Source organism: Lagopus leucura, unplaced genomic scaffold (genome assembly GCF_019238085.1).
Source record: "Lagopus leucura isolate 7727_CA_CO unplaced genomic scaffold, USGS_WTPT01 Super-Scaffold_810, whole genome shotgun sequence".
In the NCBI taxonomy this organism is placed as follows: domain Eukaryota; kingdom Metazoa; phylum Chordata; class Aves; order Galliformes; family Phasianidae; genus Lagopus; species Lagopus leucura.
In genome coordinates this window covers 1,263,560-1,551,917 of record NW_024962261.1, presented here as the reverse complement: position 1 = coordinate 1,551,917, position 288,358 = coordinate 1,263,560, and the positions used below count along the sequence as shown (strand labels likewise).

The 288,358-nt window shown below is 38.6% G+C and overlaps 4 protein-coding genes and 1 long non-coding RNA gene across 13 annotated transcripts in view; 2 read left to right on the top strand and 3 right to left on the bottom strand.

Moving 5' to 3' along the window:
- The window catches only part of CKMT2 (creatine kinase, mitochondrial 2), a 21,531-nt gene extending 21,433 nt beyond the window's left edge, over nucleotides 1-98 (bottom strand). Inside the window, exon 1 of the mRNA XM_042866252.1 lies at nucleotides 1-98. This exon is cut by the window's left edge and continues 6 nt beyond it. The gene's annotated coding sequence lies outside the window, so the exon portion shown is untranslated.
- Nucleotides 99-3,853: 3,755 nt separating this feature from the next.
- LOC122177049 lies at nucleotides 3,854-19,912 on the top strand. Of its 3 annotated transcripts, none has more exons than XR_006177921.1 (3): nucleotides 3,854-3,994; nucleotides 8,980-9,120; nucleotides 14,447-19,912. It is a non-coding gene; the product is annotated as an uncharacterized LOC122177049 (long non-coding RNA). The 3 variants fall into 3 exon arrangements; XR_006177920.1 differs by having other exon boundaries at nucleotides 14,004-19,912; XR_006177919.1 differs by lacking the exon at nucleotides 14,447-19,912 and adding an exon at nucleotides 11,165-11,593.
- Nucleotides 5,350-129,117, bottom strand: RASGRF2 (Ras protein specific guanine nucleotide releasing factor 2). Of its 6 annotated transcripts, none has more exons than XM_042866105.1 (27): nucleotides 128,805-129,117; nucleotides 95,400-95,506; nucleotides 85,886-86,045; nucleotides 85,244-85,333; nucleotides 83,272-83,525; nucleotides 82,060-82,139; nucleotides 81,368-81,561; nucleotides 79,754-79,863; nucleotides 76,820-76,938; nucleotides 70,053-70,213; nucleotides 69,013-69,079; nucleotides 68,030-68,166; nucleotides 64,971-65,053; nucleotides 63,852-64,100; nucleotides 63,190-63,578; nucleotides 59,936-60,064; nucleotides 57,280-57,369; nucleotides 38,268-38,374; nucleotides 25,747-25,859; nucleotides 17,245-17,305; nucleotides 16,496-16,599; nucleotides 15,788-15,872; nucleotides 14,658-14,855; nucleotides 13,115-13,194; nucleotides 11,421-11,538; nucleotides 10,599-10,667; nucleotides 5,350-9,998 (listed from the first exon to the last, which is right to left on the bottom strand). In XM_042866105.1, the coding sequence occupies exons 1-27, from the start codon at nucleotides 129,087-129,089 to the stop codon at nucleotides 9,906-9,908; spliced, it is 3,732 nt and encodes a 1,243-aa protein (XP_042722039.1). In that variant the 5' UTR covers nucleotides 129,090-129,117; the 3' UTR covers nucleotides 5,350-9,905. The 6 variants fall into 6 exon arrangements, with proteins under 6 accessions (XP_042722039.1, XP_042722040.1, XP_042722043.1 ...); XM_042866106.1 differs by having other exon boundaries at nucleotides 59,936-60,061; XM_042866109.1 differs by having other exon boundaries at nucleotides 63,190-63,461.
- Nucleotides 129,118-161,865: 32,748 nt separating this feature from the next.
- Nucleotides 161,866-269,188, bottom strand: MSH3 (mutS homolog 3). Its single transcript, XM_042866254.1, has 23 exons — nucleotides 269,093-269,188; nucleotides 267,980-268,103; nucleotides 266,679-266,902; nucleotides 263,447-263,650; nucleotides 262,563-262,679; nucleotides 261,693-261,810; nucleotides 260,279-260,424; nucleotides 259,413-259,579; nucleotides 231,263-231,375; nucleotides 229,964-230,078; nucleotides 222,935-223,019; nucleotides 222,261-222,370; nucleotides 209,678-209,810; nucleotides 202,784-202,971; nucleotides 198,735-198,903; nucleotides 195,417-195,481; nucleotides 193,962-194,078; nucleotides 190,388-190,495; nucleotides 187,384-187,498; nucleotides 183,429-183,586; nucleotides 165,115-165,301; nucleotides 164,786-164,915; nucleotides 161,866-162,317 (listed from the first exon to the last, which is right to left on the bottom strand). Exons 1-23 carry the CDS (start codon nucleotides 269,186-269,188, stop codon nucleotides 162,139-162,141), a joined length of 3,168 nt encoding a protein of 1,055 aa, XP_042722188.1. The 3' UTR covers nucleotides 161,866-162,138.
- A 67-nt stretch (nucleotides 269,189-269,255) lies between these two features.
- On the top strand, nucleotides 269,256-286,066 carry DHFR (dihydrofolate reductase). 2 transcript variants are annotated; one of them, XM_042866239.1, is made up of 6 exons: nucleotides 269,256-269,396; nucleotides 269,736-269,785; nucleotides 271,268-271,373; nucleotides 272,253-272,379; nucleotides 283,961-284,076; nucleotides 285,231-286,066. In XM_042866239.1, exons 1-6 carry the CDS (start codon nucleotides 269,311-269,313, stop codon nucleotides 285,316-285,318), a joined length of 573 nt encoding a protein of 190 aa, XP_042722173.1. In that variant the 5' UTR covers nucleotides 269,256-269,310; the 3' UTR covers nucleotides 285,319-286,066. The 2 variants fall into 2 exon arrangements, with proteins under 2 accessions (XP_042722173.1, XP_042722174.1); XM_042866240.1 differs by lacking the exon at nucleotides 285,231-286,066 and adding an exon at nucleotides 282,485-282,637 and having other exon boundaries at nucleotides 283,961-284,044.
- Nucleotides 286,067-288,358: the final 2,292 nt, after the last annotated feature.

The window sequence follows — 288,358 nt, the reverse complement described above, 5'->3', positions numbered from 1 at the left end:
GCCAAAGGAAGAGGTCCTGCTGCCTGCAGCGAGCCTGGCGTGTGAGGGGAGCCACGCGCTGGGGCTGACAGGAGTCCAGGTAATATGAGAGGGGCAGAATGAGGTGAGGGAAGGGAAAATAATTGCGGTGGCCAATCCTAAAATGCCTGGTTACATGAATGACATTTGCACTCAGAAGGATGCCCTTGGGGACAGGAGCAGGATGTGGCAGAAGGAGGTGTGTGAGCTGAGTGACAGCTACACCGTCCCTCACACGCTTCTCTCAGGCAGAGAGGGCCATGGCCTCGGCCTGGGGGCTCAGAAAAGAGATGCCACAAACCCTCTCGGCCAGGCCTCTCACCTGGCCTGCCCAGAGAGCCGCCCCACTCACCCAGAGGGAGTAGGGTTAGAACACTGCAACCTCACAGTGTGGGTGAGGTGACATCACAGCGCAGGTGACGAGACAAGATAGCAGGCAGGTTTTTTTCAATCCTTTTCTTCCACCACACTCATTGTTGGTTCTTGTAAGGCAGACGTGTCCAGAAATGTGAAATTTGAAGGTGTTAGTGTAAGAGAAGCACTAAAACTCCAGTTTGGAGTTATTGCAAAGTAGTGAAGAAATAAGCACATGAAAGAAGGAATATACAATTTCATTGGCCTAGTTACTTTCTCATTGGAGCTAAGCATTTTTCAAGGCTGGCATAGAAACATAAGGGCCAATACTGAGCAGCTTTTAAAAAAAGTCCAACACTTTATTTGTTCCCATTGTATGCTTAATACTTCTTGAATTATGCAAGGTGATTTCCTAAAATCAAATCTCAGATTTTTGAAGCTACGTAAAACGTAGGCACTGCATCCCAAAAATATCGTAACGTATTTTGTCAATGAGAACAATGCGTTCTCACCATAATCATAACCAACCCCCCTCTTTACCACACCTGCTTTCTATCAAACCAGCACAGTGTTTGTGGTTTTGATAGAAAACAACAACAAAAACCCAATGGAATTTCTCCTGTGGTAACATGAGCACAGAAATATGAGCATAACAAATCCACCTCAGCGCAGGAACTGGCAAAGAAAACAGCGAGTGACTCTTCCTGCCATGCTCAGCAAGAGTGCCTTGCTGATTGCATCACTTCTGCTCTGGCAATGGGCCCCATCTGTGTGCAGCACAAAGTTCTGTGTGCTGATGCATCTATGCTGACTGCAACCACTGTGCCAGCAACACAGTCTGAAGCTCAGACCTCATTTTAAGTGTTTGACTGAAGACAGCCTTTTCTCACAAAGATCTCCCCCTCAAAGTAGTTGACACCATGAATGTAAGCACCTTTGTGACACACTCAGATGTCTAAGCCATTTGTTAGAGCCTGGCAGGACAGAAGATGAAAACAAAACTCAGGCTGCTAACAAACATCACAAGCAGCTGGCAGAGTTAGCGGGTTCCCTTGCAGTTTCTGAAGTTTCACTCAGTACTTGAGAAATAGCTCAGTCCCTTGAGCTGTTTTCTGAGGAACTCAGCTACAGAAACAATTGGAATGCTAAGAACCATCCATAAATGATGCTCTAAATTCATCTCTATCTAATCTCAGTATTTATCTGAAACCTCTCAGTTAAGATGCTGTCTTGGTTTCTGTGCTTGTGCTGGTGAGTTAGTAGTAGGTGGGTGTTAATTCTATTGCTATTCATTTTAATGCCACCTGTCCCTGTGCAGAGAGTTCAGCCGAAATTTAGATGTAATCTGTGCCCCATTTGAGTTTTTTTGTGTGTGTGTGGAAGCTGTTGAGCAGAGAATCTACCCATACAGATGACAAAAAGGTCATTTTGTTTTATGGGAAGGCATTCCTGATTAGCACATTTGTTTGAAAGAAAATTTCTATAAAGTCAGATTTTCACACTTGTGGGAAAAAGAGTTATCAAAGCAACTATGACAGAAATTGTAAGTCTAGCTGTAGTTGCTTATTACAGGTGCTGAGTAAGGAATTATAGGATGCTAAATTTGTGGTGAAGAGCTTGCAAGGACACCTGTCATTATTAGCTCTCCTACTGCTGGAATCAGAGTGCTGGCATCACGCAGCTGCAAAGAGCCACTCCTCACACCATCGTCAAAAGCTAAAAGTCAGCTTGCCCCAGTGCAATGAAAATCACTGGTTTTCAGCTTCAGTGGGTCTTTAATTCTTCAGCTTCTTAAGGCAGTCATATGCCAACACAGTGAAGCATGCCTTCTTGGGAAGAAATATTCTTGTGTACCAAATGATTACCAGAGATCTTATTTAGATTGTGGAAGTTCATTATGCAAATTGCTGAGATCTCAGACAGAAAAGCATTCTGTTTTGAGCTGACAAAAAACAAACAAAAAAACAGTTATATCTCATTGAAGTTGATTGCCATTTAAGCAAGTACTTGGCGCTAAGCAGGGGCAAAAATTTTCCACTGACCAGGTGCTCAAGTAGGCACAGAGTAGTCCTCCTACAGCTGTGGCTGCTCAGCTTACTTTTAAGTGCTAATACATGTCTGCTAAATAAAAAGTTGAGCTGGATCCAGCCAACCATTTAAAAATAACCCCAGTTATTTTAAGTTATTAAAGTTGCCCTCGACAGGACATCCACCACACTCTATACGAAAGGTTCTCTATAATTAGCAAAGTGCTTTTTGGTCTAAGAGAGGAGAAAGGACTTTTCTAGAAATGAGCCTGACCCTACGGGAAAGTAGGAATATTCATAATCCTTACAAGAGAATCACGGGGCCCTCGTGACTGTCTAAAAATTGATCGTGCTATTTTCTGCCAGAGTGCACTGCAGAGCTCCACAAGGCATGTTTTTGGACCCGAGCAGGAAGACTGAAGGTAGAAATAGTCTAGTGTAGATTCATGTGTGAAAGGGGCGGCCATTTAATTTCAGACGATTTCAGCCCTTTGAAAATTGCTCTTAAACAATATTTTTGTGGAGATTTTGTCTCACTTAAAAAAAAGTTGTATTGCACTGAAATGTTTTTTAAAATTTTTATTTTTTCCCCCTCTCTCAAGAGAACAGGTTGAGAACAAATGTACCTGCTCTGCAAGAGGGAACCCTGATATTGCATTCTCTCATCCCCATCCCAGAGAATGATACTTAACTCTCTTTCTCCTGTCACTCCTGCATGGCCAGCTGGTGACAGTGATGGAAACCATTTGTTTCACTTCACAAGACACCTTAACTAAGGATTTGAGTCTGTAATATTCAAAGGGAGATTCTTATTCTCCTCATAAAACAATACAGCAAAATGCTGCATTTACTTTAAAATGATTAATTATGCCAATTAATGGAAAATGGAAAAATTAATCAATTCTGAGATTGTGAGGGAATTCTAAAGAGAAGCGCAGCCAACATATTCAAATATGGTAAAGTCTGGGCACCTTTATCTTTCCACCATATTGATTCAATACTTTTCATTATGGCAATTCCAGCAGGCGTAGCGAGGGAAGAAGTGTTCTCTTTTCAACTGCATGGCCAATCAGAAATGAAACTTTAACAACAAGAATAAATAAAATATTTAGATTTATAAGAGCATGAAAAAGACAGTTAGGACTTTGTGAATTCTTTTTGTCTGGAACAGTTATTAGTTTTTACTTATGCGAAACACACTCAGGACCTAGAAAGGTAAAATCAAACTGGTTCCCAATCTGAATAAGTGAGTAGCTTCCAGGAAGGGCAGTGAGAGATAGTATGTCTTTAGTAACAGCATTGCTGCCTAGTTTCCAACATGCAGCCATGTGCACAGCTTGTGTGCAACTATGGCAGACCAGTGCCTGGTCTGAAGCTTACACAGAGGAGTTGCTTCCAGTGGGAAAACAAACTTAAAATAGCTTCTGCTAGAACACTTAGCAAGGCAAGTATGCAGGCTTGGCTCAGGCAGACAGAAACTGAAACGAACATCATGGATTGTTTCAGTGCTCATTGAGATTTCAAGCTCTTCCCGAATTTTATTTCTTCTAGAACACATAAATTCTGGACCAGAATATTCAAACTCAGCTCTCAAGGTAAGCTCAGTCTTCATGATTCTTGTTCGTTACCTTTGCTCAATCAATACCAAACTCAGGTTTTTCTTTTCAGAGCTGACATTTCAAATGGCATCTGACAGCTTTCCTCTCTTTCTTCGTTCTCAAGATTAAAAACGCAGTATGCTGTCGGATTCCCTGACTATTACACTGAGTCTACCACTTTGGAGAATATTTAGTGGTTGCTTTCCTGTGACATACTAAGAAGTGGAATACTACAGTCTCATCAACGATCTGTGATTATGGCAGTAAGAGAAAAATATAAAACCAGCCAACTCGTCAAAATAAGCTTAATGAAACAGTTAAAATTGAAGGGAAAACAACTTGAAATAAAAATGATCTTGCAAAAGCCAGGATATTTTAAAAGAGCTGCTTGTCAGGTTAAGTTTTTTTTCTTGAATGAAAACATCTGACATCTTCAAGAGTAAGCTGCCCTTTCAGGTCAGTTCCAGTTCTCACGTAAAACAATGAGAATATAAAAAGATTGCAAAAAAAGTGATTGCAGGGTTACAGAACACTGAATGGATTCTGATTTGAATACACTGCTTTGTGCCCTATTTATGTGTTTAAATTACTTTATTTCTAGAAACAGATTTAATAGGTATCTTTTCATCCAATTTAATTCAACAAAGGAAAACAAACCTTACTTACAAACCTAGAATGTTTTCTCTTAATGTGTGTTGAGTATGTGGCTATATGACCTTTAAGTCCAGAGCAGTACAGGAGCCAAGAAAAGGCTTAGGATATTTAGTCAAAAGGTCAACAACACAGCAACAAGAGGAAGATGTTAGGGACAATGCTATTTTCTATTTAAATAACTGTTTCTTGTTTCAAAAAACATTCTATTGAACTAGGAAGTCATTAAACACCTTCTGAAATGCTATTTAAACTCCAGCACCTTCTAATTATCTGCAGGAGTACAAACAGAATGGAGGTGTAGAAGTACACAGGTTTTCCTCAGCTGAAGGAGAATGAGCTGTGCAGCTGGTCCTGTTTAATCTGCTCCATATCTAATTTAGTTACTTTGCCCCTACACATCACAATGGATCAGCATGTCTGAATTTGGTTTCATTCTTTGCTCCAAGTTAAAAATCAGCTTTCATCCCCATTATGCCCACAGCATTTGCAATGCAACATAAACAAAGAATAAAATGGAGAAGGTCAAATTCAAAGTCGAACACCCAGATTTTTCTCTGACTTTCTCCTTATTAATGGGCTGTCCCTTCTCATCTTCTGTTTGCCTGAAAGACCCAGAATTCAGACGTGGTGTGTTTAAGTTCCCACTTTTCACCACCAGGGGTAAAAAACAAACAGAAACCAGTAAGTACTCCTCAAACTCAGGAAAAAAAAAGTTTAATCAGCACACAGGCACAACACCCTGCCTGATATGCCTTACTAACAATACAAAGCAATAACCTCCAGTAAAAGATAAGTTACAATACATGCAAAAACATCTGGATGTGCACCAAGCAGTTAGATATAGGTACATCTGTCAAATAAACATACATCTATTCACCTAGAGAACAGAAATTCAGAGACAATTGCAAAAGTAAAGGTACCACAAAACCACCATAAGTAAGCAGAATATTGGACATAAAGCAAACTACAGAGACATTTGACCTTTGGAGGCAAAAACTGTTAACAGGCAAATAGCTGAGAGCCAGATCCCCAAAAACTTAGTTAAGAAAAGCTCTCAGTGAAGCCTAACGTAATGTCAGAATGAGGTCTGAAGGATTTTGCCCTTAATGAAAAGCAATTATGACTGGGTAAAAATATCTCTATTAGCGAGAATTTTAAATTATATATCTAAGCTTAATGTTGTTGCTAAGAGTGAAAGGAATAAAGACTGAATTTCCATACAAATAAAACAATGTTTTAAAAATCCCTTAAAATAAATAATAGTAATTAAGGAAAATTGGGGATAATGAACATGTCCCGAAATCAAAATCAACGTGACTAAATTTAATAAATACTTTTAAATAAGAAGTTTCTTTTTACCCTACAGAATAACAACCAGCAGCAAGAACTAGGAAAGTGGAAAGAGGGCAGAGATTTCTTTCTTGCTTTTAGACAGTTATCAGTCCTGGCTGAATCTGTCGCTCCTAAGCAGCATGTTTGCTTGTTACAGGACTAGCAGAAAGAAAGGGACAGGACACAATCACTGCAACTGTAAATTCAACAGATTCACTTTGCTTCCACATGATGACTGATCATGGCCTCCATCCACTGGCTGGTATGAAGTGCCATGAACAACACTGGAGAGCTGAGTGGGGAAGGGGAGGGAGCAGGCAGGGAGTGAAGGCTGGGGTGAAGGCATTTCTAGGCCCCTACCGTTGTGAGACATGTCTGTCACACACAGGGGCAGTGCCCGTGCTCCTGCCCACGTTCCCAGCTGACTGCAGGCTGACTCTGGGATGCTACTTGTACAGTAAAAGTTACTGCAGAACTCTCCTGGACTTTGCTGGCAGATGTGCCCACTGAGAAAAGTGGGTGAAATATGCTATCCCCTTTGCAGCTAGCCAGCCCATACACCCTGAGGCATTTTTGTCCAGAGAGCAATGAAGAGAGCAACCCCCCCGCAATGAACTGCTGTTGCGTCTCACGGGTGCAGCAGCGCTGAGGAGCTAACAAAGGCAAGTAGAGAGGTACTTCAGCCCTTCTCTTTCTCACAAATTCTAAATCATATGGGCTTTTTCAGCTCCATTTGCAAAAATGAGTAAGTCCGCACTGCTTCCACGGCATAAAAGTACAATGGACAAGATCCTAAAAGACAGCAAGGTCCGAATGCCAAAATCCTCACTTGGAAACATCCTCCCTGAAACACCAGTGGCAAACGGGGTATCTGATGAATAGGATTTGCATCTCAATACACTACATTATAAGTCTGTGGTGGAGTGGCAGAGAGAAACTGGTAGTAAGGAACTGCACAAGCCCTGTGCAGTACAGAGGGACAGATCACTGCACTAGCTGGTTGGGTGGGTGTACTGAGCAAAGCTTCACATAAAGCAGGTTGCCTACTAACTACAGCCATAGCTCAAGCGCTGCAGCAGTACTGTAGCAGAGGCACTCAGGCTGCTTACATTTGAAATGCATATACTACCTGAGTGAGGGGCAAAATGCATCACTCTGCACTTACTGCATAGGACTTCTTCACAACAGCTTTTTCCAACTCAGATTTGGGATTGCAAATACTGGCTAGGATTAAGATTGTCAAAATATTTGATCAATTCTTTGAGCAGCCACCTCCTCTGTTTTAATGAACACATTGAATCCACATCCAAAACCATTGTTAAATTGTTTATCATTGAATCAAACACTGCTCTGACCATAATATTTACCAAGTTACTCCAGTGATGCCAGTCTAAATCCTGCCACTGACCAAGGGGTAAATTTTGGCATGTAAGTAGTACATCCCTTTCCAGAGGGGCTGAACAACCACACTGTGGTTGACTTGACTTAAAGATACCAGATGCTTAGCACCATCAAAATAAACATCTTTAATCCTTCATCTTCCTAGCCTATGTCCATGTGTAACACTGGAGCACTAGCACAGCACCACCCCTGTGTACAGCAAGCATTAAAACATATTCAGTGTTCTCAAAGTCTGAAGAACCAATACATGTACCAAAAGTACAGAACAACAAACTGAACAAAATAAGACAAAGAACTATACCCTGTAACCCTAAAAACATCAAGGAAATTTGGTATAGAAGGATACAGGAAGATAAAGCAGCAGTTCACAGCAAACAACAGAGATGCCAAGCCACACTGACAGCTGTTACATATTTTCCGTGTTAACAGAGAAACAACAAAACCAAATTAAGAAATCATATTTTTTTGACCACTTTCCCCCCATTTCTTTTTGACCTTGAAATCTTTAACAAAAATAACAGACAGTATCTGTTTTTGTACAGAGAATAAACAAAAAGCTGGTTTTGTGCTCCAAACAAAACATGCTTTTCATTCTACCATGCACTGGGATGTGACCAGCTTTTTTGTCAGCAATTAATGAAAAGAATAAGCACAGTTTTGATAATTAAAAGCTTCTATAAGTAGTATCTTCCACGTTCATTTCTACAGCAATCATGAGAAATACTTCAGATGTTTCTGGAATTTCCTTTTTTGTCGCTGTCTGCTTTTCTAACTGAGGAACTTCCCAGTATTACATGCAGTTATTTACAAAGAGGTGGTCCTTGAGATGAAGACCCTTTACTAATTTTACAGTTGCTAAGGTACATTTATAAATGCTTGCATTTACACTTGTGTAGAATGAATGACTTTACTGTGCGGTTCTCGGCTGGACCAACAATATAATTAAAGTGCAATTAAAGACAAAGCACACAAGCCAGGCAGATCCATTTTTCATTGCAATCATTCAGAAGCATCATGACTGTAGTGAGAACTGTCAGATCAAATAGGCCTAGGTCACAATCCATTTTGAACATTTATCTCCCTGAGAGGATTTAAGGGAGGTATACAGTGATATAGCCCTATTTCTTCAACTGGCTGAACATCATTGGAAAAGGACACTTTTCCAGCCAAGTTATTCAACAGTGCTAATACCAGCACTTTGTATTTTGATGTACTTTACAGCATGCATTTGAGCTCACTTGCCATGCAGCTACAACAGGCCACTTATGATCAGAAAATTTTAGGAAGTAGCAACTATCTGTAGAAATGAAATCTGTCTACCTGGTACATATCACAAAAGCATAGGCTTTAAAAACAGTTACCATCTGTTACATTTCCTTGAAACGTGCCCCTACACAAATGACAATCACTACTTCAAATAAAAATGTGTAGTACGTGTTTGCTCCATTCCAAGTTTGCTGCTGATATGAATGATTTTAGAGCAGAGTCAGCACTCGGTTACTGAACAAAAACCAGACATGTCCAAGCAAAACAGCCATTCCAACTTCTAATAGTCACTACTTATTGACAGGCCATGTATATTCTTCTCTCCACAGTGTGTCCAGAAAGTGCTCTGTTGCCTGACTTGCCGCAGAAATTGCAGAAGGTGCAGAAAAAATAAAGTGCCTTTTCAGGACTGCATTGCAACACGACTAACCATCCCCGTTCACTGCAGGCCCAGATCTCTCGAGTCTCAGGTATAGCTCCTAACCTTGTACTTCCCAGATGAAGCCTGCAAGGTTGGCAACTGTGTACAACTATTCAGCTAGTTTATTTACTTTCCATGCTGAAAATATTCTCATAGAATATTAATGAAAAAATATTTACAATTTATTTATATGTAAAATCAGTTACCTTAGAAAAGGCTGATAAGACATTTATAGGAAACAAAGGTAACATTCTATAAAGGATATCATTAAACAAACATTTAGAACAACTGTGGATAGGGAGAGAGATACTAGATGCTACCTTAGAGTCACTCCAGGCTAGGAGATGATTAAGTTCCCATTTTTTTTTCAATTAATTTAAAGTCACAGGAGGACACCAGTACCATTACTTCCTCAGTGACTGCACTGTCAGCCATCAACACAGACCACATCAGAGCCATCTCATTTTGCTCATCTGCCTTATGTAACTGGGTATATTACCACTGTTTAAATTTGTCAACATTAAGATAGCTAGAATGAGTTATCTTTCACAGCAAAGCCTCTTATTTTCCACTAAATGCACACATCTTACTGTGAAACACTGTCTTTGCAAAATAGCAATCACTTAATGCAGAGATGAAAGCATCTCTGTCTTCCATGTCCAACAGCAAATTTTTGTTGCCTGAGAGGGAAATGCTGTGAGGTTCAGTATCTCTTACTGGAAAAGAGAGCTTGCATTCTTCTCAGTATTTCCCTTGCTGTCTTTAGGACTGGGCATGCATAATTTTGTTCATTGTATTAAAGCATTCTGTAGACTCTGAGACAAAGCTGGATCTTCAGGCAGGGAGTCTGGGTTCAAGCTTTAGGGAAAGCTCATACAAAGTATCTTCATCTATGATGAGTGTCTTGTCAAGTAAGTAGTGAGTGACCTGAAATGCAGAAAACATAGCTGAACTCAGAGAAACACAACATCTCATTGTAATGGTGTAAAGCTGTACCACCAGTGCTCTATGAATCAAGTACAATGTCTCAGGACTAAATCCTTAGCCAGGTTACCAAGGCTCATGTCGATTTTCTCGTGTCTTTTCTCTGGAGACACAGGTTGACTTTGGACAACTTTTCATAGGTCCCATAAATGACAAGAGGAAAAGAACTTTAGGATGGACACAGCATCAGTGGATGCTTGTGCCATTTCTTATCCTTTAATCCCAGTATTCTGGGATTCTGTGGGGAATTAGGTTCTAACCAAGCATTAAGATCACATGTCTCTTTGAACCCATTCCCCTGTACTCCAAAACTATGTTGGCTGTAATCCCAAGGGAGCTCTCACAGGATGGTGAAAAACTTGCCTCTACAAACAGTGCTAAGGAAGCAAGATACCACAAACCCACAGTATTTATGGACATATTTGTCTGTCCTCTCCTGTTTGTGGCAGCAGAAAATATTCATTTTGGCTTTCAACAACAGCAGTGCCTTACAGCCGATTTCTACCACTGCTTTAGTTTCACTGTTAGGTAACAGTGCCTTACCTTCTGCTGATGTTCTATGCGGTAGGAGGTCTGCTGGAATTGGCGTATTTCCCTGATAATGTGTGAGATCTTTCAAAAGAATACATAAATCTAGTGAGTACAACTTCATTTTGACTTCAGTTAGGCACATAATGCTTTTCTTTTTTTTTTTTTTTTTTTTTCTTAATTTAAATTTTTTAACTACCTGGGGAACAAGAAAAAAAGTGCAGAGAAAATCTCCTAATGGTTTCCAAGGATTTAGCTTCCCTAAATTTACCATTTATTGTAAAGTCAGTCTCAAGTGATCCACCTTCTCTCCCCTCTGTGTATACTGATAACTGTACACTGATTACCTCCTTTATCTTTGCCTCGAGTATTACATGAACATTAAGTTGAGATTAACAGAGAAGTTTCCATGCTTCTCTCCAAGGAGCTTTATAAAATAACAGTTGGAGAGAATCAACATCATAATGCTTTTTTAAACAGATCCTAGCTAACTTGGAAAAAAAACTGTGAGCACTATTTTCTGATGAAACACTTTGATCTTCTCATTTAATTATGTTGCTCCTTTTGCTGCTCCTTCACAGGCTTAAGGCAATTGCTTTTCTGTCTCCAACTTCTCAGTGAACAAACAGGAGATAAACTGACACCATACAAATCCTCAGTTTACCAGAAGGTGGTGATAGAGGATTGGGACGACTGCTTTCAAATAGCTATCTACCATGCACAATGCAAATATACTTTTAAGTCCTAGCAGTTACGTTCAAAGCAGATGTAATTAAATCAATAATTAGCTCACAATTAAGCATCTGTTGGGAAAGCATGTAAAGAAATTAAAATTACCATTCTCATTTTGGAAAAATTAACAAGGCCTTCCTCAGTGAAATTTGGTGTTCCTTCCTCAATAAATGCTAGATCTGTCAAGTACATTCCAAGGTATGGAACAGCAGGTGGGTTACAACTGTAAAAAAAAAAAGATCAGTATATTTGCATTTTAATAAATTTATAAACTATTACTTTTATAACTTATGCAATCTCTTTATTACCTGAAGAACTTTTATACAGTGGATCACATTTGTCTCTAAAACTAACTTCACTTCAGTTATTCTCACTCCGTGTGTGAAAAACTGAATGGACTGCATCAAGCATCTAGTTTAAACTAAACCCAGGAAGCCTTTTAGCCTTATGATGGAGCAAGAGGAAGGGCTGGTGTACTCTGGAATCAGAGAGCACCTTCAAGCATTTCTCAGTCCCAGCTGACAGGAGATACCAGAAACAGATTGCACAAATAAGCTTAAAGTGCACAGAGATGTGGTTCTGAGTGGATGGTGTTCTTATGCATCAGTACTAAGATTTCCAGGGCCACCAAAGATCCATATGCATGCGTGTGCATGCATCTGTGGAGACATACATAAACATATGTGTATGTGTAAATACATAGCATTTTTTCAGTTTTTTTTTTTTAAGCCTGATCAACAGTGAATACAGGAGAACAAAAGACAGGAAGGATGATCTGGAAAACTAGGATAGCAGCTCTAGAAAACTGGGAGTAGCTTTTCTTCATGGTGGCAGAAAAATGGAATGGAGTGAATGCTGCTTCCAGGGTGCAACAATCACTACTCCACAGTTGCTGATTCTTATCGCAGAAGAAATAGCAGCAAACCTGGTTTTCTGAAGCTCTGGCATGAGAAAAAAGGACCATGGATGTACTGTTGAAGGCAAACTGCTGTCTTTGCTTAGCTAAGCTCTTAATTATGATTATTTTTTGTATTATAAGGATGATTATTTTGCACAGGCAAGCATTACACTGACTGAAAGGTGTTTAGCTTAACAGGAGCTACACTTAATGTATATATTTTTATCATTTCTCATTATTCTAATAGTTCAATTCTTTGCTTGACTCATGACCATTTCAAGTAGTTCTAATATTCCGTTCTGGAAAGCCTACTTTTAAATAAAGAACTTGTAAAAATATAGGTTTTATAAATTCAGGAACTACTGTACAAACATACAGGCTGTTTTCCAGAGCAGCAGACTAAAAGGGCTGGAAGGATACAGGAGAGGAAATACCGATCTTCTGTGCACTGTGTTCCTCTGAGCATCAGCTACAGGCCACTCAGCGATAAGATGAAGGGGTAAAGGGTCTCTGATCTGACTAAAGCTTATTCATCAGCCCTGAACTATCTGGAGCAATAAAATTTTCAATCTTGTTTCTGAATAAGAATATTTATTTATAAACCTGGTTTTACACTTACTAAAAAAGTTTATAAGTAAAACTCTGCACAGAATAACAGTTGAATTTGTTTCAGTAATTCTCTGCAGACATCATATTTATCTATCAGAGTGCCTGACTGTAGGATATTGAGCAAAAAGAAAAAATCAAAATAGAAAAAAAAAAAGAATGTAAAAGATTTTTAGACAGAAGTGTAACCCAATATTTGATTAATTTTAAAAACTTAATCAAAGCCACTTCATCTATAACAGACACTATCCACTGTTTGTAACATAACATAATTGTGTTGTGTAGGTAAGTATACTTTTTGAGTGTTTCTCTAAGATTTTTAAATCTTCCTTCAGATGACACAGTCTTCTGAAGCTTGTCCATGAGTGCTTTTGCCTAGAAGGAGAACACATTATAAACATTATTGCCACTGCATGCAGAAGACTGGTATCAGACTTCTTTAAGAAGATGTAATTCACTTAGCATCTTCACCACAATTTCAGAAGTAACAATACAGGTACTACAAATCTAGCTTCATTGTAGTCCTAATGCTTTTCTGCAATAGGAGGTTAGGCATCCTGAAAGATTTTCTTTTCAGTGATGCACAGAATATAGATCTATACCGATAGTTTTAACCTGCAAATTCAGAAAACAACCACATTCGTTACATTAATGAGCAGCATGTCAATTTACTGTGTATATAACAATATTAGAGGCATGATTTTACATGTTGCTGAGGCTCCACAGCTGGGTTTGCTGAAACTAGGGACAGTAAAAGATGTACTACTGTCTTACAGCCTGCACCAAACTGGTTTTGCATCAAGTTTCTGATAAAAGCTGAATGTATATTTGAAAAGTCATTATTGCCTTACAAGACTGATTTTTCATTGGACATCACCACAGCTTGGTTACTCCACAAATGAAAACACATTTTGTTTTCATTATTTATTTATGGTACAGATGAGAAAACAGAGAATCCTGAGAAACGTGTCATATTTGAAGTGGAAATTCCAGTTAATAGGAAGTTGTAGGCAGAAACAGTCACCTTCTTATTGAGGCTGATGAAACATACTGATAATGTTTCTAATAAGCACTAGAGATTAGTGCAATAATATTAACTTTTGGGCTTTGTGTTTGTTCATTTTACATTTACAAATCGCAGACATACATACATATATATATATATATATATATATTTTTTAAAGGTAAACTCTTACCCAAGAGTTTATATTGGAGGATTTTTATCATATTTTCAACCAAAAGAAAGCAGCCACAGATAAAATGCCTATGAAAGTAAGCTGACTGGAGAATGCAGCACAGTCAGAAAATGGGTTTCGTTATTTGGGCTGCTTGTCTGCTCTTCAATAACTGCAGGAACATATTGAGGAGGAAAAGTACGATTAAAAGCCCAACTTCTTGCGTGTCCATTAGAGAGACATTTCAAATGGTTGCAAATAACTCCTTATCCAAATACTGCCTAACTTACAAGTGATTGGTTCTGTCCTACTGACCTCTGCACTCTATTACAGCACCATAATAAAATGGTTTTTAATAGCAGAAAGCTGAGATTTACACTGCTCATTAAGGTTCTTCCAAATCATTTAAAGCAGATGTGCTAATTCCACTGAAATTAGATTTTTTCTCACAGATACTTAATTAATAACAGCAGAAAGAGGATACACTAAATACAAAACACCTTCACATGACATACCAGCACAACTTCATGCTTCAAGCAAAAAAGTCATGAGTACTGCTAATGCAGAAATATCTATCAGAGGAATCCTACAACACATTGCTCTCTGAACAACATACCAATGAGAGCAATCTAGAAATTGTAAGTGTAATGACATCCTTCTTACCTGTTTGGAAACTTTAGCCCAAGTTTTCTTCAGTCTGTAGATCGCACTTCTGTTCAAGGCTGATGTGATTTCTAACACACCATTATAATTGTGCATACATCGACAAATATCAGCTACTGCTACCCACTTTTCAATTGAGTTAGCCCGGGAGCTGACATCGGCATAATTCATTATCTGGGAAGCAACAAGGTTACTCATCTGTGGGAATACAAGAAAGACTATTCAGAGTAGAAACTGCAGAGCAAGCAATGAGAAAGCAACACTGAGAACCAACGACACCTCCAGAAGAGAAAAACAAAGCTGCACGATGGCTGTGTAATGACGACCCTGACTGGAGGAAAAGTCCGTGGCTAGGAATGGCTCATGACTCTGACTGGATAAAGACCTGCATGCACGGTTATGGAGTGTTTGTGGGATGTCTTGTTGGCATATAAAGGTGGGAAAGTTGAAAGAGAAAACATATGAATGTGTATAAGGGATGTTATAACCTGTAACGAGAGATTTGGATCTGAGTCTGCACTCATCTGACCAAAGAAAGAGGACATCTAAATATAATCACTTTAGAAACAATTATTTAACAAACAAGGTAGAAAATATAACTGATGTAAAACAGAAATTACAGTTCTTAATAAAATCAGAAAAGCATATTGAGAACTACTGTACACACTGAACTGTTGTAGGACAGTGGATGTAAATGAGCATATGAAAGAAGGGTAAGAAATGCAATGCAGTGTATCCTCAAGCCGACAGCAGTAACACTGATTGGAATGTCTTCACAGAAAATGGTAACAAACAAATAGATGGAGATTCAAAGGGCATTCATTAAACTGAATTGGTTTTACGTTTCCACTATGAAAAAAACTATTTTATTCTGTAAGCCATAAGACAGGTTAGGATAGTTTAAAATGTTTTAGTCTATTTTATAGTTATTGAAATGCTGAGAAGCAATTAAAGAAAAGGAGAATCTTTATATGCATTGATTTTAAAAGTTAATCAGAAGAAGACTATAGCATTCACTCACTGCTAGATAAGAAATTATAAAATGTTGTAAAAATGATATTTTTGTTCCAGAGGTCACAGGCAGTGTCAAAAAAGTTCCCAGAAGGCAATCCATATTTTTAAGTACTTACATCATTAAAATGTTGGCTAGTTTTCATAATATAGGGTGTTCTCTCATTTTTATCCAGTTTCATCCAGCCCTGCCCAAGAAACTCTCTAGATAATGAGTGGAAAGAAAAAACAAAAACAAAAATTTAATTAATGAACATATTACAGAGTCTTTGTCTATAACTGTAGCCTGAATGTATTTTGAGTATACCTCATATTTTTAGAAGATAACTACAAAGCTCTACACTAGTTCCAGCACTTCATTATTACATTATTAATGCTAACAAATAAAGCTGTAGGTATTATAAAGATATATACTGGTTTTAATGCCATCCTCCAATTTTCCCATAACTTTTCAGCATTATGACCCTATTTGAAATTGGTCTTATCAGTTTACGTGATTATATGAATTGTAAACTGCTGTATGAGGAAAGTTGATTTGACATCTCCTCCCCAGAGACTGAGCACGTCCATACTACACTCACCTTTCACTAGCCCAAAACCTTACATCACAGATTTTTTCACAGGCACAGATTGGAAAACCTCAGTCTTTCAAAAAAAGATTAAACAATAGGGGAATCATAAGCAATAACAGAAACAATCAAAAGATTTCATTCTCTTATATATGCAAATCTCTTTGCCAGGATGTCAGTAGCATGAACTAGTGTGCCCAGAATCAGTTAATAACTCATCCGTGCACTCACTTCTGTCAGTTATGGGAGAACACTTACTCGTAGGGTATGCTTCTGAAAACTATGTGGTCTAAAAGAGTTATTTGCTCTGCAAGTTCCATGGCTGACAAAGTCTCAAAGCACTCTGGTTTTGGACACTCTGACTGCAAAAAAAGAAAAACATGCAAGAATCTCCCTTTGTATCAAAAGAGTACTTCAGAGCACAGTATTAAAGACTTCATACGCATTTTCAGTATAGAACTGTAATTAACTTATTTGAGACAGAGAAATAAGAATTAATTAAAAATTGTTAACAACGTGAGGTTAAACATCAGGCTGGAAACCCACATGAAAACAGGCACATACTAAGTTATGAGTATCTATGTAAGTTAACTAAAGTCTATGCATTCTGTGCCACTTTCCATGGAACCTTTTATTGCTCACACACTTAGCTGTATTAATACTTAGGAGATGATGGCGACTGTCAGGTCTGGAGGGCAGTTCTCATCAGTGAAAGACAACTAAGGTTCTGATGGCTGCTGAGATGGTAGATATTTATCTATTAAATTCAAATACATTCATCTTTCACTTTTTTTTTGTTTTGCTTTTCATTAACATCAAATCGTTAAGTTCTGACTGAACCATCTTTGATATGAGCACCAAATTCTCTCTTTAAACTGAAATGCAGATCCATGGTATAAAATAATAGTATATCTATCCTGAGTTGCAAAGGTGAAGAAGTGATACAATTTAATGGCTTAAATATGCTATATCTCTGTAGGCATATTTACATTTCAAGATGAACTTACCATCTGAATGATATCCTCTATTTTTAAATGGGTATCATCTTGATCATCCTGAGAAAGAGCCCTAAAATTAAGCAGCAAATATCATACATAAAGAAAATTACCTACGGTTAAGAGAAATCCTCTGAGACAGGAAGCATGTTCACCTAATATAAATTCTTAGACTGCAATTGAAAAATGCAAATTGAAAATAATAATAATAGTGGACCTAAAAACTAATTTCCTGACTTCACTGTAATGTATAAAATCATGTATCAACATTATGTTAGCTAAAATGCCAGTTACGGAGAGGAACTGCATCTCAAGCCTCTTCTCTGATTTTCAAATGGCATACTAAATGATATTTTGGAGAAATGTTTGGTAATCAACATTTGAGAAGAAATGCCAGTACAATGAAAGAGTGATTCACTGGGAAGTGTTGTTTACTGCACCGACTGCCCTCTTCACTGACCTACTCTAAGAGCTCTGAACATAAAAGCAGACAACAAACAACAGAATTTACTTGTAGCAAGTGCGTGCTGTGCTTTCAGTAACACAAGTGTTAAACCATGTTTTCAATTCTCCTATGGAATCAATGATTATTATCCTGCAGTATTATTTCAGAATAATGGGTCAAAAATGAACCCAGCAGAAGAAACAAGTATTTACCTAAGCCTCTTCTCTTTAAAGTATTAACTTAGTACATCATTCTAAGATCTTATCCCCTCCTTTTATATATGGTATTTACTCTGCAAATAGTTGGTCTCAGTGCTGAACTTAATGAGTTGTCAGTCTTGGGAGGATCTTTTTGAAAGATTTCAGGGATTTTATTTTATAATGTAATACTCTTTCCAGAAAGGCAGGTAACATCTCAACTTGCAAGATTACTGCATATAAAGCACAGGTAACGTGTAATTCTACTCTATTGGCACTGCTTAAATTTCAGCTGCAGTACTATGACCAGACCTGAACATCACAGCAGGGCAAAGACAACATGGTATGAGTCCAAATCAAAAAGTCTGATAAAGTATTTGGGAAGCATAGACTCAAACAAACCTTGAATATGCTGGATTTATATAATACAGGAAGGAATATTTTAAGAGAAATAAAAATATGCTAGTGTGTAGAAGATTGGCTGTAAAGACAACAGTGATAGGGCAAAAAAAACTGCTGGACTGATGCAGATTAAGGAAGATTAAATTTGAACATTATGTTTAAATTCACCTACATTCACCGACAGCTGGAAATCACTGAGGCAAGTTTTCTGCAGAAGAATATTTCACAGAATATTTATCAATTGAATTTTCAAGGAAAGTTTAGATAACTGTTTTCAAAGAAGATCCAGTTTCACTGATTGTCCCATGGAACAGAGCAACTGGAGAAGGTATTTTCTCATAGCTCCTCTTTCTGCGCTCTGTAGAGATAAGCCTTCTGTATGCCATTTGAGAACTGAAAGAAAAGGCTTATATTGCCTAGAGTCTTTAGCAGTGAGTGTAAAATATGGAATTTGTACTATGTGGGTGGGGAGGAAGTATCAATGCTTAGTACAGTAGGTTCTTCTGCTGTGAGTTGCTGTTGTTTCCTTTTGGTTTGCCAAACTGAAGGACAAGGTTAGTAAAGATATACAGAAAAAGAACCTAAGAATTCTCCTTGCCTATAAAATCCAGAGAAAATGCTCATTTCTTTGTGACAGTAGGAAATGTTTATATCTAATGGGCAAGTCATGTAGGGTCCTGCATGTCAACTTCTTCAGGAAAACACAAGGTTTCTTCACAAAACAGCTCTCTGCAGCCTCAGTAACTGTAAACAGACTGACAATCTGTGTTTCCTCAGCAGCTTGTTTTGTGCTGCATCTCACGACTGACTGCCTTTAGAAAGCTACTGCACATCATGTAGCAAAAGTATGCGTATTCCTAGCATTAAAAAAAGAGTGCTTGCACTCCTGTCCCAAGTATTCTCATTAATATTGTAAACTCATAATCTGAGTTCCTTATATTTATATAGGTTGGAGTTCTCACCATTGATACAGAAAATATATTATTTGCTTAACAGAAATTAAGAGACACGAGATTCTCAAAAGGCTCAAAATACTTTTTCCCTTCTTTACTTTCTGATATTTCTTTCATGATATGCACAGTATTTATGTAGACTTTTAATCCCTTGCTCTGCAGAGACAGTTCATGAAAAAAATTCTTTTATGCATAAATGTTCTGTATTTAAATATTCAGGGGCCATCACCTCTCTCTAGACTGCATAAAATTACTTCTTAGTAACAGCAGTAGTAGCTTCCATTTCAGTCTGCACTGTTGCTGGCCTTGGGACAATTAATTTCAACAGAGGTCTGGGAGCACAGACTGAGCTCCTCAGTTCTGCTTGGGCGGTTGCCATTAAACACCTCCTGGAAATCAGGTAAGCACCTCAGGATCGTGTGAAAATAGATACAGAAGAAAGCAAAGCTACAGAAACATTTTGCATGGCCATTAAACAATCTCTCTCTCAGCAGGACTGAATGGAGTGACAACACTGCTGTTATACAGGAACAAAGTAAAATTCTTATGAAGAAAGTAAACATGTAGGAAATAACTGTCTAATTCCTACACTTAGTAGCTGTCATTTAAACCTAGCCCAAATAATTTTCAACATAAAACTCTAGAATTTGTTCCAAAATATCTGTCTTTTATTTCTTTTACTGTACATACAATATTTTTCAAAATATTTTAAAAGCTGCTGTAAGTGATACAGCCTAAAATGCATTGTCTGGTGAGATCATACAGGGTATAATATTGGTCACAGATCAGACCTTCACATATTCCTTGGTTCCATTTATATTCATACTGAGGAAGATGAAGTAGAAAGTGTTTCTTGAACTTCCTTTTCCCCACATACTATTCACCAACTAAGTTATCTGCTGCAGTACTTTACACCTTCCTGGCTCATCGTCACTTCCAGGCTACTAAAAAAGGCTGGTTAAATCTCAAGGAAACCATTCTTACCTCCTCTTCTAGTATCTGCTAACAAAAATGATTAAAAGGAGCTGATTTTTTCAAGAAATGTATTCGTGCATACACACATGTAAACTCACAGGCAACATAAGTTTCTAGAACAAGGCATTTCTATCTAGTATCCTTCAAGGAGATGGTCCATGGCATACACCTGTGTGCAGACTCTAGAAGTCTTTAAAAAAATGATCAAACTGTGAAGGAATCGTAAACAATAACAGAAACAGCCAAAGAATTTCATCCTGTTATGTTAGCAAACCTGCTTGCCTGGATGTCAGCATGAATTAATGTGGTGCCCAGAGCTGCCAGTTATACTCATCTGTGCTCTCAGTTCAGTCAGTTGTAGGAGATAATCTACATAGTGTATGCTTCTGAAAACTATGTGGCCTAAAAGAGTTATTTGCTCTGCATGCCCCATGGCTGACAAAGTCCCGAAGCACTCTGCTTTCAGACACTTGGGCTCCTACAAAGAGATAGCCCAAGCATAATCTCATATGCAGACTCTCAAAGTTCTTGAACAATATGTTTATAATAAGAAATGCTGTTCCTCACTCTGAATTTTTCTGCTTTTCTGAACTGAGAGTAAACTATAAAAAGGGAAACTAAGAACTACAGTGGAGAGATAGAATGAAAGTGAAGAATTCTGATACACGTTTTTTTTATGTCTATGTCTTTTAGATCTAAAAGCAGGCAGTAAGCACCTCTTCAGAACAACTAGAAAACCTATTTTATGAAACCCATGTAACAACTGGATGACTTATCTTCATGGAGGGTATGTTAACTGACTCACTCCTACTTGCTGTTTTCATCCTCGCCCAGGAAAGACTTCTGACCAAAAGTTTCATCAAAACCTTCTCATAAATCTGGGCTTTCACACATAAACTGTACTGTCAAAAGTCTTCAAACTGATATGTAGTAAAGCAAAAAACTTTGGGTAATTTATAGAACCCTTAAGTATTATCAGCTGGGAGCCCTCCAACTCAAAGAAAACCAAACAAGTAACAGCTTGAAAGTTATATGGTGGTGATGGACTGAGCAGCATCTATCCCAAACAAGGGTACTTGAGCTCAAGAGGAGCACAGTACCTTGAAACAGCCCTACCAGTTTCTACGGCAAGAAAGATGTCTGTCTTTTGGATACCTGTGACAGAATTCGTATCTTCCTTAAGTCAGTGCCTATATTCTGCAATTGTTAGAGAGAGGAAGGTGTCTTACAATCTCCAGAGGAAAAGTCAGCATGCCTAATTTTAGACCATTCTGATGACAGAAACTCCTTCTTACTTGACAGACTATGAATTACACTGGAAGGGGTGCTTCACCAGCTGTCTACAGCTTGTTTCATAGATAAGTTCTTCAGATAAAAGCGAGCCTTACCGTAGTATTTTTTTCTCTCATCTTGTCACTATAACCTACAGGCACTTAAAGAAACTCATGAAACAACCTTTCTTTCATTATGGGCCTCTTAGCATTCAGGATGTTGCCTCTAATCTACCATGTTAGCAGATGATAGAAAATCTGTAATCATATGCGGATAAAAGTCACAATGTTGAGAGATACATCGGTACTGAACACAATACCTCTTTATAACACCTTGGTGTAGTATGGGAGTGTTTGCTGAAAACCTGACTATTTATAAGACTAACAGTCTTGGTTGTTTCTTCTACAAGAAACAGAAATCTTCAGAGACAATGCATAGAGAAAACTCACAGTTAAACATTTCTCTTGACCTAGTTCCATAAGCAGAAACAGCACTGCAGAAGGCATCAGATAATAATGAAGGGGGAAGAACCACCTCTGTGTTACTGTGTCTGCTTTTTGCACCAGTAGTGTCTTTGTTTTTAGTGCTTGTATCTTTGAGCACAGTGCAAACAGAAAGTTTTCTTTGTTTGTCTAGCAATAGAAAGCCTAGATATGTGCTTGGTTCATATAATTATGTTATTAGATAGGATGCAGACATGCGGATAATGTCTTTTCTGCCTCTATTGGTTTCTCATTCTTCATGATATCAGTTCCAAAATCGAGCAAGGGTCTTTTCAACTGGCCGGAAAACCAAATCCTTAACTGAATCCATTACTCAGTTTTATATTTTGGATTATTAAAAGTTAAGATTTTAAAGAACAGTCTGGAGTTGGCTTGACCTGTGAATCCACTAACAAGCTGAGAAACTGGTGAATTAGAGGGGAACATGTCTAGCTGGTTTTCCTGAGGACATGCTTCCAGAGGCAGACAGAAGCCTCCATGGGAGAACAGGTCAACCAAATAGGACTAACAATTTTTATTATTACTTTTTTAATGCTTATAAGCAATATAATTTGTTAATAATGTGCAATAAAAATGAAGACTTGTGGAAAAGTAAAGGAATGTGCAACCTTCTGTCATTACCACAGATTTACAGTTACACACAAAAAAATTTAATTGCAGATTACTCCTGGAGTCCTATAATTTCCTCTTTTCAGTTAACCATATAAACTAGTTGAGAACATATATTTGAGAGTAACTATAGTGCCTTTAAAAAGCAGAGAAACTGCTCCTAATTAGCACGCAACCCATTTTCTTGAGGTGATTTCAGAATCAGAGTTCCTTCTCTTAGTGAAAGAATGAGACATATGACACATCTGAGTATTTCATCCTAGCTGAATGATTTTCATCCAAAATCAGGATTGCTCCAACACAGTCTTTCTCACAAGGTCACAAAGCAGTCCCATTCCTGGAAAATTAATTTATCCTAAACAGCTGACTTAACAAATTTGACATGTCTGACAAACAGCTGCCTCCTTTGTGGGTGAAGAGAGAGCTCCGAAACTTCAGATTTTGTTTACCTCAGAGTAAGTCTTTGGGGCAGTATATTTTCATTTACTAACATTTTTTAACATGGAGATTACATTCTGAGGCTCTATCCACTGCAACTTAACAACAGTTTGCATGATGAAAGTTATTATTTCTGTACTAGTTTTCACCTGAAGCATATTTATATTTGAAAGTGTACAAAGGTTTGTATACATAATAAATACATGACAATGAAACAGAAGTAATTTCAGCTGCTACAGAAACGTGGTTACCACAGAAAACAGAACACAGAAAATGGAACACAGAAGTTTTCTGGACCCTTGAGACAAAAACACTGTGTCACTGATTTTTACTGGACTAGGCAGTATGGAAGGAAATATTCAACATAGTGTTTCAGGATGCAACACCGCTGGTCTTGAAAAGTAACGCAGGAATTCTGATTATCACTGACAGGCAAAGCTTAAATTTTATCTCATTTTGAAGGCAAGTAGATAATTCATGCCTCTTTCAGTCAAAAAGACTAGCTCCAAGTGCTGACCCACCAAAGTCTTTTTTTCTAGTGCTAGTTTGAGGGTTGTAACCAAATACTTGTGACCATAATATATGATGAAACCTATAATCAAACTACTTTGTTTGAAAATTCTGATAGGATGAAGGTGTGCACCTGCAAATCCTGATGAAAGATAGCTTTATTGAAGACCTTGTCTCAGGAAATCTTCATTCTCTTCCTGTCTCCAAAACAAACTCTTAATAAGAACCTGAATAGATCGTCTTAGTATTGCTTTATTTGCTTTCTTGTAAAGTGCCATAATATTTCCCAGTAACACAGGATAGTGGCTATAAAAGAATGATTTTTAGAGAAGAGTCTGTTCTACAAAATATTTTAAATGAGTTAAAATTTTTTTTCTGTGCCTACAGTTTTCATTTTTACTAGAATTTTAATTTACAAATATCGTTTTCTTTTGTTAGTCCTATTTTATTCTATTCATAACCTGCAGAACTTTTACTTCTTAAAGACTTTAATTTTTTTTCTTTGTCACAAAAAAACACTGAAAATCACAGAACAGCCACTACCATATACAGTGTGTTTAGATACTACAATAGCAACTATTAAAAAGTAAAGAGATGAAAAAAGATATGCACCATTTCATAGAATAGCAGCATTTACATAACTGGGGTCAACTTGCAGTTTACACTTAATTACCAGCATCTCATTTTTGGGTGCAACCTTTAATGGAAACTGGCTAATTTGAAACTGGATATAGGATATTGGTAACAATATGGTATACTTGCACGCTTACAAGTTTGTTCCACTACTTTGTCAGGAATACTCGCATTTTCACATACTCACAGCTAAAGATCTTAAGGTAACTTTCTCCACTAGGAGCAATCTGACACAGCCTTTACCACCAATGTATTATTATATTCTGCTACAGTAAAACAAATTAATCCCTTTGTGCTCTTTTTGTACTTTCTTCCAAGGAAATACATGGAATTGACTTCCTTTTATACTGTGAATAACAGCACACACAGTATCATTAACAAAAAGATATATTTCTGTTCACATAAAAATGAAGTAGGGTCCTTTTAGCACAAACTTATATTAAGAACCTTGTTTCTTTTCTCCAATATTTTCTTTTCACCATCAACAATACAGTGTTACTCTTCTGATATTCTTTTTCACATAAATATTGGATGGGAAAACAGTCAGTTGTTCTTAGAAAATTCAGACACACAGCACTGATTGCATCTTTGTTAGCTATCCAGCAGAATACCGAGGAAAATATTAGGCGTATCATAGGTTTATCTGTGTTTTTTCATTGTCTTATTTTAATAATTATTTTATCTCCACATGTTTACTGTTTCGTGTAATGTAGAATAATTTACATGAAAAAATGTTACTATAAAACATTCATACTTACTATAATGAATTGTTTTCAATTATAAATGCATGCGAGGCTTTGTCTGGCATGACTGGAGGACACTTAGTTCTCAAACAACAACCCTAAATTTCAAAATAAGGTGTTTGAAACACAAGTTAAATAATTCTGGTTATGCAGGAGTTTAAGGATCTTTTATTCTGTGGCACTAAGCTACCCAAAGTAGTAAAGACACAACTGTCAACACAAAGGAAAGTGCAAGCATGGTCTAGTGACTGTCATGACACATTAGACTGCCAACAGCCTCCCAAGAACTTAGTAGCACTGATTGCTCATCACTGAGATAAGAGTTATTCAAGGTTTTACAGGGCAATGGTCTTCCTGCTTTACTAGACAGCACTTTTCCCTACCACATAAAGATTGAACCAGTAGCTGCCAGATTTTTTTAAGAGACAGTGTTCTGAATAAAACTTGGCATGATCTGATACCTGATGTTTGTGTAGACTCATGAAGTTACAAAGGAATTTTAAAACATTCCTCGTAATAGACATAGACAAGTTTTCCCAAGTCCATTTTTAAGATATCCAAATTATTCTTTGGTTAACTGTTCTTTAGATCCTACTGTACAATATGTGCAATGTGTGTATACTTAGCCACAATTACTACAGATCAACCTGAAAGTATGCTCTGTTTGCTGCTGGATGACATGCTTCAAATTTCTTATGTCTTACAGCAAATAAAACACTAATATTCCAAAAACAAATACTCTGGAGAAAAACATATCATGTGAATTCTATAATACATGTTCTCATTTCTATTCCACATGCTACAGATAGACGAACTTTACAGAAATGTATTTACCTCAGGATATTTGCAGTAGCTTTCCTTTCTTGTGGTAGAAGATCAGGGTCTCTCAAAACTTCTTCCAGCAAATTTAACACATTCATTTTCAACTCATTATTTAGTTCAAAATCCTACAAAGGAAAACAATTATATATGCTTTTTCTTCAGTTAGCTATTTTAATCAAATAACTGAAAGGATACAGTTCTGTGAGTTTTTCCCATTTCTTTTTGTGCGCTATTAGAGATGAACACCTAAGTAAACTTTGACAGATGTTGAAAAGAACAGGATGCAAAAGTGGGAACCTGAAAGACTATAATTTATCTACTCTTCAGTCTGCTGATCTATTGTCGAGCCAAATGACTCCATCTTTCTGTTACAGATTATGCCTCATCATCTCTTAACCTACAATGACTAAAAAAGGGGAAAAACAATTTAGTTCCAATACTGAGATCACTATTTTGCAAGGGTGGACACTGTTTTTTTCTCCACTGTTTTACTGAGTTTCTCTATTTTCCTTTCTCAACCCCTGTATTTCTTCTTCGATACTCGTCTCTTAGGAATGATCTGCTTTTTGTTTGACACAGTGACGTATTCAATCAATACTGTCTTGATAAATCAGATCAGCTGTCTGGCACTACATTTAATTTAATAGCATTTTAATTATTTTTAAGGCAGACTAATATCCTACAAGGGACCACAACTGAAGAACAGAAACACACAACTCCAATTTATCTTGACACTTCATATAGCAGAATATCAAAGAACAGAATAATGTACAAATCTTAAGGTAGGAAGGGACAGGTAGGTCATGCAGTAGACTTCAAAAATGCTTGTATTAAGCTAAAAGCTAACATTTGGATAAGAAAACTGAATGTTGGACAAGTATCTCAAGGATAAGTACAAACGGTTCCAGGTACTGCACTGTATTTGTTCTATAATTTTTTTGTTTGTTTTTGTTTTTAACCACAGTCCAAAATGTCTGCTTTAGAAACTATTTTAGCTTGTTTGGCAAAGAATATTTATTTATTTATTTGGGGTACAGAAATGCGACTATTTAGTGAAAGCATAAGGAATGTAACTGAACTACAAGAGAGTAGTGTTTGCTCCAGTGACTTTTAATAGAAAACCATTTGGAATACGAAGCTATCAAAATTCAGCTAGAAGAGAAATCTGGAAAAAAAATCTGCACAGACTAAGTTAATCAGTATAACTAATATTAGTGTTAGAATCATAGAATCACAGAATGGTAAGGGCTGAAAGGGACCTTTAAGATCACTTAGTTCCAATCCCCTGCTATACGCAGGGATACCTCCCTCTAGACCAGGTTGCTCAAAGCTCCCTCCAGCCTGGCCTTGAATGCTTCCAGGGAGGGGGCATCCACAGCCTCTCTGGGCAACTTGTTCCAGTGTCTCACCATCCTCACAGTAAAGAATTTCTTCCTTATATCTAGTCTAAATCTTCGCTCTTCCAGTTTAAAGTCATTTCTCCTCATCCTCAACCCTTTATAAGGGCTATATGCCCCTATAAAAAGTCCTTCCCCAGCTTTCCTACAGGTACTGGAAAGCTGCTATAAGGTACTCCCTGGAGTCTTCCCTTTTCTGGGCTGAAGTGCCCCAGCTCTCTCAGCCTGTCTTTGTAAGGGAGGTGCTACAGCCCTCTGATCATCTTTGTGGCCCTCCTCTGGACCCACTCTGACAGCTCCATGTTCTTCTTGTGTTGGGGCCCCAGAACTGGACACAGTACTTCAGCTGGAGTCTCACGAGAGCAGAATGGAGGGGCAGAATCATCTCCATTGACCTGCTAGTCAGCATGTCGTCTCCTCAGTAGCTCAATGGTTTGTGCTCTTGCTAGTCAATGCAAAATGACTGGGTTTTTGCATAAGAGACAGTCTTTCCCATAGGACAGAGAAAGCCCTCTATTAATGTTGTTTCAACAGGCACTGTCTTACAGCCCCAAATTTCAGCATTGGTTTTTTTTTTGTTGTTGTCGTTGCTTTTGTTGTTGCTGTTTTTTTTTGTGCTTGGATTTTTTTTTTTAATTACAATGCATGATCTGCTTCTATTATATTGTGAGAAGAAAAGAACACTGAAGAAATATGGAATTCAAAATAAAATTGTAGAGATAATCTATTTTCCAGCTAATATCAGGGATCTATGGATTCCTAAGACGTTACAGATGTAAAGAAAGCCTAAGGAATCTAGGGAAATCACAAATCATTTAATGCACTTAAATTCTTGTAGAAAGTTTGTCAGAATTATAGAAACACACCATAAAACTATCAATTCCAAGAAACATTTGTAGATAAGTAACTAGATCTACCTCTATTATGGACATATTACATGAATATACACTTAGATATTACACTTATTTATAGTATTGGTATGTAAAGGTCAAAATGCTAACATGGGTAGGTCTAGATATACTGTGTATCTGTATGCAATTTCTCTACGTATAGCTTTAGATTAATCTTGTGACATTTTTAATCCGTTGTTATCTCCTGTTTATATATTTTCTTAATTCTTCAGCACTTCTAACCCGACAGTATCCCACCATGCCAGCACTAGGAGGAGTAGCAAAAAAAAATGCCACCAAATTCAGCACAAGGCAGACTGAAGCACCCACCAGGCCTGGCAGAAGCAATCCCTCATTTCTGCTAAGTAGAAGTACAGGCTGGCAAGCAGAAGTAGAGCTGCAATACTGGCTTACATTTAAACAGCTGCTCAGAATTTGTAGCAGACCAGCATTCAAAGAGACTTTCAATTGGAATTTCTATATTTCAGAAGAAATGCAGTCAGTCGGACAAGAGCTGCTCTAGTTTTGAGCTTTCCATCTGGTGGACTTCAGTTTGACAGTGACTGAATTGTGACTGAATTCTTTATGGAACAGTACATAACTCTAGTGTATTTTAGAGTCCACATTAGCCTAAAGTTTTGTTAGTTTTATTCCGATTTACAGTTGGCTTAAGCAGAGAAATTAACTAAGATTTCCTGGAATAAATTCAATTTTTATTTGTAAGTCTTTAGGGCGAAAAGGTGCAGCTTTGTATTTAATATTTACAGAACAAAATCACTTGTGAAAATATATAAAAATATTATACACATATATACATATATATACATAAAAAACAGCCGATTATTTAAGCAGGAGGGCTGCCATGGAGTCACAAAGGATAAGAATAGGATGTATGAAGTTCTCAGCTCTTAAAAAGCACAGTGGTCACCATCACTTATTTAATTCACAGCAGTAGAGCAGTGCAGCAAGAGGTAACACACTGATGTTCTACCTACTGCTGAGCAGTGCTGCACAGAGCCAAGGACTTTTCAGCTTCTGACACTGCTCTGCCAGGGAGGAGCTGGGAGCTAACAAGGAGCTGGGAGGGAAAAAACCAGCACAGTTGACCCAAGTGGATGTCACATACCATGTGGTGTCATACAGAACGATACACTGGGGGAGCTGGCCAGATGCTGTCATTGCTTGGGAACTGGTTACGCATCACTGAGCAGGTGCTGTGCGACCCTCTTTGTTTTGGCTCACAAATTTGTTAATTTTGGACCGAAAGAGAACTGGGTGGGAGTAAGAGAGCAACTGTGGTGCTTACCTGCTTATCAGGGTTAAACATCATCTCTTTTATAGCTGAAGAGTACCAAGTTCAGCATGATTACATTTTAAGTAAATTCATAACCAGCCTGTTGATCAGTGCCACCCACAAGACTAGATGGTACTGTTTTCTTCAGAAAGTACATACAAATTCCCTTGCCAGGAGCAGCTAGAAAAGCTGTGCTGCAGTATGAAAGTGCTTTAGAAGCAACCTATCCAGCTGAGTGAAAAATCAAAAAAAGAAGGGATGTTGGATTTAGAATCACTGCCCAGAAGTCAAAAGACTGTGACAGTGGCAGCAGAAAGCAAGAAAAACAACTAGATGTGCCAGTGAGGTTTAACAAGAAATATGTAGATTTATTACAGGTGGTAGTTATATAATTTCTAAGTTTTGTCACATGAAACTCCCAAAACATTTCCTCCTCCCTTTCTTTAAATTTTCTCAAGGGGGAGGAAACATTCCCCATTTAAACAATGTCAGGAAACATTGAATAACCCAGGCAAACAAAAGGGAGCTAAAACATGAGAACATAATTTATTTGGAAAATATTTGAGTACATCACAGAATCACAGAATGGTTGAGGTTAGAATGGACATTAAAGATTACCTAGTTCCTATCTCCTGCTTTGGGCAGGGCTGCCCAGCAGATGAGACTGCCCAGAACCCCATCCAACCTGGCCTGGAGCACCTACAGGGAGGGGGCATTCACAACTTCTCTGGGCAGCTGTGCCAGGGCCTCAGCACCCTCCGAGTAAAGAATTTCTGCTTAACATCTACCCTAAATTTCCACTCTTTTCAGTTTAAAGCCATTCTACCTTATCCTGCCCTTTTCAGACAGTGTAAAAACTTAGTCTCCCTCCTGCATTTAAGCTCACCCCAAGTAGTGGAGGACTGTGTTCCCCCAGAGCTCCAGAACTTTCTTTTCTCCAGGCCAAAGACCACCAGTTCCCTCAGCCTGTACCTCATTAGAGAGGTGCCCCAACCCTCTGTCCCTCCTTTTGACCATGGCCCTCCTTTTGACCTCCTCCAACAGCTCCACATCTTTATTGAGCTGGGGAGCCCCAGGCCTATATACAGTACTCCAGATGGGGTCTCATGAGACCTGAGCAGAATTAGACAATCACCTCCTTTTCCCTGCTGGCCACTTTTCTGTTGATGCAGCGCAGGATACAGCTAGTCTTTAGGGCTGCAATACACACTGATGGATCATATCCAACTTTTTGCCCACTAGAATCTCAAAGTCTTTCTCAGCTGGGCTACGTTCCATGAATTCTTCTCCCAGTCCATACAAATAACTAGAATTGCCCCAACCCAAGGGCAACACCTTACAGTTGGCCTTCCTTGGACTTCCACCACATCTGTGGGCAACCTGTTCCAGTGCCTCCCCATCCCATTATGTAAGACCTCTTCCTTATATCCAACCTAAATCTGCCCTTACTGCGTTTGAAACCTTTTCCCCTTGCCCTATCACAACAGACCCTGCTAAGTCTGCCCCCTTCTTTCTTGTAGCTCCCCTTTAGATACAGAAAGGTTACTCTCAGGTCTCCCCAGAGCATTCTCTTCTCCAGGCTGAACAACTCCAGCTCTCTTAACTTGACCTCATAGTGGAGGTGCTGCATATCTTGAACCATTTTTGTGGCACTCCTCTGGACATGCTCCAACGAGTGTATGTCTTCCCTATGCTGAGGGCTCTATATCTGGATGCAGTACTCCAGGTAAGACCACACCAGTGCAGAGTAGAGGGACAGGTTTTCTTCCCTTGACCCGTTGCCTATGCTTCTTTTGATGCAGTCCAGGATAGAGCTGGGCCATGAGGACAGGTTCTCATCTGCCCATTTCTCAAGCCAGGGTCATCTGGATGGCATCTCTTCCTTCCACTGTATCTACTGCACCATTCAGCTTGGTGTCATCAGCAAACTTGCTGAGAGTACCTTCAGTCCCATTCTCTATATCACTGATAAAGATGCTGAAGAACACCGGTCCCAAGATATACCCCTATGGTACATTACTTGTGACCAGCCTCCAACTGGACACAGAGCCACTGACTACAACCCTCTGGCTGCAACCATCCAATCAGTTCTTAATCTGTGGAACAGTCCAGCCTTCAAATCATCTCTCTTCAGTGCAGAGAAAAGGATGTGTTATAGGACCACGTCAATGGCCTAGCAGATCCATCAGTTACCTCTTCTTTGTCCACCAATGCCATCACTCCACAGTAAAATGCCGATCAATTGGTTAGGCAAGGGAATTGTACAAGGAGTAATCATGAAGAACCTGCTGAGATCTTCAAAAATCTCCAACTTCAACAGACCAATACGTGCTACCTGTAAGAATAATTTCACCTAAGTTCAGCTCTCAAAATGCAGCCAAGTTCAAATTTTCAGGTGTCTGCTTAGAAGGCAAGAAAAAAAAAAACTAGCAGAAAACAACTATTGAGAGACTGGCTTCAGAGTTCTGAAGTTCTGATTGCCATGTGAAGAGGAGTAAGAGGAGTACATGATAAATGTAATATTAATCCCTTGTGACAGACTTTGCCGAATACATTTGGACCAATTTTATTAGTTTCTCTCTATTGCTCTAAGGAAACGGGAAAATTGCTCAAAAAGATGTGGCAGGCATACTTGGCTGACCAGCAGCAGCACTCCCAAAGCCTGCATGGCTCTGCATCATTACAAATGCACAGAAAACTAATCCTCTGACCAAGTACATATCTGGAACTGGAAGCCTTTTTTCAAGCACGGAAGGAAGGAAGCTGACTTCTTTCTAAATCCAGATTCCCAGCACCAGCATATATAACTGATGGTGTTCTCCAGATGTAGTTTATATTATCACTACAAGCAAGAAGAATCAATGCACTGAAGTCTTCTCCTAGCAAATTCTCTTCATCTTTAGAATAACTACACAGTGAAGATCTTTCAGTCTGTAAATGACAAACAAGAAAAACTGAAGAGAGATGTGTTTGAAGGAAACACAGGGAAGCAGAAAAGACAAACGTAGGAAGAACAAGAAATGCTCATGTGGAAGGTTAAGGGAGAAGCATCAAGTAAGAAGATATGTCAGTGAAGACAGAAATTGCTGGGGATATGGCATAATGGCTAGGAAAAAGGAAAATTTTTAGAGATATCTGAAGTGAAAATGCTCTAATGAAGAGCAAAAAAAGTTTAATTAGTGAAGGGACAATAAAAATTTAATGAAGGATTAAAAATATCAGACGTGAAGGGAAAACTACACATACATCTGGAGTCAGGTTTTGGATGTCTCTATGAGTATTCATACGATGTGGATTTACTGTGTGCACTCATTGTCCTTTGCCCCCACTGCCAGCAGCAAACTGAAAATAGCAGACGGGCACAGACATTGAGAAAGACTAGCACTGCTGCTGGCTATAACTGATTACTTTAAAGTGACAGGATAATGATAAAATCTTGCTGGAAGCCCAACACTGGAGATGTCCAGGAGCAGAAAGAGACCTACTGAAAGACTGTTCACAACGAAATTGGTGTATTTTTAAATAGATGGATTTTTCCTTACAATTTTAATATATCTGTTCTTACGCCAAAGTGTAAACAGACAATCACTGCAATGACATCAGCAGGGTAACTTCTAATTTACTTCACAGAAGATCAAACTCTATCATAATTAACTGGAATTACTTCAGTAATGCAGAACTCTACAACTTTGTTCTGTTTTGTTTTTTTCATAAAAGCACAACTATCATATGTAATTCTGCTGCATGAAATTTTTATAAATACACTTGCAACAAAATATTTACATATTTGGGGAAAAAAAAAAAAAAAGATAAAAGATACTAAACCTGGCAGTCAGAAAAATGTGTCACTACATCAATGAACTTCTAGTTCATTTCAGAAAGAAACCAAGGGACAATGGCTTTGTTTTCCAGCTAGTTTCAAGTGCCAAGAAACAATCATCATTTGGGAAGGAGTGCCAGCTCTGGTTCTATAGTATCAGTGTTAGCTTGTCGGTTCAGGTTGAATATAATTAGGATAAAAGTACAAGCTACATTAATACCATGACTGAGTAATTCTCAGCGTGTACAACACAAACCTTTCATTATCTAAGAACTGTAAAATCCAGTAGTATAAAGGAACCTTGAAAGAAGAATCTAGCCACTAGGTACTGTCAGATTAAAGTAATCAGGACTGATTAGAAATATGACATCTGTGCTCTAAGTTCTGGGATTTGGTACAAAGCAGAGCTTTGTAGGGAGACCTCAGTGAGGGGGGATCTGTCATGTTCCAGCAGAAGTGAGGGTAGTGCACCTCTAATTAGTCTGACTGATTGCAAGCCTGGCTACTGTTCTGAGGGTGACTCATGCTCCCTAAAGGGTCATGGAATATCAAACCCTTATGCTTCTGCAATAGTTGGACAAAGCACAACAACAGTTAAGGACATTACTACTGAATATGCATGTGTATTCTGCACATGGAGTAAGTTTATGTAAACTTGATTTCTTTACCGAGTGACCAACAGTATGTCTGAACACTCTCTCACAGCTCCCTTGTTCTTCTTCTCCTTGTGGCAACCTCTTTTTCCAACTCACAGTTAGTATTTTTACATGTCTACATCAGACAGAACACCAGGAGCATCTTTGTTGTTTCAAGATAGAGACCACAGGTCTTAAGGATTTACTTCACAGGTAGTCAGAATATAGAATATCTTGCTGTAAGAAAATTACAGATTATCATAGAGTTAATGTGGCTACAGTGTGATTTGTTCACATTTCTACAATAAGCTCACTATAACTTTGTCAGCTAAAATATTCATTCCTTTTTGCCTTTAAACAAGACCCAAGTAGGGCTCAGACAAATGAATTTTTATCTTTTTTTGTTATAATGCAAAAATTGGATTGGCCAATTCACGTGCAGGATGCACTAAAACTATTGGAGCCTAACCATAACCTACTTTCTTGGATAATCTTCTATATACAGGTGTCTTTCTACTGTATTCCCCAGGCAAGATCAGTAACTACATTTGAAAAACCTTCTCTTGAAAACCCAACACGACTTAATCAGGCAAGCAAGGGGATGATTTGTTGAAGGTTATTTCACAGTTGGAGAAAGACAGGAGTCAGGCATCAAAAACATGACCTACACTCTCAAAATGCAAGTTTTGGTCTGCTCCCCAGATCCTGTGGTAACTTCGTAACTCACTGACACCATCTGGCAGTCATGTTGTTTGTAACAGAGTCAAGATTTTCCAATTCATTCCAGCTGAGATTCTCAAAGAAGCCAGCGGGAACAAGAACCGAACTGTCATTCAAAACTGGGAAGCCTGGAAAAGCCAGCTTTTCTTTCCTCAGCAGCAGATGAAAAATTTTTCTCCTTGGACAAACTCCATTTTCATCTGCTTGCCACAGAAGCAGTATTATTCATTTTGTATGCCGAAGTGTTTAGATAAAAGAAAGTATTGTTAAACAAAGACGAGGCTGCAAGATCTCACCAGGAAAACTAAAATCATGCATGAACTTTCTCCTCTTTGCCTCATTTTCCCTTTCTATTTTTCCATCTCTGACAGGAATTAAGTGGGAGTTTTGCCTTCATAAGTCCTTTCCATTCTCATCAAAGCCGTTGTCTTCATAGTGACTGTCTGCCTCAGCATTTGTGTTTTCACTGTTTACAACCAGAGAATCCTATGCTCTTCCTCTCAATTACATTCTAAAAACAAATGTAAACATGAACATTCAGCTGTTATTTTGGGAAAAGAAAGCTTTGTTGGCCTATCGATGTTTGAATGGAGAAGAGCATGGAAAAAAGAGGGATTAAAGAAAATGAAAGGAATGAAATGTAAATTTAAAAAAAGCCTGGGAAGTCTTTAATGCACTAAAAAACAAAACAAAACAAACAAAAAAAAAGATAAAAGAAAAGAAAAGGAAAGAAGGAAAAGGGAAGGGAAAGGGGAAGGGGAAGGGGAAGGGGAAGGGGAAGGGGAAGGGGAAGGAGAAGGGGAAGGGGAAGGGGAAGGGGAAGGGGAAGGGGAAGGGGAAGGGGAAGGTCAGCAATACAGGTTTGATTTCCCTTGCCCAGTGTGGTAAAAACCAAGAGCAGAAACTATATATCACATTACATGGGCAAGTTTGTTCCAAATTTTTGTCTGTGCCTTGGGAGCTCTCGGAGACATTAATTAGTTCCTTCTGCCATTCTCAAAGGGCTGCAGATCTGGCATTGCAATATATTTACACAGAATTTAAGTGAGGGCCCTACACAGTGAATGACCCAACTTTTAAAAATAATTAGTCCTTTTTCTAAACATTATTTAGGATCATTTCTAGATAACAGAACTGCTTCATGAACTCATATTCTCTCTGAATAGGCTGAAATATTTATTTTAATGATTCTGTTTTCTGCACACAGACAAGTTTATATATTAAAAGGCATCCATGATCAGACAAGTTTTTAAAAACACGTGCTTAAAAAATACCTAATCTTCCCCAACTGTGGTTTTGACACAACTGCAAGATGTTGTAGAAAGCTAATTAATTCCATAGCCCAGCAGATAAAACATCTTCAAGACCAAGCCAAGAACTGGATGGAGGAAAGTGAGGAAATACAAAGCTTTGAAACATTTGTTTGGACAGTATCTCTCTCCCTTGGTTCATGCACTAACCTTGACCTGTGTTATTATACACTGGAGAGTAGAACACTAAAATGAACCAAAGGGATCCAGAGGGAGGAATGGAGGGTAGGGAATAAGTAACTTGTAAACTTTATAAGCACACTTATGACAGATGGCTGAACATTTCTGAACATAGGCTACATACTGTTTTATGACTGTGCAACACCTTGTGTACCCTTGGCACTGAAACACTATGAATCAGTACCATCATTCAGGCAAATAAATAACTTGTAAATAAATTACTATCATTGGTGGATCAGAGAACACGTGTACTGAGTTAATCACATCCTGCAGAGACAGTCATATGCTGCAACACTAAGCACATGTGCATGCAGCACTCTAAAGAGAAAGCTGAACAATGCTACACGATTCAGCCATCTAATGCCTTTGCATCTTTTTATCCACTCACGAGGAAATGGCATTTTGGCAGAAAAAGTCTGGAAAATGCTATCAAGAAAACACACTGAGTGACTTGCTTATCTTTGCAAATACCAACTTATTTTGTCAACTGTTTTCCTTGCTATCTCTTTTTTTAAGCAAATAAAACCTGCCCATTTCTGTGGATGAAGGTGAAAGATGTCCCAGGTATGCTGATGGCCTGTGAGTGATGCAAATACCTTAAAATGTAATAAAGTTTTTGGCATGTCTGTTGATCCCACGGAATTCTTGTGCTTCAACTGTTTTGTCATTTTGGAAATCTGCATTTCTTCAGCAGACACTGGTGGCTAAGGGTTCTCTGGTTTGCAGTTTGTGTTCTTACTGTAAAATGAGGCTCTAAGCTACTGCTCTCCAAGGACTATCTTTCTTCACTGGCAATATTTCATACTGTTTGGCTGGACAGTAATTCTTCTCTCGCCTTCCTTAAAGCAGTGCTGATCTTGGTTTATTTGGCAGAAACTAGCCAGTCATTTCTGTTTTGCTAAAGTCTTGTGTCCTTCCTTTGTCCCTTGTCTCTCAAGAAACAACACAAACAGCTGATTACATGCTTTGTTACTGCAGCATTCATTACTTTTTGTGCCAAAGTCCTTGCATTTTAAATATTTGCTTTACTGGAATAGTGGGTTAAGAGAAGAGAGAGAGAATTAAAATCTGCCATCCTTGCAAGAGAAAAAAACAAAAGGCAGTAATGATTAGGGAGATCAATTAACAGCTTCCTCTTTGAGAATTCATTGTTTTGAACTTTCGTCCACTACCTTAATTCCCACAATAGTTTTAAAAAAATACTAATTGTGTAATTTTCTGTAAAAGTAGGTGCAAAAATAATCAGGACAATATTGTATTTTTGCATATTACTGGAGGCCTTTGACCTTGATTAGAGGCCTTGAACAAATAATGTCTTCATTTCCAGGAGAGAAAGAATATTTTTGTTAAAGTGACACACTGACAGAGAGTGCTTACACTCTTCATAGTTACTCTGTGTTTATACTAGGGAATCATCAGAACTCAATCAGGGTCAGCCCTGAAACTAAACATCAGTTTAATAAATTGTAGAGATTTACTTAATGCGGACAAAAGTCTGATGACTCTGTCATTTAATCAGCATGGAAGGTTGACTCATAGCACTCACTTACTGATAGCTATAGCACAGACATAGCATGTAGAGTACAATGCCAAAACCTCCTCTTTGGCTATTCAGCTTTTCAAACACAATCAGTTTTCACACTTGTATTTTCTACTGGCTTCATTCACTAGCACATCTGATCTCTATTAAAACTAAATCCATTCTGAGGACAAAAAGGGAATAGTGTTTAATACAGGAGAGTGCTGCAGTCAGCTGTGCAATAAACCCTGCTTTGATCACGTGTTCTTGATTATTAATATGGAACAACAAAGCAGTCAAGATGTTTCATATGCTTCCATAATGCTCTCTTGCAAGTTTCCTCATTTTTTCTCTGTTTTCATTCTTCCATTCATTGTTTCTTTCAGTAATTTTTCTCATAGTCTGCTGGATGCATGCAAGATCTTCCAACGTACCTCTTACCTAGCAGCTTAAAAGACACTGCTATGTAAGAAATTCTACTAGTTACTCCATTTTGTGATCAGATTCATAGAATTGGACTGTAGAGTGACAAAAATGATGGACTGGTGCATCTTTCCAGATACGCTTCAGAACAAATATATATGTTCTTTATGCAAATATCTTTATGCATTGCAAGTATTTCAACACATTCAATCAAAGTAACTTAACAGCCCCACCGTATTTTGTAGAGAGACTCAAAGTACATAAACTGCATTTGTTCAAGGAAGTCAGGCAGCATTTTTCCGCTTACGCAATACTTTTGGAGAGAAAAGTGCAACACAAGAATACCTGAGAGTGCTTGGAGACCCAGTGACGTAAGACATTCAGGACACGATTAGTGGCTGCTCTGCGTATTATGAACTCTTTGTCACACATGCGTTCAGAATTGCTAAAACCTATGAGGAAAAAACACACACATAAGAATTAAAATTAACAGAGGTATTACATTTCTTCAAATCCTGTATTTGTAACTGCTAAATAGAAGGCTTACTTGAGCATTTGTGAGTAATGAAAAGAAAGCTTGTATTTCAAACACGATCATTTAGACCACTGTAATTATGCAAAATCAGTACAATATCATATAAGCCCATCATAGATAATACAGATATCTACTTGGTTTACTGTTCAGCTTCAGAAAGATGGAGAGTATTGGCTTGAAGACAGGTCTCTCATCAGTATGAAAGAAACAATACAAAACATGACTAATCTAAAAGCAAACAGAGCCTGTGGTCAAGCAAGCTATATAAAGCGAGTGTGATTTAGAAATTGGAAAGTGGTACATCATAGATGTGGTACATTGTAAGGAATCAGAGAAGGATAACAGTTTAAATACAGAGGAGAAAAAGTTCAGCACAAGAAATGTTCCTCCCTTCATGAAAGCATGTCCTCCCTTCATGAGAGCACTGTACAGGGCTCTACTAGTCAACAGCACATACAAACAGCTTATTTTTTTTACCACTGTAGTAACAAGAAGGTGTGAAGGTATACAGAAAACACATTTACATACTGAAAGAATGATGTGCCAAACACAGCACTTCCCCACACATCTTATAATGTCAACTTTTTTTTAGTCATCAATATTTACTCATCCAGAAATATTTTTAAAAATCACAGAATCATGGAATTGCTCAGGTCCAACCACAACTTAACCATACGCATACATAACCTAACTCTTAACAGCTCTCCTCTAAATCATGTCCGTGAGCACCACATCCTAACAGTTCTTAAACACATACAGGGATGGTAAGTTTCCTATTACATTCACAGCATTGTTTCTTGCCTGTCTAGTTTTGTTGTAGCTGTATATTACTAATAAAATGATGATATTAAATACTTCTATTAATAAAAAACAAAACAACAACAAATGATAACTGACAAAACTCTTCAGAAGTTAATTTTTCTCTAGGTTTCTGTTGGATTTGATCTTACACTACATTGTTTTCCATTTCACACAGTGCAGAGTCCAGGAACAACTGGAAACTCCCTTACATATGGATCAGCGCTTTGCAATTTTTTTTGGCATGAATGCTGTTCTGAAGCCTCTATATTATTAGAAAGAGCAAAGGGGTGCATCTGTTTATTCTGTGAAAAGAACATTTGAGGTGTTCTCAGAGTCTAGTATTAGCATTATACTATTTTTATCACAGATATTTAATATATTCAGTCCAAAAAACTAAACTGCTGTTCTGCATTTCCAGACAGAAGGAAAAAAAAAAACATAAGTGTAACTGCAATAACGTATTCTTTACTACAGGCTGAACCCCAAACAGATTCTCTATCCTATTTCATGGACGCATGCTTTGAAGTATGGCATATGACACTGTAGTTGATATCTATGACTCAGTACTGAAGGAATTTTCATATTAACACATCTTCAGGAGTTTCATTGCCCATAAACAGCAAAGTAAACAAAATCTCTGAGGCTTTACTTAGTAAAAGGTAACCTAGGCAACATTTTGTGTGTTAATTTTCCATGCTTTTCACAGTTAACCTCTTGCAGAAGCAATTAGGCATACACATTATAAACTGCTCAATTAGCCACTTGATTGCAGCAGTGAAAGTCACAATGAAAATTATGTATTAAAGCAGCAGAGTCTCCATGAAAGTAACATTAAGGAAAAGAAGTTTTGGTAAGCTGAAAGGAAAAAAGGAGAGATAACTACAGAAACAGTTTCAAGCTAGCTGCAAAAAAAAGAATAAGAAAAGGAAGAAAGGAAAAATGTAAAGCCCCAGGGATCACTCAGCAAACTTCTATGGTTCTCAGAACTTCATCAATTTTTAATCAGTAATTAGCTTTAATGGAACCTAAGCAACATATTTAGTCAGATCCACATAATCAGTAGCTAATGTTGATGGCTTGGCTGGATACACAGAGATGCCCAGTTGTGTATGAAGAGAACTTTGGTGACCAGAGATGTGCAGGTGCAGAGGTGTATTTAACTCCACGCGTGTTAACTCTGTACAACTACAGGTACAAGACTTCAGATAAATAGCTATGTAATGTATTTGTTCAAAACAAAACTGAAAATCTACTGATTTCGTAATCACTTTGTTTTTAAAAACCAAACACATCAAAATGCCAGGATGTGCTTCTCTTTCCACAAAACATTTATGCTTGATCATTCTTTCTGAAAAAAGGAACCCCAAAACATTTCAGGAATGCTTTCTGTCACAGAACTAAATCTGCCAACTGATTTTGAAGAAGACTTTGTTTATAGTATTTTCTTCTGGACTCTCAAAAATTATCTGGAAATGTGATGCATTACACAGTTCCCAAAACGAGCACCAGAGATCAGCATCTTCTATCTAAGACCACAAAGACATGCAATAAAAATTGTTACACCACTACCCTGGCCTGTTCCTTGCCTACAGTAGTTTCCTTCCACCTTGCACTTTTCAATACTCAAACATGTTTTGGTGTAAAATGCCTGGTGTAAAAGTTGGCCTGGGGAATGGACAGGTTTCTGCTGTCTGTACTAACAAGCTTTCACTGCACCTTCACTTCACATACTTGCTTTCTCTATTATAGTATATTCTCACATACTCTCTTTCTCTATTTCTATTTTATAATTAATTATATCCTTGAAAGCTTTCAAAAAAAATGTGTAAAGCATACTATGCAGGAAAAGACCTCCTCTGGTTCCACTCCCCATCCCCACCCTCCATCCCCAAACAGAAAATAATAAGGACTAAATGGTATGCTGGAATAACTCAAAAGTCATGGCTAGTATTGTCACTGTTCTTTGTATACGAGGAGATATTTGCTTCTACAAAGATGTTTGGCTTTACCATAGTGTTCTCCTTCTCAACCTGTTTTGAGTAACAATAGACCTTAGCTAGGCTCCACACTTGGTAGCTTTGACAACAACACAGCAGAGTCAGACCTTAAAGTAAAACCTTAAAGTAAAATGCTGGAGAACAACACACCAGGACCTCCCTGATGCAGCCAAGGTTGGAGCAGGCAAAGTTGGTGGGACTTGGATTGTTCAGAAAATGAAGCCTCTCTTCTGTGAAAATACTCCCAGCTGTTTCTGCATAGATAAGGAATGAACAGCAAGCAGTTCTGGACAAAGGGACTGGGGTGACCAGACATTCTGGTCAACATTGAGGACCTGCTCTACAACAGAGATGCAAATGAAGAACTGTCCTTCATGAAGGATGGAGACGTGCCAGTCATCACTGACCAGTGTGCTCAGATGTCCAGAAGCAAAGCAAATTATCTTCACTAGGTCTACCACCAGAAGTGAGAACTTTTTGAATGGTGTTTAGCACACCACTCATTCTTAGCTTTTCAATTCCAAGCTAACTGATAACTGAAATGGGAGCTAGAGACTGCCAGCAGATGGTAAAGATGGTTACCATCCACATCATTAACATGCCCATCAAGCACAGATTAATTAGATTGTACTTAAAATTCTAAGTTTTTTTAGTAACTGCTAGATAAACTTCAGTGACTATATACATGAATTTTCCATTACAATCATAGACAAAAGCTATTATTATTTTTATCTACTCACCTATACTTCAGAAGAGATAAGTGTAAAGATATACATAGATAGGTATCAGCAGACCTATTCAAAACTAATATGACAACTCCCTCCTAGACAGTACAGCAACATCCTAAACTAAAAACACCCACCATTCAAAATGCTGGACTGTATTATTCCCAATGCTAAGAGAACTCTGATGCACTGTCAGACTAAATAAAAGCTGGTGAATACTGACTGTGAAAGCAAAAGAAATTTCATTAGTTCTCATAGTTGCTAAATAGATCTTTTCATTAAAAAGAATGTGAGAATACATAAGAAATACAGTACTCAAGAACAAACAAATTGGACAGAAGTATGGTGTTAATTTTAGGAATATTATAAAACTCAGAAAAAAATAGCAGATGTAGGAACTGTAAGCAAATAAGATCACTAAGCACTGCTACCTTCTGGTCTTCTAACTTTGAAAGGAAAGGTCTAAACAAAACACAAAAGAAAAAACAACAAAAACTTATTACCACAGCAAAATTAATATAAAAGGAGAAACATGCAAAGAGAAGTTCTTGGCCAGCATTCTTTTTTTCCCACTTTCAAAGCCATGTGGTCTGTGGAAAAGAAAGTACCAAAGATAGCCACAAACAGACGTGACTGCTAAAGGTAACCCAAATTCTACCTATCCTTCAATCCTGACTACTTTTGAACACATGGTCTAGCAGGAACTGCATGTCACCTACTGCAAAAAGCAGGTGAGAGCCAGAACCTTGCAGGGCTACACAGTATTTGCTTTTTCTTGTCTATATACAAGCATAAATAGAAATAATATCTTCTGAGAGACAGTGCAAAGCATGCAATACAACATTTGAGACTATAACTCCATTGCAGCAGATTAAAAGGTGCACTTACAACAAAGAAGCAATTCCACTACCAAAGAGCTTGCAATCTTAGCAAATTAACAATCCAGAGCAGCTGCTCAATATGGACAAATGGGAGAGAACAATGGGACTGAGGGAAAGTGCCAATAAGGCTGACAGGCAGACTTTGCTGAACAGCAAGGCGACAATGTACTTACTATTAACAGAACTGTTTCCAGGTGACGTAACAAAAAAAATATGGTATGCAGAGAAGCAACACAGAAACGTGGCGCACAATTTCATCCACTTTATGGAAGTCAATGGCAAAAATAGATCACTAATTTTACTAAGCCCCTTTGCTCATTAATCACAATTTTTTCACTCTGCTAATGCAGAGTATAAGAGGCTGGAAGAGATACATAGCCTCTGTCACACACACTGCCCAGGATTCTTAATTGAAGCACAAACCTTTATGGGTCTGCAGATGTATCAGCTAAAAGAAATGGCACTGAACTAAGACTAGACTTGGGAACCAAGAGAGGCTTCAGCTCAGATGCTTACCGCAATAAATTGGAAGATTTAATTACACATCTCAGATCTATCCCAGAGATCATTACTTCTACCAAGCAGTTTCCCGTTAGGCGTTCAGCACTGACAGATCTATGCTGATATTCCTCATATACTCTTCCTACCTCGTTTGGGTCTAGAAACAGTTTTTAAGTCTGATTATACCGTCCCTTGCATAATACCATTCCTGTCTGTGACTTAGGCTCTTAGACAGTCTTAGCCATGGAGGCTGTAAGTCTATGTAAAATTAACAAAATAGTCATACTTCTCGTTTTTCAGTTTCAGCTGAGATTGAATTGTCTTTAGAGTGTCTGGTATGATGCTATGTTTTGGTTCTAGGGGAAAAACAGTGTTGCGAACACACTGATGTTTCTACTTGCTGCTAAACAGTGTTGTACAGAGCTATGACCATTCACAGTGAAGGGTCCAAGGAGCTGAGATGGAACAGAACTAGAACAGCTGACTTAAACTGGTTGAAGGAATATGCCGTATCATATGACATCATGCAGAAGGAGAGTACTGAATGGGTGGGAATTCATCTCATTCTCTGCTGCTCGGGGCTGAGCTGGGCACTGGTTAAGGGGTGGTATCACTTGTTTGTGCATCACTTGCTATGTACATCCATCCATACATATTTATATATAGTCATAACTATGATCCTTTACTTTTTCTCTGGCTTAGGAAATAGTTTTATCTCAACCCACTAGTTCCACGGTTTTTTTCCTGATTCTCTCCCCCTCTGCACTGGGAAGGAGGGGGAGTGAGCAGATGACCGTGTGGTGCTCAACCACCTGCTGGGTGAAACCACAATACTTGATCAGTTGAAATTTTATCTTACTATGCAGAAGCAAATGCTTATGGGAACAATCTTTAAAATGGACAATTTTAAGGCAGCCTTTCCCATACTGCATAATGGCATAATGCAGTTTGGAAGTTAAGCATCAATTCAATTAAATCAGGGGCAAAGCATGCATGATTTCCTCTAAGCTCATCTTCACCATGGTTCCAGAAGAGGATAGAGGGGAACGGTCTCATTTAGCAGAATGCCAATATTTTCTATGATTTAGTTAGGTTTCTAGATTGAAATACATTTCCCAGGTAGGACTAGATGCAGACTCCAAGGTGAAGCAATCAGAACATTTCATAGCATGTATCCATTTCGGTCCTGAAGGATGCAATCCTTCCACATCGGAAATAGCAGCAATATTTCTGATCATTAATAATCTTTATTGTAATCTAGTTTTAAGAAATTTATTTTTCCTGCAGTGTCTGCTGAGATGAATATAGGCTGCTTTCACATGTATCTTCTTCACATAATGGTGATACAGAACTTTTACCACATGCTATCAAACACAAATCAGCATTGATTTGCCATCATTGTTAGTTATTAGTATTAGTGGTACTTCGTCTAACATAATTTAATCGCCCTGCTTGTGCACTTCTCTTTAGACTGTTACGCAAAATCCAGTTTTTCACCTCCAGATTTTTTTATTACAGGTAATATTATCAAAACTGTTATTTTTGAAGCTACCACAAAAGAAAACAAAGATGTTGAATAAACATGAATCTCAACATCTGAAGACACAAACACATTAAATTATGACAGTATATTCTATATAAGTTGCTTCCCTCATGAGAAAGTGTACAGTACTTTACATTGATAGATGTCATTAGCTATCCCACTCATGAAGCAAAAAGCACAGAAGGACACCGTACGTTACTGTTTCTACCACCTTTCCAACTCCTACAGTCTGGACCAGATTTAAGGGTCTTACTGTATGACACTGTGAGATAAGAGAATGGACCCTTCCCACCAAAAGTTACAGGAAAGTCCCAATAGCACAGTCATGTTCTGCATTTTCTTGTTTTACTACGCAAACTTGTCTCTATCAGAAATTCACATAATTCCCCATTTAAAAGCCACTCTCAACCAACCAAAGCACTTATACTACACATTTTGTAGTGTCTGTGTGTCCTAAAGGAATTGATCAATGCATACTTGCTTTTATACTTTGCTGAATATGTCAAAAAAACCTCTGAGTCCAGGTATAATAATCATAACAACTTCATTTTATTCTTCAGTGTTAATACAGTGGGACATGATTCCTGACCGCAATAGCTAACTTGTCAACAGTTATGATGATAGATCACCTATTTGGAATGACTTATAATTTAAATTCCCCAAATCAGAGGAAATTTGTCTGTACTTAAGAAGAGTAACTACAGCTAGTTTCTAGTGACTCTCCTAACAAAGAATTCTTCATTTCCAAAAAGCATTTTATCAATCAGTTTTAATAAAATAACCTGGAATCAAATACTGATGCTGCATTATCATCTAATACGGTTGAAAACTGCATTCCAACAAGTGAGGAGGTAAAAACCTCCACTGCCCATAAAACAGACATCCAATAATTAAAAAAAAAGTGTAAAATACATTTTCCTCTCCTTTGTGTTTTTTTCTTCTGATAAATATGCTCATGGGCTGTAAACCAGCCCAGCTCAAATCCTGAAAGCTTAGGGTTGGCAAACATCAGCGGTACTTTCTGACCTGAATAAAGAATAAATGCAACACCCAGGCTTCAACTAGAGTGATTTTCATACACAAAGCCTCTGCAACATACGTAGCACACCCACACCTAATTTTAAAAGGCTTTCACTGACATAACAAAAAAGTTTGGCTGACAGTTTTAAAGGTATACATGTTTATTGGTCATTGATTCTCAAGCAAGTGCGTTTCACAAATTCTCACAGAAAAGCATCAGAAAGCAAGCAGCCTAATATTGATAAGAAATCTAAACTTGCAAGGATTCTGCTCTTCTTTTATTTTCTCTCATTAGGATATTAGATGGCCATACATCAGCTAGCTGGAGAATGGCAAAATGGAAATAAGACCATTTATATTAACTGAGAGGAAAAGAAGCAAAAAGAAGACGAACTCCCACTCACTGCATAAAGAACAGCAAACCTGACCAATGATATAGTCCTCCTTCTTCAGGAATTACCAGATGTGCATATTCAGATTTATAACGGAATAGTCATATAAGCAGTTGAAGGCTTAAAGATAGGAATTATCAAGTCTAACCATGCTCTTCGGGCCACCTTAGATTGAGAGGCATATTTAATCATTTACTATGTGTTGGCTTGGCTGGTTTCATGAAGAGTTAACAGCTCATACCGTATCAAAAGCAGCGATCATTGCAAAAAGAAGAAATTGAGCACTCAAAGCATTTCAGGCTTTTAATTTCACTTTTACTGGTCCTTGGGACTTCTGAAATCATTTTGTTCTAATAAATATGCTGCTGAAAATCCCTGCTGTATCCACCCACATCAGGAGTAATTCCAAGTATGTACTTGATTCTTCTGCCTAAAGCCTCCACATACAATCTAACTATCAAATCAAGTCAAGGGATTATAGTCTTAGTAAAGTAAATCCCATTGGATTCACATGCATCAGCTGATGTACAATAGCATAACACAGAGAGAGCTATAATTACTGTTTTTCATTTCTGCAAAATATTTATGAGAAAGGTTGGTAAACTATTTTTAAATGAGTCTTGCTTTAGAAAGGATTTTTCTAATAATAGAAACTTAAAGAACACTGAGACAAAGCAGTTAAAATATTACGTTGTGAACTTGAACCAAAATCCCGAAGTCTAAAAATCTGTCTGTCCAGTGAAATAATTTTAGTGCAATCAGGGAAATAAGGTAGACGTCTAAATAATATGCTTAACATCAACACAGTATTCCAAGTCCCAATCATAACATTAAGGTTGCTAATTACAATGATATAGATTAGATGTTAAAACATAGGTACAACGAAGAATGAAAATCCTCCTATAAAGTCAACTATTCAAATCTGAAAATTCTCCCTTTTGTACTTCTTTAAAAAAAAAGGTTATTGCTACAGGTAGTCTGGCACACACTTTTGGGAATTATTATTTCTTTTTCAATTAAGATATGCTCTTGGAAGAGCATGACGGAAGGTCAAACTTGTTACAGAATCTTTAGAATTTACTCAACAGTATAACTGCAGTTACGCAAGTTGTTCTAGAAAATCTAAAACACACCTTAGGAAGTAAAAAGCAATCAAGAATCTGTTTGTTAATGTTTTTGTAAGTAAAATTCAGCAGCAATGAAATTGCATTTTTATTTTTGGAACACTGTGACAAACATATGGCTTCAGAGAAAACAGCATCGTTCACTCCTCTGTTAGATAAAAATGAATGTGTGTGCATTAGCATTTACATATGATATACCCACGCAGGGAACGAGTATCTATCTGTACCTTTAGTCTACAGCACATAGTAGAATACATTTTCAAAAGTAGGAAGAATTGGTAATTCCATTAGGGTAGCACCCTATTCTTTTCTTCTTTCAGCAACAACAAAGGGAGTTGCAATTCACCAAAACCCAATACTAAATTTTGGGTTACATGCCTCTATCTTCGAAACCATATTTGCTTTCATGGAAGTTTTACAAATATTTGCTTGTATGTGTGACATCCTACTCCAATTTTCTAGTGAAATCTTAGGCCACACCATCAAAATCTCATGTCCATATTAATAAACCTAACTGTACGAAAGAAAAGATCTTCAATTTCAAAAGCTGCTGTAGCCAATTATATTTACACACTGTAGAATATCATGACAAATTTGCAATGAAAAAGCAACTCTTCTATGACTTATTTATTATAAAATAACTGTAGGAAACAATTGACAAAGAAGAATTGACCAGCCTACCTTAACAATTATATTTGTAATTGGTTCAGTACATCTTAAAACAGTTCTTTATTGCAGTAATGTCTGAATTATCTTCCATGAACAAGAATGGTGACATTGCAGCTGATGTATCTTTTAATTTGTATGACAACAAAGTGAGTTTGCCTTGATTCCTGCTTTGCATCTTAGTCCTCAAGGAACACAGAGGCAGTTTTTACCTGCTGAAGTGTTTCTGCATTTCATCTCCAGCTTTTCATTTGTTTAATTACAGACTGAGTATACTTTCAACCTGCTTTATCAGCAATACTAAAAGCCTAGCACACCATTTTGTAGAATGCTCACAGTCTTTTCAAGAACTATTCAAAGTAAGGTTTCAGACTTTTAAAATACTCAGTGTGCAGAGCCACAAAAGACACGTTAAAGTTCTACGAAAACATACTGCTAGAAAAAGAAAACTGCCTAAAAGCCTTTTGGAATTTTTTCCATTAGTTGGCCTGTACTTTTTACATAATCTAAAGGAAATGTTTTATAAAACTGTTCTGATTTTTTTTAAGACAATAAGAGTAAAGGTTAAATAGTAAGGAGGCAATACTTCCAAAGTGCCAAATGTATCATTTTTCAGACTATGTGTGAATGGATAGTTGACTGTCATGCCAAACAAAAACTGGCAGTATGTGTATCAGTCAACAAAAATCTCTGAACAAAATGTTCATCTTTCAACTCCCAGACCATTTGTGACTGTTGTTGCTGAAACAAATGAAGCAACTCAGGGGAAAAAAGCAAACAAACAAAAAAAACACGCAAAGCAAACAACAAAAACCACCAAAAAATCTTCCCAAAACTTATCTCACCCGTCTCATATGAAAGATCATACAACATCACCAGTTGCCTGAAATGTAAGGAGGATAACTGGTAATCTAAACAACCTGCACTCTATGAACTCAGATTTTGTAGTCCAATTCTCCACTTGCAAAATCAACATTCTAGGATTTTTTTTCCCTTTCTTGTAAGCGTTCAAAGTTGGCTCCAACTTCCTTCCCTTTTTAGCTTAGGAAAGAAATGTGAGAAAACACATGTTCAACACATCCCATCCAATTATCCCTTCCACAGTAGGATCCAGTTTCGGGGTTCAGGAATAGGCACTGTGCTATTCTCCTTTCTCAGATAAAATGTTTTTATCCCAGTGCCAGTTTGCTTGCGTGTATCTACGAAACAGAACTTTCCCGGCAGCTGTTCCAAGATTAGTACAATAGGTCAGGAAGCACATGGTTAATGGTGTTACAGCTCAGGAATTCACCACTGCATTTACTTTTTTTTCCTGAGTAGCCAGCTTCTTTAATAAGCTTGAATAAGAAAATAATTTAGGAGAGGGGAACCCACAAAGAATTGATTTCCAAATTTCTGGTGAAGTGAGGAAAATCATTGTTTTCCTCTGACTTTTAAGTTGCAAAAGCAGGGGTCACCTGAGGCAAAACTAAACTTCATCTTGAAGCCACTGTTTCAATTCAAAGTTATTGTTCTATCAAAACTGCAAGGGAAGATTCAACTTCACTTGAATGCTTAGCCACTTACCTAAAATTGCTAAGCAACAATTTTGTTAAATTCAAATGGCTCTTAATTCAGGAGCAAAAACAGAAATCTATTCAAATTCACTACAGGGTAGGTGAATATCATTTAGGGTTATTAAATTAGAAGATAGATTCTAAACAAATTGGTTTTAATCTCTATTTTCATTTCCCAGCTGATTTCTTAGTAAAATGTCCTCTGTCAGGAGAAACATACACAAATTTATCACAAAAGCAGCTTGGTGAACATGTGTTAAAGATGCAGCCTACAACAGAAGATAGTTTGCCTCTCTATGGTAATAACAACATCATCCCCTGTTGCCCCACACGAGCCTGCCCAGCAGGTCTTGTTGCTGCAACACCAACACCTGCTATGTCCAACACTGCAAAGGACATCTGGTCAATTCCTGACAACTCTCCAGCCATAAGAAAGAAAGCTGGCTGGTCTATTAATGGTTAACTGTCACACAACCCTTCCTGATGAAGAACAGTGTCAGATATAGAGCAAGCCAATGAGGATTTCCTACCCAAGTCGACCTGCAGCTATTCAATCAAAATGTGGAACACAAGGAAGCTGCGTAGTATTCAGGTCTCAGAGCTTCTCAAATCTTCCTAGGCCTGCATAGGAAACTGATCTGGAAATCTCTTCATAACATGTTCCCAAGAGGGAACAAGCATACTCACTTTTCCATTTCCTTGCAAAAACTAAAACTAAAAAACAAAACAACCCCTTCCCCATCCTACAGAAGAGATCAAGGGAGAATGCCAACTCCCACATGAACCCTTTATTTTGTGGAGCTAAACACTGCAGATCACTAACACAAAGTAGGGACTGGAAAGGTACACAGTTCAAGGACTCATCTGACACAAGTTCAGTACATAATCAGCTTTCAAGAGTTACATCATTCTGGAAATCAAAACTGCAACTCATAAAAGTCTACTTCTGTTAGTTACTGCTGCTACCTTTAAGGTACATTACTGCAGACAGACATCTACAGCAACTCTGGGCAAAGACTTTCTATACGCATTTCAACAGCTAATTTTCACAACAGAATTTTCACAGAATCATAGAATGGTTTGGGTTGGAAGGGACCTTTAAGATCATGTAGTTCCAACCCCCTGTTATAGGCAGGGACACCTCCCTCTAGACCAGGTTGCTCACAGCCCCTTCCAGCCTGGCCTTGAATGCTTCCAGGGAGGGGGCATCCACAGCCTCTCTGGACAACCTGTTCCAGTGTCTCACCACCCTCACAGTAAATAATTTCTTCCTTGTATCTGGTCTAAATCTCCCTTTTTCCAGTTTAAAGCCATTTCCCCTTGTTCTGCCACTGCACGGTGTTATAAAAGTCCCTCCCCAGCTTTCCTGTAGGCCCCTTCAGATAGTGGCAGGCTGCTACAAGGTCCCCCTAGAGCCTTCTCTTTTCCAGGCTGAAGAGCCCCAGCTCTCTCAGCCTGTCCTTGTAGGGGAGGTGCTCCAGCCCTTTGATCATCTTTGTGGTCCTCCTCTGGACCCACCCAACAGCTCCATGTCCTTCTTGTGTTTGGCCCCAGAAGTGGTAGCAGTACTCCAGGTCTCATGATAGCAGAGTAGAGGGGCAGAATCACCTCCTTTGACCTGCTAGCCACACTTCCCTTGATGGAACCCAGGATACTGTTGGCCTTCTGGGCTGCAAGCGCACACTGCCTGCTCATGCTGAGTCTTTCATCAACGGACACCCCCAAATTCTTCTCCCCAAGGCTGCTCTCAAGCCATCCTCTGCCCAATGTGTATCTGTGCTTGGGATCGCCTCTATCCAGATGCAGGACCTTGCACCTGGCCTTGTTGAACTTTATAAGATTGGCATGGAGCCACCTCTCAAGCCCATGCAGGTCCTTCTGGATAGCATTTCTTCCCTCTAGCATGTCAGCTCTACTACTCAGCTTAGTGTTGTCTGCACACCTGCTGAGTGTGCACCCCATCCCATTGTCCATGTTGCCCACAAAGATGTTAAATAACATCAGTCACAGCAACAATCCCTGAGGAATGCCACTCATCACAGGTCATCTAGCTCAACTCCCCTGCAATGAGCAGGGATACCACAGCTACCAGGTTGCCCAGGGCTTGATCTTGACAGTCTCCAGGGTCAGGGCATCCAGCACATCTCAGGGTAACCTGTTCCAGGGCCTCATCACCCTCACTGTAAAAGACTTTTTCCTTATATCTAACCTAAATCCCTTAACCCTCTTAAAGACTGAAACCACTTCCCTTGTCCTGTCACATCAAACCCTGCTAGAAGTCTGCCCCTTTCTTTCCTGTAGCTCCCCTTTAGATACTGAAAGGCTGCTAAAAAGTCACTTTGGAGCCTTCTCTTCTCCAAGATGAACAGCTCCAGCTCTTTCAGCCTGTCCTTGTAGAAGTGTTCCATCCCTTGATGGCCTATGTAATTTTTGTGATTTGAAGGATGACTGTTTGAGTGATATTTAGAAATAGTCTTTGACAAGGCAGAAGTAGCAAAACACAGAGGTTTTAGGAAAGTACTCTCTATCCTGAATTACACTCACATAAACAATTCAAGTCAAAATTGATTTACCACCAGAGATATGTCCAGGCAACTAACTGAAAGGGACAGTACAGTACATCTTCATTTTTAAGAAGATGCTTTCAAACTTCCAGCTGCTATTTTAATTAGTGTTTTAAATCATTACAATTACACAGAGTAAAATCAACTTATCTCTTCTTTATCACGGGGCTTATTTTCCTGCATGTAAATCATGTTTGTCAGAGATACTCCCCCAATGACTTTTTTTTTCTTACTTTTCTCACTTTCCCTCCTCTTCCTTTCATATGTATTTTAAAAAATAAATGCTTAAACTGAAGAAGCCAGGCCCTCCTGCCAACCACAAGCTTCCATCCCACTCCTATACTCTCTTGTAACATGTCACCTTGTTCTCGTGAAAAACGGTATATCCTTTACAGTGCAGATCAGCATGCTGTAGGAGGAGAAAAGCAGCTTTGCAGCATGCAGCATGCTGGAAACACCAAAGTATCCAACTTGAAATGGGGTGACTGAATTGCTGAAATAAGCTGCTGTATTCACGATGAAATAATATATGAATGTTTGCTTGGGATGAAGTATTTGCTTCTTGTCCAGTGTTTGTTTTCTGTGTCAGGAGATTTTGGGTTTCTAATTTAATTTGAGAAAGAAATACACTTCTCCAAATATATAGAGTATACAAGATTTAGATTTCAAATCTAGGTTCTGTTGATGCAATCTCCCTGAAGCCCATGTTCACTGGACCTATTACAAAATAAAACGATCAACTTAACATTAACTGTTTTTCCTAAAATAGGTAGGTGTTCTTGGTAAAGTAGAAATTTGTTTGCTACACCATTGGTTACTCTTTGTTTTATTGATGATTTACCAAGTGCAAATCACATCTGACCAGTCTGCTGGCCTATGATGAAGTGACAACATGGACAAGGAAGGACAAATTGATGTCATCTACCCAGCCTTCTGTAAATTCTCTGACATGATCCCACACAACACCCTTGTCTCCAAATTGGAGAGATGTATTTGATGTATGGGTTATTTGGTGCCCGAAGAATTGGTGAGACAGCTGCATTCAGAGATCTTTAGTCAACAGCTCAGCATTTCTGTGATCAGTGATGAGCAGTGCTTCCCAGGGGAAGCACTGGGACCAGTGACACAGACTGTGCAATCAAGCTAGTTTGCAGTTGAGTGGTGCAGTTGATGCTTGAGAAGGAAGGGATGCTGCCCAGAGGGATCTGAACAGACTTATGAGGCGGGCCTGAACGTTTGTTAGGGTAATTCCAAATATCAGTACACACTATCAGATGAATGGATTGGGAGCAACCCTGCAGAAAAAGATCTGGAGGAAGAAAAGCTCATCACAAGCCAGCAATGTGCAATTACAGCCCAGAAAGCCAACCCAAGTGCTGCATCAAGAGAATAAAGACCAGCAGATCAGGGGAGGTGATCGTCTCTCTCCTGTCCACTCTTACGAGACTCCATTTGGCGTGCTGGATCCAAGTACAGGCTCTCAACACAAGAAGGACATGGACTTTTACAACCCATCCAAAGGAGGCCACAAAGATAATCAGAGGGCTGAAATAGTTCTTCTATGAACACATGCTAACAGAGTTGGGGTTTAGCCTGGAGGGCACTGGGGAGACCTTAGTGCAGCCCTTCAAAACGGCTTGAAAGGGGGCTAACTGGAAAGATGGAAAGAGACTTTTGACACGGGTATGTAGTGATGGGGCAAAGGGTAACTGTTTTGAACTGAAAGAGAGGATATTTTAACTAGATACAAAGAAGAAATTCTTCACTATGACAATGGTGAGGGACTGGAACAGGTTGCTGTGAGAAGCTGTAGATGCCCCATCCCAGGCATTAATGCCAAGCTCGATGGGGCCCTGGGCAGCCTGATCTGGTGAGAGATGTCCTTGCACATGGCAGAGGAGTTGGAACTGGATGCTCTCCATGGTCCTTCCAAACCAAGCCATTCTGTAATTACCCTAAAACAGCACAGCACTATTTTACTAATTTGGCTTCATCTATACAATTATTCAGGATTTTAAGCAAAATTTCAGTCTCTACTAGCCCCACTTTCATGGTTTATGAATATTAACAAGTATGAGAACCTGCATGCATGCAAAGCAAACAAGTTCACCAATGAATGCTAAAAAAATGTTTTATTCTTTAAAAAATTGGTGCAAGATAATCTTGCTTATCTTGAGGTTGTGTTCTGATTCTGCACAAAACAGAAAAATAATAGTTAAGGAGAAAAAGAAGTAATATGTTTGAAAGGACTGAGCAAAGATAAACCTAAAGTCAAGAACCACTTTTCTAGAGGCATGAACGGGAGAAGAGAAACAGCTCAAGTAGCTAATGCCATTGAGCAGTCATATGTTTTTGATGGCTCAGAGTTTATCTGTCATTTCAAGAAGCATGTAGCTGACCAGAAGTCCTCAAAAACAATCAGAGAAAGTCTGAAGAAATGGAAATTCAGGATAAATAAAGAATACGTGTCCCTACATCAACAATCTGAGTTTATACAATTTTACATCTAGTCAGGAAAACCAGGTATATTACATTGTTCTGTGGAAAGATGTTTGTGTAACGAGAATTCTCTTCCCTTGCCAAAGAATGAGCTGAAAGAAAGTTCTAAGACTGGAGGAAGACGTGATGTATCCCTGAACAGTTAAAACTGGAAGGCAGAAAATTGAGACACGCTACACTCTTAAACAAAATAAAGCAAAACAAAGCCAAAAGTAGACTCTTACAAAGCAGAGATAATAGAAGTTACAGAGGTAATTCTTACCTCCTAATGTTCTCCCACATGCTCCAGCTGTTTTTTGCTCCTGAAGCTGCTTAAGTTTGCCCTTCTAGCAGCTACAATGACTCTCACTTTCATACAGTTACCCACTTTTTAAATCTACATAAATATCTTTAAATCACAGTGTCCACAAGATCCACAGACTCTTTGAATCTCTTACCTCTGTCATTGGGAAAGGCAAGAAATGCCTATTTAACTGTTCTGATGGCATCTGTATTTTTGCAAAATTTTCTCAGCAACCCTTCAAGTCAAATCTTTTCTCAACGTGTAAAGCTTGGGCAGTTTTTCCTCACATACATTCACATATTATTTACCAACACTGAACTTCATTTGATGTTTTATTTATGTTCAGTGGTAGACTATATTAAATGGCATACTTCACAATATCTGCACCCAGGAGACAAAGGACTAATTAAAAAAAGCAAAAAAACAAAGATGAATCTCGTTCATTACCTAGATCCAATTCACTGAAGCGTAAGAGACAGGAGTCCAAAGGGGATAAGAAAGATGTCATTAAAAAACCCCATACAATTCTGATGAAGCATGTAAGGGGAAGAAATAAAATTATTTGAATTACTCTGATTTCAACTCTCTCTCTTCACCTGTAATATCATTTTTAACATATGTAAGATAAATGAAATGATAAAGCTTCAAACACTACACTAATAATTGCATCAGCACATTCAAGTTACAAAGCGGATGATTCAGCTGAGCTGTGGTTTATTAACTGAAATTCACCTATTTCAGTTTTTATGCAAGGACTTCTTTTTTTTTTTTACAAAATAGCCTTCTATAGCCAGCAAAATAGCCTTTTATGCAGAATTATCTTAAAAAGCAATATAAAAATGTACTTATAAGAATCTTAGAGATCTTTTTTTTTAGTGCTTTGAAATTCCCTCACGCAATGCAATAACGTTAGATGTTATTTTCTCTAACACTTATCTGATAAATATTGAGAACCTGCGCTTTTAAAAATATAGAAGCTGTGATTTTAAATTGTACTCGTCCTAGTGAACAAAAAACAGTTTTTTCCTTTTTACTGTATTTTGTAAAGAATTTGTAAATATATTGGAATTAATTTATAAAGTAAAATATGTCACTGACTTCTTGGCAATGTCTGTTTTCAAAATTAATAGGAATACACAACTCTTATTGTCCAGAAATCACTGTTGCATGATGTTTACTCACTCACTCAAAGAAAACAGCCACAGCATAAAGGATAAAAAAGCATAAAGTAGACACAAAGGATAAAATGTGGTAGATATAGTATTAAACAATGTACATGTAATTCTAATTTAAGTAAGCAAGAAAAGAGATCATAGGCTTATACAGTAATCATCCAAAATCTCGATGAACGATTTGGTGATATTAGAGTTCACAAAACAAAGGCACAAAGCCCAGAATCATTTCCTTAAGGTATACGGTACAATAAGAAGTCCTCATTTATTTAAGATTCATGCTTATTCTAAACAATATTACTCAATGCATTCCCATTCTTTTTTTCTTTAAGGTAGACAGGATGAAGGTTACAGACAACTTCCCAAAACAGAGTAATATACAAACAGTCTAAGACATAATTTTACTATTTGGTGACATAAGTTTCTTACAAATTTTCAGACTGCCACAGTAAAAAAGATAATAGCATGGATGCACCTGAACACAATCTTAGGCTGTTCTTTTTGGTCACGTTTATGGGTCAATTTCATGGTGATCTCTTGATTTGCAGTAAACAAACACTTTCCATTATATTTGAAAATGCTTTTTATTATGCAGAAGGTTGTAATACATAAGGATTTCAGCCTCAGCTTTTTTCCAAATGAGAATTTTTTAAATTGATTTCCTTCTCTATTATCTTTATCTTAGCAATTGTTTCAAGTTGTTTTCTACTGTAACTGAACTATGTATTCAAGTCAACTAAATTACATAATCACAATTCCAGCATTTTACACTGCTTCTGTAAGATAAAACCAGTGTTTGAATTTCTCCTGTAAAATCTTACAGGGTTAAATAACATTTCTATTAATTTCTTCAATATTGTAATTTTTGCCTTTCATACATTCAATGATTTCAAAAAAGTTTTAAGAAAAACCTTCAAATTAAAGGAGTTAAATTACAAATATTTCACATTGGCCTCAAATGGAACCAACTCAAAAAGACACCATGGAGATTATAGTAACAAATCAGAGGCTGCTTAGGATTCAGGTAAATTCCTAAGAAATATTTACCTTCTGAGAAGATCTTAATGTTTGGTATAATTTTTGGTAAACTTTTCTCACCTGGTGGACTCCCATGTCCTGCTGCAGCTGTAGCAATAGCAAAAGCAGATGCAGGAGAAACAGCACAGTGACTGTTGTCAGCAGTTTGTACTGTAAAGAGAATAGAAAGAGAAATATTTGAAATCTTTACTAATGTTCATACACTGTGTATATCGTCTATTTTCACTGTCATTGGATTTTATAATGATTTGATTCTGAAGGTCTTTTCCAACCTGAGCAATTCTATGATTCTATGATTCCATATTAAAAGAAAGAAAAATATCACCATAATTTCTGCAATTTGACTATTAGTTGTAGGCCTGTACAATTGTTGTTTCTATGGAAAAAAAATTCTCAAGACGTTGCAAAGGATGAGGAGTAAACCTGAACCAAACAGAACAACAAAGGTAATGGTACAGACAGTTAACTAAAACAAACAAAAAAACCAACATCCATATTAAAGGACAAAGCATATTAACAAATCAGATGAGATTTACAGATCTTCCCAGCTCATCACTTAAGTACAGTTTTGCAAAATTTGTCAGATGTTCTCTTCAGGGAGTCCAGTCGATGTTGATTCACTTTGTACTCAAATAATACACTACTGCTTCCCACAGTTTCCAACTCCAGAGTTTTGCCATTCTACTGCAACTACGGCCAATAGCAAAATATTACTATTGGTTCAGTATTGAGATGTCTCACTAACTTATTAACAGCTGAGAAGACTATGTTCTGTTTTCTTTTTCTTTCTTTTTTTTTTTTAATTCCAAGTATCAAACAATGTCTGTGCCTTGAGATCTGGTTTGTTTGAGAAGACAGCATTTTAACTGGACGGAGCTCATGGATAGATCTCACAGCTCAGTTAATGTTTTTGAAGAGACTTGTGAGAGCTATTTGAGGAGCTCCAGTTCTCCCTTTACCTCTTCAACAGAGCAGTTTATTCAAATTTTGGAAGAAATCACCAGCTATCAACTGTAAATTTTCAACTTCACACAAGATAACTCACGCAGTCACTTCCCAATGACAGTACTGGGTATTGTGTAATTCATCATTACCTATCATGTCCAAAATGTCTCCTTAGCAGCTGAAAAAAGAATATCTGTAAATATCTAGAGAATTTTGTGAGAATAAGAGTGATTCAGTATTAGTTCTGAACTTGGATACATCCTGCTCAAGTTGTTAAAGAAAATTTCATCACGTACAAAGCTCCAACATCCTTCCAAGTCTCCAGTTATTAACACATACTTCTCTCCAGAAATAGTGCCTCCAATTTATTTCCATGGAAAACCAAAACAGATACAAAGAGCACAAGAACCCTATCTGATTGAGCATATTCTCAGCTACAAAGCACAGGTTTTCAACAGTCAACACCATCAGCATTTTTGCCAGCAATGAACAAGAGCCTGCATGCCAGACTTGTAAAAAATCAGCAGCAGTGAAGATGACCCAGTTTCACAGCTGCTATGACAGCATCACTCCTAGAAGAACGTTGCTCATACAGTCCACCTTTCATTGGCCAAAAGAGATGAGGACAGAAAGCATCAAATCCAGACTGTTCACAGTCTGTGTAGTAGGACCTTTCTGCCATGACTGGCAATGTGCTCCATGGTCTTCAGACTAGTATGGGGCCTGGTATCATTGTGCTGTAAGAGAAAGGCTGTCTTTGGCCCAGCTCATGAAGTTTGAGCCTTCAACTTCATCAGTGTCGCAAAACAACTATCAGTAGTTGATGACTCGTCCAGGTTCCAGGAAATCCAGCGGGTCACCCCTCTTCTGTCCCAAAAGACAGCATGCATCACTTCATCCACTGGGAGCTACATCCTGAATTTCTTCTTCACTGGGGAATTCACATGTCATCACTTCATGGGCTGCCATTTTGACTCCACTGTGTTGTGACACTACATTTCACCATCAGTAAAGACGCAACCCAGGAAACTCACCTTCAGCCTCATACGGTTCAACCTGGTCCTGACAAACTTGCATGCAGTGTTCTTTCTATTCCTGTCTGAGCATTTGTGGGACCCACGTGGCTCCAACTTTGAGATATTCCAATTTTGGCAACCATTGTTTCCAAAGTACTGAAACTGATACTCAGCACCAAACACACCTTCCTGATTGTAATATGTCAACTCACATAGATGAACTGATCAAGACGCTCTTCACTTCATGGTGTCACAGCTGTGCATGGTTGTCCAGAACGTGGCTTGTCTTTCACACTGCTGTTGCCACTGTTGAAATGTTCCACCCATCTCTCACTGTGCTCACATCCTCCTTCTGTTTCCAGAAACATTTAGCAATTGTGGATGTATGTCAACGGGTGCTATTTTTTTCACACAGAGAAAGGTAATATATACAGATATACTTCCACATCAAATACCATTCTGTATGCCGCTCTGCTGCCATTTGTCACGCAGCAACAAAATACAGCACAGTAACAATACTGGCAGTAAGGTTCAAAATCTACTGTTATACCATCAACAACACGACATCTGCGTCTGACATCATGGGCCACCATAATAAAAAAGGAAGCATTACTTTCAGAGCAGCCCTCCTTCATTAACTGAATGGCATAATTCACATTATTGAAAGATTACAGATTTCGAATATTTTGCAAAGACTATGGCTACTTTATTTAAACTCTTGAAAGTTACAGAGGGCAGAAACTTCAGTTCCTTACCTCCTGGTTGACGATAGCGGAGATGACGTGGTGTTGAAGGGGATCTACATGGGGAAAGTTCTGTGGTATCCACCGCTGAGGTGCTTTCAGGAATAGTTCTGTCCACTGACACTGATTCTAGAACTGCTGCTTTAAAAGAGATTGGATGTTAATAACAGGATGATAGCTCAAAATTTACAACATATTAAGAGATTTTTGGGAGAAAAGGTATGTGGCTTTATGACACACCTTTTTAAAGTACAGAGTTTGTAAAGTACTAAGTAAGTAAAGTACTAAGTTTTGTTTGTTTTAGGTACGAACACAGCTCTGAAGAGAATGAAGAGTAGGCAAGTGACTCAGAACTCTCAGTGTATGAACGCCTAAAGATAAAAAATCTGCAAATTTGAGCAAACTGACTGCAATGATACAAAGAATTTGTGTGTCAAAATGATCTTCATTGAAAAGCAACATTTTAAAAATGGCCATTAATTAAGAACATTTTACACCGATGTTTAAATACCAAATCTAATACACAAAAATTATTTATAGGTGTAGCTGTTAATATGTATATACATATAAAGTAGTTGTTATGTAATGCTACATTTAAATGGTGATGCTTTTGGAACTTGCTGTGTATCTTCTGTGCCAAGAAGATTCAACAGTAATTACTGTCTGAAATGAAAGCTTTGTACTGATGTCATAACCAAACAGAAGCTAGTAAATAAATAACTTGGTAAAAAATGGACAGTAGTCAGTTTAAAAAATAGCTTGGTTATGATTGCAATTTAAGTCAACAGAGTATGCATTAAAATGCATTTATAATAAGGGTACCAAAGTCATAAGTTTCATATGAGCTCACAAGAAAAAATCCTTGATAGATTGCTATCTATAATCAGAATACTGCTTAATAAAATGGCCAACACTGGAGAGCTGATTAGTCTGCGGAAAAGTTCTTCAGTTAGAAGCATATTAAAAGAAATGTTCATAACTTCAGAATAGCAGAAAAAAGTACTTCCTCAATGCAGGAAAACCAAGTATTTTTAAAAGCTGATAAAGTATTTTATGTTTGATATTTACAACAACTATGCCTTAGCATAAGTACTATAAAAATACAAATAAACTTTGATAGCGTGGGAAGGAAGCAAAATTTTGGAACAGAAATGAGCCACGTTCAAAAATAGCAACTATTGCCATAATAATAGGTCATGGGAAACGGAATTTATACAGTTATATTATGTTTAGAATACGATACCTTTGTTTTCCTGAAAATCCTCAAGTACCAGAGCAATAGCATTAATGATTATAAGGTGGTGGTAGCTGCTGAGTAAGCAGAACTTGTCTCCTTACCCAGAAGACTTCAGAAATAAGGAACCATGTTTGAATGATGTGGAAAATGCAGATCAGCATTATGTAGTTCTACTACTCATTTCCATTCTTTGTGAGCAATTTCTTTTTAAAGTTACTCCTCTTCTTGAACTTGATAAGCAGTGACAGAAGGACTTTCCCCTGGAGAACAAAGCTAGATAGTTGCAAATTCCTCTAAACTATGTGCAAACTGTTTAGCAAGAGATCTCTGAAGGGACTAGAGACAGCCATTTAGCATTTATATGAGATTCTTGCCATTTCCAAATGTTCCCTCATGCTGCCCGGGTGACACAGCTTTGACAGACTGGAATGCAGTTTAAGAATACTTCTGCAGTAATGCATGGTGCTAACACTAGGTCAGAATAATCTCTACTTTAGTAGGTGTACATTTAGTGTATGACAAAAAGTGTGACATCAAAGACTATAGTTACCTATTTACAAATCACCTTAACACCTGGCCTATATTTTGGAATGTGCTATCATAAAGATTTGAGTATGACTATCCTGGTGCATGCAAAGAATTTGCCCAATTCTATATAGCAAATACTGTATTTTAGACATATAAATAGACTGTTATGTAATTAATCCACAAATACCCAGTGAACAGAAATAATGTTTAAATGTATCAGCCAGCCAGTATTTTATGAAAGCATGAAGAGTCACATGCTCCCAGGATGCTAATGTGGCTGCCTGACGAAAAAATTATATGTTGAACAATACGCTACGCTGTGTAAAAATTACGCAGCAGTAAGAGCAGACATAATGCTTCAATGATATTTTTCTTAATTTACATTTGGATATCTTCTTTCCTTGGCGGTTTTACCAACTTCTACATGGCATAGTTTGTAAAGAGACTGAGCTATCTTCTACTCATATTTATTCAGGTTACAAGTCAGGCACTAGCAGACTAGATTTTAGGAAGAAAACAGTAATGTTGCATTTCCTCATCTTTTGCTTAATCTAACAACATTAAAAATTACAGTATATTTTTATTCTAATTCAGAAGACCATACCTCCATTCCCAAACAGCAATAAATACTCATATACCCTATGCATACTTTATGAAAATAGAACTACTTTTTTGCTTTGTCATCTATTCTCTGCCCAGGGAAGTGGTGGAGTCCCCATCTTTGGAGGTATTTAAGACATATGTGGATGTGGCAGTTACAGACATTGTTTAGTGGTGGACTTGTAAGGTTAGGCTGATGTGTGGACTTGATAATCTTAAGGTTTCTTTCTAACCTAAATTATTCTGTGAATTTATGTGCAATGCTCTCATTCTAGATGCCCACAGCAAGGTTTATATCAACTAGCATTATTCCTCTGAAAGTAGTACCTATTTTAAGGTGCCTTACAAAAGCCAAAAGCATTTCACAATAGCAATTCATCTTTTTAGACATCTACCTTCTGGACTGATAACAATCAAGTGCTATGAATCTCAATAATGCACCCAGTGCTCACACAAATTATTTGAATTAGTAACTAAATCTTTCTGAAGAACTCCCCCTAATTTTATATAACCGTTTCCTTTTAGCTTAATATTTTACTTCACAGGACAACTTCAACAAAATGCAACTGGCATCAAGTTTTTTTTTTTAATTCATCCAAAACATTCTGCTGGACTAAAAACAGACAGGTCCACTCTGCCATACTACTATGCCTACAGAAAAGGGAAAACAAACAGAGGAAACACAGCCACTAGAAAATACACCAAGAGCAGTGTATTTTATTCCCCAATGCAGGTTACTGTGATTACAAAAAAAAAAAAAGAAAAAAAAGAAAAAAAAGAAGGGGCAAGGAAAAAGAAACAACTGCTGTGCAGTAGTCTGATAAAAATTGAGCTTTCATTTGAGACTGCCAAAAAGCCAAAAGCCAAAAGTAACATTCAGCGTTCTGTAAATATAGAATACCTCTTCGAATGCTTCTCCTCAGCTTGTTACAGAGGTCAATGCGAGGATTCTCCAAGCTGTCCTCTATGGAGCCAGGGCTTTGCTCAGGAGAGGAGGGCCCTTTGCTAAGGTCGAGAGGTACTTTGCTACCTGTTGGTGGAGGAGAAGTGGCTGGACTATAGGTTGAGGTAGGACTGCATGCCACAGATGAAGCAGAAAGATCAAGGGCACCAATTCTTGAATTCAGTGGTGAAGTCAATGACAATTTTCGAGTTCTGACAGGTGAGGATGTTCTGGAAAGGGACAGTGGAGGGGGAGATGAAAATTTGCGACAGAGATGCGGTGACTTCGCATCAGCTAGGTAATCTCCTCTGTTGTTTTGACTGGTAGCAAAAAATAACTCCAAAGCCCTGAAAGCAAGAAACAAAAAAGCAACATCGTAGTAACAAATGCAAAGCAGATTTAAGTGAAAACACTTGTGGAGGCAAAATCTATGAGATATTTAGACCTCAAAACCCAGGCAGAAAATTGAGATAGACTTACCTAAAAATTTACTCCGCATATACAGAGTAAGAACTTTCCTCTCAGATTATTTACACAGAAATTAGGTAAAAAACAAACAAATGGTAATTCTTGGTAATTCTGTAAGTAATTTATCATAGAAGACAAAAGACAGGGCTCACCTAACTGGAATGGAAGTGAAAGGCCGTCTGTAAATGTCTGAAAGTTTTTCCAGTACAACAGCTGCAGTAGTGAATATGCGGTAAGTGTGTAGGAACGTATTCAGGAAATCAATACTCAGAAATCGCAAGTCTGTGAGCCTCTCCAAAAGGCGTTCAACACTTGCATAACGGATCTGAGGTACTTTGCAGGAATTTAGAGTTTTGCTGAAGCAGATATCAATGTCATCTCTATGAAGACGTGCATCAGACCTACATAAAAGGTAAAGTAGAACGTTTCACCACAGAGGAAGAGTGATTATAGTACGCTAGAAGTATCACTTCAGCTACTTCTGTCAACACAGAACCACGAAATACATACTGCATTCTTGTATTTCATCAACGTAAGAAGACTCGTATGGAGAAACTTGCTTCTGCTGGGATCTTGCTTTATAGGGGATCCCAATGAAAGACAGTAAAATAAAACCCTTAGCTAAAGTTATGGCTTCCTTCACAGGTTGTACCTGCACACAGGCTGCAGAATGAATTTAAGGGTGAAAGAAGCAGGTTTATGAATAAAACATGCTACCTTGATTTGATTAAAGTTAAAATTGTGGGATAATGTGTTCGTTTTTGTTTTTTTTTTTTTTTTTTTTTTTTTTTTTTTTTTTTGTCCCTTAGAAATAGGAGAAATAAGGAAAAGAAAAACTTTGGCTTTGGAATGCTTTGGAAAGTCATACTTGTTTGCACTCAGTGTAGGTTTACCAAACACTTAAAAATACATTAAATAAAATGATGAGTAGTAGGACAGAAAATAAATAACCAATACAGAATTAAACTACTTATCCAAACCATAACTTACTGTAGCTTCAGAAATAAAAGAGAAAATTGAGCTGTGATCCTATATAGTCCAACACTGTGACTTCAGAGTTGGCCATTTTCAGTTATCCCTACTGTTTCAGGAAACAGATTGAAAAAAATAAATATTGGGATGAAGATTTAATTCCAGCCAACAAAAATGGGGGTAAATGAAGGGGAAGTAAATACTTTATTTTCCAAAAACACACTTCCTTTTCTTAAAAAACTTTTATTAAAAAGCAAAGAAACAAATTTTGCTCACTGGGCATAAATTGTGTCACTTACTTTATCATATGCGGCACAGTGACTTTAGAATTTTCTTCAAACACTATGGTCATTAAACCATTGCACCTTATGTTATCAATGCACTGTGAAAATAAATATTGTGAACTGTTAATATCAAAACACACTACAAGAGGTTAATTTCCACGCCGTTAGTGTCACCACTACCATCACTAAAACATAGCTTTCACAGAGCCTGAGCAGACTAAAGTACAAGGTACTTTCATAGAAGAAAAGCAGTGATGAAGAAATTGTAACAGATACTACTCTCTAGTCTTCTTCCTTTGATTTGCAGACTCATGTCCATGCATCTTTACCAGCATGCTCAGAGAATTTGGCCCAGAATCTTTTTTACATGGCTGCAGATTTTCAGTTGAAATTGAGATAACCTTGAAGTTTATTTGAAACTGAATGACCTTAAATGCTTCTATCGTATCTTGAAAAATCAGCACTGAAGGAAAGTCATAATATTATATATTGTATGTATAAAGTAAGAGACAAATAGTTTCTAAAAACACACATTTCCTTTAAAAACAAATTCAAACAGTGCTATTATTTTGAAATACAGCTATGAAGCTGCTGTCTGAGCAGTCCATTGAAAACTCTTGTATAAATGTTTTGGACTAGGTATCAGAAAGTGTGAAGACGCTTCTGGGACACGTTTATAGCACATATTAGTTTGAAATTACAGGCTGTGCTGTGGCCAATAGAAGTTTACAAGTTATGCATGGTTAAGCTGTTATTCAAGCCTCAAAGCAGCTCAGCACTAGTGGTGTGTAAGTACAGCTCAAAGCCATCTGAACAGCATTTTCTGCTGATTTGTATTCTGACATAGTTGAGATAACAGAGCACCCAAAACCCTGCTCTTGGAAGTCTGCAGTCTGCCAGCAGTTAAGGCTTTTATGGTCTGGATCAAGTATCTTATATATACTACTACAGGGCTCTTGCTTTTATAATACTTTCAAACTTTATTTTCAACAATTATATATGTGCAGACCACACTATTACTTCACATCAATAAAATGGAGTTTCCAAAGTTCTCATACGCATTTACACTGGGTTTAAGAATAATATGTAGAAATATTGCCTAGCAAAATAATGACTGATGTTAGATCAGTTAGAGAAGACTACCAGAGGCCTTTTCTGGTCTTCTATGATTTATTTTTACTATGTGTGTTTTTAATTTCAGATTTTTAACAATGGTTTCAAAGTTAAATAATTCACATTATGACTTTACAAAATTGTTACTTTAAAGCACTGAGAAAAAAACCACAACACACATCTCTAATAATAATACATAGTTTCCTCTACGTGACTTTTAAATGTTGCAAAGAAGCTCTAAGCACCAAACTACCCATGGCGGTTCAGTGCTGTCTCCACTAAGACTGCAGAGTCCTAGCATTTTTCAGTTATTTGACAGATAAAATCTTAGAAAAATTGTGACGTGAAGGAATCAAATAGGGAGCTAGGGCCAGAGGGCACACTTAAAGTAGAAGAGAGGAGATTTCTTCAGCAGCAACAAAATGCCTATGATGTTTGCACAGTGTCTTGAGTCCTTACTCTTCTCTTTTAAGGTGGTATCTACTCTTGTGGATGACACCATTAATCTGCCTGAGGGTAAGAAGGTTCTTCAGAAAGATCTGGATGCCCCATCCCTGGAGGTGTTCAAGGTCGGACTGGATGGGGTCCTGGGCAGCCTGGTCTAGTACTAAATGTGGAAGTTGGTGGCCCTGCACGTGGCAGCGGGGTTGGAGATTCATGATCCTTGAGGTCCCTTCCAACGCTGGCCATTCTGTGATTCTGTGACAGGCTGGATCAATGCACTGAGGCCAATGGGATGAAGTAAAACAAGGCCAAGTGCCAGGTCTTGCACTTTGGCCACAACAACCCCAGGCTTGGGGCAGAGGGCTGGAAGGCTGCTTGGAAGAAGCAGACTTGGTAGTGTTGGTTGACACTCAGCTAAACATGAGCCAGCAGTGTGCCCAGGTGGCAAAGAAAGCCAATGGCAACCTGGCTTGTATCAGAAGTAGTGCAGCCAGCGAGACTAGAGAGGCGATCGTCTCCCAGTACTCAGCACAAGTGAGACTTCAAATCAAGTGCTGCATACAGTTCTGAGCCCCTCACTATTATTGAAACACTGAGGCCCAATAGAGTGCCCAGGGAAGATCAACAAAGCTGTGAAGGGACTGGAGCACAAGTCTTATGGGAAGAGGCTGAGGAACTGGAATTCTTTCCTGTGAAGAAGGCTCAGGAGAGACCTTATAGTTCTCTACAACTACCTGAAGGGACGTTGTGGTGAGGTGCAGGTCAGACTTTTCTCCTGTGTAAGTAGCAGTAGAACTAGAAGAAATGACCTCAAGTTGTGCCAAGGCAGATTCAGGTTGGACATTAGGAAATCTTCTCCAGAAGAGCGGTCAGATGCTGGAACAGGCAAAGGCTGCCCAGGGCAGAGGTTGATTCACCATCCCTGGAGGTGTTCAAGAAGCATTTAGATGGTGTACTAGACAAGGTTTAGTGGTGAAATGGTGGTAGGTGGATGCCAGGACTAGATGATCTTGGAAATCTTTTCCAATTTCGGCGATTCCATCATTCTGCTTTCTTAAGAAGCTTAATCTTCATCATTCTCACATTATTAAAATATCTCTACTGTTGCCCTCAAATCTCTTCAGAAAGCAATAGCTGGGGCAGATTTTCCTTTCCTCAAAGGGAATAATCAAGAGAGAAAAGTTTCCTACTGTTTTCCCTGACAGTCTGACTAACTACTTCACCCAATGCTCTCTCAGCTGCTGTGTTTACCTATACCTTATTAGGCCACTTCCAAGCTTTGTAGGCATGCAGCACACAACTCAGTCATGCAGCTTTTCAGCTTTCAGATTGACATGCATTCCACTAAGAAGTCAAATGCAAAAGCAAAATTTCAGGGAGAACAGGTAACACTAGGGGATTTGCAAATACATTGCAATCAATCAGCTCTCAAGAAATCAGTTTTCTCTTGGATTAGTTTTCAGAAACATGAAGTAAATAATTTCATGACAAACAGGATAAAGAATGCAGAAAGCTACCTGACTTATATCACTTGTCCATGCAGCTTTCTCTTGACGTGAAGGGGCTAAGAGGACAATAGTAAAAGGAGGAGCATCTGTAGGTTCAACGACAAGCTTGAAATCGAGGTGTCCAAACACCTGTCCAGAGCTTTTTGCTTTACAGCGAAAGAAGTAAAAAAAGACAAAATGTGAGATTTCAAACCACAGTATAAAGAAAATATTGTTTCCACTTACTGAAAAAGTTATATTAAAATATTTCTCTGACAAAGAGTAAATGTGACTGGGAATCCAAAACGCTGATTATCATTTTCCACATACACCAAATACAATAAAAGTTACAAATATACATTAGTGGGAATTGATGTAAGTTACATGTTAAAATGTCAGATAAGGCTGAGGTCCTTCTAACCCTCCTATATTTCATATGCTCTCAGTACACTGAAGGATTACTGAAATTAATGGAACTACTTCCACAATTCATGGGTAATACTTGTTTAAAACTACAGGGAGGAAGTCAAGAGTAACAAAACACACAGCCTGGGGATGTGCTTAATTACTTCATTTGAAAAGGGCTGTAGTCAAAATCTGTAGACAAAAACTTTCCACTAATTCTGCCAACTCTATCAGCTTTCATGAAAGAAACTCAATTATCTGTTTTGTCTTTCTAGAAGTTTGGGTTTTTTTTTTTCTTTCTAAGATCCTCAGGGTGAAGCTGAATAGAAAAGTCAGCAAATAATTTGTCACATTCCTTCAGCCAGTGTACTTTGAAATCTTATGTGAGATATCAACAGCAACAATAAACACAGCAAAACAAATCCTTATGCAAGCCAGTACAGCCATTATTAAATAATTTATTCTACTCAATCAGTTAACAGATGTTTCTCTGATTTCATGAATGAGGAGAACATATCAATTTGTTATGAAAAATAAATCAAGGGTAAACTTAAATATATATATATACTTAGAACTGTAATTACTACAAACAGTTGAAAGTAACTTACAGTCATCATCAGTTGCATCTGTCTCCTCAATCAATGTGCACTCTATTAACGACAGAACGCCTCCTGTCTATGAAAACAAAGTACATTTTTCATAAATTGAGACATGTGCTCCAATTCGCCATTATAGCTATTTTAAAATATTGATACATCTTACAGTAAGATTCTACAATCCAGAGCTCATAGAAAGATATATCAATTTCATGATGTACATTTTTCAAGAACTAAAACCAGCTGGATCTGATATTACATTTTCTTTAAGCAAGCAAATCAATCATATGTTTAAATGTGCAAATTTTTTTTCATTATTACCATACTATAATTTGTCTCCCACAGGCTTGTTCGTAAGTTCCAGAAAAGGTAACTAGAATTTCATAATTTCATTCTGAATTTAAATAAAAATAATACATGACTTTTTGAAAGATTCAGTTACACTTCATTTACTTTGCAAAATACATTAATTATTTAAAGAGTACAAAGTGAAAATGCATACAGAAAGTAACAAGAGAGATTTTCTAAGCAGTCCTGAAATATCTCTGATATGTCCTTGTCAGATTAAAATTTTGTTCAACATACATCAATCCACAAACTGCCATTTTACCTTCATTCAAAAGCGAACCCAAGGAAGACTGATTCTCAACTAGTGTAACCAGAGCACTCTAAGTAGAACATTCACTTTAAGACAATATGCTGCCCAGGAAAATAAAACCGACTTCAAATATTAATTTTATTACAGCTCTGGAAGTTCTTTCATAGTTCTATGGGGTGTACTGGCTGATTATTGCATTGTAAACAGACTTAGAGCCACTACTGGCTTATACAAAGGCACTGATGTACTGTTTCTAGCCCCAGGTTTATTAAATCACGCACCTCCGGAAAAGTGTATTGCAATGAGAAACACATCATCTCACTTCTGTTCATAAGAACACAAAATCTCAGTTCAGAACAAGCCCCCCCCCCCGCCCCCCCCCCCGCTATATTAAAATTTCACTGAAGCTTTATTTTCATTGAATTGAAATACAGAATTGAGTCATAATGTGTACCTTAAGGAGATGCAGTTTTCCTCCTGAACTTCTTGTACAAATTAAAAAATGCTTTGTAAATAAGAAGCACTGCCTTTCTCCTTCCTTTTTCAAGGATAATGATCCCAGACGAACTTTGCTAAGTTTTCCCCTTTCAACTGAAGGGACTTGAATAAGAGAACCTGACAATAATCAAAATAAAAAATACACTGTGACTATAACAAGTGTTAATCTACCAAACATTTTGGTATTAAATCATGCAATTTTTCATTCTAGTAAGTATTAACACACATTAATTTCCATTAAAAAAAAAAAAGGTCATTTATCTTCTTTGTACCAGTTCATTTTGGGTTTCACGACAAGTTCACAGATTTGTACTTTTTTTTAACGGAAGTAGTAAATCCATCTCTGTAACCACAGTCCTAGCATCAAGCAAACAAAGTCTGAACTAATAGTTAGTTAGATAGTTGTCAAATTTTCGTACAACTCTGAGCTACTAACATGTTAATCTGAGAACAAAGCTGAACGGCAATCTCCATTTTTCTCAATTTTTGGTAATTGCTAGATTTGCAAAGGTACACTAGTTTCAAGCCAAAGAGACAGAGGGAGAAAAACAAAGGTTTTGAAGGGAAACATTTGTATGGAAAGGAAGGTTTGTATATATGTATGCCTATAAGTAAGAGATGCAAATGAAGCAGATCTCTTATCTTGCATTGTGTTAGAGTCAGGGCTACACAGCTAAGTTAGAAGTGTTACCAGTCAAGCACTAAATTGAATCTCATTGCATTAAGTCTGAATTTGCAATCTACAGAATTCCAAAACAGAGAAGTTATGCTTCCATCTTGTTTGTTTGTTCAAAACCATTCTCTCACTAATTTTTTGCCTGCTGATATCATGATCACTTTTATTTTGGGTCTGGAATCAAATTTGATAGTGAAGCACAATTTGAAGATCATGTACACAGACTAACAGAGAAATTAAGATTACTCTGTGAAAAAGCTACTGTTGTTCTACATCACTTTTTCCTACATTTATTTCCTTATTTGCACTTAAATATTAAGTTGTTAATACATCTGAGACATAACAAAATATACACTGATCAACTTACAACATTCTGTTGTACTTTGAGAACCACTACATGTTCAGACTAAATGAGTACACAATGATTTGTGCCACAGTAATAAAACACAAAGAAAAGCTATACTCTAGAAATCTGTAAACCTATGCAACACCTTTTAGATTCACCTATATTCTACAAAAAAAAAAAAGGACCTGAAATATTACTATTTCATAGTGTGAAGAGAGGCTGCGTTATCTCCTTTCAATAATGAGCTTAATACTCACAGAAAAAAAAATCTACAGAGTTGAAATCTAGCAAGGATGTACTGCATTTCCATCAAGTTCTCATGATTAAAGAAATTGAGCATTTGCCATGTCGTAGATTCTACTACAGATTTCCTCTTAAGAAAATAAAAAAAATTGTTATGACTGGCCAATGTACAACTACCACAACCAAGTGAGACTAATTTTGAAATGTTCATTAGTAATATGATGTAAAAAAAAACCTCCATTCTTTTGAAATAATAAAAACTTGACTGCACATGATGCTGAGTAACTGGCACCAGTTGATAATGCTTTCAGCAGGTGGAATTGGACAGGACAATTCCCAAAAGTCCCTTCAAACCTCAACCACTCCATAATTTTGTAATTATGACATATTCGTTAGCAGAGGTAAATTTAGTGCAGTTGACGATAGGAAGATCAGAAAACATATTTGATGGCCTCTGAGGGGCCTCCAGAAGACAGTTTTCTGGGTGTCAGCCAATGCTGGATGGCAGATCAAGGTCTCCGTTGCCTTAGGCCATTAAAGAATCACAGAATCATAGAACCACAGAATGGCCTGGGTTGAAAAGGAACTCAATGATCATCCAGTTTCAAGTGCAGGGTCACCAACCACCAGACGAGGCTGCCCAGAGCCACATACAGCCTGGCCTTGAATGCCTCCAGGGACTGAGCAGCCACAGCCTCCTTGGGCAACCTGTTCCAGTACGTCACCACCCTCTGAGTGAAAAACTTCCTCCTAATGTCTAACCTAAACCTCTCCTGTCACAGTTTAAAACCATTCCCCATTGTCCTATCACTATCCACCCTCATAAACAGCTGTTGCCCCTCTTATTTATACGTTCTGTTCAAGTACTGGAAGGCCACAATGAGGTCTCCCTGGAGCCTTCTCTAAGCTAAACAAGCCCAAACAAGCTAAACAAGCCCTTCAGCCTTTCCTCCAGCCCTCTGATCATCTCAGTGGCCCTCCTCTGGGCCTGCTCCAAGAGCTCCACCTCCTTCCTGGCCCCAGGCCTGGATGCAGTACTGCAGATGGGGCCTCACAAGAGCTGAGTAGAGGGGGACAATCACTTCCCTCTCCCTGCTGGCCACCCTTTTTTAATGCAGCCCAGAACACAGTTGGCTTTCTAGACTGCAAGCACACATTGCTGGCTCATGTCCAGCTTCACATCCACCAGGACCCCTAAGTCCTTCTCTGCAGGGCTGCTCTGAAGGAGATCTTCCCCCACTCTGTATAAATACCTGGGATTACCCTGACCCAAGTGCAACACCCTGTGCCTCATTAGGTTTTCATGGACCCACTTCTCCAGCCACTGGATGGCAGTACATCGACTGCACTGCCCAGCTTGGTGTCATCTGCAAACTTGCTGAGGGTGCACTCGATGCCATCGTCTGTGTCACTTATGAAGAGCACTGGTCCCAAGACCCTGAGGGACGGCGCTTGTGACCGGCCTCCACTCTGACACAGAGCCACTGATCACAACCCTTTGGCTGCAACCAGCCAACCAATTCTTAATCCACCAAACTGTCCATCCTTCACACCCATGCCTCTCCAATTTAGAGAGAAAAGATGTGGTGAGGGACCATGTCAAAGAGAAGAAAGAGAGATAAAGAAGATATTGTTTGCCTTGACAGAGGGCCTAACAATATAGTCTGTTTCAAAGTAAGAGGTAGGCAAAAGGAGACCCCAAGAAATCTGAAAGCGAATTCATAATTTACTGTGCAAAGCACTGTCAGAAATATTTTTGTTTGGTTGGTTGGTTAGTTGTTTTTTTTTTTTGGTCAGAAATAGGTACCTATTTCTCCACAACCAACACAAAGAAGAGGAGCTTAACTGAAATTAAATGAGGTGGACATCACTCTTAAAGTGACCCTATAATCAGATGTGAAAGGAAAATGGGCTTGCCATTATTTCATCAGCTTGAGTCAGATTTCTGCACTCATACAATGTCATATGCTTTAAGATTTCTAAAAGGTAAATTGTGATGCAGCCTTTCATAACATGCAGGCTTATCCACTGTCCTTAACAGTATTCCCAGAATTAAACCTGAAATTGATTTACTTAAATCACTGGTTTGACTTGGGTCTTACATACCAACATTCCAACCTTTACAGATTGATTTTCACAGAAAAATTAGTAGGCTTCCACTGATGAAACACTGGGTGCACAGACAAAATTATATTAGTCAATTTTAAGGGAAAAAAAGGGAAAAAGCATCATATGCATTTAAATATAAAATACCGTAATCACAGTGAAAAAAAAAAAAAAAAGTTTAAGAAAATTTCATGGTACAAGTCAGTCAAGGAGAATCAGCCCCGTAGTTCTCCAGGGGTGGCTGTAATGTAACAATTCCACATTTTTCTTGAAACCACATTCATAACTCCTGAAACACCTCAATTATAGCAAACACATACATTTAAAGAACAACAGAGTAACTTAAATGTGACCACTGTACAAACAATCTCAGAAGTTACTACGGAAAGTTTCATAGTTTGGCTAAATAACCTCAGAAACACTACAGAATGGATTTCAAATTCTAAACAAAGCCTATTAAACTACCAGCTTTGCATATGATTCTATTTAAATACCAAATGTTCTGATGATGCTATCTAAAGAAGATCGCATGAAGGGATATACCTAAATTAAATTCTCAAGCTTCCCTACATGTATGTAATGCTTTACAGTGCTTTTACCTCATTAAAATCCTTCCCTAACAGACCCGTAGCTACTCCATCCAAAAATACTACCTTGTTAGAAAAGATCAAGAAGTAAATTCTTATATAAACGGAAAATAGGCTTCAATTATGAAGATTTTTCATTTGTTTTACCATTAGAGTGAGCCCCCCCAAGTTAAGAACTACAATCCATTTATAGTTTCAGTTCAAGGTAGCACTTACTTTAAATTACAATTTTGTGGAGTACAGTAAGAAATTTATCTCCTGATATCACAGGATGGTAAACAGGCCATTAAAGAATCTCTGATTTCATGTGGGCCAACCCTCCCTGCTCAAGCAGGGCCACGCAGAACAGAGCACTCAGGCTCACGCCCAGGTGGCTTCTGAAGACCTCCAAGGAGGAGACCCCACAGCCTCCAGGTCCTTGTGCCAGGACTCCCACGCCCCCACAGAATGAAGTGCTGCCTGATGGTCAGAGGGAACCATCTGTGTTCCAGGCTGTGCTCAGTGTCTCTTCTCCTGGCAGCGGGCACCACTGAAAAGAGTAGGGCTCTGTCTTCTTTGCACCCCTCTTCAGCTTCTTATACATGTTGGTAAGGTCCTCCCTGAACCTTTTCTTCTCCAGACTGAACAGTCCCAGCTCTTTTTTACTCTCCTCATAGGAGAGGTGCTCTAGGCCTTTCAGCATCTTGGTAGCTTTGCACTGGTCTTTCTACAGTTTGTCTATGTTAGTCTTGAACTGGGTGACCTAGAACTGAACACAGTATGCAGCTACAGCCTCACAAATGCTGAGCAGAGGTGGAACGAACACTTCTCTGTACATGATGGACCTAAGCTTCAGCAGGAGGAGTTTCCAAAACCACCAAGAATAAAGAATATGGTATGCCTCTCCCTCATTCTTTTTACTAACTGAATTTTATTAGATGTAATTCTACCTCTCTGGAAGAACAAGAAGCCTTCATTTTCTTCATGTTTTTCTTCTTGAAGTGATCTTTGTATCCATTCCCGGACTTTTAGTGAAGCCCAAAAATGTACCTCTCAGAAGATGGAGCAAGTATATCAGGTATTGGCTCATTCTATGACAAGGTGACCCGCTTGGTGGATGAAGGTACGGCTGTTGATATGGTCTACCTGGACTTCAGTAAAGCCTTTGACACTGTCCCCCACAACATTCTCGTGGAGAAGCTGGCTGCCCACAGTTTGGATGGGCATCTGCTCTGCTGCGTGAAATGCTGGCTGGATGGCCAGGCCCAAAGAATTGCGGTCAGTGCAGTTAAATCCAGTTGGAGATTGGTCACAAGTGGTGTCCCTCAGGCCCTGGTACTGAGGTCGCTTCTATTTAGCATCTTCATGAGCAAGGGGGTTGAGTGCACTCTCAGTAAGTTTGCAGACGACACCAAGTTGGCAGGGAATGTTGATCTGCCAGAGGGGAGAAAGGCACTACAGAGGGACCTGGATGGACTGGATTGATGGGCCAAGGTTAACTGTATGAGTTTCAGTAGGGTCAAGTGTCAGGTCCTGCATTTTGGTCACAACTACCCCAAGCAACCCTACAGGCTTGGGGAGGAGTGGCTGGAAAGCTGCCTGATGGAAAGGAAAGGAACCTTGATGGACTGATGGACAGCCAGCTGAATATGAGCCAGCAGTGTGCCCAGGTGGCCAAGAAGGCCAGTGGCATCCTGGTTTGTATCAGGAATGGTGTGGTGAGCACGAGTAGGGAAGTAATCCTGCCCCTGTATTCAGCATTGGTGAGGCCTCACCTTGAGTATGTGTTCAGTTTTGGGCACCTCAGTACAGAAAGGATACTGAGGTGCTGGAGCAGGTCCAAAGAAGGACAATGAGGCTTGTGAAGGGCTGGAGAATATGCCCTACGAGGAGCAACTGAAGGAACTGGGGCTGTTTAGTCTGGGGAAGAGGAGGCTGAAGGGAGACCTTATTGCTCTCTTCCAATATCTGAAAGGTGTTTACAGCAAGAGCAGGGCTGGTTTCTTCTCACAGGTGACAGAACGAGGGGAAATGGCCTTAAGTTGCATCAAGGTAAGTTTAGGTTGGATATTAGGAAAAACTTTTTTGCAGAAAAGGTTGTTAAGCACTGGAATAGGCTCCCCAGAGACGTGGTTGAGTCACCATCCCTGGATGTGTTTAAAAACCATTTGAATGTGGTTCTCAAAGACATTATTAGCGGAGGGCTGTTAGTTAAGGTAATACGGTTAGGTTGTGGTTGGACTTAATGATCTTTAAGGTCTTTTTCAACCTGAGCTGTTCTATGATTCTATGATTCTGGCACTATGAATTTGAACTGTTCCTGAAGCACTGATTAAAATGGGAATGACAGCTCTTTTCTTTCTTAGCAACTGCTTTATTGCTTAATCATTTGACAAAATTTCAGGCTACTCATGCACTTTTGTCCAGGTGATGCATCAGCTGACATTACCATTTTGACTGACCAGACAGCCTTTGTCTCTGTGGAGCTGTAGGTAATTACAACTGAAGATCACAGCCTGTTCAGTGTATAATAGTGTCCCATGTATGATTTACCATTGCTTGCTGTTGTTTTTCATGGTTCCTCAATAATGCAGTACAGAAATGGGGCACAACTATAGTCTCAAATCTGCCCAAATTTGAGCATTTTTAACTCATACTACACAGTCCACTAGACTTTAAGGATGTTACCTGTGCCCAGTGCAGTGACTTGCCCAATGATGGCAATGTGAACCCTGCTGTTTTAAATGCAATTATTTTCATAGGTAGCTTTTAAAGAGAAGTCTTACCTTGGCGTATAAAAGTTTGACTAGTATCTAGCAATATATCACAGCCTTCTACTATTGTTCTTTCTATGGCCAGATTCTTCCGGATGTTTTCTGTGTCACTCACTTCATCATGCATTACCCTGTCAGACACAATACAAAATGTACTTAAAACTCCCCAAAATATATCTTGCAATATGTTTCAAAAATATGTATGCAAAATATTTCATCTCATTTCATTTGAACTTTTGACAGTGTACGCATAAAGAGATGATAATGTCCTTTACAACACAAAAGATATATACATACAGCACATGACTAGTCCAGAGCGAGTTTCTTGCTCTGCTTTGCCTTCTTTCAAACCATCGTTGCAATCATTTTTTCAGCAGTGGAACCTATTCTGTCAGAGTTGTTCTTAGACTACTCTTGAACGCATCTGACAGATGCCACCAAGATGAAAATTGTTCAAAGCTGCTAGAAGAGTACTTTTTGATGCTCACTAGCATCCACAAAACTGGAAATGTTTCTTAGTTCTTTGTGTTAGCTATAAAACACATTTTAGACTCCCTGACCGTGGTTTTAGGTTCCTGGTCTGGTCTGCTTCAGTTTACGATTGAACATACCATTCACTTCCTCATTGCTCCCTGTAACAATTACAACTTTAATGGTTCATCTCTTAACTTCCTCCTCTTCAGTATCTTTAATGATGACCTGGATGAGGGCACTGAGTGCACCCTCAGTAAGTTTGCAGATGACACAAAGTTGGCTGGAAGTGTCGATCTGCCTGGGGGTAGCGAGGCCCTACAGAGAGATCTGGACAGGCTGGAGAGCTGGGCTGGAGCCAATGGGATGAGGTTCAACAAGGCCAAATGCCGGGTCCTGCACTTCGGCCACAACAACCCCAGGCGACGCTACAGGCTTGAGGCAGAGTGGCTGGAAGACTGCGTAGAGGAAATGGACCTGGGGGTATTGATTGATGCTTGGCTGAACAAAAGCCAGCAGTGTGCCCGGGTGGCCAAGAAGGCCAATGGCATCCTGGCTGGCATCAGAAACGGTGTTGCCAGCAGGAACAGGGCAGTGATTGTCCCCTGTACTCAGCTCTGGTGAGGTCACACCTCCAGTACTACGTACAGTTTTGGGCCCCTCCAACCTTGGAGCGGGTTCAGAGAAGGGCAACAAAGCTGGTGAGGGGTCTGGAGCTCAGGCCTTATGATGAGCAGCTGAAGGAGCTGGGATTGTTCAGTCTGGAGAAGAGGAGGCTCAGGAGAGACCTTATTGCTCTCTATAACTACCTGAAGTGAGCTTGGGGTAGGCCTCTTCTTTTGTGTAACTGGTGACAGAACTAGAGGGAATGGCTTCAATCTGCGCCAGGGGAGATTCAGGCTGGACATTAGGGAATACTACTTCTCTGAAAGAGCGGTCAGGCACTGGAAGGGGCTGCCCAGAGAGGTGGTGGAGTCACTGACCCTGGAGATGTTCAAGGAATGTTTGGATTTTGTGTTGAGGGATATGGTTCAGTGACAACTATTGGTGATAGGTGGATGGTTGGACTGGATGATTTTGTAGGTCTTTTCCAACCTTGGTGTTTCTGTGATTCTGTGATTCTCTTTCTAAGTATCCTCCTCTTGCACAGAAAAGCAGTTTATTCCAAGACAGACCTTAACACAGAAACTTGCATGATGTTGCGATATTCCTGAACTGTGACTTGACTGCACTGTCTCAAGCCTATTCTTCACTCACATCTACGATAAATAAGCCATAATGTTTTATACATATGGTCCATATCACCTGCTTTGTGAGCAGAAGAGCATCAGTCAGTTTGAGCCTCCAATTCTGAACATTCAGAGATAAATTAGTTGGATGAACTCTAACTTATGAGATGAAGCAGAGTCAGTGCTATTTCTTCTTATTATACACATATACACATAACCCTACCCACAGACATTGGCTCTAAGGGGAAAGGAGGCATTACTTCTCTGCTTCAAATGGCCTCAGAATATGGCAGACCCTGCTTACACTGCAAGAAGAAAACACAGCTAATTCTTCAGAAGTCTTTTCAAAAGAAGCCAGAGCATTAAAAGGTGGTGGACATGCCATTTAGCTGACTGTATTGAAGATGCAGCAGGACAAAAAAGAAAAATTAATAAGCTCCAAACTGATAGGTAGTTTGTCCAACGTAGCGACTCTGTCTTAAAGGCATTATAGATGTGAACAGTCAAAAGAATGCAATTAACAAGAGCTATGAAGCAATTACGCATTTACAGCTACGTATTTTACAGGGACTTTTTTGGTGAATACTCCAGATATTCAAGGCATACATTCTTGTTCATGTAGCGTGTCTTTGTTCACAACAGAAAGATCTGTTTCCTAATGATAGCAACCAAATTTCAGCCCAGGCTGACAGAAAGAAGCATCTAAGACCTGGAGTTTCTAGGAAGATATTCATTTTACAGGCTTCTATAGTGAGTACTAATTATGAAAATACATCTTTAGCTCCAGTTTATTTGGACTTCTTTATAGCATATGTGATAGTTCATTAACACATGCAAACTCAACACGGATTGAGAACTCAGTACTTCTCAAGACCCTGAATGATCTCCAGCATTGTGGAATATTGAAAATGCCCTTTAAAAAAAAAAAAAAAAAAAAAAAAAAACTGTGAAAAAACATACATATTTCTTTATATAAGGAAAATTGCTCATAACGGTAGGTGGTTTCTATAGCAACTTTGTTCTCCCCTACCCAAAATACAAAGTACTTGTAGATTTCTGTTAAACAAAAGACTAGAAGAGTTTAAATATTACTATTTATTTCTTTAGTTTTCTGGACTTTGGTTCGGTTTTGTTCCTTTTCTTTAAAATATTTTTTTTTAAAAAGAACAAAACCAGAGAGAAAATTCATTTTACATTTCAGAGTCTTTGCTTCAGAATTATTGAATAAAAGCATAGAAAGTCTCACCTTGAAAGTTCTTCTAGTTTGGATTTTGCAAATTCAAGGCTTTTTCGTTCAACATGTTCATGTGGTGTGTGAGCCAGGAGCTCATGAAGCGTTATTATGTATCTAGGAATCTTAAAATGAATTAGGAATAGAATCAGTAAATCCTTAAAGAAATAATTTTGATACAGTTTTGTTTTTTGTTTTTTGTTTTAAATACGAGTGATAAAATGTAAGTGATAAATACTAAGTGATAATACATACAATCTAAACAAGACTACCAAAATACTGAACTTTTTGGTCACAGAAGCTGCATGTGTGCGTGTGTTTTCAGTCTGAAACAACATAAATTCAATTCAATATTGTACGCAAAAAATCAGAGACAGTAACAAGAATAACACTGAATTTCTTATTTTCTTGCTGTTATTCAAGTGTCAACACAGAAAATTTTCAAAACATTCTGGCAGATCCACATACACCTTACTAAAATTGTAATAGGTTGCAAGCATCTAGATTTTTTACACGCCAGGTGGTGGCCTGTTAGCATACAGATGAAATAATTCACATTGTACTAATGGACACTGAAGAATATGCAAGATTTGACAGTTAAAGGCCAAACAGAAGCTTAACCATCCTGATTCAAACTGTCATCACTTAAAGCACATTCATGAATGTTAAACAGAAGCAAGTGACCCTGCAGTAGTATTTATTTTTAAAGAATAAGAACTATTTAGAAAGTGGAGAGATGCTTTCTCCTATGCAGAAAACATCCTCATCACAACATTATTCATCACATATCAATAGGACCCTCTCTCTCCCCTCTAAAATCCCAAGGTATTTTTAAGTTCAATCAAAATTTTCCAAACTTTATGGTATACAGGCTAGAAGCTGAACAAATACACTGTTAGAAGTAGCAGTGGCCTTCTAATTAGGATAACAGGGCTGACTAGTTCTAACACAATGGCAGTGACCCTTTTTTTGAGGGGGGGAGAACTCCATTTGCCAGTTACTGAACAAACTGCTGGGATTCACCACTGACATGGTAAATAAATTATGTCAAACATAAATGTCACAAAACCATCACACTAGTGTTTCAAAGACTTTTGATAACAGCTGCAAATAATTAATCCATACATATCAACAGAATATAACATAAGGCTAATGAAGTTTTCAAATACTTCTGCTGTATATATTTTATATTCTAAAGACCAGGTCACTGAAGAACAAAAGTAGGAAGAGGGTTTCAAAATATATTTCTCCTAAAATGCTTGTGATTGCTCTAACTTGCTGTACCAGTTATATTACCCCTGTTTGGACTGTTGTGTATTCCTGCAGCAGGTCAGAAGTCAATAATTTGTTTCCCAACTTTTCCTTTTTTGTTCTTTCGGTACTAGCCCTCACCCAACATTCTCCTTGCGTATACACAGGATTCTTAATAGATTTGAGTCATTGTAGTTTGAGAAAAGATCTCTATAAGCAGTTTCTGTATAATAATGAAATACATAAAAACTAAATTAGTTTGCATGAGACTACTTTTACTTACGCAAGAAACACCTTCTATCAATCATGATTTCAGTAACACAAAATGATTCAACAAAACGTGAAAAACAAAGAGTGAAAAAAATGTACAGAGACTACCTGAAACATGGGGTAAGTAAGGAAAGTTTCCAGCATTCGCCCCTCACATGCTGGGTTGGCTTCATATTGCTTCAAGAGTTTGTCAAAATCTCTGTTTTGCTTACAATTTGCCAGTACTTGTAGACTATACTGATGATTCCGAACAAATTCTTGATATATGTTCAGCATTGGCAGCAGAATGTCAAATAAGTCAGCTAGAAAAAGTCAAGAAATGCTTTTTTTTCCAGCTATCCATGTCTTGGAATGTATTTTTTAGAAAAAAACAAAACTATTATGTTCTATGGAAGTGAATTACTGCAATCAGTTATATTTCCAATATATTCGGAAACATTATACTTTGTTCTTTCACCTGTCAAAATAGAGTTGTTCTGATGAGTTAATAACCAGACAATTTCACTGCAAATGCAGGGGCCTCTGTGTAAACAATGCTCATGATCAAGGCTAAAACAGAGGAATTCTCATCTGGATATCAGGCGTGTTATACTACTGCCCATGTGGTCACTACACCAAACCACACAGTACTAGCTCTACAAAAGCATTTCATTCAAAAAGGACACAGTCACTAAAAAAAAAAAAAAAAAAGAAAAAAAAAACTCACAGCAATTAAAAAAAATAATTACAAAAATTGAGAAAGTATAACAACCTGTAGAAATACTTTAAAAAATACAATAGTAAAAAATACAGCAACTTACCTAGAATTAAGGTAGGCCAATTAGCAATCCTTGCTTTTAAACCTTGATGAAATATTTCATGAAGAAACATGATTGTTTCACTGAAAAACAAGTATTTAAAGAAACAAAAAAAAAAAAATTCAGGTCTATTTGCCAATTTACAATTCACAAAGAAGCATTCCTTCTTGTTTACTGGTGCATTTTTCATTTCAGTAGGAAAAACAGAAGACAGTTATTATTATTATGGAAGTAAACATTTTATTACAATGTTTAGATTTTTTAGTGCAGTATCTTTACTAAATACATACTAATTACCATGGAAAGCATATCTTAACTGCTTAATCTTTTAAATAAAATAGTTTATTAAATAGTATATTCCACATAGGTTAACGACTAAGTGTTCCAAGAATATCTCTGACAATGTATCAATAGTTTTAGAAAACCTCTAGCCAGTGGCAGTTATAGGTATTCTCACAGTACTCTTCAAGATCTGAAGCTGAGAGCTTTCCCAGAATGTGAACTTTGAATAGCACTGTACTTGAGCTCATGTGATCAGCAGAAGGAGCTTTAGAGGCATCCCTACGGTAAGTGAAATCATGAAGAGTTCAGTGATCATGAATAAGACGTTATGAAAGGAAAGTCTGTCTCGTAACTGAAGAAACAAGTTGTTCTCTTAGAAGTTTGGGGCAGTTTTGGATGCAGTCCCAATCCTGTATCAAATTCTATACGGCTGCTGGCTTGTTTTTACATACTCGTTACAATAGCACTAGGATGCTTAATGCAGAGAACAATTCTTTTTTGCTGGATACAAAAAGACAAGCAAAAGAAAAGGAGGCTCCTTAGGCACGACAATAGAAAAAAGAAAATATGACATACTCATCCTGAAGGTCTTATCTGAATCATATGAGGCCACTAAGTACAATTTCATTCTCTTAAGAGAAAAGGAAACAAGAAAGGTGACAGAAAATTTAAGAGAGCTGCTCAGTAAGGCATTATTTATGTTTTCCTTCCTCTAGCACAGCAGCTACAGAATGTAAGGAGGCAGATAGGACTAAATGGCTTCAAACAGAATCACAGACTGCAACTTACCTCTTACCCTAAGGGAATGAGGTCCAACTCAGACACATTACTTATATCACAACAAACAAACAAAAGCAAAACTTCATTACTACAAAAACAGACAGAATGAACAGGAGTGGTCAGAGGAACCTCCAAAAGCAAAAATAAACATACCTATTAAGGAAAATGCTACTAACATCATCATGACTGATAGGTGGCTTCTTTGAACTTGCAGCCATTCTTAAGGGCCTCAGAAAACAGTTCACAAGAACATAAAGTTGATGCACATATTCAGATTCAGCCTCAACCATGTTAAAAACTATCTGATTCCTTTTTCTCATACTTTCTGCATGGGGAGAACAAATATAATCTTGGACAATAGTCTTCCATTTTCTTCTACATAACCAGCCTCTCATAAAGCTCTGAACCTAAAAAGGAACCAGGCAGAAAAACAGATGAGAAGAAAACTTTCATGACTATTTTTAAGTTCTTCTCTCAACAAATAACCTTCTACATGAAAAGACTCAGTCAAAAAAATCTGTTGTCCTCTAAACTATTTCTGATCTATAATTGTTCCTTAATAATTCTTTTAGGTATCTATTTTTAAAATAAGTCCTACAAGCATTTTGTAATATTCGTAATATTTCTTGCTCAAAAATTGCTTGAAAAGACAACCTGTACACAGCAAGATTTTATTACAGTCTCAAAAGTTCAACCTCTTTCTATCAGCACAGTTATCCTACACACAGGTTCTTTTAACTCCTTTTATTTCTCCTTACACATTTATCATTTTCTTACACCACCAATCATATTGTGCAATGTTTTTGTGTAAGGTATTTCAAGACAGACTTCAATATCAGCATTGACATAATTCTGAAAAAGCTGCTAAGCTCAGTTTGATTTCTTTTTTGTAAAGATATCACTTGGTGTTTGTTTCCAAAGTACATACACAGTTGAACAGCAGACCTAGATGAGAAATACTACCCAGAAAAAGTAGGTTTGGGGTATTCTTACAATGATTTTCTATGCTACAGAAAAACCTACTTAAGCATAATATCCACTGAAGTTATAAGTGGATTAAACATCTACTCCTAGTCACAGAAAACTTCAGTTGCCCTGACCTTGATGTGACAACCATTTGTCTTGAAAGAGAAATGGAAAAATTCACTGATAACAGTTTACACTGAATAAACAACTTTAGAAAAAAAAGAAAAAAAAAGAGGCCCAACTGTCAAAACAATGAAGATGTAGAAAGCAGTGAATCAGAATCAGAACTCTCCGTGTACGAAAAGGGACAATTCTGTCTTTGTTACAATGAAAAAGAATATTCACATAAGGGTACCAGCTCAGTATTAACCCTGACTCCGACTACTTGAAATGGTTAGTGAAATGCAGCAGAAGGAAATGCAGCAGAAAAGAAATTATGTAATCTGAGAGACTAAGCACTGTGAAAATTTGGGTGACAAATGAAGGACCACATCTTCAAGCATGATTTCCATTTACACTGTACTAGGATTTGTGGGAGTCATCTATGGGCACAGTTCTGGAGCCATTTACATATAGCCTTAAGCAATGTTACCAAAAGCTTTGCACATAAATACCATACAAACTGGGACAATTCTTCATTGACGTTAAAAACACTGGCCATATTCTCCTAGAACGACCAACATCAAATCGACCAGCAGAAGAACTGAAATAATATAGCTCTCTGCATTGCCAATGTTCGTATTCCATATGCAGTGACAGAATGTAAATTATTCTCTCATTTTTTATGAACACTTTTACAAGCAAGGAATATAAACTCACTACGTGCTTGATTCTTGGCCTCTGACCTAATTTCAATCTTCACAAGCAGTTGAATGAAATGTGCAACCTTCTCCAATAAACTGAATATATACCAAGTAAAAACAAACACCTAGGTAAGAAATACACTATGGAGTAAGTACATCTTTGAAAAACAGAAATTGATATAATTTAAATAGTTTGAGTAGGGTCATGGCAAAAAATATCTTGTTAGTTGAGTGTGCCTAATTAAACAGTAACCGAAGACAAAACTAGCGGAAAACAAAACAAGACAGACTAAAATAGAAGAAAACCTCCCCCGTTCCATTTTTCTCCTCTCAAACACAGAGTGGTGCATGTTTACCTTTTTAATTTTTTTAATATCTGGATCCTCATCTTCCTGGTTGCCTTGATAAGGTCGCATTCTTTCTTTTGTTTTATTTAGAGCTATAATCTGATAAAAACAACCAGTCATTAAATACTTTTTCAATGTAATGAAATTCTTTCTTACGAAACTAACAGAAAAATAATTTCTTCATCTTCTAAGGCTCTTCTTAAAGTTTGACTAAGCTGCACAGAATGACAAGCGTATGTTTGGTCACAGGGACATAAATACAGTTCTCAGGAAACAAATAAGGCTCTTGATACAGACGGAAAAAGAACCAGAAGACAGCTGGTTCTCTTCTCAAAATGAAATGCGCATTTCACACCTCCTCAGATCAAAACTGCAACAAAACATCTAATACTCAGTGAAATAGAATAGTTTGGACCAAACTCACTGCTCAAAGACAGATAGAAAATAGTATCAGTGGTATTCATATTGCAAAGTAATATGTAAAGTAATAAGTAAAAGTAATCCAATCAGTATACCAGTCCATAATACTTGTAAGAAAAAAACCTAGCCAAGGATTCACAGGAGGAATATTCCATATTGATTCACAAAGATTACAGAAATATTAAAAATTATTATAATGCACACAGGAAAATATTAGAATTTATTGATTACTTTCTCACATACTTCTGATTTAAGTCTTTCAATTTCTGTGTCTTGATCTTCAAGTTGATGTCGAAGCTGATTGGCTGCAATCTTTTCAGTCTCTACAATTTGGACAAGATGAATGTACTTCTGCATCAGTACTTCCCTTTCAATCAGAATATCTGAATAACTAGAAAGGAAAACAATTAATTCAGTAAAAACAGCAAAATGTTCTCTTTCATATCCATTTCTGGGATAGTGACAGGAATTACAAAAATGTCAAGAAATCAGAAAAAAATCCTCGTTTTGTCTAATATATAATGAAAAGCTTAATCACAAATCATCCAGAGCTACAAAATATTCAATAATCTTTTCAGATATAGGGAAATATAGAAGCGTACCAAATCTTCCTTGAGCAACACAACAGCACTCACTTTTTAAAAGCTTCCAATTCCCAGGTTTAGCTCAAGAATTCTCTTCAGTCAAGTTCTTTAATTATTTTAAGGGCTGCTTTTTCCTTCTGTTATTTGGGGACATATGCGTACAGCATTTAGCATCTCAGCTGAAATGCTTCTCATTCTCTCTGTCTGTACGGAAGAACTCCCATCGTAATCCTCAACACCATTATTTTGCTTTGCTAATACCTACTTAAGAGTTTTATTCAAAGTTTATCCAATCTTCGTAGTAACAGGAACTGTGGTATCAGTCCCTATAACTCTTAGCTGCCAAATCATCAACTTCAGGTAAAGAAAGAATCAGACCTTCTTATGCAACATCTTAATCAGATTCTTTTTCCACGTGATTCAATCTCTCTGACAAAGACAATTTAAATGTGCAGAAAAAGCACAGTCCTATTAAGTGCCTGCTTGCTGGAAAATGATTCAGTAAAATCTACAGACACATGCAGCCTATTTACCTAGGTCTCACGGAGATTGTTCTTCTCAGAGTCAAATAATTAGCCACTCATCCTGACTGACTAGTGTGGTTGACACACTGGAGGGAATGGATGCCATCCAGAGCAATCCTGACAGATTTGAGAGATGGGCTCTGTGTGATGCTCATGAAATTCAACTAAGCCAAGTTCAAGGCTCTGCACATAGGTCAAAGCAATTTCAACCACAAGTTCCAGTTGGGCAGTGAGCAGACTGGGAGCAGCACTGAGAAGAAGGATTTAGTACTGGTGGATGAAAAACTGAGCATGAGCTGGCTATGTGTGCTTGCAGCACAGATAACCAAGTGAACCAAGTGTATTCTGGCTTGCACCAAAAGAAGGGAAAAAGAGGTGATCCTCCACCTCACTTTCATGAGACACAACCTAGTATTCAGCTTTAGGACCCCCAAAACAAGAAGGACGTGAACGTGTTAGAGCAGGTTCAGAGGAGTGCCAGAAGCATGACCAGAGGGCTGAAGCACCTCTCTTATGAAAAAAGGTTTAAAGAGTTGGGGTTGCTCAGCCTGGAAAAAAGAAGGCTCTGGGGAGACCTCATTGCAACCTACAGTATCTAAAGGGGCCTGCAAGAAAGCTGAGGAGGGACTCTGCAGGTGTTCAAGCCTGGGCTGAATGAGTGCAGTGTAAGGTGTCCTTGTGTGTGGCAGGGGGTTGGAGCTACATGATCTGCAAGCTCCTTTCCTTCTCAACATATTCTACAGATCCATGATTTGTAAGACAAAGACCAAATTGCAAAAACATGGGAGAACTAAGGTCCAAACCTTTGGCAAAGGATCTTTTATTATTTTATGATCTATAATCACTGAAAACGCTGACTATCACATCTTTCCTACTGTCATGGTAGTACAGGATTTGATGGAAGAAATTTTTGGATTGCATGTGCTTTCCTTCTGAACTTTTTTCTACTTGCTACAGCATATATTTTATTTTACTTTTGCTATTAAATGCTGCTTTAAAATGTAACAATGTGCATCCTCTCTAGTTAATATTTTTTTTCCCCTATATATTTATGGCTAATTCAGTCAGCATAACCTCAGTTACACATTGCAGGGGCAAACTATTTAGTACAGCTATTAAATTCACTGGTTAACCTGGAAAGGAAACTTAGATTTAAAACAGTTAGCTATCATAAAGCTAAAGTTATTCCTCCTTGAATGGATTATGAGAAGGATAAAAAGGAAATTCAATTCCATTGCATTTATTTTTATATTTTAACTACTGCAAACGTAAAAAGTAAATGGCCAGAAAAGGACACTGAACATCTCTTCTGAAAGATAAAATATAATCCCTGAAAAAATGTATAATGGAGGAGTACATATATCTTCTGTGGAATAAACAGTAATAAAGTATGAGATTTAGTGCTTTACAGATGTTAATTATCTTTTTGGCTTACAAGAATTCAACTTTTCCAGAAAACATAGTTCTCAATCTCCTTGCACTTTAAGAGGCATGATAAGAAGTGTCTGAGTTAGAAACACAGATAGCACCTGCACATTTACAACCATTAAGAGGTGTTACAGTGATAAAAGCAAATGTAACTGAAAACGTAGTTCCTACTGTTTGCAGAATCAAGTAATTCACATTTAATATGAAAAGCAGCCTCTTCTACCCAGAACGAGACCCAAACAGGTGACAAGCCCTTTTTTTGGATCAATCCTTTTCAAAATTGTCTTTCTTTCTTTCACTACAAAATGTTTCCAATATAGAACTTGACAGATTTGGATTTGCTTTTATTTAAGGCCAGAGAAAACATCAAGATGTAGCATCTTGAAGGGTGAACACTTCCTGCGATCTTAACATAAAATTCAAGAGTAATTGTACATGCAATATTTTTTGTCTTTTTGCTATTTTTATTTTCTTCCTTTAGGGGAAGAAATTTCATCCAGATTTTTCAAGTTCTTAAAATGCGTTAAGCTATACTTCTGCAGTCTCGCTTCGTAAGGCCATAAAAACTTTACAGCAAAAGATTGATTTTTTTTTAATTTTTTTGAGATGCCTATAGACTACTTTGCCGAGCTAGTGGTTTGATGGCATAAAAAGTCAGTCTCAGGATAGAAACCAAATACTTCATTCACTGCCATAATTGGTAGTACAAAGAGAAGTTAGTCAGAACAGCCTATGCAATTACAGTAACTTCAAATGGGCTAGCCATTTTCCTTCTCAAATCTGCACTTGCTCTGGGAAATGAAAATTACAGGATTTTGGAATAAACTTTACTTAATTCCAACAATACTCTCATCTGCATTTCTCATCCATCTCTACACTTAAGATTTAGATGTAACTCTTAAATTGCTATTCTGTGTATCGGGCATAATCTCTGGAGCCTTCAAAGACACAGCACGGTTTCACTAGCAGATCAGCAGACTTTTAATTAATTACATACAAAATCCGTTAATAAAGAAAACAATGCCGAAGTCTTCAACTGTCAAAAAAAGATGAAAAAATCATAAAGCAACATGTGAACAGTCTGGATCTAGTTCTCTTGTTCAGGTACTGCTTCAAAGAAAAAAAAAACAACTGTTGTGAACCATAGTTTTCTGCAGAGTGGTATCTATAGAGAGAAGTAATTCTGTAAGGTTTTAACAGTAAGTAGCAAGAAAACAGAGCTACTTGAGAGGTGTCTCATTATTAGGAACTCCCTTGTCTCATAGCAGATAAAGGCTTCAGTACGCTAACTATACAAAAACTACATAAGCAGCCAAAAGCACTAAGGTTCTGGCAGTGAACCTCGCCAGAAATACTTATGGTCCTATCAAATCACCCTAAAGATCTGAAGTGCAGAATGCAACCCCATCAACTCTTTGTGAAAAGCAGGCAAGATGGCTTTGGAGGTGTGACATAAATAAACTGCATGTACATCTGCCCTTATGAATTATTTTCAAGCAGCTTTGGTCTCCTCATCAAAGGAGAAAAAGCTTCCAGACAAGGTGTGGAGTTTACTGTCATATTAGCAGCCACATTATGGATGGAAAAGGTTACAACAGAACCTACGTAATCCATTGCTATGACTGCAATCAATGTGGCTTGTGAGACAGCCTGTACATAAGTACTGTTGACCTTTAATGAACTTCTGATGATACAAGATTTCAAAGACAATCAATGGCTTCCAGAGTTTATAGAGCTGTGGCTTACTGGAAGATATATAAGTAAAATGGGCTTTCAGATACACACTGACAAATGTTTAGAAAGACCATAAAAACAGTGTCTGTTGATTTCCAGTCACGCAACTGGGAAATGGCACTTGGACTATGAATGACTACAGTAGTCAGGATGGAGAGGGCGGCACAGCAGGACTGCGTGACATATCCAGAAACGTGGCTAATCTGCATCCCAAATGGCTCATTATTTTTAGTACAAGACCATTCAAATTGGGAAATGAAAATAAAAACTGGAACATAAACTCTTAAAAAGGTAGACCCAACAGCCACTGAAAGCTTTGTGTGCCCATGCCATGGATTTGGGGAATGGCTTTCTTTTGGACAATGGGTATGCTGGTGATACCACGCTCTCATGGGACAGTGAGACAATCCTGAAAACACATTTCATTGATCAATGCAGTACCCATCAAATTTCAAAACACAGGACCTGCTACAACTCATACTAAAAAACAAGCTGTTTCAACTGTCCTAGCACTCCTTTATTCAGGAAATCTGACTAAAGGAATTAATCTGTAATGAACTCAAATAGAGAGGTACATTATTCCATTATGCAAAAACAGGTCAGAATTCAACAGCAGCTATGAAGAACAGACCAAATACAAAGGGAACATACACACCCCTGAGCTGGGGATTCTCTGAGCTCCTGGGAATTTGCAGCTAATATGTCTTGGAGAAGGGGACGCTGGTGAAAATGCAGATATTTACTTAGAAAACAACTACCGCACCAATCACCTAGACAGCCATAATAACAATAAATAATGACTGCCTCTGGAGTTTTGTGTCCACCTAATGTGCTGTGTGCTAATGTGGAAATGACAGAAAAGGGAAACACAATAGGAACCTATCTGCCAAGATGAACAAGTTCCCTTAATGGGCTAAAAAAGTAGTTTGCAACAGCACTAAGATACCTGCTCCAGGAACACAGCCCTCCTGGGGGAGAAGACAGACTTCTATGTGTAAGGAGCATAGGTGATGCCATCCTCTCTGGTTCAGTGTCTAAGAGTAGGAATGTTAGGGTGTGTGATAATTACCTAATTTTAACAAATGCAAATAACCCAAGCAGATAAATGAGCCCCTTGGCCTGGCTACTCCCACAGCTATCACAGGAGACCAATCAGCCCATAAAAGGTCATTTGCCACACGAATGGCCAAAAGCACAGGCAGGGAACACCAGTCTCATCGTCAGTAATATTGTCTGGCTGTGCCCTACCCCAATCAGCACAGTATGCTCTATCTTGTCAGTAAACTCAGTTTCTAACTCTTTGCCTGAGTGAGAAGACTGTACACGTGCTCATGGAGCTTTAAGTGTCAGCAGCTAAGGCAACAGACAATGTGACCCTGTGTGTCTGCAGTTTCAGGAGAGCAGGAGTGTGCGCATACGGTGCGGGTGTGCACGTTCAGGGTGCGATCACTACTGAGTGTCAAGCCCCACTCTCCAGTGGGTCAGATCAGCTCCTTGGAAGCTAGGTATTGATTAGTCTGCAAGACTGGAATCATCAGAGCGTTGCTGAGATGGCCTCTGGAGGTCACAGAAGACATAGTTCAGTTACTAGGAAGACCATAAGGTTGGGTGATTGACTGATAAATGTATCTGCATGCATGACTTCTGAAAATGAGCTTCCCACAAGCTAGTTAACAGCTACGCTGAGTGTGTAAGGTCAGATACAGGAAACCCTCACCTCTGAGTGAGGGGGACTGAAAGCTGGCAGCTGGAGAGGGACTGACGGGCTTTGGGTCATGCTTCCAATTGCTAGCAATGGAGGACCAAGGATCCAGGGCCAGTTCCTGAACAGACAGGTTCCTGTGTGCCAACAAGACTGAGCAGTAAGTCTTTTCTTTGAGGATTGTGGATTGGAGGGCATATCATATGGTTTAAACAGCAATTTAGCTGGAAGAAACACTCCACTCTTTTGCCCCACATAGCTTTTCCAACCAAGTGCCTCCCATTCCTTTGTGTGGTAAACACAGGTGTATTGTGTGGATGTCTAGTAAACAGACTCAGAGAACTGAGATAGATTAAAACTATGCTGGCAAAAAAATATGAAAAACGTAATTGTTTTTAGTGAAAATCGGTTTCCCAATTAAGTTCACGCTTGTGGCAGCATGAGGGAAGGGCTGGCAAAGGTTGGGAAAGAACTGCTATCTTATGAAAATGACAGCTTCCAGCAGCAGTGTAGACTTGTACAGGTATAAAGCATACGTGAAACTGCAGCCTGGGATACTTAACTCAAGACTTTCAAATAAGGTAGACTAGAAATTTGATGAGGACTTCATACAATAAAAAAAGAAAAAAAGAAAAGAAACGTAACAGGATTTCAGGCAAAGTGAATAAATAAATAACTAAACAAATAAATAAAATTAAAAGAAGAAATAGTAAAGAAGGTAAAAAAAAAAAAAAAAAATCAGTCTCAGTTTATTGACAGAGAAATATATTTTCAAAAAGGGCCAAGTTCTGGAACAAAAACCCAGGACAGAAATCCCAGAATCAGTCACAGACAGAGGAGCCAGTGGTTGCCAAGAATAAATCCCCCAGTCCAGAAACGTAACTCCAAAAAGCGAAACGCTTCTCTGTCACTCTGAATATTACTGAGAAGTCAAAACACTGAGAATTAAAACAAAATGAAAAGAGATGAAAAATGGGTATGAACATGGAGCTCACAGTGAATTGAGTCCCAGTAGAATACACTGAATTGCATATGCCATTGTCAGATCATAAGCCATCCATTCCCAGATGAGGAGGAGGTACTGTGGAGGGGAGCATAAGCACTGCAGCATCTAGCTGCAGCACACAACAGCATGCCAGCTCTCAAAGACTGTACAGTACTCCCCAAATGATAAGCAGCAACATCCCACCATAGCAAAATCTTCCAAGAAACAAGGGACATGTTTATCCCTTCACAACAGAAAATGTTTTAATTAATAATTTGCATCCAGACAAAATACCTAGTTCTCAAAAAGGGTTGTAGTGTGTACTGGGATGGAAAGGCTTATTTTTTCAACTGCAAATTAGATAAAAAATGGAAGAGACTCTGACGACTGCCAATGTGCATTTTGCAAAAAAGTCAGGGAAAGCAGTCAAAAAAATCACATTTTGTATGCATCAATCAAAAAACCCAAAAAATTAAAAAAAAAAAAAAACCACAAAAAAACCCCAAAAACTAACCACAATGAAACAAAAAAGGAAAAGCAATTCACTCCTGTTTTGTCTCATCTAAAACAGGGATTATCACAGCTACTGATTACAAAGGGACCCTCCAGAAAGTAAATGAATATTTCTAACATATTCACACAAAACAAGATATTCCAGGCCTTAAATTTAAAGGAAGAAGAGATGTTCTCATTACCTCTTCAATTTTTTTTACCTAAGATATCTAAGATACTGAAAGAAGTATTTTCAAAACGCAACACAAACTGTCATTTAGCAAGTCAAAACAAAACTGTGAGAGAAGGGTCAGAAATGTCTTATGCTAGTCTCAGACAAGCAGTAACACTCAAACAGTTGCTACGGCTTGTCCCCATATGTCAAAAATATAGACAAATTCAAACAAAAAGTCTACATTGGTGACACAGGGAAAAAAATAATCCCTGAGACAACATTGTTTTATTTAAGATGGCAAGAAAAATGTTAGATAATAGCCTAAAACTATTACCTTTCACTTTATCTTTGGTAAAAGACCCAATGCTGAAATAACTAGGTGTGTAACCACAAGTCTTTTTTGCTAGGCACAACATAAGGCAAATAAAAGAAATTTGCACTCAAGCAGGATAGCATTAGAATAACAATGCAAAGAGTACCATCTTATGCTGTGTGTTGAGCAGCTAAATTTCAACACAGTCTTTGTCACTTATTGGCATTCTGTCAAAATAAGAAGAATGTAAGAACACAAAAAGCAGTGTTCAGGTCCTTGGAAGGGCCTTGCCAAGAAATATCAAACCAATGCAGAAAAGCACATTCAAAATCCCTCACATGACACAGGGCCCTGAGAATACCCCTCATAGTCCATGTCCATAGTTTCAAGTCATAATAGCTGTCATTTCGGACAATACGTGCAAGTAACAAGACTAGCTTAAGACCAGCTTTGTCCAAAAACGGTTGCCTATGTTTTCATTTGTGTGTTATTTAAGGTTGGTTTAATATTTTGCTAACTGCTGCCCTGGAAATTCATGTGGGATGTGTTTCTGAACTGAGCCTTCCAATAAGAAATTTTAACTCAGTGTTGTGAAGCCCTTCTTGCATATGTGCTTTTTAACCAGGCAATAAGCTAGAAGAAAATTCTCAGAATAGGGAACACACCATAGGATCCTGCTTACCCTGAATGCCCTTACCAGAAAGCAAAAAATTCAGTCTCCTTTCTTCACTTGTTTTTTATCATAAATCACAGCAGAAATTGACCTAAAATCAATAACAAGTTGAACAGTTCTCCTTAATAACACAGGTGGCATGGAAAGAAACTCCAAAACCTGACAGCTTCTCAGCTCCTGAACTGTATTGTCACTAGCAGTGCTACTGCGCAAAATTTGGCTCATCTAGTACCACAACCCAGCAGGTGCTCCAAGAAGGAGCAAAACCTGTTCAGTTAGGCAGCAATACTAAGAAAATGATAAAGATTCAAACACTAGATGTCTAGAGGACATAAGGGCTAGAGCTTCAGGGACTAATTTCAGACTAATTTCTAAATTAAATGCTGCTATCTGGTGTTTTTCATTTTCTTTTTCATAAAGCACAATCACTTTCATTTACATGGCTTAAGTTGTAAGTAATTCAGAAACTGTCTTCTTCCTCAAAGTGCTACCATGATAGAGTAGATTAGTTGAGGTAAGTGTATAAGAGAAGAGGCTGGAGAAAGTGCATTTCAACAGATAATTGCCTCTGCAACCCATTTCTCAAACCTTCAGTTGGCTAATTTTCAATTATACTGTAAACCTTGAATGCTATCCTATCAGACCTTTTCTCAGGGAAATAGTTGCATGGGTGGGACTAATAACATGCCCCTTTCAAAAGATACCGTTCAGAACTTCAATTTAAAGATTTCTTTTTTCATTATGCTTTATCATAATGATGGTTTGGTCTCCTTTTTTTTAAAATTAACTCCCGAGTAAGAGCTTTTGAAGAAACATTTGTTTCTTCATTTGCAGATCACTTATTTCTTCATGCATACTCACTTCACTTCTAACAGAGACTTATCCTAGAAGCTGTTTCTAATAAAAGGGTATCCTGTAGCAAATTTCATCTAGAATACAATCACTTGCAAATGATAAAATATGGCTTTGTAAGCATGAACTGAAGAAAGCATTCATTTTTAAAACGTATCTGTAAATTGCAAGTAATACACATCTAACACATTGTAAAATGTATTTGTACTTCAGAAGGTGAATTTAGATTTTCAAATTATTATCAGTATAGATAGAGGTGAAGGTTAATGATCAAGTTTCATACCTAGCCTGGTGAATAGCTTCCACCCATTCATCTCCATCACCTTCATCCTCACAACGGAGCTCCAGTGGCTTCTGCCCTTCATGGCCAAATAGAACAGTAAAGTAATACTGCAAATTAAAATGAGAAAAAAAAATATTTAGGAACGCTTAACTAAAAGAGCTACATAAGGAATCTGTCTTTTAAAACTCAGCTCAAACCGTTTCCAGCCCATGATTATATGTTTTATGCTATTAGTCATGAAATACAGATTGAAGTTGAAACTGTAACATATTCCCCCATGAATCAAGGTAATAGCTTTCATGATACTTACAGTAAGTTATCATTCTTAAGATCTCACATACAAAATAACAGAATGTAACTCCTTTAGAAGCTTCTACAGTTGCATACAATACTGCAACTGTAGGAGAGTACCTGCAGTTCTTTTTTCCTTGCATTTTTTTCAGCTAACACTGTCCTTGTATGCCATCATAGGATCCTAGATCTGGTGATGCCATCTCTTCATCACAAGACTGTGCACTCGGTGTAGATAATTTCTTCATTACTCCAGAAGAACAAGAAAAGTGTCCCTTCCTATTTTTCACACTCCAAAAACATTTTTCCTTTTTTTCAAGTAGCCTCAACCGTAATTATCATTACAGCACATTTTGTTTCATAAGAAAATACTCCTCACAGAAGAAGTGTCGTATTTTTTGACGGCCCTCTCATGTGGAGGACTTTGCCCATGGTATGTTCTGTGGAATGCACAATTTCAGGAAATTTTTTTCCTCCTTTCAGAATTTAGTAATACCACTACTAATATCTATAGCTAGCAGAACCTGAGAACATCATCACCTATTTCAAAACTCATTTCACAAGGGTACTTGCATTCTGGTAGCAAACAGCATTCCTGCGATTTAGATGAAAATAAGTGAGAAAATATTCTAATTAAGCACACACCTATAACTTCAGTAGGTTCCCTGATTGCGGCCATAACGTAGTGAGCTGTTTCACAGACAGACCTACCTGCGTTGGGTCTGACCCCACACAGAGCCATCCAGCTGTTAGGCTGTATGATTCAGAAGGTCTCGCAGAAAAGCATCTCCACATCAGATCATTCAGTTGTTTGTATCATCTAAAATTTCTCAGTTCCTCTTTCACCATCATCCCCATTAATAGGAAACCGATGTAACCACATGGTAGCAGTTATTTTCCAGGTTCTAACAGTAAATTCCAAACTCACACCAGTTAGTAAGTGAGGTATGTAACTTACTTTCTCCCACCACTCTATCAGCACTAAGTAACCTGAAGTGATATCAACAAACATTCTGCTTTCCTTGTCAAACCCACAGCTCCGCTGAAAATACCTCTCTGAGCCAAGCACAATGCCGGAGATCCAGCAAATACAAACCAATTCAGAATTAACAGCTAGTTCCAGGGCAGGAACAAGCACGAAAAGAAACAGAGGGATGAAATTTTACCTACAGAGAAGTGACTCTGTAGATATTTATAGTCAACACTTATAATTAATTTTGTCCATATAAAATGAGAGAGGGTTTCATCCATTCATTGAGCCCTTATGAAACATCTGGCAGCCTGCTGTGCAAGCACGGAGCATCCATGGCATGCACAGAGCCCAGAATGAATTGTATTCACTACCTGCACTATGGCTGTGTGCACACCTGTGCTTTTAACTAGGTTTGTGCCTGGGGGCCTCACATTTACAAAACCCAGCTGTTTAGGTGCTTCTGACTACAATTCTATGTTTAACTTCATTTTAGGTAATGTAAGTAATAAAATGGCATTCCACAAAGAGAAACCTATTTCCCCATGAACTGTATTATTTACTAAAAGTTGTTAAATGTATACAACATGCTTTTCATACAGAAGATCACAAGTACCACAGGATTAGCAGCAGGCAATTGAAATAAGCAAGGCAAGGCAAAATAAGCAGAAGCACTTACATTTAATAGGCTACATAAAGAAAGTCTGGGCCCAGATCAGCCAGGTTTCTGAAAGAAAACTACCCTCATTTACAGTCAAGAACCAATAAATCATTCAAAGCACAATCCCACTAAACTGATTTTCCTAACAATGCATATTCTTTAAATCTGTATGCCTTGCAACTAGATAAAATGATGACATTTGTAAGATTTTCCACATCAATAACTTTCATGATAAAGCAGTGCAGTTTAATACGGCCTACAAGATGGAAAAAAAGTGCAGCACAATTACATACAAGTGTGCTTTGTTTATGGACTGGAACAGTCTTTCTCTTAAAGTATATTTAAAGATAAATCACACCAATCAGTGCTGTATTTTATGTAACAAGTTATTTGTGATTCACAAAGCTGCTAACTGACATATGAAATGAGAAGAGATACAAGTATAGACAAGCACGGGACTTAATCCCACTGTGTTCAAGTTAAAGGAAAAAACGTCACTGCAGTCCTCCCTATCCCTTATCCCTTTAGAAGTCATCTAATTCAGACCTCATCTGAGCAAGATCTGCAGTGATCTCATTTCACAGAATTTAGACTTAGAGGTATGCAGTTATTATGGTGACAGGCACGATCTAAATGCTTTTCATTAGACCAGGAAAATGCACAAATTCAAACTTAAGAGGGCTAGTGCCAAAGGACTGGACTCAATGAAAGCAAAAATTAAATTATAAAAGGCATCTGTTTCCATAAGCTGCTTTTAAAAAGATCATCACTTACCTGCTCCGTCACACATGGGTGTGTGGAGTACTGCATTCCAACATGAGCATCAATTATCACTTGACTTAGCCTGAAGTCAACTCTACAGTAAGTAAAGTGCGAAGCATAACATACTCCCAAAGAGTATCTCTACATCATGCTTGAATTCTAACTCCTCTCAAACGTTTCTCAAGCAGCAAATATCTTACTGCAAGAAAATGATGGCATCCTTGATGTTTTACTGTATTTTCAGCACTTTTCTGCATACATCCAGTAGTTCCCTGACATGATGACAGTAAATATGCACTACAGGACACATTAACACTGACTACCAGTATCATCATTTATGAGGGGAATGAGGAAAAGTTGTTACTACTTGCATAAATTTGAAGGCCCTGTCTCGACTGACTGTGAAGGAAAGAAAAACAGGAAAAAGATGCATAAAGAATGTTACTGTGCCAGCTTGTACCTACCACTAATCAAAGTTCCTTACTGTGGTGAGAATGGAAGATTATGCAGTGAGATGATCAGTGCCTCTGCTTCAGAGAAGTGACCAGAACAAGAATGAGATGAAAATTACTTCACCAGAACATTTATTGTCACTCGTTATTATGCTGAAATCTCCACCGACAGCGTAATAACTTTTCCCAGATAACAGCTGTACTCAAAATAAGACAGCAAAAGATTTAATGTTCCTCTTCCTATGAGGAAACACAAGCTTTACTTGGGGTGGGGGGTGGGAGAAGGGGGAAATCAAAGACCAACAGAAAAAATGCCCTGTATAAACACCACTTTCGCAGCACACTAGGTCAATTCTCCATCAATACAAACACCCTTAAGACTGAATTTCTCAGCAACGGCATGCTGTTTCCGTTGTGACTGACATGAGCATTTGCTGTTTATGAAGTGAGAGTCACACAAACACAGACACATTACTCCCAACAAACAAGGACAGTCCCACAGCTCACTCTTCTCTCCATCTCACATGGAATCTGCAAAGGACATCTCCGCTTTGTCACCTGGCAGCTCATCACCACACTTACCTGTTTACTCCCTTCCATCCCCTACTATTACAGCAATCTGAAAAGTCTTTTCTGTCAGTAAATTACTGCTGATACTCAGAAAGGAAGCAACAATTCCAAGTTACTGAAAGATGAGAGGACCAAGAAGAACAAGTACTTATCTTCACACAGATGTGCCGCTACACAGCACAGACTGAAAAGCTACTCCCACAGATGATAACACTGCTTGATATCTCCTTCTACAAGCTCCTGTGTCCAGTTCCTTGAAGATTTTGGTCAGCTTTGACGCCTGGATAGAAAAATTCATACTGGGTAGAGGATGCATGTGCTTTTGGTACTTATCCTTTCATCAGAATCGTACAAAAAACATTCAAATTATGTTTGTACGGACTCCAAGTTGACTACCAAATCTTTTAATATTGTGGGCTTGTAAATGATGGCAGTATGGCAATACTTGCCTATGCACTGCTTCTCCCTAAACTTTCCTTATTAAACAAAACTGTTCTCTCCACAAGATACTATTTTTAGAACTGGACTGTGGAATGACCTAATGCTATTTCCCGACTGGCCGATGACTTACTGTGCAGTTCTGTTCACATCATTCAAGCCCGAACCTTGATAAGAATCTAAAAAGAAAATTCCAGCCAACATATTGAAGAGAATGGTAATTATAAATGCAAAACTGGTGGGAAACATTAGTCTGTGCATGAAGATTACCACCAAAAATTAGGAGCCTTAACAAAAACCTGGTTTCAAGGAAGCTATTTTCTTTCAAATCAGAAGAAAGCAAATGCTTGTGCTGTGTTTATCCCTGTCTCAAAATTTGCTGTGCCACTAACACTGGCAAGGGATCTGTAGCTTGTTGTTACATTAGCATGAAAATGAACTAACAACAAAAAGATTAAAGTTACTATAATTTTTTAGAAGTTTCCAGGGATATCTACAAAGCCAATGCACATCATTTTTCTATCACATCAACTACTAAAAGCTATAATGAGAACAGAATTAGTGGATAATGTAATTAATATGATGTACTTGGGAAAATCTAGTATCACAGATATAAAATGATCACCTCTATGCCATCAGAATTCTTTGTTGGGGCCAAGAGAACTTGGATTACAATGATAAAATTTCCAGAATGCTTTTGACAGATTTTAAGAAAATTAAGCATCCAGAACTTAGAATAGGAATGTCCTTCCACAAATAAAAAAAAATAAAAAAAAAATCTAATCAAAAGCTAGAAAAGAATTTGAATATTGGACCATCTGTCAGTTCTTATAATGGAACAAGGTCACCAAAGGACTTCCACAGAGAATTGCTCTGAGAACTGAAACAACAGATTACAAAGGATGACAAAGTTTGTTAATTATTCAAGATAGTAATGACAAGAACCATTGTGAAGAACTGCAGACTCGACACGCCTGAGTTACTGGACAATAAAATGGCAGGTTAAGTTTGTTGTACACAAATGTAAAGTGACATACAGGAGGGAATACATTCCAAGATTCACATGTGAAAAAAAGGGGCTCTGTGCTTGGCATCACCACTCAGGGGTAAGAACCTGGGATAATGACATATACTGCTGTGAAAATACCAGCCCACTATCAGCAGCTGCCAAAAAAGCAGATGAGAATGGTAGGGATGATTAGGACAGGACCATAAAAGAGCAGACAAGACTATTAGGCTATAAAACATCCTGAGTAATGCGAGTAGTTTACACACATCTTTAGTCTTTACAGTTGCACACACTGACTTTTATTCTTTAAAGAAATAAAGAGGAAATGTGCAAAACTGGTAGAGAGCCACTGCAACATTTTAACTTCTATGTTTCTTTGTGATCCCACAGTTTTGCCGAAGATTAGAGATTAAGGGCTTTTTTTTAATCATTTTAATGTTACTTCATCACTCCTGGTAGATAGAAATCTGGTACCTAACTGGACAAGAGGAAAAAAAAAACTTCTGAAAGTAAGTAAGAAAGAGGCCTAATAATCTGCTAAACCATAGCAAATATATGCCAAATATAAGAATATGGCAAGCCACTGGATCAAGAACAGGATAGAAAGTATTTTTTTGAATGCCATTTCATGCACTGAGAGGATTCAGAGATAGGCTGCAGTATCTATCCCATTTTTTGGTTAAACACCAGCCAAATATAAACAACAGCTATAAAAGACAAGTTATTTTATGGTGCCTTTTCTCTTTAACTAAATATTGTGTTAATCAAGTTACAAACTGCAGCATAAAATCTACTCTGGCCTGTGTCACTTAATCACATTTCTGAGGTATTCTGCAAATAATGTCTAGACCAAATGCAACAGCAATGTATTTAAACAAGCAATCAGCTGTTCTGGATGTAGAGAGGATACACTTAAGTCTATCCTCTTCTATACACTCTTCCTATATTGAAAAAAAATACCACACACAACTTGCATGTAAAACAAACAAACAAACAAAACCAAAAGGGAGTACACAATGGTCACTGAAGACCACAGTCTTGCAAACACATTAACTTGAATTAAAATGATGCCAAATTACAATGGTTATGGAGTTATAATGGTTATTTTCATGGATGGGAGAATCAGGCTAATATGGCCCCATCTGCTAAATTTTCAGTGCAGACCATTTGTATTTCAGCAACACATCATCAATAGGGAAAAATTCTGCCACACAAAGGGAGACTTCAGCATGTAAAGGCTACAATAACTGATAGAACACATTGAGCATAGCTATATTATTCACTAATAATAAACAGAATATGGGTACCATCTTCTCGAACTTTATTTGATGCTGTCCAGTGGGAATCTCCTGTCAGAAAGCACAGGCTGGTTACCTGATAAGGCTACGCATTACCTAGCAGCAGCGAATCTTTCCTTCCCCTGCAACAGTCATTTCTCTGCTGCTGCCGTCCCCAGGGCCTGGCACAGAACAGAAAGAAGGTCTATAATGAAGCATTGGAATTCAGGACAGTCAGGTCAAACATCTCATTTAGTTGGGAAATCTGTGTATTACACAGGTCTCTTAAGGCCTTTTGGCAACAAACATGGGACTTGCACTCAATATCAATGTGCTTGTTTCTGGCAAAGCAATCTACAAAGCACCTCACCATGTTTTCAGGGAGCTGAAAGGCTGCATCATGATGCTACCGTATTCACTAGTAAACATTCACAGCATTCCCAGAACAGCTGCCTTCCTGCTTATCCTTAGCTTCTCCTCCCACATGCAGGGCCTCACGGGACTGACACTGAGATGCCTCTACATCTAACGGCAGGTTGCTGTACCCTGACAAACAAATATCTATACAGTGAAAACTGTATTCTGCACATAGCAAACAAATAAAATCTGCCTGAAACCAAGAGATAGGCAGAATTTGTTTTCTTATTCTTGTTTTTAGTATTCTTCTGCTTCCCACTGTATGTCATGAGCCCATTCCCCTAGGATTCTCAACTTTCCAAGCACTGGAAAAAGGAAACATTACTCAGGTCAGCTAAATTTTAGCTACCATGTTAACACACATTGCTTCTCATCCTTTCCAGTCTTTATTTTCTTTATAATATATTCCTTATATTTCCTTGAAAAAAAAAAAAAAAAAAATCACCTGCTTTGATGGAATTCCTTTTACTTATAGCCCAAGACATGTTCAGTACGTGTACATTCGACCCACACGTAGCTCAGAAGTCTATGCTGAAACCGTCATCACCTGCATTACCAATGCAAGGAACAGAAAAGGAGCACAACCCAATCACGTTATCTAGCATGGAACAGCTGCATAAGCAGAAAACTGCACTGTTCAGACTGATGAGAAATGGGTAGAAGGGGACATCAGAGAATACTACAGTCATTGACAGTTGTATATGTATTTCAGGAATTAGACTTTTTGAGTTATTTTTATGCGTGTCTCATTCCTAGCCTTTCTCCATGTATTGAAAGCCATTCTCTCCTTGTCCAATGTCAACAGTATACGGGCTGGTTCGGCCCGGTTCCATGATGAGCGGGGCGGAGGGATCCGTGGATCCTCGCCTCCAGAAAAAAAGGAAACAGGGAACCCCAAAATAATTAAAACAGCGGCACCGATCTGAGGAGAAACAAACTAATTTACTAAATATATTATCGGAATGCAAGATAACACACTATAATACAATATAATCAGAATTGAAGCTAATAAATCAAATATAATGAGAGAGAGAATGTCCGATAGGTGGACAGGCCTCACCACAACGCTGAGGTGAGATGCGCAGTCCGGTTGAGCAGCAGGGAGACGGGAGCAGCGCCCACGACGAAGGGCAGGCGAGAAAGAGCACATCAGGTGACCTTGCCAGGAGTTAAACCTCCTCTCCCTGACCGCAAGGTCCCCTGGGGAATGTAGTTCTTCTTCTCTTCAGGGCAGGTACCCAGGACTTGAGCATTGACAGTTAAAGTCCCAGTGCCCCACATGATGTTATGATGTGGAATACCGAAAACCAAAAATCACAAAGCCGTGACATCCAACAAACATCCCAAGTACCTGCCATCCAATTTTCTAGTCTAAAATCTGATAATGATGCAGAGCTCTGTCAGACAAATTCAGCATTAAATTACCTCCATTTTTGTTTTGCTCTACAACATTAATCCCTATATTTTAATTAGCAGATAAGATTTTAAAGCCCAGAAGGGACATTTGTAATCTTCCAGTGAGAACTCTTGGGTAATACAGGCCAGAAAAATCTCACTAGACTGTTCCTGCATCAAAGAGGTTCACAGTGAGCCATTGCACCTCCTTAATCTACGCTAACATAACAAGCAATGAAAATCTACCTAAACTCTTGTTTAATTGTTCTAGATGTCAAATTACACTTAGCACAAAACATCCCTCTTACTTTAAATAATGAAGGAACACCTAAATAACAAAATTACTAATAAGCCTCATTTTTAAATACTGTCCCCAAAGAGAGTGTACTGGCAAGAGTGGAATCTGAGTTTCTCAGCAAACCTACACTTAAAAAAAAAAACATGAAACAACACGCACATAAAAATGTACATACCCAAGGTCATACACCTAAACAATTTTTACACAGTGAGATATTTTGAAGTATTAATTTCTAATAAGCAGATTAATTGGCAGGCTTTCTAGTTATATTCTGAATATACACAAACACAGGATTTGTCATTTTAAAGCTTTCTACAGATAGTAACTAATCTGCTAACTCCTCTACAAGGTAAGAATTATGGTGTTTATTTTAGACATAAGGATATGTGCGAAGATGCCCAAATATAGATCTGCTATGAACGAATTCAACTCAAGATTGCTATAAACAGAGCTTCTCCCCATAAAGTGAGCCAATATATGATAAGGAAGCAAGAATCAGAAGTCAGCTCATCCTAGACCTTGTTACATCTCTGTTATATATAATCATTTCTATATAGAAACAGTTTTAGGAAAAACAAACACTCAAAATTTCAAGCAGTTCAGCTACAGTGTTCTGTGACTTGAAGAGCAAGACCAGTATAACCCACCCTCTAGAATGGGAAAATGCCTAGAATATAAAAAGCTCTGATAGAATATAAAAAGACCACCATTAACAGCCATGTATAATAACTCCAAAAGCTGTCGTTATGTAACTGTGTCATTTGACAGCAGGCATCTCCTGTCTTCAGAGATGACATGAACAAAGTTAGTAAATGCAAATCAAAATTACCTCTTGTGTGCTGATTTCTAACTTGTGCAGAAATAAAAACAGCTTGCAGAAATATTTCAACAGGAGCTATTAGAACTACTTTTCAATAACCATGTTACTGATAATACACTTCCATCAACTCTTTTTCACTGGAACTGTGATGTCAAGTAAACAGCTGTGATGCTTTTTTTTGGTGCTCTACCAAAATATAATAACCAAGGGAAAAGTTGAAGAATCTTTTTTTATTCATGCTAGGCATGCATTTCCTTTTCAGTTGGTGACAGTTTTCTGGCACTGCATTGGATAATACACGTTTGGAAGCACCTTTCTGAGAGAGGATACATTTCCTGCTGTTCTACAATTCTAGGATTGCATAAATATTTGTGTTCAACTCATAGATTATACTCTGTTTTGTTACTGAGGAAAAGGGGCATGCAACATGGCTTTACTTTCTGAACAATGCAGCTCATTAGGGCATTTCACATCACATATATTTAAATTAGCACCATTTTCTCTTACCAGCTTTGAAAAATACTTTCTGCAGAAAGTTAGCAACTACCACTACATGCTCCTCACAAAGCTGCTAGGGGCACATGAGAACTCTGTTTCAGGTTCACAGGTACTGCTTAGGCTCAGTAACCACAGCCACAACACAACAATCCAGTTCTTGGGCTGTTCTGCACACACCACATAGCAGCAAAGACTGACTCTGCTGTCCACAGATTTGAAAATATCAAAGCATACAAAGGATTGCTAGCCAAGCCTTACTTCCCTGAAGTTAGAGTGTGCTTGAGAGAGCCAAGAGCAATTCTAAGCTGACATCAGTTAGGAGAAGACAGAGTCAAAAGAGTGGTGGAGGGAGAAGGGCAGAAAAGTATAGGTATCACTCACCCTCTCCCAGAAAACAACAGTAGGTTGTATTCAAAGTCAGGAGGCTTTCTGTTTCCACAGAATATTTTGCATTTTTGTTTATCAGGCTCAAATTTTGCAACGTCTATCTGCATCTTCAAGAACAATAGATTTCTCAGGCTCACCTGAACAGAGCCTGAACTTCTGAGAGAGCTCATCTTGGAACAGAAAAAACCTTCCCATGATGGCAGCAACGTTGTTATTCCACAAGAAATACTATGAAGCTTTGGCTTGAGAACTGCAAAACAGCATCCTGGTCTTCCTCTTGTAGCAGCTAATGGCTAAATGCTATTGATTTCTTGCCAGTCTGACAAAAAACAGCAGTTCACTAGGTGCTGAACTTGCCATAAAATCAAAGAAACCTTCCTGTTTCCTATTGCTTGCTTTGCAACACTTTCAACAATACATTGCCGTAAAACCTAAAATGGCAAATAAAGCAGATCAGCTAAATCAGCTTCAACCTGAATACAAATTCAATTATTTAAAAGAATGTTACTGCACTTCAAATGCTGTCAATATCAAGTTTTAGAAGTTATGATGCTACTGTTCTACTAAAGTTTCTCAAAATAATAATGATTCATATTCCTTAATATAATAATGAAGTGTAAATGATAAATAAGTATTCAATGACAAATGTTGAAATTCAATTTGCTTTATGTTTCTTCTTTGCATTTGCACAACAGATGTCCCATTTTCTGAATTAATTTTCCTCACACACGAAATAAAAATTACCCTTTTGCTTTGTTTAACTTAACCAAAGCTGATTGTGTTTTTTAAAAAAGTACACACGGAACAGCACCATCATCACCACGTTTAGGTAGTTTTCAATGAAAACATATGAGAAACAGTTAATCATATAAAGCTGCATCTACGTACATTCTGGTGAGTTTTGCTGCTGTTTGTTTTCAACTCACTGGAATTTACTGTGGGAAGACTATGCCTGAAATTCCGTTTCTGTCCTCACAGTTCTCTCATGTATGGAGCTTTCTAGCCCACGTAAACATTATCCTTTTCAAAGCCACAGGAACACAATGGATGGCTGGAAAACTACCCAGTTTTTCCACTGGCAACAAGAAATTAAGTACTATGAAAACTATCAAAGAGCAATATTCTGTACCAGCCGGGATGAAAAGCGTAAGTTCAGAATACAGTAGCAATCAACTAACTTTCAGATCTCTTAAAATTCTCACCCACTTTCTTACTGAAAACTTAATATTTTTTCTACAGCAACGGACAAAATATTGCTTAAATAATCTTTTCTAAGGGAAAGATTTGCATAAGAGGAAAAATACTGCTTGCATCTTCGAGTTTGATTTACACCATCACTGGGCAACGGAGGCAGGGGTGGTACCAATGCAAAAAAATACTCCTCTGTCTCACAGAAAATTCCAGTGCTTAGCATATCAAGAATTATTTAGAAATGTACTCGCAAGAACAAAAAAAAAACTTTCAATGCAGATCTTTCTGTGTGCAAATCCTTCTTTGGTCAATGGTGATAGATCAACAAGTTTGAGAGCTGTTCCACAGTAACTTACATGTGCTTTCATGTATCTTACATGAAGCACCCCATCCAGCTTATCTGAGTCACTGAAACACTGCAGACCAATCAAATTCAAAACAGCTCTATGGTCAAAGACAAGCATTTCACAATGTGCAAGTGGAAAACTTGATTTATTTATCAACTCAAGCCAACTTAAAAGTAACTACTGAGTCACACACATGAAAATGTTGCAGTAAATTAAATGGAAGTTCTTCAGGTCTCTTCAAATTACACAGCCATGCAAAATAATTTTCTACCAGAAAGCCAAAGGTCAGCATCTGCTGAAACCTTCCCCTCCCCGGATTCCCATCCTACTTGCTTTCATTCTTAAAATTCTATCATTAACACCTCCGCTCCAATGTTTGTAATGTAAAACATTAAGAACTTCTGTTTGTTCTACCAATTGCATAAAAATGGGATTTTATTTCTACTGGAGAAGTTGTAGCAACCATGGTAACTGCCACCCTACTGCCTCACAGTGTAAGAAAAAAGGCCTCACTCAGGTTTCCCTAAAAATAAAAAGCCATCGGCTGCCCCTATCAACTCACTAGAATTATCTTTTCCAAAGATAAAACAATGTAAGAGTTGCTTCTGTGCTTCTGGTAAGCAAAACTAGGAGTTCCAAAGTTCACAATTTGAATATCAATACAAGCATTGGAGAAACATTTGCTTTTTCAGTAACACATACACGTTTACTGAAGAACATATACATGTTTACACATACTGAACTGTAGCACTGAAAATACTTTATATTATTTTATTCCCACGGGGAAAAAAAAAAAAAAAAAACATGGCTTAAAATCTGTTTGGCTGTTGCAGAGGCATGAATGACATAGCTAGCAGGAGTAACAGAGGAAGAAAAAAAAAAGAGGACAACACTGCTCATCAGCATCTTGTCTTCCATATTAACATGCCCATTTTTATTGTCTTACTTGTACAGACAGCAGACTCAATCAGGAACTTTGTACGGAAGTTCTGCAGGACCCAGCTCAAAGAAAAGGTGTGGCTCTGATTCTGTAATTATTCTTGGATGCTTGTTTTGACAGAATGCAATCATTAATAGGCTGCGGGGTGACCTCATTGCAGCCTATCAATACCTGAAGGGAACCTACACCCAGGAGGGGAGTAAACTCTTCAAAAGGGCTGACAACAGCAGGACTAGGGGAAATGGATCCAAGTTGAAGGAGGGAAGATTTAGGTTGGATGTTAGGGGGAAGTTCTTTACTAGGAGAGTGGTTAGGCCCTGGAACGGTCTGCCCAGGGAGGTTGTGGATGCCCCGTCCTTGGACGTGTTTAAGGCCAGGTTGGACGGGGTCCTGGGCAACCTGATCTGAATGTGTATGTTTGGTGGCCCTGCTAGGCAGGGGGGTTGGAACTACATGATCCTTGGGGTCCCTTCCAACCCGGGTGATTCTGTGATTCTGTGATTCTGTGATTAATAATGTCTTAATTCTTCATTACTTAGATGAAGAGATAACAGTCATGTATTTACCACACCACTCAAGCAGAGGTCTATTTTGACAGAGCTGACAACATGTTGCACTTATGGATGGACAAGCGGATTGCATGGAGAGGTTAAGAACATGGACTCAGTGATGCAAATCTTGTGTAAGCATTGAAACAAGATGCAAAGCCCCGACGGCTCCAGTGTAAACAGTGACATTTGACACACTTTTTCAGATCTTCTACCTCAAACCTGGTCAAAATATAACCATTACTTCGACAACCTAATTTGAATTCTCTCAAGAAGACCCACAGGATCATTCTGCTCCAACTGCATTTCTATACAACAGAGAATTGAAGATTGGCTACTACTTTCTCTCAAAATCTGTTGAGCTAAAAACATGGTACAGAACAGTGCTATAAAATCATTTCTGTATAACCAGAATACAACTGCAGGCAAGGCAGATGGCCACACATTCTGCTTATGGATTCTGCCACCTTGGCTTACACAAACCACTTACCTATTATCCTGTCACCACAACATCTTCTCAGTTTTTAAATGATTCAGAGATTGATGGAAGAACAAATTATGGCTGAAAATCAGCCATACACAAATTAGCAAAACACAATTTTTGCTGGCTCTTATTAGAGGCTGCTGTCAGTGGCCATTGTGTGATTGAGATGTATGCTACATTCCTTCTAAAAATTTTAAAGAACAAGTTCAATTAGAATAAACCACATGTAGATGTTTTACTTGCAGTACCAGTTCTCTAAGTAGATGTTTCTACACTTAAAATGCATGTGCATTTTTTTTCTTGCAGAATAACTGTGTTTACTTTGCAATCATTCAAAAGGCAATGATTTTCTATTTGAGTTACAACAGTAATTTAGATTGTTGAACAAACCTTAGCGTTAAAAGTAGCATCATACCTGTTTAAATCTTTAAAGGTTTGCTTTTCAGATAGTTCAAGTTACCCCTGAGACCTACCTCTTGTAAATATTTATACCAGATTATTTTTAAGCTTTCACAGCACAGGTACCAATCTATACAATTTCTCCAGCTAAATTACTGCTATTTAGACTTGAAACACTGAAGAGCAATTTATTCTTGTAGTACTGAAGTGTATCATAATGTCATTAAGTTGAAGTAGTTTTAAACCAGTTTTCTAACAAAACAAGCTGAAGGCAAGTTTGCAATATAACAAGGTGATAGATGCGTCAGTGTATAATCTGGGGCTTGTGTAGAAGAAAACTTCCCTCCTTAAGGGTAAAAGGGTCCAGGAAGCCTGGACGATCCTCAAGATGGAAATCTTAAAGGCAGAAGAACAGGCTGTCCCTGAGAGCCATAAGGTGAGCCATAAGGGAAGAAGACCGGTGTGGATGAGCAGGGAACTACTGCTGAGACTCCAGAAGAAAAAGAGAGTCTATGTCCTCTGGAAGAAGGGACAGGCTACTTGGGGTGATTACAAGGGAGTAGCTAAGGTTTGCAGGGAGGAAGTTAGGAAGGCAAAAACCCAACTTGAACTCAGATTGGCCACTGCAGTAAAAGAGAGTAAGAAATCCTTTCATAAATATATCAACAGTAAGAGAAGAACCAGGGAGAATTTCCATCCTTTACTTGACGCAGTGGGGAATGTGACCACTGAGGATAAGGAGAAGGGTGAGGTCCTCAATGCCTTCTTTACATCTGCCTTTAATATGCAGGTGAGTTATCCTCAGGGCACTTTACGCCCTGATCTGGAAGTCTGGGACACTGCTCAGAATATATCCCCAGCGATTCAGGTGGAGACAGTCAGAGAGCTTCTCCTCCATCTGGACTGTCACAAGACCATGGGACTGGATGGGCTGCATCCTTGGGTGCTGAGGGAGCTGGTGGGGGTGACTGCCGAGCCGCTCTCCACCATCTTCCAGCACTCCTGGTTATCTGGAGAGGTCCCAGACGATTGGAGGCTTGCTGATGTGACTCCCATCTACAAGAAGGGCTGTAAGGAGGATCTGGGGAACTACAGGCCTGTCATCCTGACCTTGTACCAGGGAAGGTTATGGAGCAAACCATCTTGAGTGAAATTACATGGCACGTACATGGTGTCCAGAGGATCAGGCCCAGCCAGCACCGGTTCATGAAAGGCAGATCATGCACATCCCCTTCTACGACTGGGTGACCAGCCTGGTAGATGAGGGAAGGGCTGTTGATGTAGTCTACCTAGAGATCAGCAAAGCCTTTGACACGGTCCCTCAGAGGCTTCTTCTGGGGAAACTGGCTGCCCGTGGCCTGGACAGGTATACACTTCTTTGGGTAAGGAACTGGCTAGAGGGCCGTGCCCAGAGGGTAGTGATTAATGGAGCTAAGTCCAGCTGGCGACCTGTTTCAAGTGGTGCCCCCCAGGGGTCGGTACTGCGGCCATCCTTGTTTAACGTCTTTACTGATGACCTAGATGAGGGGAATGAATGCGCCCTCAGCAACTTTGCAGAGGACACCAAGCTGGGAGGTGATGTCAATCTGCCTGAGGGTAGGGAGGCCCTTCAGAGGTATTTAGACAGGCTGAACTGCTGGGCTGAGGTGAACGGGCTGAGGTTCAACAAGGCCAAGTGCCGGGTCCTGCACTTTGGGCGCAACAACCCCATGCAGCGTTATAGGCTTGGGGATGAGTGGCTGGATGAGTGTGAAGAGGAAAGGGACCTGGGCGTTCCCTATTCCTACTGGCAATACTGTTTCTGATGCAGGCCAGGATGCCATTGGCCTTCTTGGCTATCGGGGCACACAGCTGGTTCATGTTCAGCCGAGCATCAATCAATACCCCCAGGTCCATTTCCTCTACACAGTCTTCCAGGCACTCTGTCCCAAGCATGTAGGGTTGTTGTGGCCAAAGTACAGTACAGTAACACTACAAAACCTTCCCTGACAGACTTGACCCGTAAGATAGTGTGAAAGGGAGCTCTTTACAGGTTAGCATAGCATACAATTCTTACAGAGGGTAATTTAAACAACTTAGTCCAAATTTGATGGGTTTCTCAAAAATGTCCTCAAACAAGGCTCCTTTCTAGCTGTGTATTTACATACACATAATTTACGACCTGAGAGTTTGGGTTCGTTTTACCAAAATTATGTCACACCATTCCTACATTGGAAATGATTATTACTAAGATAGCACTCAAGCTAATGATCCATTTTTAACACAGGATCACCATCAATCACTTCAATATTTGTCTTCATACATGCGACTGTTACTTAGAAATACAAAGATACAAAAAAACTTCAGTTAGTTATGTCAATCAGGTTATTTTGTATAAAATTGAAATGTCAGTTTCACAGCTCTTTCCCCACACCTTGACTTAAACATAGAAAACTGTTTTATAATGAGAGCCATTCACTTCTAAGATAAATTTTATTTAAATTTAACAATTTAATCTTTCTTTCATTTGGAAGCATGAACTACAAGCTAGTAGCTCCTTCATTCAGTGGTGAGACTTTGTGATTCACGAGATTTTTCACAGTGGACTTTTGCCAAATATGGTTATCTACTTAAAATGAAAGGAAAAAAAAAAGAATTTTCAGAGAATGAGCATCTAATATTGAAGTAAGTATATACCCGCACTGAATGAACGGAGGCAGTTTGCCACAGAAAATCTATTATGATTATCATCACTGGATAGCTACTAGAATTACTTCAAGATCAATGTGGTTTACTAAACAGTTGTTGTAAGTGCGACTGAAATGCAGATGTATCATAAGCCCCCCAAAAAATGGAGGAGGAAAAAAAAGGGAGAAAAGTACTCAGTAGAAAAAGGCACTCCCTGAAATCTCTTCAAGCTATGGAAAGTAACCATCTACATGGGTGCAACACCTGTGGGATGCAGGAAAGATCATTTCGAGACTGTGAAAGTCTCATTAATGGATGACCACAGGGGGAACAAAGGGCAGTACAACTGAGGCTTCAAGGAGCTTGAAGGAGGAAAAATTGTGGAAAAATAGGGGGGGAAGGGGAAAAAAAAAAAAGAGGGCCAATCTGGCCAGCACACTTGTCTGTCCATGTCTTCTGCTCCACTACCACAGTTTTTATTGTATTCCTGTTAAACTCCATTTCTGACAATTTTCTTGGATGAGAGGATTCTGTATATTCATCTGTATCTGTGCGGAGCTCTAAGAGTCAAAATGGTGGTCATGTAATTCAACAAGAAATTCAAAGTCCTGTACCTAGGGAAAAACAAGCCTAAGCAGGCAGATTCTACACATCAAGAAAGCAGATTGTCAGAAAAGGAGCTGGGAGTCCTCGTGGAAATTAAATTGATCAGGGACCAGCAATGTGCTCATGCCAAAAAAGCTAATGGTATCCTGGGCTACACTAAGAAAACACTGCCAGTTGGACAAGGAGGGTGATCTTCCCATGCACTCAGCACTTCTGGGGCCACACCTGAAATGCTATGTCCAGCTTCGGGCACCCAAACGCAAGAGCAATACAGACATACTGAAGAGAGTACAGCATGAGACCATGAATACAACAAAGGGCTTAGAGCACCTCTTCAGGGGGAAAGCCTGAGAGAGCCTGTGGCTGGCTCAGCCTGGAGGCAGCTTGGGTGACCTCACCAATATCTTATAAATGCCAAAAGAGTGCAGAGAAGACAGAGCCAGAATCTGAGTAGTGCCCAGTATGAGGACAAGGGGTAATGAAGACAAAGTGGAACAAAGAAGGTTCCATCTGAACACGAGGAAACGCTTCTGTGCTGTGTGGGTGATGAAGCACTGGCACAGGTTGCCCAGAGAGGTTGAGTTCTGTGTAATTATCTTATGGGCCCAGATAACAACACACTCTCAGGAAAATAGTGAGGGTTCACACTAAACTAATGAAAGGTAATAGGATTTCTCTCTGTCAGAACAAAGATATTGGCTAGAATACAGAAAACTAGGAGAACATGAAAGGTTTATTCTGTATTGTGAAATATTTATCTAGATAGAAGTATCATAATTATTAGTTAACTGATGTTCTGCAGCCATCAGAACATCTCAGGCAAGGCATTAGACATCACTTTTCAGATCTGGGTGTGGGTGCGTGACTAGGAAACCAATTTTAATGCAAATTTTCAAGATTTTTTTTTTTTTTAATACATTGAATAGTATGTACTTAGAATATTACATCTTACTTGCTGACTGCCATCTGATTCTGGAAAACCTAGCTGACTTGCTAGTAATGTAGCTAACCATGAGGAGATCTGCAAGTGTTGGATTTAAAACATGACCTCTGTTAGTGACTGAAAGATTACATATTATTAAAGAAGTCACTCATCACATATTCAAAGTTGGTCAGTGTAAGTACAATAAGTAGGAATCATTATGACCACGTCTCAAACTCCCTGGCAGTAGCAGTTATGTAGGATACATTTTACATAGCGATTTTCACAAAGTACATAGTAGGATTGCAAAATAAGCTATTTTAGGTGATGAGAGAAGTTTCAACTATCTTATGTACTAGAAACCTAAATTAGGAAATTTCTAAACGTTTGGAGGATACTTCAGTGCTCTCAATATAAGAATATTCAATATTCAATAATACAAAGTGTATTCAATTTAATAATATACAGAGTAAGATTTTTAAAACACCTGAATTCATCTATTGTATGCTCCTGCTGCATAAATAACTTAAAGTGATTATGGCAAATGTTTCCAAAAATGAAGCTGATGTTGCTTACATGGTACATCAGAACAATTAGTTCAGCTTAAAATTTTATAAGTACCTTGAATGGTATGTTTAAGGACATTCTCAGAGCAATCTCTGTAACATTAAAAAAAAAAGAACAAAAAAAAAAAAAAAGCATCTATGCATACTTCTGTGCTGTGTATTTTGTTTCAGTGATCTCAAGGACTTTTGCCATCTACTCTGTGTTTATTATGCTAACAGATACCTGGACAAAATGGAAGTCCTATCTGGAATGTCAGCTGTATCTTGCCGTGTCTTCCCGTGTCTGTGTATGGTAAACCAGGCAACAAGCTCAGAGACGCCTACTGTTATACAACTTTGCCTTCCACACATACAAGCGGCTTCTAATTTAGCTTTTCTGTACACCCAAACGGCTGTTAAGGGTTTAAATGCACCAAGCCCACTACATCATCACTTGAAAGGAAGGGTATTCGGGTATTTTTGATGATACACATAAGTTCTTCCCACCCAGGAATGGGATGAGCTCACATGTTATCCATCACAATTCTGACTTCAGAGCAAAATTTGGTTAGTAAGGCTTTGACCGACACATGAATTTATTTATCTCAGAACAGTTTACAATACTGTGCATCTTATCAAATACTAGAGGAGACAGCTTAAGTAACAGATAACAACACCTACGTAATAGAATTCTGCAGTTCCTGTCAAATAGCACTTCAAGCCAATGACAGATCCAAGATGCCTAATGCAGTTAACTGATAATGGAGAAGGGACAGGTCAGGAGACAGAAGAATTAGTGACAGTTTATTTGCTGGGAGAAAGGCAAATAAATTTTTTGTTTGACTGCTTTTATTCACAGCTATAAACATAAGAATTGGTGCTACGAAACAGTTTTTGTTCAACACAAACACAGTAATCATGTATGCCCACCCCTAGTGACAGGATGTGTTCTCAACTACTCACTTTTAATTCCTTACTTCGAAAAGTAGAAAAACACTCATGAAATTATGATGTTTCATAGTCTTTATTGCTACATTCTAACCCCCCAAAATAAGAGGGAATGGCAGAATCTCTAGACTATTATTTTCCATATTAATGCCTTAGCAGCTTTGTATTATTCTCAGGCGTATTATTCTCAGTTCACAAAAACCCAGAGGTGTTGAAGCAGATCTGACATACTTCAGCATCCCAAATAGTAACTAAAAATTTGCATAAGCTGACATTCTCAAGACCTGAATAACTTGTATTAAAAGGCGCGGGTTGAATATGTACAACAAATGCAGATTGGATACTATTAGTAATAAAAATAAATAAAATAATCTGCTGTAGCTACATTAGTGTTTTGGGTTGGGGTTTTTTTTTTTGTTTTTGTTTTTAATTCTTTTTTTCTTTTTTTCCAAGAGGGTAAGAGGGCAACCTGATTCTGATAAGTATCTGTAAACAAGTGAGTCAATTGCATTTGATTTTCTTCTTTGGAAGCTCCCCAGACTCTTTCCCAAATGTTTTCCATTAATTGTCTATATTTCCCACTGAACTCCACCCCAATCATATCCTTCCTGACTGGGGTTACTTAAAAATAACTTCAAATAAAGAAAGATCATCAGAGGGGGAAAAAAAAAAAAAAAAAAAAAAAAAAAAAAAAAGGAAATGGCAGCTGATCAAGCCTTATTAAAAGATACATGTTATTAGAGCAGATGAGGTATCTAGTCCCACTTGAAATGTTTATTCACTTAGTTTAAATAACCCACTCCAGTGAAATTACTGTGGATGTACACAATGTAAAGGAGAAACATTTGATTCTATGCTTTTGATGAAATAATTATCACTCATTCATTTTTGTAAAAGTAAATACAGTAAGAATAAACCATCATAATGTTCAACTGCCTGGGGATGTTCTAGTTTTATCTATGGTGTAGTAGGTATTCCCCTATTTTACATTAAAAAAAAGAATAAACAAAAAAGCCACCGTTACAAACAGTACAGGTAAGTAAAGGACAAAGGGAAATTCAGGAACAAAACGGGCAGTAATGGAGATCAACACAGTGACACAGATGAGGGTTGCTCTGAATGTAGTGCCTCCTATTTTATGATTTTGGCTCACAGTGACTGCGGCAGACGCTGGTGGTATGCAAGTAGAGGTGAATCTTCCCACCAGTCTTCTGTTACATGCTGCTGCTGTGTGACAGATGGCAGCAGAGGAACATCCTGACAGAATGGTATCTGGCACGGAAGTACATGTTGAGCAATGGTTTATCACTGAAGTCCTCCATGCAGAAAAAATGGCACCCACTGACATTCACTGACTCGTTTACAGTTACATTCATTGCTGAACATTTACAGAGACCACTGGCAGCTGTGAGCACAGTGAGGCAGTGGGTGGTGCATTTCAGCAGTAGCAACAGGTCACTTGCACAGGCGTAGATTGTTACAAGAGAAGCATCTTCATCATTGCTGAAACTGCATTGCTGATGGTGGTGACTGTGTTGAAAAATACCATTTTGTAGGTGAGAATTTGCTCTATCAAATGGGGTCATTGTGTTCTTTGTATTGGTTGTAGATTCCATGGAATTAAATAGGAGGCATTACTTTCAGGACTTACGTAGACCTGAGCCAGAAAATTAAAAGTAAGGAAATGTGATAATAGCATGACCAAGTAGCCAGGATATGAAATAAGAAAATAAGAGGCCGAATCATAATGCAGACTGTGGTCACCAGGGAGCCCAATCATAGGGAAACATCCCACAAGCACTAGATAGGAGCGCTCAGCAGCCCTGCCCATGGCCAGGCGTTGGAACTGGATCATCATCTTTGAGGTCCCATCCAAACAAAGCCATTCTATGATTATATGAAAACAAGCTCCCAGAAAGACTATAAATACAAATATAAAGACTACAGCTTTACTCAGTGAGGCAGTCTACACCTTCCAATTTACTCTCACCAATGGTTATGCAGGTCTTGTACTGCAGGTTGTACTACAGTATTTTCTTCCAAGCTTGTTTCATGCAAGATGAGTAAATCAAATGAAATCCTTTGTTTTATTTCAGTAACATAAAGCACACCATTGTCAGAACAAAAGGATTTCATTGTTTACACTTCCCCACTGCCCCTGGAAACAACAGTAGAAAGTCAGAATTACTCAGCAAACTGAGTAATAAAATGTTCTTGCCCTGGAAGCTAGAGGAACTGGTGGGCAAAAAAGACATGATGCATTTGGAAACCATGAGTAACAAAATGCACAGTATCTCACTTTTGTTCATGAGTTCCTTCCTGGTAGCACATTGAAGCATTTTCTCACTAAATGTGAATGAGAAGAATATAGAGACTACACAAACTCACAGCATTGCTCCATGCTGAACCCACAAAGCAACTTAGAGGCACTGCCTTAGTATTCATGGGGCAGAAATCTGACAGACAAGCAGCCTGAAGTTTAAACAAGGCAAAGTGTCTGCCAAAGGGAAAGACAAAAACAAAGGCATTAAAAAGATGTGTGTACAATATATTATGAGCCTAGTAAGGAGTTTCAATCATTACAAAAATCATACTTTTAGCAGAGAAGAGACATCCTGCTAGTGTAAGTACCATTAACAGATACTATGCTATAATTACATATAACTGATGTCCTTAATCATTAGCTATTACAGTTCCAGAAAAAGAGAAACTATACAATTTCAGTTAAGTGCATCAACAAGAGGTGGTACAATTCAGGTCAACAAGATCAATGAGAGCATTTCATCTGCAGTATAAATTGCTAAGGTGTATACCCAGCAGAGGGAAGTAAGGTCACTAAGTAGAGCACAGCTAGCACAGCTGTATGTTTTGCAATTAAGTACTACACACACACACACACACACAACTAACTTTTGTGTTCTCCCATTAAACCACAGATGAATACCCTAAAATACTGTAAGGATAAACAAATATCCCCATGCAGATGGTGTTACCCATATGCTAACATATGGGAAGCACTATTAGGCCCGTTGTACTACAGAGGAAGTAGGGCAGTCAAGAAGCTGATTTAGCAGGCCACGGACAGCAAGGGGCTCAGGATGCAAGTGTACACAGAACACACTGACTCCAAAGAACTCCTTACTACCCAGCCTATCAGCACACATACAACATGAATGCATTTAGATGTCCTCAAAAAAATAAAAATTAACTTGAGTAAAAAAAATTGAAGCAGTATTTGCAGAATGTCCGTGAACTTTCAGAAAATCTATTTAAAATCAGAACAGGAAACACACTTGCATTTTCTGCCTTTCTATGGAAGGTAAATGCATTTATTTATTTCACATGGAACCACTTGGTGTTACTTAAAATTGTCAGTCTGAGTGGTTGCCTTTACTTGGTTCACTTGGATGGCACGCAGCCAACGTACTGCTGCTAAGCTACAAGAATGCAGTACAGCAGTAAGGGAGAATCGTTCTCTTTAAAGCATTTTAATATTAGTATAGGTTGCAAAGAATTTACTTTTCTGTAGGTCTGCAGCAATTTTCATACTGCTGATGACAGCATTCTCTCAGGTCGCTGAACATTTTGGACTGTACAATACTGGACACGAGCTAAGTCGGCTTTCCCTCAGGCCACCAAGTAATGCACTTATGAAACTTCCATCTGCAGCAAGCAACACAAACCTGAATAGAATTAGACTACGACCTGCAAGCTCACACCCATCACAATAACAAACCCGCAGTAAAACAAATTGTCTCCATCTACCCAATCAAAACACTTCATCTTCTACATCCGTTTATACATGACTTTCATGCTTTAGATTTGTTTCTTAGGGAAGATGGTACTGAGGCTCATTAGTCTTTGGCATTAGATGACAAAGCCAAGTAAACAGAGGTTAGGAGAAGTGCCACATTTGAAGCAGATGTGCATTATTACCAGATTTAGTAGCTTTAGTACGAGATCTGCAAGGGTATTGGTTATAATCTTTTACTACACAATTTCATGCTTTGCTTTCTCTTAATTCTTGAATGTCTTCCGTACTTTATTGCAGACTAAGTAGAAATAGTTCAGAAACTGTTTACATGCTATTCTATGACCTTCCTCATTACATCATTCAGATGCTTTCTTAAAATAAACATTTATTTTCACAGCAGCATGAGGTAAGAAGGCAGCAGTGCTAAAATGGTCAATACAAGAATCACTCATTTCAGCAACAGCAACTCAGGTTTGATGCAGATCTGAGAAATGATCAGCTTTTTATGCCTAGAAGGCACTTCTATTAGTTTTAATTATAAATTTCACAGAGTACAGTTCTACCTTTGATTGCCAAGCTCCTGTTTGACATCAGGTAACCAAAATGAGGAATGATTAATAACCCCTTGTAAAATGCCTCAGGTATATGATTTTAACAAAATTTCACAGGGATTCTAGGCAAAAGATCCAGTTCCCACCAGGGTTTTCACCCTTTCTCTTCCTTATGAGGTCAAGCTCTTCTCAGTAGTGCATAATGGTAAGACAAGAGGCAGTGGCCTAAAACTTGGACATAGAAAGTTCCACACAAATGTGTGGAAGAACTTTAAGGTGAGGATGACAGAGCACTAGAACAAGTTGTCCAAAGAGGTTGTGGAGTCTCTTATGGAGATATTCAAGACCCCTCTGGGCATCGATCTGTTGACCTGTTGCAGAGTACCCGCTTTAGGATGAGGTTTGGTCTTGATGACCTCTTGAGGTCACTTCCCCCTGCAATTATGTGATTCTGTTATACAGTCTCACATCTCACGTACTACTACTCTTTAGAAAAGGAGGGGTAAAATAGGAAAGACTGACAGAAAATTACCTTCTTTGGGACATAATCTCAATTTTTCTCTTAATGAGAAAGTAGTCCAAGGAAAGAAATATATCTGACGGAATATATCAAATTATTACAGAGAAGAAAGGGTGACTACTAGGCTGCCCAAGAAGCCTCAGCTCCATTCCCTTTGGAATACTGGGTGCCAATCTTACATCTCTAATGCCTGTTCGTACACTGTGAGAATACAACTCATAGGGCTTCACAGAAAAGGACAATACTTCACCTAAACATACACTAACAGAAAACAGCTACAGGAACAGAGTTGAACTGGGCTGACAATGTGAGAGCAGCAGCTGACAACTATCCTAGTCTGGGATAATCGCTAGAAAGAGACAAGGCACATAACTCCCTCTCCAGTAGGTTTTATACTTGTATTGATATTCTTGGATTCTAGTGGTAGTTCAGAAGGGGCATACAGTTTAATGCTTACAACCTCTTCTAGTCCAGTCTGTTTAGCCAAGCATTTCTATCAAGGTATTTGCAGCTCCTGCTGTTCTGAATTTTAGATGCAGTGTGAAACTGATCAGCCAGAAAAAAAAAAAAAAAAAAAAGAGATCTGTTAACAACCTGCGGCCCTGTTTGCACTCAAAATGCAACAGATTCCACTGCCCACTTATTACTGTAAGCATGCCGTGCTGGCTTGCAGCTTGAAGAAAAGAGAAAAAGAAGAAGAAAACCTGGAATGACAAATTCATCTGTATTTTCTATGACATCTCCCCTCCACTATTCCCAAGCTCAGCTTGTATTGCCCTTAATCAACATGTACTTCTTGTGTCAAGGAAGCTACAAACCAAAAGTTACAAAATTCCTGACAAATACGCCTGACAAATTACACAGATGAGACAGAGAACCAACCCAGGAATATTGTTCAACAGCCCTTGTTTGCCTGATGTTCCTGGTCAAGCCCTAGAAATATGCAAGAGGATTTATGCATCAAACGCAGTAGGAGTGTTATCATCTCAAATACTGACTTTCGCTTTATCTGCATACTCAAACATCTGTGTGACTAGTGACAGTATTGCACTGCAGTCAGTGATGGATTCCTTCTCTTTTCTGTCAGTCTTTCTTTCTGCTAACGGAGTTTTGCAGATGGTCCACAACTTTGAACTTCCCCACAAAGAATTTATCAGGAAGCAGCATTTTTAATATTTCTCTGAAATTGCTCTTTGTGCCAAATGGAAGAGGATTCAATTAGAATTAAAAAAGATGGCAATTTTCTAGTCATACTTGAACATCCATGAATGCGTGAAGTTAAAATGAATTACCAAATTCTAGAGAAATTACAGAGATTCTGTCAACATCACTAACCATGATTTCCACAATTCCAGAGAAGTATATAGAAGCTTTAACATGTGCTGAAACAGGAGAAACAATTTGTGTAAAGGAGAGAAAGAAAAGCAGAAGAAGAAATACTGTCCCACTCAATCCTTCTGAACTTCCAACATGTGAGAATCCAGAACATAATAAAAATATTGACCAAAAAACAGCAGCATTGTTGTATGTCTTAGCACCAACGCTGGAGATTTCAGAACTTTGTCTACACCCACAAGCACTAAGATCTCATGGTTGGGTAGGGAAAAGAAAAAAAAATAAAAAGCCTGCTCTCCATGCCAGCAGCAGAACACATCATGTAACATGCCTGGAATACAGGTGCCTGCATGCCAGGCAACTAAGTTGATATTACAGTAAGCTGCAACTCAGACAGTGCCAGTGGAGTCCATTCGGTTTAACCAGTGCTGATGTCTCTTTTATGCTGGAGTGAATCATTCTCTAGTCCTCCCTCTATCAGCTCGCATGGGCTGCCTAAAGCTACCCGAGCAGCATCCTACTCCATGTCAATTTAAATATATGGACATTTGCAGAGTGCTTATAATTTCTTTAAGGAATGCTAAATAAATGCAGAGTATTTAACAATAGCACCATAATGATCTGCAGACTTCAAGAGATTGCAGAGGATGCAGCTGTGCAATGGAAATCTTGCAGTGATTTAGGAACTTCACCCACACTGTCACACTACAGAATGATTAAAAGGCAGATAATTTCCATTAATCAGCCATCACGCTGCAGCCAAAGATCCACAGGCAAAGAACGTACAAAACTTACTGTCCTGCAGCGTTGTGAGAAGGGAGAACCACTAGAGAGAGACAGAAATTAATTCCAATTTTTTTCAATAAATAAGGCATTGAAATTGAAGACACAATGCATATTTACAAAAGAAGTAGTGGAACTGAATAAAGCTGTCTGCACTGCAGAACAGTGGAAGTAAAATCACTTACAATGATACCCCTGCATTCAGTTGGTAGTTTATAATCATTTCCTAATAAAATGCTCAGTTCTGAACTTGCGGAAAAGAATGAAGACACTGAAATGGCTAGATTGACTCAGGGAAGCCTCTGCTTTTACGTATACTGATTTTGTACTTCAAACAGAAATCCTTACGGGATTGCCAAGTCAAAAAGCGTTTGGAAGCTAAACTGTAAGCATATGTTCCCAGGCACCTAGTGCAGAGCCAGTGTGCTAAATAAAATCCCATCCTTCAATCAGCATTGGTAATGGCTGCCAGACAGAAAAGCTGAAAAAGAGGTACTATGTGGAATCTCATTTTGTTTTAACTTTCTGAACAGAGCAATAACACTGTCTTCCTAAATTGTTATCGCAGACAAAAAGAAAGCAACAATGGTACTGTTTTCAGTTCAAACAAAATCTAACCTTACAGCACTCTATCACATCTATCAAACAGTACCTAAATTTGAACATCACACCACCTCGTAAGCACAAAATGAGAAAGCTTAGAACATTCACACTGAAAAACAAGTTAGCATTGGAGACACGGCATCAAATTTGCTTCAAAGCAGTGGGTTTAGAGAAGTACACCAAAGCTAGCAGCACAATCTGTTGCTAAGAGCAGCCAAAACCTGTGGATGGATGTTTTCAGACCTCATTATCTTCACCAGCCACATTAGGTCTACATTAACCATTTACTAATGTAGCATAGCAGTTCTTTTTGATGCAAGTCTGCTTCACATTTATATATTGAGTTGTGGAGAATACTGCACCAGCTCTGCATTGACACCCAGAGCAGCCATCCTCCAAGTGAAGTCAAGATAAGGTGAAAAAGTGGGACACAATCCAGAGTGCCACTTTTAATGAGGGCAAAAGGTGCTGCAATCAGCTCTCCACACAACTAGTATGCACTACCAGCTGGGTAGGACATCACTGCTGGTAGGGATGCACTGTGGGTACACGTGCCAGGAATCACAAAATGATGCACTAGAACAAGACCTGTCCCTTCCTTCTCTGTACAAACTAGTTTGTAATGCAGACATATTGCAAGTGACAAAAACAAGACTGGTGATTGTAATACATGTGGCCAAAGTGAGAAATTCCAGCCCATTTTACCATATACACATTCTTACAATGGAAAATCCTCAGCAAGGTGATCAAAAAAGCTCTGCTAATGATGACACTGCTATACATAATACATGAAAATACTGTAATAACGTTGTCAGATTACCACAGAAATAAGCAAAGATCTGCCTCGACCTCTTTTCAAGTGAGCAGTTAGAAACTGGTACGGCCAGCATGTGGCTGGGAAACAAGCTATGTTTTTACAGATGTGTGTGGATGATGATGAAAGAGAAAACAATATATTTTATAATTAAAAGCTAAATGAAGTCAATTGAACATGGATGGAGCATAATTATCCACCAGATTAGGGACAGATTTGCTATTTTTACACTCAGAATTTTTTGTTTGTTTCCCACACATTCCTAAAAATTCTTGAGGAATCAAGTGAAATGTGTGCAATTCTACTAACAGAAACACAAAGACAAAATGAGGGAAAAAAAAGTATCAGCATTCACCATCAAGAAGAATGAAATTCATGTTAAATTGACATGAAACAATTCACATTTTAAAAATAAGTTATACTGCTGTACCTGCATCAGCTTCAGGCATTTTGTACAGCCTTTGTGCGACGGTGAAGCCTGCACAGGTAGAACAAATTCTGGCACTGTAAGAACCTACGCAACATTTTATGGCCATGATGATCCAGGATGAAGTTCTAATTTTATGTGCTTCCAGTCTTTCACTTGTTGGTATCTCACCTGTTGGCTACAGGGAAATCCCAGCATTCCCTGTAACAAGACTTTGCCAAACAATGCTTGCCATTTGGGATCATACTTTTGCAATACTTCAACTAAGGAGCATGCTTTTCCATCGTAACATCAGAATGTTACAGTACCTCACAGAGAGTCATCAAGGATGTCATGCTGTGATTTCCCTTCAACACTACTTTGAACCCACTGATTTTGGTATTTCTGCCACACTTCCAATGTTCTTAACACTGTCTTTCTGTCTTTCTGAGTGGGACCAACATTTATAGACAGAAAACAACGGATCATTGTCACCTTCTGGATCAAAGTCACCTAACATAGAGTAAGGTAGCCAAAACTTAATATTAAACTACTGAAGGACACCTGTATTCTACAAATTACATCTGTGTGGATTTAGCTAACTTCTAAATAGGAAGGCATCTCAAAAATAACCTCATCCTACCTATAACTCATTTCTCAGAGATATTCCCCACCTAGGGACATTCCCCATATTTGCACAGTTATAAGCTACCTTTTTTTTTTTTTAAATACTGCAGAAACACATCATTCCAAGGGTTAGAATTAAATACTTAAAAATGCCTACACTTTGGCAATATGCCATAGTAAGTATGGCCATGGCATTTATTTTCTGTTCTTTTTATTCTCAAAATATACTCATTACCAAGCTAGCAAAAATCCTAAACATGTATCATGTAGCAAAGTTCAATCAATTTAGAGATCAGAATAACTAAACTGTTATATTTATTTACTGTCTGTTGCCCTAGGCCAGAAAGTACGCTGCAAATCCAATTCATAACTCTCCATGAAGAGCCAGAGGCAACCAGTCCAACACAGTGTTAAGCGTTAAGCAGGAGGCCATGTCAGCAGCTCATTTCTTGGTTACTGTTTAACCGTATGTGAAGGTGATTTTAGCACTTATGTTCACAAAACCATACTGTCTTACGATGGTCCAGAAATGACAAGGAAAGGAATAGAATTTATCTGGAAAAGTAATTAAGAGCCAGTTAGAACAAAACTGCCTTCGTGCAAGAGCCATTCAGAGAGTCTTTTATAAGAAAGTCTTATTAACACTATTGGGATTAGCGTTTTCACATCTTAAATCTTTCCCACTGGCCACTTTTTTGAAGGTAGTCCACCAGAACAAAACAAAAAATAAATAAATAACACAACCCACAGCCAACCCAAAAGAAAACAAAACAAAACAAAAACACCCTTTACAATGCAAGAATGTTTTTATTCAAAGCAACACCTCTGTTAATACTCTGTGTTATCTATTACAGAACCTCTTCCACCTGAACTACCAGACAGTGAGAAAGCAAATTCATCTGTTCTCTTTGAAATTCTGTAAGAAATGTCTAAAACTTGGGCATCTATGCTGGACCTGTCCACTGCAACTTCCAAAGAAGCTATGTGCCTGCACACAAGCAGTACAATTTACGGACAGTACTACAGCTGAACCTGGTAACCTGTCTCGTCAAGAAGACAAGACCTTACAGATGCCTGAGGAGTAAGGTAACGGACACAGGACGCTGAGTGACGGAGGAATTTTCCTGGCCTATTAAAAGTTAGGAGATGAGCTTTTAAGTTATTGTATCTTCAGATAAAATAATTTTTGAGCATTGTTGCCAGATTTTATGTATGCTGTATTAGCAGAGAGGTGCAGTAAAAGCTGCTAATGGCATATGCCTTCATTAACTCCAGGAACATATAGAAAACAGTGAGGTTTCAAAAACTGAAAAAAATCACAGTGTCCTTTATAAAATAAATACACAGCTACAGCAAGCAGCAAAAATTCAAATAATTGGATTCTGTTAATCTGTGGGGACACGGACTTAATGCTGCATTTAATTTTGCTAAGTGGGAGGAAGATTAAGCAAGATACAAACAATAGTCTCTGCTCAAATCATAGAAATTCACAAACTTAAGCACACTAGGACAGTTATTAATTACCAGATTGGGATATTTTGATGTATTCAGACTAGAGCTACAAAACAAACTAATAAACAGTTACCCTCCTAGAGAAGAGGAAAATATTTACGTTCCAGTACACACATTCCCAATAGTCTTTAAAAAAAAGAAGTGAACTGCTAGATAGCAAGCACTGTTCTCTTATGAAATACTGGAAAAAGCTTACTTTAAGGACTTCTTAAAGTAAACTTCTTAAAACTTCTGAAAGAGGCAAGCCACACACTGATACAAACCCAATCTCTGTCTAGAATCTCTGACAGAAAAGCTGAAACTCATTCTCATCATCTCTGTCACTGTCACAGAGGAGCAGCTGTTGGGACCTGCACTTGTTTGCTCTCTGTGGTTCCTGCAGGGGAAAAGCATTTTAACTCACATCAGAATTTAAGCTTTTCAAATGTAGTATTTCTGTGTCATAATTCGCTGTTTTGAAACAACACTCGTTCCACACTGCTCTCAGTTTCAATGTGTTCTTCCCTGAAATAATTTTGAAGTGAAATCAGAGTGGATAGCAACAACCGCTTAGCATTTGCAAAAATCGCTCCTAAAACTTGAGGGAGATCAAAACACTATTTTTAAATTGAAGCTTTCCTTGAAAATCACGAGTATCTACAGCACACTTGGTTCAGTGCCATACTCACAGAATATCAACTGATTCATGCACTGTGCAACTTTTTAATATTGAGAAGTGTACTGTACTTTCAAAACGAGCATCCTGAAGGACTCTGAAGCAAAAAGTATACTAGTATCTTTAAGCAAAAGAGAAAAAAAGCTCATAGTCCTTGAAATTTTTAAAGCTCTGATTATTTTCAGTTACCTAAAAAAATCTTATTGGCATCTTTTGCAAAACAGCATGACTGTTTCTTAACACTTTATGTTCCTTCATGATGGACAGTTGGGAGAACTAACAGCACCAGCATGGCTCAATGTGAAATAATTAAGCTGCTGTGCCTGCTGGGAGCCAGATATCCAAGCCTAAATGCATCTGCTGCCTAAAATACAGGCTCCTGGATACCAAAGCACAATGCCAGCACTCTCTCCACTCAACTCCAAACACCTCTCAGCAGTTTTGGTCTGACACATGAATTGCTAAATGATATTAAAGACAAAAGCATATCGAACTAAAAAGAATGGGAAAACTAAGGAAAATACATCTTTCTGCATGCATTTTCCACAATCTTTGGCTACATAACAAAGAAAATGCATTGTAGCTCCAAATGTCAATTCAAAGAATGTTGATGAAACTCTTGTGTAATTAATTGTTCTTTCTCTGTGTAATTCCTCTGCACAAATCACTCTGGTGTCTAAACTATCCCAGCAATTAAAACTCTGAGAGCTTTTTTTTCTTCTGTCCCTTAGTAAACATTGATCTAATTTGTGAAAAGATGAGGTCCAACTTTTAAGGTTTTTTTTTTTTTTTCATTCCATTATTACATTTGTGAGGTTAAATTAAAGCAAAATTAAATAGAGGCACTATTCTTACACTGCCAGCAGTTAAAATGTGTAACACAGAGTTTTCATTAGCATTGATTAAAATAAATTTGTCTTCCTCTGTCACCAAGCGGAAGGCTCACATCTTATTACTGTATGCCTGGAAGAAGATAAGCACGGGTTTTAAGTAAAAAGAAGCAAAAACATTTCAAATACTTCTTCATTCTTTTTGTTCTTGATTACTTTTGCCCACACTGGGAGCACACCTTAGCAAACACTGGAGTCTACACCAACACACAGACAAGGGTGTGTTTTAAAGAGTTAATGTCTGGAAGAGCTGCAACACTCAAGAGCTTTATTCTATGAAACTCATGTGAAAGATGAATGGGAAAAGGGTTTTTTCTGACGGTCTGCCTTGCAAATTCAGACTAAGATCTCAAGAAAAAAACTAGACGGTGCTCTTCTATCATGTAGCAGTGATCCATTAGTCTATCACGTATTTTAGGCAGCATTTTCAGAAATACAAACATAACTGATGTTTGACAGAAAGCAAAATGCAGCATTCTGTCCAGAAATTAGTCTGTCTCTGCACTGCTAAACTACTAACTACAGACAGCTCCGACACCCATCGCCGCCAAAGCACAACTTGGGGCTCCACACGAACAGAGGCGGGAAGGCGTTGTTTTCACACAGTCCCCAGTCAAGCCACAGTTTCACAACACTACCAATAACCGAGCGCAGGTAAAGCAGACAGGGCAGCGGGCAGTTCAGACTGACCCGGGGGACCCTCAGGACTTGGCGATCAGTGCTTATGGAAGCGCACCTGGCAGCATCGTGTGAACGGCGGACGCAGCGCGGCTAAAGCACCTCAGCGCAGAAAGCGCGCTGCGTGTCACCGCAAGCCGCCGAAGCGCACAGCTCTCGTTCCGAGAGGACAGCGCTCAGGACAGCGCGGGCTGCGTGCGGCCGACACGGCCGAGGACGGCCGGCGGAAAGCGCCCGCTGCGGTCCCGCAGCTCGACAGCCCGTCCGACACCTGTTGGGCTCCGCGGGGTGCGCAGGTGCGGCTCCCGCGGATTTCGACGAAGAGAACGCGTCGGAAGTAAGGCGGCAGGTGAGGCGGGAGGAGGCGAGCCGCTCCGCGCGCCCTTCCCTCACGGTTACGCAACGCCCCACCCGCCCCCATCCCGCCGCCGGTACCTGCTTGTCCAGCGCCGCGTCCTTCGCGCTGCCGGCGGCCGCGCCCTTGGGTGCTGGTGTCCGCTCGCAGCTGCAGCCCTCCAGCATGTAGATGCCGGCGGGCCGGGCGCTCTGCTCGCTCTCGAAGTAGAAGAGGACGTTCTGGTAAAGGGCGAACCACTTCTCGTGCCAGCGGTTGGCCTCGGCCGTCCTCTTGCTCAGGTAGCCGCGCTTGGTGCCCTCCTTGCGGGCCAGCAGCGCCAGGTACAGGGCGTGCCCCTCGTTATACCGCACGCTCTTCTGCATGGTGCCCGGCAGCGCCTCGCCGCTCACAGCCCGCCCGACATCGGACACCCCTCGCGGGCGCCCAGCGCGCCGGCACCGGCTGCGCCGGGCAGCCCCGGCCCCCGCCCCGCGCTCCGCCCGCCTTCGTGCGCGCCGCCTCCCCGAAGTTGGGGCCCGGCCGGAGCGAGCGGGCGGCGGCAGCAGCAGCAGCAGCTGCTGCCCCTCGAGCAGCGTCACGTGGCGGAGATCAGCCGCAAAGCCGCTTTACAGCCCAGCGATTTAAAGAGCAAAGTCGCCGCCGCAGCGCATGGTCCCTCCCTCCGCGCCTCGCGGGGCCGCCCCCCTCCAGCCCGCAAGGATCGGCGCGGGGGCGGCGGGCAGCGGGGGGCGGCAGCGAGCGCTCGGGAGGGAGCGGGACGGGAAGGGAAGGAACGGGACGGGACGGCGCTTCGCTCGCTGTCGCGCCCAGCCTTCCTACTTCTCTCTGAGAAAAACCTTCGAAAGCGCCGGGTCGCAGTGCGCGGGGTCGGTAACTCGGTTCCGCGAGCTGCGCGGCGAATAAAAGCGCAAAAACCCGCCACTTTTAACCCGGTTTTCGGCAGTCCCCCGCTGCCAAGAGGGGACGTTGACCCCGCCCGGTAAGTGCTGCCGCAGCTCGGGGGGGCTGCGCTCTGCTGGGAGCTGTGCGGAGCTCGGCACAGCCACAGCTGGGCGGAAGGACGGGGGCGGGCAGACCCCCTCGTGAGGGATAAGGTGTGGAAAAGGCGCTGCTACCAGCAGTTCTTTTACGTAAAACATAGGCAGCGTGGAAATTGCTGCTCGCTTAAGGACCCCGGTGTTATTTAAGCTTTTCTGGCTCCTTCACCTTTGAATCTTTTTCAGTTAAAACGTATTTGTGCCTTTTTTGCTTTGGAGAGAACTTACAAAAGAACACCGGACCTCTTGCTGTCCATCTGAACAACACCTGGAAATTGCAGTAAACGATGTGCCTTACATGCGGGTTGTGAAATACGCGTGATTTCTCGCAGCAGTGATGATTCTGTGTGTGGCTGATAAACACACAGCCCCATGCAGAGCACACTCTCGGACACACAACTTTATGTAAGGAGAAGCAAGCATACAGAAGTTCTGCTGAAACTGGCTATCTTCAGATTAGGGTTCAGATGGTGAGCTCAATACATGGTGCCCAGGGTAGTCCAGCTTTTGGACAGGAACTGAAGAAACATCGTGTGGATGACTTGCATGTATGACATGATCCATAGTCAGGCGTGTTGATGACCGGGTTCTTACTTGGATCTTACTTCTGCGTCTTTGGTTCAGCATCACTCAGCCCTGTGCTGTCAACTCAGTGTGTGAAACATCATGAGATGCTGCATTTCTTGGTAGAAGCAAATGTCAATTAAGGGGAAGATGTAGGGTGCAGTTTTCAAATACTTGAGACTGCATGAATAAATAGGTTTTTTTTCCAAAAGAAACACATCCATGTCGTGACCAAAAGCTATAGTACAAACCTGTATTTGCCAAAATAAGATTTCAAGTTTTGCCTCAATTTGACTCATTTATATATTAATGTGCTGTTTGCGTAAATCAGAAACAGTTATGTCTGTTCTACCATACCAGCTTCAACATACGTTAAAAAATGATGACAGTTATTTCAACTACAAAATGAAGAAAGAGGATTTAACTTCACTGCATTTTCTTCTAGACAAGCAGGCATTTTTCTTACACTGAGAATGCCAGTGTGTCATTGCATAGCAATCCACAGGAATTACGAGGCATCTAATGTTCCTGTTCACTGAAGTAAACGTTGATTGTGCAACCATCAGTTTGCTGTGAACTTCTCTACTTTATTTTGCAGATTATGGCATAGTTATACCAGGGATAAGTTCTTCATCACTTGGTTGTTTTTATAAAACACAACCCGGGTTTTACCATTTTAAATGCTTACCGTATAATATTCAATACATCTAAAGGCATGCGAGTAAATATTTTTCTTCTAACTTCATTGCCAGCAATGAAGAAGTATTTTTTACAGAAAGCAATGCTGAATTGTATGTATGTAGAATACGATCAAGCTGTTTATGTAGACATGGATGTAAGGGAATCTGTTGATGTAATTGGTATCATGAGGTTCTGAAGGACATACACACAAGCACGCTGTTTCACCTTATTTTCATTGCTTCTTCCTTAAATAACTCTTCTTTTGTGTATTTTCATTCCAGAGGATAATTTGTAAAACCACATCCCTGAGTATGGCAGTATTATGCGCCCTAAGGAACTTTCCGTAAAACTGGTGGCTGGCTGGAAAGTTAAACCAGCTGAGACTGGTTAAATTATTCTAGCCTGTATTGTCTTGAAATTTTCCTTGGGAGGTAATTCATTGCAAGTTGTTTAACACTAACATAAATAGCAAAATACATACCAATGCATATGATGGTGTGAGTGCTGATGTTGTTGTGGGACCACTGTGTTGCTTGTGAGGGCAAGTCAGTGAGTTGTCACACTTCTGATTGACAGGTGTCAGGAAAGTCTGTTTCATAATGCATGTAAACAGCTTCAGTTCTGAAAAACTCTGGTAAAAATAATGGTAATATAATGGTAATAAAAATTGCTTGAAGCAGTGGAAAAGTGTTGTTCTGCTGTCATTTTTGTGTCTGGTTTTGTCTGGTTTTGCTGTATGTTTTTGTACATTTACAATGCTTTCTCTTCATTTGTCACTAGGTTGTGATAGTAAGTCATTATTTACCTTCATGTGTCAAGGTAACATATCAAATACAAAATAGTTTTGTAAGGCTGTTGAACAATGACTACAATATCTTAAGGGGAAGAAATTACATTTCACTAAGAATGCACATGTGTATCTCTCAGTACACTCTGAAAGGCAGAACTGACCCAGTATCTTCATAATTATACTCATGTTTTACTGACATCGTGGTTTACTCTTTAAGGCACAGAACAGGATTTGTCCATTTAAAAGGTGCTTAACACATTTGTCTACAAATTAGAGAGTATAATAACACGGTTTAAAAGAACACATTTTCAGCTACAAAACACTATTTTTCACCAGTCACCAGTCAGCACTTTAAGCATAATAGTAATTACACCGTAGCTCTATGCAAAGCATGAGTAGTGCCTCTGATGCCTCTTGTTCATCCTTCCAAGAAAGAACATTTGCAATCATTTTTAGAAAAAAAAAAAAGCATCGATGTTCTGTGTGCAGCAGAAACATCTAGTTACAACACAAGTAAGGGCTACCTAGCAGCTTTGTATCTCTGCACACAGAGATTCACCTGGATTCAAAGCTCTGGGAAAAGGATATCTGCTGCTGTATTGAAGGGTAACAAAGTGACTCCTCCTTTCAGTGGCAGATCACAGCAGAAGGCAGGTATCTGCAAATCACTTTGCTGTTATGCTTTTGAGGATATAAACGTAGTAGTCTAATCCTGAGCTTCTTTGTGCTCAGTGCTATGGAAAAGCTTTATGTACTGCCTATTCTGATAGGCACAACAAACTTATTTGTTGGTGAGATTCTGGGGGAGTGATAGTGAAAGGGAATTTTAAAGGACCTTTTGAAATAAGTAATATCGTGTGTCTGGAGAAGTCACTGGAGAGCACCGTGGTCAGAAACAGCATGGAAAAAAAGTGATAGGACTACCAAAGAAAGAAAATTGCAGAAGCTGTCTTACAGTTACAGAAAAAAAAAAAAGAAAAAAAAAAGAAAAAAAAGAAAAGCTGGAATCAAGGGACTCAATTAAATTGAAAAATAATATAGCCATACTTAGGCAGGAGGCAGAAGAAAGTGGGAAGTGGAGGAATTCCGCCTGTTTGGCAGGCTGATTATAATGAGTGCACTGCAGATGAAGTGCAGAGGAAGCCAGAAGCCAGCATTAAGCAAGGATGAAAATGGCTGGGGAATTGGAGAAGACAGTATTAGGAGCACAACAGAGAAAAGCAGGGGAAGAAACTAGTGGGAGGTGCTGGTGGAGATAGAGTCACAGAGAAGACAGTGTTGTTAGGGGTGACAGAGCTAGCTGTGGCTAGTGGTTACATTGGAAAAACAGGTGGTCACTGAAGAAATAGAATTTAACAGCAGAGACCATGGGGTTGTGCTAGGCAGTGAGAGGAAAACAGACAGGTACACTGCGGAGTGGACTGAGGGGGCTGATGGGCAGTAGCATGGAAGAGAAGAATCAGGTAGCGTAAGTCCAATACAGAAAATAAAGTGATGAAGTGACAGGAGGAGATCAAAGTTAATGCTGACAACGAAAGTAGCATTGACAACGTGGAAATGCTAGTAGTCCGAGTCACTGTTAACATGCTATAGGAAGGAAAGACACCATTTTGCTCTTCAAGCCTTTGTTTCAAAAGGCTTCTTTCAAGTTTCAGAAGGCTTGTTTCAAGTTTTTTTGTTTCAAAAACAGCAAAGATTCATGGCTTCACCAAAGGAAAGTTGTGCTTGACCAATCTGGTGGCCTTCTGTGGTGGAGTGCTAGCATACTGGACAAAGGAAAGGCAACTGATGTCATCTACCCAGACTTCTGCAAGGCCTTTAATGTGGCTCCCACCACATCCTTACCTCTAAACCGGAGATATATGGATTTGAAGGTTAGACTATTGGGTGGATAATTAATTGGTTGGAAGGTCCCAGCCAGAGGGTTGTGATCAACGGCACTATGTCCAGTAACAAGCAGTGTCCTCCAAGGGCCTGTCTTGAGTCCAATACTTTTTAACATTATTATCAATGACATAGATGATGGGATTGAGTGCACCCTTAGCAAGTTTCCTGATGATGCCAAGCTGAGCAGTTGATGCAGTGGAAGGAAGGGATGCCATCCAGAGGGGCCTTGCTAAACTCAGAAGGTGGGCCCTTGTTAACCTAATGAAGTTCAACAAAGCAAGGTTTTGCACTTGGGTCGAAGTAGTCCCATATATGTATACAGACTGGGAGATGAACTTCTTGAGAGTATCTCTGCTGAGAAGGACTTAGGAGTCCTGGCTGATGAAAAATTTAACATGAGCCTGCAGTGTGAGCTTGCAGCCTGAAAGGCCAATGGGTTCCATCAGAAGAGGGGTGACCAGCAGGGACAGGGAGGTGATTGTCCCCCTCTACTCTGTCCTTGTGAGGTCTCATCTGGTGTACAGCCTTCCAGCCTTCTCTCCTGTGAAGATAGTCTGAAGGAACTGGGCTTGTTCAAATTGGAAAAGAGAAGACTGTGGGGAGACCTCATTGCAACCTTCTAATATTTAAAAGGAGTTTATAAACATGAGGGAAAACAACCTTTTACACAGTTAGATAGTGATAGGACAAGGGAGAATGATTTTAAACTAAAGGAAGAAAGATTTAGGTTGGATGTCAGGGAAGTTTTCTACTGAGAGGGTGGTGAGATGCTGGAACAAGCTGCCCAAAGACGTTGTGGATGCCCCATTCCTGAAGGTGTGTAAGGCCAGGTTGGATAGGGCCTTGGGCAATCTGATCTAGTATTTGATGTAGTGATTAGCAATCCTGCCTGTGACAGAGGGTTTGGAAGTCAATGATCCTTGAGGTCCCTTCCAACCCAAGCCATTCTATGATTCTATGATTCACGAGTTGGAATTTAAATTGAAGAGCCAGAATTCAGCTTGTTGACCAGAGGTTTAGGGATACACAAACACAAAATCATAGAATGAATCATAAAGAGAATCATAAAATGATTAAGGTTGGAAAAGACCTCTACAATCACCTAGTCCAACTATCTACATACTACCAGTGTTGCCCATTCAACCATGTTTGAAACTACCACATCTCCACATTTCCTGAACACCTCCAGGGAGGATGACTGCACTGGGCAGTCTTTGCCTGGGCAGCCTGTTTCAGTGCCTCACCACTCTTTTGGAGAAGAAGCCATTGCTCGTATCCATCCAGAAGTTGTACCTTGTCCAAGTTACATGAGGAACTAGGAAAGTCAGATTTTGCAGCTAGAAATTGATCTCTGCTATAGGCTATAGTACGTCTTGCCATTTTATGATGGAATCACAGAATCAGAGAATATCCCAAGTTGGAAGGGACCCAACCAAGTTGGAATGGTCTGGGTTGGAGGGACCTTAAAGCGCCTTCATTTCCACCTTCAAACCCCATTCATTTCCACCCCCACCCCCCCCACCCCCTCACCCCTGCTGTGGGCTGGTTGCCCCCCACCAGATGAGGTTGCCCAGGGCCCCATCCAACCCAGCCCTGGGCACCTGCAAGGGACATCCACAGCACTTCTGCACAGCTGTGCCAGGGCCTCACCACCCTCTGAGTAAAGAATTTCCACTTAACATCTTTCCTAAATATCCGCTCTGTCAGTTTTAACCCATACTTGGGTGTTTTCCACAATTCAGTAATTAAAAATTGCTGAAGTGCCTTATGTAGTACAAAAACAACAGACAGAATTGAGATTTACGATACAAAGTGTAGCAAAAATACTATTACAAAACTTTCTTCACATTGTTAAAATTTACATCGCGAAGCACTTACTTTTGGAAGAGCTGAGCCCTGATTTCTAAAGTTAGTAGTGGTCACTCCCCTTTTCTCTGTTCCGTGGGCTGTGTAATGAGAATTTCACAGACCTTGTGATCGGTATCTATAAGAAGAGCATTGTCCTGTTGCTCACAGACGGCCAAAATATGAAATTGTCTCAACATTCTTGGGAGATGGCTTAAATACGTTTTTTAGATGTTCCAAAGACATTGGCATGTCATAATGGAGATTTCATAATGTTCTCCAAATGTGAGTCAGGACTGAGTCTGACAGCAGAACTCCTGCAAGTAGAGGGTTCAACTGACACCAGGCTGTGATTACTCCAAGTTTCAAAAAGCCGCTGGTAATTGGGAACACTACTTTAAAATTAAAAAGACGTATTAGGAATAAATTTCCATCTTTCCTTATTCAGTGTTAGCTGAGTATGAATGCAAATCATTTTTTGCTTTATCCTCTCTTCTCTGTTTTGGCATAAAAATAGGAAAATTGTGTAAAATACTACAGAGTTCTTGTGTTTGGGGAAAGAAAGGCCCACTAACTGGAAGAAAGATGCAGAGAGCACAGCGGGTGCCATCTGGAATAAGTAACTCTGGGAAGAATTTGTGATATTTACAAGGCACGGTACTGATACAGAGAATTCCATCCATCTGGCAGAAAGCCTGCAAGTAATCTACCACAGGGGTGCATAATTCAATAGAAATGGGTTTGGTAAACTGGAGGTAACGTTCCCCATAGCCACCTTGAAAAAAACAGTTAACAGTAGATGAGCAGCTTTCAAAAGTACAGCATCTGACTTTGTAGGTAGGCATGCCTGATAGAAAAATCAGTTTTATGGGAAATGTAATCTGCTGATCTCTAAGGAGAAAACATTGCAGGTCACCCACATCACCTGGAGACCACGTGAAATTTCTGAGACGATGCATTTTTATGAGAAGATTGAGTGTATGTTTGATACAGATGCAATATATTGAAAATCATTTTAATGAAGCCATTGAGATGCAGCTGAGACTGTTACAAATGCATGCAGAAAATGTGCGTAACAGCAGAAAAAATCTTAAAAAGCTGTAGGCAGAGCAACCCTGACAACAGTGATTTGAGCCAAAGTTACCACCCCACACATCATCTACTTGCAAGCAAAGAGATACCAAACAACAGTCTTGCTTAACAACAGTTAATAAATTAAGCTTAGTATCAGCTGTCGTTTGTTTGAGGGGTTTCTGATCAGGTGCAAAGTGGACGACAGTTTCTGTAGTTTTGGACACACTGATGCTAACTCAGAGTCCTCTTGGTGTTCTGATGTGGTGTTCTGATTTACCTCATAACTTTTGTATGTGCTTGGGAGCTGTGGGATATACTTTTCTGGCAGAAAAAAAAATAGAGAAAAATAGTTTGGAGATGCGTAATTAAAATCTGAAAAATGAAAACAGTATCAGTTATATTCAACAGCACATCAAAGTAGTGCAGCTTCATCTTTTACAGTAGATTTCTTTTCAAAGAAGTATATTAATTGAATTTCATGTTAACAAATACATATTTATTTAAGTAAACTAGAAACAAAACATTTATTGTACCTGCCACAAAGCCCCTGCTATTGCATACTAAAGTGAATAAAGGCCTGAATCTATGCAAAACCACACCTGGTCATTTTTGATGCAGGAATGAACCAGGGCTTACTTCATTAGTAGTTTCATTTTGAATGTATAATAAAAAAAGAAAATGACAAATGTTTCTATCATTTAAAAAAGGAATAAAACTTGTATTACTATTAACATTTTGTGCCTTTTGGGATTAATTGTATTCTTATTCTGACTACTAACAGAACGTTTTGTTTCCTCTAATTTTAAAATTGATCCAATACAGTAGCAAGGAGAGATGGAAGGTATATTTATTCCAGTTTGACATTCTGTTTTCTTGAATCAAGTCAAATTTGTAGTATTGGAGAATATGAAGGAAAATTATTTCTTCTTGGACTGCAGTTTGTTTGTGTGGGGTTTTTTTTTTGTGTGTTTTTTGTTGTTTTTTCTTTTTCTTTTTTTTTTTTTTTGCTGTGGGGAGGGGGGGGAGGGGGGAAGCTATTGTTGATGTTGTTTTGCCAAAGGAATGCACAAGAAAATAATCCTTCTCTAATTGATTTATACTGTTTCTGTTTTTCGCTGTGGTGTATAATCGCTTTGGAGAACCATGTCTAAATTTCTGACCAATGTGTAGATAAATAGATGGGATAGAGCTATATGGTAATTGTTTTTGTCATCCACAGAAAGGTCTACCAGACAATGCCTTAGAGTCTTCTTCACAAGGAGAACCGAAATCTGGCACTGACATATCCTTCAGTTTCATGAGCCTGCAATACAGGCAAAGTGAAGTTTTGAAACCTATAGTGTAAGAGGAATAAAATCTTTTTTATTTTAACATTTCAGAAGAAAACAGCCATTGTCAGTTACGTTCGGTGCAAAAATTTCTAAAAGGTTATACTCCAAAACTCTGAGGAGTAAATAGTTTAAGCAAAACATATTATTCAACCACTTCAGCAGCCTGGAAAATTCAGGTATTTTTGGTTTTGTTTGTTTTGTTTTTCAGAAGTCAAATGCTATTACATATTTGAAAGTTCTTCCAGAGTGTCTGAGGTCAAACAGTTGTCAAATGCTATTCTTTCCTCCAACTGTTAACTACCTCTCCAACAGAATTTTTCATGAGATACACCATTAAAAAATCACATCCAGTTTTAGCACAAACTGCTCAGGACACCCTTGTTCTCCCACGTGAAGCTCGCTGGCCTTAAAAGACTTCCTTGTGCCTTAGTTTCAGCATGAGAGGAGTGAATTCATTGAATGTTCTCTGTAAAGCACTTTGAGGTCTATCAGTGAAAAATCCCCGGAAGAGCTTCAGACGGCAGCTTGTTGTATTCTTCTGGATTGTGGAAGGAAAATATGTCTCTTGTACTTCTCTGTGCCATCTGTACTATTCTGGCTTTTGAGAAAGTTGTACCCCAAAGAAACAACAGCCTAGGTTTTTGAGAGAAAAGTTTATATTATATCTGTGCTGTATACTCACTTTTCAAACAGATACAGTAATTTGCTTTATCAATTGTTCATTTACGTATGTCTCTCTTTAATGTCAGGACTGTTGTATATAAGGAGCATTCCAGGACACTATCGTTATCAATTACTCATGTAATTATATGTATGATTAAGCTTGTTTGTCCCATAAAACTGAAAATGTTTCTTCTGGAGGGTATACCTTTATGTTTCTGTGTTACTCATCCGTAACACCAGCTGGCAATGAGTGTAACTGAGAGAAAGAAAAGTGCAAGGTCTAGATTATAGGATGCTTTCCTGGCAGGCTGAGGATATATTGAAATTGTGTTGATAAAATTTTTGGTGAGTGTTTCTCAGACTGTACAGAGTGTACTCAGAAGTAGGAAGCTAGTTTTTCTGCAAAGACTGGGGTCTGTGCAGAAGGGAGAATAGCTCCAAGTTAATCCTCTTAGTTCCTCCAACAGTCCCATACTAAAATTATTCTGATCTATTTTTTCAGAAAAGATTTTAATGCTCCTAAGTGAAGTAACTGAATGGATCATAGAATTAATAATAGGAATACAGAGCTTTCTGTGCTTGAGTTGCTGGTTCATGTTCATGTAGCTGGTTCATTCCGCCCTCTGCCCAGCACTGGTGAGGCCACACCTTGAGTACTGTGTTCAGTTTTGGGCTCCTCACTACAGGAAAGATGTTGAGGTCCTGGAGCGTGCCCAGAGAAGGGCAACGAAACTGGTGAGGGGTCTGGAGCACAAATCTTATGTGTCGGAATGGCTGAGGGAGCTGGGATTGTTCAGTGTGGAGAAGAGGAGGCTCGAGGGAGACCTCACTGCACTCTACAACTTCCTGAAGGGAGGCTGTGGTGAAGAGGGATTTGGCCTCTTCTCCCAGGCAATGAGCAGGACACGGGGTAATGGCCGCAGGTTGTACCAGAGGAGGTTTAGGTTGGACATGAGGAAGAACTTTGTCTCTCAGAGAGTGGTCAGGCACTGGAATGGCTGCCCAGGGAGGTGGTGGAGTCGCCATCCCTGGCAGTGTTCAAGGGGCATCTGGATGAGGAGCTGCATGATGTGGTTTAGTGCTTGTGGTGGCAATGGTGATGAGGAGACGGTTGGACTGGATGATCTTGTAGGTCGTTTCCAACCTTGTGATTCTGTGATTCTATGGTTCTATGATTCTATGATTCATACTCATAAAAAATGAAAAAGACAGCACCTGGGACAAATCCTGCTCTAAGAGTAAACGATTGCTCATTTATATCTGAATCATTATTTGTTATCTGATCAGTACCTGTGTAAATGAATGGATGTAGCCTATCCTTTTTTTTTTTAAGTTCAGTTAACAATACAGCTTTAGGAGGAGCAAAGAGAAAATAAGAAAAAAGTTCAGTGTGCTCCATACTTCTATTCAGTCATGCTCAGTGCTTCCTGTTTGCAGCCATCTCCCTCTGGAATGCTGCTCACGGAGGGCGAAATACCCACCTTGGGAATCCTCCAAGATTTAATGGGATTAGGCTGCAGAATTTAAGATCTCATTGCCCCTACTCCAGCCTAACTAATGGTAAGAGTAACAGTATTTAAACTATCAGAAGATATAGAATTTTTAAAAGTTAAATGTGCTAGCTGTTTTCCTACTGATCTTTGGTCCTTGCTCGGCAGGTAGAAATGAAATGAATCCTATGTGATTAATCCTACCTATGTGCTTTGCGAGAGCTTCAGGCAACCGTCACAGTTGGACTAATTTCGTCGTGTTGCAATTGCCTCTTCATCTATGGCTGTGAGAATATGTTTTATAACTGTAGTAAGTGATTGACTCACATTTGGTATGTCACACATATATGCAGATGCTTTTATATAAAGATGGTGGTTTTATTGTTCTAAGCCACTCTTTTTTCATTAGAATTCTCCCATAACACTTAACAGAGATAAATTGCCTAAAACTGGAGTCATCAGACATGACTAAAATGGAGTTATTACAAAAAATGGATAAGAAATATAGGTTAAAGGTATATAATTTATGTTTAAAATACTGTTTGATTTCTCTTTGCACCATTTTTATGTTGCATGCTTTCCTGAATTACTGCTTTAACTTGAATTGAGCTGTGCACAGTACACCATCAGCTTCACTGAGATGTGCTCTATGAATTATATAAATCTATTAGCATATGTGCATTAGAATAGCTGTTAAAATTAGTAGTACTGGAATAACTGAGAAACAGACGAGACAATCCCTGTTTAGATACAGGAATTAGGTGTGAAAAGACAAGACAAAATTACAAACTACCAGCGTGGTGACTTCATTTGGGCTTTTTAGTAGTATTTAGTGCTGTCATTCTTTGCAGATACAGCAAAACACTTCATAAATAAAATATTTAGGAGAGATAACAAAGTCTCAAAGTGCCTGTTTATTCTGCTCACTTTACAGCACCCTTTTCTGAGCTAATTTTCTTCATTAGTCAAACAAAAATATAGCTATGCACAGATTTCCTGTAGTGCTTATCTGCCTAGGAAAACAGCAGAAATATGAATGTATTTGCATTACAAACAAGAGGGTTTTTTTTCCCAAGCACATTTTCCATTGTAGTCAATTACATTGAGTGTTCTGGCTAAAAACAGATTCTGTTGAAAAGACAATCATATACTGAAATAAAAATGCCTTTTTTAAATGAAGTCGACGGGGATGTAGTGTCATAATGCAGCAAAACGTTGCATATGGACAGAAGAGTTACAGCTGCATCCTGCCTTACCCAGTTGGTAAATGATAGCATTTCAGCACATGTCCATGAATGTGCACAGTCTTGACAATATTTTTCTTCCATCTTGAGAGCCTTTTTTTTTTTTTTTTTTTTTTTCACGTTGGCAGAAGGAGAGCTTAAAGGTTCCAAAGGCCTGGTAAACAAAATCCTCTTCCAATACAGCATGTTTATAACATTGCATAGGAAAGCTAGGCCAGTCCAGCTGGTGGTGGAAGGCAGTGGTGCTATGTCATTGCCTATGGCTCTGTCGAGGTTATCTCTCTACTTACATAATGAGATGAGACACAAAATCATGGCCATCTTCTGATTTTTATTTATTTATTTATTTATTTATTTATTTTTGTTCTCTTACGATGGCTGAAAAGTTCACTTTTGTTTTACCTTTTGAGAAAGGGTTTTCCCACTTCTCAAACTATTGAAATCACACATCTTGTTATAATAATTGCAAATAGGGAAGGTAGTCTATGACATAGAACTATATAATTCATTCACATGTGTATAAAAACCCACAGACACACGCTATCTGGGATACCATAAGCTCATAAGTCTTGGAAGGACTCAGAAAGCTTACCCCCTCCCTTTCCTACAGATCCAGTGTAGCCACCATCCTCCCCCAGTGGTGTATCCCTCGCCAGCTCCAGAAGTCTCCAAGACTTTGGAACTTTTCCCAGATACTGCACACAGCCTGTTCAAGCCAGTAGCTAGCCTTACCTTGTGCAACATTCACCTAAAGTATAATACGAATCTTCTTTCCTGGGGCATGAAGCATTGCAGTATTAACCTGACAGGAAACTGAGACCCGGTAAGTTCTTTTTTGCAGCTGCCTTTCACTGCTCAGGAGGCTGTCACCACATCTTTCCTCAGCCTTCCTCCCTCCTGGCCAACCCTCCCTATTTGCAGACATCTTACTGCTGTTGCTGCTCTTTCCTGATCCCACTCCAGAAAGTCCATGTTCTCTGCACATGGTGCCAGTGGCTGGACAAGGCATTCATACCGAGCCGTCTGCAGCTCTGAAAAGAGCAGAGTTTGATATCACTGTTCTTGCAGGATGCACTTGAGCCAACAGAGCTTCATCAAACATCCGCCTACTTCATAGAAGCATGGTTGTGTTGACTCATACTCAGTTTATGGTTGATGCCTACCTCCGGATCTTTTTCTGCAAACTGCCACCTAAAACAGATTTCAGGATAAACTGTTGCTGTAATATTATGTGGAAAACTTCCACGTGGTTTGATTTTAGTGACATACAATTCATGTCCCCAAACTCTGCAGCCACACAAATATTTGTCCACTGCGAGGGAGATAATCGTACAGAGGAGAGCAGGACCAGTTCTGTTGGTAGCACAGACATTCTTCTGACAAGCTTGCTTGTGGAGCTGGAGCCTGAGGCCACACAGGTTTGCAAGTCATCTAGCAATGTAATATTTAATTCACCACAATTTCATTTAATAGTGCAATGACTTTGAATAGAATTATTTTGTCCTCATGTTAGCTCATTTCCTCTCTCCTTCTCTGGGCACACACTTTTACTACTTGCTTTGTTTAGACAATATCAGTCTCATGGCTGTGTGGTAAGCTGGCCTAGTTTGCCTGTCTGGCCAACAATTAAACCAGGGCCACAACTAGAAATAGTGCTTGCCTTCTGGTCACTCATTTGCTAGCACTGATACACAAGAAGAGATGGACAGGGACTGGGATGGAAAGATGACAGCAATGTGGCTTAGAGCATTTTAAGCCAAATGTGAAACGGTGCTTTTTCCAAAGTAGATTTTTGGTGGAGACACAATTGCATTTAATTAAATAAAAATGATTGTCTGCATAAGTTGCCAGCAAAACCTTACTGCCAAATATAAATTTTAAAAATATTGGAAGACTCGGTGCTCATTGCCTGAAAAATGTACAAAGCAGAGAGACTTGTCCTGCAGTTCCAATTGTGACCTTACTGTATCTGTTCCTTATCTTAACAGTATTTAAATATGATTAGATGCACTGCCTTTAGCCTCAAACGTGGGGTTTTCTTTCAGACTGAGCTCTGAAGGCATATTTTAGGATTAGCAATAAGACTTTTCCTGAAGAAAGTTTGCAAAAGTTTCTATGACATCACTTCAGTGATTATTTCTCAGCTAGGGCAGAGAGCAGGAAATATTCAAATCATAGCCACAGGGTTCTTCATGTTTGACCTTCTTTTGTCCACAATTTAAAGAAGACTTTGAACAGCATGTATAACCTGTGTGTATGTGTTGTAGAATATAACTATTGCTTATGGAACTTGTGTTTATTTTATTACCGATTAGAAGATAAGTCTTCATGGAACTAAAAGATTATGTGTGATGACCAAGTGACAAAAAAAGGACAATGTGTGATGACCAAACAGTTCTACAGAAGCTTCAGTAAATTTCTGCAGAAGAAAACACTGCATTTGCTAATTGAGCACTTGCTCCGTATGGAGTTCCTGAGGGCCTGGGTGATGGCAGCTGCCTGCAGACTGCAGCAGCTCCTCTGCCTCTTCCCTTTCTCCAGACGTGCCTGCAGGTTTCAAAACTCGGCAGCTGTGTGGACAGACAGCGTCTGCAATCTGTGCCTCTGACTGATGTGTTCATGTATCAGATCGGGATGGCCAGCTGAGTTTTATGCAATCTGTGCAATGCTCTTTCCTCTTCTTTCTGTTATTCTAGCCTAACTTCATGGAAAAGTATTTTTTACTTACTACTACTTTTACCAGTTACCTCGTGTAGGGAACTGCTTTGGCAGGGGGGTTGGACTCGATGATCTCTGGAGGTCCCTTCCAACCCCTACAATTCTGTGATTCTGTGATTCAGTGAAAACCTTAGTGCTATCATGCTTAATTCATGACATAAGAAAAGGCTGCTATGAGACAGACTAAAGGTGACATTTGTAACCCACTCCGTAGTGCCTCACTGCAGACAGCCTGTCTGAAGCACTGTGGTAGCACCAGTGAGCACAGTGACTAGTTCCTGGCAGGTACAGATCAGGACAGAAGGGAGCAGGGAGTATTCATGGGCCGAGCTTGCTGCAAGACAGCTCTGCATCTTTCACACTCACAGAAGTGATCTCAACAGGCTCTCACACTGCCTTGATAGCACAGTACCACATGCGTCCCCAGGCCACAGTCTGCAACTTCAATTTGCAAAGAATCTAAGGGAGGAAGTGCAGTTTGTACAACTTATCTGAACCTATTTCCCGACAATAACTATTGTTCAGTCTAGCAACTTGACACAATACAATTTGTTTTGTGAAAAATATATTTAATTTGCAGTCTGTGACTGTATAGTGAGATATCCTGTGGTTTTATTAGCAAGATTAGATGGATCTTTTCATTGTTTCTGAAAGAAATCAACATGCTTCTTTGCAGAACACATTAAAAACTTGTCTTCAAACCCTTGAGATGGCATTGCATCAGCTGGTTTCAGATCTTAACTTCAGCCGAGCTAGAAGATGCTGCATCTCATCTTCCATATGCTGGAAGAAAGTTAGCATCCCTGTGTCTCCTGTGAGTGCCCCACCATGCTCCAGTAATGTCGTCTTTGGTGCCCCGCTTGCACTTTGCTAGCTGAGGTGATAGGATTCTGCTCTGACACCAGGCAATTTTTCTCTATAATGACGTCTGTAATGAGTCACTTCAGAGGGACTTTTGTTGAAATAACCCATCTGTGGATCTCCTGAGCAGGCTAAACAAGCTGATCTGATAGCTGGGGTCTTGGTGTCTGACATTCTGAGAACTAAAGCTGTGCTAAAGGAAGGACCATGTAAAATGAAAAACAAATATCAGCACACATTTTTCTAGCAGAGGTTACATTGCGTTGTGAATGTTTATTTTCATCTTTTAATCATTACAGAAATTTTCCTCCATGAGCATTGTGGATTGTTTAAACTGAGGCAGCCTCACCTATCTTGACCCATAGGAAGACAGCCTCCAGCCCACTTCTGTATTCTCTCAATGTTTTCTTTATCACTGGTTTTCTTTGTATTCTTAATCACTACTGTGGTTTTGCATATAAAGCAAGGTGCATTTATTTCATAATGCAATAATTCATTGCCAGTATAGTGTAGACATTTCACCTTTTGTAATGAATTTTAGGTCTTAATAAAATGCAAAAGGCAGTCAGCAACATTAGAAATATTGGTATTGTGTCAAATTAATTAACAGATCCACATATCTCAAATGTGAGGATTACTTCAAGGAAAATTATCATAATCTCATATGAACCAAATATTGCAATCCAGAAGACAACTTTGAATCACCTTTTCTTTTGCTAAAGCATTTGCTCACAATGAAAAAAAAAACACCTGAGAGCAGAGATCTTCCAGAGCTGCTGGTAACTGCTGTTGCTTTTCATCCTCTCTGCTGTAGAAGATGCACCTGGCAGCAGGCGGGGTAAGTTAGCTTCCATGGACAGACTTGACTTCTGTCTTTTGTCCTAGCCGAGGCACACATCAGCACAATCTGGTGCTCAGCTGGCATTGAACACTCAGCTAGAAGGGAAGCAGTGCACACATCCTTGAAGGAAATAGCAGGCAGCAATTGCTTTGTGCTAGTAAACAGAAAAACATCTCAAGCACTGCACCAGAAAGTTAAACCTGTGTGTATCAACAAAGGCTAGAGCTGTTCCACTGAATGTATGACAGTAGAGGCAGAGGCAGGATAAAAAGAAATTTTCCAAGTCTAGATAACGGGGCTTTGTATCAGCAGTGGAAAGGATGGGGCTGTCCTCTTTGGGTCACCATGGGAAAATCTTTCTGGCTGTGCTTCTTCGTGTTTGTCCTCAGCCTTGAAAAGCCACAGAAAAGGAAAGCTGATCATCCCCTTGTGAATGCTGTTCTTTCCTTGGAAGCCTTATCACATGGGACTTCCTGAAACAGCTTGTCCAAGAACAGTGTTTCTCAGCGCGGGCTCAGACTTTCGCAGCCTGCAGTTATTTCCTCTTAGTGCTAGGAGCCATCTATTTCCTGATTTACACAGCATCAGCCACAATTCATGGTTGAGTGCTGGAGAGAAGCTAGGTGTTATTACTAGCTGTTGCCTGGAAAAGCGCTGCTTTATGTCCTGGCAGCTCAACAAATCCCAAGAAGTGACTTCATTTCATGGATGCAGAAATGACATATTCTTTTGAGGCATGACAGCAGAGACAGGCTTTTCTTCATTCATGTATAGAACAGCATAAATATTAGCAAGGCTCTCAAGAGCACAGAGGACAGAGATCATACCACCAATTATGCCAGTGAGAAATCTAATGAAGTATGCCTTCATCTTATCTACAGGGCATTTTTCCTCATGTAAACCAATTAGATAACAAGTTCAACATTAACTTCTCTCTATCAGTGCAGAGCTGCTGCACAGCAGACATGCAGGACCCTCTGAGCAGTACCTGGACTCCTTGCTTCATTGCCACTGCCTGATTCTGAGCTGCTCTGATCCACTTACTACAGCCGACAGAGCTTTGCCTTGGGTGCCTTAGGCACCAGCTGCCCAGATGCTGCAGGAGCAAAGTGCTCATTATGCCTTCAGGGGCTTCTGGATGTGGATGGTGGTTTAATTCTGACTTTTATTGCCAGTAAATAAGCTGTAGCATGGCTCATCAGGAAAGGAAATGTGCTGTGTTTAAGTAGGCAGCACACTAGGTGCTACCAGAGGAAATGCTTCAGCAGGAAGGGGGACATCTACCAATGCCATCTCACCTCCCTAGAACACCTGGTTTACACTTGTGGAGAAGGGTATTGATCCTCTTGACTTCTAGAATGGGCACTACAGTGCTGTAATCTCAGGTGGGGGAATAAAGTTCTACTGGAAAGAGTACACACAAGATTAGTGTGTTTGAAGATGTCCTGCCCTTAACACAAGAAGACAAGACCCCAACACACAGTAGAAATAAGGCTATAAAGACCTCATGCTGTTCTGTAAGGAAAGGAACGAAGTTGTGCATCTAATAAAGATCAGTCCCAAGCACCAGGACATGCTGCCAGCACTCAGCTGTTAGATGCTCTGCAGGAAAGGAGGAGCACTGGCAGATGCAGAGTTGAACAGGAGCCAGCAACGTGCCCTTACTGCTAAGAAGGCTAACCCTATTCTTGGCTGTGTTAGGCCAAGTATTGCCAGCAGGACGAGGGAGGTGATCCTTCCTCTGCGCTTGGCACTTCTGAGACTTGGAACGTTGGTCCAGTTCTGGCCTCCCAGTATGAGAGAGGCATGGACATACTGGAGAGAATACAGTGAAGAACCAAAACAGTGATGAAGGACCTCCCCTGTAAGGAAAGGCTGAGAGAATCTGTGGCTGCTCAGTGTGGAGAAGGCTGAGGGGGATCTCATCACTGAAGGGGTGGTGCAAAGAGGCAGGCTTTTGACAGTGGCACCCAGTGCCAGGACAAGAGCCACTGGTCACAAACTGGAACATGGAAGCTTTTCTCTGACCATCAGGCAGCACTTAAGAGCTGTGTGGATGATGAAGTGGTGGCACAAGCACCCAGAGGCAGTGAGGTCTCCTTCTCGGAGATCTCCAGAAGCTGCCTAGATGTGGTCCCAGTCTCACTGCTCTGGGTAGCCCTGCTGGAGCAGGGGCTGGGACAGCTGGACCCTGAGGTCCCAGCCAGCCTCAGCCATTCTGGGACTCTTTGGTCATGCTTTGGCATTTAAATTTAGTCCTAGTTTCACAGAAAGCTACACATTAAACATTCATCACACCACCATGCTGGATTAGGCCCGTGCTGTGTCTGTTTCTGTAGATGAAGCCAAGATGAAGAAGCAGGGAAAAGCTCGCTCAGGGAGAGAATCTAGCATGCTGATAGCAAATGCTAGTTCTAAACAGGAGATAATAGTGTTGCTTACATGAATGTTTAAAATACTTCTGCGTACCAAGAAGAGACTTACTGTGGCAAGTTTGCGCTAATTAAAAATTGCTGCCACTGCTATTCAAACAGTATCTGCTCTTAAAGTAGATGACTGATGGATTGTTACCCACTGCTTACGTGTGAGGTGAAGGCTTCTGGCAACAGTTAGCTGCTGCAATACATAAACAATCCTTAGCTGAGAGTCAAATACATTAGTTTTATGTTTTCTCCAAGGGTCATGTTAAGTGCCCTCTTGAAAGCTTTCACACTGTACACAGAAACAGACCGCTTATCATTCAGAATAATAATAATAAAAATCCTTCAACTTCATTTTGTTTGTTGTGCATTACAGATTCCTGGTGGAATGGATGAAGAAGAGCAGCCTTGGTAACAATCAAAACAGACAAGCATCATCCAAATGGGAATTATTCTTAGTCAGGTTCAATCTGTGTAAGCAATCTTAGGCCTCTGAAGCCAGCAAGTGAATACTGTCCATGACACAGCCCGAAGCAGGAAGCAGTTCTCAAGTGTCACACTTTTCTGCCATGTACTGAAGCTACTTAGATTCTTAGAAGCAGGGACAAATATAATGCAACAAAAAGTTCGTGCATGTTGAGGTTTGCCTGGAACACAAGGACACTTCAGCCTAGCCTCTTTTTCACATTCTTCCTGGAACGTACTTTAGAACTGTGGATGACTAAACCCTTGCCACCTCTGGCTGTTGTTACATTTTACAATGCTAACACAAAATTTGCAAGGACTGAGTATGAATTGTACTGCATGAATAATTCCACCAGTGTAGCAGTATCTAGTTCAATGCTTTTTCACATACACGTCTACTTTTTGAAACATGCTTGGACTACGGTAATACCATGGAGCTGTTAGAAAGAAGAATTAGCTTTACAAATGTTTTTTGAGTGCTTCTTTGCACATGAAGGATTGTGATCCAAAGTACGAATGGTCTGGTCACGTAGCCTGGGGTGTGTTAGAATTGGCAGGTGAATGGAAGGAGGCTAGACAGGGCAATGCTGAACCCACGCAAGCAGTGGCCAGTTGCTCAGTGAAAGAACCTGCAGACACAAACAAGGAAATGTTCGGTCCACCCGGTGCCAGGCAGAGGACTGGCTGCTGTATCTTTGGGCTTGATTCACTTGCCCAAAGGTGCAACTCCAGTACTGCCAACCTGAGATGCTGCAGGGCAAGGCCCACACAGGAGGAGCGTGGGTCATCTTTGTAGGCTTTGTCATTTCTGCCAGCCTCGTGAGGATGTTTCAGCTGTCCCAAGGCATTTCAAATGGCATTAGCTGCATGCACTCAGGTAGCTGACTCATGCCCTTTACCTCTGCTGATGCTGTGGCACGACATCTTTCATGAAAAAATGTTGGACTGGAACCACACACACTGTAATTTTGGCAGCGCTAGGAAATTCAATGGGAATTTTCAAAGGGCTCAATATAGAGAGAATGTAACTAAGAACAATATGTTTTCACAATAACTGCTTTTATCGTGCAAGAACATGAAGGCATATATATGTATAAACATACATATGTGCATATATGAATGTATATGAATAGATATGCACTCATCCATATACATACATGAAAAAATACCCTGAATTGTCTTAGACAGCACAATTGAACCTCCATCTTAGGAAGGATCCTTAACTTGTCGTTCCATCAGCAGTTAAAAGAGCAGAGCCTGCCTTCCTCTAGCCTGTGACCTGGCTCCCAAAAACCCTTCCCACAGCTCCCTCTTGCCGGGTGGAGGTATGTGCGTGTGCAGTTTGGCCATGCAGGAGGAGCAGCTCCTTCACATGCCTGTGGGGATGGTGGCTGTGGCCTCACAAAAGGAGAAGACCTCCTCCTGACTGCAGGAGACCTCCTCTCCAGCATGTCCTTTGGACTTAGCTGTGTTTCCACATACACACAACCACTAAGGCTCCTTAGTGAGTTGCTGAGGAGCTTGAATGTGAGTTATGGACTGAAACTGGCCAATGAGTTTAAAAATTACTCAAGGCCTGAAAGAGGAAGGTGTGGGGGAAAAGGGAGATAAATTGATTGAGTCAGTACTTGTGTGGTACTGGTTTGGGCTCTGCAGCAAGCAGTCACTCCTCATTTGCAAACCCAATCTGAATGTAATACATGGATCTTTTACTAGGATACATGGCCTCAGAGCTTGTGAAAAGGTATCTTCAACACAACAAATTACAGGTAAAGCCACTGTAAATTCACTAAGGGAAAGACAGAAGTTTAGCAACCTCACAAATCTGCGTTACGTATCTCTGCCACTGCCACCTTCTCTCCAACCCAGAAAGGTGCCCATCTGCATAAACACTAAACAGAAAGCATCACAGGAGTAGCATTTTCTGATTGCTAATGCACAGTATTGATGTGTTCTGTCAATAGGAATTTTTTTGCTCCTTTTTCACTACAGCACTGAGCTTCCTGTTGTCCAGCCAATTCCCTGTGTAATGCTGGCAGCGACATCAGCATGCTAATAGACAGCTTCACCGCCAGGGCCTTACAGGAGGCTACTGAGGTTTGAAACACAGTAAAGATTAAACACAATAAATAAGTCTGCTTTCCTTGGTAATGCTGCTATTTGTGAGGCATAAAGGGTAATCAAGCAGGAAATACAGTGACCATGCAGATACATCAGCGATCTGAGGGAAACTGATGCACAGCTCAGGGCAAGCTGCTATCAGTGTGCCACAGGATGTGGTCTTGAATGGAAACACCAAGGGAGGCTGGGACCTGCAAATCTGGACGACAGACCTGGCAGTGCGCAGGAGTTTGCTGCTGAGTGAGGCTGGATGTAGAAATGTAATTTCCATTATCCTAATTCCAGGCGATAAGCAAAGTATTAAAAGATAATTGTGCAAATGTGGAGGAAAGGGTCACAGTGCCTCCCCTCAACCTACCCTTCTCTTACCTACATTTCAGGCATACGGAAGGAAGAAATCATTAAATGTATTTAAAAAAAAAAGAAGAAGGAAACAACAACTAAATAATACTAGCTGAGACTTCGTGAAACACAGGGGAAAACATTGAACAATTTCTGATTTATAGCCTCAACTGATTCTCACTGAAGTCCTTGGGAACATTTTCAGGGCTCCCTAAAGATTAAGCTTTTAGAATCAAGGGTCTGCTATGAAATTGTCGACAGCAGTGAACTTGCTCTGGTAAGAACACACAGGCCTGGTCCATCATTTCCATGACTGCAGAAGAGAGATCCCCGGGGCAGAACAGCCTGTTGACTGCACAGCTGATCCCACCAGCCTGTGTCTATCTGCCGGGCAGTGGACAGATCTGCAGAAACCCAGGGAAGAGAAAAGAGATCACGGAACACCGCAGCTGAAGGGAGGCAAAAGTGTTTTGGCACAATTTCACATTGTGGTGTTGGGAAGATAAAATCCAAAATCCTGTAGCCTTCCCTGAAATTTCTGCAGTTGGTTACTGTAGGGAGAAAGAATCTGTTGCAAGGTGCTGTTTGCTGTTCACCCTTTCCAAAACAATCACTATTAGCAGTGATACATGAAAGGGTTGTGGTGAATATCAGCTAAGAAGTAGAAAGGAGGGCAGACCATGGTTCCTGTTAGCACTATTAGAAGGGGAACACAATGCCATGTCTTAAAGAACGGAGGCAGCAATGGTGGAGAGGACATCATTGTGCCAAGCACTGTTGGAGAGATCCGTAAGGGAACAAAGTCATTCCTGTGTGAAGTCCTGGGGGAATGGACACAGTCTCTTCTTGCTCTAGCTGTTTGCATGCTGTGGGCACGCTGCACACCTCACAGGATCCAGTGGGTATTTGTTCCGTACAGCTGGAGACACTGAGGAGGACTGCTGCACCTTCCTCTACACTGGTGTGTCAAACATCACAGCATGAAGGCACTGCTGATCATGGGCTTGACCTTATTTACAAGACATAATTGCTTCTCAAAAGGAAAGCATCAAAGGCTTACACAGCATTAATTTGCAAATTTAATTAAAGAGTTTTAGCAAAATTTTCTTTTCCTGTGTGCAAGCAATTCAGAATAGAAAGTTGCACAGAAGATTAGATCATGTAATATGGATACTTAATGCATAAAGACAGCGTCAGCCTAAACAGAGCATTTCACTTTGTGCGGAACAGCTTGCATGGTGAGCCACCATGAAACGAGATGAACACCAAGCACGTACAAAACATAACTGAGGAGAACACAAACACGGCAGGTGCCAGGCAGCCCGCAGTGTGAGCAGTGCCCCGCACGCCATGCTGCGTGCCCAGGGACGCCCTGCTGCATGACACGCCTGGGCTGTTCTGGGGCTCAGCATGCCTTCCTGCTCTGTACTTAGCGCCGTTAAAATGTATTTACTTTGAGATCAATTTTGAAACAAAAATCCAGAGCAGGAGCCTTCCCCCTCCCTGGTGATTACTTTTTGGATGAGCTGACTTAGACAAAAGTGCTGTTTCAAGGCCTTCCTGAGGATCCCCCCTTCCCTCTCTGTACTCTGTCCCACCGTTGTTTTCCCAGCTGTTGGCAGTGGGATGCCTCAGGCAGGCGGGGGGGCTGACAAGCTGCCTAAACCAGCACATCTACACAGAGTTCTGAGCAGAGTTCTGAGGAAGGACGTCCAGCCATCCCAGCATGATACCAGTATTCGCCCTGCGAATGTGCCCTATGGCGGATCAGCCTGGCTTGATCGCAGAGCAGCCCTTTCCCCTCCGCACTCCTGCCCCAGCAGGGCACCTCTGCTGACCGAACAGCCCAGCCCTCAGCACCGCACACCTGTGCTTCGGCCCCACTGCACCCTGCAGGCCATGCTTTCCTTCCCCTCCTGCTCAGGCTCCGCATGCCAGCGGAGAGCAGGGCATTGGGAAGTGGCAGGGAGATGGGCCTGTCCAGGGACACGGAGTCCACAGCAGAGGAAGCCTCCATGCTAGGCCGAGCGTAAAAGGCCCGATAGCACACTTCAGTGATGAGCATCATGGCACTGCGATATCTTTTTGCCCTTCTGAATGAGGAGAACTATAAATATGTGCTCTTAGCCCGGTCAGTTTTGTAAGACGATACTCGGTTTCTGATGGCTTATGTGGAGAGGAATATGCAAAGAGAAATATTTCAATACGTAGGCAGGAGGGAGAGCTCGGTACTTGCCTGAAACTTTCATTTTGTGTTACATAAGAGAGAGAGATAATTATATCTCGTAATCTTCCCAGTATCCAGGACACTGAATTTTAAGTCACCCTAGATATTTGGATTATTATGAGTAAAAAGCAACATTGATTTCTGCCTCCTTATTGAAGACTGTGCATTTAAGGTTCGCTATGTACTGCCTTTTCTGATCCCCTGCTCCCAGGAATTGCCCTTCTTCTTATAATACTTTCTAAGGTCATAAAAACTGACTGCTTAAAAGGAAGAAACAAAGAGGTTACAAGCCTTCATAAAAACCCAAAACGCTATTTTTCATGATTATCACATGTGCAGCTGCTAAAATTTCAAATAAAATCATCTTATTTTATCATTTGTGAAAAAAATCACTTTTACTTACAAGCAAATGGGTTGAAGAAGGGCAGCCAAAAAGTTATTTCAGACTTCCTGTGAGTTCAAGAGAACATAGCTGTTGAAAAAAAAAGCCTTCTAATGGAAATGATTGCACAAGTACTCATTTAAAAGACTGGACAACCTCTCAGATTGATATTTCGTAGCTGAATAAGTCCTCTGCTGACCCTGAACAGGACAGAAGATGGGGCACATGAACTCCTCCTTTCCAGGTGATGGGTAACGCTGGACATGGAGGTGACCCACAGCATGGTGTCGGCTGGAGCCATTGAGCTCACCTCCCCACCCAGCACAGTGACAGCGAGGTGACAGCTGCCATCCGTGTGCCGTCCTGAATGTACGCACGGACAGAGTGCCTCCTTCTTAGACTTGGTTCATCCTTTACCAGCTGCGGTCGCAATCACCTGAATGCCACAGCCAGAAACCTCCTGCACCACCCTGTGATGGCCGCTCTTGGCACCCTTCTCAAGAAGAGATGCTGCAGGCAGGCTGTGTGCTGGGCAACCAGCAAGCAGCTCCTAGGCTCACTGCAGCACTCAGCCTCATGCCTGGTGTGCATGATGCCTGGTCTGGCACGCTGTGTCTGATGGCTAGCAAGCCTGCAGCCAAAATATCAATCATGTGGGTACCACTTGCTCCTTAACACCACGTGGGAAGAAACCATCCTGTTTCCTAATGTCATTATTCTTAGAACAGCTAATTATTCTTAGATATCTCTATCTGGCTTTATCTTGTTCACCCTTTATTTTCCTTGAAGTGTATATAGAACATTGCCATCCTTTCTTCTGCAGCTCACTTGGGACTTAAACCAATTTTGTCTCAGAGAATTACACCATTTCACAGTTAACAGCGTGGGCCTGAAAGGATTCACATCTTGCAAAACAAGACAATCATTTGAGAAATTGATTTTTAAAGATTTTTTTTTAGGTGTAAGAGATGAAGAAAACATCCATTGCTTTCTTCTGTTCTCTATGGCTAGACACACAGCAATACAGCAAAATCTATAATGCAGTTAAGGAAGGCAAGCTTATGCATGTGTAGCTGAAAAAGAAGAAAGTGATCCATTGTTGGAAGCACAGGGAAGACTTCCACATGCTAAGCCATGTGCAGTGAGTGGCACACTCAGCACTGCTAAGCTAAGCAGAGTTCCATAGCATTGGCAGCAGTGTTTTTAGTGCAGGACTGCGCAGAGCTGTGCAAATGCAAGACTCGCTCCAAAGAACTGCATGACAGAACAGCCAGCACAGTGGGACAGGTGCAAGTCCGAGATCTGAACAGGCTATTTCAGTACTAAATACCATGTCTACATATTGGCTTGATCTCCAGTTATGAATTCAGTCTTGTTCAGCTGTAAATCCCTTCTTGTGCTTTTAAAAAGCATAATTCAGATCAGCAGACTGCAAATTTAGTCACCAGAATCAAATTCAGATCTAACAAATATCGGATCTGAAGTTGATTGCCAGACAGAAATTTTGCAGTGAGATTGGAGCCAGCTTTGAGAATGAATGCTGAGATGATAGATCACAGCTTGCTATGGCCTCTGTATTAAGGAAGAATGAAGATAATGAGACTCATCCACTCCACTTGCTCCAAAAACTGAACAGAAGGAAGAGGCAGTTTGGGCTTACTTTTCAGACTGCAGTATCAGTGTCAGGATTTGGGGAAGGTAGCGATGGCCCCCTGGACCCAGACCTCAGGAGGCTGCCTGAGGGCTGACCCCAACTCTGGGTCAGAGTCCCCCCCACTTCAGTACAGCACAGTTTATCAAAGCCTTAACATCCTCTGAAACAGACAACAGGCTGAGAGAGCTGGGGATGTTCAGCCCGGAGAAGAGAAGGCTGCGAGGTGACCTGATAGTGGCCTTTCAGTATCTAAAGGAGGGCTACACGAAAGAAGAGGACAGGCTCTTTAATGGAGTCTAATGCGATGTGATAAGGGGAAATGGTTTCAAACTAAAAGAGGGGACATTTAGACAGGGTATAAGGAATAATTTTTTTATAATAAGAGTGGTGAGGCACTGGCACGGGTTGCACAGAGAGGTGGTAGATGCCTTCTGTCCCTGGGGACACTCAATGTCAGGCTGGGGCAGCCTCTGAGCACCTGATGGAGCTGAGGATGTCTCTGTTGCAGGGGAGTTGCAGGGGAGCTGGCCTTTATGGGACCCTTCCAACTCATATGGTTCTGTGATTTGAGGTATTCCTGCTGCAGCCAAGGACCATCTAAGGACAGGTCACCCTTCTTTGTCACTTCACCTGACAGGCTGCAGTGCATCAGAACAAAGTCCCTGACTCAGCACGTTGCTGAAATTAGATTGCTGCAGTTTAAAAAGAGCACAGAGCACATCTTCAGGATTACACCACTACCAAAGCTTATGCTTCAAACTATCTCTAAAATAAAGTTTAGTGTACTGGTATTTAGCAATAATCAAAAATAAAAAAGAGAGGAATGAGAAAAAGAAAAAAGAAGACACAAGATCAGGTTATCTGTCTCTCAGGAAGACTCCTGCTGTGACAGCTGTGGAAGCCCTGCTTACCACAGCAAAATAAATAAAGTCTCTTTCAAAATTAATGCATTTCTGTTTTCCAGCAAGTCTGTTTCTCTGTCCTCAGACTGATGCCACCAAAGGCGCAGGTTGCCTGTCCATAGCATATCTGGTATGTCTGGTACCCAACTGTTGGGCTTTGCAAACAAACTCGAATGAGCTCTGAACCATCACACCTCAGAACGGCTGCTCTTGCACAGTGCTCATGCTGGAAATGAGCTCAGCTGCTTCACTGTGGCAGAGCGAGGCACAAACAAATCCACAGCCTTCTCTGTGGTGCATCTGAGCACCTGCAAACACATCTAACAACTGCATGCATCTCCTGGTAGCGCGTTCTCAGAGGGTCAGCCAAACTTTTACCTCTCTCTCTAATTACTACTTATCAGCACTAAATCAGACAGCAATTCCTTTGCATATCCAGAGGACTTCTTGTTGGGTTAGGATGACCTATGGCTCCTCCATTGAAATGAACAGGGCCGAATGAAATGAACCATCAAAAGTTATTTTCAAAATGATCACAGACATTAAGAAACAAGATGCTGTCATTGCTTTGTACTTGCTGGTACGAGCAGGTCAGCAACACCTCAGCTCCTCACCCACTGTGTTTCCTTATTTTTCTCAGAATGCAACCAGGTATTTTTTCTTGTCAGAGCACAGCCTGAATGCTCCCTTGAAAGCAAAGAGAGTCTTAGTAAAAGCACATCTAGTGCGTGCAGGAAGTCAGCAATGGTTGATTAAAGTCTTTGAAGGTGACGGTCAGGGGTCGTTAGCTCCAGCGCAGGGTGTCTGTGCTAATCAGTAACAGGGAATTACTTTAATTGTGCTCTGCAATGTGTGGCATACTTAAACACGCATGTATAACTGCATCACAACGAGCAGCTTTCTTTTACAGCTCTTCCTGTTTAGTCAAATACACTACAGATCTAGAAGGAGATGCCATTATTGATTGCTGCTGTTGAGCAGCAGATAAACTGTTTGTTTAAAAGATTCTCTGTAATTCGAGGGAGAACATGGAAAAAAGTCCTATGTTAGCAGTTCCTTATGACAGGTAATAAAAAACTCCATTCTTCTGTACACAATTCTTTACATAGGAAAGACTACTTGTCTGCAAATGACATCATTTCATATTCATCTGACATGCCTCATTTTGACACAAGAAACCTTCATTATATTTATTGAAATCATCAGAAAGTTTCATCTGTCTTAAAGATGACAAACCCCATTTTATTATTTTCTTTATAGCAAAACCTAGATATTTTACTGAAATTCTTCTCGTTTTATAAAATGCTTTTTTTTAATATAACATTGCATGATATTAGCAAAATCTCTTTGCTAACAATTAAGTACGTGAATGCCATTATTCATTTTCACAACAAGATGCTCCACTTAGTTGGATTTATGAAGAAAAACCAGTAATTTGGACACCAAATTCCTATGTGAAATTTCCTTGAAACTTGAAAATTGCAAACAAAAAAATTTTAAATATTTGCATTTTTTCCAGCTTTATGCTGGGGGTTTGAGTTGCATAGTTTGAATCACCCATTTCAGCTCTTGTTACCATATCTGGAGTAAAAAGGAAGTGGGCAGGGATGAGAATGAAGGAGAGGGAAGCAGAAATGCAGTCGGTGCATGTTTCGTGTCTTTGAAGGTTACACAAAGCATCATCATTAATGTCATCAGGAGAAGGCAGACTCTCCCATCCAGCTGTATAACAAACACATTCTTAAATTCATTGTGTACATCAAACTTAAGGGGTGCTTTACATAAACAATTGTAAATGCATTAGAATGAGAAAAAAATCAGTTCATATTATTTGTTCTTCCCACTTGAACATCAGTACAGCATAGTCAGGATTCAGTTACATTTTCACAATGCAGAGAATTATTTCAGTAGAAATTGAAGTACAATGAAGTTAAAATCCATTATTTTATTTATAAAACATGAATCTAATAATTTACCAACATAATTTTCCATGTTTTCTATACATATTCTAAACTTAATCCAATACAATTTTGCAATTGAGGAAAACACTTCAGGGAAGGAATATGGAGTGAGAAAATTATGATCAGGTAGTGGATGTGGATATAGGGCACCATATCACAGCACAGCATCTCTTATCTCTGGAAAAGCAGAGAAGCCAACTCCATGCACCTACATCTATATGCACACTGATAGAATCTATTACTCTCCACACTTATATTTTCTATCTGCAGTATTTTCCATCTTTAAGCATGATCTGAGGATTAAAATGTGTCCTTTCATCTCCAGGCTCACACATATTTCTCCATTTCTCTAGTTCCTGAGAATCATTTATTTTCCATGCTTCGGCAAAAGACTTCAGATTTTTTCTGAGGGGAAAAAAAAGTCGTTCAAAATATGGACACACTTTTAAATTAAGAACATCACCTCCTTGAAAGCCTTACAGTCATCTGCAAAATTTTATACACAGTCAAAAATAGCAGTCATTGCTCAAAATGTTGTATTATCTATAAGCAATCAATGAACATTTTCTTACACGTATTCCATCTATAGAGTATTCAACAATGTAATTTTACAAATAACTTATTATACCAGATAAAAAATAAAGACGGAATACAACACCCAGAAAAAGTAAATCATTAAAGGAAATAAACACCTGTGCAAACCACAGAGCACCTTTGGCTTGCACATTTTATATTGCACATTTCTAGGAGCTGTGCAATGAAGGAATCAATAAAAGGGGTAACACGTCCAAAATCACTGAGTAGTCATCTTTCCTATTTTCTTTTCAAATTTTTTTTCAATATCAGGAGGACTGATAAGCACTGTGACAAGTAAACAAGTCATTTAAAATAGGTTAACAGACATTCCTGATGACAAAGATGTCAAGACTGGATGGAATTACCCAGTGGATTTTCTTAGATAATATGAAAATGATTTGAGAAAATAAGACAAGGCAGCTGGCCTGTGGCTGTTGTGACAGCACTTGTACACTGCTATGAACAGGTCTGAGTTGGATTCACATGACAATTTTTATGTCCTATCCCTGATACACCATAGCAAAGCTCATGCCCATTTTTAAACGTGTCAATGTATCTTTGGAGAGGAGGTACAGAAGAAAACATCGAATCGTAGAATGGTTTGGGTTGGAAGGAACCTCAAGGATCATCTAATTCCAACGCCCTGGCAGCGCTGCCAATCACTAGGCCAAGCAGTAGACCAGGCTGCCCAGGGCCCCATCCGACCTGGCCTTGAACATCTCCAGGGATGGGGCATCTGCAGCCTCTCTGGGCACTCTGCCAGGGGCCTCATCACTCTCTGTGATAAAATTTCCCAATATCTACCCCAAATTTCCCCTCTTCTAATTTAAAGCTGCTCCCCTTTGTCCTATTGCCATCAGACTATGAAGACGGTTGATTTCCCTCCTGATTATAATCTCCCTTCAAACGTTGCAGGCTGCAGTGAGGTCTCTCTGCAGCTCTCTCTTCCCCAGAGTGAACATGCCCAGCTCCCTCAGCATCTTTGTAGGAGAGGTGCTCCAGCCCTATGAGCATCTTGTATTCTCTGGATCCTCCCTGAAATCTCCACATTGTGGCGATAACAGAAAGTGAAGAATAGGCAAAAATTTGCACTGCAGGAATGACCCAGAAGAGGTCGAACCCAGTGCTTCAGCAATGGCTGTGTGGAGGAGCGCCTCACCCTGTGCACAGCCCTGTCTCCCTGTCAAGAGACGAACCCACCTTGAGGTGGAGCTGATGCTGTGGGCGGCAGGGCTGCAGCCTCACCCCGCTGCTTGAAGGAAGCACCTCCTCCCTCCCACACCAGGTAGCACCGCCTGCTCTCCTCACACATCAGACAGCTGAACTGGTATGGCAGGGAGTGAAGAAATGGCTTTTCCAGCTGGATCGCATCCAAAAAGCTGTGCACTCCGGTGGGGCAGGAGGCTCGGGCAGGGCTCAGGCCTCAGCCACCAGCCAGGGTGAAGGACCCACTGCATGCACGGGTGACATATTTATTCTTTTCCTCTGTAAGAACACCAGCAAACTGCACACCAAAAACCAAAATACAGATGGCAGCGTACACACTGAGAAGCTGAAAAATGTCACACAATTAAGTCCTGTAATTATGCTTACCCACTCAGCCCTGGTCCTACCCCTACTGTGCACTGCAGATCGGTCTTCTAATTACATCATGACATACTGTTTTCACTGCTCATAGGTTCTGTATGCAGTTATCTACATTTTTGGCAGTGGAGGCATGCTAGAACTCTATTTCTGCCCTGTGATTTTGACAGAATGGAAATTACACTGTCACATTCTATTACTTCTCTTCTAAATTATATTACACAATAACTCCGGCCTTCCAGCTCACATTCTCACCTTTCTGGAAAATATTTTTTCTAGATCTAGAATCCTATATATCTTCTAACAGAGTTATGGAGTTGCTAGTAATTTGGCATTTTACTGTTGTAAATAATGGACCACTATTCCCAATGAGCAAAAGCTACCACATTATTTTCCCCACAAACTGTCATGAATCTTCCACAGAGCTTTTTATTTTATTTTATTTTGCTTTCTTAGGAATGGATAAAAAACAGTGCTAAGCACTACATATTATTTAGCATCAAAAGAACTGTCTGCACCTACAAATAACTGGTGAATAGCAACAAAAGGTGGAAAAGCATATGAATACTCTGCATATGTTTACACCTGAAATAAGTACATAATATTACAAGACTTAAAAAGGTGATGCTATTTAATACACATGAATTTTCCTGAATAGTTGAGTAGATGAGGCACACACATTCCTAAATGAAACCTGGTTCTCAAAGAAATACTAAAATCTCAACTTTCAGTAAAATGTGGTGTGTTTCAGGGGCACTCAATGTATAATAAATATTTAGTTTTAAGTTGAAATAGCAAAAACACAAAAATACCAGCATTTATCTCTACATTATATGCAGATTGCTCCGAAAGTAATGCTTCCTATTTATTTCCATGGAAACTACAACAGATACAAAAAGCAAAAGAATGTTACTTGGTAGAAGAAATTCTCAGCTCCAAAACACTCTTTTTTCAACATAGTCACCACCATTTTTGCCAACAATAAGCAAGAGTCTGCACCGGTTGGTCTCTATAAAATTTACCAAGAGATAGTGAACCTCTATGAGTGCCATATTTTTTCTACATGGAAAAATTCAATGATACACCTTTGCTTCATAAGTTTTTCCCTGTCAGACACCATTCTTTCAGACAGCTCCTCTGCAGCCATCTGTCACACAGCAACAACATTCAGCAGGGAAGGTTCAACCTCTACTGTCATCCCACCAATATCCACCTCTGACCTCATGAGCCAACATCATAAATTAGAAGGTATTACTTTTGGAGCAACCACTGTAGCATGCAAATAAAATTTGAAGTTTAAAAGTGAATATGTGTTATGAATTAAATCTATTTATATCTTTGTCATCACTATTACAAGATAAACTGATATTAGTAGATGTACTTCAAATATATCTCTCAGAATTTCTTCCTGAAAAAAGTGACAATAATACATTTAAAAAAATAAGCTTGCTAGTATTTGCTTTAAGAAAAAAAATATATATTCCCAGCTTTAGTTCAATGTGCCCTTGATGTTTCTTTTTGAATTGTGATTAAGTGGGTAGCAATTAACCTCTGACATAGTAGCTTACTACAAAATCCAAAGATTTAATAGAAATTGATAGCATAATTTATCAAGTATTTTTGAAAGTTCTGTTTCACTTTCTCTTTCCTGAAGGAATATTATATATGTAAAATAGCTCTCATGGCTCTTTTTAACGTACATTCAGAGTGAAATGCACTTCCATTTGCACCTGGAGGACACCTGATTGTTCTCACCTTTTCATATTCACCAGTCTCTCTAACTCCTTTGATTTGTGAGCTGCCTTCTTCAAGATTTCTTCAGGAATATCTGCCAGTTTGGCAACATTTAGCCCATAGCTTCTTGCAGTGACTCCTTTAGTTATTTGATAAAGAAAAGTGATAAATTCAGGATTCTCTTCCTCTTCAGATCCTAAAAAAATAAAACAAAAATCAGGTCCCTCTGTTTTATTTATAATATGCAGTATATCCAGTGCCTGAAATAGCAAAGAATTGGTTTTATTATCATTGATGCTCCCTGTGATATTAATTTCATTGAACATATGAAAAATAAAGTTTCCTTGAGTTCACATTTTACCTGTACACAGTCAGTGGGAAAAAAATGTTTTACTACAGTTTTATCAGGTGTCTTATTAGACAGAAGCATGTGCATGGGTGTGTGTGTATGAAACATAAAGAGTATTTTTATGTCAGGTTCATTAGTTATGCTGCAACTGGTATATTACAACTCATATCTATGAAATACAATAAAGGAAGCGTCCATAATCCTGCAGTCAAGAATCAGTATCCTATCAGTACAGCACAGCAAAATGTTAGCTGCCTGCCAGTAGCTTAGGAGCTCCAGAAAGTTCTTATGGAAGCCCAAACACACAGCCAGTGAATTCTTTTATTCCATGGCAATAAGATGAAAATATAACAGCCAACACAATAAATCTGGTTATTCCCTTCCCTTTTCGGGGATCCTTTTAAAATTTCTGCACAATCTAGGCCTTGTGTTAAGAGCAGAAAAAATATGATGTCAGTCACTGTCCTTCATTCTTCTGTTTTGAAAATGTAAGCTTTTGGGAACTGAAGATTTCCATAAATGCTAATGACTCAAGCTGATTTGATCTGAGTGCTCCAAGCCAAAGACTGGCAAAAAATGTGCCATAAATCTCATCTTAAGTAGAACAATTAAAACATTAAGACCACAGACATAGGAGCCAAAAATTCAGGCAAAGTAAGAAATGTAGACATGCTGCTGCTCCCATGTTCTGCTTCCTGGAGTTTTAACAGTGAAGATTACATATGGCCTGAAGGTTCAGGCCAATAAACATTGAAAGAAAGAAGGCTGAAGCAACACATTACAAAATAAAGTGCAAGGTTTCAGAAACACAGTAGATAAGGAACAGTAAGTACTGAGCATCACCTTAATTGCCTGAGAATACCAGAGATGAACAGTCAGTTAATGAACTATCTGTGAAAAGATATGCTGTATGCTGATGCTTTTAACCACAAACACGGGCACTGCCAGACAGCGTTAAGGACAACAGTGCTTTAAACAATCTGAGCTCTGGTTAGCACCTATTTCAGGAATCCCTGCCTTTAAAATTAAACAGAATATAAAAGATAAAATTTCCCTCCAGATTTCAAGATTACCTCCCTTTAAAAACTCCATCTGAAGCTAAAGAGTTTCTGTGTTTAATTAAATTAAAATTAAAAAAAACAAAACAAAACAAAAAAAAACTAAACAAAAAGCTAGGAGTGATATAGAGAACATGCCATTACTTTGCAAAATGGGAAAACCAGAATAAGAACAGAATTTTCAAATGTCTGAGTAAAGCCAACAATATCAGGAAAACAGCCAAAGAACTTTGTGTAGAAGAAAGTTCTACATCACAAATCTGGTTTAAGTTTGGAAGCTGTGTGAGTAAATAAACACAGTGAATAAACCCTATGTTGATTTTCAGAATGCTTCTGAGAAGTGTCCTGCATCAAAGTGTCCTCTTCTAAAAACCAAGCAGCCATGATCCACAAGGAAGGCCTTTATTTATTATTTGCCTTTGCAAATAATTGGCTAGCAGACAAGTAATGCTGAGTCAGTTCTCACTGTGAGGAGAGACTGAGGAAAGGATCATCATGCAGAGCTGCTTACCTTATCCATTACCAAACAGAGAAAAAGGGCAGGCAGTAAACTGACAGACTGCACTGAAAATACTATCTAATCCACACCAACAGTGACAAGAAGAACCACTGTGACTCTCCTGCCTGATAAAAACAAAGGTGAATGGGATTAAGATAAGCAACATACAAAATTAGGCATGGGACTGAAACAGGAAACAGAGATTATGAGATTATTCTCTTTGAATTCAAGAACTGGGACCATCAACTGAAACTACACGTTTCAAAACTGTCTCAAAATAAACAAGAGGAGGTGGTTCTTCTCATAATGCAGTGTTCAGTTTTGGAGCTCTTTGACACAGCAGGATGAAGATGCTAAAAGTATACATGGATACAAAGGGAGGCTGGACCTCATTCAAAATAAATCCAAAGATTCAAAAACAAACAAACCAACAAAACAGAAAACCCCTCAACCAGCAAATGTTTGCTGACAGTGGGATCTTTTAGAGAGAGCTGCCATATGTTTGATCCCTAATCCCTACTCCCTAATCCTCAGTTATTTGGCTACCGTGAGAAGCTGGACGCTAGGCTGGGTGAATCTTTGATCTGACCCAGCTCAGTCATCCTTGTATTAACTGTGAAAGAGAAATGATTGTTTAGTTTTCAAGCCCCTAAAATTGAGAGTGCAGACTGATACTTCAGTGTGTGCAGTACGTAGCAGCTACTACAACTTCTGCCTCTGCCTGAAATGCCAGAATATCAGATAAATTTATACGGTACCTTTCTGTTCAGCACTTTCTTCCTCATTCACCAAGAAAGCCATATGGTAATTACCAACTTTTTCTGGATACACTTTTTCTAGCTCACAAACTGAAGGATAGTGAGTGACAAACAACGCTAGTGACTCCACCTACAATAAAGAGATTGACACATAAGGTTTAATTTGTTTTCAAACACAACTTAGCACTGGTATTCTTCACACATAAGCCCTTGCACTGAGTTTAGACATAGCATATTTCTACAACAGTGGAACACAGACCATGTCAAAGTCAACCCGCAAAAATACAGGCTGAAAAAGTGTTCACAAGCATGTCAGATTGACTACTTACATCTGTAATAAAATGTTCAAGTGTAGCATAAGCAATAGCAATTCCATCATGCGTGCTAGTTCCTCTTCCCAGTTCGTCCAAAATTACCAGTGATCTTGAAGTTGCTTTTCTTATTATCTCAGCAGTGTCTGTCAGTTCTTCCATAAAGGTACTTCGGCCTTTGTAAATGTTATCTGCAGCACCCATTCTGCATTGGGATATGAAACAGATCAATTTATTGAGTTCAAGTGAGGATCAGATTCAACAAAAAAAAGATCATGATCATGAAATCAGTTTGCTATAAAACTCCTGAGCAAAAAAAATAGGCAAAACATTCACTTTCCAAGAGCACATGATGTAGATGAGAGGGCACACTGAAGGACTGAATGGTCTGGAAAAAAAGAGTTAATGTACCATTAAATAAAAGCTTGCATGCATTTCTCAAGACATCAGTTTACACAGACCCTGTGGTCTTCTGGAGGAGGTCAGACTGTAAGGACAACAGGGAACTTTTGTGTGTCATCAATAATGTAGTCTCAAGGCAAGACAGTAGTGTACTGTCACACAGACAGCAAATGCAGCATCTCATGCCAACTACAGAAACTGGGGGAAAAAGAGAACGCAGACAGGTGGGTGTTTCTTAGCATAGAATCCTTCCACATGGAGAAGCTGCACAAAGTGGCCTGCTCTTCCCTTTAGAATGGACCCTGACAATCCATACCTGTCAGCTCACTGGAACTCCAGCAAAGGTAGCTGTGAAAAGGATTTTCATTTCCCCTTTGGTTTGACTTTGCAGTTTGTGTATTTATAAATGCTACACCCGCAATTATCAAATAGTAACACTCCCATGAAGAAATACAGTGGAAACTCATTTTCCCAGGTATTTGTGCATCCAGCAGATGAAGCATTTAGGTCCTTCAAGCACTATAAAAATAATGATTTCTTCCAATTACAAACTTTAGGAGAATGATTTTCTCCTCATCCATTTATGTAACTGTCCTTCGACTTACCTCCTCTGTGTGCTGCACAAATGGGCATGCATGCACACACACTTTCTGTTGTGCTTCACAGAACTTTTAATGCTGTTGCAGGTTCATGTGACCTCCAGTCCCTGTATTCTGTTTCAAATGGTGAAATCACAGTTTTAACCTCAGAAACCTGATAATAGTTTTATAATTTGATAATAATAATAATCTTTTCTTGTGCAGGTTTCCTTACTTACTCAGTGACTACACTACCTGCAAGAAAGAACATTTCCTTCCCCCATATATGCTTTTCAATTACATTAATCACATCACAATGTCACTTCTGAGATAGCTTATCATTAGCAATCCACTGTGCAGAGCTGTAAAAATGGGTTTGCTCGCTCTCATCAGCCAACAATATAGTTACATACAAGCCACACTGATTTAAGGAAAACTGACTCACAGGCTTAACATATTACATTTTCAAATATAACAGCTGGCCACAATGGTATTTAAAGCCAATCAAGTCCTGAAAGAGAATCCCAGTATAGCTTTTTGCTTTCAGTATTTTGCAGCATCTCTCCAATGTAATTGCTTTTGTTGCCTCCAGAAGCACTAGCAAGATTCTCATCATTTTAGGAGTATCTTATAATTCTAAGAGTAATTATCGACTACCAAGACCACAGACTAACAGGTTGAACACTGTACCATTCTGCTTGCTATATATCCTCCAGTTCCTATCCTGAAAATTTTGCATAGTGGCATATGTAACTTAACAATAAGCAAATCTTCAACTATAAATGAACTAATTTAGGTTGGAGATGGGCATTATGATGTGATGTGCACATCAAGTTCTTAGCCACTTTTTAATGTACATGCATTTGCATACACACACAGTGGGTATACTCCCACATATTCCAATAAAAAAGGAGATTTTGCACATAATTCAGTTAAATCAATTTAAAGTTTAATTAACTTAAATATCGCTGAATTTCTCACTGTCCTATAACCTCCCCAGCACATTTTCTGTTTTGGTTAAGATATCACTTACTATTGCAAAATTAAACAATCCCCATTTTTTGCACTACAGCTCTGCAGCTTACAGAGCAGAATATAAATTAGATGTGTTTTTAATGATGTGAACTACAAATAAGTTTGCCAGAAAGATAAATACTCTTTATGTTTATAAAATCCATGGAGTTACAATAGGTAACTTTAACCTTAGTTTCCAACCCTGGTATTACCAGTATTATTATTTCAGCATTTTTATTTGTCTTTTCATTCCAGAGACGGCCCCTCGTTAGCCAGTCAGCCTGTTCTGCACCAGTGAAGACTACCATGAGAGTCCTGTTACATTTCTTTCTGTGATTGCATCACAGAGCCCTCGGAATCATTTAGTCATTTTGAATCTAATTTGTATTTGAGAAAATAATTTTCAGAACTTCCTTGTTCAATGCTTAAGATATAAACAGAAAAGACTATTATCTTCATCTGGTACAAAAAAGGCAGGGATCTCCTGGAGAGAAGTCTACAGAGGGCCACCAAGATGATAAAGGGCCTGGAGCAACTCTCTTATGAGGGACGGCTGAGCGACCTGTGTCTGTTCAGCCTTGAGAAAAGAAGACTCAGAGGAGACCTGATCAATGTCTGTGAATATCTAAGGTGTGGGAGGCAAAGTGTCGAGGCCAGACTCTTTTCAGTGTGCGAGGTGATAGGACAGGGAGAAATGGCTACACACTGGAGCACAGGAAGTTCCACACCAAGTGCGTAAGAACTTCACGGTGAGCACTGGGACGGGCTGCCTGGAGAGGTTGTGGAGTTCCTTCTCTGGTGATATTCAAGACCCATGTGGACACTGACCTGTGCAGCCTGGTCTAGGGAGCCTGCTTTGGCAGGGGTTTGAACCAGATGTTCTCTGGATTTATAGTTTAATGTGTTTTGTCTCCTATGTGTTTTCATGCATCAAAACATTATGCCTCTTTCTTTTTTTGTTGTTTTGTTTTGTTTTGTTTTTTTTTATTACTAATGTTGAATGGAATTCAAATGACTTGTTATCAGATACCCTGTATTTTATAATTAGGATGCAATCTTTCTGAAATTGTTGGGTTAGAAAAGTTAAAAAAAAAAAAAAAAAAGTTACAGATACTATTCTAAGTCTTCAAGTTGCCAGCATTCATTATTTGTTTTGTTGTTCATTTTGGTTTGGTTTGGTTTTTGCTCCTCCAGCAACATACCTACATTGTGATCAGGTACTTTTCTAAATTTTATTTTTACATCAAAATAACTATTTGATTAGATTTATCACCACGTTAGAAAACAATACAATGAAATGTACCAAGAATAATAAGTGGTCCTTACTACAGTGATAAAGACATGTAATGTATTATCCAAATTTTCTTTTCTTCTCTCTTTCTTAATTAGAAATACTAATTAAAAAAAAAAGAGAGGGAAAAAAGCATACAATAAGTCACAAAAGAAAACTATTAGAGCAAAAACAACACTACTCACCCTCATTAACTCTACCTGTTAAAACACCAGCTGCTGGAAGTGGTGACATAGTTTATATGAAAACTTCAATTTCTGCTATAGAATTTCTAACATCTACTTTCAGGAAAATTACTGCATTCTGCCCACAAAGAACATGCAGACATCCAACGTGAGAAGTGCCTCCCTAGTGCTGGCAAGAGATCTGTCACTTCTCTGCAAATGCAGTTGGGCTGGAAACCACTGGTTATGATGTCTCTTTGATAGCCAACCAAATTTTATAAAATTAAAAACTGTTCTTCTCATAATATTCAACATATTTATTATGTAAAGAAAAAATACTGGGAAGTATTACTCCATTTCAGCATTTGGCTTCAAGTGCTGAGGATTCTTGTCTAGAATCTCAGTAAAAAACAATAGAGACACAATATTTACATGAATTAATTTTTTGAAGGATAAGTTATGTGATAGGCAGTGCTAGCTGGCTTTATATAAATCAGTTCGCTCTACATGCTTAACCTGTATGTGACCCCTTGGAGGAAAAGATACTGATTTCCTTTCTTGGCAGTAGCAGCATTTTAACCTGCTTTCCTGAGTCAACACATGCACACAACCGTGACCTTTACAGATCAAGTGTGCACTGTTGTGGGAAGGTATGCTATGACATTTTGTCCTAAGGCACTCTCAATACTGAGAATTTGCTAATGATAAAATGTAAGATGCCATCATTCAGAAATCCTTAGAATTAAAATAGCAGAACTGTTTTTCTTTGTATCCAAAGAATTTTTATGAACCCACTATCCATTTAAAATCACTCTCAGCAGTCATGAACTCACTCCATTTAAAGCCACTATGTGGCTCTGAAAGTTACCTTCAAGTTTGGTGCTTTTAAACGTTCGATCAGTCAGCCAGATCTATGTTCTCTGACAGCCATTTGTGAAAAATCTGTATGGAGGGTGGAAATGAAATTGAGGCAACTGAGCTCTTCTTGGAGATCCTTCACTCAGTGCCCTGCAATCACTGCTCTCAAAAACCAGAGGTCCTGGAGAAGCATGCAGACTTGCAGACCAGAGATGGCTTACAGTGGTGTGTGACAACACTATTTTGGAATAAATAATAGAGGTCCCCCAGAAAACAGCATCTGCTTTGCACTAGCAGCCCTGAGTTAAAAGTCACAATGTGTACATTAAACCTGAAGTGGCCCCAGTGCAACAGACAGCAGTAAAAAAGTGAACATCTCAAGCAGAGAAATCCATCTGAAACTCAGAAGCTTCTACTTAAGGTTTTTTGCCATGTTTTTGTTTAAAATAAGTTGTCCAATATGCTGTGTGTTGATTTATTTCTACAACAAAAGACACAGCATGGACCCTAATATTTTAATGTTCTTTTGTATTAGTCTGAATCCCTTGCAGTATTTGTGAAAATGAAAAGCAGCAGTCTGAAGTCAACTGGTGGTAATAAAAAGCAACCAAGCAAAAAAGCAACCAAGAAAACTCAGAAGTTTAACTTCCAGAAGTTAACAGAAGGCCTACTTACACATCCCAATGCCATTTTTCATTCCCAGTTTGTTAAATACTTCTTATTGAAGAAAAAAAAGAATCTCAAGGCTTTTTCACCTTAACTCTAGAAAGCTGCTCTTGCCTAGAAGTTCATCCAACTAAAATACTGGAGAAATGAAAACTGTTCCTATTGCAGAATAGCAAATCTAGTTAGTATAGTGTCTCCACAGATCACCTCTGCAGGTGATCAAGAAAATGCATTCAGGTTTCTAGGCATGGTTTAATTTTCCAGAGATCAGAATTTGAAATCAGGCTTCTACTCGGAATATACTTATAGTCAAATTATTTATTCATCAAGAGCAACTAGCACACAACAGAATTACTCTTTTCTCTGAGATTATCTCAAATAGAAGGTGTAGAACAACATGTTCACAGCAATGACAAAGACATTCCTTCTCTGACTGAAAAACACAAATAAAATATACTCATAATGCGACTTTATAATGTCACTCACTGTCTTCCCAAACAAAACCCTTCAAAATGTCACTTCAGAGCTCACTGCATTTGAACAGGTGCTATTTAAACTAAAATAAGTATTTTGAAGAAAGAAAGGAACAGCTGGGGTCTTGCCTTTGACTTCATCCCTCTGCTTGCATAGGGCTTTTCTCAGCAATATGTTTTTGATCAGCAATACAGTTACTCCTTAAAAAAGAAACAAAAAACAATTTCCTAAGAACTGCTTCATATTCTTCGCAGAAAGCACTCTTTTCAGCTGCAGTTTCTTACTTGGTCTCTGCACAAAGAAGTTGGAAAAATGTGAGTAATTAGCTCAAGAAGATGCTGATGGGAACAGAAAGCCTTGATATTGATCCTGATATGAATAGAAGAACACAACCATAATTTCATTTCAACATCTGTGTACAACTTCTCCCACTGTGTTAGGTTTTTTGCTTTCTGTTAGGCACTAAGCTGTAAATTTAATTAACCACTGTTTTAAGTGACAAATTAATGGCAAGATTTAATATTAACACATTAAGCTATGGGGCCATTTCCACACCTTTTTCATATTCCTCAAGAAAATATTATAAACAAAATAAAACACAGTCCTGCCCTCTTTACTGTAAGCAACATTTCAGATTTCTCATGTTAAAAATTGGTCTGCCAAGAAAATGAAAACAGATGTCTTTAACTGAGGACAGTCAGGTTGACTAGTGCAAGTCCTCTCCTACCAACACCAAATACCCAACACCATCAACCAGGACAATCATTTTGTTTTGCCCATGACAGCAAATTGAAACTGTGGGTATTTCTGAAACACTCAGCCCACTACACACAGTGCTACTATATGAGTAACCCACGTCACACATTCTAACTCCTGGCTTATTTCTATTCTACAGTGATAATTTATCTAGAAATCCACGGAAGATTGTAAGAGTTCACTGGTAAGAAACTAACGCTTCACACTCCCCCATAGAGTACTGGTAAATCATTTACTTCATTTCCATCAAACTATTGCTTATTAAAACAAAAACTGACTAACAGAAAACATAACAGAAATTTCAATTACAGCATTAAAAAAAAAAAACAACCAAACAACAGAAACTAAGTATGACAAGATGCACTGTTTTCAGGATGGTTGTTATTTTTGTACAGTCCACAGTCAGCTTCCAAAAAGTAAACATGTGTGAAATTACATGGACAATAGTGATAGAAATTTGTCATAATACAAGCTTATGTACAGTCAACATGCATGTGCATACATGGTCAACTGTTTCTACAACTGTTTATTAGCAAATTAAATAAATATCCATGGTACATTACCTAATTTTAAAAGAACAGTTGTTGAAAAGCATGCATTACAAACTTGTGTCTGAATAATATTTATTTTTTAAATTGCTATTGAGGTACGATATTCTCAATCACTGGCAAATTAATGAAACCAGTAAAATCTACAACCACCAGTCCAAATTGATATTTATACTAAGTTTCACAATCTTGTTCTTATCATTTTTTTTCCCATGTCATAGAATCATAGAATCACAAGGTTGGAAACGACCTACAAGATCATCCAGTCCAACCATCTCCTCATCACCATTGCCACCACAAGCACTAAACCACATCACGCAGCTCCTCATCCAGGCCCCTCTTGAACACTGCCAGTGATGGCGACTCCACCACCTCCCTAGGAAGGCCATTCCAGTGCCTGACCACTCTCTGAGAGAAAAAGCTTTTCCTCATGCCATTAAGTAACTGAAGAAGTCCATACAAGTCATTACATAATAACTTGTTATCTTTTACACCTGGTCAGCAATGGTCTGCTGCACATAGACAAGATGAATCTAATAGATCAGCTTTCAGGATGTGAGCTGCAATGTTTTTGTGGTAAGCCATGGGAAATAAACATCCACGAATTGCAATGAACATTCAACAGTTTAGAAGTTTCACATCAACTGACTGAACTGAGTTCAGAGGAGGCAATGCCAGCCTTATCAATATAATCCCTGAATGACCAGAATGTAATCCTCTCGCTTCTGAGGCTTTACAATGCAACATAAATTCATCTGTTCTCGGGAAAAGCTTTTGCTAGGTTCTGCATTCAGACTGCGAAATCTGGCAGTGCAGGCAGAGTGCAGTGAAAGACCAATACTCAAAGGAAAAGAAGCTTTGTGAAGGTCCCATTAAGGAACAGAAACTCCAAAAACGTGACCTTGATTCCTCTGTAGGAAACATTTAGATAACATGTAGTTAACAACATCCACATTTTATTGACGGTCAAGAGCAAGAACAGATTAAAAATACAATGAGATAAGTGTCTATTTGCAAGACATCATTGTCAGCTCAAAGAAACTGAAAAAAAATGATGAAGACAGAAGACACAACTTTAAAACACGTGTAGGTTTACACTTGCTACTCTTGGATTCCACTGAGGGAACTCAAGGTAATTAAGTTAATGTGCACATGTAGCTGAAGGATTGAGGCCAAGGGAGGATTAAAAAGCAGGAGCTATAGCAACAGACCAGGGACAATAGCTGAAGCATTCAGCAGAAGTGAACTTTTCCCCTTTAGACCTTTGGATACTACAGAAAATCCAGTTCAAATCGTGACTAGGTTAAATTCTAGCCTTGTTGAGTTTTAGAAAGGTTGGTGCCTATTTCAAGAAGGAAGCTTCAACCTGACTGTAAAACAGCTGGTCAATTTCATAGGCTTTTTTTTTTCTTTTTTTTCCCCCACCATATGCCATTATAACCCTAGCAGTTTCTTTTTAAGGACAGTTCAATATGCAGCATACCTTTTATATATATATATATATATATATATATATATATATAAAGGTTATATATATAAAAAGGCATATAAAAGGTATATATATATATATTTAAAAGATATATATATTAAAAATGCACCTTTTTAATATATACCTTTTAAATATATATATATACCTCTTTATATATACCTTTTAAATATTTATATATTTATATATTTTATATATAATTTATATTTTATATATATATTATTATATATTATATATATATATATCTTTTTTTAAATATAAATCTCCCTGTATATGTAAGTAACTGCCTTTTATTGGCTTAAATGAATTTTTAAAGTTGACTTAAACCCCTGTAAATGAAACAGTTGTTTGCTCTTACAGATTTTACCAAATGCCACGTATGTTTTGTTAAATAAACCATTATTACTTGTATATGAGACACAGACCAAGCACTGCAGATACGTTACAATGAAATGAACATAGACATGAAACTAAACTAGCTGTAAATATATGGAACATTACTTAATTTCTCCCTGTAGAGTTACATTACACTGCTAGACGTAGCTGCAGTTCAAAAGATAAAACTTTACTGGAAAAACAAACAAAAACATTTTTATTTGAACAACACTAACTACAACTTTACTCATTCTCTTTCTCCACATGATAGAAAACGAGCACAAAGAATGTGATACAACCCCTTTTTTTTCCCCTGAAATCTGAGAATAATTTACCCCAGAAGTGTAATTATATGAATGCAACCATAAATGAAAAGCTTACGCCATTTTTGTTATTCTGGCAATAAACACATTACAATTAAGCAAGAACAAAATGAAACAAATTACTGTGTTCCAAATAAGTAATACTTCTGGAAATTACTTTTGGGTCTTGACAACTAAGAAGTTCTGTTGGTCTGACTCTCACTGTTGCTTTCCAGAGTAATACAGGCACTAAAACACTTCTTGAGCATATCCACACAGAAAACTCTGGTGTGAACTTCTCAGTCACTTGGAATTGTTTATTATGAATGGTTCACTACTGTTCTGCAGATACATAATTTGTGTGTACACAGAAAAAAAAAAAAATCACTGCATTTAAATACAGTGGTGTGAAAAGACCTTTGTTCTGACATTTTCTGGCCCTTATCTTTCAGAGGCTAACTACACATGCACACTGAGAATATAATTTCTTCAAAGGAAAATCTAAACATTTATTTTCAAGTGAAAAATCTAAAAAAGTATAATAAAGCTTGAGTAAAACTTTTGGCCAAAATCAGGCAGCTTACAGACAAGTAGCTCTGCTATATGATTAGCTCCTCCATAGGTTCTATTCAGCATTCTCAGGCAATTTCTGTGTTACAAAGGATGCCTGCAGTCTGCCCTGCCAGCCACTACTGTCACCTCAAAAATGGAATTTCATAGCTTGTATTTTATGATAAATATATGAAGACACTGACTAGCTGAATCCTTATGCCAGGTGTTTGGATCTGATATTTCTAGGACTGACAGTAAGACTAATCTTCATAATCCTACCCTGTAAGCCTTGAAGAAATCAATAAAGCTTAATAAAGCAATAAAAGCAGCCAAGGAATTTTGGAGATTGGTAACAGGTCTTCTGAGTTAAGAACAACAAAGTTCATAACACGATATAAAAATAAAAGGTTATAGGCTGTAGAGACTGCCATAAAGGACAACTTATTATTTAATATGTGAACACACGTCATCTATGCCACTCCATCCTAGTGATCTGATTCATTTCTGAGGCTGTGACCTGCAAAAGGAGAATTCAGAGAAAGGTACAGCAATCCTGGCATGGTGATAATGCTGAAACATAAGAGAAAAAGATGCCTTTCTTTACATGAATTCATGTATAATTCTGAAGCATACCTTATTTCCGCTTATTAGCAAAAAGCAATCAATTTAGCTTCCTAAGGATGAAAAGCAGTAACATCATATTCTACTCAGAACAAAGAACTAAAATCAAGATGGGGAACACCATTTAAAGCTTAAAAGCTCTCCAAGTCTTTCCTGCCTGCTGATAACTATTTTAACATGCCATCAGCGTGCTTCCCCTTCAACAATCAAGGTTAAGTGCACAGTGCTGATCTGGATGAAGGATTCAATTATTTCTGCTTAGTGAAATTAGTAAGTAGGAAGAGACTTCTAATATGTAGAATGTTTCTAACCATTTTTAAGCAGGCAAGTTCCCGGGCACTCTCTTGCACGTAATGCTCACCCATGAAACAATGAGTAAATGGCAAAGAAGAGAACAAACTGAATTCTGGTTGTAACAAACTGCTCTGTTTTTCAACTATTACTTGCCTATCACTGTGCAGATAGCACAACTTCTGCTGTGAAGCTCTGAAAGAAAAAAAAGGAATTTTTATCTCCCATATAGAATAAGCATCAGTCATTTTTTTTCCCCTGTCTTCTCTTGTGCTGCCTTTCACTGATCAACTGGTGAAACTGGAATGATATAAAGAGCAATATTATTTGCCCATGTACAAAAAGCTGTGAAGTGTTGGCAGGTATACCAATGGAACACTCATTTCCATTAATATTGACAAGCTTCAATGTATGGTGAAAAGCAACTGGAAAACATCTTCCATTCAATTCCTGCTCTGATAGAAACATCTTCTGTTTCCTTGTTCATATACCACACTATGTCGTGCTTTCCAGTTTTCTCAAGATTTCTTACAAATTATACTTTGAACAAGCCTTGCAACATTTAGGCTGTTAAAGTAAATTATGCAACTTTAAATGCCTTTCAAACTTTAATTTCCAGTGAAGGAAATTAAAAATAGATACAAACATCCAAAATTGATTGCCCAAGTGTTTGCAGTGCTAATAAGGTATTTGCTTTCCATCATTACTTTTACCTGTACCAAAATTTATAATGATGCCATAAATATGTACATTTCATTTGGTTAAAAAAATTGTTTGTTTAGAGAGAAAATAGTGAGTTTGCCCACGAGTTTTTTCCAACTCCACACACTTGACGAAATAGTAATATGAGACTGACAAGCTGTCAGAATTAAATAGCTGTTACAGTATTTCAGGAGATAGCACACAAATTTCCTTTGTAAGGAACCTGACCTTCTTTTGAAAGTCAACTCCATCATTTAGTGGTCAGACAGACATTTTGCATTAAACATACAGGAAAGAAAAAAACTGTAATATATCCGATGAAGATTCTTTAAAGAAAAGTGGATTTAAAAGGCCTGGATTTTGTCTTGGGTTGTTTGGTTTTTTTTTAGTTGACTTTGAATAAATGTTTCATCACGAAACTCTTCTCTTAGCTTTAACAGCTTTTTTTCCAGATTATCATGTCTCATCTTCTGGACCATACCAAAGAAAAGTTAAGTCTGTGAGACCTCAAAACAACTCCAGTTGTTCCTAAAGATCTCTTGACTATATAGAAATTTAAGAATTTGCCACACTAGTCAAAGTTCTGTTTTACAGGAGAGCAGTATGCCAGTTAGCAGCTGACCTTGGTTTGTTTTTTCATCTCAGCAGAGCAACAGTCATGCTTTTCTGTACACAGTAAGAAGACTTGACAGAGAAAACATATTATCTCTTGAGTTCTTTGCATCTTAAGTTTGTGTTCTGCAACTGATGACTATGCCACTAACAAGACATGAGAGCCTTCCATCACAAGAAGTGGAAACAAGCAGAATACAGCAATAGGACAGACTTCTCACACAGACCTGTGTACAGATACTTGTAGTCTTGCAGGGGTTACACAGGCAAGTCACGTGAACAGGCCTAAAGCTGCAGTCACAAGCTTTCCCTATTTCCTGGTCAATAAATTCTCATTCAGGTGCCAATTCTTACAACATAAAGACAATACTAGTGAAAGCATCAGCAATAGCTCTTGTGCCTTAGGGAAAAAAAAAAAAGAAAAAAAAAAAGTTAATTCAGTATATACAAATGCTCCTTCCTCTTCAGGTATTGGCAGAGTGGATCGCATTGCATGTTACTGGCATGGGTCCTTTAGATCCCTGGATGTTGAAGATGAGAAGTGTCGGTCATAGCACTTATGGAGGGATTCAAATACTGCTTTTTCAGAACTGAAGTCAAGTTCACACCCATATGAGTGTACAATTCTCACAAATTTACATAGAATGGTTGACAGGTCAGATTTGCAGATTTTTGAATCCACTGAAGACAGTATCATCAGCAGCAAGCCTTTACAGGCAGCAAGGGAAATACTGTCTCCAGTGGCAAGAGCAGCACAATGCACTGAGCTATCTGCTCTGATAGACTGCAGTCGGCCTTCAAAGCAGCCTCATGCCAACAATGGCCTTGAAGTACTGGCAACCTGCATGTCTTACATAAAACAAAAGAAATTAAACTGCTGCTTATCTAAGCAATCTACAGCTATCACTTAATAATGTGTATTGCCAACCTCCTCCACTCCTCAGTTTTATTAATATACTTTCTTTGACAATTCAAACCCAATTTCTTTGCCATCATGAGGATTAGAGGCAATAAACAGAAAGTTCTTTGTGAAAGAGTATAATCTACATCTCACTGATGCTTCTTTGTATTCCTGTAACATTTAAGCATGTACTGCCTAACTTGAAAGAGGCAGTTTTGAATTGCAATTCAAAACACATCACTGTGCAGAACACTAGTTCAGACAACTAAAGGGCTAGCTGACCTTTAAATGCTATGCCCAGCTTGGCTGGTGATGTAAAAATCTCAGTGGAACATGCATGTCCCTCTAATGTGACTGTGCATACTAATGTGTGACCACTGGAACAAATGAAACGGTTTTCGTACTAATGCAACAACAGAAAGCCTGGTAGTAAATATGCTAGGAAGGAAATTCTTCCTTTGCTCCATACCATTTTCTAGTGTTGGCAGCTGTCTCCTTAGAAGCATTCCTTCTACTGGCAGCTCATAATTTCAATAAATTAATTCTTGAGATTTTGAATACAAGTCTTCAGTAATTTGAACTATTAACTAATTTGCTTATTTCACCTTCTACCTTCAAATTGTTACAACATTCTTTGTCTCTCTCAATTTTGAAAACAGGCTCTTATAAAGAGATACTGGTGACCTACAGGAAGTGGATTACAGGTTTCTAGCAGTAAGAAATTATTTCAATAATGGATCAAGTGGGACCTTTTTACAGGTCAGGTATCCTCAGCAGCTAAACACTATCTCTTCTCAATGCTATTAGATCAACATAATTTCTTTCATTAGTTCCTCAACGTGTGCGTGTCCACACCTGCTTTGTCATTCTACAAAACACACAGAAAAATATTAAATAGTTTCAGTATCTGAGTAACTATATTAGTAGAAAAAACTAACACAAATGGAAGGTTAATTTAAAAGAAAAACTGAACCTATTTACTGCACAAAGAACTCTGAATATGAATTTTTAAACATACGAAAGAATTCATCACTCAAATCCCATTAAAAGTCAGTGTACTTAGGACAGTGACCTTTACAAAACTCTTCTAAAATTCCTAACTATGATGAAATTGATTAAGTGAAATACTATGAGAGAAGGCTGCTTGAAAACATTATCCTTCACTGAAAGAAAAAAAAAACACACCTACAGAACATCTTCTAAAGACAATATCCTCCTCATTACTTATCTGCCCCTGAAGTAAAGTGCACAGCAGAAGATCTGAGAAATAGTAACTTAGCATATATAGTTTTCACATATCTTTTCACATATCTTATTCATGAAGAAATGAATAAGGGTATATAGAAGTTGAAGTCAGACATTTATTCATACACTTTTAATATAAAATATATAACTTAATCCAAATACAGCTCTAAATAAACACAGAGAAATCAGAGAATTAAATATAACACAGACTTTACTCCGTATTTCGCAGTTCCTCCACATTCTTTCACTAGGATGAGGACCAAAGCACTGCAATGGAAGTAACAAGACTGTTTTTACAAATAAAAAATGGTCGAATCTGGGGATAATCCACAGGAACAATCAGAGACTTACTTAAGTACTAAAAGATAGCAAGAGACTGGAAGGAATTGCTCTCACCCCTCAAAGTTTTCAATTAACAGATTGATAATAGCAGATCATCTGGGTTTAGAGGCATTATGCACAAAACAGATCTCTCCCTTTCCTCCTCTTTAGAATGAAATTATCAGCTATTCTCTGTATTTTGCCTGTATATCTAGTAATGAAGATTAATCATTTCTATTTTCACTGCATCTTTAAGCAAGACATTTCCTTTAAACTACTTTTTTTTTTTTCAGCTTTAAAATGCTTAATAGAATGCAGTATTTAAAGTCAATTTAGAGATGCTATCATACATAAATACTAAATATATCCAAAGGAATAACTATAGTAGCAACCTTTCAATCTCCATGGAAACCTTACTTAAAACACAAAATATAAATCCTAAATGAATGGTAATCTCTTAAACCTATATAAGTTCACTCTTGGAAGATGCAGTGCACAAACAAAAAAGATACTGAAGTATAAAGTCACAATATTAAAAAAAATATAGCAAGAAGCAGAACTGCTGGTACTCCTGATGCATGGAACTTCTCATATAGTCAGCCTCACAGCAGGAATGCTATGCTAATAGTAGCATCTAGAAAACAACACACCATGGCAGCAATGAAAATAACTTGGAAACTGGCACCTTTCTGTGCAGTGTTTTCAGAAGATTAAAAATACACCAAAGTTATCAACAACAAAATCCCATTTTCCAGTGAGATATCTGTGGACTGAGGTGGCAGTGAAGAAAGGATGTCTGCATAACTCCATCCTATTAAAACAATAACATATGAAGAAAACAAAATAAAAAAGCTCAACTGAGGTGGAACTGCAGAATGAGCATGAAGAGAAATCTCTTCAAGCTCATCCCCTACCAGTTGAGAGCTCCAGGCAAAAGCTGAGGCCTTACAAATTTAAGGTCTGCCAGTCAGAGCATTAAAAAAACTATGTAGGAGATTTAATGCGGTATCTGAATTTATTATTTCTTTCCTCCAACCAAGCATTACAGTATACAAAATAGTAATTTCCTAGGGCTAAAAAATACTCTGGATGAAACACCACGTTAGCCTGTCTGACAAACTTGCATATTTTAAGACATTTCCAGAACTCAAAGCAAAAAAATAAATGTCTGCTTCCTTGATAGTCTCTGTGCACCTTGAGCCTCTGTACACCTTGTAGAAACTGGTAGAAGTTGAAGCTCATGCATATCGTGAAAACGAAGAAGTTAAGCAAAGACTAGGGCAACACAGACCGCTTTCTGGCTACTGAACATCATGATGGGACAGAAAAAGCACTGAGAAATCATACGTGCATGGACTTCAGATGATCATTACTTGGATATATAGAGCTAGGAAGGCCCATATGCTCCACAGGCAGAAGAAAAATCATGATAAAAGAAATCTCCTAAACATTTGTCCTGGAAGGAAAACTAAGGCCATCTAATCTAACATCCTGTTAATTCATAGCAGATGGATAATACTGGTCTCAGCATAAAAAAGAAGAGAAAAGTTTAAATATGCAAAATTCCACTGGTTATCTTTTACAAAAGATCAGTGAATATCCTGAGTTTCTGAAGCAATCACCAAATGATTTAGTTTGGAAGAAAACTTTAAGATCATGTAGTTCCAACTAGACCAGGCTGCGACCCATCCAGCCCGGCCTTGAATGCTTCCAGGGAGAGGGCATCCACAGCATCACTGGGCAACCACCCTCACAATAAAGAATTTCTTCCTGACATCTAGTCTCAATCTCCCTTCTTCCAGTTTAAAACCATTTCCCCTTGTCCTGTCATTGCATGCATAAAAAGTCCCACCCCAGCTTTCCTGTGAGCCCCCTTCAGATACTGGAAGGCCGCTATCAGATCCCCTCAGAGCATTCTCTTCTCCAGGCAGAACAGGCCCAGTTCTCTCAGACTGTCCTCGTAGGGGAAATGTTCCAGCCCTGTGATCTTCTTCAGGGCCCTCCTCTGGACCTGCTCCAGCAGCTCCCTGCCTCCAGAACTGGATGCAGCACTCCAAGCAGGGTATCACCAAGGCCAGAGTAGAGGGCAGAATCACTTCCCTCGACCTGCTAGTCATGCTCCTCTTGATGCAACCCAGGATACCATTGGCCTTCTGGGCTGCAAGTGCACACTGCCTGCACATGTTGAGTATTTCATCAACCAACACTCCCAAATCCTTCTCCTTGTATTTGTGCTTGGGATTGCCCCGACCCACATGCAGGACCTTGCAGTTGTTATATACAAACCAGCCTTTTTGCTTCCTGTTATTCTTATGCTAACCATGTAACAAATGCATTACTATTTCTGTAAGTAATATATTTTCAATTCATTGTTGATTAATTTTAAGCCAATTAGTTAATTCAATTACCAGTGCAATGACAAGAATTTAAATAATTACTATACTCATCTAGTGTTCATATTTCAATTTTGACACATCTCACATTGATTGAAGAATGGCATATCCAGCTGAGAATCCAAAGCTAATTTAGACAGGGAAAAATAAATAATAATAATAAAAAAATAAAACTCAATCAGAGGATTAAGATCTGACTGGCTCCAAATTAAGTGATCTGAAAGGTGACGAGCCCTACTCCTTTTTGGCTCAAAATTAAAAAGCATAAGGTAGCATGGTAGAAGAGAAAAGCTTACCGGAACAGATGCAAAAATACCCAGTACATAGAAAAAAGCTACATGGAATATGAGAGATGCAATGGGAATGGGTGAAACTTGTATATTCAAGGATTTCACACTACAGAGGACAAGAAACAATTTGTTCACTTGTTAGTGAGCACATAACAAAATGGCACTTCCAGTGACCAAATCAATCTTTCTCAATTTTTATGCTGAAAACATCATGCTGTAGTGACAGTCATACATCAGTGGAAAGAGAATACTGAACTTTAAAGAAACAGATTTATGCTCTTATGGTTAGAAATTGAGTTAGTATGAACACCAAAGGGTACTCCATGTTCATCTGAAAACAGAGGAGACAAAAATAACTTTCCAATCATTAGCAACACTGGAATGTTTTTGCTGTAAAATAAATTACATGTTATGTATCTCCACATTTACTCAGAAGTGCTTGTTCAATCAACCAGTCAATTGCTTTCAATTTAAGTTGAGGGAAAAAAAAATTTAACTATTTTAAATATTCAGCTCAATTAATTTTGGAACAACAATGCAAGTTCTTTTTTATTTCGTTCAGCTGCTTACCCCTGAAGTGCATCAGAGCACAGTTTTGTTCATTCTTTAAAACGAGTGTGATGCACAAGAACACAACATCTTTATATGATGAAGCAATCCCATATGAGCAATATTTCAAATTCTCTGTTAAAAGTTATTCTGAAGTGCACTGTACCATAGCATTTCAGGAAAGATAATTCTACCACAAATAATACTAATCTTTATGGAACTTAGAGCCATAAATAATTATCCAGTTAAAATGGCATCACAAACACAGAACTTCAGCTGATCAAAATAGGTAGAAAAGAGGATAGAAACAGAGACTGGATGATCTACAGTAGGTCCTGACTATAAAAAAAGTTAGTTTAGACTGCACTAGTAATCCTTACAATTTATTCAGCTTTATTTTAAAAATGACACTGATACCTGACAAGTGAAATGAACTCCCATTAATTCATAGTATGAAAGATATACATCAAGTAATGCATACATAAGACTGATAGTACAGGCAAGAGAATATATGCAGGCCCAAATTCTCAGTCCCAAATATTGAAAGTATGTATGACTAGACTGCACAGCAGAACTGCAACATGATTTTCAGAACTGGCAGCAATCATATTAGGGTGAATATCAATTAGGAATCATGCAGTGGAATACTTGGCTGAGATTTCCATTCAGACAGATGAAGTTAAACATCTGAATCTTAGTAAGACATAAGAATTAAAGTTCTTATTCTTTAAAGACTCAAACATTCCAAAACAGTTACTGTAGTCAAACAGCTGATTAAAAAATAAAAAAAATCAAACCAAACAATCAGTATACATATTTTAAAATGAAGGAAAAACCTTAAGTATACATTCTAAATGAAAAATGAAATTCACTTTGATGCATCCCCACGCATTCACTGTATTAACAGTTTCATAAGCAAACATGAAATTTCAAAGGATTACCTTGTAAAAATACCATCCACAATGCCAATTGTTGACTCCTCTGCAGGAACATAGGAACCAATCTGTGCCATGACTGTAATCAATGCAACTTGCTTTATATAGGAGCTCTTTCCTCCCATGTTCGGTCCAGTTATTATCATGACCCTTTCACCATCTCTCTGGAAACACAAAACAGTGGTTAAATATATTGACTTCACATGAGTTGCAAATAAGGAAGACTGGTGTGTATGCATTTTTTCAGAGAAATACTGGACATTTCCTTGGGATTAAGCATTCTTTATCTGAGCAGCTTCCTTCATTAGAGTTCATCACATTCACATCTCAAGAGATTATAAAGTCTCACATAGATAAATCTTACTATGATCTCCCCAAGCTGGTGAGAGGGAAGTATAGCAATCAACATTCATTACTTCTGAGCAGTGTGGACAGACTGAGGAAAAATTTTCTTCATCTAGGAGCTAGGAAAGTTCTCCAAGAACTTTCTATGCAGTTTTCTTCAGAGAAATGGAGAAAAGCTTTCAGAACAGCCAGTGTCATCCGAATTTGTTTGTGATCTGGATTCCTTTCCAGTTAAGAGTTCTTACTGCCAAAATTGGAAAAAATCTGTGAGAAAAAGATCTGACCTACGTTAAACCTTTCAACAACCCACATCAAAACAGACAGGCCACTACAAGAAATCCGGGTGCTGATGAATCTAGCAATGCTTGGCTGCAACACAGATGTTGTAATCATACTGTGTCCAATCTCTGAATGATCGGTGTATCTAATCACTGAAACCCTAAGGAAAATGTTATTAGACACAACAGCTCATCTCAGCTGTAACACTTCCTATAGTACTGAAAACCGCTCTAGAAAAAAGCATATGGCTCCAGAAAAAAGCATTCGTACTCTGTGCAGGAAAATGCTATAGAAATGAAAACTCATCAAAGAACCTATTAAACCTTCTCATGACCTGAATCAAGGCTAGGAAATCAAATTATGTAAGGAGTTCAGACAATCAGACTTTTCATTTCTACTGGGACACACAATGAAATCCAACAATTTACAGTCCAATAAAAAGTCAGCATATTCCCTTGCCCCATGGGAAGTGCAAGGAAGAAAGGACAAGCTGTGCATAACAAGGATTTGCCACACTACTTATGAAACCTGGAAGTCATCAGGCACTGTGACAATAAGAAAATTACAGTGTTCTCCGCAGAAAAAAGCCTTGTGATCCTTACAGATTTGCTTTTCTTTTGGATCTCCATTCTTGTCAAAAGGGAAGCAAATAACACTATCAGAAGACCAACACTGTTATATCATAAACTAGAGCATGCAGACAAGATATGCAATCAGTTATTATATGTAAAAGTTGTTTACCTTTTCTTAAAAACAAACAACAACAACAAAAATGTGTTCAAAAATAACTTGCAATAAAGTTAAAACACAAAAAATACCATTATCAGGAATAAAGGATGGATGTAATAAAATGCATATGACTATATGGAAACATAATTCATAACATTTTAGTCTGGAAGATATAGTTCCAATAGTGTTGCTAAAACTTCATCGGGGGCATCACTTGGCTCAACACAAAAACTTAGAGATACTGAAAAGCAGAACGAGTTAAACTGCTAAAATCCACAAGTTTCTCACTCATGTTTGGTGTTCCACCAGGGTCCCTCCAATCATGTTCTGAGATTGGTGGTCTGCCTGCAAGGCCAGCTTTCAGAAAAAATATATATGCTGGAGCATCAGCTCAGGGAACACATCCACTCTTACAATGGCGTGCAACCTTAAGCCAGTATCTTACTGGAATTTATGGTAGAGATAATGGATGTTTTTTTCAAGGCAGAGCAAAGAAAGCTTTCCTAAAGTTAGGTTTCTGACAGCATTTCAGCTGAACCCATGATAGGAGGCACGTTTTCCTACTGATTCAGACAAATCCATTAAAACTAGAGACATTTTAATGAACTGATTCCCACCCACCTCTCATAAAAAAGAGAGAATTCAACAGTAAGAGAGAAGATGATTCTACCATGATTCTTGGCTTTGTAATACGCAGTATTTGGAAAGCCAACATAAGAAGGAGAATAAAGAGAAAAAGTAAACGATGATTACTGAATGAAATGTTGATTAATTTCTAAGTGCCATCTGTCACTATTTCAGAGCTCACAAACAATTCTGGGAATGTTCTATGAAGTATTGTGCAGTATCTATATCACTGTTCCGTACTTCCAAATATTTCCGGAGAAATGAATGTAAGTTTGAGCAATGCTTACACCACAGCAATGACTCTACTCTGACATCTGCTACCTTTTCTACTTTTAATGTACGAAAAGGCAGATATGTATTCAGAGGTAAGTCACAATCATATTTTTATATTCATTAGGAAAAGAAATGTACTATGTAAAAAAAGATATAGACAAGTATTTTAAAAAAATAAAGGAAAAAAAGTAGTTTTTCAGAAAAGAAGAAAAAGAACCATGTAGGTTGCTCCAAAAGTAATGCTTTCTATTTATTTCCATGGAAACTACAACAGGTACAAAGAGCACAGTAACGTTATTTGATAGAGCACATTCTCAGCCACAAAACACAGTTTTTCAACACAGTTGCCACCCTTTGCTATGATTTTTCTGCCAGCACTGAACAAGAGTCTGCATGCCAAGCTCGTAACTTCTACATGGTCTGAAGATGGCTTTTCTTTCACATCATTGCTGCAACTGATGAAACACATCACCCACTGTGATCACATCCACTGGCTTGTCTCTGTAAATGTTCAGCAAGAACCAATGAATGTCAGCGGGTGCCATCTTTTCTGCAACGAGGAATTTAATTCCACACCCTTGCTTCATCCACACCTCCACGTCAGATACTACTCTGTCACAGTGCCTCTCTGCTGCTATCTGTCACACAGCAACAACACATAACAGGATATGTGCAGGAAAGTTCAACCTCTACTGCTGCACCACCAATATCTGCCTCTGACTTCATGGCCCAATGTCACAAATTTGGCATTACTTTCAGAGCATCCCTCATAAAACATGCTCATCAGAAACATATTTTTATATGAAATAAAACAAGGTTATGTTTTCAAACAAAGGTAACTTTTTATACCAAATGTAGCTAATCTACATTATATGGTGTAAGTAATATTGCATGAAGGAGCCCTCTTTGATCTACTGACAGCAATATCAAAAAAGCAGCGATCTTCTCATTTCTCAGCATCATGTTATTTAATTCTCTGTTGCTTACAGTCAGTCAGTAGGACTAATGAGTAACACACAATCTGCAGCTACACACTGGGGATCTTTATATATGTTATTATTAATGGCTTCTTAAAATTACTATGCAATATACAGAGTGTATACAATACTACAGATTTAATAGTCAGAACTCCAAATTTGCATGATCAAATTAAGAAATACTGTATGAATTCTGTATTTGCAGAGAGAAAGAAAATGCATAGCACCTTAAAAAAAAATCTGAGCTAGGTTAGAAATAATTTGGAAAACTGACCCTGTAAATGTGACACGTGAATTTAAATGGTTAATAATTTTATATATTACATTCCTTTGGAAAAACAACAGTTAAGAACAAACAAATTTGAGATAAAATTCCTACAAAAATGCACCTTCCCTTTAATGGCACTGCTAATAATCCTGTAATTATTTACTTACATTTCAAAAGTAGGCATTCAAAACTTTCATTTTCTTAATTTTCAGATAATCTTTTTTCCTCTCTTTTATTATTTTTGTTCCATTAAGCCCAAACAGGGTTGCTAAGACAGACTCTGACTGCACGGTAACTGCAAAAGGACACAGCTGATGTGGCTGCATGTGGCAGCATCTCTCTGACATGAAAGCATGCAGCCAGGTCTAAGATTAAATTATTTATTTTAACTTCCTGGCCAGGAAACAAATCACAGATTCCTTCCCCTGAGTGATTTAAGCTCAAAGGGTATCTCAGTACTTACTGATAGGTTAGTGGTGTTTGGAACATATTGATCCTGTTCTCCCAGTAATACATCAATCACAGGGTGCCTGCCATTTTTTATAATTATTTCTTGCTGATTATCTTTCACAACTGGTCTGAAAAAAAGAAGACATGTTACCTTCAGCATGCACTGTAATTGATTACTTAGAACTTCTGTAACTAAACCCTGATGGGGGACGGTAATCTACAGTGCAGATTTTCCTGAAAATACACAAATGATACATAGAAAAAGAATTCATGCTAGCAAATATTTCTAAAGATTTGCTTCATTTGGTTTGAAAAGTATCAGCTGATTAGGTTGCGATATTTTAAAGTATTTACATATTTTTTCATTACCTAGAAAACAGATTCTGAAGAACCATTATGAACTAAAAACTGAACAAGCAATAGCAAAGCACCCTAACTGAGGACAGTAGACATCTGACCTCTCAGTGCTGCAGCACCTCCTGCGAATTTTCACCATTTATGGATACATTTGATGTTCTCAGGATGATCCTGGACATCAACTCATGCAGCCTGCTATGGGAGCAAGCCTTGGCTGGCACAGAGTTAGCAAAGAAATTTGTTCAACTATGTTTTTGTGACTGACCACACACAGACCATAAAAATCAAAGACAACAGTAGGACAGAGTTTAGTTCTATAAACACAAGCTGCACTCATATTTGGCAGCAACTTCCAAACATGTTTAAGAGTTGCCACAATTACTGTCTACAAAAAGAACATACTAAGCTGAAACTCTGAAACGAGAGTCTCTTTTTAGAAATAAATCCACAAACCAGGCTGATGGTAGCTGTATCTTCTCTCAAAATCGTTTAAGGAAAAGTATTGTTTCAAATGGCTCCACTTAGCTACAACTTAGACTATATCCAAAGACACTACTAATACAGCATCCATAATTCTGCATTACATACCATTCTGAAAATTTCCACCTCAAAAAGCTGTGTGATCTTCACACAAAAAATGCAAATCAGCATAGTTGCTAAATTATTACTATGATTTTTTTTTTTTTTTTGAAACCTAGTTCTCTTTTTTCATCATAAGTGAAGATCAACATTCAGTGGAGAGGTAAATACAACTTAATGCCTCTCCAACATTTTCCTTCATAAGCACTCTGTGAAAAGAGCAATAACTTAGGAAAGTGGCAATTGCTGAGAAGAGAATACTCAAATAAAACCACAGAACTAATGCTAAATGATCCATATGGTATTTCAAAATTCTGCCCTCATCTTTGGAAATCATAACTTTTTTTTTTCTTTAACTATTTAGATCTCCTTCCACATGACTGTGAGACAGGATCTAGTTTCAGCATGCTGTGGTCCTTGCTGCCTGTTCTGGTTCCAAACAGTGGGGTTTGAAGAAGCAGAGCCTCATTCTAAAGGTTTCTCCTATGTCTCCACAATGAGACAAGCATATGTCATGCAGTGGGAAAAACCTGAATTGCTTTGGAATGCACTACACATGGTTAAGTCATGGAAAAAAAAATCACCATCTGCAGAGTAGACAGCACAAACATTACGTGACAATGTCTAGGCTACCTACACTACCGTCTTCACACACGTAACTTTGCTGCTTGAGAGCCCTGACTTAGTTTATCTTCCACGTAAAGGAAGAGCCTCCCATCACAGGTTTCCCACAATGCCCTTGGGAAACTATAAGAGGTGCTTACCTCTTTCCAACAGCTGTGGAACATCTGGTAGGATGATTATAAAATTATCCTTACTCAGCCAAAAAAGCCTCCTCTGAAATGTTTGAATTAGTTAACATGAAAGTCCCCTTCAAAATTATTGACATCTTCCCTGTGGCTGAAGTTGAACTGAGAAGACTCCTCCCTGCCAGTTTACAAGCTGTAAGCCTCTCTTTAACATCCAGTGAATTATTTAAACTCTGTACAGTGAATTAATAAGATTTCTGCTTGTTTTCACATCTGAGTATACAAAAATAAGGGCACAATTTGATAGAATTTGATTTTGATAGAAGCACACAAGATCCCAAGAGTCCACAGGAGATCAATATTATCTGTAATGCTGCATAAAAGCAGAAGCATATGTAAATCGATTTCCCTTCATCCTCATACATTCAATACACAATTTGTTGTATATCCACAAGTCTCAAGCTTCACTAATTCAGATGGCTGATGTCCATAAGTAACTGATCATTTGTGCACAGCCTCACAATGAAAACATTTACTGGAGACGAGGGACTAGAAATCAACTCTTTAGAGAGCTGTCTGAAATAAACCTAAGAAATAGTAACTAGCAGCCTGTAGGACAGCACTAAGAAGTGCGTGTCTGTGGGGATGGAGACCTCTTAGTATGGAAATGGGCACCCTAGAGAGTGACTGTCTTTATGTGAAGGCAAGATAGGGCTTGTGATGATGAAGGAACACATAAGGTACAAGGTGGACATGCTCATGAAAAAGCTTTGAACCAGTCTCTAGGGAAGCAAAGGGCTCATAACTCCTCAGCACACAGAGCAAGAAGGACAGCCTTGGTGCCAGTGGAGACCCAGGCTGCACTGCCTGGTGTGCATGAGCAGGTCTTTGTCAGAGGGATGTGAGCAGCTCATCTTAGCTAAACACCCTAGGATCCTTGGTGAGACACTACCACTGCTGTAGCAGGTGGGACCTATCTTCACCTGAAATACATCCATGAAATAAGCTTCATATACCATAGAGTCTTTAATACTAGAAAGATAAAAATAAAACAAAAATTTCCAGGTGAAGTTCAGTGTATATAATGTATCTTTAAGATATTGTCTGCCAGACTCATGTAGAACAAGAGACAGACAAACAGAAGTCAACAAATATGAACAGCAATGTTTAAGGATTTGGAACACAGCTAGAAGCATGTGCAAAATCAAATTAAGATGAAACGATTGTAAACAGTTTTAATTATACATACTGTGCTACATATACTCAACTCAAATTTACTTTAAAAATTCAAATTCCATATAAAATCCTAAATAAAAATTAAAAATTGATTACCTGCAGTAGTCTCCCTGTTTAGCCACCTTTGCCAATGAGAACAGACAGTCGATAGTTGCTAGGTGACCAATCGCTTTAGATACGGGGTGATAATGCTCACTAAAATGGCTATACCAAAACAGGGAAAAATAGCAGGAGGAAATAAGAAGAAAAAATTAATTCCATACAAATACAGATGTATTTTCAAAATATACCCCACCCAAGTTTTTCGAAGGGCTCCCGTGGTCTTTAAATTACTTGAATTCAAAGCTCCCAGCAGTGTATTAAGTTACAATTTGATGACACAATCTTAATCAAGATGAACTTCATGATCCTATTGTAACAGTGAATTATTTTTAAGTGCAACACTGCAGACAAAATGAAATTCACTAGATAGCATGTATAGGGTCTGCAGTTGATCCCTGCTGCCTAAATGAGGTCTGTAAAAATGCCTGTTTATCACAGTGGTATCTGTATCAATTCACTTCAATCATAAGTAAAAAATATATATTATAAAAGTGCCTGATCACAGGAACTGCCTGCAATTTCAACAGAAATTGTTATTTACAACAGAAAATTTGGGAGTTAGTTTTCCATTTATGGTACTGTTTCCCTCAGTGCAATGATGAAATTACCAGGAGAAAATAGTTTTCAATTGACTTCATTCTCTTACTACTTATGAATTTCTTTTCTCATCTGCCAAGCTCAAGGAAACAATATGGAATATAAAACTAGAAAGGAAGCAAAATCTGAGGGTGAGAGAGTAGACTGTTGCATGCTACTACCAGCTCTGAAAACAGCAAAGAAAACATAAGAAGCAACAGATCTAACGTAGAGAGATTAACATATGTCAATTCAAATTTACATGGCTAATTTAGTGGCAATAATTATTTAACAGACTAAATTACAGTATTTAAAATCACAGAATTATAGAACCGTAGAATTGCTCAGGTTGAAAAAGACCTTCAAGATCATCAAGTCCAACAACAACCTAACCATATTACCCTAACTCCAACAGCCCTCCACTAAATCATGTCCCTGAACACCACATCCAGATGGTTTTTAAACACATCCAGGGACGGTGACTTAACCACCTCCTGGGGAGCCTATTCCAGTGCTTAACAACCCTTTCTGTAAAGATGTTTTCCTAATATCCAACCTAAACCTCCTGTAGCACAACTCGATGCCATTTCCCCTCGTCACCAGTGAGAAGAGACCAACCCCGCTCTCACTGCAAGCGCCTTTCAGATATTGGAAGAGAGCAATAATGTCTCCCCTCAGTCTCCTCTTCCCCAGTGTAAACAGCCCCAGTTCCTTCAGTTGCTCCTCATAGGGCATATTCTCCAAGCCTTTCAGCAGCCTTGCTCCCCTTCTTTGAACCTGATCCAGCACCTCAGTGTCCTTTCTGGACTGAGGTACCCAAAACAGCTAGAGAAGAGCAAATTGGAATGCGTTTCTCATTTCTAACAAATAAACATAATTGCTGGGTTCCTACCAAGAGGCTGAGCCTTGCTCACACTCATGGCACCACATTCAGCATGACCCAGGTACCAATGAAAGGAACAGAAAATGATGGCTTTGCTCCTATAGCCCTTACAGAACTGGTGGTAACACAAGAGTCACAAAAGGTGACTTTCAGGCCTCACAACTGTTTTGAAGAGCTCACAGCACAAAAACTCATTTTAATACTCACCAAAACAGGAAATTTAGTACATCATTCAGCATCTAATCATCATAGATAATTTCCAGAGTGTTTAATTACTAGTTAAATAGTAATATTCCAAAATATTGCTAATGTCTTTCATAGGGGTGGTCAACCTGTGGTTCTGGAGATGCATAAAGATCACAAATCCAAGAGTTGCTCCTAGTCTTGTGCTGTGTCAAGACTGGCAGTGGGAATCTGCTGACAGTTAATTGGAAACCATCACAAGGTAAGAAAAATAATTAACACAGGCTGCTGGGTGTGCATCTGCACATTACAACTATGTTAGCACCTGCCAGATATCCTGAACAAATTCCTTTCCTTCTCACTAGTTCCAGCCACCTGCTTCCAGCTCCTCCATCCTCAGAAAATGATGCTCCTGCTGAGAAGCCTGTTCATGGAGCTAAATGCTTCAAAATCTGTTCTTTCTTTTGCAGAATCACTGTAACTCCAACTCTGCTCACTGTCTGAGTGCAGAGGTCCCAATGCTGTCAGCAAGGAGTCTCTACACATACAGAGAGGTAAGAGCACCTGGAGAAGGACATTCTTAAATGCATATTCAGGCCAGTCCTATTGTGCAACACGAGGTGGGACCCTTAGGAGAAACCATTCTATCCTATCACACGTGACCCAAAACTGGAGCAGCCAAGTCCACCACATCAGACAGATATGGAACACATATCCACCACAGAAATATTCTGATACTTAAGTATCTGCATCATTAAGTTTGATCGCTCATCTTTACAAGACAAACAGTGGAGTCACTCTTTCTATTCTGTATTTAAATCAGAACACAGTAGAATCAATGATATACAAAAATGCAACCTTTTTTAAAGAAGATGACTACAAAAGGCCACTCACATATGACATATAACATACACGTAAGTAGAAGAAAAGGAGATTTCAACACAGCTATGTTTACTTTCAGAAATTTAGCATGATGGTAGATCACAGTAGATAAAAAGTCTCTCATGTTGAGACAGCTTCAGAGGGAACTTGCTAACTTTCAGTAGTGGGGACAAAACCACAACTGAAAGTCACGCAGTAATCAGTGCACAAGATTAGGAATAATTTCAGTGGTCTGTAACTTGTGGAAGTGAAAGAATAATTTATAGCCTGCCACTTGAAAAATCAAAGGTATTCAGAAATTGAGAAATCATTTTTAAACTTCCAATTTGAAAATCTTTCAGCTGAACAGTCAAATAAGTGTCTCTGCAACTCTGATCTGAGATAAACAGATCTTGCACTCCAGTTGTGAAGCATAGAAATACCCCAATTACCTTCTAAGAAACAGATTCACAATCAGTTGCAGAGTTAGTATACAGCTGTGGTGGCTCACACTGACCCAAGAGATTGTCTTCATCTCTTAACTCTTAACATTTCCTGTCCAAAAACTGTGAGAAATACTGCAAAGTACTTTTTCTTTTACTATGGGTACACTTAACTGTGAAGCCATACAATTTATCAATTCATATTGAAAGAGAATTTGTTTAGCTTATATAATAAATTCTTATTTCTCCTCATTTGCATTGTGCATCACTAATAAAACTATTAGATTCCATTCCACTCATGTACAGTGAGTTGCACTTTAAGATTCTTAGTGTTGTGATAATAACTTTCAAACTTTGAGAGCCACACATACTTCATAATGTATTTTCATCAGAATTTCAAAATGTGGAGATATCACTACTGCTGTCAGTTCTCAATCAGTTTTATGTTCTTGCCTTAAAATACTTTAAGAACAATATTTTGATGATATTTAAAATTTGCTCAAGGTAAAATGACAATCAATTTTTTTTTTTCTTTTCAAGAAAAAGATCTTTCTTTTTCTGTTCTTGTAGTAAAAATAATATAAAATACAATACAATGATAAGGAATATGTTGTAAACTCACTCTAGAAAACGCAGCCACTCAGCACCACAGTCAAGGACTAGCTGCTCCCGAAGCTGATTGAGATGTCTGTAATGTTTTATAATAAAAGGAGAGTGGAAACGGCTGACAGCTTTTGTGCTAGAAGAGAGAAAAAGCCAAACAAGAAGTCAAGGTTACTAAGCAATCAGCTATAACGTTTACATTCAAAATTAGATAAAGCTTCTTATTCTCTGTGAGCCTTGAAAAAGTATGTCATATTAAAAAAAAGAAGGTATTTTAATGCAGTAGTAAACTCTTTTGATGCCAGTGGTCTGTCTGTACTGTGAATAAAGTAATTGGTTTCTGCACCACCGCCCATTCAAAAAGCTTTTAAAAGCTTTTTCACAAAGTAGTACATGTCAGCATCGGGTACATGTTTCACAGAATTCTGTTCAGCCATACACTGCACAAATTGATGACTTTCCTGTTACCGATGAAATATACAAAGAACTCCCAAGAAAAAGATCAGCTTAAAAAGGAAGACTATGACAAGCCTGACATCAATGTGTTGAACGCAGAGTTCTGTACGCATACAAGTTTATGTTTGAGGCACTTGCTATTTATCCATATATTCTAATCAAGAACTCTGTCTGGCATTCTCAGACATTTTTTAATTCTGAGGTTTGGGGGTTTTTTTTTGTTTTGTTTTGTTTTTCAAAATCCAGATTAACTGGAATTTGCTCCTCCTTATTTTACTTCTGGCTAATCTGTTTAGTTCAAAGTTGATTCAGTTCAATATTGATCTCTTGTATAAGTCAATAAAAACACTTCACAGTTCACTCTGATTATGCCAGTTTCAGGTGATAGAAATCTGGGCTCACATTATAACACTAAGGTATTTGACCTGGTTAAATAATAAAACAAGTGACTGAAAAGGAAAAAAAGCCAATTATATAGTTCATTCCACCTCTCTACTGGAAAAATTGTCCAAAAATGTCTAAGAATGTGATTAGGTAATACTAAATAGCAAGCCAAGCAATGTTTGTGTATATGAGTAAAATGTCTTTTCACATTAAATATAAGTTCATTGAGACATACACGCAGATCTATGCATGCTAACCTTTACCTTTCTAAATAGAATAAGAACAGTTATCATTTTGAGAGGCTTATATCTACTAACTACAGGAACAATTCAACCAAAACAACAGTTCAGACACCAGTATATATACATGATGTTAAAAAATAAATATATATATGTGTATATATATATATAAATAGGGATATATCACATTAAAACATTTCAAGAATTTTTAAGAAAAACTTCAAAACTTATTATAGCAGTAAATAAACATAATCATTTGGTTTAGTTGGGTTTCAGTTTAAAAATAAAAAGTACATGGAGCAACAAGAATGTGTTTCAGGTTAAAATTAACACCAAAGTACCACGTTTATTCTTATTTTTCAGAATAGAACAAACTTGAAATATATTTTACATACCTACTAACCATAACCCAGTTAGATGGCACAGATGATATACGGGAATTTTTTACTTCTACCAAAAACTAAAATAAACAGAAATGCAGTATTAGACATCACAGGTTGTTAGGAAGACAACAGAACCATATTTTCTTCTTTTAACAAGAAATCTGCCTACGTCAAAGGAAAATCATGCTTGACCTGAAGGCTGCATAGACCAGGAGCTAATGTTCCTTTTCCCCAGATGTGAGGGTTATGACATTAATATTTTCTATCAGCAGCTCCCATCCTGAGCTGTTCCAGTGCAGTGACCCCTTGCTGCAGCTTCTCTGCCCTCCTCCAATCACTAACGTGCTCTTTTCACCTCCCTCCCACCAAGACAAAACCAGATCAAAGCTATTAAGTGAGTCCTGTTATGTGATCTGACCTAGCTGTGTACCCAATCAGCACACAATTTATTTACACAGCACCTACATTATAATCCACGTGTGCTGAGGATACTCCACATCAGAGAGACTGGCCTTCTGAAGGATCAGTGATTTACACTGAGCATGCTCATCTGTGACATTTCACAAACAAGAACTCAAAATCTCAAATGCCAGCACTTTATCTACAGTACATTACTTCAAATTTAGATACACTTGAGGTCAGAAACAGAGGGAATAGGGTAAAGCAGCAGTAATGCTAAGAGGCTCAAAAAAACAAAAATTATATCATGTGTTATTGCAGTATTTTATATGATTCATATTGATTATCTTTACAGCACTGTGCTGAAGTCCTAGATGTTAAAGAATTGAGGCTTTCTCAAATAGAAGAATTTACTTGCAAAATGAATTTCTATCAGAGATTAAATTAACCCAGAATCTGATCACCTTTACAGTAAACCATCAGACTCTCATCTCAGAAAGTTCTTCCATTACAGCTGCAGTGATTTAGATAAAACCTTCCCTCTCTCACCAGAATAGCCAGCAACCACCTCCAAACACAAAGAATAATCCTAAAATGATCACAAATTTCCACAGAGAACATATGATAATAGTTCTTAACTCATTTAAGAATATTAAAATATTTGATACTGTAGAAATTTTTAAAATCCATTATAACGTGAGATAACATGCAAACAAATAGAAGAGGAGATCTATAAAGATTTGAAAATAAGCCAACTGCTGCTAGTGCTAGCATTGCTGCTGTTGTTCTGATATTAGATTTTTTTGGAAGTTCATTTCAAAATAATTAAATATGACGTGTTCACAAAAGGAAGACAGAAAATAATCTACATTTACGTTTGTATTGGATGCCTAACTGAACCCAAGACAGTCTAAGAGAAAACAGGGTTTAATTGCCTGGTTTGTTTGTGTGGCCAGTGAGAAACCACGAAAGAAAATGTGACCTCCTTCAAAACAACAAAATTAGCACTAGTTTTTTCACCATTTAAATCTTAGCTCTATCTTACAGAAATAACGGAAGTATTAAATACATTGAGATCAATGCACTGTTTATGCCATTGTAGGAAGCAAACATTTGCAAAATTTCTCTTTCAACCCTGCCTGAAACAAATAACCATGCTGTCACCATCTAGAGAGCTTTCTGTTCTGTTTAGCATCTCTAACAATTGACAGTAGAGGCATGGAAAAAAAAAATAAGATAGATAAAGGTGTGACTCCTTGTGTGTTGGAAAAGGCGTGCATCATCTGGAGATTCATCAGAATACTAATAGACACTTAGCAAGAGTTAATAAACTATGCGCTGACTGAATATCTAATGACATGCTCGCAAAAACAGGTATAGGAGCTCACATTAAACAGCAAATAGTTAGAATTCATTTTTCCCCAAGTTGTTTCCTTGCAGTTTCACTCTCCTCCAGAACAAACGAACCATAAACCTACTTCTGCCCAGGCCAATCACTAAGAAGTTTTGAACACCACTACAGCTGTAGCATGTTACAAAAATGTTAAGAATACACCAGACTGATCTGGGGAAGAAAGACCTAGCTTGAAAGAGACTCTTCCTATTCCCTGCTTCTCTAACTCGATTCTCTTTCCATTAAAGCCTCACCTTTAGTGCCATTCCTCACCTCAGTGATGATCTTCTGCAATGCTTTTTCTGCTGCCTCTTTTGATGTCACCAAAACACTCATCCCAGACATAATTAGGTAACAGCTACCCATAATTTTCTGCTCCTTTCAAGACAGAGTTCTCAGTTCACAATGGCTTACGAGCTATCCACTCCTACAAAGACCTCCTCTCTTAAAAATGTAGAAGCTGACTTGTGGCTTTTGAAATTGTCTGATTCAGTTAGTATCTGGTTACACCTCAGACTGTCCTCTGTCTTTAACCAGGCCTTCTTTTCTCCCTTCCTCCATACAACTGTCATTGTCCATCTTGCAAACCAACCCATACATGAGAAACATTTCTAATCCTGGCTCTTCGCTTCTTCCCGAAATTCTGTTTTTTCTTTGCTTTTTTTCTTTGACTTCAGCATCCACGCTGATGGCCTACCCAACTTGCTATCTGCTCTCCTCAGCGTCACCATAAGAGGAATATTCACCTGAGCTCTTCAGCATGCTCTTCTCCCCATTCTAATTGGCTAATCTCTTTTAACCCCAACTCTCATGCTATTTCCTCACCGCATCTCAGTGTTTCTTTCTTTTCCCAGTTTTCTGTGGATTTTTCCCCAAACTTCCTGTTAGTTCCCAGATGATAGTCCTGTACAGCTCTGCCTCGCTGCTCCTTTCAATACCCTTACAAATCTCTCCAGAACCGTTTTCCCTTTATTTTGTGCTGAACTTCTCAGCTCACTGAAGCACGACCTGTCCACGCTGGCACAGCATCTAGCACACAAATGCTCTGTCCACAACCACTGTTTCTAAGAGTGAAAAAGTGAAGTAACATCTATCACTAATATTAATGTTGTTGTTCTTCTCTTCTGTCTTTCAAATTAGTTTTAATCAGTACTTACAAAATTATTCTACCATTCCCCAAATTAACCTAATGCCATGTCTCTAGGTTCTCTGAGAATATTTCTGCACTTAATAGCCACATAATTAACCTCTAAGTATGCAACTGTTTTTACACATAGGACAAAGCAAAGCATTACAGAGCTAAATCCAACTTCACTAATGTATTTTTTGTTCTTTAAATAGCTAAAGTAAATTGAGTTAACAAATACAAAAAAAGTGTCCCGTCAGAAAACTGTTCTTCAAAGACATACAAAAGCATACGTTAAGATGACCTCATCAAATATCATACAAACTGAAGAGAGTTCCAGCTAAGGCCCAGCCTTCCGCTATTTTTCAGTAGTGAACAAAGATACAGTCACAAATCACAGACATTGTATTACCTCTTGACCAGAAACTGTAACATACTCTGCAGAAGGATTCTTAATTTGTTCACGAATTTCCAGAAGATGTAATTGGATTTTAGCCAACACCTCCAGGATCTCTTCCTTTTTATTTCTGATGACAGGGAAATCTGTAAGGTCTTTGAATAGTTGGGTTTTATCTCCAGTCCTATCCATAAGAAGTGTAAGAAAAAATAACAGTAAATTCAAAAATGCATTCCCTATTTACCAGCTACGTCTTCATTCTTATTAATTATTCTCATCTGTTTTAACACTATCTTTATTTCTTTTTAAATTCCATTTGGTCATAGTGCAGCACGTTTATCAGAAACTGTCATACACACTACATAAACAGAGAGGCACTGTGCATACAAACTATCAAATGCTACACAAAGACAGCTCCAGAAAATGTTTTCAGAACTCCTTCCAAATCTAACACATTATGCACATTCTTCTCTTGTTTTATTGATTTGGTTTGGCTTTTTTTTTTTTTTTCTGTCTCCTCTGAATGTGAATTCTGAAGCTTTCTCCTCATTCTCCCTTGATCCAGCAGTGCAAAAAAAAAAGAAAGCACAAGTTGTTCCTTTATTTCTCAGTTTGTGTTTCTGGAATGCAGTTGCTGTTTCACTCTGCAGCATCTTGAGTACAGGCAAAATCTTTATCAATACTAAATGTGGAGTTCTGGATAATTTCTGTACAACTTGTTAACAATTTGTTCATGGATTCAGAATTTGCCAAATTTGGGCATATTTCCATGAAGACTGCAAAGAAAAATCCTTCCCACAAGGCCTTCATCAAAGTACGAGGGCTGCTCTGAAAGCAGTGCCTCCTATTTTATGATGTTGGCCCACAACAACAGAGGCGGATGTTGGTGGTACGGCAGCATGAACTGAACCTTCAATATCCCACTACGTGTCACTGCTGTGTGACACATGGCAGCAGAGGGGCAGTCTGACAAAATGGTGTCTGACATGGAAGTGCATCTGGAGCAAAGGAGTGTCACTGAATTCCTCCAGGCAGAAAATGTTGCACCAATTGACATTCATAGATGCTTGCTGAACATTTATGGAGACAAACACTGGATGTGAGTACAGTGAGATGATGAATGGTGTTTCAGCAGTGGCAACAGTAACAGCTGTTCACTTCTGTGGATGCAGATTGTTGTGAGTGCAGCATGCAGGCTCACGTTCATTGCTGGTGAAAATGCATAGCTAATGGTGGTGACTGTTGAAAAGTAGCATTTTGCAGCTGAAAATGTGCTCTATCAAATAATGTTCTTGTGTTCTTTGTGGCTGCTGCAGTTTCCATGGAAATAAGTAGGAGGCAGTACTTTCAGAGTGATATATGTGGAATGTAATCAGAAGTTTTTCAGATGAGCTTTCTTCTTTTCACGTTAAAAGATTTACCTGAATATTTTTAATATATGCAAAACAATGTTCTTTAACAGGCTCAGTATCAGAAAGTGACAGAATTGTTTTGACTGCATTATCTTAGTTCAGAACTGAAACCTGAAAAGAAAATGCTATTCAAATGTTTAAAACTGTGAAATTGAACAAATTATTACAAATAAGCTTGTCATCAAAAATAAGCAAATAAATATCTTAATAGCAGGAAAACAATAGAAAGTGGTGCAATCGGTACGAAGTTAACTGTATTACATATTTGTATTTTAGAGCAAGTACAGAACAGTAACTGTTAGTTACATAATTTCCCTGAAATTTTATATTTGGAGAGTAATTAGGAAATGAGGTAATAATATATGGAAGAGATGAAGAATTCCAGTGTCCTGACCAATTGGATATCCTTTTCTCTGAAAATGAATTCACAGTTTGACCCAGTGACCAGGCAGGTAACTCAAAAGCTGTGTTCAAATTTTGCATTACATGGACATAGCTATTTTACAAGTGACAGTAAAGACACCATTTTAAAATACAATACTAATTTTTAGGAACAATTTTGCGCTAATTAGACTTGTTTCCATGGGAATGTAAGGAAAAAAAGATCTCTATAGCCAGCAGCTGATAGCAAAGACTGCCACTGCTACGTAATGCTTACCAAAAATGCAGAAGTTGAAAGTTTAAAACAAGATAAAAATCACAAATCCATCCCAAAAAGCTCTTGGAACAGAGTTTTGAAAAACACTACACCGTATACTAAAATTAACAAATGATGCACATGTGTGTCTAAGTGTCTGTGCACATATGTATGTCAATAGTCATCATAATTATTATGAGAGGTTTTTGAGCAATAATAATATGGTCACACAAGTTTGATGTGACCAAAATGAAAATTATTCATCTTGAGTCTTCATCTTGAATAAATGAATGCAAATAAAATCTATACATTCTGTAGTTCTACTTTTACTATTGTATCTTACTTTTTTGTATGCTACTCTAAAATCATCATAACAGCGACAAAAAAATATATATATATTTTTAACTTAAAATAAATTTGGCAGAATTAAAATAAATTCTGTTTTGACACAAGCTGTCAAAACTATAATTGGACACCTTGCATCAGGAGAAATCTTATAATTCCACCTGTCCAACAGACAGCAAACGTTTCATCCCTTCTCAACTTCCAAATTTATACACTTTGTCTCCAGTTAAGAAGCAAACGAAGGAAGTCATAGGTTTTAATCTTGCATTTTTCAAATCTCAGCAGGAGAAAGATGATAAAGATTTTATACATAAAGTGGATATATATTCTTAGTCTGCTGGTGGAAAAAAAACAATAAAAAATATGCTGATTCAATATAATGAAACATTAGGCTATATCTTGCATATTTCATAAAGAATCCACAGGTATACCAATTAAATCTCATAGTATAACACACATACAATGAGGAAAATGCTCAAAGTAGAATGAAATTTGCTAAAAGAGGGAAGTTCAGGGTGACCTGAGCATAAAGCCAGATTGTATTCACTATGCATTCAGAATGTCTTTCCCACAAACATGTTGTGTAAACAAAAACTACAGAGAAAGGAGACAAAGACCCAGCAAAGGCAAGTGTTCAGAAAGGTTGGCTGCCTTTGTGACTAGCACCAGGAGAGAACTCTTTTTAGATAATTACACTGTTCCAAAAAGCACTGAGTCTTACTGGCCACAAGATGCTCTCCCCCAAGTTTGTACCAGACAGGCATCACTTCCTTAACTGAATCCATGTTTTTGCTTCATTATTTTGCATTTAAGCCTCCTGTCCTCTTCCTCTGGTGGTTAAAACCAGGGTTTAGGGTTAACAGTGTAGACAGCAGTACTTCCAAAGAAGCAGTATACACAATAAATTATTTGCAGCCACTCTCCCATATAATGCAAATTCATTACAATTTCTTTGTCTACCTTTTTGTGGGGAGAGGGGTGGCAAAGAAGGACAAAATTAAGCCAAAAGGACAAATACAGACTACAGGAAAGTAATTGCAGCTGAGCACATCTTAAGACTGAGCTCATTTAGTCATTCTGCACAGTGCAAGAACAGGGCAGTAACCCCAGAAATGCTATAAGCAGACGTAAATCCCACAGGCTATGTAGAGTCTTCAGAATTACTGAACTCCATATCTCATCATTAATGAGTATATAAAGAGACAAAAAAGCAACAACAATAACAACAGAATGGGAGGATGGCCTCAAAGATTTGGTGAATTTTGAAAAAAATTGTAAAAAAACCCATGTTCCTGGCAGCAGAGCAGCTGCTCCATTAAATGTCAAGTCTCTCTTTAAAAAAATAGCTTATCTATCTAAATTTTAAAAAGCAAATATTTGTTAAACGAATTAATATGTGCAAAACACTGTTTGCTCAACATTTGTTCACCCAAACAGCTGAAAAGGTTTCAAATTTTTTTTTTCAGCCTGAAGCACATACCCACAGGGCAAAATACTTGCTCACCTAGTTTATCTTAAAAAACAAACTGCAAGAAGCTCTGCATTAACTGAAAGTAACGTGCAGAAATATATACACTAAAATATAAAACGAGATGCATACTTCACACAACTGAATGTACTTAGCCAGAAATCCTATGAAGCATGGAAATTCACCTGTTTTCTCTACTTACTTAGCTGCTTCTTCATTAAGAATCTTTAAATAATGTTTTACTGGGGAGAGAAGTTCTGGGATTTCCAGCAGTGCATTTTGTAACAGAGGAGATTTCACATGAGAATGTATGACTGGAACAAGAGCTTGAATTTCCAAGTCCAGACGAGACAGAGTGCTGACAATCAAGAAGAACTCTTGGGTTGAACACTGAAAATGAAGCAATATCTAAATCATTATAGTGTACACTGTCATTAAACCCTGCTTTTTTCAGGATTTTAAAAACCAGACAAAGTACAGTTAAGGCATATGCACTGCAGTACAACTGCAGAATCTTACCACATTCATAGCATTAATAAAATGTGCTAATTGATAAATAAAAAATGCTAATTGTTTTAACCGCTATCTTTAGGATCAGTCCAGAGCACTGTTGTTATTACTGGGTGAAGACGTGTAACATACATGCAGTACACAACAAGCAGAAAAACAGGCTGATAGTGTGTGGCAGAAAACAATCCGGCTGAGTATTTTCATGAGTATCACAACATATCCATGCAGCCTTCTGCATCTATATGCTGCCATCTGAATCCCTTGGCTATAGTTTTGGCAAGAGAGTTTGGAAAGGCAAGGTCAAGTGCAGAAAAGGTGAGATTTGGCACAAGAACACGGAGAAAAAGAAACCAGAAGTCACTGTTGAGAATGTTAGTAGCTACTGCCAGCTTCAGTGCCTAGTTGGTTTCTGCCAGGGCTATGTGACAAGATGGATCCATCACAGAATTCCTAGCAACCCCATGTAATGGCCCTCAATTGTACTTTTCTAGGTAAGGAAAGAAGGAGAAAACAAGCGCTCGCTCTTCTTCCACCCTCTCCTACGTACAAAGGTATGAAAAAGATTTTTCTGTCTCCTTCAGGCAACTGACCAGGGTATTATTGAAAGGGAATCTCTCAGAGAGTAGCCAGCAACATGCAGTGCTTTCGGAGACTGCTTCTCAATACCCACAGAGCAGGAAAACTGCATACAGTTCCTTCAAACAAAGCATCTCGCAAAAACCAATGACTTCTTAAAGAAAAGTAAGCTTGCGTTTGTGCTGCAACACATGCGCATGCGAAATCGAACCACACTCCTGTGAGATGCATAACATCTTATCCTGGTTCGCTGGGATCTGGGACATTTACACTTCAGAAAGTTTGAAAAACAAAGTTGCCAATAAAGAATTATGCTTATAATCTTTTGCATTTTGGTTGACAGGTACCTGACAATAGGAATATGTAATTTAACCATGATGTTACAAAGACGGGTTACATTCTGCATGTTTTCAGACAACTCAAATTTATCTTTGTTTCATATACATGAAAGGTAGGGTGGAGCAGACCTTACTAGGTGGTTTCTCCACAACTGCTCAGTTGTACAAGAGTTTTCTTTTTGTCTAGACTTGAGCTCTTAATACTCCATGAAAATATGTGCTATCCCCTTCCTTTCAAAAACTAATCCACAAAGCACTAAATCTCATCATACCAAAGTTTTATCTGGTAGCCTAAATTTCCCTTCCATTAAATTAATCCAAATATCTCTACTTATACTCTTTTGTATTACACTAACTCCCCTATCTTTGCTATTAACACCCTACAAATATCTCAGAGCCTTCTGTTGTCTTTTAATAATCAATTTAACCAAACTATAATCTTTTAATCCTTCTTCATAAACAACCCATTATTCATTCTCATGAAAATTTCATTTTACCCCTGTGCTTGCTGCAATTTATCAACATATTTCTGATAATCTTGAACCTGTTTATAAAAGCTATGACAACAAAATAGAACAAAATAATAACACAGTAAATCTGTCAATGGCATTTGAAGTCACAGCACAAAAGAAAGGTCTGAAAGACTAAAGAAGTGATAAATCCAGGCCTGGGCTCAAAGTCAAAGTAATTTACAGTATGACTGACTGCATCATCGTCAACAGCCTTGATGCACATAAAGGATAACATTCTGCAAGACTTCCCTTGACTACGAAGTGTACTCCTCAAGGATGCAAAAGCTGAAGCCTTGCCACACAAAATTGTATTGTAGATTCCTGACAGACAGCAGTAAGTGATTCAAAGCACAACAACATCCAGAAAAAAAAGAATGAAAAAATATGGGCAGTATGAAATTCACGAGCTAAGCAGGTGTTTTTGTGTTTTGTTTTGCTTTTACAAAATTATTCTTTAAAACAAAGGGGGGAAGGATTCAATCTGTGACTTAACTAGCACATCATCTAAAAGGAGATGGCAAAGGCAAAAGTTTTTAAGAGAACAATACAACGTGTCTGAGATGCTATAAGAAGGGTTGAGAGGTAAGTGAAGGAATAATTAAAAATAAAAATAAAAAACAGATGAACAAAACAAAAAAACCCACCACTATAGCAGAAAAAACCTCGATCACATACAAAAGGCACCACAAACAACCCTCAGTTATCAGGAGATTTGTCAAAGAGTATATAACAAACATTCTGAAGTTTCTTGCAGCAACTCTGCTAAGCTACACACATAGCTGTCTAATTAGTTAAAACCCGTTTGATTCCATTAGAATCTTCAATACCACTGGAGAATGGCAGATTTTACTACACGGAACTTAGCTGAACATAATGTTCCCAAGAAAAAGGTGAAAACAGTCCTTTTGTGCTTATTCAGAGTATTATTCTTTCCCCACTTGATCTCAGTGACACTGCAGGACTTTGCATCTAAAATTTTATGGCTCCAGTGCAAAACAAAGCAAACAGATAACTTGGAACAGATGCATATAATGATTATGAAAAGCTGGGCTCCATTAAAGTATGACTAGTTTTATTTAAATTCTAACTAACCTTGCAAAAGCAATATATATCCGTGTTATAAATTAGAAGCTTTTGAAATGGACTGCAAAAATAGTTTACATAAAGCAGGATTAATAATCCTGCAACCACCAAAGATTCTCACAAGCCTATTCAATGCTATTTTTGAAGACTAATTTTAAAATGTGCCCAATGATGGTTACAGCTTCTTTGGCACTAGAAAAATAACCTCAGAGCTGACAGTGATGTCAAATGCTTTCAAGTGGCAGTTCCTCAAACTGTAATGAAAATGGTGTGGCTGCTACCGGGGAGAACACATGGAAGATGTACAGCAGTATGACAGGTCTAACACCCTTCCGAGAACAACACTGACAGCCACTGAGCTTTGTTTGCAATATGGAAATTGTTTCCAACAGATCTAAAAAGGAGCCATTGAGACTACAGTTGACAAACATTGACCACTCCAAGTTAAAAGCACTTCAAATTCAAAAAATGGGAATTGAAATGCAACACTCATTCATCACTCATTTCAAGCTAAAACAACTACCTTCAAGATTTTAGTACAGTGAGCATAGCAGATGTGCTGAAGTCAATAACATGCTATGGAGAGAATGTATTTCAAACATTTTACACAAACAATAACTAATTTCAAGGACATATGTAACAGGTGTTGATATAATAAGAGGAAAAATAAAAAATACAGTGCTTTTCTCTGAATCATCAGGATACTGAAAATCACAGAGCCTTTAATGAAATATCAGAGCCTTTAATGAAATACCAGGCGTGGCTTCAGACACTGATTCAGAACAAAACAGGTTTTGTTTTTCTAACTGTGACAATTTATGAGGAACTCACAAACAGGGAGACTCTAAAGTTAGGAGCAGAATATACCAAAATGACATTTTATTATTTGCCCTGACAAGGTTTAATTGGGTTCTTGCCCAAGAAGACTTTGTGAAACTTTTTCACTTTAATGTGTGCTATAAATTTGTTGTCTGTTATGATGATTACTATATACTTTGGTGACTGAGCTTTAGTTAAAAAAAAAAAAGCTTATAGAGCCAAGGGTACAGATAAAATAAACACTTACAGATTAAATCTGTACAAATATTTTCTTCTGAAGCACAGACCACCACATGATACCAGAAAGCAAGATCGGAATGGTTTTGTAGAACACATTTCTAAATGTACTGAGGGGCATATTTGTTTTGTACAGGTTCTTAAACCCATTTAAGCATAGAACTCAGACAACTGTCTTGCCATTCTGCACACTCCAAGGCCAAGCTGCCATCACTTTAACTGAGAGAAAAAAAAAGGTAGGATCCAGCCATTCATAACTCCCAGCATCCTCCGAAAGCAGTAGAGTAGGCTGAACTTGTTACAGAGAAAAGGAATTTTGAGATGTGTTTTCCAACAAGATTTCATTGTGCATCATGCCTGGTCTAGTATCAAATGGGGAGGTTGGTGGCCCTGCGTGTGGCAGGGGGGTTGGAGATCCATGATCCTTGAGGTTCCTTCCAACCCTGGCCATTTTGTGATTCTGTGATCAGCTCCAGGCACAACTTAGACAAAAGTCTTGTTTCTCAGAGTTAGACAACACTCCTGTTTCTCATTTGCCTTCTGAAGTTAACTTCTGAATGCTACCAAGAGGTCTTTAAATCTCTTCATCTCCAGCCATCCTGCTCTTGCTATAGGGAAGGGTAAGGCTATTTTGTGGTTAACAGTATTTCTGTCTGGGAAGATGTCAGGTGCTTGAGCTGCAGAAACTGAGAACAAGTAGTGTGTGTATTAATTCCTCTCTCCATAGCAACAGTAACATTGCTTGTCTCATTCCTGTAATTATCCTTCCCATAATTCCTTTCCAGACTGGGGCAAACTTGGAGTTGGCAATACCACCTTTGAAGCAATGCCTAACTTTTTTCCCTCTCCTCCCCATTTGTACAAGAATGTTGTTTTGACTGCAGACCTGGGGTTAGATAAGCAGTATTTTTGGTTTGGGACAAAGGGAGCTTTTGGAGGGTCAGATTAGCAATTACAAACCTCTATGATGCTAAAAGATAATCATAAATTGACTTATTAAAAAATTTAAGTCAGGAAAATATACAGTGATGACATACTTATTTACCAGAAGAGTTCCAGTGAAGACGTTTGGCCTTGCAAAGTTGATTCTGTAACAGAGTACCATTTTTTCTTTTTTTTTTTTTCTGTCTCCACCAGAAGTTACAGGCACAAAGTTCATCACAGCAGAAGTTCTGCAGTGACTGATATGAACGGAAGGTATTCAGTACAACTGACATAACACAGCCACCCCTGCACACTTCAGAAGCCTGCCTTTGTGAAACATACCTTCTCAAATGCTAACATCAATGAAGCCCAAAGAGTCTGAAAGGTTAAATACTTGTCAGATTTTCCAATTTTTCAGTAGTTAACAGTGAGTTATCAAGACTACATTATGGCACATCACTGATTAGAGTTAGCAGTTAATTGTTGATTAGTTCATTTGTCAGCGTGCTCCAATCTTTTTGTGCTCCTCAGTAGGAATGAAAATACAGAAGGGGAACCTCATGTCAGAACATGAGACGGACATCTGGGGTTAGCAGAATTGGAAACACTCCTAAGTGTAAACTGAAATGGCAGTCTTCACTAGATAATATGAACAATCATTTATGAAAACCAGTTATTTTGTTTTCTTGAATATGCATCTACTACAAAGGGACCTTTTTTCCGTCAGGTTTGCTATCTATCTAGACTTCAGAATCTGCTTTTCAAAGATGTCTTTTGCTTCTTTATTCAAAACAGACTCTGTTCTGCAGGGACTCTCATCTACTCAAAGTCCTACAGATTTTGAGGGCTTTACTCAGTGCTCAGGGCACTCTCTACTACATTCTGCTGTGGATAACAAACTAGATTTTTACTATTTGCAATTTGCATGCTCAGAGCAAGAAAATTCATTCCCCAACCCCATTTATTTTTCCTGAGGGTTCTACCGGGGCCCTCCTCCACTAGTACAACTCTTTCCAACATCTGATTCACAAAACACCCTACCAGTGTTGTTGATAAGACAGATTACATCACCTCATTCCAAAAAGAACATGAAAATCCATGACCTCTGGTCCCACTTTAAAGCTGAAAGAGTAAGTAGATCTACAACAGGAAGGAACAGCACCTGAACAAACAGATACAGACTAACACACACATAGACAAAAGGAAGAAGAAGACAGGCGTGTCTACTGTGCAGAGGATGATGAAGTTTGGTGCACACTCCCTTTTTTCGTATACTTTACGATGGCAGATCTCTGTTATCCATTCATTGAAATATGAAAGTGTTTGCGCATGCCTCAAACTCTTACATCTTTAAAGCCTAAAAAAGAACTTGAGTTTCAGATTTTCAGAGAGATGAAGTCTTTGTGCTGTACCATCCAAAGAAATTACAACTTTGCTCTCCATCTATCCACCTATTAATTTAGCTAAAACAAGCTGTCAAAACCTCTAAATATAACAGTGAAATAAAAGAACACGAAGTACTGCATAGGTGCTATTAGTGCATTAATCTGCTTCAGCTAAGAATTGCCAGTGTCTCATTAAAAGTAATTCTTATAAAAATGTGCAAGTGAGATCCAAATCAGAGAATTTATAAACAAATTAACATTCATGTTAAAACAGCTAACTACAGCCAAGTGGTTTCACTTGCAAGCGTGATTTTAGATAAGTACACAGAATGTAATGCATTGTTTTAAAAGGAAATAACTGATGGCACGAGGACCTACTGCATCCTCTCATCTCACTGAATCCAGTGACTACAACAGGAACACCTTCAATGTTTTTTCTGCTAGCGTTAGCAATACACTGTATTTGTACTCTAATTTTACTAAAACATTTCTTCTTTGAACAACAATCATTGATAATATGCAAGATAACATAAGAGTCTACCAGAAGGCAAAATATATATATATATTTTTTATAACTTGTATCCCTTTATTATGTCAGCTTTGGTCTTGCTGGTAAGAAACTATTTTTAAACACACATGCAAAATCTATGAAAAATACACTGAGATTGACACAGAATTAGAAAATAATAGATTAGGATAATCATGGATATACCTTTTTGTGAAAAACACTGCAGAGACCTCTCTCTAAATCTGGCAGCTTACAAAGAAGATTCTGAATCTGGCCAAACACGTTGGATTCTGACAGGAGAATTTCAGACACAGCATCAAGCCGGGCATTTATTTCACTGTAAGAGATTAATCACAAGCCAAATGAATAAAACTCTATGAAGGAAAGGTATATGGCTAGTCAATTTTTCTTCCGTGTTTTCCACCCCTTTTTTCTTTTTTAACATTTTGACTATAGACACGTTCTCATAAAGATAAGCAAAATTTATAAATGCGTAAAATTGTAAGCTTTCATTCAAGATGCAAACAACACCTGGACATGTTAAATCATTTGCCCTCTCAGTGCTCAAAACAGCTCAGTATATACTGTGCCACTGTCTACATATTTGATCTAATGGTATGTAAAATGAGCAACACTCAGTCCTAAGTATTCTACTCTAAATTTGCAGTCAAGTAACAGTCTTGGATCTGGGAAAGGGAAGGAAGAATTTTCTTTTTAACTACATCTCACATACTTTATTGCAACACAGGATAAATATTTGTTACCATTTTACCTCCCTGCTTTTTCACAGAGCAGTGAAAAAATCTTAAAATTTTAAAATCTTAAAAAGAGCCACATTAGATTATGTCTTGTTCAAAAACTGTAACATGCATCACAATATTCCAGTCTGAAGACAAATAATGATAAACTCATAGAATCACAGAATGACTTGAGTTGGAAGGGATCTTAAAGCCCACTCAGCTCCAATTTTCGGGGCAGCTCCAAGCTGCGGGCAGGTTCCCACCCCCAGATTAGGATACCCAGGCCCCCATCCAACCTGGCCTTGAGTGCCTCCAGGGATGGGGCGTCCACAGTTTCAGCAAACATTTCCTTATTTGAACAAATAATTATATAGTTTTTTGCACCTTTCTTACAAAGATATAAACTCCTTTTTTGTTGTTTGTTTGTTTTTGTTTTTACTTTTGTGCAACTCAAATTAACCCAACACTTCTACAAAAAGACTGAGATCAAAGATACATGAGCGTATTCAAAACATGCAGAGTCTTTGGGAACTTATGAACAAGAGCAGCTTCTGTGCACATAGCCCAAAGGAAGGCCAAAGCAAGAGGTAGCTATCTTTACACAGCTGCAAAAGAGACATGTCAAAGGTTTTTCATGTTCAGGCTTTATCTCTGTGGCAATTGCGCACACAACAGAACAAAGTTAACTAAGTGAAAGCTGTGGTAAAATTTGCTGAAATTTCATGGCAAAAACACATCTCTTCCACATCAGATCTCTTCTCAAAGTCCCTCACCAATGTGCCCGCAGGCACACCATACGGGTACTAGCAAGCTGGAAAGTAGGCATATTGAAAGTTTCCAACAAATACCTCTGAACCTGAAACATGATATTCCAGGAAACTTGAAAAATCTTAGTGAGGCAGTTAAGTGTTTATTAAAAAAAACAAAAACATGCGTTTTCATCTAACTAGACTTTATCCAACATTCTCCTCCTGAGGCAAGAGTCCATAAATCACATTTACCATACTGCTCCTGCTGCTGTGCATGACCATCCATCCTTGTAGGCTCAGAAGAAGGCAGTCATTTGATGCTGTCACTTCATGAACTAACCGAGCGTGTGCAAGGCAAATGCAGCCCAGCCCATGCCTCTTCTCACAGACAGTGAGATGCTCAGAGGTCAGTGAGCATGGGAAAGAGAACAGTAAGCCCGTAATCCAAATTTAGTAATCTGAGAGAGAATGCCTGTCTTGCTTTCAGTGCCCAGTATCCATGGCTTTTATACCAGAACTGCCACGTCACTTGGCCCTATAGCTGCTAACAAACACTCCCTGTGAGAAATTCAACAAAATCAGGCAGCTCCATAGATTGCAGACATTACAACAGACCAATAGCCAGAGGCCTGTGACCTTAAAGGCAGCTAAATCTAAAGGCCTTGAAATTTTATTACACCACATGTGAAAGGGAAAACATCACAACTGTCTGTGCACTCAAGATACATGTAAGTCTAATAGCAACCTTGTCTGTGCAGATTCAGACAATGCAAGGCCTTATTTCACAGCCACTGCAGGGATCAGGGATGGACTCCTCCACCCTGGCCCCAGAACAGCTCAGAAATGAGCTGCTTTGCCTCCAAACTGGATGGCCTACCCTCAGATCACACCACACTTCCCAAAGTCCATCTCTGCCCTGACAGGCTGTTTTTCTCCGAGCCCAAAGCAGCAACATCAGACTTCATGGGCTCCACTCTGCACGCTGTGAAAATGCCACCTTCTTCCTGACCCTGTCCCTCTCCTCTGGAAACATCACTTATCACATAGCTAAACACTTCTGCTGTTGCTCTGGGCAGCCAGGCAGCCTTTAGACAGCAGAAGCAGAAAGCAGCTACCAACAGCGCAATTGCTTGAAGACATAATGGCTGCTTTCAGCATACAACACACCTGAATTTTAAATTTTATCTCTAAGAGCCACAGCCACGTACCTCATGACAACCAGCATGGTACCAGCAGGGTTACACAACTAAACAATCAACTAGCAAGCTGTTGGCTGTCACACAATGTATTTTAGACAGCAGATCTAAGTTCTGTGCCTCACACAGCTTTCTGAACGACAGCTGGATAATGGAAAGGAAATTGGGGTGTGTTAATGTCAGTGACAAAATAATAAAGCACTCTGTGTGTGTAACTTTGAAGCTAACTAAAAGTCATGTTGAAATTCTGAAAGGCCAGCATCATCAGCCATGATTAAATTTTCACAGTTATTAAAACTTGCTGTACTCAAGATCTTGGAATGCTCTTCAGTGTGAGAGTGAACTAGGCTGCTAAATCACAAACACATGCATGCTAAGGAAGACAATCATCTGTATTTTTATTATAAAAAGCCCATGTAAGCAGCACACGTATTCCAGAACACTACCACTCAATTCAAACAGCATGATTGTATCTATTTGGCCACCTGAAAACATGCAACAATATGTAAAGTAGATGTAGATATTCAAAAAACTCCTCCCTTCAAAGCTTAATCCGCACTTTAATCATCCTCACATATGGCTATGGTACTGTAGCTTCAGCAATCTAAAACTAAGCATCCATACAGTTTTTCTGCCTTAATCCTGCAAATCAGAAAGGGTCAGGAGAATGGCATCCAGTATCAGATGACCCACTTTTCCACCTGAAAAAAACCATACTGGGATTCCTATTTCGAAAGCAAGAAGGACTGTGAAGAGTTATGTAAAACTGCACATATATGGGGAAGGAAGGACAGGAAAGAGAAAGAACAGCCAGATGATGAATTTCAAAGAATGCTTTTAAACTTTAAATACTTTTACTTACACTAGTAAACACTTTGTGGAGACTAATATATTAGGCTGATCAGTCATTAAACTACCTGAAAAGAAATTTATTATGCACTACACAATTATTCAGTGTACAGTTGGGGGCTTCTAATCTATATGGTTTCGAAAAATAATCTGCCAGGAGAAAATCTGAAAGTAACATTTATACAAAAACTCAGCAACTGATGCTAGGAAACTGTCTCACATTTTATATATTGGCTACTATTCCATTCTCTATTTAGGTCCACTATTAGCATATTCTTTCCCATCTGTATAAATCATGTCAAAAATCTGAAATCTATCCAGTTTTCCAAGCAGTCATCTGCAAAATAACGCAACAGAAGTCAGCTGAATCAAAGCAAAACTCTTCTGCCATATTCTTCATCTAAGAATAGCATTGTGTTGTGGTTTGAAACTAAGACACATCATTAATACAATACTAAAATCACTTTGCAATGTACTTAGATATTTTTCATTCTAGTACGTTAGAAGAATGACTTGAAATTAAGTCATAGTATATAGTCTTCCTTTATTCTGCTGCTAAATATGTAAGTAAAAAAGAAAATTTGCAAATAGGAAAATATTTGAATCCTGCACTAAAAATTATTTTGCCATAACAGAAGGCTGCAGACACAAATGCAGTGCAATGAATTAGTGCCTCAACATCTTATCAGTCTGAATCAGCAATTCTAACAGACCTAAAAGATGTTTAGATATCTTTCATACAATGAAGCAAACCCAATATTTTTAGATGTGATACTTACTCATTACCTTTAAAGCATACTGATACTACTTATGCAACCACTACATAAGAACCCAAGAAAACTTTAGTCACATAAAGTTTTATATTTACACAAGGCAAAGAATTACAAATAAGAATCTGTTATACATCTTTTAACATACAATAAATGCAGAAAATGTGGGTTCTTTCATCATAGGAAGCTCAAGTACGGTGAAAGTATAGAATTGAAATTACTTTTACAAAATTTGTTTGAAGACCAAACCAATATGTGAAGTACAGTGAATATTTCAGAAATATAATACAGGATGTGCAACAACAAAAGCTGCTTTCCATGATCTGTGTCTAGATCAATGTGTAGCAGCCTCCTCCCTAATTACTTTGAACAAAGAAAATGTATTACCTAAACTCTAGGAAAATTCAAGAGGCACACAGATATCTCTTGTGCTGGCAAAAGTGCCTGTACTGCACATTGCTGGGAGCATGCCCAGGGGAGGTAACATTTCCCAGCTGTCCAGTTTTATGCTCCACATCTCTGACACCAGCTACTTTCAAACACATGACAACATGAAAGCTGCACAGACTTCTATTGCTTTATATTCTGTCACACTGCCTGATTCTTGATCATCCTACAGAGCACTGTTCGCATTTGAACACATCAGATGAGTTTACTGCTTTCAAAAGCTGCTAAACAGCACAGTGTTTTCTGCTTTAAGCCACTTTCTCCTCTCACAGCAAGCAATTACAAGTATCAAAACACAAAGCCATGGCAGAATTACCACTAGGAAATCAGTAAGCTGTGTGATCCTTTAGAATGGTCTGTGTGACTTTTTACTCAGTGATTCTCTTTGGAACCTGAGTGACTTCATTGGCTAAATCCTGAACCGTTCAACTGCTATGACCACTGTAATTTATGCATTATAACCCATTAAAGAGTAAAAAACAAGTATAATAATGATTGCCACAATGAAATTCAAGTGAAAGCTAAAAAAATTAACATCCTTCTGAATCTGTTCACTTGGTTTTTCATATGCAGGAGAAACAGAAAAATTTACTGTAAAACTCACGTCTCCTTCCCCTGCACAGAGGTCCAACATTCCCTTAAATAAACACGCAGCCAGGAGCAGACAATATGGACCTCAAGTACTTAACAGCAATACACAAATACGATAAACTTTGTCTTCACATCTGTTAAAAGAATGTAAAAAAAATTATGCAAATGGCAATCAAACACTTTTGTTTATGGTCACACACAGTATATTTCAGCTATTTGTGAGGAAAAAAGAGAATTGTTTGCTACTTTAGCTTACATGAATGAATGCCTGATTACTGCATTTATAAAGAGTAAGAAACAACACTCAATGGTACCAAAACACAGCAAGCAAAAATGAATGAATACATGTGATGATGTTGCAATCTTTTTCTTTACTATATCAATTTTGAGATTTCAGGCATATGTTCTAACCTGCATTTGTACATTTCAGATTGGCACAGATGCTGTAAAGTCTTTATGCTTAGGAGGAAAATTTAGCCCATGAAATTGTGCTGTAGGAGGGACAGATTTCATTCCTAAATGTCTGCTGCAAAAGAAGGTTCTGAGCTAGGTCTGGATGCTGATGGTATAAAACTGTAACCAAATAAGCTCTGAATAAAGATAAGTTTATTTAAAGACTTTCAGGTAGTTTGATTTACTATCCAGATGTCTTAGATATGGGAACAAGGTCAAAGTCAAACATAAAAGACTTTCCCTTAGGATTTTAAGTGGTGTACAGATATATAAATACAATAGCACTACATGTTCAAAGCAAGAGGAATCAGAGTGATCTGGTTTTATATTAGAAAAGACATGCCACTGCCAATATCCCTGAAAAGGACTCTCTTCATTTCAGTTTTGTTGGACATCTCCTCCAAACAACAGGCAATATGCAATAGGAATACTTCCTACACTCTGGAAAAACATTAGGAACCATCTGCAGTTCAGAGATTGCTAAGGCTTTGGTCATTATATGCTCTTGCAAGCATATTACTCAGACTAACAGAAATTATCAGTACTATGTTGTAAGACTTTGCAAAAGCCTTTTTAAAAGCATCGTTTCAGAACAGAAAGAAACAGGGCATTACAAAGGCTACTAGAAAAAAAAAAGGAAAAAAAGAAATCTTGTTTGTGAGGGATAATTAAAAATATGGTTTATCCAGTTTTGAAAAACAAAGTTTGAAGTGTTTTTGGCAGCTGTCTAAATAAATGCATTTACCTCCTTCCTTGAGGTTTAAGCATCAGCTTTAACTAGAGAAAGATCAAATGAGTATAAATCAATTACATAGCTGAGCTAGAAAATATACACAAAACTAAAGGACATTAAAGTCCTTTATTCATTTTTGTCTAATAGTGTGTGCTGGAGACAAGCACATGAAACGGATGGAACACACTGGGAGGTTGGTGTGTATATGCAGGGCTAAAATGTGTGCTCACCATAAAGGCCTTAAGCATGTGATTTGTTGGTACCCCTGGCGGCAAGCAGAAAGAGGCTTCATTGCCACCCACCTGATGTGGTCAAGAGTACCTTTTAACTCCTTAATTTCACACTTTTGCACTTGCATTCATGACCTAGAGGAATCGGGAGTGATGTCTCTGTCCCCAGCCTTTATCCACAGAGTGCAGGAACAGGCCTACTGGTAGGATGGGCATGGAAGACACGGACATGGAAGATTCCTGTAGAGACTTTTTACTTACTGCTCTCTGTTTGCCCTAGTACACTTTGCACATTCTGTAGCATGCGGTACACACTTGAAGCAACACACATCACCAAAACACACATCTGAAGTTGTGTGCGTAGGCAAGCATTTTTTTTTCTCCAATTTCTGCACAAGCTGACACAGACAAGACCTACTGACACCAGAGCATGGAGTATGCCTTGTGTGCTTGCAATTGCATTACTTCTGAACTGTGTATGCTTAAGGAGCTCTGCTGTCTGTAACCATATCCCTAACCTTGTTAAGTTAACTTCTGCTCTTCACATGTAACACAGCAAAATGCTAAGACATGCAACAGAATATTAAAGAAGCTCACCACAGATCACTCAGTCTGTCCAAGCTACTTCAAAACATGAACACCTTCAAAATAAAATATACTGTCCTAATAAGAGCCAGAGAGTTGTGCAATCTAACATGTTCTTGTCACACAGACAATGAACATTTTACCACTTCAAGTTACCTCCCCACCATGTAAGCTTTTCAAATTTTGTGTACACGTTTCTAACTCATAAACTAAACGGTTTTGCAACAAAGGGATACACGAACGTTTCCCAGGTTATCTTTTGCTCAGTTGGCAAAGTATCTACCTTACCCCTGGCTACAGCACTAGAAATAAAACTTCATGATGTCCACCCACTGGTATTTAAGATATTTTTTCATAGAATCAAGGTAAAGATTAAAGATATTCTGTCTTTCCAGAAATAGACCAGGAAAAAAAAAAAAAACTCTTATGCAATGTATTCTGTTCCATACAGGCCACAGAGTTCTCTGCATACACATTCCCTTACAGTGGCTATAAACTGCTCTATGTGATATATCCATCATTTGTCTCATGTTCTACTTTAAGCACATCATCATAGCTTTACTAGCTTTATAGCCTGATTTAATTTGGAAATAATGAGATTCCAATTAATTTTTCTATCCATCCACCTTTCTCAGATTTGAACTCTTTGTTAAATTCCAGCCAATCCCGACAAAGTGAAAAAAGATGTTTATTTGACTTCACAGTAACAGAACTTCCTACATATTGTGGAAAAACCAACACCTGGGCAGGGCACAGGCACAGATTACTACCCCGTGAGAATAAGGGTGCAGTATTAGTTCAACAGTTGTATGTTCTGTTCAGACTCCTGACCCTACAAGCAGCATAGCTAGAGCTTGAAGTCAGCTGCAATAATCAGGAAGTATGAATGGGAGATCTAAGAATCACAGAATGGTTTGGGTTGGAAGGGACCTTTAAGATCATGTAGTTCCAACCCCCCTGCTACAGGCAGGGACATCTCCCTCTAGACCAGGTTGTTCATAGCCCCATCCAGCCCGGCCTTGAATGCTTCCAAGGAGGAGGCATCCACAGCATCACTGGGCAACTTGTTCCAGTGTCTCATCGCCCTCACAGTAAAGAATTTCCTCCTGATATCTAGTTTCAGTCTCCTCTCTTCCAGTTTAAAACAATTTCCTCTCATCCCATCACATAGGCCCTGATAAAAAATGCCTTCCCAGCTTTCCTGTAGGCCTCTTTTAAGTACTGGAAGATCACTATCAGACTACCTTGGAGCCTTCTTTTCTCCAGGCTGAGAAGCTCTCTCAGAGAGTCCTCATAGGGGAGTGGCTCCAGCCCTCTGATCATCTTCATGGCCCTCCTCTGGACCCACGCCAACAGGCCCCTGTCCTCCTTGTCCATGCCTCCAGAACTGGAAGCAGCAGTCCAAATAGGGACTGCTCACAAGAGCAGAATAGAGGGGCAGAATCACCTCTCTTGACCTGCTGGTCACGCTTCTCTTGGTGCAACCCAGGATAAAGTTGGCCTTCTGGGCTGCAAGCGCACACTGACTGCTCATGTTGAGTCTTTCATCAGCCAGCACTCCTAAATTCTTCTCCTCAGGGCTACTCTCAAGCCATTCTCTGTTCAATCTGTATTTGTGCTTGGGATTGCCTCGACCCTTTGCATTCTTGAACTTCATGAGGTTGGCATGGACCCACTTCTCAAGCCCGTCCAGGTCCCTCTGGATGGCATCCCTTCCCTCTAGCATGTCAACTGCACCGCTCAATTTGGTCTTGTCTGCAAACTTGCTGAGGGTGCACTTGATCCCTCTGTTCTTGTCACCTACAAAGATGTTAAGTAACACCAGTCCCAGCAGCAATCCCTGAGGAAAGCCACTCATCACAGGCCTCCACTTGGACACTGAGCTGTTGACCACAACTCTCTGACTACAATCATCCAGCCAATTCCTAATCCAATAAGTGGTCCATCCATCAAAACCATTTTTCTCCAATTTGGCAACTGAGATGTCATGTGGGACAGTATCAAATACTTTGCACAAGTCCATGTAGATGACATCAGTTTCTCTTTATCTACTGACACTGTAACTCCATCATAAAAGCCACCAAGTTTGTCAGGCACAATTTGCCCTTGGTGAAGCCATCCTGGTTACCACCAATTACCTCATCTTTATTTTCCATTTGCCTTAGTAGGTCCTTCAGGAGGATCTGCCCCATTATCTTGTCAGGCACAGAGATGAGACTGACTGGCCTGCAGTTCCCTGGATCTTCTTTTTTTCCCTCCTTGAAAATGGGTGTTATGTTTCCCCTTTTCCAGTCAGTGGAAACTTCACTAGATTGCCATTGACCTCTCACATATGATGAATAGTGGCTTGGCATCTTCATCCACCAGTTCCCTCAGAACCGTGGATGGATTTCATTAGGTCCCACGGACTTGTGCACTTTCAGGTTCTTTAGACAGTCTTCAATATGATCTTCACTTACAGCAAGCAGATCTTCCTTCTCATTCTGTTTCCCTTCACCATGGAAAGACTCATCTTGCAGAAATGAGGACTCTTTCGGCCTTGCACTTCCCTTCATACCACAATCACAGAACAACATATTCATTACATACAACAAATTGTATTTTTCCTTTTTCTGATAGGTACTGAAAAAGTAACAACTGCCTCACATCAGCTTCTAAGTTTCTTAGATTAATTATAGTTTTGTATTATAAAGTAATAATAAATGCTGCACACATACAAGGACAAAAAAAATGACACTGTGTTAAAATGCTGTATCCTCATACCAGTGCCCTAACTTTTTGACTGTTGAGTGTGACAGCATCTCTTTCTTCTCCTGCTCAAACTTCATGGCCCTACAAGGAAACAGCACATTTTTTCAGTCAAAAATGTTCTATCTAACTCAACTATTTTCACTTCCCTCATAAAAGTTAGGTGAGAAAGATACTTGATGAAACTTCAAAAGCAACACAGGCAAGTCAAGATAATATTTCTGTAATTTGCACAAACACAACTTGTATAAAAAACATTGACGTTTCCAATTCCTCCTAAAAAAATAAAAAGTCTTCAGTGATTGATATGTTCTCATCATTGCCATCTTAGTACAACCAGGCAAGTGAGGACCTTACACCTTGTTTAGTTTTGCCTGTTTGTTTTGTTCCCCAAAATTGCACATGACTAATGCTTAAAACCTTTTCTCGGTATTCTCTGAATATGTTACACTACTGATGATCTAATGGTTGCCTTCAGGATTGCCCAAATAATCTGTCCATACACATTCTACCTTTATTAAACTTGACATAGTGTGCTTATCCATCATCCCAAGTGGTTTCCAACTTTTAAGGCACAGAGCTGTAATTACACTCTCTCACTTTTTGATATGCCAGGGGAAACGCACCTACCTACTGACTGGAAAGGCTGCAGTACAAAAATCTTACTGAAAATGTCACTCCAGGAGGCACAGATGAATTAGTATTACAGAATATTCTTTAAGTGCATTTGTGTTCATTACTGGAAACCATACTACTGGATGTCTGATGCACTACTATGTGAAATTACATGTGAAAATTACAACTTCTAGTCAGGATGGAAAAAATACTCAGAAACAATATAGCTTTTTTCACTTCAAACAAAGACTATTGATATCTCTAGCCATAGAACTTTCTGCTATACTGAGAAAAAAGACTTAAAAGGGAGAAGTCTTAGCACTCTAGGAGTAATAAAGAGCAGAGAAGAAAGAAGGAATCAAAATAGCTAACTTCTACCATTGGTTCTGCACTGGCACAAAGGAGAATACAAATTAAAATTTCCTGGTGAAAAAAGAAATCCTGAAGTCCCCTTGCAAGAATTTTTTTTATCCCTTCTGGCCAGACAAGTGTCCCTGCACTGCTGATGAAGATTGTTTCACCTGTGGCATCACATGCAATGATCTGGGAGCAAAATGGTTAGAGCCATTCCCTTACAGGTTCTTTACAGGTTCTATCCCATCCTCTTCTTGCATGAGCCCTGAGCCTGTGCTCTGGCTCCCCCCACTGACAACTTTACGAACAATTCCCAAAAGGCTGTAGGGAGCCTATGGGCTGCAAAAGATTTGAAGTAATTTATTTCAATTTATTTCTGTAAAGTGGCCCAGAAATTGGGCTTTTAAGATGAACACCAGGCAGATAATTAACTTCCCCAAAGTAGAACTTAAGAAGGGTAAAGCCATTTTTAAGTGAGTAAATTCTATACAAGCTATTATCAGAAGAAAAAAACAAGCAAACAAAAGTCATACTGAAATCAATGTATTAAAGCCTTGTCAAAAATTTCCATGTCATTACTGTCCTACCAATATGACTTCTATAAAGAAAACAGGTCTATGATACTTCACATCAGCAACAAAGGTGGGGGAAAAATAGTTACATGCTTTTTTCTTAAACACTGTTGACAAAAAGTTCTTACAAAAGCTAGGAAGAAAATTTAGCAGCCATACCTCAGAATCATATAGTGATTTAGCATATTAAAAATTGGCCAAAAAAAAAAGCTTCCATAAAAACGTGTACTATCTATCAATAGCAGCATGGTGCTAAAACATTGGCATACTTGTTCATTTAGTCTGATATTAGCAAATCAAAAGAACAGAAGTAAAATAGAGGGAAAAGTTATTTTAGTTAGTTCTCTTATGCAGAAAGCCTGGAGAAGAGAAGACCAAGAGGGGATCATCAATGTTTATAAACGTCTGATGGACAGGAGTTAAGCGGATGGGGCCAGCCTTTTTTGGTGCTGCGCTACAACTAAATAAGAGGCAACGAACACAAATTAGAACAGAGGAAGTTCCATTTGAACATGAGAGCTTCTTTACTTTGAGGATGGCAGAGCACTGGAACAAGCTGCTCAGAGAAGTTGTAGAGTCCCTGGAGGTATTCAGAACCCACCTTTTCTATGTAACCTACTGTATGAAACCTGCTTTAGCAGGGGTTGGACTAGATGATCTCCAGAGGTCACTTCCAAATCCTATAATTCTGTAAACTATTTTCTGTACACTATAGTTGAAGACAGTAACACAGTAACTGAGTAAATTCAATGCTGACAACTCTCAAGGAATTCACATTCCAAGGACAAACTATAGAAACTCAAATTGTAGGCAACAAATATCACATGGAAAGATTTGATACTGTTATTATTTCTGCTCTGTATTAAAGGTTAAGTTTTACAGTCCAATAAAGCATGCAAGGGGAAATAAGAAGAGGCAAAGTGCATTTCATGGTAAAGTAAAAATGAGCATGATACGTGTTACAAAATAAAACATTTCTAATCATTACAAAATAAGCCATAGCTTAAAATATATGAGTGAGCAGTCACCACATTTCCAAACTAATAGAAAGAAACACTTCATATGCAATATATCACAGGTGCAAGTAAAAATAACTAGTAAAATGCAGTAAGGATTTAAAATACAGATTTAGCTTAAGAAAAAGAGATATCTAACCTGGATTTCATGAGCGGTTGAATTACCCATTTCTTCAGTCTCCGACGACCAAAGGAAGTTTTAGTATGATCCAAGACCCAAAGCAGGCTTCCTTTTGTTTTCAAATCAGTCTAAAACAATAAAAATAGACATAATTATTTTTAACTTAACAATCAATTCACTCCTTTATGTAAGCTGTCTATTTAGACTATCACATATTGCAACTAAAGCATGTTTATTGATGTTTCTAATAAATAACACCTTGGATAAAACTTCTCCAGCAGTCATGAGTTACTTGAATATGCTTCTTCTTTAGCAAGAAAATGTTTGTAAAAACAAATCTAATAAATTCAACCTGTTAAATTATGTCTGTACATGAACCAGTAGCATAGACGAAAAATGCTATTGCATCTGCATCACCTGACTGCTCTTGTTAAAGCAGTCTAAAACTTTAGTAAAACTCTGTTTTTCAAAATACAGTAAGGTTCCTAACTCATATTAAAACCCATTAGAGATTATCTTTCATTTATACCTCTTAAAATATAATCCTCCTTCAGTCTGATTCCATTCAAAATAATTTAAACATCTGGGTGAAATTTTCAAACTAACTAAAGCAAATTCATTAGGAACAGTATGTCAGACAGCTCTGAAAATCTCAGCAATTAAAACAAAAAAAACACTATATTTTTACTTACCTGATTCTGTAAAATTTCAAGATTTTTCATTGTTGTCCCATTAATTGTCATGTATTCAGTTTCACTTGACAACTGTTTGAAATTGCTGAGGAGAGGAAATTCAGATGCTATATTTGAAATACTGGAACATATATAATGGCTAAATACTATCATGTTTCTCAGAGAATTCATCAGTTATGTGGAACAAAGAAAAAATATGTAAGAAATCACAATCTATTCAAATAAATATCAGTTGAGCACCAATAACGTGTTTTATTTTACTGCTTGGGAAAACAAGATTTGAAGACTCATTTGCTCTGCTTCTTATAATGATTCCAAGAAAGCTCAGAATACAATTCAGCTTTCTTGTCACCCAATCCTGATGCACTCAGTAGTAAAAGAACTGCGCCTTCTTCAATCTATGATGAAATTGAGGAGGTAAACACTTTTCTTAGTGTTCTGATCATTACAGGACTAAGCACAAGGGTAATATTAAGAATTAATACTTCGAGAGCAGAACAGACTTCATCATTCATCATCAAACCAACATATACCAAAACATACTTCTTTTTTTTTTTTTAATGACTACTACCAATTTAAGCTGCCTGTTTGCAGCATTATTTAAGAGAAGGAAAATAGTGCATATTTAAACTGTTTCATTTTGTTTTTAATACGACATGACCAAAATCACAAAACTTCTTGAAACTCCCTATCACAACAGGAAGAGGCCCAACCTAAATGTGATATTTATGCATAGTTAGAGCAAAATACTCAACAGAGCCAACGTTAATAAATGTATTAGATATGTAATCATACAAGGAAAATGAAAATTTCTCTGTCTCAGATATATGAATGTGGTAGTCAGGACAGTGAAGTGAAGATCCTCACTAAATGCTTCTGACAAATCAAGTCACGATTGTCTAGGTTAATCACACTACTGACTGCTCTTTACACAAAATCTGGGACGCTCTTTATTGTCTTAGCCTAAAAGGAATGTCTTGCTGGGTATAATTTAAAACTGCTTTCCTGGATTATTGTAAATTTTTTTTAGTGCATGCCATTTCAGCTCTGTGAGGGAGCACTCATACTCCAACTGTTTGGTTAGGAGTACACAGCTGCATTATTGCTTTATATTTAAAAAAAAAAAAAAACAACCCTAAAATTTTCAGAAGCATGAAGTATTCAGAAAGTAACACTATATTCAAGTTGCATGCAGGCGTTCAGTTCTGCTATTAAATTTCTTCCTAAATAATGGGTCAAATTAAAAGTATTTCCTGCAGAATGTTTATTTTTAAAGTTGATTTAACTGAGTGCCCTCAAGAAGTTCAGGGAAAGTTTGAAAACAGAGCTAACTCAGGACTGCACCCACAACCAGCCTTAATAAAACAGAGCTTGGAGGCAAAAGAAGAAATGTCCTCTAAAATACACAAAATTATAAGCAACAAAACAATACTTTCTTTTATGATGTTCAGTCCCAGCTGTTGCTGGCAAAATTAAATAGGAATGACTCTTGACTTCCAATCCTTATAATCAATACTAAATCCTACTCACTCTTCCAAAAACACCTAAGCACCTCTTCTACATCTGCATAGAACTTCTGACCTGGAATTTTCCCATTTGCTGCATTTTGATTTGCCACCAGTCTAGCCTGTGACCTTTTATACCCACTGGATTCAAGGTTCAAGAACTATGCCTTTCTCTTTTCCTAGAAGCACAAAATATGCTTCTCGTGATTTTCAAGACTGGCATTACTGGCTGCAATGTTTCTACGCTTCAACTAGCTGAAGTTCAGTGCGCTTCAAAGCACTGAACACAGAGCATGTCCTGTTCACTGCAAGTGTTCTGTGATGGCATTTGAAAACAACTAACTCTGCCCAATGGCGGGTTTGATTTACTAGTCCTTCAGAAGAAGACATGCTGAAGATGTTCTCATGACGTAAGTTTTGTATATTTTATTTTATTTTATTCAGCTTATCTGAGTTACTCCAACCCTACTATTAATCCTGCTAATTGAGAGCTTGGAGTATATGAGTATGGAGTATAATAGCCAAGATCAACTGCAGAATATGCTTAAGCAACAATTCCAGATGTCACAAGAAGAATGTGTTTTGCTTCCACCCCCACATCTTCTTTCAGCTTAGGATCAGAACTTAATAAAAGTGTGAACAAAGAGTCTTCGTAGGGAATTAAGGGACCAAGTTACATGAGATGGAGGTAGTAAACAAATATTAAGTCAGTGCTGGTTTTACATTGAGAGTGTCAGCACAGCCCTTGTGAGAAGTTCTTGTGTGCCGCTATTTGCCATCTTCTGCACCAGCAAAAATGGCCCTTCAAAATCAGTTCATCTGGAGCACAACACAGTGGTTTCTTCTGCAAGTGAGTTATAAAGGAGTGACTCTTGAACTGTCTCGAATACTTAAACAGTTCAAAACACTCATGATAGAAATAGCTAGTTATTCTACTACTGGTGAGCAGGCAAAGGTAGGATCATGCAGCCTGGGAAGAAAGAAATGAAGAGGAAACAAAAAGCATGTTTCTACTAGAATTTATGAAACTTTTAGGGAATGTTTACTAGGAAGAGATTGATATTCATAAAACAGCTTTTTGGAGTAGAATTGCACTTGATAATGACTATTAGAGGGTTAGTATGATTATTTTAGGACAGTAAACTACATCCTCAGACTTTTATTCTTGCATGCTACCCGTGAAATGTGATCATTTTGGTCTTTATACATTCCAAGAAGCTTATAGGAATATGCACTTCTAAAGCTTTTCTAATTATTTTCTCCGCAGGAGACATTACATATGATTTCACAGTAAGTAACACAGCTCAAGTGAATGCATGTTATTCAGATCAGTGGTTTTCAAATACTATAATTTTGCAAATCTCTAAAAGCTTCCCAGTGAAGCTGCAAGGCCCTGCTTTGAAAGTCTCAGGAATGTACTCAGTACTCAGTACTCAGTACTCAGGAAAAATGGTATCGTAAGGAATGTATTTTATTTCTTCATAGTGTATCACCAAGATACCAAACAGTTAATTGACTTTCCATTCAGACGTTCAAAAAGTCTACTAAACAGCAGATTTTCTTTGCTCAATTACCTTTTACAGACCTCTAGAGTCTATATCTTCAAGACTTCTAAGAATGAATGAACCTATGCATTTAAACAAGAGTTGCAGGAATTTCTGTTCAGATTCGAGTAAAAAACAGCCTCTTCATTTCTCAGAAACTTTAGATAAGACATTTACCACAGTCTAAGTAGTGAAGGACGACGAGCCCAGGTTACATTCACTGTTTAATTAACCAGACTTTTAAATTTGTTGGTGAATATTGCTACAGGGCTAGAAAGTTTGATACGAATCCCTGATGTGACAAGAGTCCAGAAATCCCTAACTAAAAACAGTAACAAAAAAAAGCAAAAATCAAGATTGGAAATACAAAACATAGTACAAGTAAACGTACAAGACAGCCTAGGAAGATGAGGGGAAAAAATAACCTCTATCACTTTTATCCTGAACTAGTTTATCCTTTTTTTCCACTGAACTCACCCCCACAGGGTGGGTGTGCAGCCTTGCTCTTTCCAGATGACTGCTGCCTCAGAGCACTTTCCTTGAATACAGCCTCAGCTTCCTAGTGGAAGAAGTCCCCTCAGCCAATCTTCTTCTGTGTTGTCCAGGGATAAGGCACATCCTTTCCTAAGCACCTCTTCTTAGACCTAGAAACCTCCTAAAATCCTAATCCTAAATTTCAGTACTCTCTTTCTCAAAGTCTCATGCATAGCACATGGGGAAAAATAAATCTATGCAATATCTTATAAACACACAGTTTTCCAAAATATCAACATACAAAAGGTATGGCAGATATATATACTCAGCGTCCTCAATTTCAATGATACGTCCCCTGAAAACTCAAGGAAGACCACCATTTTATGCTGAGAGAACTAATTTTGCCTTCTCTCAATTTCATCTCACAAACTCCTTCCCATTTCTATTATAAATTCAAATAAATCATTTATGCTCTTGTTGAAATCCTCCTCTCTTTCCTTATTTCCCTCATAGCCACTGTAACTGTTCCATCTCCTCTTTTTCACTTCTACCTTCTATCTTCACTGCTCATCATTCTCCAAACCCACAGCTACTCCTCTACTTCAGAAAGACAGCTGGCTCTTCCTTTCCTGAATTTCTTAAGTTTATCTATCACTGGTCAAACCGTAAGGACTACCGTCTCTTTCTTTTCCAATGTGCTAGCAAGCATGTGTGTAATATAAAAATACACTGACACATTTCCCAGCAACTGCTATGCAAATGATTATTTTTTCAAACAAAACTGGGTATTCAACTCTTTGAAAATCTCTCTGAGATATGTACCAGCTTCTTGTCAAAACCAATGAAGGTGTCTCAGTATGTAAAGTATCAGAATACATGATAAAAAAGCTTCTTTTGTTCATTGCTAAATCTATTTTTACTTGCTGCTGGAGATCCAGCACAGCCTAGCCATATCCTAGGGTCTTTCTGTGGCAGAAACATTTTTTCTCTTAATATTTGCTTTGTTGAGGAACTTAAAGCTATATTTTACATTTTTATCTGAAACCAAAACAAAATGAATTTCCCCTCAATAATTGTTACTTGTTATAAATTTCAGCTGGAATTCTCTTGGGACAACGGTGTTTCTCAGAAGTAAATACAAAGGTATAAGGAATTTTTTGTCATTTTTCCTATAAAATAGGTCTTTTTCATCCAAATCTGTACCACATCAATAAACCGAAAACTGTCTCACAGCTCTGACTTCATGCTCACTGACTCATCAGTACATGCTCACTGACCTGAATTCTCCTAGGAATTCTAAGTTGCTTGATAGTGCAATGGAAGTATTTCTTTTCTGCTTCCTTCAGAATCACAGAAAATCCATGAATCCTTTGTTTTAAAGGTTATCTCTTTCCAGTATTTAAGTAGCATTACTAAAGTGAAGTATATGAATTTGAGTTCTTGCTCAGTATATTCGCATTCAATATACGCAAATACGTTGTGACATACAAAAAATGGCAATTAGAAGTCAGTATTGGCAAGATAGATAAAAGCTTCAGAAATAAATGCAGTAGAATCCAAGTTCCTGAGCTCAGGAAAAATGGTATCGTAAGGAATGTATTTTATTTCTTCATAGTGTATCACCAAGATACCAAACAGTTAATTGACTTTCCATTCAGACGTTCAAAAATTCAGATAAAATTTGTCAGAGCAACACACAGCAAGCAAATGTCAACTGTAAGATTTAGTGTTTTTCCTTCTCAGTCTATAATTATATTTGATTTTGAGATGAAACTATTATCAACAACTGTCTGGTAGATAAACCCTCACATAATGACACTCCTCATCTGCTACTGAGTTTATTTCTGTGTGAAATGTGAACTTGTATCCCTCTCCACTGGAAAACATACATTTTGTGATTGAACATAAGGCATTGTGACAATAGTTACTCAGAAGCATGACCAGGAGAGGCATTGTCTGGGAATTCACTTTCTATTTCAGATTTTTCTTGCAAGATTTCTCCAGTTCCTGCCTCACCATCCAAGCATTTTTCCAGACAACCAGCAAAAGGATAAGTGGGAACACCACAGTGCTAGAATGCCACAGATTAGAACACTCCTTGGTGGACGAAGCAAGAAGCCTTAGCAGATACCACAGGAATTGCTTTCTCATTAGGCCTATAAGTCCAGCATACTTTGTTAATATTTTAATGGTGCTTATCAAGGGGAAGGGCAACTTCAGGAAGAAAATCCAAAATACAGAATACCAAACTACAAAAAATTTCCAAATATTTTAGAAGGTATGTGAAAAATATTTAAAGATGATACAAGCAATCATTTTCTAAAAGCTGCTGATTTATTATATATATATATAATGCAGGGAACCCTTAAAAATGAGGCTTGAAATTCTTTGAACATCGTGCAATATGTGCATGATCTGTAACTGACATGAAATAGTTTAAAGACAGGGATCTCTGAGGAGGAGTTCAGTAGAGGGCCACAAAGATGCTCCAGGCCATCTTCTGTATGAGAAAAGGTTGAGTAATAAGGGTCTGTTCAGCCTTGGGAGGACAAGATTGAAAGGGGGTCTGATAAATGTTCATAAATGTCTAAAGAGAGGCAAATGGATGAGGCCAGGCATTTCTGGGTGATGTGTAGAGATAGGTCAAGGAGTAACAGCCTAAAACTTGAACATAGAAAGTACTGTGTTAACATGCAAAAGAATTTCTTTACAGTAAGGATGGCAGAGCACTGGAACAGGCTGCCCAGACAGGTTGTGGAGTCTCCTTCTATGGAGATATTCAAGATCTGTCTGGAAGCCTACCTGTGTCACCTATTGTAGGGTACCTGCTTTAGCACTGGGCTTGAACTCGATCTTTTGCGGTCCCTTCTAATCCCTGCAATTCTGTGATTCCGTGATTTGTCACAGAGCTGGAATATGCTAAATGTCTGTTTTCTTTTTAATTGTTAGCTAGATTCAATAATTTAAACAGACATGCTGAGTGCTGTCTAAACTTGCAACATCAGCATTTATATCTGCTTCTAAGGCTACAAAAAGAGAGCATGATTTACACACCTCTATGGAAAAATAAAACAAATCTTGCAAAGCTGAATTACAGCATAAAAAAGAGGTTTTAAAAACCTGCCAAAAAAGCACAATACTTGTTCACAGAGTAAAGCTGAGACTGAAATATAATTGCTAGTATTTACTTACAAAATTTACAGTTTCCTTCCTAGTATCTACAAGTTTTTGCTCCTTGTTCATTTTTAATAACACTTGCCTGCAGTACCTGTTCATTTACATTACTGACAGTAATGACTGTAAGAATATACTCCAAGAATATTTTCACAAAACTCCATTTGGGAAGAAAAAAAAATCATTTGATTCTTCCAGTTCTGATTAGAAACTTGATTTTTTTTTAAAGTTTATTTAAATCATTCTGAGTGAGTTCATTTCATTTAAGGCAAGTTGTCTGATAAAAGTTACAAGATATCTCTGGTAATTGCTTTGATGGAAACGCAACTTACCTTGGATTGTAAAGCATCTTTTCCAAATTAAATTCTTTGAGGTATGCAATTACTGCTGCCAGAGCACAAATAATAGGTTTATCCAAGCTTAGTATTACAGATAGTTTTTGAGGACCTAAAAAAAAACAACAAAAAACAGTTAAATCACTGTTTACTACCTATGCGTTTTAGAAAAAGCATAATCAATTTTTCAACTTAATTGAACAGAAATCTTAATTATACATACAGTGTACTATGCTATCTATAAATCAACATAAATCATGGTTCCAAAAGAATGTACACCTTGACAATATTGCAAACAAATTATGAAATATTAAATACTGGATTCCACAGGTTTTTCCTCAGAAGAACAATTAACAGTTGGCATAATAAATTTCTAAATATACAAACTAAGAACTGAATTCTGAAATCTCCATTACTGTAGGCAACATCTACACAAATTAAAAAGAATAAAAATGCCTGGTGATTTACGTGTCTCAACAAGTCTACACAATAAGGTTTCATCTTGGTAAAACAGATATTTCTATTAGATAGTTCTTCTGCATCTAGAGGGTACTCTAGTACAGTGTATGTTCCAGATGTGACAATAGGAAAATTTACTCCATCAATCTCATTACGAAAGGGTACTTTTGAAGCCTTATATAATAAAGGTTTGAGAAAGAAACCTTAAGAATGTCAACAAATACATTGAAGAACTGAAGAAACATTTCAGATATTGTATCATTTCCATCATTTCCATCAATTTGCTACATATGTGGAATTTGTACTTCTCCTAACATATGTGCTCATGACATTAAAAAAAGGATGCCAACATTGATTTCTATGTAAGCAGTGTTCATTTCTAAGGATTCTTCAAACTCCAAGGTTGTCCCAGTGTGCAAAAAGTGAAGCAAAAGCAGCAAGAGGCTTGCATGGGATGAATAGGATGCTATCAGGAGGAACGCACAGACACTGCTCAAGCTTGCTGGGCTTAGGAAAGTCAGAGGACACCTGGAATTGAAAGTGACAAAGTACATGAAGAACGGAAATAAGACAAGGGAAGATATAGGCCTGCTGCCAAATGGGCAGTGAATGTGGTGAAAAAGGATATGGAATGTTTTCTTTACTAGTAAGATTTGCCTTGCAAATTTCTAGGCCTCTGAAAGCAGTGGCAAAGTCTAGAGCAATCAAGATTTATCCTTCATGCATAGGATCAAGTTAGGGAATATTTCAATACATCGGAAGTAGCCAAGTCTATGAGTCCTCAATGTGTCCTCATGTACAAGCTAACAGGAATGCATCAAAGATGTTCTGACATACCTGTGATATCAGGCACCTCTTTTGCATAAAAATCAGTAACCAATTGGAAAGCATGACTGTATTCAAAATGGTAGTTTTCTATCCTTTCTATCCTAATTCTGTCATCTCGTAACCTGCAAAGAAAAAAATAACTGAATGACTTCCAGTATTTATGCTCTCTTCAAAAAGAAAGCCTTGGTAGGTTACAAAAAGGTGGACTTTATTTCTTCTTCCAATTGAGAATGGATAAAGACTGGAGAGATCAGCTGCACAGATGGATTGGGAACTTTTAAAAGAGATCTTAATGCTTTAAGCTTTTATTTTTTCCACTGCAAAAGAAGAAATGTATAAAGGAATGAACAACACCAAAAAAAAGATAAACCAGCAACGTAAAACTTGCCCAAAATAGACTTAAAGAAGTCATCAAGTTTCCCTGCAAGGCAAATATATTTTCATAAATTATAACAAGTATTGGCTTTATCTGTTCTTGAAATCTTATGATGATTAAGCAATTAAGTCACGCATGTTATATATCACATCATTTAATTATGCTTTATTTGTGAAGGCATTCTTCTCTGACATGTAACATTATAACATTAAGCTTTCGCGCTTTTTCTTATATGCAGCAGAAAAAGCATTGCTCTCATTTATTTTCTAACTATCTGAAGATTCTTATCTTGTGCTCAAATTAAAGATTTCATTCAACCTCTTTGCAGAGGTCACAAGCTCAGCATTCCCATGGTTCTCTCTCACTCTGCTGCATTTGATCAGCATATCTGAAGTTTTCAAAGGATGGATATGTAATTCTTAGCATACTCCTTACTCCAGAACAGAGAGAAAGGAAAAACAAAAAGCAGTTTAGCTTAAATTCTGACTTCCAGCCAGCTTGAAATCTGTTTAACACATTTTTGCAAAACTGCCCCTTTGCGTTATGACCACTGCATCATACTTCCAAGGCCGTAATTGTTGCATACATTCTCCAGCTTGCCCTGCAAAAATTACCATCTTTTATACTACTCATATAAGTTGTCAAGGATGTTAAAAATAATAGTCTAGACCTTCCAACATGTTCCTCCCAGTTTAACAGCATCAGCAAATGTAGCAAATTTAGCATTCCAACACTGAGTCATTTAAATGAGTTCTGCTCAATGAATCTTCCTTGCTGACAGCAAACAACAGAGAACTACACCTGCAGAGGATTCCAGCCAGTTTTGACACCCATGAGAAATTATTCCTTTTTTTTTTTTAATTTACTGTGACCGCTGCTTCCCCCAGCCTACTAATGTAAGATGGTGGAAAAACCTTTAATTATTACAACATGTATAAGATAACAGTTGTTCAGTACCTGGATCAAGAGATCTGAGATGCCAAAATCTGAGTCAATGAAAATTGCATGTTTTGTGTTTATACACACAGCTTTTTTACGCTGGGTGCTTTTATGAACTGCTAACTGAAATTAAAATTGAATGCCACAATATCAGCTAAATGTATATAGCTGATAAATAACAGCTGAAAATAAACCATAAAGCCAAAAAAACCCTTGCAATTTCTGAGCATAATCATACATACACAGCGCATCCACCAATGCACTGAACTAGTAACTAGTAGAAAGTGCCAGTAAAAGATGCATATAAAACAAACCTACTTGGAATCAGAGTATCCAAGCTCCGGTTTCATATTATAATATGACATGAATTAACCTAGTACTCCTAGCACACTGGAATTATGCCAATCAGAGGGATGTGTAGGTGTTGCATGAAGGAAACAAATCAATACTCTTCTCACAGAGCTTTTCAACTTACAAGAAAAAGGACAGTTTTCTGCATTACATACTCCCATGTGAAAGGATTAATACATCGCTGAGGCTCAGTTCTTAAAAATTAGAGTTATTTTCCTATAGCATGCGTTCTCAGCACATCCTAGATGATCCCTTGCTTATTTTAAGTGCTTTAGTTTAGCTGACATCCAATTAGTTTTCAATCTTTAGACCCACCAGAACTCTCTTTGCTCCATCCCTATTCAAAATGTGTAAACATTTTTAAAGCAATTGGATTTCTATAAAAGACAATTAGTCTGTTTCTCAACCTCTGGTAGTAACTAGCCATTTTCTTCCTTGTATCGTTCACTTGCTCCAGCCTTCACTAACAATCTACTTCAATACATCCATTTTACTAAATGAGTAAGTGTACTCAATACAACACTTTACAAGAACACCACTTAAGTATTATGCTTCTTAAAATGTGTTAGATCCTATCCAGAGCTTAGCAGAGTACATGTCTCTGAATCAATCCTGTGAGAGAGGAGATCTTTTCCTTTGACTGTGGGTGAGCAGAGACTTAAAGAAATTCTTGTAAAACAAGATTTTATTTTTCATTAGTACTTAGTATGCTCTCGTAACGCTGCCTTTGGAAAAACAACACAAGGCCTGCAGAGATAATTTTTCAGAACTGAAGTCAAACTGAGGTGTTTTGGAGAGTAGTTCATTGGATGATTCACACCACCTGCCTGTTTTTAAAGAGTTAAAAATGGTCATTATCTGTCATGCATTTGTAATTTTCTTTCATTGCATAACCAAACTTATCAAATTCTATAAACTCCAGCAAAAATTAGCTTGACTGACTTTTGCTTGTTAGCTTGACTGTAATAATTTTGTTCATCAGCTATACTTAAAGGAAACTGTCCAAATTAGAATTAGACCATTCAGTTATTTGTAAAGACCTTCATGTATTTTAGTATTTCTATTCCAGATACAAGCATTGTGAAACAAATAGCAGACACCCCATCTATCTTAAAGTATATGATACTTTGGCTAAAGTAAAAAAAAAACAAAAAACTGTAAGATTATCCATTTCTATTAAACATATGGAAAAACCTCAATTTTTATGAAAACAAAATTTGCCACAGAAAGTTTTTGTGTCTGTCCTTCACTTAGCCACATGATCACCCACAGGACGTTTTTGTGATTGCAGCCAGAATGATATGTTCTTGCTTTATCTCTCCAGCTACCAATGCCTATTTCAATCAGAAGTCAATTTTCTATCAACTTCTGTAAACATCATTCTTGTCAGAACATCTGCAACAAATTGCTTTTAAAAATTCATACGACATTTTATTGATAGCCTTTGCAGTATTTCTCAGAAGAAACAATCCTTGTAGTTCTACAACACTGAACTTCTCAGCGACCTTCCACACTCCTTGAATAAACATTTCTGAAATGAACCTGTTTCAGAATTTCAAATCATCAAGTGAAGTTGTGAAGGAATCTCTAGTGCCCCTTATCAAACTCCCTGCTCTCAAAACTGCACTGGGATCTTATGCAGAACTGTCTTTACTGACCACATAGGTTATGGAAGTTGTCTGAAGAGGTGATCATCAGCCACTGTTAAGTGCATGAAATCAACATGCTGACAGGTAAATTTGTAATGAATGGGATTCTAACAAATACACACACACACACATTTCCATATAAAAGGCAAAAGCTCACCACAGCATTCTCAGTAAAATAGGAGGCACTTCATTACTGTGTACAATTCAAAATTAAACATGCATACGCATTAAACTTTGCATAAAGTATGCAAAGACTAAGTTTTTATAAAGAAGGAAGGCCTTCCTAGGGAAAAGTAAGAAACCCACGAGACTTTTACCCTGTAACTACTACCTTGCCATACCCATTCCACTTAGGGAGCCTTTAAATACTGGGAAGTTGTATATCCATGTATATCCATACATCAGCATTCAAGTTTACAAAAGATACTGAATTTTGGAGGACAGATATTTTTATTACTAATGCTAACCACAGACTTAGAAATAGTCTGCTACGTAAATTTTCTCACACATTTTTATTCAAACTGCCCTTTGTGCTTCTCATAATCCATTCTGCTAGCATCACCAGTGTGCCACTCTATGGAAAATGTGCCTACTCCACACAGAAGAGCAAGGTAACCTGAGTATCTTAATCCCTTCAGATACCCAGTATTCAGTATGACTTCTTATTAGCATGCTGAGCAGAATTGATATTTGCTTTATGTTTCATTATAGCATTGCCTTTGTTAGGCAATTTGTTTCTTGCTCAGGGGCTGTAGCTTTGAACTTTTCTATAAGAACAGGAGAACAATCATCCTTCCTTTTTTGGTCAGTCTTGGCATGGAGCTCCAGTAGCTTTTCTGGCAACATCTCAATGACATTTCCAGGCAGCTGTTCTTTTGGCACCATCTGCATACATTTTTAGAAGCACAGCTTTTTTCTCCTGCCACAGTAAAGCACTTTCCCATATTTACTCTCAGCAACCTTCAGCTACCAGACAGTACTGCTGCAAGGATAATGGCCACACAAAGACCTACTCTGAGCATCTGCCCGTCTCAAAATGATATAAACCACTGATGCCAGTAATAACCAAACAACAATTATCATGTGTGTGCATCCATATACTACATTCCACTATACATACATACATTTCACCCCATATCCTGTACAAACATCCTGTCCCAAAGCCATCACTATCTCAGTAAGCAAATCTGACACACTTTTATGCACATGTTTGTAAATACAGACATAAAGAGAAAACTTGGGGGAAATTCCTTGCTTGTCTTTTACTGTCTATCAAAATATCAACAGCTGCCAATATGTGCATCTTGACTTCCTTTCAGTCACCTTAGCAAAATTATGGCTGAGCAGAAACTCCAACATAACTGCAGTTAAATGCAGTTTGTATTTCAAATTGCAGTTTGCAATCAACCAAAAAAAAAAAAAAAAGGGGAAGAAAATTTTCTTTTAGCTTTAGGAAGTTGGAGATAGGTGCTGTCTGATAACAGATAGGCTATCAGAAAAGCAAAGGCTATTTGGGGTAGGCATTGTATGATTCTCTATGCCTTCAATGAAAACAAAATTAGGTACTACAGAATAAAATACAAACACAGATAGGGCTCCAGAAACTACTGTGTCAACAGATGGACACAGACAAGCTGCCTCTTCCAGTCTCCTTCCATTTGCCTATCTGAAGAGAAATATCATGGAAATCTGGAATAAAAGATCAAGAACTATTAGGAGAATATTTCTAAGCACATGCAATGCAAGATAAAAAAAAAAAAAGCCAGCAAGGATTTATCAAGAAAAAGAAAATTCGCTCAGATTAACTTAATTTTCTTCAACAGCAGAGTAACAGATTCAGCAGAGTGAGGAGAGACTCTGGGACACTAACTTTTTACATGGGTAGATGGTGATAGAACAAGGAGGAATAGCTTTAAACTAAAAATGGGGAGATTTAAGTTAAATGTTAGGGAGAAATTCTTTACTCAGAGGGTGGTGAGGCCCTGGCACAGGCTGCCCAGAGCAGCTGCGAATGCCCCATCCCTGGAGGTGTTCAGGGCCAGGTTGGATGAGGCCCTGTTCTAATCTGATCTTCGGATGGCAGCCTTTCCCATAGCGTGGGTTGGAACTGAATTTAAGGGTTGGTCCCTTCCAACCTAACCTGTTAGTTAACACTGTTCCACAAAATATTCTGACAGCCGATTTACAGAAGCTTGATTTATATGAAAACATTTTTACAGAGTGTGCACAAAACTGATTGGAGAATAGAATACCCAGAAAAGTACCAGGATCTCACCACCAAAACATATTTTAGAAAGATCCGTGAAGCTTAATGGCACAACATTATGGTAGCATTCAGTACTTCAGTTATCAAGAAAAAAAAAAAAAAAAAATCACACAAAGGACAACTCCAGTTGCAAATTATATGAGGCTGATGTGACTGCAAAGAAAGTTAGAAAACCAGACTTCAACTCAAAGTGCTCTGACATGCTGGCGCAATTACCTATAATATGTGAGTTCTCTCAAACACACAGAACTGTGAAAAAACATATGCACAAGTAGAACGTGGAATGAGCGTGCAGAAGCTCTAACTTCTAATGCAGGAGTTCTGTTCATTAACCATCCAGAGCATATGTAGTTTACTTGTACAATGACAGCACTGAGAGGTTCCTATCCAATGAATTTTTAGTCATCTGCAGTGTCTTATGCATTGTTTGCTGCACTGTTACCCCCCATCTGTGATTTCCATTGTGATAGTTTGTTCCCAGAATCACCACTGACATGGTTCCTTTTTTCAAGACTAAACCAACCTGTTAAAGAAATCCTCTCTTTTGTGTGAACTTCCAATAAACAAAAAATTCCTAAAGCAACATCAACTGCAAAAACAAAACAAAACCAAAATATAGGAACACGTTTCTAACACTAACAAATATTCATTCAGACACAACCCACTATGAAAAATGTCTCTCTGAATCAAAGCGCAAGCAAGGACAGAGTGAAGACGTGCATCCAATCCATTGCTTTGGATAGCTTGGGCTGACCCCTGAGTCTTGACTCACTTTTCTGAACACCATTTCCCAGCCTTGATTAACAGATCTGAGACTACTATTTTTGCCCTGAATTTTCTGTAATCGGTTACATAAATTCAAGGGCACATTTCTTTTTCAAAAAGATGATTTCATTGTGATACCTTTCTGTCACAGAACAGTTAAACAGATTTCAGATGTATGCTATACTGCTCTCCTAGAAACTCTTGGGGAAGAGAAGACTCTGGGATGGATCAACCGCAGTTACAGCCTGAACTCCCTTGAGTAGCACAATTTGGAGTTGTGCAGGATGATGGCATGTTAAAAGCAATACAGCAACACCAAGAACAGAACAACTACAATTGTTTTTAACTGAAACCACCACAAGAAGCTGACTGCCAAAGTTCTCATGGATGTGATATGTGCTAGAAATATGTAGAGAACTGGTGTTCTTGGAGAAGCATGGCAAAAGTGATGTTTAGGGAAAAAAGATTTAATTCAGAGAAGCAACCCCAGGGGTGAAGAGTCCCACCCACACAAACACTTGTAAGAAAAACCAGAAATGTAATCCAGGAACTTATACCAATATTTTAATCTCTTTATATATTTCTCCCGGAAGCCAACTGTAATTGATGCTGAAATATTTGCTCTTACAAAGATGATAGTCTTCTGCAAAACACTGTTACAAAAGCTCATGTAAAAAAAGGCTTAAGATAATTTTATAATTGAACAGAAAATCTATAGCATTTTAATACTAATTAATACTATTTTCAATTATCGTGTAACACAGTAATAAATGACTCTCAGGACTTCCCAAAAATTGTCAAGCGTTTTTTTGGTGTGTGTGTGTTCTGTAGTTGTTTTTTGTTTATATGTTTTTAAATAAAAGGGACTTGTCAGGAACTGTTCACACCAAAAGAAAATAGGATGGCAAACAGAAAAACTGAGTACTGCATTACATATTCTGTATCACATCTTTTCCTTAGATAGTTAAAAAGATTTGAAGTGCTTCATAACTTCAGCAATAAATTAAATAATAGGAAGAGAGTGACTACAACTGAAAGACACCAAGAAATACTGGCCAGGAAGATAGAAAGAAAAGATAATTTAATTACCTCAGAATAAAATGAATTTTGAAACTCATATACAAATGATTACAATGAATTAGGGACTATCACCTTGTCCAAAGAGTAGCATTTCTAATATCCCCCTCACAATCCTACACCTCCTTCACAGTGTTATACACCACTGTAAAATAGATGTACTACTCTGCTTCTTAAGGTCGTGTTACCAGGTCATGCTTGTGTTGCTTGACAGGAATACTAAACTCTTCCATTCTGAACAGCAGAAATTTTTGAGCACAAAGCATTTCAGTTTCCCTTCTAAGCCTTCTAAAAAGGTTTCTCACCTATCAGATCTTGTGGTGAAGTCATAACCATTGTGCTTCTGTCAAAGCGCTACCTACTACCACTAAAACTCACCACTATAACCTCGTTCTGGGAACAGGCCGGTGGAGGAAAGCTTGGTAGAACATGTCTTATTCAAAGATCAGTCTTCCCTAGGAACAACCAAATTCACTTTGAACAAAGTCAGTTCAACGTTTAGCAAAGTTTCTCATACATCTTACTAATCTCTCGTCTCTTACGCCATGTCTGAGCAAAAATCTCTCAGGCATTCTTAGTTTAACATATTTGAAATATCACTGACCCGTGAACATTTAAAATTATTTGGAACCTACACACACATAAGTAAAATATTTAGCAGTTTGTCCAAGAAAGGTAACGTTATTTAAATAATCATGAATTAAAAGCAGTTGGCTACAAGACAAAGTATTTCTGGAAAGATTCTTGAATCCAATCTAATCACAGGATTAAAGAGAACTCTGGGCTAAATACTGTAGAACATATCAGCTGCAGAACATCTGCAATGGTGCTAAGGAGAACTGCTGAAGCACAAACAGTGCCTATGCTCCGGATATGAATAAAAGCATATCCTATCGCAATGATAGAGAACATAAATGGGAATTTGAATGGAAGTCATCATCTGCTTATGAAACACCTTTTCCAAAGATTACATAAGAATTAATGGAGACGTTGACAGAGTCCATCCATGTATCTGTTATAAATCATTTCGAACTAACCTCCCACACTTCTACTACAACTCTACCTGCCAAGAACTGTCAAAAACATGAATCTTGTTCTTCGATCAGCATGAGAATTGTGGTAGAAATATACTAGGAGCACTAAACATGTAACAAAAACTGTGCCAAAAAAGTAAATTGCTTCTGCAAGCAGAAAGGCCATACTCAGATTTTCCCCTCATTAGTGTATTGATACCAGTTAGGTTAAGAGCTAGGTTCTGTTCAGTCTCTTACACATCTTCCTATGCTCTGCAGAAACAGTATACTTGCTGCTTGGATTTCAACTTTGTATAAGCAAAGTTCGTAATCTTCTATAATAAAGAAATACATACATGCTAATAGCAAAGCAAAAGAGAACTATTACAAGAAGACAGTCTATCTGTTTTGTTTGGCTGTACTGGTGTATTGCACTGATAGAAACGTGGAGGTCCCCCAGGGACAGCCTGAAGCAGGGCGAAGGCCAGGGAGCAGATGGCTGTACTTTCCATGCAGATGTCATGTGGGAATGGAAGAGCTGAACTGCCTCCAGGAAGAATCCATCTATGCCTTGTTTGCATTACATAAAGTAATATGCTGACCCCTATCTGGAAACTGATCAGCAGTCAAAATTAGCTACATGTAACTAATTTGGCACTCTGCTCCATCACTTTGTGTTCACAGCTGGAGAAATCCTGATACACCGAAGAAACAAGTAGAAACTGGAAATTTTCTTTTTTCAGTTTACTAGAAGTGCAGATCACAGTTCAGACCAGAAACAAGTGCCTAAAATTTCTTGCATGCATTCTTCAGCCATGTGCTGCCAGGAGAGACTTAACTTGTTCTCAAATGTCACCCAGTAATACACTTCCAAAGATGTGTATTTCTTTTAAGAAAAAAAAGAGGAGTGCTAAATCCTCTTGACTCCTTGCATGACACTGTAGGATTACAAGCAAACTAAAAAAAAGAAATTAAACAGAAAAAGTGAAAAAAAAAATGCAGTCCATAACATCTCACTTGAATTTTCATTTGAAAAGAAAGTATACATTACTGCTTCCAAATTAAGCTGACAAGTCATTATATCTGGCACAGACATGGACTCATGGTCTCATGACTCATGGTCTAAACCACCATTATTCTAAGAAGCTATAACGAAAAGGAGAAAAATAAACCAAACTATCTGTTTTCAAGGTGTACATCATTTTATCCAGATATTTTTTGCACAAGATTTGATATTCTCAGTTATTTTTTCATTATTAACTATTTGCAAAATAAATATCTGATTTATATCCAGATTTGAAACTTCTGAGTAGCTATTCCCTTAGGTATTATCTATCCTTAAAAAAGGTGGGAAATATATTCAGCCAAGCTGCAAGACAAAAAAGCACACAAATAAAACAGTGTATACACAGCACAAGAGTGCATATCAGAGTCATTAAATAGGTCTACAGAAACCAACAATAAGAACATGGCTAGACTATGCTGTGCCAACTGTAATTGAGCTAGCAGAAGTAAATGAATAATATTAAGCACAATGCTTCATAACTGCTGGTATTTTCTGGTGCTTATTCACCTATTTCTTTTGTTCTTGTTCTTCTTGTTTTTTTTGTTTTTTTTTTTGCTATGCAGGTTAAGACTCTAAGGGACTTTGGTACGTATTATGTGCAAAGAGAAAGCAAGCAAACATACCAAGATAAGGTAATTTTAGTACAATAAAGTCAGATCACTCTTTTGGCAGTGAAGACCAACTCATACTGGGCTACACTGGGCCAAGTATGATGAAATAAAGAGAAATGGGTATTTCACTTTTTTTTTTTTTTTTATTTGTAAGACCTACCAGTTTGGACCTCCAGTATACGGCACACATCAATAAACTGATGAAATACAGAGGGGCAGCTCTAACGTGATTAGTGAGCTAATCAAATGAAGACAGATTAAATAAACTGGGCCTACTTGATAGGGAGAAAAATAAGGCGGCAACTTCTACCTAAAAGGCATATAAAAAATCCTGGAACAGAAATGTGTCAGAGGCACACAGTGAAAGGACAAAACCAGACGGCCACAAGTTGCAATGTATTCAAAATACTGCTTGGACTTGAGAAAAAAAAATCTTCCCCACAAAACCAGTTAAGCAAGGTAAAACCTGGTAAAGACACTCTGGGGATTCTGCCATTCCTGAGGATATTCCAAGCTGGACTAAACTACGTGTGACCTGATCTAACACTGAAGACAACCCTGCCTTGAGCACAAGGTTAAATAAAATTACCTCCAGAAATCCTATCCAAGTCACTTTTTCCCAGGATTCAAAGAAATAAATGATTCAACCAAACTGTGAAAGCTATTAAATGCAATATAAGCCAGACACAGCTTACCTCCACAAATTAGAACAAGGACGTATGGGCCAGCCAAGCAGCCTTTCTTACTTGACACCATCATTTACTAAGCTGCTTGCTCTGTGCTGTAGGAAAGAGATGAGCTCAGAAACGAGCAGAGGCTGGAATAATTATGGTTCTAGAGTTGGACTGTGACTACACTGTGATCTTATACAGCATCTACTTGTATAAATTCCTTCTCACATATCTGAGAGACTCAATTAAGGTTCTGAGCTGTGGATGCTCTTTGGAAAAGAGACTCATTTTCCATGCAGAAATTCTCTTTGTAGTATCCTGACTTAGAGAACTTCGATTATCCAGTAACTAGGTGAGGAAGAGATATGCATTCCCACTTGCTCTGGGATAACGTCACACAGAACAGGACAGGGCATTCAATTTAAGCTGATTATTTAACCATATTTTTCTACTGAGAGTGTGGCACAAAGTCTCTTATATTTTGATTTCTGGCATGCATAGCTAGCTATTCACGTTTCATTTTCCTCTCATGCCTTTGACAGCATCATTTGAACTGACTCCAACTGAAAGGATATGACAGATTATGTAACTATTCAATCTACCATGTTTTTCTTATTTTTTTTTTCCCCTCTCTATTTGGAAGATCAATGTTTGGAATATCTAACATATTCAAGTTCCATCTAACTGTACAGAAATAAAAATATTATGCTATAAAAAGATCATGCAGCTCTCAACATTTGTAACTGCAGATGTAATTACAGATCATAAATAAAATATTCAGCATCTCCACCTGCAAATGAAACCCACAGTGTTTTGAAGAAGCTTCAATAATGAAAATGTATGTTACTACAAAGTTTGCCGCTGTAGATGGTCTATACCTTCTAAGCCATATCTTCCTTTCAAGGAAAGATCCAGCTGTGGTGCTTCTACAGCACTTTTAGCAACCAGCTCACGAAAAGAAAACTAGAGTAACGAATGATTCCATTAAGGCCCCTTGTGTACTTGGAATGAACACTGGAAACTTAAAGGACAAAACACATTCAACCCATGCAGTAAAAACCTGTATGTTTTTGGATGTTAACATATAACAATCATAGAATCACAGAATGTTCTGGGTTGGAAAAGACCACAACGATCAAACTCCCTGCTCTGTGCAGGGTCGCCAACCACCAGATCAGGCTGCCCAGAGCCACATCCAGCCTGGCCTTGAATGCCTTGCAGGGATGGGGCATCCACAACCTCCTTGGGCAACTTGTTCCAGTGCTTCACCACTCTCTGTGTCAAAAAAATTCCTCCTCATATCTAACCTAAACCTCCCCTATCTTAGTTTAAAACCATTCCCTCTTGTCCTATCACTATCCACCCTCATAAACAGCTGTTGCCCCTCCTGTTTATATGCTCCTGTCAAGTACTGAAAGTCTCTTTTCCAAGCTAAACAAGCCCAGTTCGCTCAACCTTTCTTCATGGGAGAAAGGTGCTCAATTTAATAAGATCTCTTCTTCAGCACATGCCGGACACATTCCAAACACAGGACCAAAACTTCAGAAACACGCTGCTGACACAGGATTTCTAGTATAAAATAAGGAAAACCCATCCACATACAATCAGAATTGCTCAGGTTGGAAAAGACCTTAAAGATCATCAAGTCCAACCACAACCTAACCATACTACCCTAACTCTAACAACCCTCCACTAAATCACGGCCCAGAGCACAATATCCAAACTGATTTTAAACACATCCAGGGATGGTGACTTCAACCACCTTCCTGAAGAGCCTATTCCAGTGCTTAACAACCCTTTTTTAAAGAAGTTTTTCCTGATATCCAACCTAAACCTCCCCTGGCACAACTTGAGGCCATTTCCCCTTGTCCTGTCACCTGTCACCAGTGAGAAGAGACCTACCCTGCTCTCACTGCAACCTCCTTTGAAGTATTTGAAGAGAGCAATAAGGTCTCCCCTCAGTCTCCTCTTCCCCAGTGTAAACAGCCCCAGTTCCTTCAGTTGCTCCTCATAGGGCATATTTTCCAAGCCCTTCACCAGCCTTGTTGCCCTTCTTTGGACCTGCTCCAGCACCTCAGTGTCCTTTCTGTACTGAGGTACCCAAAACTGAACACATACTCAAGGTGAGGCCTCACCAATGCTGAGCACAGGGGTGGGATTACTTTCTTAGTCCTGCTCACCACACCATTCCTGATACAAACCAGGATGCCACTGGTTTTCTTGGCCACCTGGGCACACTGCAGGCTCATATTCAGCCAACTGTCCATCATTACTACAAGGTCCCTTTCCGTCAGGCAGCTTTCCAGCTACTCCTCCTTTAATCATGCAGAACAAAGTATTCTGGTGCTCTATCTGTGCACTTCCTGTTTTAAAAGTTATTTCTACGTCAATTAACAACAGCCTGCTTCCATACAAAAGCAGTGTGTGTCCATAGGTACTGGTCACCCAGCATTCAACTAAGAAGATATCATTTAAACCTCCCAGTGTTAGGAGAATTTGGCACAGGAAATTTCTCATCTGCTCAGCTTCTCATCTCAGAAAAAGAGCTTTACATGTTTTGTAACATTTTTAATAGAGGCTGCTGGACAGAAAACATGGAACAGCTCATGTAACAGCTGGCTAGTCAATTACACTTTCAATTAATGTTTCCTTTGATAAGCTGATAGAGATTTAAGAATCCATTAAATGTGATGAAATGAACTTGTTAATTTTTCAACAAATTATTTCAGGCTTTCCTGTGAGATATACAAAGATGCTTAAACACACTGACATTTCTAATATAGTAAATATGAAGAGCGTTAATAATTATGCCCTCCATACACAAATTTTCATCTCACTGCCATATTCCTGTAATTAGGAGTGGCACATTTTAACCATGAATGGGTATCTACCTTGACTTCACATTCTATGAAAAGTTAACACAAATAAAAAAGTACGGAAATCATCCTTCCCCATGATTTACTCTAGTTTGTAACATACAGATGCTGTATACCACATACCTTCCAAGCTAGGATTTATGATAAAGGAGCCAACAGCAAACAATGCAAGTTAAACTATTTTACAAATATAAAATATATTTAAAGGAAAACAGATGAAGGCAGCATAAGTTTAATGGTAGAGTTTAGAAGGAAAAATGAAAAAAGAGACAAGAATTTGAAACCAAGACTGAATTTATCTCATGTTAACACTTTGGAGGCCTCACTTTAAGTGAACGTTCTCTCCAACAAGTGTTCAGTCCAAAATGTAATTTTCATTACCATATGACTGCATACCATCTCTGTAGAACTGAACTGAAAACAGAAGTGACAGAATTTTTTGCATTTGTTAGTTTGTTTTCTAAAAATGACAGAATTAAAAAAAAAAATACTGTATTCTATTAGTTACTAATGAAAAAATCTAATAAGTGAGAGTAAATAATTCAAGACTTGATTTAGGGAAACTGAAGAATAAAATTCATGCTATTATCTACATATTAAATGTTGACAATGCCAGAGGAATAGAGAAAAAAAACTATAAAATGAAACTGTTCATTTTTGTCAGAAAAGGCATTTTAGCACACAACTGAGAAAAATCAAGAGACACATTACATTATTCAGATCCTGTATATTAAAATACTGAAAGTTTTTGCCATAGTATATTGAAATCTGTCTATAAAGAACAGTCCTAAAACACAGGAATTCCCTTCACCAAGCATAATATAAAAGGTGGTAGTCTACATTCTACTTGCAGAAAATTACGAAATACCGGCATCTGAAAATATACCTGTCTTAATAAACATCTATGATCATGCTTTGAGATTAATACTAAAAAAAAAACGAAAATTTAGAGAGGTATACAATTACAAAGAGTGACAATAACAAAGAGGAGAAAATCACCTCCGTCACCCTGCTGGCCATGCTTCTTTAGATGCAGCCCAAAGTACAGTTGGCTTTCTGGGCTGCAGGTACCTTATGCTGGTTTACATCCTGTTTTTCATCCACCACTATCCCCAAGTACTTCTCCACAGGGCTGCTCTCCATCATCATCCCTAAGTCTATATTCATACTAAGGAATTTCCTAACACAGGTACAGGACTTTGCACTTAGCCTGTTAAACTTTGCCTGTTAAACTTCATGATGTTCACTCTTAAACTTGTCCAGATCCCTCTGGATGGCATCCCTTCCTTCTAAAATATCAACTCTTCCGGTCAGTTTGGTGTCATCTGCAAAACTGCAGAGTACTAGTGCCAAGACAGGCCCCTGCAGGACACCACTCATCACCTGTCTCCACTTGGATGCTGAGATCTTGATTACCCCTCTTTGAATGCACCCAATTCAGACAAATCCTTATCAACTGGACAGTCCATCCCCAATGTCTCTCCAATTTAGAGGCAAGAATGTTGTGTGGGACCATATCAAAGCCTTTATATGTAACACATTGCTTTTTGATTAAACACATTTGCTAATATGCTAATTATACATCACAGGTTGAATTGAAAATGCCATGCAAATTTCTATTCACCTTTGTAGCATCAGAAATCTAGATAACGTATAATGTGTTATTTTCATTGAAGTTCATATTTTCTTTTAAACCATTTCAGAAGCAGCTAATGTAACAGCAAGAGTCAAATGTAACTGATTGGTAACAGGTAGTCCTTTATTTGCATGGAGAACACTTCTGAAAATGACACATGCACCTTGAACAAGTAGCAATGGGATCCTTCTCTTACCCTGGAACACGACACCCCTTGAAATAACTCTGACATACATTGTCCCTGAATCTACAGTATGAACAGGCTAGAACTATTCTGCAAATTATAACACTATGAGAATTAGAAACATAATGATTAGTCACACTCATCTGCTTCTCAGTGGCCCACATCACAAGTGTCCCTGCTGCCTTTGCTGAGTCAGGTATTGAATGGATGGATGCAGTCAAGAAAGAGAGTTAATTATCCTTTCATGTCACAGCTGAGGGTGTTTGACTCATTGCTGTCCTTACTTATGCTTTTTATAGCACTTCTGTCTCCAAAATGATCTATTGTATTTCAAAGGTCTTACACTCATGCTAAGTTACAGAGCTCTTTTCTCATATCTTCCATATTATCACCAAAGCTTCCTCTTCAAATTCAGTATCCAACTGATGAATCATATGAAATGTCAGACTCAAACAGAACGTAGGTTCAGATTCCTACATTATCTGAATGACTGGATCATAAATGAGGCATTTTATCTATGTAATTGAGATCCTACATTATATAAGACAGCATAATCCCAGGTATCTTAACCAACAACTGTAACTTTAGCATTACAGGTTTTTTTTTTCATTTGATAGAGTTAGTAGCTGTCACTCTTTTGTGAGCAAAGGTTCACAAAAATTACATTATACTTTTGAGCAAAAAGCTACAAACTATTTGAAAACATGCACTTCAAAAAATAAGTTAACACAAACTCATCCTAACTGCATTTGATTATGTCAGTTATGAAAGCATTTATTTACTCAGGAAACCCAAAGGCATTTGTATTCAAATTCTCATGTCAGAGTGAGACTGTAGTCTGATACTGGCTGTGTCTGAGCCCTGGGCAACATTTTATTTTTCATCAGATTAGACAACTAAGCATGTACCACTATATACTTTATTTTCAATACTTTCCCTCTTGTTTTCAGCAATGTGTTCTGCATCTTGTTGCCTCTATACAAGTCAGTGAGTATTTAAGTCTGATGAGAAAGACATCTTTCACAGAGACTCTGCTCTGCAAACCTTACTTTCTTTCTTACTTACTTACTTTCTGCTAGAAAGTAATCTAGCAGAAAGGAGAAACATTCCTGGCTTCTGTGGGTTAGAGAAAAGACAACAGAGTTCTCTATGCTACATTCAGTTCCCACTCTTCAAATTTAAATGTTTGCCTGAACAGAGAATGTTACTAGGTCAATCTGACAATAAAATACTCAAAAAAGGAACAGCATTTTCTAGATTGACTGACAATTTTCATCAATCAAATGTAAATCAAGCACTGACAACTTTCCTCAAAATGCTGCTGTGTGCACAAGTAGACCGTAAGAGCTTTGGTGGAGATGTTAACCTTAATCAATTAAAAATCTTTAAAACTTGCCCAGGAAAACAGACATTCTTTCAGATTCAGAGGAGACAAAAGCAAAGCCCAATCATCATTTTACAGTCTTCCTTAGTTTCAGATTTTTTTAAGCACTCTGTAAACTGGATGCTTTTCTTGTTACAGCTGTGAATTCATCATGAAGCAGATAGATTTTTTCATGGGCAAGGCGTTTACAAAACCCCTTACAGCACATCTGCATACAAGTAGTAAAACAAGTATATTATATGTGTATAATATTACACAGATGTACTCAAAATAAAAATCCATTAATGAGGTTTCAGAGACAAAGCATTTTTTAGTCAAGAATATGAGGAATAACAAGTATGCTGCATTTGTAATATATGTAGAATGTTTTATCAGGAGGCGTAAGTTCTCCACTTAAAGATGCAAATCCATGTGCAATCTTTTCAGAGAATTAAAACAGTTTAACACATCAATTAATACTGTAAGTAAGGATTTTTGACAGCTACAAAACTGATCACATGTTCCTCATAAATTAAAGGCTTTTTTCAGTCTTTTCCTTCTTCCCCACTCTCCAGTATACCAGGAAATCTTTCACTGCAAATGCAACAATGCATATACACTGAATATATCCTTGCTCCTCTCAATATTCTCTTGAACTCTCCCCAAGTCCTGATGAAATATGTTTAGTAGAAAGTGAAATGCATAGCTCAAAAGCAGTAAAACCTTCAGTGAGGCAGCTTAAAGTACAAAGTCTTAAGATCCGTGTCAGCCTTGACTTTGCATAACGGCAGGTGCAGCACAATGCAATGTACTGGTTGGCACTGTCAAGGAGTACATGAAATACGCCTGGAGACGGGGAAAAAAGCAGTCTAGAGACAGCAGACAAAACGGCAGAGACATGAAGAGGTGGCAGAGACTCACGAAAACAGGTAGCATAGGCGTAAAAGGATGGGAGGAAGGGATGGAGAGGCAGACAGTTATTTTTCAGCTGAGAATTAGGCACAGTATAAACGAAGAGGAAGAATGCAGTTCAAGAATTCAAGCCATTTCATGGCCTTTGTACCTTCCATAACTCAGGATGGGTGGGATGATGGACACATTAAGAGGAAATTCATCTTCTCTCTTTAGAATCACTTTTATATGCCAAACATGCAGTTTCAGTCTTTTTTTCTTCCACACTATTACCCTCACTTATAATGCTACATTGTTTTCATTACAATGGATGAATTTCTAACTCTTAGCACTAACAATGATGGCAGGAGATAAGGGAAGGAGATGTAAAATCTGAGAAAATAATGTATCCAACTGTCCATGATGTCACTGTTTCACGACTGAAGATCGATGTCCCAAGTGAACTTCAAAGAAGAATAAATTACAGAAGAGAAGCTGCTATTTTGAAAATGCTAAGACTTTAACAAAGATACCATACTTACATAGTCTGCTAAAAACAAACAAAAAAAAGTATGATAGTTTAAGAGCTTACGAATTTTTCTCCATTTAAACGTATGGAGTATAGCTGCTGGTTACTTCAGCATCTTCAGTGACATCTGGAACAAGGGAAAATGAGCAACTCATGTCCTGATTATGTCCTGGTAAAGGTTAGCATCTTTTATATCTGTGAGAAGCTTCATCATGTTAGCTCCTCCATAGTGCATGAAACTGTAAATATGCACTCAGCTTTGCAGAAGTCCAGCTATATACCTGCTTGATGAAAACTAATTTCAAATTTAAAACACAGAACAGGCCCCCTGGAAGTTACCTTGGAACAGTCAACATGCAGGATAGCGTATGGTACGGATTTAATAACAGCAAAGTACTGAAGCAATTGTATCCTTATAAAACAACTTAACTCAAAAGTCACTTTCATTTAAACAGAATTAGCAGTTCTGCCTGAGGTTTAGGTATTATTAAGAAGAAAAAACCCTAACATTTTGTTCTTGTCCAGTATCTGTACTCCACAGTATCTGGACAATTAGAGTTGCTGGGATATTCAACACTTTTGCAAGTAACTTAACCTGTACTTTAATAAAGTTGACACAACTTTAGCAGAGTGCAAGAATATGTGAATTCCCTTCCCATCTCAGTGAAGTATGCGATCTCTAAAATGACTACAACTGCACAACTCCCATATTACACATTCCTGCCAGATGTCACCTGCTCTGCTATGAAAAATATCTGACGTGTGTAACATCTCTGCTACCTCATTAGCAAAGCAGATTTCCATCAGTAAATGTTCACTTCTTCAAATAATACTTGCATTATTTGAAAATCTGGAAATTAACTTACTAGTATGAATCACACTCCCAGTAACAATGCCACGTCAGTATCTTTAATCAGAGCAGGGACCTCTAATCTCAAATTCAAAAACTTTCAAAAGTAAATGCAATCTGTCCCTTCAAATAAGGATTATCAAATTTGGTAATTTACTTGGTAATTAACTGTAAACCACCAAGGCAACTAACATCACAATTATTTTTCTTACAGATATCTGAGGAAAATTTGCTGTTGTTAATTGGCTGCTGTTGCCCCTTCTTCCCCCAGTAACAGGATCAATAGCACCTCAGCATGGAGGTGCCACCTCCAGAAAGACTGAGATGCAGAGCTCCAGACTCCCATCTGAATTTGAAATTACAAGCTTCAGCATTCTTCCCTGGTATAGGTGATGTGAGAAATATAACAGTCAATAATATAAATACGTATAGAGATAAATTAGTAACAATATAACAATCACAATAGATGACAATGAAAAAAAAGTAGAATTACTTACATGTATCTTTCTTATACAGTTTCTGCTCTCTCCTATAACAATAAATCAAATAAGTGCCAAAACATGAAACAAGAACATTCTAGCTTTCCTGCTATCAATATGATGCTTTTTTATAATTAAAATGTTAATGTTTGACTGTAAGAAGCTGTACTACCGTCAAAATAAATTTAATCATTTTTCATTTAACAATTTCTGTCTCAACTTCTGGGGAAGAAAGAAAACCAAAATACAGAATGAACCGCTAATCCACAAATATGACCAATCAGTGCAAGAATACCACAAATACAGCTTCTGAGTGCAACACATTTTTCATGTAGTTTGCAATCGTGAAAAACAATGCACCTCCAAAACAGTAATGAACAACTGGGGACACTTATCAGCGCACAAAGCTTCTCTTTTGCCTGGAGGAATTTACTTGAACAGGTGGGCTGGGCAAGGCATCCAAAGGACAGCTGTTACCTTTTTTTTTATCTAGAATAACCCACATTGAGAAAAGGTCTCTAAGAACATTTGCACTGCATTCAGACATAATGCTTTGCAGCTTCCTTAGCACATTTTTCTAATGACAAGTCTGCACATAACAGAACAGTAATTGCATCCAAATTGCTATATGCCTGTGCTGTGTCTTAATCTGTGAAAGGCAGTAAGGAAGGCAGTGGACAAGTTGTTTTTACACAGAAGCAATTTGCCAGAACAGATTTACACCTTACATTAGCAATGCCATGGAATAAAATAATGAACTATGATACTGAGATATGATATGTGGGCCCGGGTGAAACTAATGTGGTACAACACAGCAAAGTGCAAGGTTCTGCACTTGGGCCGGAGGAATCCCAGGCATCCATACAGACTGGAAGGAGCAGTCCTTGAAAGCAGCCCTGCTGAGAAGGACCTTGATAGATGAAAAGCCTAACATGAGCCGGCAGTGTGCTCTTGCAGCTCAGAAGGCAAATGGTATCCTGGGCTCCATCAGAAGAGGGGTGGCCAGCAGGGACAGGGAGGTGGTTGTCCCCCTCTACTCTGCTCTTGTGAGGCCCCATCTGAAGTACTGGGTCCAAGTCTGGAGCCCCGAGTACAAGAAAGACAGGGAGCTGCTGGAGAGGGACCAGAGGAGAGCCACAAAGATGATCAGGGGACTGGAGCACCTCCCCTACAAAGACAGGCTGAGGGAGCTGGGCTTGTTCAGCCTGGAGAAAAGAAGGCTGCAGGGTGACCTCATTGCAGCCTTTCAGTACCTAAAGGGAGCCTACTAACAGGAGGGGAATCAACTCTTTGAAAGGGTAGATGAATGCAGGACAAGGGGAAATGGTTTTAAGTTGAGGGAGGGAACATTTAGGTTGGATGTCAGGGGGAAATTCTTTACTCGTAGTATAGAGTGGTGAGGTGCTGGAACAGGCTGCCCAGAGAAGTTGTGGATGCCCCGTCCCTGGAGGTGTTCAAGGCCAGGTTGGATGGGGCCCTGAGCAGCCTGGTCTGGTATTAAATGGGAAGATTGGCAGCCCTGCCTGTGGCAGGAGGGTTGGAGATTCATGATTCTTGGGGTCCCAATCCAGGCCATTCTGTGATTCTGTGAGAACGGCGTCTGTTTAATGATTGCAACAAGTTCAAGTGGAAAAGCATCATCTAACAATGATTTGATAATACTTTTTTTTTTTTTCCTGTGCGTTCAAGCCAAGTAAGCTATGACATGACCAATTTTCTTCAAACAGCTCTCTGTACAACTGAGTTGCCCAGAACATGAATTGGATTATTAGCAGTGCAAAAAGCCTCTTTAATCCATAAACATCTGTTCAATGATGCATTTGTTTTTTTTATTTATAGAAAATAGCTCACTTGCTGTTTTCATACTTGACTTGCTTTTTTTTTTTTCCTGCTGCAAATTCCACTACTTGTACCATCCATTTATACAAAGCATTCTCAATATATATGTCACATCTTGCCTTTCACATAAAAATCCATGAGAATATTACAAACTATATAAACTGTGTGTTAGTTTCTAGATGATCCACTCTTCAGATACTTTTTGCTGTTTAGCAATTTTATTTGCATAACTGTTTTCTCTTGTTGTAACCATTTAGTGGCTTGGTGTTGCCTTTACAAGCCTCTCCCTCCTTGTTCCTTTATTAAGATGCACATAACATCTACCTTCTTTTAAAAAAAGCTTCAGTATTAACTTTATTAATGCATTATGATCTCAGTGATCATTAGCCACAGATAAAGATTTGCAAAACTAAATGCACTGTAAATTCATTTCTAAGCTTTCACTGAGTTAACTGCAGCTGAGTTGCTACCTGTTTACTCGTGACAAACTCATAACTGTAAGAATAATTCATAATGAGTAGCACTACAGACCAATAGATGTATTAAATTTGCCATAGCTTGCTCCCATGCCCTTTACAAATTAACTTAAAAGATGACTGTACTTCACATTTCCTGGAACCCTGAGCATTTTTTTCTATTCTATTACAGCACTGAATATATTGAAAAAAAAGACAAAAGACATCTCTTATTTCTGGGCACCATGCTCTGGCTGTCCCTGCTGGAGCAATGGCTGGGACAGATGGGTTCAGAGGTCCCTGCCAACCTCAGCCACCAATCTGTGACAACAACTGACACAAAGGTAAAGGCAGAAAACATTGTTAAGTAAGAGGGGTATTTAGCACTTTAATGACAAGCATATATAGCATATATACATATGTGTAATATGTACAGTTATATACATATGTGTAAGCAGACAAGTCTTGAAACAAAGCTTAAGAAGATCTTAAATACAAAGCCTGCCTTGCATGTAATGATGGAAGATGAATTACTTGAGGGTTTCAGTCCAGGGATAATTTGACAGCAGCTGTCAGGAGGTCAGTTAAGAATGGATTTGAGAAGGCAATTCCAAGGAGCAATATCCAGGCCAAAAGCAATACTGCAGTACTGAAGCAAAAACAGAAACCTGGATGCCATAATCATGAGTTAATAAGTCTTAGCTATACTACAGAGCAACAATAATCAACTCCAGTTTAAGCAAAAGTAAAGCAGCATTGATTGAAATCTATGTCAAAACAGCCTCCCACATTGCAGGCCCAAGCTAGTAGAAAGTCGACAAGGTCTGCAAGCGGGATAAAGTGAGGAATCCGAGGACACAGACAAGATTATTTACCATGTTGTCCCAATTTTAGATTCTCAGCCAGACATCTAATAGAGCATGTTAAAAAACAAACAGATAAACAACAGTGCAGACTTGGATGGAATGGTGCTTTGAAGATGAAGGTGCAACACTTGTCAAAGAATGTCACAGAATAACACATTAACACCTTTCACATAAAAAGGGCAAATGGGAATATGAATAGAAGCCCTGGGACATCTTAAGACTAGCAGGACAAAAGTACCAAATTTTTCAATGAAACAGAAAAATGGATACACAAGGAGAAATAGAACAACCAAAGGGGAAGGATTTCAGGGAGACCAGGTTAGACCAACTGTTAATGCAGCAGTCATAAAGGAGAATGGATACTGACTCTTGACTAGGAAGAGCTTGGAGTACAAAACACAGTGCATATGCATGTATTGGCAAGGAAGAATCTTTTCTTAGTTTTCTAGAAAAAAAAAGGAAACTAAAAGTGTTAAAAGATTTTCCTCGAACCCAGCCAGCACTTGCAAACAGATGTTAGTAAGGGTTCGGGAACAGAACAGTACCTGCCAGAACAGTTTGTTCTGAACCATTTTCCATAAGCTACTTTTAACTTAAGGTTTGCTTTTGAACGAAGGCTTGCCACCAGGACTGACCTCAGGTTCAATGTCCTTGAATAGCACTTTCTAGTGACTCGTTCTTATGGACAATGTCTGTCATAACACTGGCAATAGGACCATTTCACTTACCACCTGAAACTGCAACATACTGGAACAAAATGAACATGGAACCACATCATACATTTCAAAACATTTGCTTCCACAAGTTTTAAATTACCAAGGGGAAAACTTACCCAGAAGAAAATGCAAATTAAACTACTCTTTAAAGCTTACTCATGTTGGTAAATACTAAAGTTTAATACAAATGGTTAAACAAAATCTTTTACAAAGAGTCTAGCTTCCTTCAAACCTACTGATTTTAAGACAGGGTTTTTTTTCCCCTACAAAAATGCATTTCAGCTAAACTGTCTTCGTACCAACTGGATTAAAGCTCCACTGTTTACAAAATCATGCAAGTATCTGAGTTAGCTCATTTCGGCAGTAAGAGTCAACTTTACTTGTGTTCACTATATTGATACCTATGCCTGTGATTGTTCTAACTAAAACCATTTTCCTAATGCTTCAGACATTTAACTGATTAAAAAATTCTTCCCATTGCAAGACTTTGTTTTCAGCCATATACAAAATGTGGAAATTCATATATGCAATGATTTAGTGAGCGGTAGCGAAGCTGAGTGGTGCGGTCGACACGCTTGAAGGAAGGGATGCCATTCAGAGGGACCTCGAGAGGCTGGAAAGGTGGGCCCGGGTGAACCTGATGAGGTTCAACACGGCAAAGTGCAGAGTTCTGCACTTGGGCCAGAGGAATGCCAGGCATCCATACAGACTGGAAGGAGCAGTCCTTGAAAGCAGCCCTCAGAGGGACCTGGGGGTCTTGATAGATGAAAAAATATGAGCCAACAGTGTGCTCTTGCGGCTCGGAAGGCAAATGGTATCCTGGGCTCCATCAGAAGAGGGGTGGCCAGCAGGGACAGGGAGGTGATTGTCCCCCTCTACTCTGCTCTTGTGAGGCCCCATCTGAAGTACTGTGTCCAGGTCTGGAGCCCGCAGTACAAAAAAGACAGGGAGATGTTGGAGAAGGACCAGAGGAGAGCCACAAAGATGATCAGGGCACTGGAGCACCTCCCCTACAAAAACAGGCTGAGGGAGCTGGGCTTGTTCAGCCTGGAGAAAAGAAGGCTGCAGGGTGACCTCATTGCAGCCTTTCAGTACCTAAAGGGAGCCCACTAACAGGAGGGGAATCAACTCTTTGAAAGGGTTGATATGTGTAGGATGAGGGGAAATGGTTTTAAGTTGAGGGAGGGGAGATTTAGGTCGGACATCAGGGGGAAATTCTTTACCCAGAGAGTGGTGAGGTGCTGGAACAGGCTGCCCAGAGAGGTTGTGGATGCCCCATCCTCGGAGGTGTTCAAGGCCAGGTTGGATGAGGCCCTGGTCAGCCTTAGCATTAAACGTGGAGGTTGGTGGCCCTGCATGTGGCAGGGGGGTTGGAGATTCATGATCCTTGAGGTCCCTTCCAACCCTGGCCATTCTGTGATTCTGTGATTTACACGATTAGCACATTTACCTAACACTGTACCTAACACTATCACTGTACCTAACAGTATTACTGCATATTGTTATCACTGCACTCCATAAAACTTTAAAAGTAAAGAAAGAGGCCACTTTTTTGTTTGGATTAACTCAAAATTTTTTACAACTGTTTTTAGATGAATGAGCAGAAATGATTTCTACTGTAATGAAGCACTCCTTAGTCAAAGTATTTCTAGGTGATTGTCAACCAGATAAGGATACTAAAACATTTTTGGTAAGTTATTCTGTTAAAAACAAAGAACAGTACTCTACTTCTCAGGTGTTTTATTGTCCTGTTCACAATATCAAAATAGAAGCACTACTAAAAAACTGTGAGTGATTTAGCTGAGTTTGGACATAGCTGTGGTGACAGCCAAAATAGACTAGAAAGAGGGAAGTGAAGCATTACAGATAAAAGAAATATGCACATTTTGTATGTCCTATTTTTGTAGACTGATGGCAGAGAGATAAGTACATATACTAGTATATATTCTTCATATTTATTTTTTATATATTTTAAAACAGAGAGAGAGGAAAAATATGGAAAGCAAGAAAATTCTTCCAAGTCTTGCAGTACAACCAACTGATCATGTCCACTGACATAAAGATGCAGTAGATTATCTTTACTAAATTTCTATTACTCTTTCTTCAAATGTATTTTAGAACAGAGACCTAGCTCACATCACCTTGATCTAATAATATTGTATCCAATATCCAAATATTCAATATCCAAGTGCAAACTGCCCCCCAAGTCACTCAGCTACTGGTACAACTCTTACAAGGTATCTGCATAGAGTCAGAAAGAAAAACTTTTTCTCTTCTACTACTTCTTCTTGATCACTTCAAGCTGTGTATTTCCCAGGAAAATTTTTCTTTCCTATTTGTACCTTGTTTCTACAAATTGCCCTGTTTTCCACTGCATTATAAAAATACAAAGACGAGATGAACCCTGATGAAATACAAGATCACAGTTCCCATGGTTTTAGTCAGAAAGAACTTCTAAAAAACTTAATCCATTTAATCTCTCCCAGCTAACAAATGTGAGTTATTAGAAAAAAAATGCAGACAAAGAGTGAAATTACAAAGTAAAAAAAAACACAACCAAAATTAATATTTTAGATCATCCACTATACATGAGAAAAGAAAGCTACTGCTTGTAAAATAGCAATTTTATAGAAAGGAGAATATTGAAACCGCTTAAATTATTATTAAATACTTCAGGGCCCTCTAGTGGTAAAATCTCTGGGAAGTGAGGCTTCCAAAGCATAATGAAGGAATATTTTATTTTTACCACTCTCATGTAATTACAAACATTTAGACCAGAGAGACACTTTCTAAATATCTGGGGGTAGTTACCATAAAGGAAAAAAAAAAACAAAAAAACAACTAATATCTGCTCGCAAATATCTGCTCTACTAGGAGATGTTTTTCATTTGTAATAGAATGACCAGTTACTTATTAACACTTTCAGCAGCATGCAATTAAAAGAAAAAACACCACTGCTTTCTAAAATCTGCATCAGAACTACCTCAGCATACAATTAAAATAGTTTCTGAAAAATCAACTTGCTTTGTCCATGACAAAACTCTGCGTTATTGCAGATTCCACAACTCAATACACAATGCTTGGAACAACCAAAAAAAGATTTTTAATCTTCATCATGATACATTTCTAAGTATTTGGGATGTATTCCTGTATTTGCGAAAAAGGAAGAATGTTATTAATGTGACAGAAAAGCACACCTGCTGGTAACTATAAAATATTTATTCCTTCCAGACCTGATAGGAAGAATAGTTTCTTTGTCTGCTCAAGACTTAACAAACCATTGCACTGCATAAACAGACACTGACATTGCTTGTTCAGTACATCTATAGTCAAGCACAGATCTTTTCAACTTCTTATGATTTTGCAAGTGCTCACGTGTCACTGAATTGTGCCAGATATGACACTTTCACAGGACATATTTTCTTTTGATCCCCGACAAGGATTTCCAAGTGGATTTCCAGGTATTCAGTTCTTTTCCTTTCTTGCTTCTAGAACACTCAAGCCCTTGAAAGACTGACAGCTGAATACAGAAACATTTGTGCAAGTTCCATGAAATTAGACTGTACATCCATGACACCACCCAACTTCTGTTTTTCCCTGAAGAAGGGGACAAAGGATTACACTAGCAGGTGGAAAAGGAACACCTACAGAGCACACTGATTAAATCAATCAGCTGTCTGGGCCATTAGAGGAAGATACATGATGATGACAAGGGGTGAATTTAAGTGAGGTAGTCAAGGTAGAGTGTTGAAAATTTGTCAGGTTACTATCCATGTGGCAGTGATGCATTTGTCTATTTTTACTATATAGGAAATGACATTTCTGTCTTCCCCCCAGTACAAAATTGCACCTATGTAATACATTCATTTTTCTTTGGCTTTCTTTAGCTCCAATTTTATTAAAGTGTAGGAGGAAACATATCCTTTCTGGTGACTTCATTCAAAACAGAAATGCCAAACTCTAAGTGGGTTCTATACAAACCAGAGTTCTGTGGAAGAGGGGAGGGAAGGGAAAGAAGGGAAAAGGAGAGATGTTCGGAGAAATCATTTATTCACTTAATCTATCATCCTACAAATTATTTCCTCTTCTGGCTTTATGCCACAGTAAAATTAATAATGAAAACGTGAAACAACTTTACCTTTGACATCAAGAGTATTCAAAATACAGACGGATGATCAGTCATCATACCGTTCAAGTCTGGATTCAAATTAAAGATAGTGTAATGGCACAGACAAAATAAAATAGTTGCAGTTGCAAACTTTTTCTTGTAAGGTTCTACTTTAGTAGAAAAATTGTTCCATGCCATTTAGAGATCTTAATACTATGACAAACAAGTACTACTGACATAGGGAAACTATTTTCAGATCCCAAAGATAGGTATGTCAGCTCTGAAATAAATCCAACAAAACACGTAATTAAGAACGCAGGATCAAAATGATGTAAACGAGAACAACAAATGTTTAGGCATGCTAACCTTTCACAGGCTCAGTCAGAACACATGAATTGCACTCTAAATGCAAGTAAAGAATGAGTACTCAGCAGCAAACGACAGCCATTTTTAAGAGGGTCTTTGCAAACTACACATCAATGCTTGCCTCTGTACGTGAACCTCATCAATAGCTTAGCTGTAACTAAAAACAAAACCAACAACAGAAAATCAAATACCACAACAAAATCACCACAGAACATACCTCATGGAGGTTATACTGTTGATGAGCTTTTCAGATTGATCTGACAAGCTGGATGGAAGTATTAGTTCAACTGGCTGCAGGCGTAAAAGCCGACTCTCTAATTCTAAGCGAGAAGCACAATCCTGAAAACTGTCAAAAACAACTTCTCCTGTAGTTGGTTGGACTGCCTGTCAAATAAAATAATATATAAACATTTGGTAGTTAAACTTTCAGGTAGCATTTTAGCAAAGCCAGAAAGAAAACTGATGGTGTATATTAAAAAAATTACATAGCATCCCCACAGTTAAAGAAAGTGACAGATCAAAAATGCAATTATCTTCTTCAAATCTATAACATGACAGCGAGTTCAAAAGACTATGCAGCTTTGTCTTGGCAAACCATAATGATACCTTAAAAGTGTAGATATGTCATTGATATCCTAAGTCTATTATTGCTCGAATTTTACTACTATCAAGGACTACGCAAAAATACACAAAAATGGGAGCCCATGGAAAATACATGGAATTCAGTTCAGCTTAGCAACTAGCTGCCACTTAGTCCATACTTTTATTGTTCTCTCCCAGCTGCAGTGGGACATTCAAATGCAAACACAATCATAATAACTTTTCCTGTATTTAGTTAAAACAGCTATGTTTTCAAGAGACATGGCAGCAAAAACAGTATTAGGAATATCCAGCAATCAATTCCATGTCTTTTCTGCAGTTTTTAGGCATTAAACTACCAAACACATATCTCACCTATGCTGAACTTTATTACAAAACAGAGCCTGAAATACAGAACAGTTGTGACTGTAAGATGATAACAACCCACTTCTAAGAAAAACAGTAAACAAATGCCTAGAATACTGATTTCTCAGGGATACTTACCATAACACCTACAACAATGTCACCTTTCTTTTTCTGTTTTGCATTTTCTCCATTTTCACAAACACAGAGGAGGTAGTTATCAGGGATATCTGCAGTTACCTCTTCAACATCTACAGAATCATCTAACTTCAGCAGAGGGTTCACATGTAGCAAACATTAAAAAAACCAACAACACAGTACAGACTTTTGTGGATTATATGTAGGTCTTCCTAGATTTAAGTCCTTCTCAACTACAATTTTCATTCTATTGCCAGACTGTCTATTTCACTTTTATTAGTATTACTCCTTCACTATAGTGAATTTGAGATGACTATCAGCATGAGGGCTGGTCAGTGGTCATTTTTATATTATATATACAGTTACATGATGCAGATTTCATCAGTTTATGAAAGAGCTATCCACAGCTATGTCTGCAGGCCTCCCCATCCAATCAAGAGCAGTTATATCTATAGCTAGATGCCACACATGGGCTGCTACCCACTTGTCACCTTCATGTCTGCAAAACACATGTACTTCACAGAAGGAACAAAACGCACTAACATGAAATAGCTGAAGAGCTAGTAATACTCCAAGTTAAACAAAAGTGTACACCTTAGAAGGAGCACTAGACTCATTTCGTTCAAAATGTGTTGCATATCAGTCACCCAGCCTGCTTCATATTGCTGATTCTGCCTTCCTCGTTTTGCCAATCATTGTAAGAGTTTGTATGTACATAAGAACATTTCCAGCAAACTCCTAGGACTATGTCATCTGCTTCCCCGATCTTAAATGTCACAGGGGCATTAATCTAACAATCTTTCTAGCTCTCTTATGTAGTAAACACTAGTGTTTGTTCTTCAATTTCTCAACAACAGAGATAAAGGAGAGCAGAAGAAAAATAAAGGAAAAAAAATAAGAAAACAAGGTGCCTGGGAAAAAGCTGTTTTCATATCTTTTTTTGCATCTTCTTTATATTCTCAGGATTTAACTTGCTTTTTTTTTTTTTTTAAAGTCCATTGATTTTAGTACTTTCTTTTCATTTAAATTATTGACACTAGTCAATTCTTCCTTCACACTCTTCTGAACTACCAATACTGTAACTTCTCCATTTGTTCAAACACCTAACTGAAAACAAGACCTTCAGACACTACAGACTTGGGAAGATCACATAGGAAATAACTACAGGAAACAAAAACTTAACTGTTTTACAATAAGCCTAAATCCCTGAGGAGATTAAATTCTTTATAAAGCCTGGATGATGTTTTACCACAACAAAAAAAAAAAATCAGTTTTATTTTATTATTTATTTTATTATTTAATTTTATTTCCTGTCAGCTACTAACTACTTATGCTACACTCTGGTGATAAAGTGATATTGTAGAATCTCATACACCAACTATTAGAGTCTGAATATGAATTCAGTTGAAAAGGATATCTTCTCCAATAAGTGTAGACTTTGTATAGAGAGCAGTCAGTTTCCGGCTGAAGAGAGAGCTTTTACTGTCTCCAGCAGCCTTCAGTGCTGCAGTTTCCATTTGTTTTATTACTCCAACCTACAGGCATACAGAAAAGAAACATTAGCTTTCATTATAAAAAAATTTTTTAAAACACTTTTTGTGATCTTTTAAGATACGCAAATCGAAAATGCATCATTAAAGCTGAACAGGAAGAGCAGAGGCTAGCATCAGTCCTGCTAATGAGCCCAGGAACACATATCTTTTCCTCATGCACTGTCTACTTTTAACTACTGTCTCAACTTCTGCCCCTGTGCTTCCTGTCCTGTTCTGAAACAAATTAGCTAGAGTTCAGCACTTGCAAGAGAATGGCTGTTCCAATTAATTTGGACGAGTCCTTTTCTGATAATCAGTAAAAAAGAGGAATCAAGAAGAAAGCCATAGAGTTATGGAGAAGAGGTCAATAACAGGGAAGAACGGGAAAAAAAAAAAAAAAAAAGGACTAGAATGAGAAAAACAGGATGCGAGGAATTAAAAAGGAGAGTGTATACATATCCCTCTTCACCAAATGCAAAGGCTGGATTAAAAAAATAACTGAAATAACTGTTCTAGAAAACATTGAGCTGCTTTTTTGTTAAAACAGCAGAGAAAGCTCGAACCTATTTGAATTCCACAGCATTCACTAGAAAAAAGGAAACGCAACAAGGGGCAAATTAGCCATTCTACTTGCAGAAACAAGAGATAATGAAATTTCCTACTTCTCAGTTCAAACAAGATTCCTGTATAGTCAGTGCAAGTTATTTCAATACTATCCCGTTCTGTATAGTATGTAATTAAAAGCCTGAGATGACCTTATGTCCTTTTGCTACAAGTCGTCGCACATGGACAAACAGTCTGTGAGTTGGTATACTGGCTGTCATGAAATTATGATCTTGATGACAGTAAATGTTTAGCTCTTTAGCTGCAATCTGCAAAGTACAAGAAAAAGAGTCAGACAGTATTCAAGTCAGCTTTGCTAGCTGCAGTTACAACAGAACTTCCATAAACACAAACATTATCAAAATGCACTACGGGAGTTCATTTCTTTGACAACACCAATCTCCACTATCAAAATGGCAACAAGAAGAAAAAGCCCGGTGTTGCAGGCTGTCTCCACCATCCTCTGTCCTCACATATCATATCAAAGGCTTCAGCATCACTGACTTCATATGTCAGATTATCATATTGCAACTCGGCATGTGTGGATGCAACATCTGAATATGCTTCAGAACTGAACACATGTAGTATCTGTTATTTTCCACAGAGCTACTTTTCTTGCATCTAAGATCTTGTCTGCACCTAGGCAGTATCCATTCATCTACTTGACACCATTTGGTTTGCTGTCTTCAAAACTGAAATAGTAGATTTTGATCTGTGCCACAAGAGTGAATTCACCTCTAAAACTGTTTCAACTTTAAGTCTGTCAAGTTATTGTAGCACCTCAGTGTCTCTTTAGTTCTTAAAACTGAGGATAGCAAGCACTATAAGATCTATACTATGATTATGGTAAAAGATGTATGAATAATGGTTTATTTAAATTATGTATGCAAAGATTTTTCATCTTGTTTTCAAGTATTAAAAACAGCCATAAAACTAATGTCCACGAGAAGCCTCCTTCTGGAAATGCCCATAGACTTAAGAAAGACACTAACACAATGCAGGTATCCTTCCATAATTCTGTAAAAAACAAAATTACCTCTGCATCTTCTCCAAAGAAGCGATATTTGTATCCACACTCCACACACAAAATAGCATCTTTATATCGTTTCTTCATTTCTATGAATTGAAGTTCCAGCGGAGTGTAAATGGTTTTGGTTCTCTTATTGAGATTTATGTCTGAAGTGGTTTCATAGTTTCTAAAAGATGCAGAAAACTGAGTAAGATCACAGTGTGGCTCCTCCTGTAAATAAGGTATGGAAAAGTTAAGAATCATCAAAAAAGATTTATCACTCCAATTTACATATGAGAAACTGCAGTGCAGAGATAAAGATGTTCCCTAAGTCTATGTTAAATCAAAAAACAAGCCAATTCAGTACAAATCTCAGATTGCTTTCTGAAGCACCAAAACCATATTTCTTCTTCAATCTGCACTAAGCAAGGAAATATCACAGATTTACTCTTATACCAAAAAAATAGATTTTTTTTTTGTACAGTTTCTAAAAACCTTAACAGTTAAGACTTCGAGCCCACTTTCTCTCCTGTTCAGCATTTCTGCTGACATTATGCAGCCTATGCCAGCTGAGCAACTTCAGCTCTATAACTTTGTTTTGTTCTGTTTTGTAAGAGAAATGATGGATTCAGCCTTTTATAAGTACAGTGAACAATATCAATAAGGTGAGTTTCACTTACAGCAAAGTTCCTTCCAATTTACATAAAAATATCAAGTATTAATAAAATTTGCTAGGAAAAAGAATGCTAACACAACTCCCACGCACATATTTTAACAGCAAACAATTTCACCAAACGATGAATGAGATTGTGCTGTGAGTTTCTGTATCTGCAAATAAACTCAGTAAACTTCAATTTCTAACAACTGTTTTATCTAAATGACAAGGAATAAAGTCAGCTGGATGCTCAAGAGCAATGGTAGCTCAGAAGAAAGGTAGTGCAAATCATATACACTGGGTCATGGGAAGGTACAAAGAACATACCCACAGAATAATGGGGAAAAAAAAGGAATACTTAACTGTACATCTGTGAATTGCAAAATTCCCAGAACTGCACACAGTCAAGGGATGACAGATTTGAGTTGCAGACAACATAGCTCAGCTTAAACAAACACAAACTGCACCTAGAACTCAGGTGATCACAGGAACTTAGATGTCTCTATTATAATCCTCAGCTTTCCATTGTAGTCTCTGTTGTGATCCGCGGTCCTCAGCTGTCTTTGATCCTAGCTCTGAACAACCACAGCAATATTACTGCCTCATTCAACAGAGAAAATTGTTTTAGGAAAGCTGTGAAAACGGGCCACTAAAAAAAACTATGGAAAGTGAGAACACATGTGGAAGATGATTTGTTGAGCTGGTTAAGTTAGCAGCTCAGGGAATCTGGAGGGAAAAGGCTATCGGTTGTAACTCCAAGAGGAAAAAAAAAAAGCAGGACAAGTATCTAAGATGAACCATTCCAAGGAAGCAAGGAGAAAACCCTTCCCCATCTTCCCTTCCCACATGCCTAGCTATGCATAATGCAAAGAAAGATGATAGAAATGCTTCGTTCAGAAGATCATGAGTCCTTACTGTCCAGTAAGTATTCTAAGTAATAATCAATTGCTATTTACTTTTCCTTTGCATACACCTTGCTTGCATCTCTCTCTGCATGTGATTAAAGCTGCCCTCGCTTGTAATCTGAGAAGGAAGAGCTAAATCTCATGTATAACCATCAAGTGAATCAGGTGCTGATTGACTAAAAGCACACAAGGATATGAATATGCACTGGCAACACTGCTACAAAAAGCATGCCAGTGTTAGTGCATTGGAAGCCAACTCTGGAGTGGGCAGACAGCAATCCTGCAACAGCTGCTATGTAGAAGATTAATATATTGTTTTCAAAGATAAAGGGAAACCCGATTCTGCAGAAACATCCATCTTATGTTTACGTTCAGTGCTTGGTGGAAGGAGAGCTCCACTGCCCTTGCTCACCAAACAGACACCTCTAGTGCAGCTACTGTAGCAGATAAATTTCTAACTGTGAATCTGTGCCAGGCATATACGGCCTCTAATGTTACCAAAGAGAAAAATCATAACGATAAAAGGAAAAATATCTTCCCTGCATGTTTCACACACATGCGTTTGCAAAATATATTTTTATAGGTCTGGCATCTATAATTGCTTCCCGCTTAACTACAGTATGTATACACTGAACAGTATGTATATATTAAACTCATAGACAAAGCAGAAATTAAAAACTCCCAGACAAACAAGTGTTTGAGAAAGAGGAATGGAGAAGAGCTTTTCTGTAGTCTCCATGTGACCACAGGTGCATAATCTCAATCCATCATCAAAGCAGCAATTCTGTGTCACAAGCTGTTTGTTTTACTCTTGTTTTTGTTCTTCTGTTCACACAACCCTGAACAACAGTTTAAGAAAGGGAAGGTAAAATCACTACAAAAGCTTCCATACAGCCTCTTTCCTTCTAAAGAGCCAGATGTAAAGTCCTGTTAAGGAATAGTTGAGGTCCCAGTGAAACAACTAAACAGTGAGCAATGATAAACCTTTTAGAACATCAATACTTCATGTCAGCAAAGTGGCCCCTAAAACCAAGCGACCAACATATCAGACACACAAAGTTTCCTTCCTCTGAAAAATGTTTGCTCAACTCCCTCATAATTAAAGCAAAAGCAAGCTACTATTACACTCTTACTATTATGTACTGTGGCTATTAGAGCAAGTTCTCAGGAGAACTATCTGTATTTTCCGCACATGAAAAGAAACATGATCATATTTAGTAGTTAGAGAAATATCCAACTGAATTAAACTACATTTTAGCAAAAATTCTAAATAACATTTTGCAAAGAAGCCTGATGGGAGTTTCATGACCTTAATCAGAATTGATGGTACAGAAAGAAATCAGTGCAAAGGACCACACTGAATATCTGCTAATAAAGTATAATAGGTTAGTACAGTATTATAAGTTAATTCATGATTATAAGACACATTACCAGTGTTTATGCTGTCTAATCACTTGCTACTAAAACAATGCACAATTTAATGATATCTTTGAAGAACTTAGCTCTAAATAAAGTTCTGCTCATTGTGCTAAGAGTTCCAGGGTAACATCCCTACACAAATGCTACTCTATTGTATGGTGCCACACTATATAATGATAGAATGTAAAATATTTTGTAAGTAAAAGGATTCTTGTCCCAAACTTTGTTTTGTCTTGTTTCTGAAGTCATCTGCATTGCAATAGATCAAAGCACCACATACCTTCTGAGCAACCTTTTGGTTAGTGTCCCCATACTGAAGAGGGTTCTTCAGTTCCAGACTTCTCCCAGTAATACTGGGGCAATTCCCCAAAATCAATGATTGTTTCTCCCGAGAACTGTCTTCCTGGATTCTGTTACGTAGCTGGTCTGAATCACTGTAGAATTCTCTCAGTCTGTCTAGAGTTTGCAAACATATGCGGGGCTTTTCATACGTCAGAAGCTCTTCTTCAGTAAAATACATAACAAAAAACATTAGTGAATTATTTTCTAAAAACAAATGTCTATTAGAATGACCTCAGCCAGTACAGAACTCAGGCATTTAGGTCAGTCTCTCTCTCTCCTACATTCTTTATTCTCTCCTATTGCCTTCACTCTGCCAACCTGACAGAATTACGTATGTACTAAGTTCAGTTAAATTTTCTAGGAAGTCAATATTCATCACCTTCTTCAAATATGAGGAAAGAAATACAATCTTTTTCTGAACTGATAACTGCTAAGCCACCAAATTAGGGATGAGTGATTTTTCAGGATAGCTCTTACACAGACAATGTTGCTAGATGACAGTGCCCTATAACAACATTTAAAACAATCACAACCACAAAACTGAACATAATTCCCTCTTTAAAAAGAATACAGAAGTTCATTCTTTTAAATGGAAAATAAGTGTAATAAACTTCATATGAAAAGATTTGTTTTTTGACTAGCGTCATTTATTTGTTAAAATCTTGGTTCAAATGATGCAAAAAGATGCAGCACAGGTGTGGTGTCAGTCAGGTGTCAGTTAAGCTGCAGCATGAGTCTAAAAGACAGATAGCTAAACCAATAAAGATTAGAATACATTGTCTCAGAGAGGAAAAGCACTGGAACAGGCTGCCCAGGGAAAAGGTGGAGTCACTGTCCCTGTAGGTTCTCAAGAAATGGGTCACTGAGGGACATGGTCATAGTGATGATGGGCTGCCAACTGAACTAGAAGATCTTAGAGATCTTTTCCAACCTTAATGGTTCTGAGTTGCAGCATTTCTGCCTGAACGCCTGGACTTTACCAAATAACCTGCTAAAGCTGAGTCAGTTGAAGGGACTTTGCAGAGTAATTTCAGAGGCTCCAACACCTAGCCTGATTCACAAAGAATGCTTCAGCAGTACAGCTAATATGTTCATGGTGACACTTCAAAGATGTATCTTACACCCAACAGACACTTTCTAAACCATACTCTGGTAATTTTACTTATTTATTTAACATTTGACAATGAAAAACTGTTCCTTAAGTACAAATGCTCAATGGTTTGATTACAGTCAACTCACTTTTATCCTGAGTCTTCACTGGATTATAGATGTCATCCACAGTACTTTGCAGTGACTTGGTCTTCTTCTCACATGGCTCGTTGTTTTCAGTTGATGTTCTCCTTTTTGTGCTGACATCAGAAGCCTGAAATACAAATTAATCAATTTGTATTTAATCAATGTTACTTTTATTCCCATCCTCTCTGAAAGATAGCAGGGTCTGAGGATTTCATAATGAGATAACACAAAGAGCAATTAACACTCAAAATCCTTAACTATTTTATCTACGTTTCTGCTTATAAAATAGTTCATGAAATGCAAGACTACAAGAGGAGCAGTGCATCCTGTGAACAAGCGGGCAATTGTGCTCAAAAAGAAACACCCACAGCTGCAATGTTTTCAACAGGCAGTTTGGAGCTAACTCTGCAGCACAGAATTGAACAAATCTTCCTCATAGTGTCATACCCCACGCTGCCTATGTCTGAAATCAGCCCCTTTGTAAATCCTGATTCCCACAGCTTGGAGCCCTCCTCTTGCAAGATGCCTGCTATTCACCTCTACCTTTGTGAGGTCTTGAAACAGGTTGTGGAAGAAAATCCTCACCACGTGTTAGTCCAAATTTAAAATAACCAACCCAGGATCACTCTGGGTGCCTGTGCAGAGCACAGTACTTCAGACCCTGTGGCCTTGGGTGCTTCTGACTGGCACACACCGATAAGGCCTTGCGATGGGAGCAACCTCCCATCTATGCCGCCCCACGAATGTCGGGCAGGATGCAGGGAGTGCGACCAGACACAAAGAAGTAACTCGCAGCCGCAACAATGTAAAACAGCACTACCATTTCTCTTTCCAAACGCAACACAGGTGCTGCCAGCTCCTTGCACCCGCATTTTGTGTAGAGCAACTTTTGGCGGTTCAGGTGCGTTACTGAGAAAATTCAGACGAAACCGAGCCCGCAACCCCCCGCGGCGAAGTTTCCCCTCCGAGCCCATCGCTGCAGGGGACTAAGCCTCAAGAAGAGTCCGCCGGAGCGGCACGGCGGACCCGGGCCAAGAGACAAAGGTGCACAAGGGCCGACCGGGCGGCCACACCTCGCTATCACTCCGGGACCCCCCGCCGCCTCCCTCAGCGCACCGTGTGCCGGGCGGCGCCGCTCCCCACCGCGCCGAAGAAGCGGCTCAGCACCGGCTGACCCTCACCGCCCTGCTCCCGCCGCCGCCCTCGCGGCATGGCGTGCGCAGGCCGAGACACCGGGCAGAGGCACCGCCTCCGCCGCCGGATGGAGTCCCGCCCCAGCTCCGCCCCGCGCCGCCGCTGCGTACAGCGAGAGGAGGCGGGCAGAGGAGGCGGTCATGGTGCGCTCGCTCAATTCCATCGTGGCTGTGTGTCAGAACATGGGCATCGGAAAGGACGGGAACCTGCCCTGGCCCCCGCTGAGGTACGGCGGGCCCGCTGCCACGCGTTCCTGGAGGGGTAGGCGGCAGACTACGTGTCCCAGCGTGCAGCGCGGCACGCAGCCGTCCGGCAAGGGGGCGAGCCGCGCGTTGCATGCTGGGAGTTGTAGGCGGGACGGCAAGGCGGGAAAGTACTGAGGCGGCTGGTGTGGTAGGCCGAGAGCACCGCGAGCCTCGGCGATACGCGTGGGCGGGCCGCGGCCCTGCAGGCAGAGCCAGGCTGAGACCCGGCAGTTTCCCCTCTCTGTCCTTCTCCCTTTCTGCTACAGTAACCTAAGTTATTCCTGAGCCTTGCTGTAATGCTCTACTTGTTTATTTGCCAGGAATGAGTACAAGTACTTCCAGAGAATGACCAGCACCTCCCATGTGGAAGGTAATGTGCACTGGGCTGCCTTACTAAGTTCCTGTGGTATCAGTCACAGAAAAGATAAGGAATGTCACTTCCCACTGGCTTCCCCGACCTCTCCAGCCCACGTTTTGCAATAGAAGCAGAACTGCAATTAACTATTCCTCTTTCTTTGGTCTTATGGCACATGTTTCAAATTCACCAGAAGTTTCCCACCATGCCTTTTTGAAGGTCCAGGGTGTGTTTTACCCCTTCATGTCAGAAAATGCAAAAAGGCAAAATTTTTTTTTGTACCAATTGAGCAGCTGCAGGCTTTTTTTTTTTTTTTTCTTTCAGGCTGTTAGCTTATGTGCTAGCTTGTTTGCTGTAAGTAAACTTTGGCCACTCATTGTACCCCCTGACCCTTGTGATTTGGTTTGTCTGGATGGGAGCTGAGCCATCCCAGCATGCCAGACAATCCTAAATATGGTGCCAATGTGCAACTTTACACATACGGTGTGTTATACATATGCAATAACATGCAACTGTGCTGGTAATACATAGTAATAGCATTCAGATCCACAAGACCTTTGCAGCAAAGTGATATTACAGATATTATTTTACTTGGTAAAATAAAGCCTTTTATGGCAGGGCCAAAAAGGTTGTGAAAGTGAGCAGGTGTGGGAATGCAAAATGCAACTTGTTCTGACTACTTCCTCTCACAGAGGAAGTGCAAATAACCCCGTTCTCAGTGCATGTGAAAGAGAATTCTGTTATGAATGATGGATTTGGTCAGAAATAACTCAAGAGTGAATTCTAAAACATGATTGAACATTTGTTCCTTTTTTTTTTTTCCTTTAAATAAATACTCAAATTTAGCAGTTACGTCTAATCTAATAATTGGAATGACGGAACATGCAGACAACAATCAATTCTGAATAAAAATGTCTGTTCATACTGTGAGAACTCTTGATGGCATCAGTTGATCTTGCACTTTACTCAGAGGGTGGTGAGGCCCTGGCACAGCTGCTCAGAGAAGCTGTGGATGCCCCATCCATGGAGATGCTCAAGGCCAGGTTGTGTGGGGCCCTGGGCAGCCTGATCTAATAGGTGATCTGACAGTCCTGCCCATAGCAGGGGATTGGAGCTGTATGGGCTTTCCGGTCTCCTTTCACCTCAGCTGTTTTTTGATGGAGATGAATTTGGTTACTTAATTAGCAGAGCCCCTGTGAGTGAAATAGACAATGACATGCCTTTTTTGATATGTTTTTTTTTTTTTCCAATTGCAAGTTGACATGTGTGCATTAAGCTGCCTTGATGTCAACTGCCTGCCAGGGCTTTGGGGGTACAAACCTTTCCTTTTGTGCCTAAGACTTGTTGCAGAATCAGGGCCCAAGCTTGTACTTAGGTAACTGCTGAAATTGATTTTGGAAGAGGGAGTGAAAGTCCAGCAGATGTCACTAAACAGCTGAAACAAACCTGGTACAGAGCTGAAATACCATTTAAATAAATGATTTCTTTCTTACTCAGGTAAACAGAATGCACTGATAATGGGTAAAAAAACATGGTTCTCCATTCCTGAGAAGAATCGTCCTCTGAAAGACAGAATTAATATAGTGCTCAGCAGGGAGCTCAAGTATGTATGATGAATAGTAAAACAAATGACAAATCCAAACCTAAGAATATGTGTAACAGTGCCTCATGAAGTAATCCTTAACGTAACATTTTTTACATTTGTTTCTTGTTAGGAAGCATCTCTGCTATTGGTTCTGAATGATATCTTTACCTTTTTATTTATTTATTTATTTTTTTCCCTCATTTATTTCTTAATCACTTCATAAAATAATTATCATTACTTTGTATAATAAGTACTAGTTCTGTTTGTACACAAAAACCATCTGACACTTGTCAGTAGACCTTGAAACTCCAGTATTTCTCTGGTGCCTTGTTAAATTGATAAATTTAATCATTTTTTTTTGAAGTTTATTGTGATTCACATTAAGGAGAAAAGAGTCTGTCCTTTTTCACAAATGCCTTCTTGAGTGCATCACTCACAGTCATCCAAGTATTCGTAAACAAAAATACTCACTCAAAATTTGTTGATTTAGAATTTGTTACCGGGTTTTGGACAAAAAGTAGAGTTATGGGGATGAACGCTTTGTGGATTGTTTTGCAAGTACTAACATTCTAGAATTCAAGTAGAAGTCTGTATTTAATTATATAAACATTTACATTCCTCAGATATGCTTTGTTAAAAACCTGATTTAACAAAATCAAATCTATAATTTATAATGCCTCTTAAGTCACAGTTAGGATTAAACTGATTTATTAAGCAATTCTACAGTGAGTTAAGAATTCTAACATAGCTTAGTAGTAATACATTTCAGTGTAATGAACTAACGTGAAACATTTAGCCACTTGTAAATTCAGCAGAATACATTGTATATCTCAATTGCATTTATTATGATGACAATTCGTCCTTCAAATTTAGTAATAAAACTTTTTTTTTTTCTAGGGAAGCCCCAGAAGGAGCACATTATCTTTCTAAAAGCCTGGATGATGCCTTAGCTCTTTTGGATTCACCAGAATTAAAAAGTAAAGTAGACATGGTTTGGATTGTTGGAGGCACTTCAGTTTATAAGGTACATTTAAATTACTCTTAGGTTATTAAATTTTCTGCTTTAGCAGAAAGATGGCTCAAGTTATTGCCACTTCAGGAAGTGCAGGGGTAAGCCTTTTCCCCATTTGGGGATGGGGAAGGGAAGGAGGGCAATAGAAAAGATAGGAAAGAAGCAAGAATCACATAAAGCAGGGATAGTCATCACCATGATCCAGCAGCGGTCCTGCTGCACGACGTTTGAAGGTCTGAGGCAGGGGGAGAGCAGCAGCAGCATATGGCCTTGAGCAGCAAGCAGAAGAAGTCACAGAGCCAGTGCGGGAGGAAACAGCAGGACTCAGGTAACAGACCCAGGAGAGTCTGTCAGTGTGCACGTATTCCGTAGTGAGGGATGTGATGGCAGACACTTTTGTTCTTCAGCATGCAGGTAGAGTGCAGAGCAAGTCCAGGAGGGAGAGAGGCAGGTTGTGAAGCTTCTTATGTCAGAACCTCTTCTTCATGAGGAATCTGTTGCCAGAACACCTCATGGTTGTAGGTCCCCTTTTATCCTTCCTCTGCCAGCGTGGCATTCCTGTGCCACTTGGCCCAGGGTAAGAGTCATGTGCAGCATCTCCTGAGACGGCCATCTTCCTCAAGATAAGCCCACACAAAAGGCTGCTTCCTGGCCATCTGTGGCTTATCTCTCGTTGCCCCTGACCTTGTCCATCTGTGTCTCTCAAAGGATTTCACAACTCTTGCCCAGGACTTGTCCATCAGTGTTCTCCAGACAAAGGATTTCTCAACCCTTTCCCAGGACTTGCATGGACTTGTTCATCTGTGTCCCCAGCAAGCTCTGAGACAACTATGTAGAAGAATAATCTTTTACAGACTGTCGTTGCAGAAAGCTGTGTATGCCAGCAGTTCTCCTGCAAATGCCAAGTCCTTCTCTTCTTAAGTAAGGTATTAGCTGTGTAATAAGGTCTGCAGCAAAACCAGTCATCTTCTTGTGGTGTGTTTCCTAAGCCATCTTTTCTCCCAGACCTTTCCTCTCATCTTCATCTTATACACATAGAACATTTAGCCAGCTCTCCATGCCTCCATACAGTAGAGTATCTGAAGTCAACTTTTCAGCTACACAGTCCAGGCTCTGCTATTTAATTCTTAGTTGATTTCATTATTTTCTCATATAATTTGCATTTACCATCAAACAGTACCACACAAAAGATGATGTCCATCAACCTTAGTTCCTTGCACATCGGTCAGGAGAAGCGTTCTTTCTTCTGGTTAAAAAAAAAAAAAAAAAAAAAAACTCTGGAATTGTAAAGCATACTTTTACTGATAAAAAAGGAAAACATTCTCCTGCACTTTAGTCATTTCTGTAATTTAGGCTTCTGTCTGTAATTTTACAGGATGCAAAGTATGAGCAGAAGCATTTTTACCTGTGCATTATCCATGTATTCATCTAGTGCTGCAAAGAATAATTTTTTTTTTGTTCATAGAGGAAATTTTGTTGTAGTTTTTTAACTTGTTGTTGTTGTTTGTTTATTATCTGGCTGTTACAGAAAACAGTACAATTTTTGAAACTATTACTAAGATTTAAATTATAAATTAGCATTTTTGGTCAGAACTACTTTTGCAGCCTATTACTGTGCTGATCAGCATAAGGAATACAGTTTGAAATCTCAGGTGTTCTCATTTTTCATGTGTTCACTCAGGCTATTTCAAAGTAATTTGAAGTTCATTAGGGATAAATCTGACAGTTTTGTAAATATTTCTGCACCCATGATCTTAATGTGATCTGAATTAAAAGTATTTAATTGAACCCATACACCTCTACCAAAACTGCATATTAGTGCCTATACTGAAGATGTAAAAAAGGTTGCAGGAGTATTTCCTTTATGTTATGTAGATATGTGTGGGAAGTAAAAATACCAATGGGTAATTGAAGTGAATCATTTTATTCAGTAAATGTAGATACTTTCTTTTAAAGCACTATTTTCATCTTAGTTCTTTGAATGCCACAAAAGCTTGGAACTGATTGTGTTCATTAAGTATAAGAAAGTGACCGTACATTCTTCAGTGAGTAAGTGCAGTAGGAGTGATTTTAAGTAGATACCACTGAGAACATGACATGATGTTTCTGCTTCTAGCAATTTGGGAGGTTTAACCCAAAGTTCAGATCTTTCTAATCAGGCGGCATGTTATGAGGACAAGCCATGATGGAGAGAGCACACCACTCCAAAAAGGACTGTACTTTTCTATTCACATCTCTTATGCAGATGATATTCCCTATTCCAACCAGCAAGTCCTTCTATATTCCTGATCTGTACCTTGTTTCTCTTCCTTCTTATTCAGAAGTAACACTGTAATGCCTGCCAAATAAAACCTATTTGTATCTGAGTACTGCTGCACAACAATGCAGTAGAGAGGTGTTTTTCACCAAGAAGAGCTACTGCATTATAATCCCAGTAAGAACGATTCTTGTACTCTGTAAAATGTCATTCTAAATGCTGTTTATTAGAGCTGACACTTCAAGGAAGGGCAGGATAGCATAGGAAATTACAAGTCCTTCTTGATACTGGGAACCCCAAATTGTGCAGAATTGAACAAGCCTCTAATCCACATGCAACATGTTTTGCAGACCCCATCTGTACAAGGGGTTACCACATTTGATCATTCAAGGAGGAGGACTATTGGAGGACTTTCTTTTTACAACAAGTCTACTCATTATTTTTGCTGTTAAAGCAGAAAGAATGTTCATGGGGGAATGTCTTACTGCACTTTTAGATAAAGGCAGGGGCACAGTGGAAGTGCTGTTTGCAGACTCTGTCATCAGACTGAGTTTGTACTTTGACAAAGGAACACATGCAGCGCAGGCCTATAGACCAACCTGTGTGTTCAGCTTAGTGGAATGCAGCACAGTCCTGAGCCTAAGTAGATTAATTAGTATGTGGTTCACATTCCTCAACATATAATGGTCTTCCACATACATATTTCCTCAACATATAGTAGTCTTCTTGTAGAATCACTACAAGAAAGAGTGGCAGGCTTACACATACTTCTGCTGCACTTTCTTCTGCACGGTTCCTTTCCCAGCTTGTCACAAACTTTTTGTGGATGTCTTGGGGGCTGAGGTAGCTAATTACAGTGATGTTCTTGGAGTCTTCAGGTTTTCTACCCTAGTTGATCAGCTGTCTTTGGCACACGAGTCTTTGGCTTAGGTAGATGACAACCCACGACCATTCAGCTGTATACAAAAGAAAACTGTCACTTCTGAGACTTACTGACCTCTGTAACAGAAAGCAGAACAGCTAGACATAGTAGGCATTTTAAAGGCAGTTGGGACATATGAGTAGTGTTGCTTTTAGGAAGCAAAAGCAGAAAGGATTGAAAGCAGCTCCTACAGTCCCCTGAATTGTTCAAAATGATATACAGTCTCCTACTTCAGAGTGCCTTTAGGGGTAGTGAAAAGCTATGCACTTTTCAGCAGTGCCCACTGATGGAACAAGGGGTGATGGGTAAAACCTGGACACGGAAAGTTCCATACAAACATGAGAAAAAGCTTCTTTACTTTGAGAGTGATAAAACACTGGAACAGTGCCTAGAGGGGCTGTGGAGTTTCATTCTCTTGAGATATTCAAAACGTGCCTGGATACTTTCCTGTGCAACCTGGTGTATGGAACCTACTTTAGTAAGGGGAGTTGGAGGAGGTGGTCTTCAGAAATCCTTTCAAACCCATACAGTTCTGTAATTCTGTAGGCTTTTGATGAGACTTCTCAGTGTCTGAGATCTTGCTCAGCACAGACCATCTTAAATTTGACTCGGCACTGCTGGCTTCATTGGATTTTTAATCTCCTCGTACAGACACAAGGTGTAATAGTGCCTCAAGCAAAGCTTTCAGACCTATCACAGCAAAGGTTTACAAATGTAATTTCCTTAGATCTCAGTGTGATACCATCTTGGATCTTCCAGAAGGAGCTGATGTTGCCACTGATGGTGCGGATGAGGAAGGAAGAGTCTGACAACCCAGCAAGGGCCAGTGGGTCATAGCAATTATAAAGACATCGTGTGGCTTGAGAGGCACTCTATGGTTTTGCATGAGCACTTGATGTTTTGAGAGCCTTCTGCTGGCTCCTGAGTGCTTGTGTGTTGCCAACTTGCAGCAGTAACTCAGTGTCCCCTGAGTCTCTATTAGCAGTTGGAGCATATCACATAAGCAGACTTTGTGTCTTGGTTTCTTCTTCAAGAATTTCAGTTCATGCACACTCCAGTGCAATCAAAGCATGGTAAGTGAGGACAGCTAGAGGATTCATTTCAAAATCACATTTCTTTTCTGAGCTGAGACACTGATATGAATGCACTCTGTGTGGAATTAATGTCTCCTAATTGTCTGTTAATGGAGAGGTTCAGATCTTGCTTTCTGACTTGAATAGCAGTGCAGCCTGGAGAGACTAATAAATCTGCTCAATAGCGGTTACAGCAGTCATTTTAAATTGAATTTAAACTGAGTGCTTAAAATTTATTTAGAACAACATTCAGATTTAACTCTGCGGTTTAAATCCTGGCAGGCAGCACAGCCCTCCTTAGCAACTCACTCACTCTCCCCAGCTATGATAGGGAAGAATTAGAAATGTAAAAGTGCAAGAGCTGTTGGGTTGAGATAGAGACTAGGTAAAACAAAAGTTGCCTGTGCAAGCAAAGCAAAGGAAGGAACTTACTTGCTGCTTCCCATTGGCAGGCAGATGTTCAGCTGCTGCCAAGCAAATAGAGCTCATTACGTGTAATGTTTTCTTGGGAAGACAAACATTGTCGCTCTAAATATCCACGCCTTTTCTTCTTTACTCCAGCTTTTGTTGCTGAACATAGTGATATAGAAATCCCTTTCGTCAGCTGGGGGTCCTGGTTCTGTCCTCTCACAGCTCCTGTGCTCTCAGCTTCTCACTGGTAGGGCAGAGGGAGAAGATGAAAAAGACTTGCCTTGCACTATTCAGCAACAGCCACAACACTGGTGTGTTACTACCACTATTTTGATCAAAAATTCAAAAGACAGCATCTTCTGGGCCTCTACAAAGAAAATTAATTCTATCCCAGCCAAAACCATGACAAATAGGAACTATAAGTCCAGCACATTTCCAGATATTAAAAAGGGACTTTTAAGGAAAACATGCATAGACTTACTTCTGTAAGGTAATCTGCAAGGTAATGTGGTAATAATATAATATAATGTGATAATTTTTAAGTGCTGATTGTAAATCTTGGTTTGTAAATAACCAAACATAAATCCTAAAGAAGGAACCTACCAGTAGAAGAAAAACATAGCAACAGAACTTAGGAAAAAAAAAAAGAGGAAAGAAAGTATGACTCAGGTCCTCAAAACCAAGGCTTCTTTAGTAAAACCAGAATGCACTTTGTGTCAGACAAGCTTTCCCCTTGACAAAAAGTAGGTTTTTCTACTGCATCTTGATAATTTAAAATTGTATTTTGTAATTTATACATTCCTACTCAGCTTCTTGCTTCCTCTGCTTCAGAAGCAAGCGATACTCAAGGTCACATTGCCGAAGTGCAGAATAGTATTCATGTATTACATCTGGAGAACTTGTAATTTCGTAGCAGAAGAAAAAGTTGTTCTTTCATATGAAGTTTTGTTATTTTCACTTTTGAGTTAATTGCTAATTTTGAGTTAATTGCTGGCCAGTAAATGATGCTGACAAATTATATTTAACAAAGAAGCTTAAGCTGGAAAATTAAGTTTTCAGTAATCTCCAAGGGAAAGTTTTGTCTAATATCCATCCTTACGTTGTCTTCCTCATATATAAGTACTGGGTTTGGGTAATCAGTATATATTAGTATTTGTTTTGGGTAATCTACCCCCTTTCATTCTTCAGAACTACTGAAGGATTAAGTTGCTACTTGTAAGTAGTACAGCAAGTCTCTTGCAGATGTTCAATTACCACTTTAAACAGAGTTTCTTAACTAAGTATATAAGCTTCGCTGGGTTTTGAATGTCCTGAGCGAGTTGTGAATGCCATATTTGTTAAGCTTCAGATCTTAATTGTAGCATAAGGATCACTTCTTCAAAAGAGAAAAACATGAATAACTTGAATTGCTAGTTTTATTGTGATTTTTTTTGAGCCTGCCAAAACTTTATTAACTAACACCATTATCCTACATTTTATAGAGTCTCCTCCTATGGAGACATTCAGGACCAGTCTGCAGGCTTACATGTGCAACCTATTGTAGGGAACCTGCTTTAACAAGGAGTTGGACTCTATGATCTCTTGAGGTGATTCTGGGAAAATACAAATTTTAAAGATTACATTTTAACATGTCTGAATTTCCTACAAACCATAAACACACTAATTTTATTGCCTTAACCACATGTAAAACAAAATATTTTAAAACTGCATAGCTGCTGAAATAGAAACTGACATATATGCATTTTCATTTGGTTTTGAAGTGCTGTGTTCAACCAGAGATGTGACCAGGGACTGAGATCCACTTACAAGGGAGCTGTCTAGATACTGTGTTTTTCTCTGCTAATGTAATAAAGACATTGAGATTTTGGAAAGGGTCCAGAGGAGGGCGACTAAGATGATCAGGGGGCTGGAGCACCTCCCCTATGGGGACAGGCTGAGGGAGTTGGGCTTGTTCAGCCTGGAGAAGAGAAGGCTGCGGGGTGACCTCATTGCAGCCTATCAATACCTGAAGGGAACCTACACCCAGGAGGGGAGTAAACTCTTCAAAAGGGCTGATAACAGCAGGACTAGGGGAAATGGTTTGAAGTTGAAGGAGGGAAGATTTAGGTTGGATGTTAGGGGGAAGTTCTTTACTAGGAGAGTGGTTAGGCCCTGGAACGGGCTGCCCAGGGAGGTTGTGGATGCCCCGTCCTTGGACGTGTTCAAGGCCAGGTTGGACGGGGTCCTGGGCAACCTGATCTGAATGTGTATGTTTGGTGGCCCTGCCAGGCAGGGGGGTTGGAACTACATGATCCTTGGGGTCCCTTCCAACCTGGGTGATTCTGTGATTCTGTGATTCTGTGATTCTGTAATGTGCTGTACTCTGCACGTTCCAGTGCCATTGTTCCTGTGTAGTTCCACTGCTGTCAGAGAACTTGCTGCAAAGAGCAAACTTCTCTGAGTTTTCTGAAGCTATTGACATGGAGGACATCACCCTGCAGGCCTGAAAGATTTCTCTCACCTGTAAGAACCTGTATGAGAAGCAGAGTACTGACTCCATTGGCTTCTTTGTTCTCTTTCAAACTAACTAGCCTGGCTTAATCCTATTAACATTTTTGAAAGCTGGTAACACCGTTTAAAGTGAACAGTGTTACTACTAAGCTACAGGTAAATGACAGGATCTCAAAAATATCTTTGCCTGGAAAGTAAATTCTGTATCCTTTGTTATGGAAGGTTTCAGAAAGAGCGATTGGCATAGTTCTCCTGGCCTGTGGAGAGAACCACTCCTGGCTGTGACAATGTAGGTAAATTTGAAGGAAGCAGAATCACCATTCACCAATCACTGCCTGTACTTCCTTTCCCTGTCCCACCGAATTCATGATAATCTCACTTAATTATGCAGGTGTAGATAGTCCCGAGCAGTTTTGTTTCCAAAAATTACTGTCTTCCCAGTATGTAAACAAATGTAACTCTTGGTTATTGCAATGCTAGTGAATGCTTCTTCACAGAAGAATCTTCCTGTATGTATTTGAACAAGGTGGCAATGCAAAGACAGTTTTACTCTATTCTTATTACTCTGTTTGAGGCAGGATTGGAGCCATCTGACTGCAATCTTCTAGCATCTTTTGTATAAATGTGACAAGTTTACAGCATTACAGCTGATGATACTATCCTTCTGTAGAAATTTGTGTTTTGTAAAAATATATCCTTATGTAATGTAGCTATGCCTCTTGTCAGTGCTTCGTTCTTTTACATAGTAACAAAATCATATGAAATGAAATTACAATGTTAGCAATGTACAGTGGGTTTCTGTGGTTTAGCAACTTTATGCTTTCTCAGACATGAGAGGGACACATCCAGCTTTTCCATTATGCTTGTCAAACTATGTAAACTCGAACTGTGAAAGAGAATTCTTAACACTGGAAAGAAAGGTGTGATATTCCTACTGTTCTTTTGTCCGTTGTTGTGAGTAAACTTTGATTTGGCATTTCTATGGGAAAAAGTAATCTCGTAGCTCTGAAAAGCTGTTTTTTAAGTTTCTTTTACAAGGTATCTGCTGAGGTTTCAGAGGGAAGGTTTTAAAAGATGCTGTTCTAAACATGGACCGTACTTTCCTCTTGGCATTGGAAAAGTCCAGTTTGTAAAGTTTATCTGTTTCCATAGGGTCAGAATGGGTAGGGTTTTCATAAAGGTCATACAGGATTTTTATAACACTGGTCTTGTTCCTTGTAGGAAATTGGTGATAGGAGGTACCACAGTGTTCCATCCTCACCAGATTTAGTCCTAGCATATCAGAAAGGAAGGGAAATTACCTCATTGACAGAAAGACACTTCAAAAATAAGTGCTTCAGATAGCTACTTTGTCTATTTTACTTATTGTATGTAATCAGTGGAAGATTGGAAGACAGTGGGCGTGTGTCCTTCTAAAACCTGCAAATCTTTGAATGACCAGATATAATTGGTTCCTTCTACAGAAATTGGTTGCTATGCTGTCTGATTTGCAGTGGTTTGGTGATTAAACCTATAAAAGATTAATTTTCTATGTGGTACTTTTGAAACTGCTTCTAATATGCAGCTATTTGTTGCAGAGCTTTAGGGTTATTTTAACCCATGTTCTACAAAGACAACTAATTCAAGGCAGTAGTCCTTTGAGTACAGGCGTAGACTAATCTTGTACGGCAGGCTGTCCAATAGAGCTGGAAATTATGGGGAATATAATTCCTAGGTCATCTGCTTCTTGAGGTATGATTCAGAGACAAGTGTATTGATGGTTACCTGGAAAAGTCCAAAAAGACAAGGCTATGCTAAAATCTTTTAATAGGTATATGAAGGCATATGTGAGTAATAATGGGGTGGTTCTATGGGGGTGAATTTCCTGGGACAAGAGGACTGCTCTTAACATCTCAGCAATCCTGTTCTCTTTCTTTTGGAACGTCATCTCTGTTAGAGCAATCTTGCAGTGCTTCTGAAAGAACAGATGAGATGCTATGGTTTTAATAGGCTGTGCTCCAAGATGAACCACAATCAGCTTTGTTTTTCCCTATTTCATCAAGCTGTAGAGTCTTAAAAGGTTCAATAGCTGTTACATAAGCAGATAACCTTACGCAGAGAGCAAGTGCCTGTGCAGTTCCAGCTGCAGGTACAAATATGATTACAAGAGAACTGAGTGGATTATGGGAGGAAAGCACAATAAATGAAAATCATACCAAGAATGTCGCCGAGACCCAGTGTAGCAGTGGAGTACGGAAACATAAATGGGTATGTGGTGAGGACACAGACTTTTCAAATACAGGGAACCACAAGCTCAGAAGCATCATGCTTTAGCTTTAAAAATCTACCCTTGCCCTAATACAGTTACTTCTGAGAAGTTCTCCTAAAATCTAGCTTTTCTATTACATACATTACATTACATACATCCTGAAATTTGCAAAATAAGGAAAAACCAAAGAGCTAGTAAAAAAATTATTTGTGAGTATTATGTAAGTTTACCACAGTGTTGCCTGATCAGTAGAATTATATGTTAGTTCCTCCACATCTGTCTAAATAGTCAAGATTGCTTACTGCAATATATTAACATGAAGTAGTATTCACCCTGATGCATTCCTTAGAATATATATGCATAATATCTATAATATATAATCACATCATTAAACTCAGAGCAAGTATGTCAAAATTCTATCAAATCAGCACTATGCATCCTCTAATTCTGTACAAAAAAAAAAAGTAGATAGAGTAAGCTGGACAAGACAGGAGTGAATAGTTAGTGAACATTAGCAAAGAAGTACCACGATCTTCTTAGAAATTCCAAAGTTGTCATAAAGTACTTCCACTGCCTGCCAGTGTCCATGAGTACACAGGAGTAGTTTGCAGAGCAGGTGTCAGAATAGAGTTCTCTCTGAGCAGTTTCAGTTAGAGACTCCAAACATGGAAGGTTTCGTGTGTAATACGAAATCTACTTATGTAACTTTTCTGAAGGTGCTGTCAGGGAGCAGGAAGAACCAGCTCCACCCAGAAGGACAGGACGTTGGGACGCAGAGACAATATCCTGGACAGCATTGCACAGCTTCACCAGCAAAAGGGCTCACAGTGATGAGGCAGGTCTTCAGAAAACAGTGAAGACCCGTGAAGGTAACTGGGCCAGGTGAAGCCCTGGGGCAACTGGACAGGTTACAGGGACAGGCTAAGGCTAGGCTGGTATGTCATCCTGTGAAGTGATGCAGCGATGTTCTTAAATTGGAATGCAAGTGAAAATTACACTTAATAGAGTGCAGCAATCAGAATACACAGTCAAACTGTATTTCAAATATGTTTCTCTTATTCTCTATGATATGCTGTAATAACATCATGATGATGGACATCATGCCACTCCTATCCACTGGAAAGGAGTGTATAGGTTGTAATTATCTGAAGACCATTGCTCTTCTCCAAGTTCTTTTTATTTGATATTTAGTTCTTTAGCCTACATAAAGCTGAACCATGTATACATACAGACTCCAGACTTCTGGCTGACAGTGGAAGGCATTTACACTTTTTCTGTAGACTGGGGACAAGCAGTCCAGCAGCATACTGAGCTCTTCAACTGGCGTAATGTTTTCTCTAGTGCATAAGCCACCATTCCATCCCCTTCTTGCTAAGTTCAGCTTTCTTTGCAGCAGCTGCAGTCAGTCACTCACTCCATTCATTTTTCCTTGCTAGTGCAGAAGCCTTAGCTGAAACACTAAAACAGTTCAATTAACCTGACTAAAAAATTAATTTATCCCTCTATTACAAAATAAATGTGTCTCAGTAAACAGAACACAGTATTTTGTATTTATTTGTGAAGCAAATTATTATTCCATTATTCTGCAGATGTATGATTCAATTCCTACAGCTGGCCCTTAATTAAAAAAAAAAAAAAAAAAAAAGTATGATATTTGTAAAGAATCTAGATGAACACTTGTTCAGGGCAGATGGATATTGTTGTGCTCTTTCATTTTAAGGTATTCTCTGAAAATAGAGCTGCTTTTCCAGAAACCAGCTTCTCAACAAAGCTAGCAATTAATTTTATTGGATTAAGTTTGAAATTACTTGGTTCCTGTACTTGTCAAAGTAATACCTAATAGCATGATGCATGGTGAATCATCTTTAACAACTTATTGCTCATTGCCAATCTAGGCGAAAGGGAGAAGCATCAGTAAAGCAATTCAACACACGTATTGTAGTCAGGCACCAATAGAGCATTTTTAACTCATGAGTCTGTGTGTGTTTGTTAGTAAGGATCTCACCAGGACGATGTCTTTTTAAACTTTTTCATTCAGGAAGCCATGAAACTTGACACTGTTTTACAGGTTTCAAGCAGTGTTTTAACACAGGATTATTAAAAATTGAATTAAACGTGAATAATACTTCATAAATAATCCAGGTGTTTTACACAGGATAATTCAACATTAATTGTTTATTTTATTTTTAAAGGCAGCAATGGAGAAGCCCATTAATCATCGACTGTTTGTGACAAGAATTTTGCATGAATTTGAAAGCGACACATTTTTTCCAGAAATTGACTACAAAGACTTCAAACTTCTCACAGAGTAAGTATCAGAATGTACAGTGGTCCTGTGTTCTGAATGGAGAATTAATCATTCAAATGTGTAAGAACTTTGCTAAGGACACATTGTGTTTGAGTTAGAGATGCAAGTTTCCGCCATCTTTGTCACATTGCAGACGTGCTTTATGCTCTGTCTAACAAAGGAATTTGGGAGGTAGCAAAAATACAAATGGATGCCTCAAGAATCAGCAGGAAAGAACTTTGTCTTTCTGCTCCCATTTCAATTTCCAGCTAATTACAGACCAGCAGTAAAGAGAAAGTGTGGCAAGATGAGCTCTCTGTCCACAACCTAGGGTGCAGGAGTGGATTAGCTGTGAAGCTGTAGAGAATAAGTGGGGCAGTGCAGAAGAATATGACCAGACAAACCAAGTGAGTGGGGAATGTTAGTTGCAAACAAATTCTGATGTTCTCTGTGCCCTAACACAATCCAATTGCAATATCCTGATTTCTGACACCAAAATCCCAATCTTTATCTGGGTTGTTTCCTGGGTATGCATTGGTTTTGGTGAACAGAAATCAGAATTTGGTTGATAATTTAGCCGATAATTCCCCCACTGAAATGGAAGCCTAACAGACGCTGATCTAAGAAAAAAAGTTTTGAATTCCTTCCTCCCTCAATGTCAATATTACTCATACAAAGTCCTACTTTGTCACAGGGAACTGAAGAGATTTTAAGAGTATCTATTAATAAAAAATTGTTTTAGTAACTCCGGAACAAAGGGAAGCACTTTGCAGTAGGTAGCAATCACCTAAATATACTTGTAAGAAGCATTTACTATACCATTTCCTCTAAACTATGTAATCAAAAGCAAAACAAAAAAAACGTCTGTGTCACTTCTGCATTTACAGACATTTTAAGTAATGTGGGAGGATTCAGTCAAAATGTTTGTTGTCTTTTTCATCTGTTTTACATCACAGTCTACTTTTTCAGTTTAAAAAGATGTAAAAACATGTTGCTGATAGTAGTTAACATGATTCTCAAAAATAGCTTATAGTTAGTATTCCTGTGATAAGGAAGGTATTTTCATGTCTTTACCAGGTAACTGTGGCTTTTGATTAATTAGATAAATTGCTGATGATTTACACAATTACTTTCTACTTTTTGTCCTTTGTTTTTTTCACTTTCTCCCTCTCTAGATACCCAGGTGTCCCTGCAGATGTTCAGGAAGAGAATGGCATCCAGTACAAATTTGAAGTGTATCAAAAATCTGTCTTGGCACAATAAAAACAAGGTTTTCTTTAGTTCTACATGCAACCAGGCATTTTAAATTAGGAAATCGTACTGACTGAAAATACATAATGCATACATATTACGTCACTGTGAGAAAATCTACTTAATGGTATAATATCTCAACAATGAAAGATCCTAGATGTGCGTGGTCAGCAGCATTTGCAGCTCCTACTCTGACAGTGAGAGCCTACAAGGAGAGGTGATTACCTCTGTTTTATTGCTGATCAATCTGAGAGCAGGATAGGTTGTTGGTTTTTAAATTATAACCCAAAACTTTACTGACTGTTTCCCCAAAGTATTTTTAAAGCATCATCTTATGAAACAATTTTGAGGGAAATTCAAGTAATGTCGCCTTTAACTGTTGCACTAAGTCTCCATTCTAACGTCAGCAAGGGTTGCATTGGACAATTGCAAGTTTATGCAATTTATGACTGTTCAACAGGGCATAACATTGGCTGGTTTTCTATGAGAAGTTTAAACCTTCATTTTGCGTGCTTTTGAAAAGCAATAACCAAGCCTCAAGTATTAAAAGAAAAACACACAAATCAGCATTGAACAGCCACTGAATTTCCGATGGCAGTTCTATGGCAGTGAACAGATGCAAAGAATAATGTTTGTTGTCTCAGTTTTCTCTGTGTTCCTTTTCAGATTTAAAAATGTAAGTACTTTGCTATGCTGATCTTCTTTTTCCATATGTGCTGATTTTTTACATCAATCAATAAAGATTTAAATATCAATATTATATGCTTGCATTAAATTGCAAAAGTGTACTGCATTTTAATTTGCCAGTGCTTTGGGAAAGGGAAGAAAACATACTGTTGCCAAGGGGATTTGGTATTTTTCTGGTATTTTTTGTTATTTTGTGATGTAAGTCACAGTGACCCTGACAAGAGAGAAGAACCTCCCAAAAGGATTTATTATGTACCAGTTAATATCAAAATACAGGTCAGTGTTAAGAGCTCTGCACAGCTCATCTGCAAAGTGCTGTATGTATGGCAACTTGCATTTATTTAAAGTGGAAGCAAACGCTTTATGCTATGTTAGATTACACTGTGATACTGATGTGAACATACATGAGAAAATTTCTGCCTAAGTATGTATTGCATGAGATACAGTCAAGTTTTGCAGAATCAATCTGGTTTCAAAAAATTTCCTCTTGGATGCAAATGATTCAAGGAACATAAGAGAAAGTTTCTCTTTGATTTTGTAGAGTCATCTCCAGATTTAGCTACCTTCACTTGCCAAGTTCTACACCAAAGATTGACATACCAGCCATTGGCTAGTTAGGTGCTGTTTAAAGTAAACAGATGGGCAGAAGAAATGTAAGTCTTCTTGTGTTTAAAAAGGCAGTTTGATGACAGGTGCATTATTTCTAGAGGATGATTACTTTGCAGAATTTTAAATCCATGCCCTTTTAGAGATATCTCAGATTGTTCATGAAATAACTAAGACAAGAAAAAACAAGTTACTGGCTGGACTTTGTATGGGGCCATGTTCAGAAGCACTACTTGGCTGTCTGACTGGTAGGCTCAGAAAGCACAGAACATCTGTGTGCTACTCACCTAAATTGGGCACTGAACCCATCACCTGGCCATATAAAAATATTTTATACTGTTGTTTGAAGAAGAAAATATCTATTAATCCAAATACAACTTCCCCACGTTTTGTTTACTCCTGTATCTCACAGATACATGATGCTGTGAAAAGCTACAGATTCTAGTGCATGGAGAAATGTCATGTTTTTCCTCATTTCCACGCAGCTGAGTGCAATGAATAGCACCATGAGTGACAATATAATTACCAACCACCAGGAAAAGTATAGTGCAGATATAATTTAATCCCCCTCATTCATGCTTTCCCAAGAACAAAGTGTTCTAAACAGGTTAAAAATTAAATTTTTAAGGATGATAGTATTTGTAACAAGATTGCTAAAACGAGAGGATCCACATAAGAGATGAAATGCAAAACATTAGTGTTTCTGTTGCTTGTCTTTTGTTCATTATCTCTCATTGTCTGAAAGTGGACAGCAATTTCCATTTGGTTGTAGAAAGCCGATGTAACTAGCTCGCTAGTATTGTTAGGGTCACAATGTTTTCAAGGACAGAATTGGGAACATTCCAACAACAAATCGCTGCCACTGAGAACAATCCGTGGAGAAGAAAGGTAAACACTAAGTAATAGGAGTTTCCTAATTTAGCCAACACAGTATTAGTGTATATAAAGACCGTGGGGGAAAGCAGGAGGGGAAAAATGATGGTGATTAGCTTATGTATGTTATCTAAGTAGAGCATCAAGAGCATTTGACATGAGCTCTTAAGTGGGACCAGACAATCATATTGTCTTCATCAAACTACAGCTAATTTGTCAAAGGCTTTTGCCTAAAACCAAAATAATTCTAAAGCAATGCTAGTAGAAAATGAAAATGTGAACAGGCAGTGGCTAATTTGGAGAGGAGGGAAAAAACTACAGGAAGGCTTGTTTGTCCTTTGTTGCTGACAATGAGGTGCATAAGAGGAAGCCTAACAAAAATTCAGTATGAAACAAGAAGATACTTACCTCATTGAGCAGCTGTGCTTTAATTGTCTCTGCCTGCCCAGCAGGACTAGGAATGAAACCTACCAAGTTAGGGTGCAGTCGGAAAAATCTTCTGAAGATGCAGGTTCTGGAACAAAAGGGGTGGGGATGGGGAAAAGAAAGATAAGAAAACTGCTGTTTTCAAGAAAGATTGCACAATTTCTTATGGTAGTTTGTTCTGTAAAGGTAAGTATTACTGCAAAAACATTTTCGAACTGCCCCAGGGTAGAGTTCTAAGATACTAAGACAAGAATTTCAGGAGTGAAGTTTTTTCAGGATTTAAACGTTTCACTGACTGCTCTTGACAGTCACAGTGAAAGCCTCAGCTACAAATCCTATCCTGAAGTGCCTAAGCTGCATGTGAAAGCTTAAGTCACACCCCAGAGGATCCAGAGCACTGGGAGTTAGCCCTGTGCCCAGGCTGGTCCTCTGGTCCTCCTGGGGAAAGCAAAGCATACAT

What these genes read in the sequence shown, in the direction of transcription:
- MSH3 (XM_042866254.1), bottom strand. Translation starts at nt 269,188, where the DNA reads ATGCCGCGAGGGCGGCGGCGGGAGCAGGGCGGTGAGGGTCAGCCGGTG. An exon ending in AAGATGCTTTACAATCCAAG is followed by an intron (nt 223,020 to 229,963) that starts GTAAGTTGCGTT and finishes TCCTCTCCTCAG; the next exon opens with CAATTTCAAACAGTTGTCAA. An exon ending in GAGTGGCTGCGTTTTCTAGA is followed by an intron (nt 190,496 to 193,961) that starts GTGAGTTTACAA and finishes GTTTTGGTATAG; the next exon opens with CCATTTTAGTGAGCATTATC.
- RASGRF2 (XM_042866105.1), bottom strand. Translation starts at nt 129,089, where the DNA reads ATGCAGAAGAGCGTGCGGTATAACGAGGGGCACGCCCTGTACCTGGCG. An exon ending in AGGACATGGGAGTCCACCAG is followed by an intron (nt 38,375 to 57,279) that starts GTGAGAAAAGTT and finishes TTTTCCTCATAG; the next exon opens with GTTTTAGCAATTCTGAACGC. An exon ending in GGGTCTCCAAGCACTCTCAG is followed by an intron (nt 25,860 to 38,267) that starts GTATTCTTGTGT and finishes TTTCCTTTGTAG; the next exon opens with GATTTTGAACTAAATAATGA.
- DHFR (XM_042866239.1), top strand. Translation starts at nt 269,311, where the DNA reads ATGGTGCGCTCGCTCAATTCCATCGTGGCTGTGTGTCAGAACATGGGC. An exon ending in CAGCACCTCCCATGTGGAAG is followed by an intron (nt 269,786 to 271,267) that starts GTAATGTGCACT and finishes TTTCTTACTCAG; the next exon opens with GTAAACAGAATGCACTGATA. An exon ending in GTGCTCAGCAGGGAGCTCAA is followed by an intron (nt 271,374 to 272,252) that starts GTATGTATGATG and finishes TTTTTTTTCTAG; the next exon opens with GGAAGCCCCAGAAGGAGCAC.